The 288,358-nt window shown below is 38.1% G+C and overlaps 1 protein-coding gene across 1 annotated transcript; it reads right to left on the bottom strand.

Moving 5' to 3' along the window:
* Nucleotides 1–56,162: 56,162 nt before the first annotated feature.
* AR (androgen receptor) lies at nt 56,163–244,885 on the bottom strand. The gene is given in 9 exon segments (XM_027053706.2): nt 56,163–70,158; nt 70,792–70,949; nt 71,731–71,861; nt 75,829–75,973; nt 81,772–82,059; nt 100,683–100,799; nt 140,307–140,458; nt 242,067–243,064; nt 243,067–244,885. Coding segments are annotated over 9 exon segments (2,706 nt in total). The 5' UTR covers nt 243,628–244,885; the 3' UTR covers nt 56,163–70,002.
* Nucleotides 244,886–288,358: the final 43,473 nt, after the last annotated feature.

The raw sequence follows: 288,358 nt of genomic DNA, 5'->3' as shown, positions 1-288,358 counted from the left end.
AAGTTAATTATTGTGAGTGGTGTAAGGTAGGGGCTCAATTTCATTGTTTTGCATGTGTTTAACCAGTTTTCCTAGCAGCTTTTTTTTGAAGAGACTATCATTTCCTCATTGGATGTTCTCAGCTCCCTTTCCAAATATTAGCTGGCCATACATGCAGTGGTTTAATTCTGGGTCACCATTCTGTTCCACTGGTCTATGTGTCTATTTTTATGCCAATACCATACTGTTCTTGTTACTATATCTTTATAGTATAGTTTGAAATCAGGAAGTGTGATACCTCCAGCATTGTTTTTTTCCCAACTATTTTGTTTTGGCTATTTATGTTCTTTTGTTTTTCCCTATAACCTACAGGACTGCATTTTCTATTTCTGTGAAGAATGCTATTGGTATTTTGATGATGATTACATTGAATCTATAAATGGCTTTGGGTAATATGGACATTTTAACAATATTAGTTCTGATATATGAACATGGGATGTCTTTCAATTTGTTTGTGTTGTCTATGAATCCTGTCAACAAAATCTTGCAGTTTTCATTGTACAGATATTTCACTTCTTTGGGTAATTTTTTCCTAGATATTTTACTATTTTTTATGATATTGTAAATAAAAGAGTTTTATTTAGTTAGTTTTCATTCATTTTATTTTGTTTGTAGAAATGCAACTGATTTCTGTATGTTGATTTTATATCCTGCGACATTTCTGGAATTCACTGATTAGTTACAACAGTTTTTTGGTTGAGCCTTTGTGATTTTTTCTATACAAAAACATATCACTTGAAAATAGTGACAAGTTTACTTCTTCCTTTTTTATTTGAATGCATTTTATGTCTTTGTCTTGCTTACTGTACTATCCAGTATTTCAGTACTTTATTAAAAAAGAGTGGTGTGAGTAGGCATCTTATCTACTTGATGATTTTAGAGGAAGAGTTTTAATTTTTTTCCATTGAGCATAACGTTTGCTTTGGGTCAATTTCTCATTTTAAAAGAATACACATACATTTGAAAACACTTAAAAAGGAAAGTTCAAAATGCTTACATCCTCACCATCCAGACATAACCGACTTTTTGACATTTTGAAAATATTTCAGACAGACATGTACACATACACACATATAATATTTTTTATAAAATGGATCATTTTATACATTCTTTTTAGTCTACTTCTTTGAAGCAGTATTATATACATTAATATATTATATTACATATAATATATACCAAACCTATATGTTTTGCATATATATATATATATATATATATATACACAAAAACGTATAGATCTAAAGCACCACTACTAATGACTACATTGTATTCCACAGGTACCACTCTTGGGAGGATATTTAGGTTTCTTTTAATTTTTCAGTAGTATAAACAACATATTTAATATCTTTGTGCATAAAATACATGATTTCTAGTTTTTATTTATTCAACAAGTTATTATTGATTGAACACTAATAGGTACTTATCATGCTAAGTAGGAAAATGTGGTGTACAAAACACCTCTAGTTCCTGTCATCTTGAAGGTTGTAGGCTAATATTCTGTCTCTTTAGGTTCACTTTCTAAAGATGAAACTTCTGAGGCAAGACTACTTTCCAAAAATAATGTAGCAATTTACACTGTTTACAACAGAATACGAGACTGCTAATTTTTCCTATTCTCATCAAAATTAGGTTTCCTTTTGTGCTTTGAATTGTTTCTTAATAATTTAATCAGGAAATTGGAAGTGAGGAACCACTAAAAGAAGAGTTAGGAAAGCACATGCTGGAGGCATCCTGGGAAGATGGTGGTGTAGGAGGATGCTGGGCTCACTGTGCATCCTGCTGATCACTTAGATTCCACCTACACCTGCCTAAATAACCCAGAAAACCGCCAGAAGATTAGCAGAATGAAGTCACCGGAGCCAAGTGCAGATGAGAGGCCCACAGAAGAGGGTAGGAAGAGCAGACAGGCAGTGCGTGCTCCACTGACTGGCGGGAGGGAGCCGGGGCAGAGGGGTGGCCCGCGGGCCAAGCAAAGCCTCCAAGTCTGGCTTACAAAAGCGAAGGGGCTGGACAGAGTGTGTTCTGACAGCAAGCAGGACTTGACATCTGGAAGGTTATAAGCTAACAGCTCTGCTCGGAGAACAGGAGGGCTGGAGGACAACGGGAGGGAGACTTGTTGAACCCCGGACAACAGAGCGCAGCTTGGCTGAGAACAAAGGCCCTCACCAGTGCCATCTCCCTCGCCCATCCCCCAGCCAAAATCACAAAGGGAACTGGTTCCTGCCAGGGAACTTGCTTGTACCACGCAAACACCCAATGCTGTGCTTCTGTGGATCCATCCCTGTGGCGGGTCTGACTCCCTCCTGGTGCAACAGGGCCCCTCCTCAAGCGGATCTGCGAAGGAAAAGCGAGCTGAGGATGCCCCTCCTGCCCCTGTGCACTTTGCCAATCCACTCCAGCTAATATGCCAGATCCCCAGCACCACAAGCCTGGCAATGTACAAGTAGCCCAGATGGGCCATGACACCCCACAGTGAATCCTGCCCCTAAGAGAGGGGAGGAGAAAGCACACATCAGGTCTGACTGCAGCCCTGCCCACCAACACAAGTTATTCAAGACAGCACAGGGGAAGTGCCCTGCAGGTCCACACCACGCCAGGGACTATCCAAAATGACCAAACAGAAGAATTTCCCTCAAAAGAATCTCCAAGAAATAACAACAGCTAACGAACTGATCAAAAAGGATTTAAACAATATAACAGAAAGCGAATTTAGAATAATAGTCATAAAATTAATCGCTGGGCTTGAAAACAGTATAAAGGACAGCAGAGAATCTCTTGCTACAGAGACGAAGGGACTAAGGAACAGCCAGGAGGAGCTAAAAAATGCTATCAATGAGTTGCAAAATAAAATGGAGACAACTATGGCTTGGATTGAAGAGGCAGAGGAGAGAATAGGTGAATTAGAAGATAAAATTATGGAAAAAGAAGAAGCTGAGAAAAAGAGAGATAATAAAAATCCAGGAGTATGAGGGGAGACTTAGAGAACTAAGTGACACAATTAAGCGAAATAATATACACATAATTGGTATTCCAGAAGAGGAAGAGAGAGGGAAAGGTGTTGAAGGTGCACTTGAAGAAATCATAGCTGAGAACTTCCCTGAACTGGGGAAGAAAAAAGGTATTGAAATCCAAGAGGCACAGAGAACTCCCTTCAGATGTAAATTGAATTGATCTGCATGACATATCATAGTGAAACTGGCAAAATACAAGGATAAAGAGAAAATTCTGAAAGCAGCAAGGGATAAACGTGCTCTAACATATAAAGGGAGGCCTATAAGACTCCTGACCGATCTCTCTACTGAAACTTGGCAGGCCAGAAAGGAATGGCAGGAGACCTTCAATGTGATAAACAGAAAAATATGCAGCCGATAATCCTTTATCCAGCAAGTCTGTCACTTAGAATAGAAGGAGAGATAAAGGTCTTCCCAAACAAACAAAAACTGAAGGAATTCGTCATCACTAAACCAGCCCTAAAAGAGATCCTAAGGGGGATCCTGTGAGACAAAGTACCAGAGACATCGCTACAAGAATGAAACCTATAGACATCACAATGACTCTAAACCCATATCTTTCTATAATAACACTGAATGTAAATGGACTAAATGCCATTTACTAAATGGACATAATGGACACTAAATGGACAGAATGGATAAAAAAACAAGACCCATCTATTTGCTGTCTACAAGAGACTCATTTTAGACCTGAGGACACCTTCAGATTAAAAGTGAGGGGATGGAGAACTATTTATCATGTCACTGGAAGTCAAAAGAAAGCTGGAGTAGTGATACTTATATCAGACAACTAGACTTTCAATTAAAGGCTGTAACAAGAGATGAAGAAGGGCATTATGTAATAATCACAGGGTCTACCCATCAGGAAGAGCTAACAATTATAAATGTCTATGCACCGAATACAGGAGCCACCCAAATATATAAAACAATTACTCACAAACATAAGCAACCTTATTGATAAGAATGTGGTAATTGCAGGGGACTTTAACACTCCACTTACAGAAATGGATAGATCATCTAGACACACGGTCAATAAAGACACAAGGGCCCTGAATGATACATTGGATCAGATGGACTTGACAGATCTATTTAGAACTCTGCATCCCAAAGCAACAGAATATACTTTCTTCTTGAGTGCACATGGAACATTCTCCAAGATAGGTCACATACTAGGTCACAAAACAGCCCTTCATAAGTATACAAGAATTGAAATCATACCATGCATACTTTCAGACCACAATGCAATGAAGCTTGAAAGCAACCACAGGAAAAAGTCTGGAAAACGTCCAAAAGCATGGAGGTTAAACAACACCCTACTAAAGAATGAGTGGGTCAACCAGGCTATTAGAGAAGAAATTAAAAAATATATGGAAACAAACGAAAATGAAAATACAACAATCCAAATGCTTTGGGAAGCATCGAAGGCAGTTCTGAGAGGAAAATACATTGCAATCCAGGCCTATCTCAAGAAACAAGAAAAATCCCAAATAAAACTGTAACAGCACACCTACAGGAGCAAGAAGCAGAACAGCAAACACACCCCAAACCCAGCAGAAGAAGAGAAATAATAAAGATCTAGCAGAAATAAACAATATATAATCTAAAAAAACTGTAGAGCAGATCAACGAAACCAAGAGTGGGTTTTTTGAAAAAATAAACAAAATTGACAAACCTCTAGCCAGGCTTCTCAAAAAGAAAAGGGCGATGACCCAAATAGATAAAATCATGAATGAAAATTGAATTATTACAACCAATCTCTCAGAGATACAAGCAATTATCAGGGAATACTATGAAAAATTAAATGCCAGCAAACTGGACAACCTGGAAGAAATGGACAAATTCCTAAACACCCATACACTCCCAAAACTGAATCAGGAGTTAATGGAAAGCTTGAACAGACCCATAACCAGCGAAGAAATTGAATCAGTCATCAAAAATCTCCCAACAAATAAGAGTCCAGGACCAGATGGCTTCCCAGGGGGTTCTACCAGACGTTTAAAGCAGAGATAATACCATCCTTCTCAAGCTATTCCAAAAAATAGAAAGGGAAGGAAAACTTCCAGACTCATTCTATGAAGCCAGTATTACTTTGATTCCTACAGCAGACAGAGACCCAGTAAAAAAAGAGAACTACAGGCCAATATCCCTGATGAATATGGATGCAAAAATTCTCAATAAGATACTAGCAAATCGAATTCAACAGCATACAAAAAGAATTATTCACCGTGATCAAGTGGGATTCATTCCTGGGATGCAGGGCTGGTTCAACATTTGCATATCAATCAACGTGATACATCACATTAATAAAAGAAAAGATAAGAACCATATGATCCTGTCAATCATTGCAGAAAAGGCATTTGACAAAATTCAGTAATCCTTCTTAATAAAAACGCTTGAGAAAGTCGGAATAGAAGGAACATACATAAAGATCATAAAAGCCAATTATGAAAAGCCCACAGCTAACATCATCCTCAATGGGGAAAAACTGAGAGCTTTTTCCCTGAGCTCAGGAACACGACAGGAATGTCCATTCTCACCACTGTTGTTTCACATAGTGTTGGAAGTTCTAGCGTCAGCAATCAGACAACAAAAGAAAATCAAAGGCATCAAAATTGGCAAAGATGAAGTCAAGCCTTCAGTTTTTGCAGATGACATGATATTATACATGGAAAATGCGATAGACTCCACCAAAAGTCTGCTAGAACTGATACATGAATTCAGCAAAGTTGCACGATACAAAATCAATGTACAGAAATCAGTCGCATTCTTATACACTAATAATGAAGCAACAAAAAGACAAATAAAGAAACTGATCCCATTCACAATTGCACCAAGAAGCATAACATACCTAGGGATAAATCTAACCAAATATGTAAAAGATCTGTATGCTGGAAACTATAGAAAGCTTATGAAGGAAATTGAAGAAGATATAAAGAAATGGAAAAATATTCTATGCTCATGGATTGGAAGAATAAATATTGTCAAAATGTCAATACTAACCAAAGCTATCTACACATTCAATGCAATCCCAACCAAAATTGCACCAGCATTCTTCTTGAAAGTAGAACAAGCAATCCTAAAATTTGTGTGGAACCAGAAAAGACCTTGAATAGCCAAACTAATTTTTAAGAAGAAGACCAAAGCAGGAGGCATCACAATCCCAGACTTTAGCCTCTACTACAAAGCTGTAACCATCAAGACAACATGGTATTGGCACAAAAACAGACACATAGACCAATGGAATAGAATAGAAACCCCAGAACTAGACCCACAAACATATGGCCAACTAATCTTTGACAAAGCAGGAAAGAACATCCAATGGAAAAAAGACAGTCTCTTTAACAAATGGTGCTGGGAGAACTGGACAGCAACATGCAGAAGATTGAAACTAGACCACTTTCTCACACCATTCACAAAAATAAACTCAAAATGGATAAAGGACCTGAATGTGAGACAGGAAACCATCAAAACCCTAGAGGAGAAAGCAGGAAAAGACCTCCCTGACCTCAGCCATAGCAATCTCTTACTCGACACATCCCCAAAGGCAAGGGAATTAAAAGCAAAAATGAACTACTGGGACCTTATGAAGATCAAAAGCTTCTGCACAGCAAAGGAAACAACCAACAAAACTAAAAGGCAACCAACGGAATGGGAAAAGATATTTGCAAATGACATATCGGACAAAGGGCTAGTATCCAAAATCTATAAAGAGCTCCCCAAACTCCACACCCGAAAAACCAATAACCCAGTGAAGAAATGGGCAGAAAACATGAATAGACACTTCTCTAAAGAGGACATCTGGAAGGCCAACAGGCACATGAAAAGATGCTCAACGTCGCTCCTCATCAGGGAAATACAAATCTAAACCACACTCAGATATCACCTCACGCCAGTCAGAGTGGCCAAAATGAACAAATCAGGAAACTATAGATGCTGGTGAGGATGTGGAGAAACGGGAACCCTCTTGCACTGTTGGTGGGAATACAAATTGGTGCAGCCACTCTGGAAAACAGTGTGGAGTTTCCTCAAAAAATTAAAAATAGACCTACCCTATGACCTAGCAGTAGCACTGCTGGGAATTTACCCAAGGGAAACAGGAGTACTGATGCATAGGGGCACTTGTACCCCAATGTTTATAGCAGCACTCTCAACAATAGCCAAATTATGGAAAGAGCCTAAATGTCTATCAACTGATGAATAGATAAACAAATTGTGGTTTATATACACAATGGAGTACTACGTGGCAATGAGAAAGAATGAAATATGGCCCTTTGTAGCCACGTGGATGGAACTGGAGAGTGTGATGCTAAGTGAAATAAGCTATACAGAGAAAGACAGATACCATGAGTTTTCACTCTTTTGTGGATCCTGAGAAACTTAATAGAAACCCATGGGGGAGGGGAAGGAAAAAATAAAGGTGGTTAGAGTGGGAGAGAGCCAAAGCATAAGAGACTCTTAAAAACTGAGAACAAACTGAGGGGTGATGGGGGGTGGGAGAGAGGGGAGGGTGGATGATGGGTATTGAGGAAGGCACCTTTTGGGATGAGCACTGGGTGTTGTATGGAAACCAATTTGACAATAATCTTCATATGTTGAAAAAAAAAAAAGGAAAGCACATGCTGGTTAGAATCTTACCATGATTTTCTAGTTTTGGTCTTTGGCTTCTAGCCTCTGCTGTTTTCTGTTAGTTATTTCTAAGAAATAGTTTTCTTTACCCCTCTTATATGTTAGACTGTGAACAATTTCATTTATTGGTTCATTCATTCATTCATTCATTCATCCATTTATCATTCATCTCTAGATAAGTGCTTATTTTGTGCCATGGCCTTACCATATTTCAGGGATACAAAGATGGAAAAGATAAGGTACTTCCCTTCAAAAGCTCCCAGGCTACTCCTCACAGGTCCTGGGACACAGTAGTCTCCATCACTATATGGTGAACTTAATTGCTTATTGTTGCAGCTCCTCAGACCTACGAACATCCGGTGATTGGGACACCAGTGTTGAAAGCCAGAAGTTGTATCCATATGTGGGGGTTTTGCCTCCCTGTGGACAATTTAAGGAAATATCCAAGACCCATGTAAAGACTAGCTCAGGAAGGTTATGCCTTGAGTGACTGAATGAGTACATTCATACAGCATTTAGGAAAAGAGTACAGTCCTTCCAGATGATATCCTTGGTGGTTTGCCACAAGACATTCCTTCTGTGACCTGACTTTAATATCCTGTCCAATAATTTCACAAATTACTTTGTTGAGTAACTACAGAACATGCCAATCAAAATCACAAATGTCAAGAAGTTGGGAAAGGGTGGAGTCAGGAGACAAGAACCAAAGAAGGCATCCTCAGCCCAAGGACATTGTTTATGAACTGAGGCTCTGGGGCACAGCTAACAAGATGTGTTTTTTTATTCAAGTGCCAAGTCTTGCGCCTCAGGTACAAACCCTGCCTGTAAAAGTCAATTAGACAGTAGACACTGACACAATGCAAACCTTGCAAGGAGATCTATAATTAGTGGTGGAGACAAATAGAAAATTATATTCCAGTGTGATAAGTGCTACCATAGAGACAATTTCAGGGCACTGCATTGAGATGGGGGAAGATTACATCCAGATGGGAAGTTTGAGGGAGTGTCAAGGATGGCAGTGAACAATGGACAAACATCACTGCCTTCATGTAACTTACATCCCAGAAGACAGAGACAGATAATAAACACAAAAATAGTATATATTAAATGCTATGGTGCAAAAAAAGCAAGATAAAAGATGAGATGTATGGGGATGAGGGATGTAATTTCAAATAGGGTGTAACCACTGATGAGGTAATATGTGAATAAACATCTGGAAAAAGTTGGGGAGTGAGCCAATTCAGTGAGCCAGTGAATATCTGGATATAGAGAGCTCCAGACAGAAGGAGTAACAAGTACAAAAGTTCCAAAATGGGAACACACTTTTCATGTTTAAGGAATAAGTAGGGAAACTGGTATACCTGAAGCAGAATGAGGTAGGGCAAGTTGTTGGACATGAGGTCAAAGAGATTAGGGTTATAAAGCAGGGGAGGGGGCAGAGAATGTAGGATCTTATAGGTGACCATAAGAATTTTGACTTTTACTCTGAATGAGGTGGGAAGTCACTAGAGGGTTTGACTAAACCCTAGAGGCACTTAAGTGCTGTATTCAGGAGTTGAACATTATTCTATAGGATAATGAAAACCTCTCAAAGTTTTGAGAAAGGGAATGACATATGAATCTCTGTTACAAAAATCACTTGTGGTTGGTAGAGGATTGGTTGAAAGGGAACACCTGGGAGAAGGAAAACCAGTTAGGAGAGCCTGTCCCTTCTCCATAAAATGCCTATGATGGGGAAGTGACTATCTCTCATTTCTGCCCTTTTACAGTTATCCCTGACTATTCTATATCCCGGAGACTGCTTATGAACAGTTGGCCCTTCTCTCAGAGTTTGGAAACTCAGTGGCAGCAGAATGAAGGGAGTCTAAAATGGTGGCAGGGATACTGGTTAAGAGACTTTACAACTATCTCAGTATGAGGTAATAAAGACCCAGCATAAAGGGGAAGATTTGCTAGAGGATAACAGTACAGGTACAATTACAAGATAGAAAGTCAAGACCCAGTAGCAGCACTTGTGAAAATGAGGTAGGGATTTTATTTTATTTTTCTTTTCTCCAAATTTTTATTTAAATTCTAGTTAACATACAGTGTAATATTAGTTTCAGGTATAGAATTTTGTGCTTCATCACTTACATGCAACACCCAGTACTCATCACATGTGTCCTCCTTAATCTTCATCACCTATTTAGCCCATCTACCCCCACCTCCCTCACTAAACCCTCAGTTTGTTCTCTATCATTAAGAGTCTGTTTCTCGGCTTGCCAAAAATGAGATAGAGATTTTAATTGGCAGGGAGTTCCTTGGCTTATAGTGAAACACAGAGAATTAACTTGGCAATCAATACCATTTAGAGCATTAGAATAAATGAGTAACAGTAAATGCCAGCCTTTTAAATAAAGTGCTTGATGATATTTTATTGCTGTCCAATATACATATGTAAGCCTCACATATAATTTTAAATGTTCTAGTGACCATGTTTTCTTAAAGTTAAAAAAAAGTAAAATTAATTTTAATACTATATTTACAATGACGTGAATGGAGCTAGAAAGTAGCTAAGTGAATGGAGCTAAGTGAAATAAGTCAGTCAGTGAAAGACAAATACCATATGATTTCACTCAGATGTTAAATTTAAGAAACAAAATAAATGAACATAGTTGGGGGGAAAAGAGAGGAAAACCGAGAAACAGACTCTTAACTATAGAGAACAAACTGATGGTTACCATAGGGGAGGTGGGTGGGGGAATGGGGGAAATAGGTGATGGGGATTAAGGAGTGCACTTGTTATGGTGATTACCAGGTGTTGTATGGAAGTGTCGAATCAGTGAATTGTAACCTGAAACTAATATAACACTGTATGTTAACTAACCAGAATTTAAATAAAAACTTTAAAAAAAAAGTTATACTGGAAGAGAAAGAGAATGAGTTTTAGAGTCACAATGACATGCTACTTACCATCTGTGTGACCTTGATCAAATTACTTAGCATCTCTAAACCTCAGTTTTCTCATAAATAAAACTTAATGGCTTAAGGTTGTTGAAGGCCTTGCACATAATCTATTGCCATATTTAATCAAATCTAAGATGTCATTGGTTGAAATCACACCATTATTTTATGTAACACAGAGGGAAAAGGCATATTGTCAATTAAACCACAACACACTACTAAGACACCGTCAATCTCAAGATACCTTACAATCTCAAACATGTCAAAATTTGAAATATTTACCACATAGTTCTTGTCATTATTGATTTACAGATAAATGTTTGTTGTAGGTCTGCAAGTTCATTTTCTTCATTTGACTGTGAGCTACTCAATGACAAAACCTGGGTCTAAATCACTTCGTTAATCCTCAAACAAGGCCTGGCACAGAGTAGTCACTTAATCTGCTTTATATACATTGATTTGACTTCTCTTACTTCCAACTTTCTCTGGGTCAGGTACTTGAGAGGCAGAAATATAGCAGATCAGGCCCCAGCCCTCTAGGAGCTACAAATTTGGTGACAACAATAGCAGCAACAGCAACAAAATAACCATAGCTACCATTCATTGAGCTCTTACTACATGAAAGCATTATACGATTATATTCACATATAGGCATATCTTTTTTTGTTGCATTTCATTTTACTGCACTTCACACATATTGCATTTTTACAAACTGAAGGTTTGGGGCAACCCTGTGGCAACCAAGTCAATCAAGTCCATTTTTTCCAACAGGATTTACTCATTTTGTGTCTCTGCATCACATTTTGATAATTCTTTTAAAAAAGTTCCAGTTTTATTGAAGTATGATTGACAAATAAAAATTTTATGTATTTGAGTTGTACAACATGATGTTTTAATGCATGCAACAATGGCCACAATCAAGCTAATTAACATTTTACATACTTCACATAGTTACCACTGTTTTTGTGGTGATAAATTTTTTTGGCTACTTTCTAAATAAATTTCAAATATACATTATTATTAATTATAGACATGATGTTTTACCTTAGGTCTCCACAAATTTTTCATTTTATAAATGAAAGTTTGTACCTTTGACCAATATCTTCCCCTTCTCTATAAACCCCCAAGCTCCTGATCAGTCTGCAGCCATCAACATGGAGGCAAGACCCTCCTCCATCATAAAGATGGTGACTCGCTGAAAGCTCAGATAATGGTTAGCATTTTAAGCAATAAATTATGTATGTATGTATGTATGTTTTTAGAGCAAGAACCACAGAGGAAGAGAGAGAAACTTAAGCAGGCTCCATGCTCAGTGCATAGCCTGACATGGGGCTTGATCCCATGACCCTGTAATCATGACCTGAGCCAAAATCAAAAGTTGGACACTCAACAGACTGAATCACCAGGCGCCCTAGTAGAGTATTTTTAAATTAAGGTATGTACCTTGCATTTATAGACATAATGCTATTGAACACTTAATAGATTACAATATAGTGTAAGCATAACTTTTATATGCACTGGGAAACCAAAAATTTTATTCAACTGCTTTGTTGTGATATTCACTTTATTGTTGTCATCTAGAGCTGAACCCACAACATCTCCAAGGTATGCCTGTGCCTGTATTCTTACTCCATCATTTACTTTTCACACCATCCCTTTAATTTAATTTTTATTTTTTTGCATACATTATTTTTATTTAAATTTTAATTAGTTAATATGCGGTGCAATATTGGTTTCAGGAGTAGAATTCAGTGATTCATCACTTATATACAAAACCCAGTGTTCATCAAACAAGTGCCCTCCTTAATACCCATCACCCATCTAGCCCATCTCCCACCACTTCCCTCCATCAACCTTCAATTTATTCTCTATCATTAAGAGCCTTTGTGGTGGAGCACCTGGGTGGCTCAGTCCGTTAAGTGTCCAACTCTTGATTTTGGCTCAGGTCATAATGAGATCGAGCCCGAGTTGTGCTGTGGGCTAACAGTGTGGGGCCTGCTTGGGATTTTCTCACTCCCTCTCTCTCTGCCCCTCCTCTGCTCATGTGCACGTGTGCTCTCCCTCTTTCTCCTTCTCTCTCTCTCTCTCAAAAATAAATAAATAAACATTTTGGTTTTTTTAATGTTTATTTATTTTTGAGAGAGACAGAGACAGAGTGTGAGTGGGGAGGGGCAGAGAGAAAGGGAGACAGAATCTGGAGCAGCCTCCAGGCTCTGAGCAAGCTGTCAGCACAGAGCCTGATGCAGGGTTTGAACTCACAAACTGCGAGATCATGACCTGAGCCAAAGTCGGACACTTAATCAACTGAGCCACCCAAGCACCCCTATAAATAAACATTTTAAAAAGTCTCTTGTGGTTTCCTTCTCTCTCTCCTCTTACACCTCATATGTTCATCTGTTCTGTTTCTTAAATTCCATATATGAGTGAAATCATATGGTATTTGTCTCTCTCTGATTGACTTATTTCCCTTAGTAGAATACATTCTAGGTCTATTCACCTCCTTGTAAATGGCAAGTTTTCATTCTTTTTGATGGATGAGTAATATTCCATTGTATATGTATATCACATCTTTATCCGTTATCAGTCAATAGACATTTGGGATCTCCCCATAGTTTCATTATTTTTGATAATGCTGCTATAAACACTGGGGTGCATGTACCCCTTTGAATTTGTATTTTTGTATCCTTTGGGTAAATACCTAATAGTGCGATTGCTAGATCATAGAGAAGTTCTATTTTTAGTTTTTTGAGGAAACTTCATACTGTTCTCCAGAGTTGCTGTACCAGTTTGCATTCCCATTAACAATGCAAGAGGGTTGCCCTTTCCCCCAATAATAACCTATACCTGATGTTTCTTGTGTTGTTAATTTCAGCCATTCTGACAGGTATGAGGTTATCTCATTGTGGTTTTGATTTGTATTTCCATGATGATGAGTGATGTTGAGAATATTTTCATGTGCCTGTTAGGCATCTGGATGTTTTTTTTTATTATTAAATATAATTTATTGTCAAACTGGTTTCCATACAACACCCAGTGCTCGTCCCAACAGGTGCCCTCCTCAGTGCCTATCACCCACTTTCCCCTCTCTCCCACACCCCATCAACCCTCAGTTTGTTCTCAGTATAAGAGTCTCTTATAGTTTGCCTCCCTCCCTCTCTGTAAAATTTTTTCCCCTTCCCCTCCCCATGGTCTTCTGAAAAAGTGTCTATTCGTGTATTCTGTCTATTTCTTAATGGGTTATTACTTTTTTGGGTGTTGAATTTGGTAGGTTCTTTATAAATTTTGGTTACTAACCCTTTATCAGATATGTGGTTTGCAAATATCCTCTCTCATTCTGTTGGTTGCCTTTTAGTTTTGTTGATTGTTTCTTTCACTGTGCAGAAGCTTTTTATCTTGATGAAGTCCCAATAGTTCATGTTTGCTTTCATTTCCCTTCAGCGACAGGTCTAGTAAGAAGTTGCCGCCACCAAGGCCAAAGAGGTTGCTGCCTGTGTTCTATAGGATTTTGATGGTTTCCTGTTTCACATTTAGTTCTTTCAGCCATTTTGAAATTATTTTTGTGTATGGGGTAAGAAAGTGGTCTGGTTTCATTCTTCTGCATGTTGGCATCTGGTGTTCCCAACACCATTTGTTGAAGAGACTGTCTTTTTTCCATTGGATATTCTTTCCTGCTTTGTTGAAGATTAGTTGAGCATATAGTGCTGGGTCCATCCCTTTAATTTTAATTTGAGTCATTATATTTAAGGTGGGCTTATTTATTTTTATCCATTCTGACTACCTTTGTCTTTTATTTGGTGTATTTGGACCACCTTTAAAGTAATTATTGATATTAGTTTCAGGTGTGCAACTTAAGATTCAAAAAGTCTATACAGTACTCAATGCTCATCAGAACAAGTGCAGTCCTTAATCCCCATCACCTATTTCACCCATCTTCCCACCTACCTCCCCTCTGGTAACCATCAGTTTGTTCTCTGTAGTTAAGAGACTGTTTTGTGTTTTTTTTTTTTTTGGTTTTGTTTGTCTCCTTTATGTTAACTATACTGGAATTAAAATTAAATTTATTTTTCCAAAAAAATGATACAATAAAAAATTAAAGTGATTATTGATATAGTTGAATTAGTATCTATAATGTTTGTAACTGTTTTCTATTTGTTTCACTTGTTCTTTATTTCCTTTTATTTATTTTGTTTTATTTCCCTCTTTTTCTGCCTTCTATGGTTGTATTTCAACATTTTACATTAAGCATTTTATATGATTAAAATTTATCTCCTCTCTTAAAACATTAATTACACTTTTTTAACATAGTGTTTTAGACTGTACAACTAAGTCCACTTTCAATTAATCTAAGTTTAATTAACTTAGAATTAATATAAGTCCACTTTCAAATAGCACTATATGACTTTCATGTGAAGCTGGTGTATTTTAGAGTATTCCCAATTCCTCCCTCCCATCCCTTATAACACTGTTGTCATTCATTTCATCTATCCATATGCTAAAATTACACAGTATGCAGTTACTAATATCACTCTAAACAGCTTTAGATTAATAATAATATTTTATTTTACTTTTATTTATTTTTTCTACAATACTCTTTATTTCTTTATGTGCATCCAAATTTCTGTTCTACATGGTTTTACTTCTTGAGTAACTTCTTCAAAATTTCCTTCAAGGAAGGTCTGCTGGCAATAAATTCCCTCAGTTATTGTGTGTCTAAAAAGAGTCTTTATTTCTCCTTTACTTTTGAAAGATAATTTTATGGGATATAAAATTCTATGTTCATGAATTTTTTTTTCTTTTGACCCCCTAAATTGTTCACTTTCTTCTTGCTTGTATGGCTTCTGATGAGAAGTCTGTTGTAATTCTGACCCTTGTTCCTCTATAGATAAGTTATCTTCCATATCACACCATCATTACTCATGGCTTCCTTCAAGATTTTCTCTTGATAAGGGAATACTTACCCTGGTTGTATAAGGCATTTGTACCTCTGAGGTCTGTGGTTCAGTGTTTGTTAATCATTTTGGAAAGTTCTCACCCTTTAATATTTCAAATATTACTTTTCTGTCCCATTCTTTCTTTCTTCTTCTAGTATTCCAGGTAACCATATCTTCCACCTTTTGGAAATACCTCATAGTTTTTGGATATTCTGTTTTTCTTTTTCTCTTTGTGTTTCAATGTGGGAAGTTTCTATTGACATATTTTTTATCTCATTATATCTTTCCTTGGCTGTGTCCATTCTACTGATTCTTAATTTCTGTTGCAGTGTTTTTATTTATAGCATTTATTTTTGCTTCTTTATTAAAATTTCCATCTCTATACGTCCAATACTATCTTTTTGAATGTTGTCTACTTTTTTCATTAGAATTTGTTACATATCATTCACAGTTATCTTAAATATCCTGCCTAATAATTAAAAATCTGTTATATCTGACCCTAGTCTGATGCTTTCTTTGTCTCTTTAGATCATGTTTTTTTTCCCTGTCTTTTATTAATGTACCTTGTAATATTTCGCTGAAAGCAGGAAATGATGTATCAGGTAACAGCAATGGAGATAAACAGAGCTTTGGTGTGAGGTTTTATATTTATCTGGCCAGGAGTTGGGCTATGTTTAATATTTTCTGTAGTAGTAGGTGCCAGTGGCTTCAAAGTCCTCGTTTTCTTGCGTTTCCATCCCGTTTTTAGGTTTCCCAAAGACCTACTCCTTAAATAGGCTCTGTGTCTAGCAACTCTTTTTACTGTAATCCACTGTTACTATACTGAAGCCCTGTTGGTGTAGTTCTAAGGTATGGAGAAGGGGAAGTGTTCTATAGTCGTTTGATTACACTTCAATCTTTTATTGGTCCTGTGTTACTGGGCTATGCCCTTCACAAGTGTTTTTTGTTTTGTTTTGTTTTGTTTTGTTTAGCTTAAAAAAACCTTATGCAAAACAAAAAGACTTGAAAGGACTGGAGTTGAGTAAGTGCCCTTCCCTATAAGTAGGATAAGGCTCTAGTAAAATCTTTTCCTATGGAGAACAGTTTTTTGTTGTGAAAATGCTCTAGGTGCATCTTAAAATGTTTACTTTTGCCATACCCTGCCAGAGCTACAAAGGGGATTTTTATTGACTTTATGCCCTGAGAAAATGATGGAATTCTTGGAGATAAACTATAAAATTATGAGTTTCTTCACTAACATTGAAGTTCCAACTCATACTAATCCACATTCAAATTCCAGCAATTTGTCAAAGTTACCATTTAAGTGTTCTTACAAGTTTATGGCTCCAATGACTGCTGCTCTAGATCTGATCAGTGATTCTGTAGAATCACGTGTTTTTCCAGATTTTGGTATGTGGTTTGTGTTGAAATATCAATTCTCTGATGGGTCCAAGAAAAATCACTGATATTCAGTTTGTTCAGCTTTTTCTATTGTTAGGGTGAGATCAATGTAACATCTGAAACAAGAAGTCTGGGAAAACATTTTAAGTGTGTATTTTGGCCCATACAACAGCCTTCTGTGGTAAATATTATTATTGTCATGCCAATTTTCTTTTTTTTTAATTTTTCTAATGTTTATTTATTTTTGAGAATGAGAGAGACAGAGCACAAGTAGGGGAGGGCCAGAGAGAGAGAGGGAGACATAGAATCCAAAGCATGCTCCAGGCTCTGAGCTGTCATCACAGAGCCCGACGTGGGGCTAGAACTCAGGAACTGCAAGATCATGACCTGAGATAAAGTCAGATGCTCAACTGCCTCATTGCCATGCCAATTTTCTAGATGAGGATATTGAGCCTCAGAAATGTTAAAGAATTTGTTCAAGATCATTCGATAAGTAGTGGAATTTGGATTTGAACTCAGCGCTGACTCTGTTGGTTAGGACTTGGCAAACCCAGCTAATAAATGAGTCAGATAATGATGAGAATAATAAGGGGACGGAGAAAGTATTATGACACTATATAGAATGGTGATGTCACTTCAGGATGGGGGAAGGAAATTTTATTAGATGAGATAGAAACTAGGTGGGTCTTGAGATATTTGAACCAAGGGGAGAACAGAACAGAAGCCTTGAACTATGGAGGCAGGGAAGTATGATATCAAGACATTAAGATTACCTTACCTGAATGTCCCATAATTTCTAGCCTAGCCATTGCATATACTTTTCCTCTGTGGTAAGAAATAAATAATGTCATTCAGAGCCTGACAGAAGTGAAAGCTTATTGGTCATCCCCCTTCACTGGGCTAATATGATATGTCAGGTGTCTGGGATTTGATTAGTTTTATTTTCTTCAGAGGCTTCATCTTGGAGAATTGTTAGGGAGAGTAGCAGACTCAATTCCAGAAAGGCCCTATCCTCCTAACAGTCACCAGTGTCCTCTCCACATGGTAAGGCCAAGAAGAGAAAATGACTTCCAGTGAATCAAGTCTTGTGAGGATTAGGAACTGCAATAACTAGATGGCCACTTCTACTCACTCCCCTCAGGATAGCTTTTCATGCCAGAACATTATCTTTTTCTTTATAACCATGTTCTTGGCATGCTCTCACCTGCAGAGATGCTGATGACAATCCCACTTCTTATAATACAGGATACAGAGTTGATTCTTTATTCATTCTTGGGATTGAAAGATTCCCTCTTCTTGTCCAAAAAGGAATCCATGAAAGACTTGTACACTGAAAACTATAAGACACTGATAACAGAAATTGAAGAAGAAAGAAAGAAAGAAAGAAAGAAAGAAAGAAAGAAAGAAAGAATAAATGGAAAAATACTCCATGCTCATGACTTGGAAAAATTAATATTAAAGTGCCCATACTTCCCAAAGCTATCTATAGATTTAATGCAATTCCTATAAAAATTACAATGGCATTTTTCACAGAAATAGAAAAAAAGAATCCTAAATTCTGTATGGAGCCACAAAAGTCCCCAAATAGCCAAAGCAAACTTGAGAAAGAGCAAAGTAAAAGGCACCATTCTCCATAATTTTATTTTTATTATTATTTTTTTTTAATTTTCAAATTTTCATTTAAATTCTAGTTAGTTAACATATAGTGTAATAGTGGTTTCAGGAGTAAAATTTAGTGATTCATCACTTACATATAACAGTGCTCATCACAAGTGCCCCCCTTAGTACCCATCACCAATTTAGCCCATCCCCTACCCACCTACCTCCATCAACCCTCAGTTTGTTCTCTATCCTTAAGAGTTTTTGGGGGCACCTGGGTGGCTCAGCCAGTCGGGCATCAGCTCAGGTCATGATCTCATGGTTCATGGGTTTGAATCCTTCATCGGACTGTCTGTTGTCAGCACTGAGTCCACTTTGGATCCTCTATCTCCCTCTCTCTCTGCCCCTCCCCCCACTCATGCTCTCACTCTCTCTCTCCCTCAAAAATAAACATTAAAAATGTTTTTTTTTTTAGGGGCGCCTGGGTGGCTCAGTCTGTTAAGCCTCCGACTTCGGCTCAGGTCATGATCTTGCGGTCCGTGAGTTCGAGCCCTGCATCGGGCTCTGTGCTGACAGCTCAGAGCCTGGAGCCTGCTTCTGATTCTGTGTCTCCCTCTCTCTCTGACCCTCCCCCATTCATGCTCTGTCTCTCTCTGTCTCAAAAATAAATAAACATTTAAAAAAATGTTTTTTTTAAAAAGACTCTCTTATCATTTGATTCCCTCTCTCTTTCTTTCCTTCCCATATGTTCATCTGTTTTGTTTCTTAAATTCCACATTTGAGTAAAATCATATGGTATTTATCTTTCTCTGCCCAACTTATTTCATTTAGCATAATACACTCTAGCTCCATCCACTTCATTGCAAATGACAAGATTTCATTCTTTTTGATGGCTGAGTAATATTCCACTGTATATACATATGTACACCATATCTTCTTTATCCATTCATCATTCAATGTACATTTGGACTCTTTCCATAGTTTGGACATTATTGGTAATGTTGCTATAAACATTGGGGTGCGTGTACCTCTTCAAACCTGTATATTTGTATCCTTTTGTAAATACTTGGTAGTGCTATTACTCACATTCCCTGATTTTAAACTATATTACAAAGCTATAATAATAAAAACAGTATACTATTGGCATAAAAACATACATATATCAATGGAGCAGAAGGGAAAGTTCAGTAATAAGTCCACACATATATGGCCAATTAATTTGTGACAAAGGAACCAAGAATATACAAGGTAGAAAGGATAGTCTTTTAGATAAATGATGTTGAGAAAACTGGGCAACTACATGAAAAAGAATGAAACTGCACCACTATCTTTCACAATTCATAAAAATTCAAAGACTTGAACGTAAGTTGTAAAACTATAACGCTCCTAGAAGAAAACATAGGCAGTAAGTTCCTTGACATTAGTCGTGGTAATGTGTTTTTTTTATTTTTATATTTTGGATCTGACTCCAAAAGCAAAGACAACAAAAGAGAACATAACAAGCAAGTGGGACTACCTCAAACTTAAAATATTCTGCACAACAAAGAAAATCATCAACAAAATGAAAAGGCAACCTACATAATGGGAGAAAATATTTATAAATCATATATCATATGATATTATAATCATATGATAAGGGGTTAATACCCAAAATATATAAAGAACTCATACAACTCAATAACAAAAAAATCCAGTTTGCATTCCCACCCAGCAATAGCACTGCTAGGAATTTATCCAAGGGATACAGGAGTGTTGACGCATAGGGGCAATTGTACCCCAATGTTTATAGCAGCACTCTCAACAATAGCCAAATTATGGAAAGAGCCTAAATGTCCATCAACTGATGAATGGATAAAGAAATTGTGGTTTATATACACAATGGAATACTACGTGGCAATGAGAAAGAATGAAATATGGCCTTTTGTAGCAACATGGGTGGAACTGGAGAGTGTTATGCTAAGTGAAATAAGTTATACAGAGAAAGACAGATACCATATGTTTTCATTCTTATGTGGATCCTGAGAAACTTAACAGAAACCCATGGGGGAGGGGATGGGGAAAAAAAAGGTTAGAGTGGGGGAGAGCCAAAACATAAGAGACTCTTAAAAACTGAGAACAAACTGAGGGTTGATGGGAGGTGGGAAGGAGGGGAGGGTGGGTGATGGGTATTGAGGAGGGCACCTTTGGGATGAGCACTGGGTGTTGTATGGAAACCAATTTGACAATAAATTTCATATTAAAAAATAAAATAAACAAACAAACATTAAAAAAAACCAAAAAGTCAATCTAATTAAAAATGAGCAGACTATCTGGATAGACATTTTTCCAAAGAAGACATATGGATGTCAAGAGGTACATGATAAGAGGCTCAACATCAGTAACCAGCAGGCAGATGCAAATCAAAACCACAATGAGCTATCACTTCATACCTATTAAAATGACAATTATAAAAAAGACAGAGAGTGAAGGAAAGAAGGAAGGTAGGAAGGAAGGAAGGAGGAATGGAGGGAGGGAGGAAGAAAAGAAAAGATAAAGGAAAGAAAAAAAGAAAAGAGAAGACAAAGAAAAAAAGAAAAAGAAAAAGTGTTGAGGATATGGATAAAGGAAACCCTTATGAACGTAAAAATTCCCTTGTGTTGGTGCTGATGTAAACTGGTGAAGCCACTATGTAAAACAGTATGAAGATTCCTTGAAAAATTAAAAATAGAACTACCATATGATCAGAAATTCCTCTTCTGGGTATTTATCCAAAGAAAAATGAAATATCTAACTCAAAAATATATGTTCAGCCCATGTTTGTTACAGCATTATTTACAATAGCCAAGATATGGAAACAACCTACATGTTCATCAACTGATGAATGGATAAAGAATACAATGGAATATCATTCAGTCATATAAAGAATGAAATTTTGTTCTTTACAATAACATGGATGGACTTTGAGAGCATTAGGCTAAGTAAAATAAGTCAGACAAAGAAAGATAAACACGGTATGGTCTCACTTATATATTCAATCTGAAAAATAAAAACAAACTCATAGATACAGAGAACAGGTTGGTAATTGACAGAGGCCATGGAGGGTTGTCATGAAATGCTTGAAGGTAGTCAAAAGTTACAAACTCCCAGTTGTGAAATAAGTAAGTCATAGGGATCTAACAGAAAGCATGATGAATATAATTAATATATTGTATATTTGAAAGTTGCTAAGAGAGTAGATCTTAAAAGTCCTCATAATAAGAGAAAATTTTTGTAATCTATGTTTGGTGAGGAATGTTAACTAGATTTATTGTGATTATTTCACAATACATACAAATATTGAATCATTATGTGGTACAGCTGAAACTAATATAATGTCACATATCAATTATACCTCATTAAAAAAAAAAAGAATTTATGCTCTGGGAACTAGGCAGGCACAGGAAGTGTTAGAAGGCCCTGTCTGGTTTATTCAAACTTGTTGGCACACCAGGGTGAGTGGATCCTAGAAGCAACCACTGAGGACCAAAGATGAAAGCCCCTGTTTACCAATCCCAGAAGGCCTAATTGCTCTTTTCTCCTCCTAGGTATGTTTCTGCAGAAAAAGACTCTCTGAAGACACTCATTGTCTTGGTGGGGAGGCTAGGACTACCTAAAATGCACCAGAAATAATGTAAAAATAAAATCAGAAGATTCTACAGTAAACAAAGAAGGTTGCTACCTTTATTTGAGAAGTGCTGAATCCCAAAAGACCTCTGCCCAAAGTTATTTCCCCCAGAGATCTGCCTATATCTTATCTCTGGCCATCTCCTCTGTTTAAGGCAGTGGCTTTAAACATTTTTTACCCATTGGTCCATAGTAAGGAAGACATTTTAATATATGAACCAGCAAATGCTTTCACTCATGTGTGGATTTGTGTGTATATTCACATATATTTTCATGTATATATGAATTGTAGTTCTTATATGTCAAAAATTGGTAAACATTGGCAATTTCATATTGTTCAAAAATAAAAACAAGTTTCACTAAACAATGAGGATCTTAGGTGTATGTAATCACTGTGATATTTTCTATTTTGTTCTATTTAATTTTCAAGACATATCAGTTGTTACCCACTAAATCGATTTCATAATTTACTAGTTTGTTGTGAATCATAGTTTGAAAAACACTGGTTTAATATGTTATCTCTTAAAGGCTTTTCTTAAAATACACAGGAATTTTCCTTGGGATAGATAATGCCACAAGTTAAGGCCAGAGGTTCCTCCAGAGGATGTGCAGATCAGAGACGAGAGAGAGGGAGAAAAGAGCGGGAAAGGCAGAGCTAGGGGTAGAATCTGAGGCTTTTGACCTAAATTCTGGGGCTTCTTCCTGCCAAGAGGACTCATGGCAATACAGGGCTTATTCCCACAGGCATAGCTATCTCCATAGGCCAGAGTTGGCACTAAGTATTCACAAGCATTTGTGTCCTAGCACATGAGCCAATGGTCAAGATTTAATCATTCTCCTGTTGGATTCTGTACGTGAAGATCAGCCCTAGCCTGTTTGACATGCCTTGTCATCAGCAACCTATTCTGCTGCTGACAGCTCCTGTCAGCAGAGCCAGTGTCCGGTTACATGCTCATCCTAGCTAAGGCAAGGACAGAGAAGATGAAGGCAGCCCACATGCATAACTGTCCCTCAATCCAGCTCTCTGGTTTGGGCAAGGAAGAGGTGGCTCATGGACTAATGGGAGTAGCTATAGAAAACTGGCTGTCAGGAGTTTTCTTATTAGACCCTACTTGGATTCCAGCCCCTGCCTCCATTCTCCAAGAGTAGTTAGGACTCTTTGACCCGACCTGTAAGCTCAGACTGTTTTGAACTGAAACTTTAGTACCAGCCCCAAATAAGTGCTACTTGCCTTCCTTTTTCTACTGCTATCTTACTATCTTGGGATTCCTAATCTGGCATTTAATTTCCTGCCTGGGTCACCTATCTTGTGACTCCAGCCTAGGAGTGGCATCATTCGGTGATTATGAGCCTGATTAGGCAGCATGTTTATAATGACTGGATCCAGGGGGTCTGAATTTGTCTCTGAGTATTTGGGCTCCTGGGCTGCTATAAAGTTCCTTCACCCAGCCACAAATGGTTCAGTGAAACACATAAGTATTTGCTGGAGGCTTAGTATTGGGACCTTCAAAGAAGAGCAACATATCAAACAGGGCTCTTTTGATGGGTAGTTCTTAGATCAATACCCAAAACCCAACCATTTTTGTTTAATTATTCTACAGTTGCCTCCAGAAAGCTTCCCCCTGATGAAATACCTCAAATGCTAAAGGATGTGGCCTTTAGAGAAGAACCATGAGATTCTGAGGAAATCTTCCATTTTTCTTCCAGCCAAAGCAAAGGACTTGAACCTGTTCCTTCTATGAGAATCTAGGTAGCTCTCCTCCAGGAAAGGCTAGACTGGTACCCAATGAATTTCATTTATAACCATCCTTCTGGTGGTGGTACTCAGTGCCACATTGTATGCTTGTACTATTTATGCCTTACACTTGTCCTGTTTATCAAACTCTGCTCATAATGCTACACGCACCCAGAAGGAACACCATTGTGTACTGGGTCTGCCCAAAGAAGATTTTTCTTTCTAATTCATACTGTATAGTCCAGGGCAACACTGATGAGACCCTAGATATCCTCTTGAAAGAAATATTTAAAACATTCCTCTGGGATGATCAGAGTTCCAAAAAGAGAGGCCTCTGTGAAATAGGCCTTCCCTTCCAACTCACTGTAACCATCTGGCATCCTCTACTTCAAGGCACAAAGTCTTACCTATATGTCGATCTGTCCTTAATTTAGTTCATCAGCCCTAACTTCCCTCCTGAGCTTCAGACAGGTATGATCCAACTGTCTACCTACCATCTCCACCTAGAGAATACACAGACATCTCAGAGTACTTTTCAAACCACCTACCTGTCAATATTCCTTAATTTCACTGGTCATTTTCTACTTACTCAGGTGTAATCTCCAATCTTCTCTCACACTGCACTGTTTCCTGCAACTCTGACATATACCTCCTTATTGCCTTCCCTGATTCTTCTTTATTCCAACATGCAGGTCAGAATCCATGATCCTTTTTTCTCAGCTTCCATAAAATTCTGGATGTGAGATAAAAAGGTTGTGTACATGAATGTCTCCTCTGCTAGTAAGTGATCCTTTTGACATAGAGACCATGCCATATTCATCCAGTACCTATCAGAAGGTCTCCCACATAGTAAGTACCCAAATAATTGATTAAAGTTTTTTCCCTATTATTTTTCTTTCTTTTTTGATATGTATATATGAATGCACATGTGCTAATAAAGGTGGAGGAGTGGGGAATCAGTGTACTGAAGATCACAACAAGTGAGGAGAAAGAGTTTAAAGATAAGGGTACAGAATGGAAGAGAGTGCTAAAGAAAGAATGAAAGGGCAGAAAGGAATCGAGATTTAAGGAGTACCTATTGTATGACAGGCTTCTTAGTCTCTGAAACATTGAGTTAACTTTCTCAAAATCACAGGATGAATAAGCCCCTGAGAGAAAATTAAAGGGAAGAGTAAAGGACATCAACAGGTTAGGGACAATTATGAAAATACAGAAAGGAAGGAGTCAGTGATTGGAATGGAAAGTGGTATAGATTTGGGGTTACAAATAAGCCCAACAAGTAGGTAGGAGCAAGCTGGAGTAGTCAGGTAACTTATTAAACATTCAAATTCCTGGTGACTATTTTCTAACAATCATGATTCAGTAGCATAGGGTGGAGCTTGGAACATAATGTTTAACAGGTGTCTCACATTATGTAATGGAGAGGATTCATAAACCACACTTTGAGAGACACTGAGTTAGGCAGCAGTGTCCACTGAAGATTGAGTTAAATTTTTTTAATGTTTATTTTTTAGAGAGAGAGACACAGAATGTGAGTGGAGGAGGGTCAGAAAGAGAGGGAGACAAAAAATATGAAGCAGGCTCCAGGCTCTGAGCTGTCAGCACAGAGCCTGACATGGGGCTTAAACCCAGGAGCCATGAGATCCTGGAGACCTGAACCAAAGTTGGATACCCAACCGGCCGAGCCATCCAGCCACCCCAAGTTTTTTAAACTTACCAAATAAATCTCAGAGATGAAAGGAGCAAGAATCACTTTTCCAATATCTCTGCCAAAAGGCCTTCCTGTCCCTGTTCCTACACCATAATGTGAGACCATCCCCACATTACAAGGCAGTCTACCCCATAAGTCTATTGCTAGACTGACAACCCAAAAATTCTCTGTATAAGTTTCCATCCCAAAAGCGGAACTGTCTCAAGAGAGCCCGACCATTCTGCAGATTTCATGTGGTAGAAAGAGTTCAGCAGATTTCACATGGTGGAAAAAGTTCAGAGGTCATGGATATATATGTCTGATCCAGTACTATATGGAAGATAGTCTTCTAGGACAAGGGTGTGGTTTTCTGCTCCCACCTCTGCTCCCACCCTGCGTACACCTGAAGGATCTGGTTTACAGGGTTTCCTGGGGATTTGGATGGGCAGAGGTGCTTGAAAAGGAATATGGGAAGTAGTTTCTCAGAAGAAACTCTTTTCTTTTTAAGTTGTTATTTAAATTCCAGTTACTTAACAGTGCAATATTAGTTTCAGGTGTAGATTTAGTGATTCATCACTTGCATACAACACTTGGTGTTTGTTTGTCACAAGTGCCCTACTTAATTCCCATCATCTATTTAACCAACCCCCTGCCCCATCCCCACCCACCTCCCCTTTGGTAACTATCAGTTTAACTATCAGTTAAAAATAAGTAAGTTTCTTGGTTTGCCTCCCCCCCGCCACTGCTATGTTCATTTGTTTTGCTTCTTAAATTACACATAGGAGTCTCAGAAGGAACTCTTGAGCAGAGCTCCGTCCTGACTTTTTACCTTTCAATGTCTCCCAATTTCCCCAAAGAGATGCTTTCATCAGCTGTGACCACAGCATATTGAATTAAGGCAGTTCTAGTAAGATGAATTTTAGCAATATAATAATATGTGTTATATACAATGAAAGCAATTTAATAATAGCCAACATTTATTAAGAATTTATCTGTTAGCCAAGAGTATTCTACATGCTAAACATGTATGAGCTTATTTAATTTTCACATTTGTACAGTGAGTTAAGTACTATTGTAGCCTTCATTTACATATGAAGAAACAGGGATAGAGAAAGGCCCAAATTACCACAGTTAGGAAGCAGTAGAACCAAGGGTTAAATTCATGATGTCTGTTTCTCTTTTGCAGAACGAGGTCTTGTCTGAGAATTTAAAGAATTAGAATTAAGCCCTAGTTCTTCTGTTAAGTCACTGAGTAATCTTCCCTTTTCTTACTTTCAGGTTCCATATTCGTAATACAGTATGTAATGGGATATGGACCAGGGGTTTCAACTATATTGACTCCAAGTTTCTTCCACTTTATTCATTCAGTGAATCCAAATATGGTCACTCAATGCCAGGCCCCACATAATCAAGACACCATCTCTTCTTCACAGAGCTCCCACTTTATCAAGGTCAGGAATACCACACTAACCTTCCCTGGGTCTCAAACAGTTGGAGAACAATCACTTGGCATCTGCAAACCATAAGAGCTACTGAATCAAGGCTTTTAAAAGGACCCAGGGTGGGGAGGGTGGACTGGAGACATAACCTGATGCCACAAAAGAGATATAGCTGGGAGTTTTGGTAGGAAACAGCATAAAAGAGGTCAGAGACACAACTGGATACAGGAGGGAAGAGATGAGAAAGGTGGATAGTAGGAAAGAAAGGAAGGAGGGAAAGGAAGAATAGGGGAGAGAGGGAGGGAAGTCTTCTTAGCTAGTATGTAGAAACTGAGTTGTCTATATATTCTCCACAGTCATTTTGTTTTTGATACTCATAGGCATCAGGTGACTTACCTGAGAACATAAGATGATTTAAAGAACCAAGGTGAAAGTTAACTCCAAATATATCACCTCTCTGTAAGTGACTTATAAAGAGTATGGGGACCCAAGAAGGCCCAGAGGAGCAATGAACATGGCCTGCAGAATGGAAGCCTCACTTCTCTTCTATTCCCTGGACTTTCAGCAACCAGTGTTATCCTATATGCCACTACCATAGAGTTCCAGCTGTCTGTCAATCATTTACTGCTATCAGTCTAGGCCTGCTAACAAGCCTCAGGTTGTTCCCTTGGCCCCTCCCAGAGGTATAAAACAACAATACTGGAGTTCTGGGCTTTGGGTCAGGTGGTGGGAAGATATATTACAAGATATGGAATAATAATCATGGAGTAAAAATACCACCATTCCTCCATTCTGTGCTTGAGCACAAATCAGTAATTTATCATACCATTTACTTCTGCATAAATTAGATACTGCTTCAGGACCATCTTCTGTCAATGGATAAGCATTGGAAGAAAAAGTTATATCTATTTGCAACCCTGCTTAGCCTTATCAGATCATAATAAATAGGCAACCAACTGTTTCATGCATGCAAAAGCCTTTAATTGAAAGATGCAAGCAATCTATAGGTGTTCATTCAGTGTATGCTCTTCTATCTATACCAAACACTATCATGGAAAGAACCAGAGAAGACAACCCTGAAAGAGTCCTTAAATATCATCTAGTGTAACTGAGGCATGTATACTGCTTGCACTGAGAATTGTAGTGCTTGAGCTTCCTCCAGGCTAGAGGGACAAAAAGGGAAATATTATGGGCTATATAATTTCTATATTTGAGAAAATAAAGTGAGTTGTTTTTGAGAAACAAGGGTTCTCCTGGATTAAATAGGAAAAGAATTTATGCAGGAAAAGTTTTGCTGCATGCTTCATCTGTTTTTACATTATGGTACAAATCTTGATATTAATTATTTCCTTTTGACTTTGTGACAATCCTATAGTAATTATTAGTTCTATATTCAAGATGGTAAAAATAAATATTATGTAAAAAATTCTGCCTGAGGTCAATAGCTAGTAAGTGATAGAGTTAAGATTTGATGAGGATTTGGTCAATTTGATTCTAAAGAACCTTTCCAACATACTCTGTTGCCTCCAAAAATAACACAGAATGACACAATGGAATTTTATTCCATTTATTCAACAAATATGCTGTGTTCTATGTGCCAGGCCCTGTTCTGGCACTGAAAGAAGTAAGGTAGATGGGGTTCTTGTACTCATGGAATTTATGGTCTGGAGGCCAAGCAGTTAAGGAGGACACTGGCAGTACTCAAATTATTACTTAAAATATGTTATTGTAAATTATAGAAGTATTGATAAAGGAAAATACAGAGAGCTTGGAAAGCATATCAGTGGGGGCTTTGATGTAGTCTGATAGGTTTGAGTTGAATCTTTACTTGAAGAATGGTAGGGAGAGTGCTAAATCATCCCAAGCCAAGGGAAGAGTTTGTGCAAAAATCTTATGATGGTAAGACCTCATAAAAATCCATTATGTCAGGAGCACAGAACAGGATGAAGGGAACAATTGGTGAAGACCCTGTAGTCCTCAATGAGGAGTTTAGATTTTATCTTATGAACAAAGGAAGCCAGCCATTGGAGAATTTAAGCAAGGAAGTAAAATGATCTAATGTATATTTTGAAAATATATTTTTCCATTATGATATATGGAATATATGCAGAAAACTTCATAAAACTAACTTATACAATTCAATGAATATTTATTAAGTGAAATGCATATAACCATCACCCAAATCAATTAATTACACATTGCCAAAACCACAAAAATATTTCCATGTAACCTTCCTTGTTTATAATCCTCTCCCTTCCCCCAGAGGTAATTTACTATCCTGACTTTTGTGATACCCATGTCTTTTTTTTTTTGTAAAATTAAACTTTCTATTTTATGGTAATTGTAGATTCAGAAGCAGTTATAAGAAATGATATAGCGAAAAAACTGTACCAAATTTCCCTCAAAAATAGCAATTTATAAAACACAGTGTCACACCCAGATATTCATATTTATACAGTCAAGATACAGAATAGTTCTGTCACTACAAGGGTCTCCTTTTATAACCACACTTACCACCTTGCCCTCTGATCTACCCATTCCTGTACCCTGGAAACCACTAATCTGTTCTCTATGTTCTCAATTTTTATATATTTTTTCCATTTAAAGAATGTTATATAAATGGAATCATACAGTATGTGACCTTTTGCAGTAGCTATTTTCACTCAGCATAATTCCCTGGAGACGTTCAAATTGTTGAGTGTATCAATAGCTTGTTCCTTTTTATTAGATTCCATGGTATGGATATAGCACAGTTTGCTTAACCATTCACTCGTTGAAACACATGTAGGTTGTTTCTAGTTTGGGGTTATTAAGAATATACACAGTAGTATACAGTTTTTGTAGTATACATAGTTTTCTTTGTTTATTCTTTAATGTTTATTTTTTAATTTTATATTTAATTTTTTTAAAATTTACATCCAAATTAGCATAGTTTTAATTTCTTTGGGATAAATGCCCACAATTTCTAGGATGTATGGTAAGTACATGTTTAATTATTTATTTATCTATTTATTCATTTATTTATTTATTTATTTATTTTCAATATATGAAATTTATTGTCAAATTGGTTTCCATACAACACCCAGTGCTCATCCCAAAGGTGCCCTCCTCAATACCCATCACCCACCCTTCCCTCCCTCCCACCCCCCATCAACCCTCAGTTTGTTCTCAGTTTTTAAGAGTCTCTTATGCTTTGGCTCTCTCCCAATCTAACCTCTTTTTTTTTTTTCCTTCCCCTCCCCCATGGGTTTCTGTTAAGTTTCTCAGGATCCACATAAGAGTGAAAACATATGGTATCTGTCTTTCTCTGTGTGGCTTATTTCACTTAGCATTACACTCTCCCGTTCCATCCACGTGGCTACAAAGGGCCATATTTCATTCTTTCTCATTGCCACGTAGTACTCCATTGTGTACATAAACCACAATTTCTTTATCCATTCATCAGTTGATGGAGATTTAGGCTCTTTCCATAATTTGGCTATTGTTGAGAGTGCTGCCATAAACACTGGGATACAAGTTCCCCTATGCATCAGCATTCCTGTATCCCTTGGGTAAATTCCTAGCAGTGCTATTGCTGTGTCTTAGGGTAGGTCTATTTTTTAATTTTTTGAAGAACCTCCACACTGTTTTCCAGAGCGGCTGCACCAGTTTGCATTCCCACCAACAATGCAAGAGGGTTCCCGTTTCTCCACATCCTCTCCAGCATCTATAGTCTCCTGATTTGTTCATTTTGGCCACTCTGACTGGCGTGAGGTGATATCTGAGTGTGGTTTTGATTTATATTTCCCTGATGAGGAGCGACGTTGAGCATCTTTTCATGTGCCTGTTGGCCATCTGGATGTCTTCTGTAGAGAAATGTCTATTCATGTTTTCTGCGCATTTCTTCACTGGGTTATTTGTTTTTCGGGTGTGGAGTTTGGTGAGCTCCTTATAGATTTTGGATATTAGCCCTTTGTCCGATATGTCATTTGCAAATATCTTTTCCCATTCCGTTGGTTGCCTTTTAGTTTTGTTGGTTGTTTCCTTTTCTGTGCAGAAGCTTTTGATCTTCACAAGGTCCCAGTAGTTCATTTTTGCTTTTAATTCCCTTGCCTTTGGGGATGTGTCAAGTAAGAGATTGCTACGGCTGAGGTCAGAGAGGTCTTTTCCTGCTTTCTCCTCTAGGGTTTTGATGGTTTCCTGTCTCACATTCAGGTCCTTTATCCATTTTGAGTTTACTTTTGTGAATGGTGTGAGAAAGTGGTCTAGTTTCATCCTTCTGCATGTTGCTGTCCAGTTCTCCCAGCACTATTTGTTAAAGAGACTGTCTTTTTTCCATTGGATGTTCTTTCCTGCTTTATCAAAGATGAGTTGGCCATACGTTTGTGGGTCTAGTTCTGGGGTTTCTATTCTATTCCATTGGTCTATGTGTCTGTTTTTGTGCCAAAACCATGTTGTCTTGATGATTACAGCTTTGTAGTAGAGGCTAAAGTCTGGGATTGTGATCCCTCCTGCTTTGGTCCTCTTCTTCAAAATTAGTTTGGCTATTCGGTGTCTTTTGTGGTTCCACACAAATTTTAGGATTGCTTGTTCTAGTTTCGAGAAGAATGCTGGTGCAATTTTGATTGGGATTGCATTGAATGTGTAGATAGCTTTGGTTAGTATTGACATTTTGACAATAGTTATTCTTCCAATCCATGAGCACAGAATGTTTTTTCATTTCTTTATATCTTCTTCAATTACCTTCATAAGCTTTCTATAGTTTTCAGCATACAGATCTTTTACATCTTTGGTTAGATTTATCCCTAGGTATTTTATGCTTCTTGGTGCAATTGTGAATGGGATCAGTTTCTTTATTTGTCTTTCTGTTGCTTCATTATTAGTGTATAAGAATGAGACTGATTTCTGTACATTGATTTTGTATCGTGCAACTTTGCTGAATTCATGTATCAGTTCTAGCAGACTTTTGGTGGAGTCTATCGCATTTTCCATGTATAATATCATGTCATCTGCAAAAAGTGAAAGCTTAACTTCATCTTTGCCAATTTTGATGCCTTTGATTTCCTTTTGTTGTCTGATTGCTGATGCTAGAACTTCCAACACCATGTGAAACAACAGTGGTGAGAATGGACATCCCTGTCGTGTTCCTGATCTCAGGGAAAAAGCTCTCAGTTTTTCCCCATTGAGGATGATGTTAGCTGTGGGCTTTTCATAATTGGCTTTTATGATCTTTAAGTTTGTTCCTTGTATCTCGACTTTCTCAAGGGTTTTTATTAAGAAAGGGTGCTGGATTTTGTCAAATGCCTTTTCTGCATTGATTGACAGGATCATATGGTTCTTATCTTTTCTTTTATTAATGTGATGTATCACATTGATTGATTTGCTAATGTTGAACCAGCCTTGCAGCCCAGGAATGAATCCCACTTGATCATGGTGAATAATTCTTTTTATATGCTGTTGAATTCGATTTGCTAGTATCTTGTTGAGAATTTTTGCAACCATATTCATCAGGGATATTGGCCTCTAGTTCTCTTTTTTTACTGGGTCTCTGTCTGCTTTAGGAATCAAAGTAATACTGGCTTCATAGAATGAGTCTGGAAGTTTTGCTTCCCTTTCTATTTCTTGGAATAGCTTGAGAAGGATACGTATTATCTCTGCTTTAAACGTCTGGTAGAACCCCCTGGGAAGCCATCTGGTCCTGGACTCTTACTTTTTGGGAGATTTTTGATGACTGATTCAATTTCTTCGGTGGTTATGGGTCTGTTCAAGCTTTCTATTAACTCCTGTTTGAGTTTTGGAAGTGTGCGGGTGTTTGGAATTTGTCCATTTTTTCCAGGTTGTCCAGTTTGTTGGCATATAATTTTTCATAGTATTCCCTGATAATTGCTTGTATCTCTGAGGGACTGGTTGTAATAATTCCATTTTCATTCATGATTTTATCTATTTGGGTCATCTCCCTCTTCTTTTTGAGAAGCCTGGCTAGAGGTTTATCAATTTTGTTTATTTTTTCAAAAAAACAACTCTTGGTTTCATTGATCTGCTCTACCGTTTTTTTAAGATTCTATATTGTTTATTTCTGCTCTGATCTTTATTATTTCTCTTCTTCTTCTCGGTTTAGGTTGTCTTTGCTGTTCTGGTTCTATTTCCTTTAGGTGTGCTGTTAGATTTTGTATTTGGGATTTTTCTTGTTTCTTAAGACAGGCCTGGATTGCAATGTATTTTCCTCTCAGAACTGCCTTCGCTGCATCCCAAAGTGGTTGGATTGTTGTATTTTCATTTTTGTTTGTTTCCATATATTTTTTAATTTCTTCTCTAATTGCCTCCTTGACTCATTCACTCTTTAGTAGGGTGTTCTTTAACCTCCATGCTTTTGGACGTTTTCCAGACTTTTTCCTGTGGTTGCTTTCAAGCTTCATAGTATTGCGGTATGAAAGTATGCATGGTATGATTTTAATTCTTGTATACTTATGAAGGGCTGTTTTGTGACCCAGTATGTGACCTATCTTGGAGAATGTTCCATGTGCACTCAAGAAGAAAGTATATTCTGTTGCTTTGGGATGCAGAGTTCTAAATAGATCTGTCAAGTTCATCTGATCCAATGAATCATTCAGGGCCCTTGTGTCTTTATTGACCGTGTGTCTAGATGATCTATCCATTTCTGTAAGTGGAGTGTTAAAGTCCCCTGCAATTACCACATTCTTATCAATAAGGCTGCTTATGTTTGTGAGTAATTGTTTTAAATATTTAGGTGCTCCAGTATTTGGCGTACAGACATTTACAATTGTTAGCTCTTCCTGGTGGATAGGCCCTGTAATTATTATATAATGTCCTTCTTCATCTCTTGTTACAGCCTTTAACTTAAAGTCTAGTTTGTCTGATATAAGTATGGCTACTCCATCTTTGTTTTGGCTTCCAGTGGCATGATAAATAGTTCTCCATCCCCTCAGTCTCAATCTGAAGGTGTCCTCAGTTCTAAAATGAGTCTCTTGTAGACAACAAATAGATGGGTGTTGTGTTTTTATCCATTGTGATACCCTATGTCTTTTGGTTGGTGCATTTAGTCCATTTACATTCAGTGTTATTATAGAAAGATATGGGTTTAGAGTCATTGTGATGTCTGTATGTTTTATGCTTGTAGCGATGTCTCTGGTACTTTGTCTCACAGGATCCCCTTTAGGATCTCTTGTAGGGCTGGTTTAGTGGTGACGAATTCCTTCAGTTTTTGTTTGTTTGGGAAGACCTTTATCTCTCCTTCTATTCTAAATGACAGACTTGCTGGATAAAAGATTCTTGGCTGCATATTTTTTCTGTTCATCACATTGAAGATGTCCTGCCATTCCTTTCTGGTCTGCCAAGTTTCAGAAGAGAGATCAGTCACGAGTCTTATAGGTCTCCCTTTATATGTTAGGGCACGTTTATCCCTCGCTGCTTTCAGAATTTTCTCTTTATCCTTGTATTTTTGCCAGTTTCACTATGATATGTCCTACAGAAGATCGATTCAAGTTACGTCTGAAGGGAGTTCTCTGTGCCTCTTGGACTTCAATGCCTTTTTCCTTCCCCAGATCTGGGAAGTTCTCAGCTATTATTTCTTCAAGTACACCTTCAGCACCTTTCCCTCTCTCTTCCTCCTCTGGAATACCAATTATGCGTAGATTATTTCTCTAGTGCATCACTTAATTCTCTAATTTTCCCCTCATACTCCTGGACTTTTTAATCTCTCTTTTTCCCAGCTTCTTCTTTTTCCATAATTTTATCTTCTGGTTCATCTATTCTCTCCTCTGCCTCTTCAGTCAGAGCCATGGTTGTCTCCATTTTATTTTGCAGCTCATTGATGGCATTTTTTAGCTCCTCCTGGCTGTTCCTTAGTCCCTTGATGTCTGTAACAATAGATTTTCTGCTGTCCTCTATACTGTTTTCAAGCCCAGAGATTAATTTTATGACCATTTTTCTAAATTCACTTTCTGTTACATTGTTTAGATCATTTTTGATCAGTTCGTTAGCTGTTGTTATTTCCTGGATGTTTTTCTGAGGGGAATTTTTCTGTTTGGTCATTTTGGATAGTCCCTGGAGTGGTGAGGAACTGCAGGGCAATTCCCCTGTGCCGTCTTGAATAACTTGCATTGGTGGGCAGGGCCACATTCAGACCTGATGTCTGCCCCCAGCCCACCGCTGGGGCCACAGTCAGACTGGTGTGTGCCTTCTCTTCCCCTCTCCTAGGGGTGGGATTCACTGTGGGGTGGCGTGGCCCTTCTGGGCTACTTGCACACTGCCAGCCTTGTGGTGCTGTGGATCTGGCATATTAATTGGGGTGGATCGGTAAGGTGCACAGGGGCGGGAGGGGCAAGCTCAGCTCGCTTTTCCTTTGGAGATCTCTTTGGGAGGGGCCCTGTGGCACTGGGAGGGAGTCAGACCCGCCGCCCGAAGGATGGATCCACAGAAGCACAGTGTTCGGTGTTTGCGTGGTGCAAGCAAGTTCCCTGGCAGGAACTGGTTCCCTTTAAGATGTTGGTTGGGGGATGGGCGAGGGAGATGGTGCTGGCGAGCACCTTTGTTCCCTGCCAAACTGAGCTCTGTTGTCGGGGGCTCAACAAGTCTCCCTCCCATTGTCCTCCAGCCCTCCTGTTCTCCGAGCAGAGCTGTTAGCTTATAACCTTCCAGATGTCAAGTCCCGCTTGCTGTCCAAACACACTCTGTCCACCCCCTCCGCTTTTACAAGCCAGACTTGGGGGCTCTGCTTGGCCGGTGCGCTGCCCCTCCGCCCCGGCTCCCTCCCGCCAGTCCGTTTATTGCACACCGCCTTGCCGCCCACTTACCCTCTTCTGTGGGCCTCTTGTCTGTGCTTGGCTCCGGAGACTCCGTTCTGCTAGTCTTCTGGCGGTTTTCTGTGTTATTTAGGCAGGTGTAGGTGGAATCTAAGTGACCAGCAGGACGCTGTGAGCCCAGCGTCCTCCTAAGCCACCATCTTCCCTGATCAGTATATGTTTAAGTTTTTAAGATATTGCCAAACTTTTTCTCAAAGTAGTTGTATCATTTTCATTCTCACCAGAAATGCATGAATTATCCAGTTTGTTCATATCCTCATTAACATTTGATGCCATTTTTTAGTATAGCCATTCTGATACATTTGCAGTGGTTTCATTGTGGTTTTAGTTTGCATTTTCCAAATGTCTAATTATATTGAACATCCTTTCATGTGCTTATTTGCCATCTGTATATGCTCTTCAGTGAAATGCCACCTCATGTATTTTCCCCATTTTCTAGTTGGATTGTTTGTTTACTGTCCAGCTTTGAGAGTTCTTTATAGATATCATTCTCTGTAATATGTATATATATAATCATTTGGGTTGATTGTATTGTTCATTTTCTTTTCTCTTTGGTGGTTCTATAAAGCTCTGAGAGTAGGGTGTTGAAGTTATCTACTACAGTAGTAATTTTGTGCATTCTTTTAGCTCTTTCATTTTTTTGCAAATTATGCTCTGATGCACAGTTGTTTGATACATACACATTTAGGAGTATGCCTTTCTAGTGGACTGAACCTTTTATCATTATGTAATGAAATTTTTTGTCTCTAGTCATTTTTTTTACTCTGCAGTATATTTTGTACTAATATAAATATTCCTGCTCTCTAAACTAATGTTTGCATGACATATCCTACTCTCCTTTGTCTTTCACCTTAGCTATGTCATTGTATTAAAATGAATGTCTTATAGAAAGCATTTTGTTGGATCAGTCATTTTTTTCCTACTCTGTGAATCTCTGTCTTTTAAATATATTGGGGACATTTATATTTAAAAGGTAATTATTGATATGATAGTTTGCCATTTTTTTCCTGTTTGATTTTTCTGTTTCCTATTCTTCTATTCTTTTATTAAATTCTTCTGGGTGATTTGAACATTTTTAAGGATTCTATTTTGATGTATTTGTAGTGTTTTTTTTTAGTATGTTGCTTTGTATCATTTTTCTTAGGGTTTTGCTCTAGATATTACAGTATACCTAAATAAATTATCACAATTTTCTGGTATTGCCATTTAACTATTTTGGTTTAAGTAAAGAAACCTTACCTTCTTTATGTCCCCTCACCCTCCTCACTTTTAAAATATAATTTGTTAAGTATTTCTTCTACATACATTGGGCACGATCAGATTTTATAGTTTTTAGTTCACTTATCAAATATTGATTTAAGAAACTAATTACAGGTAAGATAGTCTATTATGCTCATCCATATTTCCCCCCATTCTAATGTTCTTCTTTCTTTCTATAGTTTCAAACTTTCTTCCATTAGCATTTACTCTCTATTAAGAGAACTTCTTTTAGCTCTTCTTTTAGGGTAGGTGTGCTGATGACAAATTCTCTCAATTTTCTTTATTTGAGAATATCTTTATTTTTCTTGCATTATAAAGTATAATTTAGGTGGATACAGAAATCTACATTGATAGTTCTTTTCTTTCAGTATTAAAAAAAAATACCAGTTTCTTTTATTCTTTATTTCATAGACTCCAGTGATAGAAATGTTGGATCTTTTATTATTGTTCCACAGGTTCCCAATGCTCTGTTAATTTTTATTTTGGTCTATTTTCTCTCTGTTATTTATGTGGTGTGAATTGTATTGTTTTGTTCTCACTTTTACTGATTCCATTCTCTGTAACTTTAATATTTTTATAGCTTATTTTTCTTTGTTGAGATTTTCTGTGTGTTTTTTTAATTTGATCCATGGGAAACTTTGATTGATTATTGAAATATTTTTGATGGCCACTTTAAAATCCTTGTTAGATAATTCCAACATCTGAGTCATCTCCATGTACGTGTCATCTGCTTGTTTTTCTCATTCAATTGTGATTGTTCTTGGTTGATATATGTGACTTTTTATTGGATTCTGGATGTTTTGGGCATTATATGATGATATTCTGAGTCTTTTTAAAATATTTTATTTCATTTCATCTGTTTTTTCAAGTGGACTACTCCTCTCCCCTTTGAGGTATAGTGCAAGGGCCAGGAGGGTGTGTATGTTCAGCATCTTCCTGGGCCCTGCTGACACTACCTCTGCAAAAGTGATGCACTGACTCATACTGCTTCATTGCTTATGGGTGGAGGAGAGACTTACCTCTCTGATATCTTCCTGGTGAAAGCAGGGCACACATTTGTTGCTTCTAAATGAGGTGTAAGATCAACTCCTGATTCACTAACCTCATGGAGGGCTGATCAAAATTTCTCTATTGCTGCAGGATGGAGGTGGAAGCTCAGTTCCCAGTAGAACCTATTGACACAAAAGGAAGTGCAGGAATGGGGCAGAAGTGCATCCTAACTGCTTTGCATTGCTTCTTTAAGAGTCATTGTTGGGGCACCTGAGTGGCTCACTTGGTTGAGTGTCCAACTCTTGATTTTGTCTCAGGTCATGACCTCAGGATTCATGAGTTCAAGGATTCTCTCTCTCTCCCTCTCTGTCCCTCCCCCACTCACACACTTTCTCTAAAAATAAATAAACGGTTTTTTTTTTAAAGAGTCATTATTGCTAGGTGTGTGTGGAGGCTCAGTCTCAGCCCGAGTGAGTCTACTCTATTTTGGCAGAACCATAATTATGTCTTTTTAAATATAGTTTTACCACCTGCATATACATCCATTAAAATATCTCTATATTTGCCTTTTGACAAACTATATTAATGGAATCATATGGTGTATATTCATTCTTCTTTGGTTTCTTTTTTTTCCATTTTTAAAAATTATTTTTTATTTAAATTCAAGTTAGTTAACATATAATGTAGTATTGGTTTCAGGAGTAAAATTTAAGGACTCATAACTTGCAGGTAACACCATGTTCTCATCCTAACAAGTACCTTTCTTAATGCCTATCACCCATTTAGTCCATCTCCCACCCACCTCCCCTTAAGCAACCCTCAGTTTGTTCTCTGTTTTTAAGTCTCTTATGGGGGCACCTGGTTGGCTCAGTCAATTAAGCGTCCAACTTCAGCTCAGGTAATGATCTCATAGTTCATGAGTTCGATCCCTACATTGGGCTCTCTGCTGTCAGTGCAGAGCCTTCTTTGGATCCTCTGTCCTCTTCTCTCTCTGCCCCTCCCCAACTCATGCTCTCTTTCTCAAAAATAAATAAACATTAAAATATTTTTTTAAAAGGAGTCACTTATAGTTTTCCTCTTCTCTCTTTTATCTTATTTTATTTTTACTTCCCTTCCCCTATGTTCATCTGTTTTCTCAAATTCCACATATGAGTGAAATAATATATTTGTCTTTCTCTGAATGACTTATTTTGCTTAGGGTAACATCCTCTAGTTTCATCCATGCTGTTGCAAATGGCAATATTTCATTATTTTTGATCCCTGAGTAATATTCTTTGGTTTCTTTCATTCAATGTTATGCTTGTGAGATCAATACATGTTGTTGCATATAACTATAGTTTCTTTGTTCCCATTACCATATAATATTCCATCATACAAACACAGTACAATCTATCCATTCTACTCTACATTAATGTTTAGATTGATTCAAGATTGGTTATTGGTTATTATGAACAATATTATCATGACCATTCTGGTATATGTATCGTGTTGCACAGAAACATTAGTTTTCAAGTCATACCAGTTGTGGAGTATCCGGGACATGGGAGTATGCATATATCTGTCCTTAGTAAATAAAAAAGCATGTTCACAAAGTGATTGTACCGATTCACACTACCACCAGCAATGTAAGAGAGCTCCCATCACCACCATTTGCTATTGTGAGGCTTCTAAATGTTTTCCAACCTGATGGGAATATTACATATACACTTCTTTAAAAAGATTTCCCCATATTGTTTTGATTACTACTATTACCAAGAATGAGATGGAAAAGGAAAAAAGCCTTGGTTCTTTTCATTACCTCAGTAAAGAATTACAGGACAGTGAAATTAAATTAAAGCAGAGCAAAGTGGGGCGCCTGGGTAGCTCAGTTGGTTGAGTGTCTGACTCTTGATTTTGGCTCAGGTCGTGTTCCCAGGGTCTTGAGATCAAGCCCTGCATGGGGCTCTGTGCTGAGCGTGGAACTTGCTTAAGTATCTCTCTCTCTCTCTCTCTCTCTCTCTCTGTCTCTCTCTCTCTCCGTCTCTCTCTCTCTCCTTTTCTCTAAAATTAAATAAAGGCAGAGGAAAGTTTTATTGAAATACATTCCAAGGGAGGAGATGGCCAATCAAGAGAGACAAAGGTCCCAGAAATTCCAGGGTGTGGGATTATATCAATTTTTTCTTTTGGGTGAGTCCTAAGGTTGCAACATTTCAGTGACAGGTCTGTGTTTTAAAATAATTAGCCAACTACCCATGTCCTTTCCCAAAATGTACTCAAAATACCTGCAAAGGATAAGAAACCAACATTATTTCTAGTCTAGAGATACAAGTCAAGTAAGGACAAGTGGCTGCTTTCTACATGAGTGCAAGCACAGCAAACTTAACTCTTCCTCTGTCAGGATGTTGTCACCACAGACCAACTGCTAGATGGATGGAATGGGGTGATTCCTGGGTGGTCCTCGGTTGGGGCTCTCCATCAGGACACCTAAGGTCCATCCTCATATTTCTCATGCCTAGTTTCCTGCCTAGCACTACTACTTTGTAGTATACCTTGAAATCTGGGATTGTGATACTTCTAGGTTTGTTCTTCTTTCTCAAGATTACTTTGGCTATTTGAGATCTTTTGTTGTTCTATACAAATTTTAATATTGTTTGTTCTAGCTCTGTGAAAAAGATGTTGTTGGTATTTTTGTAAACATTGCACTAATTCTGTAGGTTGCTTTGGGTGCTATGTACATTTTTATCAATATTGGTTCTTCCAATCAAGAGTATGGAGTATCTTTCCATTTGTTTATTTCATCTTCAATTTCATGTTCATCTTTCATCAATGTCTCAGTTTTCAGAGTAGTTTTTTCACCTCCTTGTTTATTTCTAGGTATTTTATTATTTTGGTACAATTGTAAATGAGATTTTTTTTCTTATTTTCTCTTTCTGCTACTTCATTATTAGTGTAAAGAAATGCAGCCAATTTTTGTATATTAATTTTGTATCCTGTGACTTTAATGAATTTATTTATCAAAGAACCCTCATGCACTGTTAGCGGGAATGCAAATTGGAGCAGCCACTGTGGAAAACAGGATGGAGTTTTCTCAAAAAATTAAAAATAGAATTACCATATGATCCAGTAATTCCATTGCTGGATATTTACCCAAAGAAAGCAAAAACACTAATGCAAAAAAAAAATATGTACACCTTTATGTTTATTGCAGCATTATTTATAATAGCCAAAATATGGAAGCAATGAAATAATGAAATATTGAAATAATGAAAGCAACTAATGAAATATTAGCATTAAAAACAATGAGTTCTTTTTTGGCAACAACATGGATGGACCTAGAGGGTATAAGTTAGTCAGAGAAAGACAAATACCATATGATTTTACTCTTATTTTTAATTAAAAAAAACAAAGCAAATGAAGAAACAAAGAAAAAAGAGACAGACAAAAAAGAATCCAGACCCTTAAATAGAAAGAACCACCTGATGGTTGCCAGAGGGGAGGTGGGTGGGGCATAGGTGAAATAGATAAAGGGGTTCAGGAGTACACTTACCCTGATGAGCACTGAGTAATGTACAGGGTTGTTGATTTATTATATTGCATACCTAAAGCTAATAAGGCACTGTATATTAATTATACTTCAACAAAAATAAATAAATAAAAGGGGAAAAAAGAAAAAAAAAAGAATCTCCCCAGCTACAAAGTTAAGCATGTATTGAATGGAGTGAGAGGAACACATTTTTAATGGATGATGCTGACATACTCATCTTATTTTAGACTGCTATTACAACAAAAAATGTGTTGGGAAAATAGAACTAAGGAAAGGCATTTCAGCAAGTGGAGGGGAAGAGGTGAATGTTATGACTAAGAATGTCCATGAATTTGTGACCTAAATAATGAGCTGAGGTTCTTTAGCATGCCACGGGGGCTTTGTGGCATATTTTAATTTTTGTGTGTGAAACACTGTAGTACTTAATATCTGTCAGACATCCTGCAAGCTACTGGCTTCACGTAGTTTACAGTTTCAGCATTAGATTGGGCCATATTTGTTTTGATGGTTGCCACGATAAAAAGCAAGTACTGTGTGAAAATCCATATGGAACAGGAAATGAGGATAGTGATTCAGAGATATGAGAAATTGGCACTGCCTGAAATGTGACTAAGATAAAATAATATTCTACTGTATATTGATATGTTTATTAATATTTTCTTTCTATTTATATGTATTATTTTGTAAGCAGCTACTAAATCAAGGTATAAATATTTATTGAGTTGTCTGAACTTAAAAATTTAGTAAATGGAACTGTTAGATACTGATTTTGCCTCAGAGATGCTGTGACAACTCTAACAACTTTTTTTTTCACCAGGCTAAGGGCATTGGTAACCAAGAACATTTGACAACTTTTGATATAACCTTATAAACCAAAATAAATAGATGGGAAGATGACCTAAATGCTTACTCTCTTGCCCTTCTCTGTGTTCTATGATATAGGCTCCAAGACAGCCTAGAGCTTCGTTCCACTTTTCCTTCCCTGTATTAAACTCTTTACTGCCTGGGGGTCCAGGAGGGAGCTTTAACAAGCATTATTTATTTTGAGAGAGAGAATGAGAGAGTGGAAGAGGGCAGAGAGAGAGAGAGAGAGAGAGAGACAGTCCTAAGCAGGCTCCACCCTTTCAGCACACAGCCTGATGTGGGGTTCAAACTCATGAACTGTGAGATCATGAGCTGAGCTGAAATCAAGAATCGGCCGGTTAACTGACTGAGCCACCCAGGTGCCTCTTGAGCAAGCATTTCTATACCTGGCCTATCTGTGGAAGAAATATTGCTTTTGGTTGGATCTCCAAGAATCTATTATAGTTTCTCAACTGGGGGTGAATTTTTCATGGACCATAGTAAATTAGCTTTACCTACTCTATATTCATCATAGTTTCTCATTTGAAGGAAATGCTATTTATGTGTTCCTATTACCAATGGACAAAATGAACTCATTAACTTACATTTTCAGCTCATTTCATAAAAAAAAGGCCCATAAAAAAGATTACAATCAGAAGAGGAATTGCCATGTAGTTAATTGATCTTATTCTTCACTGGCATAAAGAACTTATATTCTAAATACTATGCTTAGGGGCGCCTGGGTGGCTCAATCAGTTCAATGTCTGACTCTTGATTTTGGCTCAGGTCATGATTTCATGGTTCATCAGTTCGAGCCCCACATTGAGCTCTGCGCTGACAACACCGAGCCTACTCAGGATTCTCTCCCTTTCTCTTTGCCTCTGCTCCTCTTGTGCATTCTCTCTTTTCTCTCTCTCTCTCAATAAACAAACATAAAAAAATAAATGCTATGCTTAACACAGATAGGTAGGTAGGTAGATAGATACATAGGCAGGTACACAGAGATATAGATAAAGATAGAGGTTTTATAAACACATATTCATAATTTTCCACATATGAAAATATTAAACTTTTAAATATTCTCATTATGAAGGGCAGAGAAAAAACTCAGAAGCTAGTTAATAGAATGTTAGGGTGGTAGGGCACCTAGTGTCCCTCTAGCCACATTATGGATGGGAATACCAAAAAGTCAGATTCTATCAGAGTGGGAAACAGCACCAGGGCCCAACTCCTTGTTTGCTAAGGGAGAAAGTATATAACAAAAATTTTAGAATTACCTTTCCTTTGTCACATCGTCTTGCTTTATATTGCTATCTTTAAGATCTCTTTATCAAAGTCTTAGAAAACAAAATGTTAACATATTATCTATTTTAAAAAATTAGAAAGCTTCCACTTAAGGAGAATATGTTCAGGAGGGGGTTGCTATACTTCTGGGAGATTCTGAGACCAAGAGAGGAAAAAGACTGTTCAAGGACACACACTTCTGACTGAAAGGACAAGGCTCTGTCTAGTCAATCCTAGAGTCCTGTCCTTATTCCCAGCACTATGGGTCAGGAAAGCTATGATCTGAACTTGTTTTCTGAATTTCTGTGGGCTGGGGAACTCCTTCTGTTCAGGCAGTTTGACTCCTGCATCTGGTTTCAGGCTCAATGCCAAGCTTGCTGTGCTGGGAAACTTCCCAGATCTGTCTGAAGCTCTTGGCTTCCCTACCTAAGAGCTCAAGGGAAGGGATGGGTGAAACCCTTGGGGTGGCTTAGGTTTGCAGCCCATCTGGGAGGCTTATTGGAATGCTTGCTCCTAGCTGGTCCTGGAAGGAAATAAGAAAAGAAAGAGGAAGGATGTAAGGAGGCAGAGAGACAGGGAGGTGGTTTATCCAACTGTCCCTCCCAGCAGGTACTGGACAGAACCATTAGGCCCAGCAGTTGTGACCTCAAAGATGTAGGGGTTTGAAGATTGTTTGTTGGCTGGGTTTTCTTCCTCCCTTCCCCCTCCCCCCACTTCTCCTCCTTGGGTTATGGTGACCTGAAGTGTGTTTCACAGTGAATTTTGAGGCGGCAGTGTCTGAGAATAGCTTACAGAGCAGCAGCAGTCTTTCCCCACCTTCTGGAAACACAAACAGGAGGAAAACTGTAGCACATTCTGCCTGTCCCGCCCCTAAGTTATTTGGGGGGCTGGACACTGGAGGTTGGGGCAATCATGACCTTGTGTTCCGTGATGTTATTTGATGTTGGTTTTGGCTTCATTCAGAGAGTTAAAAAGCACATAAAATGAAGCTAATAAAACTGCAGGGCTAGGGAAAGGGCCAGGCACAGGTTGTGGGTTCCTAGAGCAGCTGTGGCCAAGCTTTCAGGCCTGGCTGGCTCATCATCCTTTCAAGGTGCATATTTGGGCCAAGCCATAGCCAGATAGCAAAAATTAGTCGACTTTGGTGGCCTGACTAGCTTTGTACAAGGAAAATAATGAGGGACATGAGATGTGCATCTTTAGGCTCTATTTCTGGCATCCATGGGTACAGGACTGAGATTGCTTTCCTTCCAAGAATGATTTACTCTATCCAGGCTGGAACAATCAGGGTGCTTCTGCCAGTCTGCCTACCAGAATACTCTCAGCTAAGAATAAGGGTGCAAGCTGATTCTACCAGGGAGTAGTGGCATCAGGATGGGAAAAGGGAAGAGGGGGTGCTGGTCTAGGCCAAGAAGGTACCACATTCATGAAGATGCTGAGAGGCTGAGCAATCCATAGTGTGGCAATGAAAACAGGAGTCATCAATACCTACTCCCTGATTACCTGGGATGAGAAATGATAACTAAAAGAATACCTAGTATGAGCATGAGTGGAAGTCACTTATAGATGTCTCCTCATCTCTACCACACATGGCGGCCTACATATACAAGAAGGGGAGACCTGATTGAGATAGAGATAGCGGGTTAGGCTTTCCTAAGAGGTGCTTATGGTGGGAAGGGCATTGGATTGGATTTGGAGACATAAAGTCAAAGTCCTAACTCTGTTACTTCTTAACTGTGATTTTGCATCAGTATATAACTTTCTTCTCAGCCTTGTTTCTTATCTATAAAGTGATTATAGGACCTCTGCACTGATTACATGAGATAACAAATGTAATGTATTTGGTAGTGTATCTAGCATATGCTTAGCACTCAACAAATCTGTCCCTGATGACCCCCTTCATTTACTAAAGTCTAGGATAAAAAGACAAGTGCAGAGGTTTGAAACCATGTATCCACCCTAACATAGCCATAAATGTTGGTACAGAGAATGGAAATCTGGAGGCCTGGCAGAGCCCCACAGGGGATTGTTCCCATAGCTATTCCAGTGAGTGGGAGTAAAAGCAGAGGAAAGGAAGGGAGGGAGAAAAGAACAGTGGAGAGATTTGAGCCAAGTGTTAGACCTAGACAATTCAGAGGGACAGCTCCCACCTAATAATAGAGATCAAGGACACTTTCTACTTCAGTGTAGGAAGTTGTAAATATGGGGAGCTGATAATAGGTAATCTCTCAGCTGCATTGGGCATTCTTTTAGCTGCCATCTTCTCTGCACTTCCACTTGAGAATAGTCTAACTCTGGTAATTTTCCATTACCGTCTCATCCATCCTATCCTCAACCTGGCAGGGGTCACCAGACCCTTGTTCCACTTGTCTAATGGAAGAGCCAGCTGGCCCATGGCCCAGACCACCCAGCAGCAAAGGGTAATTGGTACTATAATCTTGAGATTTACTGTGTCTATCCTTTCATGGCCAGAAGGAGAGAGTCAGAACTTCATTAATTCACTTAACACTTAAATTGAGAAACCTCAATGGCAATATTGTGAAATTATGCTCAGTTGCAGAAGGGGAAACTGAGGGTCATAGAGATAAAGTGACTCATCAATAATCATCTGGTGATAACTAAGGTATGTCTGATTATGATGAAAACTTATAGGGGAGTCTTAAAACAGAAGGCTCCATATAGAAATAAAAGGTGAGAAAATCTTCCCCATCATTTTTCTCTTCAACACCTGAATCCTTGAGCCCAACTCCCATTTGACTAGAGTCTTGGTAGGCAAAGCCAGTGTCTCCTGTGCCAAGAAAGACAAATTCTCTCCTTGTGGTGACCCACATGTATTCACTCTGGAAGAGAATTCAAACCAAATTTGTGGCTATAAAAACACTAAAGTCTTCTTTCTCGTTTCCTCTATATTGAGTTCATTGTTGAGGTCCGTTCACTCTCCCCCTTTTATCTTCAAAGAAACATGGCTCCTTCTGGTATGTTTGGATGCCAGAACCAAAGTTCTGGCTACAACTGTCCCCCACCCCCAGGCAGCTCTTCCACCTCTGATTTGTACACTATTCTCTCTTTTCTCTCTATTCTCCATGTCCAGTGTTTCTCCCAACTCATGTGTTTCCCAGACATTTGCCCCATTCTATTCACATTCTGTTCTAATCTCACTCCTGCTTTAACCAACATAGTCTTTTCCCTTAAGTTTCAGCCTTTCTGACTAGAGCTGTCTGTTTAGTTTCCCTCTTGGGATCCCCAGTTGTCTACCCTTAGCTCTATTGACACCAAAATGTTTGTGTTCCTCTGCTTGTTGGTTTCTTTTCCTTCTAGGCAGCATTTACTCCTTATAGGCTGGTATGATCACGGTGCTTCTGCCCGCCAGCCAGAGGGGTACTCTTGGCTAGAAATAAGGCTCAATGGTGACATTATATTTGTAAGACACTTTTGTCTTTACACTGAATATACTGAAATACTAAACTTGCATTGAAAGGGGCTCATTATGTAAACCATCATGGGGGAAGAGGAAATCTACTTCTGCTGTCCTGGGACACTGAAAAAAGACATAGCAGGGAGCTGGGTCCTCCTGTGACTGACTCTCAGATCATAGTGCAAGTGGGTGGGTGGCAATTATTGCAGTAAGAGGTGTGTGTTGGAATCATTATGCTTCAAAATGAAATATTTGTATGACATTTTCCTATCATTTCCAATAAAATTAAGAGCTTTGGGGTCTAAATGCTATAACCTTCAAAAGATACAGTCTGAGTACTGCAGTGTTTGTCTATGCACCAGAATAAAGCTTATAAATTAGAATCTGTCAGTCAGAGTTCCTCATGGAAAGGTTATGCTGTACCTGAAAAATGTGTACTACCTAATTAATTCCAGTCTGGATTATGGCTGTGGAAGCAAGATAATGTGATGGGGGAGGAGACGAGGCTCAGGCCTTTATTTTAAGGCTAAACTCAAATTTCTTCATGACTCAGTTACAAGAATTATAGGTTCCCTAAACTTTGTAACATGGGCCTGGTGGGGAGAAAGCCTGGGGAAGACTATCCTGACTATAGTGTTAAGGTCCAGTAAATGTAGTTAGTCCAGGCAGTGCAAAGCAGGGAAGAACTGCAGGCTACTTTACCACTCAGTTGGTTGGTGATGTGAGATCTGGTTATGGGTAACGGGAGGAGTGGGAAGCACAGGAGTGGACCCTGTTCCTAGAGGAGGAAGGCTGAAATGGGAGGTGGCTATGAGCCCCAGGACTAGAGCTACATGAAAAAGGATAACCAGGCAGGAAACCAAGCTTATGCACTGGACAAACATAAGGTGAGAGAACAGAATACAGAAACTTAAAGGTACATAAATGCTTATGTCTCACTCTTAACTCACCAAGTGTCATCCAATTAGAAGCAAAGAAGACAGGGGAAAACAGTACACACAATATAGTAACCAAATGTCAGGTTCCAGGTCTGAGGAGTATAACTTCTTTCCAGACTGCATTGACTGAAATGTACAAAAATTTTAAGATTCTTTCCACCTTGAACAAGACAGGCTTAGCATCTATGGCAGGAAAAGGTCTGAGAAAGAGGTCAAATTTGGGTTGGAAATTTGAGCCAGGGGAAAGCTAAGACTTACAACTACTAGGATATTTTTCTTCTTTCCAACCTATTCTCACACCTACCCTCCACTTCTACACTTGATTTCAAGATCTAGGGGTAGATGTTAATCATTCCCAGCCTGATATGGTTCCAAAGCATGGATTTTGGAACCAGAAATAAATATTAATTCTACATCTCCCTTGTAAGCCATTTTAGTCATGCCTCCTTTTTTTCCCTGAACCTCAATTTTCCGTTCAATTTCCTCATCTGTACAATGGGAATACTAGCCCCTTTTTTCTTTGCAAAGCTGTTGTCAAGAGTCAAAAAAATAATGCATAATGAAATCAAGCATAATGTGTATACATGTTCTTGCTCTATAAATATTTTTTGAATTGGAATATTTGAGGCAAATTCTGAGACTTATTTGATGTAAAGATTGGCCTTAATATAATTCAAAACTGACTGCATTCTTTGACTGACTTCTTTTACTTAGCATTATTATCTCTAGCTCCATCAGTGTTGGTGTAAATGACAAAATTTCATTCTTATGGCTGAATAATATTCCATAGTGTATATGGACCCCATCTTTATTCATGCATCAGTCGATGGACATGGGCAGCTTCCATATTTTCGCTATTGTAAATAATACTTCTATATTATGAAAGTATGGAATGACTAAATTGTACACCTGAAAATAATATTACACTATATGTTTACTAACTGGAATTTAAATAATATTGTTATAACCATATGGGTGCATGTATCCCTTTAAATTAGTGTTTTTGTAGTTTTGGGGTAAATACCCAGTAGTGGGATTACTGTATTGTAATCCAGGGTAATTCTATTTTTCACCTTTTTTCCATAGTTCACTCACATGTGGAATTTGAGAGACAACAAACAAAAAGAAAATGAGCAAAGGGGAAAAAAGGAGAGAGAGAGAGAAAAACAAAACCAACAAACAGACTCTTAGCCATAAAGAGCAAACTGATGCTTACCAGAAGGGAGGTGGGGAGATGGGTAAACTAGGCAATGGGGATTAAGGAGTGCACTTGTCATGATGAGTACTTGGTGTTGTAAGTGTTGAATCACTAATTTCTACACCTGAAACTAGTATCATATTGTATGTTAACTATACTGGAATTTAAAATAGAAAATATAAAGTAAAATAATTTTAAAAAACTAACTGCATCTTTTGGATTGTTTTGCACTGGCACTGAGCAGCAATTGGTCAGAGCTTAAAAGACAAGACCTAGGAGAACTCAGAGCTGAAGAGTAGGGGAAGGGAGAGAGAGAGAGTCTGAGATTGGAGAGAGTGAAAGAGACTAAAAATGGAGACAAGAATGGGGAAGTAGAAACGAGAAATAACAAAAGCATCAAGAGAAGAGGGAAGGGAAAGCAGTAGAGAGAGAAAGAAAAGATGGATAGAAAGATTAAAAAAAGAAACAGGAGTGAAAGAGGCCAAAAAATCAAGAGACAGACAGGACAGAGATAAGGAGAGACAAACAAAGAGAGAAAAAGAATGAGAGAGAAAGATAAAGAAAATGAACAAGGGCTTGGAATAAACCGAATTAAGTTACCATTTGGGTACAGTTGCCACGTGACTCAGAAATTTCACTCTTGGGTATTCACCTAAGAGAAATGAAAACAGATGTCCAGGCAAAATCTAGTGCATGGATATTGATAGCAATTCTATTCATAATAGGTAAAATGTATAAACAACCCAATTTTTCATTAAATGATGAATGGATAAACAAAATGCAGTGTGTTCATGCAATGGAATATTATTTAGCAATAAAAATGACTAGTGGGGGCACCTGAGTGGCTCAGTCGGTTAAGCATCCGACTTCAGCTCAGGTCATGATTTTCCTATCTGTGAGTTCCAGCCCCACGTCGGGCTCTGTACTGACAGCTGAGAGACTGGAGCCTGCTTCAGATTCTGTGTCTCCCTCTCCTTCTGCCCCTCCCCCACTCACACTCTGTTTATCCCTCTAAAAAATAAACATTAAAAAAATAATGATTTGCTGACACAGGCTACAACGTGGATGAACCTTGAAGACATTTGGCTAAGTGAAAGAGCCAGTCACATGGGAAAAATACTTTATAATTCCATTTATATGGAATGTCCAGAATAGGCAAATCTGTGGAAACAAGTAGATTAACGGTTGCTTAGGGCTGGAAGAAGTGGATATGGAGAGATCGGGAGGGTGATAGCTAAGAGGTGCGGGCTTTCCTTTTGGAGTAATTAAAGTGTTTTATAATTGGCTATTAATGGATGTGCAACTCAGTAAATATACTAAAAGCTACTGAATTATACTCTTTAAATGGGTGAAATGTGTGGTATGTGAATTATATCTCAATAAAGCTATTTAAAATGGAGAACCAAACTCAGGCAACAGGCTGGATTTTGCCCAAGGGCTATAATTTTTCTGGCTCCTGGCCTAGCACATGGAACATTTTCAAAAATGTTAAATATGTGCTTGAAAAAAATATGCACTCTCCAATGTTGGGTCTAAAGTTCCACACATGAAGAAGAAAAAAAAAAAAACTTGCTTAAGTTTTCGGTTCAAATCTAGACCCTTACTATTATTTTGGTCTCAATAAATTCCTGAGTGAAATATGTTAAAATTTCCTTCTATAATGTTAAGTCTGTTAACTCTTTCCTTAAACAACATGGGTTCTAACAGCACAGCTCCATTTATATGTGGATTATCGTTGTGTAACTATATTTTCCTTTCCTTATGATTTTCTTAGCATTTTCTTTTCTCTAGCTTACTTTACTATAAGAATGCAGTATATAATACATATAATATAAAATATATGTGTTAATCAACTGTTTATTTTTATCAGTAAGTCTTCTGGCCAATAGTAGGCTATTAATAGCTAATTTGGGGGGAGTCAAAAGTTATATGTCGATTTTCAATAGTATGGAGGGTAGGTACCCCTAACCTCTGCATTGTTCAGGAGTCAGCTGTAGTTTCATATTTTGCATTATATATTTTGATACTTTGTTATGAGAGGCATACAAATTTGAAATAATGTTATCTTCCCAGTAAACTGGATATTTTATCATCACAAATGTATTATCTATTTACAGTAATGCTTCTATCATAAGTTTATTTTGTCTGTTATTAATATAAACAAACAAGCTTTCTTTAGTTGGTATTTTCCTAGTGTATATTTTTCCATTGCTTGACCTTCTGGTTATTTTAAAAATATTATGTAGATACTTAATGAGAAAAATTCAACATTCATTCATGACAAAAACTTTTAACAAATTATATAAAAGTATATGGAAAGTATAGAAGGAATGAAGCTGAACATAGTAAAAGGCCTGTATGATAACTCCACAGCTAACATCATACTCAATGCTGAAAGGTTAAAAGTCTTTCCTATAAGATCAGAAACAAGACAAGGGTACTCACTGCCACCACTCTTATTCAACATAGTACTAGAAGTCCTAGCCAGAGCAATCAGGCAAGAAAAAGAAATAAAAGCATCTGAATTAGAAACAAAGAAGTAAAATTATCTCTATTTGCAGGTGATATAATTTTATATAAAGAAATTCTTAAAGATTCCACCAAAAAATTGTTACATCTAATCAATGAATTTATTAAAGTTGCAGGGTAGAAAATTAACATACAAAAATGTGTGTGTCTATATGCTAACAATGAATTATGTGGAAAATAAATAAAGAAAATTATCCCATTTATAATAGTATCAAAACAATAAAATACTTAGCAATAAATATAACCAAGGAGGTGAAATATTTGTACATTAAAAACTATAAGACATTAGTGAAAGAAATTTAAGAAGACACAAATAAATTGAAAGCCATCTCATGTTCATTGGGTTGGAAGAATTAATATTGTTTATATGTCCATACCCAAAGCCTTCTATAGATTCAATTCAGTGCAATCTCTATCAAGATTTCAAGATTTTTTAAAACATAAGTAGAAAAACAATCCTCAAACTTAAATTAAATCACAAAAGACCAAAAAATAGCCAAAGAAATCCTGAGAAGGAAGAACAATGAAGGAGACATCACACTTCTTGATTTCAAGCTACATTATAAAGCTATCCTAATCAAAACTGGAACTATTGTATTGGCATAAAAACAGACACATAGACCAATGGACAGGAATTGAGAGTGCAGAAATAAACCTGCATATATAGTCAACTGACATTTGATGAAGACTGTCTCTTCAATAAATGGTTCTGTAATAATTGGATAGTCACATGTAAAAGAATGAAATTAGATCACTGTGTTAAACCATTCACAAAAATTAACTAGAAATGGATTAAAAACTTAAACATAAGATTAAAAACCATAAAAATCCTAGAGGAAAACATAAAAGAAAAACTCCTTGATGTTGGCTTTGGTCAATGATGTTTTAGATATGACACCGCAAGCAACAAAATAAAAAATAAAGAAGTGGGCCTACATCAAACTAAAACACTTTCTGCACAGCAGAAGAAATGAGGAACAAAATGAAAAGGCAACCTGTGGAATGAAAAAAATATTTTCAAACCATATATCTGATATCTGATACCCAAATGCGTAAAGTATTAATACAACTCCATATCAACAAATAAACAAACAAAAAACAACCCCACCCCTAAATAATCCGTTACAAAATGGTAAAATGACCTGAATAAACATTTTTTTTTTCCAAAGAAAATACACAAAGGTCCAACAGGTACATGAAAAGGTGTTGAACTACATTAATCCTTAGGGAAATGCAAGTCAAAACCACAATGAGGTATCATCTCATACCTATTAGAATATCTGTCATCAAAGACAAAACAAATGCTGACAAGGATGCAGAGATAAGGGAACCCTTATGTATTGTTGGTAGGGTTGTACGTTGGTGCAGTCATTACAGAAAGCAGTATGGGGGTTCTTCAAAAAATTCAAAATAGAACTGGGCTGCGTGGGTGGCTCAGTCGGTTGAGCATCTGACTTCAGCTCAGGATATGATTTTGCAGTTTGTGAGTTCGAGCCCCACATCGGTCTCACTGCTGCCAGTGCAGAGCCCAATTCAGATCCTCTGTCCCCTCTCTCTGCCCCTCCCCAACATGCTCTCTCTCTCTCCCAAAAATAAATAAACATTAAAAAAAATCAAAATGGAACTACAACATGATCCAGCAATTGCACTTCTGGAACTACATCTGAAGAAACAAAAACTCCATGTTGGAGAGATATTATCACCCCCACATTCATAGCAACATTATTTATAATAGTCAAGACATGGAAACAAGTGTCCACTGATAGATTAATGGATAAAATGATGTTATAAACTATGTGTATGTTAGAATATTACTCAAACATAAAAAAAAGAAAGAGATCCTGCCATTTGTGACAAATGAATGGACCTCGGGGGCATTATGCTAAGTGAAAAAAGTCAGACAGAGAAAGACAAATATTGTATGACCTCACTTATATGTGGAAACTCAAAACAAAACAAAACCCAAATAATAGAAAATGAGATCAGATTTGTATTTACCAGAAGTGGTGGACAAGAGATGGGGGAATAGGATGGAGGCATTCAAATAGTACAAAATTCCAATTATAAGATAAATAAGTACTGGAAATGTAATGTAAAACATAATAATTCTAGTTAACATTGTGGTATGGTATATTTGAAAGTAGTTAAGAGAGTAGACCTTAAGAGTTATCATCACAAAGAAGAAACCATTTTTTCCTTTCTTTTTGTGATCTATATGAGATGATGAGTGCTAACTAAACTTACTGCAGTAATCATTTCACATTATTTCAAAGTTGAGTCATTATGCTGCACATTGTAAACTTACAGTGCTGTATGTTGATTGCATCTCAATAAAACTGGGGAAAATAAAACAACTGGGTAAAAAATAAAGTTAATGAGTACCTTTATCTTCTTCCTCAACAGCTGAAGGACTTTTGTAACTCCAATGACACTTTCTCAATATAAAAGCTGTTGTCAAATTCTTTAATACTTTCCTATATTCTTACAGATTAAATATTACTTTTTAGTCAATATAGTCAATGCATTTTTACATTTATTCGCATGTTTATCAATATCTTTGCTTATTACTACCTCTTGCATCTCAGACCTTCCATCCAAGATCCATTACAATCTATCTGAATTATATTACTTAGAATTTCTTTCATTGAGAATATGGTTAAAAATATCTTTATTTTGTTGATAGTGTTGCTATAAACATTGGGGTGCATATGTCCCTTTGAAACAGCACACCTGTATCCCTTGGATAAATACCTAGTAGTGCAATAGCTGGGTCATAGGGTAGTTCTATTTTTAATTTTTTGAGGAACCTCCATACCGTTTTCCAGAGTGGCTGTCAGAAGGAAGACAAATATCATATGACTTCACTTATATGAGGACTTTAAGAGACAAAACAGATGAACATAAGGGAAGGGAAACAAAATAATATAAAAACAGGGAGGGGGACAAAACAGAAGAGACTTTTAAATATGGAGAACAGAGGGTTCCTGGAGGGATTGTGGGAGGGGGGATGGGCTAAATGGGTAAGGGACATTAAGGAATCTACTCCTGAAATCATTGTTGCACTATATGCTAACTAATTTGGATGTAAATTTAAAAAAATAAAATTTAAAATATATATATGTATTTTAACTTGAAATATAGTTCTGCCAAGTAGGAAATTCTCTTAATACATCAGTTAGTTTTTTGCTGTCTTCTATTGCCATTATTATTATTGACAAGTTAATCTTTTTTATTATTTTTATTAAATGTTTATTTAAACATTTAAGAGAGAGAGAGAGACAGAGCATGAGTGAGGAAGGGCAGAGAGGGAGAGAGACACAAAATCTGAAGCAGGCTCCAGGCTCTGAGCTGTCAGCACGGAGTCTAACCCAGGGGTTCAAACTCACGAATCATGACGTCATGACCTGAGCCGAATTCAGAAGCTTAACTGAGCCACCCAGGTTCCCTCAACAAGTTAATCTTAAGTGTAACTGGATATTTTCATAGATGATCTGTTTTGTTCCTGTTTTCCCCTCCTCACTGACTGCTTTTATTGTATATTCTTTTCTTTAGTGTTCTGTAAAATCACTATGATGTGTCTAGTGTGGATTTATTTGACTACCTTTGGACTTGTCAGGATTCTAGGTCTTAAAAACGTTTTTCAACAATGTTGAAAAAATTCTCAGCTATTGTGTTTTTGAGTAATGCCTCTTTCCTGCTCCATGACTGTGCTCTGGAAGTTAGGTATATATTAGATCTGTTCTAACTTCATATCTCTTAATCTCTCATAATTTCCATTTATTGTCTTTCTGTTTTACATTATGGATAATTTGTTTGCATATATCTTATTTTCCTAATTCTCTTTTCATTTATATTTAATCCTATCATCTATGTTTTAGTTTTATTTTATTCCTTTTCTTTTTCTCATTTTGAAAAATTTGGTTTGGTTGTCCAGTATAGTCTCTTGTTCTTTGCTTATATTTCAAACATTTTATAGATATCTTTAATCACTTTAAAGTTAACTTTAGGGGCACCTACCTGGGTGGCTCAGTCAGTTAAGTGTCTTGACTTAGGCCTCAGGTCATGATGTCATGGTTCTGGTCATGATCTCTGGGTTTGTGGGTTCAAGCCCACCATCAGGCTCTGTGATGACAGCTTGGAGCTTGGAACCTGCTTCAGATTCTGTGTCTCCCTCTCTCTCTGCCCCTCCCCTGCTCATTCTCTATCTCTCTCAAAAATAAATAAACATTAAAAAAATAATAAAGTTAATTTTATATTCTATGTGTGATAGTTCTACATTCTTTAGTTTGTGGGTCTGATTCTGATGTTTGTTGTTTCTGTGGGCTGTCAGAGTATCTTATTTTGTGTGTGTGTATTTTGCAACTTTTGACTGTGAGATGCTCATTTTCTTTGGACCTCTCTATATAGGAATTTTTGAGGCCTGCATGCATTCGTACCTGAAGCATTTGCCTTTGTCATCACATGTGGGGACTGCTGATCTGAGATCTCATATTTTATTTTTTCAGACCTCATAAGTATGTTGAATTAGGACTACAAAATTCTATGAAGACCATCTATGATTATAAATTTCATGAGAGATTTGTTTTTCTTCTCCATCCAGTGCCAAGTTTGAGGCAGGTGTCCTTGCTATCTCCTGTGAGACAAATTAATTCTTCCTTACTCTTACATTAAAGGGTATAGAACTTTACCAGCCTTATGTGGAAGTTTCCCATAAGATTTCTCATCTTGTGTAAGCCCTAGTATTTATCTTCTTTTTTCTCTCACCTCTTACAGTCATCAATGTAGAAATTCAGTCTCTCAGGGCATTTGGCTTTGACAATCATTTACCTCCAGAGTTTCTGCTTTCATTTACTTTCTGGTTGTGGATTATTTCCTATCATACTAGTTCAGCAACAAATTTTAAAATATTATTATTTCTTAAAGTTTTTAATTCAAATTTGATAATTCAAATATATATATAGTGTGTGTGTATATATATATATATATATAGCACTATATAGAGTTTTAACATATAGTTTAATATTAGTTTCAGGTGTACAATGTAGTGATTCAACACTGTATTTCACCTTATATCTTGTTTTCATTAGGTGAGTCATACAGGGTAGCTAGTAGACATAATGCTAGAAATAGAAATCTCCAGCTAACTTTTATTCATTTAATTAATTAGTGTATATATATACTGTGTTTATACTATATATACTATATAGTATACATATATACATATATATACATATATACTAGTATATATACTATATATATACATATGTGTGTGCATATATATATACATAGAGAGAGAGAGACAGGAAGAGAGGCAGAGGGAGAGGGAGAAAGAGAATCCCAATCAGGCTCCATGCTCAGTGTGGAGCCCTATGCGGAGCTCAAGCCCCCTGGAACCATGACCTGAACTGGGATATTAATAATTCCTGCCCTGCTTTACTTATAGGTTTCCTGTGGGTTCCCAATGAGATAGTGGATATCAAAGTGCTGTAAGGTATAAAGCACAACTTAAATGGCAGTGGGTTGTTATTATAACTAACTGCAAGCCAAACTAGTGGTTTGGGCTTAGGAGAGGGGATTCAAAGTTAAATAGAGAGAGTTCATTTCTAGTTGAAATCAGAGAGAAAATTCTGGAGTTGTCTTCTAAGTTGAACCTTAATTGTTAAAAAAGATTTGCTTAGGCTTAAATGGAGGAGAGTATTTTATATGAAGGACACCACATGAACAAAAGCTAGTAGAATGTGCCCTATTCTCAAAGGGAGACTTTATGTCTGGTCTCTTGTCTATTAGTGCTTATGTAAGGGTACTGCCTATATAGTGGTCCCTGATTTAGACCATTAATGGAATCCATATGCCCTGACTTCAGAGACTCCCCAAGCAGCCACAGTTGCCCACATTCATTCTGGATAGAAGATATGTCTTTGGCCTATATCAAAATTGTCTAGGTACAGAATAACTCAAGAAGCATTAAAAGTATACTCCCACCAAGACTGACAGGTGTGTGTGAATGATAGGCAAGACGGCATGCTGTAGGAGTGGAGGCTGTTGTGGAATGACAAGGCAATACTGGGTGTGTTGTCAAGGAGGCTGGTGAGTAGAAATATGCAGGTATAGCAAACTCTATCATTGGATTTTTGTATGATACAGATCTTAAAATGTACAAGTAAGATTATAGGCATTGGAGAGAGATAAAGGTGGAATTTCTGAGATTGACAAAATTCTGGTTTCAGCCAAAAGTTTCACAGAATCTACGAAAGCATGTTAGAACAGAAGAAAACTAGACCAGTCCTTATTTCCCTTCCTCTATAGATAGGGATACTGAGGCTGCTAGAGTTTACCTGCTGATTAGTGGCAAAGGTTGGTATTCTGCTTCCTTATCCCATGATCTTTTCCTTTACTGGACAAATATGTTCATAAATTCTCTGAACACTCAGTAAACTGCTGTAGCCCAGGTACGTCTAAGTAGAGATAGGAAAGGAAAGCAAGAGACTTGGCAAGACACTTGGGAGATAGTGGGGCTGGAGAAGACCTTTTTTTTTCTCCAAAAGGACTCATCTAAAGTTTCGGGAAGAGGTAGTTGCTTTGTGGAAATCATGGGTTTGTGTACAGCAGACATCACTGTCACTCTCTCGGAGTGGGTGGTTGTAAAGACAATTGCATTGTGATATAGTACCTTCTTTATTCCTATGTATAATGCTGCATGGTTTTGAGTTCCCTGACTCTTTGTAAAGATGTAAAAAATAAATCAACCTTTCAAAAAAGAAAATATAGTACAGTGGTCAAAATTTTAGGCTTTGGCAACAAACACTCTAGCTTGAGTTCAAGTTTTACTACTTAGAAATAACCTTGGGTCTGACCCAGAAATAATGGGTCAGAGCCTCAGGTTCTTTTTATAATGAGAGTAACTATGCTTAACTCATAGGTTTGATGTAAGGATTATCTAAGACACAGCATAAGAGGTTTAGCCTTAGCATTTCTTGGCACATGGTAAGTACATTCTATTATTAGTGTTATTCCCTTGAATCAATATCTCTTTTACCATTTATTATATTCTTATACAATATGTTTTAGCATGGCTTTCATCTCCCAAAACTAATTATGTTACATTTTTGTTAAAAAATCCTTATCTCAAGTGATGTTCTGTAATCAGTTGTGAGATGTGGCAGAAAAAAAAATTGATAAGACCTTAAACATTGAAGTTGGTGGATAATTTTCCTAAAAATATACTATAGGATGTTCACATTTTTCCTTTTAATACTGTCAGTCTTAACTGTATTTGCCTTCTAAACTGGGAGGGAGGGGCTAAGCAATAGCTGTGTGTGAGGAGTGACATAGAACACTGGAGGCTTCCTTGAGAGTATGCCACATGTGGCCATTATCTTTCACCCATGGCAACTGAGAATGACTGACCTACAGAAGAAGTTCCACTTCTTGACAGGACACATAGGCTTTACACAATGGCATCTAGCCCAGACTCATCTCCAGCACTTATTCCCCACTAGTTCTTTTTTTAATGTTTATTTATTTATTTTTAGAGAGAGAGTGTGTGCCAGTGTGGGGGAGGGGCAGAAAAAGGGGGAGAGAGGCTCTCCCTCCAGGGATGCTCCAGGCTGTCAGTGAAGAGGGAGACACTGGGCTCAATCTCGTGAACGGTGAGATCATGACCTGAGCCAAAATTGAGTCAGGACTCAACAGACTAACCCACACAGGCTCCCCTCCCTGCAATTTCTTATTTGCTTTGTCTCAAAGCAGAAGCCATACTCTTCCCTGCCTCTTTGATATTTACCTATGCGGTTCCCTCTGCTTGTCTGCTCAGCTACCTTTCCTTCCTGTAAAATTTCCTTTCATTGTTCAAGTCATGAGTGTGGACATGCTATCTCCTCTAGGAAGGTGGAATGTTGTATCTTCTTCAGAATTTTTTTCTGAAATCCTTTTTGGATGAATTAATGACACCCATGCCCATAGAGCACCAATTTGGCTGGCTTCCCACAGCCTGCATTACCCTTTATAATGCTGCTACCAATCCTCTCAGGGATGCCCTGTCTGCTATCTAGGAATACTGTACCAATGAGTGTCACCTGAGGACGACAATGGTAGGTACAGGTGAGATAGTATCACATACTGTCACCACAGAGACCATTAAACACATTAAGGATTGTATCAGTTCCTGAAGATTGGTCTAATGTGAAAAGCCTGAGACTGGAAATCAGAAGATTCAGTTCTTTCAGTTCATACTTAGGGCCCTTAATTATTTAGGAGCAGCCTTGCCAACTATTTACCATGTAGAGGCTCTGTTTCCTTATCTGCAAAATGAGTTTGATCTCTGACATGCCTGCCTCTACAGAACGTTGTGAGGTTCAGATGAGATCATATGTTCTGGGAATTGAAATGCTGGCAAGAATTTCTATGGCTCCCTTTTAACCTTGGGATAAAGGCAAAAACTTTTGTGACACAAAGACCCTCATTGGCTTTGCTTGTGCCTCCTCTATACCCTCTTCTCCCACAGCCACACCCTTCTTCCAACTTTTCCCTCAGGCTAAACTATTTGTTGTATCTTCCTGGAGGAAGAATTCCTTTTCCTCTGCCCTCACTCCCATCTTCTTTAAACTTAGGTCATAGCCTAGACTGTTCTAAGAAGGTTTCCCACTAGTCTATGTGAGGCATTATTCTTCTGTACTCCAACAGAACCTTGAACTTTCCTCACCATAGTACCTGTTGCATTATATTACAATTGTCTGTGTCTTAGTTTGTCTCTCTTACTATACTGAAAGCTCCATGTGGACAGAGACCATGTCTGTCTTTGGGGTACATAATGGTTACACAGTTTGTGAATAAATAAAAGAACAAATGAATGAGGGAATAATTGGATACTGTGCCCCTGTGAAGAGTCTTTTGAGATGGTGGGATTCTTTCCCAAATTTCATCCTGACATTATCCCTCTTAGAACTATATATAAGCATCAAAAGGGCTTATTTCCTTTGGGGACAAGTGTCCCAGGTGGCAGGTGATGTGCTTTTCACAGTATCTGCTGCTCTGTTGGCCTATTTTCTGATCTGAGATTTGAAATGCCCAATGGGCCTGGGGGTGGTGCTATTTGCATAGAGTCTGGCTTAAGTCTGCTTTTTTGGTAGTCTTCCTGGTTGGCAGCCAGTCCAAGTTCTCCAAATGGCCTTCTCCTTGTTTGAAGTACCCTGGAAAGTAGTTGAGAGAAGCAGGGAAGTTGTGGCCTGAAAAAAAAAATGGTGACAGGAGAATCTGAGAATTTGAATCATCTGCGTCTGTCTGTTAACTCAGAAACCTATGTTCTCATATTTCAGTGTGTTTAAATGTTTCTCATTGCTTCTGCAGTTACTGCTCCAATAATTCTCTTTTTCTCTCATATCACCTCCTGCAGTGGCATGAAGAAAACCTCTTGGAGTGGATGGCAGGTGAAGTATGTGCTGTGGTTGGAATAGAGATCCTTGAACTGTATACATGAGAAACACAAATGAGAAGTGGAAGCTCTCACCACGGCTCTGAACCAGTGTGCAAAGGGATGGTGAAAGTTTTCAGGTGCCACACTGGTATGCTGCCTGCAGGCATATGAAGGGACCATAAACTGGGTGATCTAGGGCCAGTCCTTTGCCCATAAGTCCTAATTCACAATAACATCTATAAAGTTTTTTGCCTGGCTTCCTCATGTGAAGAATGTTTGGGTTAGATTCTAAGATCCCTTGTAGCTCAAAAATTATCAAACATTAGCCTAATCTTGTCTGAAAGATGGTTGTGATAAGGTTGGGGGTGGATATGATAAGTTAAAGTCCCAGACTGTCCTGGCCGAAGGCATTTAATAGGCTGTAAATTCGCTGAAAACATGCACCATGGCTTACTTAACTCCTAATTATCTCTGCTATTTATGAGATCATCTAAATGGTAAACAAATTATTTCACTTTTGAGCCCTTTCCCCACCAATCAAGGGGTCAATAGCATCCACAACACAGGACTCAATTGTTGCTTTGATCCCCTGCTCTCCCAAGTGTTCAGTAAATTTTTGTTGAGTACAAATAGGATTTTAGTTCCAAAACTATGTGTTCTAGGGATAATAAAAAGCCCATTCCTTTCCCCTTTATGTCATGATTAAGAAAGGTGTAACAGTAATTTTCAATAACCATAGTTTCCATATTGGAAGGTGCTTCCCATTTCATCTAGGCTTACTGCACATCTTCACATATAATCATGTCATAGATGAGAAAACTAGATCCAGAAAAGGGCAGAGGGTTACCCAGTACCATATAGTGAATCAGTAGGTCAGAATTCTAGCTATACCGTGGCTATATGACTATGAGCAAGTCACATATTGGGATCTGGCCTCCAGGTTCCTTTTAATCCACTAGATGCCCTTGTCCCTCTGACCTCTGTGCTTTGCTACTCCTTGGAAAATTTATGATGGATGCTAACTACCTAGTCACTTTAGGCAAGGGCTGAGTAGTAAATAAAATCAAGTAGGGTGGATGTTAGACCAGTCTCTGTAGGTACAAGAGAACTAAGCAATGGTGACCAGAAGGGTCTTCTGGAGGCAGGTTCTGACACACATAACCCACAAACATACATATTCTCTATTACTTAGACACACAGATCTCCAAAATGTCTTGTTTTCTTTTCTCCAAAAAGTACTGTGTTCAAGAAAAATTTGAGAAATCTGTCCACTCTGAGGAGGTCAATGACAAATACAGCTCAATGTGGGATCCTTCTCAGAGTTTCTTGCATTTTAACAGGGAACAAAGCAAGAGCAATAGCCTCATTGGCTGGGTCACATACATTGTTATTGAGTCCTCAGCCTGGCCCAGTAGAGAGACATTGTGCAACCCCTATTACAGGTGAGGACACTGAGGCAAAGAAAGCTTCTGCATACTTCATCTGTCACCTCACCTGCATTTGTCACACCTCATTGATGGTCTGTATCTTAGGTTTATATATTCAACTTTGGATCTCATTTAAATATCCAAACTAGGAGGAAACAGGAGGCTACCTTGTCTAAACCTTTAAAAATCCCAAAGAAGGTGGGTTCAGATTTTACCTGGGTGGTCAAGGGTGATAAGGCTTTTGAAAAACAGTGAGAATGTGAACATGCCCATTCCTTATGTGAAGCTTGGCAAGAACTGGGCAGTGAAGCTCCTAATAATTTTATGCTCCCATAAGGATGAGGATGAGGGTGAACAGCTGGGTTTTGTGTGACTTTCTCCTGGTTGACAAGCTCAGGGTTTTTGATGGGAGGTTGTAATGGGTCATCAAGGTCCATCTGTATTTTCTAGCCCAGGCTCTTTGATATTTTGGTGGTCCCAGCTCAACCTATGCTAGGGCCAACACAAGGTAAATTTATAGCCCCTGTGCAAAGATTTTTTTTAAATATGTGAAAATCAACATAGCATAAAAGGTCACTGGGCATGATACCAACTCTTGACTTCAATAAAGAAAGCCAATAAAAAAGAGCTAATTAAAAAACTCTAATGACATTCTCCTAAAATTTTAGATGGTTTTATGTTTTAACAAATTAACAATGGTGATAAGAGAACATTAGCAGCTTTTCTCGAGTCTTTTTGTTAACAATAACTTGAGCCTGCAGCCACAACAGGGGCTGTGGCCAAGTTTTAGCTGGAAGACCAGCAAGCCAGTATTTTACACAATGGATGACATTTCTGAAAGCAGAGACAGAGACAAACTCAGAGTCACACATGGATTCCAACAAACAAGTTTCTGCCATTTTTAATTATATTTAGAGCAACAAAAGATTCCAAGATTACAAAAAAAAAAAAAAGAACAGAGCACTAGCGCTTGGGGCTGATCCTGCTGCCCAGTGGAGGCCAAGTGTCGTTTTAAGTAATGAAGCCCCATCAAAAGAACTTTCAAGCAAAATTAATGTTTCTTTTTTAAAAAAATCTTTATATGATATGTTCTTTCTTCTTTTCTTTACTTTTCCCCTCAACATTGAAAATTAATTCTTACATTTGGTTACATTGTGTGCTCCCTCCTGCTGCCAAATTAATCTCAAGGACAGCACAAGAATGTCATGTCTGAGGCACTCCCTAATCAATGTTCCAGTCTAGGGAAAAGCAGAAAGATGTCACTGAGTGGTTAGGGGACTCTTTTTTTTAGCTTGGGTTATCCCAGTGGTGGCTACTCTCAGCACCTGAGTAGCTTATGGGATAGGACAATCCCACAGGCACTTCACTGCAGGACAGTTAGCACCAAGGGCTAAGGTTGGGAAAGACTGCAGGCCTAGGCTGACTGTGGTGCAGGAAACAGAGTCCCAAAATGTAAAGCATCAGCCAGGGAGGGCACCACCAGAGAAGCAGCAACATTTTAGGATTTTCATTCCTTTGGGGTATGTGTATGTTTCAATTTTCAGTGGCCAGTGGAATCTGCAGCCATATGATAGACAGCCTCATTAATTAGTGTGGCTGTTAATGGGGATATGGGGACTGTTTTGGGCTACAAGGGCTACTCAATCCATAGCCTCTCATTTAATTCTATAAAAGGCTAAGAGACAAGTGAGATAAGGAACAGGATCAGTACCCCTGCTATATTGAATTGGGGTTGCTGAGCAATCAATGCACATTACCTACTTTCTGGTCAAATCAAATGGGGATGAATCAAAACTGCATCAAAGGCTGTTTTTCCTTTTAAAAGTCTACATGCTAAATCTAAATACTTAACACTCATTTCTCGGGGAAGAAACAGTCAAAATGGTTTGTTACCTCAGCCTAATAATCTGAAGAGAAAGAGTGACTAAAGTGGATTTTTCTGCCTTCTCCTAGAAATGGTTGAAGGTTGGGAGGCTCTGGGCAGCAGACCCCAGTGTCAATTTCTTAACTGAAGAAAAACATCCCTACCCATGGGCAGAGATGAACCTGCATTTACAGATATACAACTTCTAGTACACTGACAATTTTTTAACAGATAAAAACACATTTTCATTGTCAAAATCTTTACAGAACATACCCAAAACCAAAATTAGAGCACACAGACACCCAGTAGCAAGAGCACCTCAATCATAGGTGAGTGAATTGTGTGAAATATGGAGCGCTTGCTCCAGGTTCCCAAGTGCAGGAAACTGCCTTTTTCTCTCAAGGATGGTGAAGAACAAAGAATGCCCCTCCTTCCAAAGCTCAAGTCCTATTAGGAGGCCACTGGTTAATCATTTGGGTGGGCCTTTGGCCCCAAGTCTGGGCCTCCCTTGTGGTAAATCCCAGTTGATTCCAATGAGTCTTCACCACCCTTTACACATTCATCTGTCTTGGGCTAGTAAAGTGCAATACATCATGTACCCTATCCTTTTCCCCCTCTGCTTCTTTGTTAGGCCTATGGGTAAGGCCCCAGTAGAGGCAGAGATCTCTTAGTTATGTGATTAACCCAGGTATCTTTTCCATTCTGAGGAGAGCTTCCAAAATGTAACTGTGGCCTCTCTCATAAGTACATGGTATCAATTATGACCTGGAACCAAATATAAAGGTGCAGAGAAAGATAAAGGTATCAGAACACATTATATCTATACATATACAATTCAGTCTGAAACATGGATACAAATACTCATTTACAATACATTTCAACCTTCTGCTGTAAACCCAGGAGAACTTTTTGTGCTGTCCAAAGTGAGCAGAAATGAGGAATTCTGCCTGCTGTCCCTTTAGTGCAAAATTTAGTCCTTTAAATGCTCCCCTTCTCAGCAAGGGCTTCACATCTTCAGATAACATGGGCACTAGCAAACACAGTGGCCAAGACAGCTCCATTTCCATCCATGCAATAATGGAGCTTTAAGAATTTGCTCAACAACTACTAGAGAAAAAGAAAGCTAGTTCTGCTTATAAAATCACTTAGTGAAGGACTTATAATCCTTTTTATTTTTTGAAATTATTTTCACTTTTATAAACATGTATATTGTTGGGGGAAACCCACAAAACTCTTATATAGGTCAGTCAACAAAAAAGTCCTTTAGTCTGTCTTTGGATAGTTTTCCACAGAGGCACTAATGCTTGCTCCCTCCCTGCTCTTAAAATTTTGGTCTCTTAGCAGATACAGTGTAATCTTTGGTTACATAATGTGATGCTTTCATTTCTTTGTATTTTTTAAAAAACTACTTTCAAAGATTTTCAAAGAGATTATTGGTAAGAAACAGACCTGCCTATAAAAGGCAGCAGGGGTAGAAACTTCCTTTTATAAGAAAATGCACATGCTAAATGGCTTATTGACTTTAAGTTTGGGATTTGAGCCTGTGCTTTAGCATTCCTGGTTCCCATGACCCTTTACAGGGGTTGAGCACAAAGGTCACTCCTTTGGCCCAGTGCCCACTCACCTGGGAAAATGGCACAAGATGATTAGTAGTCAGTTTCTTGTTTTCCCAGGGCCATGCAGGGATAGTTACAGGGATGTCTTGAGAGAGTCTCATGAAGTACAACCCTGGCACAGGGCTGGAAAGGGGTAAAAGGGAGTGGCTTGGGCTTTTGAACCCTGCCAAATATCAAGGGAGAAAAGAGGGCAAGGCCATATCTGTGCTGTGGCTAATGAAATAAACAGAAAGTACTTGAAGCTCAAAGTTAGGTCATTTGTGTAGTGTATCATGTGGATGATGAAACTATTTCTCTTAAAGTGCAAATAGAATACTTCTTGATATATATGAATATATGTATTTAGAAGTAGAGTATGGACAGAGAGGGACTCTAGCATCAGCACGTTATTTCTCAACCTGGAATCACCTCAGCAACTACCCAAAGGACAGAGTGAAGCTTTTTTTCTTCTTTTTTAGTTACAGTGAACATATATAAAAATATATGTGATATGGAATTTCTTTTTCAAAGATATGTTACAGAATCCTTCAAAAACTTCCATTCTCATTAAAAAAATAATGAAGTCTCCAAGAACAATGATACGGTCTGTGGCACAGAAAAGTTGTGAAACAAAGAACTCAACCCACATTTCAACTCAGAGGCCAGGCTTGGGATCACTACACAATGAACAAAAGCTGAAACTGCCACATGACTCTTTGACCACAGAGTTTGTGACCCTGGCAGCTGTCTGCTACCTAGCACAGATGGGGCCTTCTCCCTGATGTTCTTTTTCTCTTCCTCACTCCATCCTCATTGTGCACTGCAAACCTCTTTGGAGACAGCTACCATGACTTGTCTGGTGAGTTATTCTCATCTTTCAGCTTACCAGGTGAGTGGATCTGGATGGCCCATCCTTCATGGGTGAGCAGAATGTGCCAACCACATCAAGTCTGTATAGCAGAGTACATGCAAAATGAGACTTTTGTCAATTACACTGGCTGGAACATCAATGGCCAAAAGAAAAAAAAATCCTCCTTTTATCTGTGGGAGAACAAAGCTAAGCTAAAATCTCCTTCACTCACTGAAACCTCAGTGCAAAAACACTAGGCCTAAGGCCTTGTTTAGGCCATTTTCCCTAGTCTTGCCATTCAGAAATTCAGAGTAATTCAGTTGTTGCTGCTTTTAATTACACTGCTGTTTCACTGATTTTTGGCTTTCACAAATGCAAAACATATATATTCATAAAGACAAGAGTCACAATTGGGAAATCCATAAAGATGAAAAATTTTGTAGTCAGAGAATAAAAAGGAGAGCATCTAGTATTTACAAGTAAAGGTATTATAATGATATAATCAAATCCATGTACCACAAAAGGTGAAAATCATTTCAAAACAGATGTAAAGGAACTATTAATCTATAACCTAGTTTAACTGAAAAGAGTGGATTTTTTTTCTTTAAAACAGCTAGAAGTAATCTTGTGAGCCTATACAAGCCAAATGATGTCATAACAAAGAAAACCATAATTTGTCTATCCCACCTCAGAAAGAGAACCTGTCAGCTTTAATTTTGTCCAGCAGTCTTAGACTGGTATATCACCCATCTTAGGTTCCCCTTTCCCTTGTTATTTAAAAAAGCTGTTTTGCAAGTTCATTTGGCTATTAATATCAACACAGAAATCAGAGGAGGAAACCCATGTAGATAATAACATGTCACTCAGATACTATCTTCTCAACAAGTAGAGTGAACCAACTGAAGTGGGTAGCTTGGTAACATGCCCCTCATTTCTTGAGTTTAACAGATGACTTTAAGAGCTAAGCGAGGAGGCAGTTGCCCAGATGAGAAAGTAGGTGGACATTCCTCCTGAACTCAGGATTGGGGGACAAAGTCCACAAAATAGAGGTGTGCCAAAGGACTATATGAAACCAGTGTCCCGGGAGCACACCCTGAGTTCATGGATGGCAGCCCATTGGAGCCACACCAACCAGAACTTTCCAAAAGAGGTGATGGTTCTATAGTATAAATGTTTCAGTCTTCCTCTGACTGAGAGGCAGCAACAAAGGTGGGGAGTCTGAGTGAGTAGGGCCGATATTAGAGCCCAGAATCAGCAGCAGAGGATGATGATGAGTAAACTGACCAGATGGTGCTCATCTGGATTTAGATTTTGCCTCTGAAGACTTTAATTTAGTAGTCAGTCTCCTCTTAGTTTCTTCTCTCTTCTTCCCATGACTTCTGTAGGTGGATATGCTGGGTGGCAAGGAGAGCATTTACAGGGTTTGTGGTTCTAGTGCCTTCATTCTTCTCATTCTGGTAATTGAGTTTTCTCTTTAACCCTGACCTTCATAGCCCCTTTAGCTGCTCTGGAGGAAGAAGTAGGTATTTTTCCACTTGGTGGGAAGGTATCATCTTTAAGGGACAAGGGCAAGATGCCCAGCTTGTCCAATCCCATTGATGCCTTCTTTCCAGTTTGTCTAAGGGCTTCAGAGATTGGATAGTTGATGAAAGACATTTGGTAAGAAGTTTTTGAGTCTACATGTGTCTAGAGACAGATGTCAAGACCCTTGGCTTGCTGGCCTTCTTGGTGGTAGGAGCTCTTAGCAGAGAGTCTGTGAACATGCCCAAATAATGGACAAACATCACCACCATGGCTATAACACAGTCTAGTGAAGTCTAGGCACACAAAACACTGAAGGGAGGGTAAGAGGGAGGAGCTTTCAGCTGCATGGCATCAGGCAGAAAACATTCAGATCTTTTAAAGGTAAGGGCAAAGAGTGCCCTAAGCAGGAAAACCACCAAGCCATCAATTCCTTTTCCTCTGACTCCAGCCCCAACCTCTTCCCTGATGCATAAATGGGAAAGCAGACCTCAATCTGTATAGGGTCTTCCAAAGGGTCAGATCTCTCCCTTCTTTCTTACTGGTTTGAGTCTTTAGTGGAAGTAACAAAGTTTTGGCTAAAGAGAACATTCAGTTCAAAGCTCTTAGAAAGGCTTACTGAAAGTCAATTCGAGGGTGGAGGCAGACAGTGAGAGAGAAAAAGTATTGGTTGTAGGGAAGGTATTCACATGCAGACACGTTTTCAAACAAGAAGCACATTTTCAGTACCATGAATTGCACTGCAGTTAATTCAGTCTAGCCATCAGGGGCCAAGGTTGTGGGCAGGTACTGGTGATCCATCTGTCTTCTTCCTTCCATCATCTCTTAAATCTGTCTCCTCCCCTCATCCCACTTCTAACTAATCTTTGTGGTCATTCTGTCCTCTAATGGCAATAGCCATTGGCAGAAAAGAAAGTTTCCCAGGGAGGCTGAGTTTGGAAAAAAACAAAATCAGTGACTCCCCATGCGCTTGCAATTTTCACCTTACTGTAGTCACTGTTGGTCTCTTTGAGGAATTGTGCTTGTTTTTATATTTTTTAAGAGGGAAAAAAACCCTACAAGGATTTTTGGTTTTAGGGGCATTGTTTGTTTTTGTTTTTGTTTTCCCAGATACTCTTAGCTCTCTAAACTTCCCGTGGCATTAAGTGAGTAAACGTTTGCATGGCTGGCACACAGTGCAGTGCTATAAACAAGCACAACTTTACACTGGGCCACATGAGGATCATCACAGATTTAAAGAAATACAACACCATTCAAAACACAGATAAGAGCCATGGCAGGGAGCAGAGTCTGAAAGAGCCATGGGAGGGTCAGATAGGAAGGGAAAAAAAGAAAGGAGGAAAAGAGGGGAAAAAAAAGTTTAGCAAATAGAACTCAGGAACATCTTCATGACAGATTGTACATCAAAAGAGGAAATTCCCCAAGGCACTGCAAAGAAGTAGTGCAGAATTGTAACAGGCAAAAGATATGTAAAAAGGGGAGTAGGGTAGGGTGAGAAAATGGGGGTCTCCAAAGCTTCACTGTGTGTGGAAATAGATGGGCTTGACTTTCCCAGAAAGAATCTTGGGCACTTGCACAGAGATGATTTCTGCCATCATTTCTGGAAAGTCCACGCTTACCATGTGGGACTTGATTAGCAGGTCAAAAGTGAACTGATGCAGCTCTCGTGCAATCTGTAGGGGGAACAATAAGAGGGAGAAAACAGGCTTGACAAGGAGTTGGTTTGTATCAGGCTCTTCACCCCATCTTCCTTCACTGTCCTTGGCCCTCCTTGTGTGTGTGTGTGTGTGTTCACACACATGTACACTAAATGGTCTCCATGGAGTTACTGAGGGCTTTCAAGAGATCTACACCATTGCAAGCTCTCCAACTCAGGACTGCATGTTCCTTTTCCTCAGCACATGCACTCAAATGCACACACACAATCTGTCTCTCTCTCTCTCTCTCTCTCTCTCACACACACACACACACACACACACACGCACAAACACACAAACATGATTCAAGGAAGAGGGGAAAAACATTCAGGCCTGTTTTGTCTGACTAGAGAACTTATCTTCTCTAAGCCCTTTCCCTGAGTCCCAACTGCTCTGTTCTCAACTCCTCCACCTCTTTCACAATTTCCAGGGGCACTGTGACCCGTGTTCCTTTCCTTTTCATTGCATTTTCTTCCTGGACTAAACTCAAAGCCAGAGGAGAATGGAAGCACCTCCTAACAGGTGGTGCCAGATCCTAGAAGAGCATATTATCACTTGGCTCTATCAAGTTATTTCTCCCTGACAAAGCACCCTCCATTGTTTGCTTACAGGTTGCACAGAGTCCAGGAGCTTGGTGAGCTGGTAGAAGCGTCTTGAGCAGGATGTGGGATTTTTTCTCTTGCAAGCAATGATACGATCAAGTTCCTTGATGTAATTCATTCGAAGTTCATCAAAGAATTTTTGATTTTTCAGCCCATCCACTGGAACTGATGTGGGATGAAAACAGAATGGGGAGGGAAGGCATGCCCACAAAGGAGCATTAGACAAAGCACCAAGTTTTCTGACAACAAACTTGACCCCCACCCGCACAGGGAGGGATCCATCTACTTGGTTTCCTGTCAGTTGAAGTCTGTATGCCTGGGTCCTTCAGGCTGCCAGCAAGTTCACAGAGAAAAAGCTAGCTGGACCCAATCTGAAAGGCATCAAGTAAATACAATTTACTAAGACTTTCATTTTTCTGGTCTTCTCATCTACACATTTCTTATGACCTGTGGTTTTTATGGTGTCACAGTCCAGCTCTGACTTAGACAATTAAAATATATAGCTTTTAATATCAAAATTTGCCTCCTTTTCCTCTCACAGGTGCCAAGACAGCATTCTGAAGAGACATTAAAGAAAGATTACTTGGCTAACTAATAAATCCTATCTGAGTTGCTTACATAGATCTCCTACTATTGCTCTGCAATAAATATTAGGTGGTTCTTGCCTGTTTCTATGGTAGAAGCTATGGCAAAGTTCAGAGACCTGCTACAGCCAGCTCCAAAAGCCTTGTTCCAGAGAAAGACTGGAGATAGGTGGGGATCTAATAGAGGTTGAGTTCTAGCAAAGATGACTTTCTTTGCTAAGGGAGAGTGGAAGAGGGAGGGTGAATAAAGAAGGAAAATGCCTAGGAGCTGGCTTCTCTCTGATAAATCTTTAGTGGAAAAAGTAGCGCCCTTCTTAGTCCCTATGGCACCAGGAGCATTTTTTGTCTCTCCGGGCACTTACTAATGCTGAATAGCAGCAGTGCCTTCATGCACAAAAATTCCTGGGGGGTGATTTGGAGCCATCCAAATTCTTGAGAGAGGTGCTTCATTCGTACACACTGGCTGTACATCCGGGACTTGTGCATGCGGTACCTGGGGAGAAGACATACAGAGAAAGGAAGGGACTAAGGGAGGGCTTAACAATAAGCTTTGGTTGCCCTCCCCAACCCAGGTTCTCTAAAAAGAGCTCACTGTTTCTCTTGCTGGTGCTTTATTGATAAGGAACAAGTTTGTTCTTTTTTTCTTCCAAAATCCTGACATCCTGATAACTACTCATCTTCCCTGCCCAGGATATGGGTTAGCACATGGAATTTCCAGGTCTCTGTGCCCCTCCTGTTTCCTGGGACAGAGACAGGAAAGCCTAACCAAATGAACACAATGTGCCAAGCACATGGTCTCCTTGACTACAGTTCTAATATTCCAGCTACAGCCAGAGCCAGAACTTGCCTCCCAGGCATCCCAACTTGGAGACTTTCTAGGAGATAAACTTTAGGAATCAACTCCTAACATAAGGACACCAGGATTCCCAAGTGACCATAGTAGTTTATCCTGTCAATTCCCCTGTCTCTTGGTGTAAATGACATTTCCCTTTATAGAAATTTCATCACTTAAAATAAAACAGGAAAGACTCCCCTTATCCCTTCACAATGAGTTCCAATGCTTATCAAATCAGCAATGAAGTGTTTCTGAATGTCCAATCTAAATGTCCCCTGAAGGGGAGCCTATTCCTTCATATAATGGTTATTCCTTATCACAGTTTGGGAGTTATAAACACATGTGAGCTGCCTTTATTATAGTGGCTTGTCAACAGATCATCACATTATCACTTATAAATTATATAGGGAAGTGGCCAAGGCTTGAACAGTTTCTCGGGGCAGGGGGGCAGGCAACCTCTCTGTTTTATGACTGGCCATGGCAAGCCTCTAAGAAGATACAGCATCTTTCTGTTAGTTGGTCTTCCTGATTTTCAACATTTCAGAAATCATGTGTGTGTGTGTGTGTGTGTGTGTGTGTGTGTGTGTGTGTGTGTCTGTATGGGAGACAGAGAGAGAGAGAGAGAGAGAGAGAGAGAGAGAAACTGATTTTGTATCTTGTAAAGAAAGGAAATGGAAGTCCAACACCCACTTAAGTAGTGAGGAAAAAGACCCTGGATTGGGCTTGAAGGCTGTGGTTTGACATTTTGGTCCCTAAGACACTAGCCTTGTCCACAGGATAAACAGCCCTAGAACTGTTTGGGTAAAAGCCCAACACCCTCAGAGAGATCTGAGCTGGCCTACAGAAAAAGGGAAGGGGGCAGATGGTGTATTCATTTCAGGATGGATACCAGCTACAAAGAGGAAATGTTTAGATAGTATTTCAAGTAAACTGACCAAAGCAGTGTTGCTCCAAGGCCTTTCACACCCTAGAGAATTTTTTAAGGAGATCTGTTGACACTGGGACCTAACCTTGCTCCAGTCTCTACTGTACTTCCAAGCCTCTGTTGACGATAACACTACAGTCTTTTTACCACTAAAATCATGGTCCTAATGTGGAGGATTGATGCAACACTGCTGCAAACCCCAAGGACAGAGAAATGTGGGGAAAAGAGAGAAGAAAAGGGGAAAGGGAAGGGAAGGAATTCAGAGGGGAAGGTGGCAAGAAGGATAAAGGACAAAATGAGTAGGGAAAGAGTTAATGGGAAGGAAAGGGAGAAGAGTGTGGAAGGCAGAAAAGGAATATTCAGGAAGAGGGCAGAGGTAGAGGAGAATAAACAACAGTGAATAAAAGAAGAGATGAAAATGGGAAAACACTGAGGACAGTGCTTGGCAAATAGTGTTCAATAAATGACATGTAAGAAGGTGCCATTATCATAGTATTCACCATTCTACAGATGAGAAGACTAAGGTTTAGAGAAGTTAAGTAATTTATTCAAGATCACACAGCTATGGTTCAAGCCCATCACCCTCACAACATGTGTTCTCCACAAAAAGGAGAGGAAGAAAGAAGAAAGCAGGGCTTATGACAGGTTTTGGTGTCAGAGAGATCAGGAAATGGGTTGGCTCAGAGTTCCTGTCTTTCTTTATGGACTTCATTCTCCATATTAGTTTCTTGAAGAGGCTAGCAATAATTAGTGGCTTTAAACTGGAGGGTACTGTCTCCCTACTGGGTGCTAGATGTATATGTGGTAAATTTGGGTTGTTACTGACATCTTCTTTGGTATTTGGTAGGCAGGTATGAGGGATGTTAAACATAAACATATTCAAACATGCAAGAACATCCTACACAACGAAAAATTATTCCTCTGAAAATGTCAACAGTATGCCTGTTGAGAAACATTGGTTTAGATGTTTAAAGAGACTCTAAGAGCTCTAACATAGGGCTTCCTACATGAGGAATGGGGGCCCTGTTGTTTCAGGAGCCCTGGGTCTTGATGGGCCTAGGACTCTGCCCCTGTGGTGTCTTCTGAAAAAATACATGGGAGTGGGCCAGCGAGCTGAGAAAGGGTGCCACATTACTTACACAGAGGCAGAAAAGGAAATGAGGATTTAGAAAACAACAATTATCACCTTGCAAAGGTTTAAGGGCTCTAGATGAGGTGGGTGGTGCAGGAGCCCAGGGTATTAATTCAATCACTAGAGGGCAGCAGGAGGGTAGGGGTTAGAGTTAAACAGGAAGAGAGCTTTTAAAGGTCTGCCCCTGAAGATGGCATCATAGGTAACTCTTTCAAGATCTGGAAACCTCTAAACAGGTTGTGCCAAAAGCCCAATGGTTATTCTTAGCTTCTGGCTACCAGGGTTCGCTGGGTTGGAAGAGGGCAGCTGGGGATACTCATTTTGCCCCATAAGGCCTTGCTGTACTGGAAGGAACCAGTAGCCTGTACATTTTATTTTAAGGCTCTTCTGGGTTAGAGGGCTGGAGAGGAAGGAAGGTCAACTCCTACCCTGACCAAAAGGATTCTCTGTGGTGAAACTAGCTCAAGGTACTTGGGAAGGCTTTTTTTTTTTTTTTTTTTTTTTTTTTTTTTGTCAGCTCCATGCACAATGCTATCAAGGGACTTCAAACAGCAGACATAGAGAAGATTATCACAATTAGGGGAAGAGTATCCGAAAGGTATTTCTCTTATTTCTTGCCTATTATTGGACAGGCATTTTACATCCAATTTTAGTCATCATAACAAGCCACTTAAGAAAGTTATATTTTGTTAACAGACAAGGAAACTGAAGATCAGAGAAGTTACATCTTACCCAAAGACTGTGATGCAGGATGTTATAGAGCAGAGATTTTAGCTGAGAAAAGTATAATTCCAAAATTTGAGCCCTTGGCCTAATTCATGAAAGATAAGTAGAGCTAGTGGCAGGGCAAGCATTAATTAAACCTGTTTTAAAGAGAAGGGAAGTAGCTAAGCCAATGTTGCATATCTAGAGAAAGGTGGAGCTGTTCCTTCTTGTCATCTACCACCATGAGGCAGTATAGGAGCTGTGAGTTATACAGACATACTTTGAATTCTGCCACCAACATGCCTTCGGTGAGTCACTTTATTTTGTTGAGCCTAATTTTCCCCATCCATTAAAAAAAAATACTATCTGTAAAAAGGGGAAATCAGGTTATCATGAGGACTTAATGGGGAAGGATTTTGAAAGTGCGTAGTATAGTTCTGGCACAGAGGAGTTACTCAACAAATGGTGACTGGCCCTCAGTGGTAGGAAAGGGACCACAGGAACTTCAGCGTTCACAGCTAGAGTCCTTTGTCCATTTCCTAATTGTTCTACAGTGAAGGAGAGGGGCCTTGACATGAGGTTGAGATAATCTACAAAGCAGGTCATAACCATGGCCAAGATACTTGGTTTTGGATAGGAAAGGAATGGCTCAGCACCAGCACCCCCCCCCCCATTGCTTCCTACTAGGTGGCTTTTCAGCAAGGCAAAGCCACCTCAGATTGGGCAGGTTGGCTGGAGCCTCTACTGCCTCACCTATAGGACAAATGGGCCACCCCCACCATTATCCCCATTACCATCATCACCACCAAAAGATCTGGCCAGGATGTTATATTTATGTGAGTTCTGGGCCCATGAGCACTTACTCATTGAAAACCAGGTCAGGGGCAAAGTAGAGCATCCTGGAGTTGACATTGGTGAAGGACCGCCAGCCCATGGCAAACACCATAAGCCCCATCCAGGAGTACTGAATGACTGCCATCTGGTCATCCACGTGCAAGTTGCGGAAGCCTGAAGATGGGGCAGAGGCAGTGGTCAGACTGGGCAATGATGGGCTGAGTGAAGTCCCAGCCATCTGCTGGGCTGAGAATTGCTGAAACTCTAGCAGCTCCTGAGGAGTCCCAGGGACAATCAATACTGAGGAACAGGGGGAGAATAAACTATATGGTGGGGATAATACTCCTTGCTCTCTCTACCTCACTAGGCTACTCAAATGAGATGATAATGGAGGCAAAATATGGTACTGTCAGTTGGCAGAGAATAATAATCTAACACTGCTTACAATGAGTGAACTCTTTTATAAGTATATTACTTATATTAGCTCATTTATTCTTCAAAATAGTACAATAAATTAGGTTCTATGAGTAGCCCCATCTTGTGAATTAGTAAAAGTGAATCACAGAAAGGTTAAGAAACTTGTCCAAGATTGTAAGGCTAGTGACTGGCAGACTACATTTCAAAGCCAAGAAGTCTGACTCCAAAGCCTGTGCTCTTGATTACTATGCCTTTCTGAAGATGCAGTGTAATAATCATTTCTCCTATATGAACAGCATTTTTCAATTTACAAAGATCTTTTCCAGATATATACTTATTTTTCCCTTCTAACAATCCTGGGAAATGAATATTATTACATATCAGCATATGTAGGAATGCATTTGACAGCCACTGCCTTCTCTATACCACCTTCAGGCTCTTTATCTTTTCTCTGATCCTCTTTAGGACTCACTTCCTGTCCATTATTTTGTACTCAACAAGTAATCTGACTTTGCTAGTTCCCTACTCTACCATTTCTGCCCTGCTACCATTATTATACACAAATAAGTTCTTTATGACCTGCCTCCTTAGACTAATTTCTTGCCACTTATCTTTTCATAATTTAGCTTCTAATTATTCTGAAAAACTTAGTTTGCTGAACACATCATACTTTCTCATGCCTCCGTATCTCTGCTATCTCTGCATAGTCAGTTGGCTTTGTCTAGAATGTATTCCTCCCTCCCTAGGCTTTCCATATGATAAATACCTACTCATCTTTAAAATTTTCACTGAAAATCTACTTCCTCTGTGAAGCCTTTGCCAATTCATCTAAGCAGACAATGATTCTTGTTTCACCTTCTTACTGAGCTTTGTGTAGCCCCACCCAATTACAACACTTATTACACAGTATTGGAATTTACTTAAGTACACATCTATCTCCTCCACAAGACTTGTAGATTCCTGAAAACAAGAACCATCCCTATTTCATGTTTTCTCCTTAGTACATAGTACAGTTCAGATAGTTGAGTACACATTTTTGAAATATTCATTTAACATTTATTATTTAATTTAATAGTAATTAAGAGGACTAAGGATTCCCATTTTTTTTCATTTTATAAAATGGGAATCCAATGATCTCCAAATTATCTACCTTAGTCTCAGACAGCAGAAGCTCCTAGATGCTACTTCCACAATACCACACAGATAGATCAGATGTAGCTATATTCTTCTGGAGGTTTCCAGACAGTTAGATGCTTAGAGAATCACCTCAGAGCTTGTCTTCTACCAGTATCTCAATTCTCTTTTCCCCCAAATATCCAGAATTATCAGAAATTTTGTTTTGCTATACCTCATTAGTAATGTTTCCATTAATTTAGATAAAGTTTCTAAGTTTCCTGTTGATGACCTCATTTAACTCTCACAATAACCCTAGAGAAAAGAAAATATGACACTCATTTTTCTAACAAAGAATTTGAGGGCTAGAGAAGTTAATGGACTTACCCAAGGTCATATAGTCTATGTGTGGCTGAATTGGGACTAAAACCTAGGTGTTCTAATTCTCTTCAGGGCCTTTTCCGCTCTACTGCTGAAGGGCACAACTCAAGAACTACCAAGTTCATGAGCTTTTGGTAGCCATAGACCGAGGTCTGAAGTGTACACTATGTAGACATGTCGTTCTGCTTAGTTGGTCCTTGTCCGCCCCAAAACCCCATTTCCCTTTTTCTCTCCTCTCCTCTCCTCTCCTCTCCTCTCTTTCTTCTCTCTTCTCTTCTCTTCTCTTCTCTTCTCTTCTCTTCTCTTCTCTTCTCTTCTCTTCTCTTCTCTTCTCTTTTCTTCTCTCTTCTCTGTTCCAACCCTACCAGACATCAGGGATTCTAGAGTCCTCATATCACCACCATTGCAGTTCAATTGGTTGACTGCAATCTTAGCTCCCAGGCCTTAGCATCCTATCTTCACTGTAGTGATATGCTGACAGACTAGCTGAAACCTGAGACACCAGAGTGTTTCTTGACAGAAGTCATTCTGTAGCATAGAACTCTTGATACTGACTCTTCCTAGTAGGACACAAAAAGCAGGAATCGAGCATGGAACATACCTTGGGGAAAGGGCCCAGGAGCTTGAAACCTGAGCCTCTGGAGTGGAAGCAAGCAAAGACTTGGCTGCTGAGTGTGTGAATAAGAGGATGTGTAGGGAAAATGAGGATTAAACTGTACAAGTACTAAGGAAGCTGTCAATACTGATGCTTTTTTCACTCCTTGAAATGCCAGAGAGCTAACAAAGAGGAGAAAAAAGGGAAAGCTTAGTTTGACTGTAATACTAACTAACTAATAATACTAATGGTCCTAGTGAGACCTGCTTAGAACTCAATCCTAATTACTGTGTATACATAAGCAGCATAGCAGGCTAATTTTCCTATAGGTCTAATATGATTACAATACCTAACTCTGTTTTCTAATGCTTAGGCTTTGAAGTTGTCTGCTCAGATAGCATGATTATTACGTAAGGGGTGACTTGAGGAAACAGTAGCTCCAGCCTATAGGTTTCCTTCAGTACACCTTCACTTAACACATATTTGGTATTGTATTAGGCTATTCTGGATAAATGAAGAGGAGTTATTCTGAAGTTTTGAAACATACCAAACAGGTTAGGGAGCAGAAGTAGTTTCACTGAGATTCTGTTTTCTTGATAAAATTTAGTCAACTCTAATTTCTTAGCAATCTGTAGTGGAAACCTATAGTCCCGCATCTACTCTGGGAGAACATGTCCAAAGAAAAGCCAGCTAGGAAATCTTTGGTGTGCTAATGCATTCAATAACTAAGGTCTTCAAATAAGATAATTCATCCCTGGGACCCATGCAGGAGCTTCTAAGCAAGGCTGGTGGCAGCTTAAATTGATTTTAGTTAAAGCAGTGTCTTTAGTATTCAAGCCTCATAATAATGACCTATCATTTACACAGCATCTACTATGGTTTCAACTACTGCACTAGGTCCTCTTTATACTTAATCTGAATGTTGCTAACAATTTGCAAGTTAGTGATTGTTCTACTATCTCTACAAATGAAAAAACAAAAGCACATGTCGACATGTGATTAGCTCAGGGTCACACAACTAGTATATAGTGAAGATTCCAAATCAGAAGCATCTGATCACAAATGTACTGAAAACCATCTACTCACCCCCCCTCAATTGATAGTTATTATTTATTAAAGTCCAGGTACTATCCTAGGCAATTTACTTATATGATCACCATCACAGAAAACTTAAAAAAAGAAAATTTATTCAAGTAGATGCCTAGCATGGTGGCTTGCACAGGACAGTAATGCAATCTGTTGAATGAGCAAATAACTAGAACTAGTAGGTAATTATCAATCATATAGATAATAAGAGTTCTTATAAATGTGGTAATTGGCTTCTTTTGGAACTACTATTTTAAAAAACCCAGGGTCAGAGATCATTTCCTTGGATGAGCTATGGTGAACTGATACTGACTTGCAGACTTGTTAATGTTAAAGAGAGGGCTTCTGATTCTGGGGGTTGGGCTGAGGAAAGCCAATGACTCCGAATCATACAAATTCTGCCATAATGATTTGCACTAGTTTATTGTAAACACCATCAAATTAGAAATCGGGGAATGTGAGCCCAAATTCTGGTTCTAATTTGTTAAGTAACAAAATGGAATAAGTTAGTTAACCTCTTTGAGCCTTGTCATTTGAAATGGAAATAGTAGCTTCTATGATTAACAGGACTGCTCTGAGGATTAAGTGGAATCACATCTATGAAAAGTTTCTCTCTCCTATATAATAGGGTAATTTAGGTGGTTGGCAAGAGCTAGGAAAGACTAAAATGATTCTCTGTTACACATGTGATATTAAGACATCCAGCTGAATAAGTAATAAGAATTAAAGAAATTTTCTATTTTATTCATTTTTGTATTTTTTCCTTCCTTTGTGAACTCTGTTTTGGCACAGTGCATACACAACCAGAGTCATTGGGTCTTCTTCCCAGTGATCGTATTGGCTAGTCGACCTCAGCTTCTCAAGCAGGGAAGGTGTATGACTGGGCCTTGTGAGTTAAAAATAGAGGTTTGATATCCAACATGCAAGGTCTTCAAAGGCGGCTTTGAAGTGGGCATCCAAGTGGGCTTGGATAAGGCTTTGACCCCTCACTATAAATCCCAGGGCTTCAGAACTATAGGGGCACTACATAGACTATGGGTAGAGTGGGATGAGGAGAAGATTTGGAATTAGGAGGGGACCTGGGCTCAAGTTCTGGTCCTACTACTTTCTGACCATGTAGCTATAGGCCAAGCATGCCACTTCTTAGAGCTTTAATGCTTTTATGTATAAAATAGGAAAAAGAATCCCTACTTTATAGGATTGTTATGAAGATCAAATCAGGTAATACAAATGAAGCTGCTCTGTTCACCATAAATTTCCATATGAGTGGCAGTTTTTCTTAGAACACATGTTAATCTTTGACTCCATAACAAGTTTAGTTGTCCATATTTCAAACGAATCTTTGAGTTATAGAATTTTGGGATGAAGACAACCATCAAAGTATTTATTCTTCATTGGTTTCCAAACTATGTTCCTTGGAGCCCTAAGATTCTGTAAGATTGACCTGAGGCTTATTTCACGGTAGTGAGTGAGAGGCACTGGCTTTAAATCAACCAGCTCTACTTGGATCTGTATACAATGTTTTTAACAAATAAAGAGTTTGGCTGCTAAAGGAAAGTTTATCCTTGGATAGATGAACTCTGAGGTTTCTTCAAGCTCTAATATTCTAATAAACAGAACAGTTCAAACCTCAGATGGCCTAGGTAGAAAGTGAGTTCCCCACCATTGGAGGTAACCAAGCAGAAGGTAGACAGACATTTTGTATTTCTTTCACTATCACCTAATATTTCCTCCCACTATAATTCCCAAGGCAGTTTAAAGAGCACTAAGAGTTCCTTGAAGCAAAATTTGAAAACCATCAATTTAGTCCAAACTACTCCTCTCACAATATAGATGAAGAAATTGAGACCCAGAAAGGGAAGGGGTCACACAATGAGTTAGTAGAACCTAACTGTTCTGAACCTAGAACTAGAACCTAAGTGTTCTGACTCTCAATCCCTTCTTTCTACCATATTATATTAGAAGAGTTCCTAAAGGTAATATTGATGACAGAGTATCAGTCAGGCTCAAAACTATCTTTGCAGGTGAGCCTGTATGTGCACATGTAGAAGAATATCTTAAGGTATATAAGGTTATGGTGTCCACACGGTCTGTGATTATGGGGACATTCGCTGACTATATACGTGGGTTGAACATGCAAACGTGATTGCTGTATGCTGATGTGAGGAATATGGAATATTCCATAATGCTGCTCTTCTTGATTTATTAATTTTCCTTATTTTTAAAATGGAAATTATACCATTCACTTCCCTCCATAGGGTTATAGTGAGTACTGCATGAGTTAATTGGCAGGGAAGGATCAGACATGGCGCTGGCCCATAGGAGCAATTCACTAAATATGATCTACCTTATCCCATGCCCCTAGTTTCCATTTCCTTACCAGGCAAGGCCTTGGCCCACTTGACCACATGTACAAGTTGTCTTTCGCCCAATTCATTAAGGCTAGAGAGCAAGGCTGCAAAGGAGTCGGGCTGGTTGTTGTCGTGTCCAGCACATACCACGCCTGGCTCAATGGCTTCCAGGACATTCAGAAAGATGGGCTGACACTCATAGCCTTCAATGTGTGACACTGTCAGCTTCTGGGTTGGCTCCTCAGTGGGGCTGGTGGCATTGGAAGCCTCCCCTTCCTCCTGTAGTTTCAGATTACCAAGTTTCTTCAGCTTCCGGGCTATTGGGAAGGAAAGGAAACTTGGATTTATTATCAATGGCCAAACACACAACTCAACTACCCTGTTAGAAGAGTTGACTAAGCTAAGAAAATAAGTATGCTCATTCTCCCTGGTTACAGAATCTAAACTCCATAAGGACAAGTGCTCAGTTTAAACACTGGTTGAATGAATTGAATGAATGAATGAATGAATGAATGATTAATCATTCCAAATCCCTACTAAATCCAAAGTTTCATATCTTGCTTTCTCCTCAGGCCCACTCTGGATTTAATAAATGGGAATTTTCTCGTGTTACAGCATTTCCTACTGAACACTATAACAGCCTCAGATATTGTCAAATGTTTACACCCATAGTTGAACATACACTGTAACACACATATTGATTTTCATCTTTACCAAAGGGGAAATTAAGAAGCTAAAGGGCTGAAATCCCCAATATTATCAAAGAACTAATAGAATGTCCCTGACTCTATACTCTGTAAAATAGGAGCCATACTAAGAGGCAGACATCAGAAAGAATGATAGAAATAGCATTATTTAAAACAACAATAATCTCAAACTCAAATCTGAAGAGCCAACCTCCCCCTGTGCCTGCACACACACAATTTAGATAGAGGTTTTTGGGCATCCTGATGTTTATTTTGTTTTATTTTCCCTGGCATTTATATTGGCAGAAATATAAGTAATTGAAAAGGTTATAACTTTGAGGCCTAGCATAGGCAGTTGTACTGGGGAGAACCATAAGCTACTTTATGTTTAATCCCTTTAAAATAGCAATAATAATAAGTAAAAAATAAAAGAGAATTTGATTGCTCAATTTAAATGGATAAATAGAACAAAACCTGTTGTTCATATGTTTCTGGATCCTATAGAAAAAGATCTGGAACTGACTTCAGGAACTGACTTTCAGTTATAATTAGAAAAATAAGTCTTGGAAACTCCAATCATAGTGCAACTCAGTAAGTCAAGGATGGTTCAAACATTTGGATCAACAACTAGGATACAGGAGGAGAAAATGGTAGGGTTGGTGGTGTAAGAGGAACACAGAGAACTCAGGGTAAAATAACAGGTGAGACTAGAAAATCAACCCAAAGTACAAGATGACATTGTCCAGCAATCATTTCTGCAGGGCTTGCACAGTCAGTATTAAGGAGATATGCACACACACTGTCAACTCCCATGCCCCACCTCCACCAAGGGCACAGGATAGAAGGTATGGGCCCATCTTCTCCCAGATCTAGAGGCCTGGAACCCAAAATATCTTGTCATGTGGTAAACCAATTGCTGACATGGATTCTTGTAGGCGTCTGCACAGTTTGGTAGTGCCTCCTGGATCTGTTCCCTTGGTACAGTTTCTAAAGGTAGACCCCATCTTTCCCATCGCTAGCAGTTCCTGGCTTTGAGCTCAGGAGCTGTCAGACCATGTCTTCCCCATTCCAATCTGAAAGAGGACAGAGATGTTATTAGCTCTATGCCTGAGGTAACTAACAAAAATGAAGATAACTATTTTTTTTAATTTTTTAAGTTTTTATTCATTTATTTTTAATATTAAATATAATTTATTGTCAGATTGGTTTCCATACAACACCCAGTGCTTATCCTAACAGATGCCCTCCTCAATGCCTATCACCCACTTTCACCTCTCCCCCACGCCCCGTCAACCCTCAGTTTGTTCTCGGTATTTAAGAGTCTCTTATGGTTTGCCTCCTTCCCTCTCTGTAACTTTTTCCCCCTCCCCCTCCCCTATGGTCTTCTGCTAAGTTTAAAGATAACTATTTTTTTCAGGGTCTTCTATGTGCCTCACTTCATGAACACATTGTATAATTTATTTACACATGATCCTAGGAAGTTAGGAGTATTTTCTATCCCTGTTTTATAAGTGAGTAAACTTAGGAAACACAGATATCAAGAAAGGGAACCCAATAATCTGAACCTGGTTTGCTGACTACGAAGCTTATGCTCCTTCTACTGTATCATGATGCTTCCTCAAGGTCTCTGAAGCCTGAACACTACTTCTAGCCAAACAGCAGAGTTGAGGAGCGGGGCTGGGCTTATATTCCCTCTGACTTCCATCCTCACCCTTGACTTCAAACTTCAGTAACTAGTATCAAATCCAGAAGGGAAGAGGCAGGAAACTATGAAAATATTCCAGCCATGTGCCCAAAGTAGAAACAGGTTTGGGACACTATAATGGCCTTAAAATTCACATACAATGACAAAGTAGGAAAGGTCTACAGAAATCTTCTCACCCAGGAGCCACAGCTTCAAAATACCTTCAGGGTCTACATAGGCAATAGAGTGGTGTGTGCTTGTCTGTGTGTGTGTGTGTGTGTGTGTGCACAGGAGAATGGTAGAAACTTTGGTGAACAAGAGTAAATGGCTACTGGCCTTCCTGTCCCTGCCATGCACATGCACGTGCACACATACACACAACCCTAGAAGGCATTAGTGTAACATTGAAAAATCTTCCTGGAGCTCCTCTGTATTCTAAAGGTAAATTAGTACTTAACTACCATTTTGAGACTTCTGACATTAATCCAAACTTTCAAGTCAAAGATGGGGAGGCTGAGTCCAGAAAGAGTGATCACCTACTGGCAAAGCTAAGACTAAAACCAGGGCTTTTATTCCTGATCCAGAGTTCTATGTGCCACATCAGCTCTCTTTTTGACTAACTTGTTTCTACTTTGTCACAGTTCTTGCCTCTCTGAGTCTCTTCTAGATATGCACTGTCCAACACAGTAACTATCCACAGGTGGTGATTTACATTTAAATTAATTAGAATTAAAGAAAATTAAAAATATAACTCCTTATTTTCACTAGCTACATTTCAAGTGCTCAACAATACAGACATAGAATATTTCCATCATCCCAGAAAGTTCTATGGAATAATGCTGTGAATCTAGACTGTTTTCTGGGGCAGCTGTCTCATTCGTCATGCCCTATTCATGCTATTGATAAAGAAGAAAAGAATATAAATAAATTTTATACCGATGAATCTATGAGCTTTTCTGAAAGGTACAGGGACAAAGCAATTGGTGCTGATGCAATCAGTGAAGTATGCTCTGTCACCTCAACTCTCTCACCAGAGATGTCAGTGGGGTGATGACTCGTGGACCTAAGTAAACTGATTACAAGCAAGAGCAGTATGTGCAGATACTTTGGGGAGAATCCATCAACATGAAATAATTCCCCTTCTCTACATAGTGCTAATGAGAACTTGGCTGGTATTTTCACATCCTCCTCCTCTAGATCTATATGGCATCTGCTTGAGGAAAAGAAGCTGCATTCCCACTGGCCTCTAAGACCTGGGTAATGTGCTGTCCTTGCACCCACACTGGCCCAAGCTGCACCAGGTGTTCTGGCCTCTCTGCCTGAAGAGGGTGACTGTACTGAACGTAATTGAAATCAGATTCCATTCATTCTGCCAGGGGATCCTCTGTTCTCTTTCTGCAGCAGAGACCAGCATGTTGCTAGACGACTTGGAATGCTGGACAATGAGGCTTGATAGTCTCAGCTGTTACCCAATGCTCAAGGTCTTGTTTTCTTCCATGAAGGCCACCCCCACACCCCTCCTTCCTCCTGCACCTGAGCCCCAGCGTCAGATCTAACTCTTTCATGTGAGGTACAGGCCTGCCAACTCCTATTATGGCAGAGACCCACTGGTTTACTTAAATTGAGGGTGAATTCAGGAGAAAAGGGATAGTAAAGGTGGATAGTCTTAATGGTGTTTGCTTTTTTGCATCTCTTCCCTGTCTTTCAGTCTCAGGTCAGATCAGTGACAACAAAGGGCCACTGGCAAGTCACTTCCCTGTCCCAACTTGCTCTGTAGGGGATTGGAGCACCTGACATGATGTCTGGATCCTGCTGTCTGGATCCTATGGAGAACTCACTTTTCATACTGGTGGTATTAGACCCCTATGAGGGCTGTCTCTAATAGCACCAGAAAAAGATTTTTCAATTCAGGTTCCACAGTGTATCCCCAAGGGGAGGTAGATGTTATTAGTGTGTAGCTTCCATAGCCACTGTGACCGTTAGGTGCTGTTCCAGCCTAATTCCTTGCCACCTCAAGATAGAGGCTTTCTTATCCATGGGCAGGGACAAGGCAAGTGAAGTTAAGTTCCCAAAGGTTTAGAAAACTGGAATCACTCTCCCTAAGGTCAAGGATGTTTCTCTTCTTCATATCTCACCATAAAATCTGGAGCATAAAAAATCACTTTCTGTGGTAGATGGACTTCTGAGATGGCACCCAACAGTCTCAATACCTGGTTGTATACACATCTTTTTCCAGTTATTTAGTTAAACACTAATCTACTTGTTGTTGTAAAAGGATTAGGTAGATGTAATTAAGCTCAAAATTGAACTGAATTTGAAGTTTGGTTATCTTTGATGGCTTGACCTACTCAGATTAACTCTTAAAAGAGACTGGGTTCTTCATGGAGTCAGGGGGATTCAACATAAGGAAGAGTCTCTGTTGCTGGCTTTTAAGGTGGAGGGATCAACATGCCAAGGAATAAGAACAGATTCTAGGAGCTCAGAGCAGCCTCTCTCTGGATGATGGCCAGAAAGGAAAGGGGAACCTTAATTCTACAACTGCAAGGAACTGAATCTTGTCATAATCAAATGAACTTGGTCAAGAGCCCTGAGTTCTAGAATACAGTGCAGGCTGGACAATACTTTGATTTCATATTTGTGAAACAGTGAGCTGAGAAACCGGTGTCAGACTTCTGGCTTACAGAACTGTGAACTGATAAATAGTTACTGTTTGAAGTTGTTAAATTTGTGATGATTTTTTTATGAAGCAATAGAAAGCTAATACACTTTCCTTATAGGAGTGTGGTATATGGCAAGATAAGAGGCTTCAGAGTCAGACAATTTTGAGTTCAAATCCCAGCTCTGTAAATTACTAGCTTAATAACTTTGAACTCTTTGCTCTCTCAGATTTTCTGAGATTCAGTTTCCTCATTCTTAGGACACTTATGAGAACCAAATGAGAGAGACTGTTTGGCACATAATGAGTGAGCCCTCCTTTACTCTCCATCCATTTCTAAAGAGTAGGGAGTGAATGGCTTGCAGGTGACCTAACTCAGGCATGGGGAAGAAGGAACAGAAGGATTAAGATAACCAAATACAGCAGAGAAGGGAAGAGTATGACACATTTATTAGATGAAAAAAAGTAACTGAGTTTTTTCTGCATATAACTGGCTATAACACTGAATTCAGATCTTACTTGTAATTCTAAGTGCTAAGTAAACATAAAGATATGTTTGGTGCAGGGCTGCAAATTATTTGTGAAACCAGACTAGGCTATACTTATATGAATGTATTTGAGTATGTGTGTGTGCAGGTGCTTGTATATTACAGTGCTTAAATACAGGGGTCATGATCTCAAATATCTTCACTAGTCAGGCAGATATGTAAATGAGGAAAATAGTCTAGTGAACATAAACAGGGCTGGGGACAGTGAAAAGTAATTGATGCCCTGCCTAGGGGCAATCTATGTTAATTTTCTAAACAAAGACTGTGCTTGGCAAACACAATTTTGTAAGTGAATATTGGCCTGGGGAAAGCCAGTTTGTGGCCTCTGACTTAAATCATGCCAGCCATCTTTTCATCTACTGGGACTGTAGTCAGGGGATCTCACTGTATGACCTTGGGGACATCTTTTTCCTTCTTTTGTACTTATTTTTCTCATATATGTATAAAAAGCAATAGTTATGAGCAAAGAATTTGGAGCCAAACTATCCATTGTAAGCCTGGCTGTACTGCTTACTAGCTATGTGACTTTGGAAAAGACCTAGCCTTTCTGTACTTCAATTTCCTCATCTGTAAGGTGGAGTATTAATACCTAATTAATAAGGTTTTTAATTAAGAATATACAGACACTGTGGTGGTGCCTGTGAGTAGAGGGATGATTCTACACCACCAGAAGGACTGCTTCAAGACTGAAACATGATGAAAAAAATGCATTCACCTTAAGGAGGCACAATGCAATGATGATATCAAAGTTCTAAAATGTTATTTACAATAAAGGGTTTTTTTTATTATTGTGGTGGTATTCAGAGTCTAATGGGATGTATGACCTTGAACATATCCCTTGCCTCTGAGAAGAGGCAAAAAGAGGTTTGAACACATGCTTCCTTCTTTCAAACCAGAATAGCAGTGCTTTAGTTTGTAACTACATTTGGGACTCTTCGTCAGATTTTGTTTGAAGAAGAGATTTCATTGCCAAGAAAATGTTTGAAGGCCTCAGATCTTGTCTATTCCTTCCTCTCCCATCCAAACCTATCCCTATTTAAAATATGAGAAGAGGGGCGCCTGGGTGGCGCAGTCGGTTAGGCGTCCGAATTCAGCCAGGTCACGATCTCGCGGTCCCGGAGTTCGAGCCCCGCGTCGGGCTCTGGGCTGATGGCTCGGAGCCTGGAGCTTGTTTCCGATTCTGTGTCTCCCTCTCTCTCTGCCCCTCCCCCGTTCATGCTGTCTCTCTCTGTCCCAAAAATAAATAAAAAACGTTGAAAAAAAATTTTTAAATATGAGAAGAATGAAGGCCAAGTTTTGCCTCAGGTCACACAGCTAGATAGTAGCAGATCACTAAAGACTCAGGTACCCAGACTTCTAGGGTGGTACACTTTCCATTTTATTAGGCTGAATAGCATGTGAATAGGGAGAAGAGGCAGTTGGGAGATGAGTGGTGAGTGGGGAATAAGTAGGAACAGGGACAAGAGACAGGGAACAGAGCCAGTCCTTGGCAGGCATGGAATGAAAGATTAGTAAGGGGTGCATCCAACTATAAGTGTACACTAATAATTGCAGACCAAATTTTCTAAGGCAAGAAGCCTCCTTGGCCCTATCCCCCATGCCTCCATTCTCCTCCAAGTCCCAATTTTGAGTCAGAGAAATAGCTTGCAAAAAGAATATCAAATTTTATCTTTCAAGGTTTATGTTGGATTATTTAGTCTAATGGTTTTTAGTTCATGGAGGAGTAAACGTAATTAATAATAGAATGATATGCAATGCTGCATATCCTTGCCAAAGCACACGATCTGGCAGAAACTATTCCCAAGTCTCTCTCTGACTAGTGAGCCAGAATAAAGGGGTCACTTTCCAGATGCTATCCTGGGTGAGGGGCACAAAGTCATTATCAAAAATCTGCTCATGTGAAATTGCAAAGCCTGGAAATGCTTTCACATACCAGGCTTTTCCACTGGAAAAAGTAACTACGTGAATTTAGAGCATACATGCTTTTACAATTACATTTAAACTGACATTAAAAACAAATGTGAAACAGCCCAAGCTGAACAGGTCAGCATGACCTGGAAAGCAAAGGAGAGAAAAAAAAGAGAGAGAGAAAAGTAAAAAAAAGGCTCAAAGTTAACAGCATTAATTCTGTCAGTCTGTTGTAAATAAGAAAATACCATTGCTGTATTAATGGCTTTATTAAGGAAATTTGCTAGCAAAAATATGTAACGTTCAAACAAACAGAAAGCAGTTAAAAATAAACTACATTAGTCTTTCAATCCACATTAGGGAAACTCTTGTTGGCTTAGAGATTCAAATTCTGTCCAAGGAGTGGCAAACTCCCCTCCCTCCAGAAGTCTTTCCTTGGCTTTTTTCCAGAATGTTGCTGACTCAGGGGAGGGAGTGAGGGGAGAGAGAGAGAGAGAGAGAGAGAGAGAGAGAGAGAGAGAGAGAGAGAAGAGATTGAGAGAGAGAGAGAAGGTGGAGAGAGACTGGAGAAGGAGGAGAGTGGGAAATGCAGGCCCCAGGCAAGGCAGAAAGAGTTCTGACTCTCATATTTGTCTGCCCTTGGTCTCACAGACTCCACATCCACAAGAAGGAAACTGGTTTCAATATGGAGTCTTTGGGGCAGAGACAGAGAATATCAAGATATTACAAACTCTAAGTGTCTCTCCACTTGGAATAATGCAAAGTTGGAGGCTGGCTTGAGAGAAGAATAAGAACTCATACCTGATGGAGAGGCAAGTGAATGATGTGAATGAGTAGTGGGGGATTATGGGGTACTAAGGCTAGAAGTAAAAGGTACAGTCTGATCCACTTTCCTCCTTCATCATAACTTCAATAGGAAATAAGAGAAGTAGACACCAGGTTTTAGATTTTGCCTTCCTCCCTCTTTATGAAAGGATTAAGAGTATGTGCTTCTGAAAACAGAATCGCCTTGACTTTGGGAATAAGGAGAAAATAACTGACTCTAGTCTCCTGGTCTGTTTGGAGAGAGGGGACAGCTGGCTTCTTAGAGCTGCTCCTTCAGGAGAAGCAGAAATCTGGTCCTTGTTTACTGAACTTATATGGATCAGCTTCTGCCTTCATCTCAGTGATAGAGACTGAGGTTAAAAGCTAAGTCCTTGGCAGTGGTCCAGCAGAATGGAAGTAAGGGGAAACTCATGAGCTGAATAATGACCAAGTAAAAATGTCCATAGGAGCCTCAGCTAGGAAGCACCTTGTGTCCCATCAGCAAAGCTTCTTCCTGGCAGCACACTGTGGAAAGTGAGCAACCAAGCCAGAGCTTCACAGCATCCATGCACCTGAGTGCCATCACATATAAGCCAAAATAACTAAAAAGCACTATGCTAATGCCAAGTCATATTATAGAAATCAACAATCATGATACTACTACATGAAAGATAATTGATATTACTTCTAGAGCTAGTCCTCACAACATCCCTGTGAAGTAGGGAAATGATGAGTTCCGTTGAAGGGAGTCATTAACCAAGAGAGTAGCCCCTAGCCCCAATGGTGGAGTCTGTTTTGAGGAGCAAGGGCAAGAGGCCCTAAGCTTCAGATTCCAGGTACTTCCAAGGTATCCATTAGAACCTTCTAGAGCCCTCATTTCTGAATGAAGTTGGTCAGCCTTTCTTCGGTGTCTGGTTGTTCTGAGACACTTGCTATTGCTAACCGGGAATTTTTCTAATATGAAATAGAGACACCGTTGAATGTAGCAACTTAAAGGATGGGCTTGCATCTAGCAGTCCCCATAATCAGATGCTTGAGTGAGGTCCTCTGATGTAAGAGGCAGCATGCAAAATTTTTAGAGAGGGGGTGGCTGCAATTTTAGATTGGGTTTTTTTTTCTTTTCCTACCTACCTGTAAGATAGGCAAGATGGAAAAAATGGAAAATTCCTACTTAAAGTTGTTTTCCCCCTCTCTTTTATGCTTTATTGACAAATATACTAAAGTGTGTGTGTGTGTGTATATATATATATATATATATATATATATATATATATATATTTGTGTGTGCCTCTTTGTACACAGCGGGCAAGAATCAGTTGGTGAGGGTGGAGGATATGGACGAAGAGAAGGGAGGTAGAATTTAACAGCCTCATTACAGCTACTCAGAGCCCAACTATTTGGTCTTCTGAATTTCTTGCAGCAGCAAACAATCCCATAATATTAAAAGCATTATTATTCAGCCTGGAGATGGGAATGCTTCGAAATTATTGTCTCTGTGCCTAACAGCTCACTAATCAAAGCTTTCATGCCTCATTTTGCACCCTGGGGAGAGTCTTCAGTCTCTTTTAGTTTCATCGTGGCCAGCATGACACACCACCCCGTGCAAGCCTGGGGTGACCTTTTATCTTGGTCAAGATCCAGATTTTCTTCTTAGCTCCAAATGCCCGTTCAAATTTTCTGCAGGTGATTTCCTCAGGATTTGTGCTTACGTTTTTTAGATTGCTGACTGCTAGAAGGCTGAAATGTCAATTTTCACTTCTGCCACAGAACCATTGGTCCAATGGGGTTTTAAGCAGGGGAAAGAAACACATTTCTTAAGATATCTAAAAAGGGCAGCCAGGATTAACTAGACTGAGGAAAATGGAACCTGATTCTAGAAAATGTGTGATCCAGGGTAGTGATGCTGTTTCTGGTTTACTTCCTAGATACCTGTTGTCATGGCAATATTATCAATAATAGACAATCTGAAGGCTCTACTGATTTCGGAGTGGCTGTGTACTTTTTTTCCCTTAGTTCTACATCATATAAACATGATCCCAAAGGATGTGCAAAATTCTCTAAAAAAGCATCTTGCTCAAGTAAATTGCCTATGTATAAGTTTGGTTCAATAAGAAAATATCTTAAATGCTTTTGTGATCTTACAGACCACATTATACAATTTGTGAAAACAGGTGGCTATCTTTTAAAATTTTTTAATGTTTATTTTTGAGAGAGGAAAAGAGAGAGGGAGAAAAAGCATGAGCTGGGGAGGGGCAGAGAGAGAGAGAGGGTGACAGAGGATCTGAAGCAGGCTCTGTTCTGACAACAGAGAGCCCAACGCAGGGCTCAAAGTCACAAACTGTGAGATCATGATCTGAGCTGAAGTCAGATGCTCAACTAACTGAGCAGTTGGCTATCTTTTTAAATCAAAAGTAAAATGTTTTCAAACAAGCAGTTATTTTATTTCAAATAATTTTTTTCTGAATTGTTTTATTTAGAAAATACTTGCCTTTGTATATATGACCTATTGTGTGCTGTGTACTCTTAGCTTTCTGCCTACTGCCTTCAGAAAATAATTCTTATGACATCATTTTACTCTCTCAAGAGCAACTGATGGATTTTAGAGCACTTACAGCAAAAGTAAACAACAATAAAATCTTTCTGCTCCTACTACACTTTAAAAACTCAGGGATTTTAAATGGAAAATTTACAAGTAAGATACTCATTGAAGTACCAGATATGGGTAATCATCAATTTTGATGACTAGAAAAAAATTATTTACCAAGACAGACTACAACATGTATGTGCTGTCCCAGATAATTCAGTTGGAAGGAATTATGAGATATAGTTTCTGGTTTCTCCACATACAAGTTTGCTTGAGAGCTATAATTAGAGAGAAGTATAACATTTTCCCTCCAATGTGTCACCAAGTATTTATGTAATCAACCAGAGGATGGCAATCTAGACCATGGAGAACAGATTTCAAGAGTTGATTCAAAGGTAATACAGAGACCAGAGAACCAAGGAACCAGTACCAAAGGCTACATTGTAATAGTAAAGAGTAGGCCCCATTGGTGACTGGGAGCACACAGGCCAATTATCATCCAAAATAGGGGTGGAAGGTACAGTGATATATGTTGTGTGCCTACAATGTTTCTTTATAAACTTACAACTTATGTAAGGAAGATTGTATTATTCCCATACTATAGCTGGGGAACTTAGGCTCAAATATCTAATGATTTGCCAAAGGTCATTAAGATAGTAGGTGGAAGAGCCAGGACTAGAAATGAGGCCTGTCTGTACTGAGTGCATTACACTATTTCCACTATACCACAGGACTTCTTAAATCCAAAAACATAAAAGAAAGAAAAACAGAGGTTGTAAGTGCTGAGTCACATGTGCACACTGATATCAAAGTTCATGGGGCAATTCTGCTCCTCAGTTATGCAGATCTGTAGGAGCACTCAGGTATCTGAGAATCGTGTGTAGGAGTAGCATCGAGACTTACCACTTGCATCTCCAAGCTGAAGATTGTTAGGGCTTTAATTAGAGTCAAAGGAGAAGGGAGAAAATCCCAGTAACTGAGTTACAAATTATTGATTTTTTATGATACTCTGCTGCCTGATGAACAAGAGGTAGAGGGCATTCAATCACTGGGTGGGAAGTGGGACCCAAATTCTACAAATCTGTGATTTATAGGCTTCTTACTTTAGCAAAAAGGTTATATGGTAGCACCTCAATGAGGTTCTGGATAGATGTTGAAAGATTGGTTAAAAAGTGCACAAAAGGATTAGTAATATTTTTAGGGAAGAATATTTGGATATCCAAAATATTTAGTGATTATTCTGTATGATGTTGGAAGTAATTATATTTCTCAGAAATAACTGGTCTAGCATGTTTCTTGAGTCAGGAAGCTGTACTTGTGGCCATTAGATGAATTCGACAATAATGCTGTATGTATGTATATGTATAATAATGTATAATAATGTATGCTTTATGTATGTATGCTTTATGTATAATAATGCTTTATGCATGAAAAGAATATTGCAGACCCAACATGGTTTACTTTAGTGGTTTTAGTGGCCTCTGGTACATACTCTTGAGATGTGGTGAGGATGGTCTACTCTTGGTCATGAAGCCATTCTTGATTGATTCTCCTGGTGAACAATGGCATACACATCTACAAAATAGAAGACTTGGGCTAAGGGTGTTGTCTGACTATAGGATAAATTATTTATCTATACCCAAGTTTTCCAAAGTGTATTACATTAAACAGTGGTTTTGTAGGATATTAACAGGTGTTATATGAAAAAAAAAGTGTTTCTGTGGTTGAATTAAACTATGAATCCTGAGTTACCAAGCTCCTCAGGTTACTTTATTGCAGTACTTGCCAAGGTCTGTGTTACGCTAAAATATACTATAAATTTTCCTGAGCAGGACCATAATATGTAGGTTTGTATAAATTATTTGACCTTAAAAATCATTTTTCATGGACCATGTCATTGAACTAGTTTTCTCAGAACCCATGCCAGGAAACACTTGCCTAGACCAAGGCAAGAAGTTTGCATAAGGGAAGGACTTATGTACGTGGTCAGTACTTGCAGGTATCAAACCAAATGGAGGCAACTAACCCAGGAACCAACGCTGCAATCCTAGCTGTTTAGCAAAATTTGCTGCTAGACTTTTTTTTTCTTTCTCTACCTGGTCTACTGTGTATTTCTATAAAGTTTAAGTCATGACCTATATACCACACTTGCAATCCACTAATTGTCTTTAAAAAGCAAACATACAAAGTCAGCCAGAGAAAGACAAATGCCATATGATTTCACTCATATGCGGAATTTAAGAAACAAAGTAGATGAACATAGGGGAAGGGAAGGAAAAATAAAATAAATTAAAAACAGAGAAGGAGGCAAACCATAAGAGAATCCTAACTACAGAAAACAAACTGAGGGTTGCTGGAGGGGAGGTGGGTGGGGGATGAGCTAAATGGCTGATGGGCATTAAGGAGGGCACGTGTTGGGATGAGCACTGGGTGTTATATGTAAGTGATGAATCACTAAATTCTACTCCTGAAACCAATACTACACTATGTTAACTAACTTCAATTTAAATAAAATCTTGGAAGGAAAAAAAAAACCCATACAGACACACAAAATGATACATGAATAGGTCTATCCCATGTCATAGATCTTCAGCTTCCTAAACTCCAAATCTTTTAGCATAATAATGGAGTCCATTTTCAATGTGGTTTTAGCTTACCATCCCCATTTCCCCAGATCTGGCCATTTTAAACTACTTACTATTCCTCAAACTCTCAATGTGCTTTTCTTATGTCTCTGTGCATTTATTCAAACTGTGTCCTTTGCCTTGAATTCCCCGTCCCTTCTGTCTCATCCAACTTCTTCCTAGTAATTTCTTCTTATCCTTTAGGATGTATTATCACTGTCTGTCTCCCTTTGTTTAAATTTTTGAGGTCAGAGATTTGCTCCTCAAAATATCTACCATAGTGTCTGGCACAGAGTGGGCATTCAATAAGTATTTGCCAAATGGGGGCACCTGGGTGGCACAGTCGGTTAAGCATCTGACTCTTGATTTTGGCTCAGGTAATGATCTCTCGGTTTGTGAGATCAAGCCCCATGTCTGGCTCTGCACTGTGAGGAACCTGCTTGGAATTCTCTCTCTCTCCCTCTCTCTGTCCCTCTCCCCCACTCATGCATGCTCATGCACATGGTCACTCTCACTCTTTCTCTCTCTCTCAACAATAAATAAATAATCTTAAAAAATATTTTCCAAATGGATAGATGAGTGAATTGATGGAAAGATGAAAGGACTAGCTAGTTGGCTATTTGGAAGGATGAACAGATAAATAGATGGATGAATAAATGCTGTGAAACTTGTCTTCCAAAGACCCATGCCATGAATAGTGTTTCATCACTGGAATCACTCTCTTGCATCCAGAAGCAGAAACAGCAATCCAGAAGCAGCAATTCAGGGCTGCTCTTGAGCATGGAGAATGACAAAAGAGCTGTCATCAAGACTGTCTTCAACACTGGAAACCACAAAGATGTTCATAGTGTACATGATGACATCAGATCATAGCCATGGGCTCCCTGAGCCATTTTCTCAACTAGAGAATCCTGGAGGTTGTTTAAAACCTGCAGAAATGCTAACAGTTTTGAGTCTCAGATGTAAAGTTCAGTCTTCTAGTAGGAAAGAGACTTCTCAAATATGCTAAAGTAACCTCTGAAGAAAATGTTGAACACTTTAGATTCTCACATGTTCCAGGTTTATTTTCCTCTTCTGGGTTTGGCTGCTACATGATATTCCTGAAAGGCCCACCATCTTCCATGGTCCAGGAAAAGAGGGAGTAAGCAGATGCCAATGTCGTTTATTAAAAACTGAGGACTCAAGAGTTGCAAAATGCAAAAATAAAAATGTTTGGGGAGGAATAGGAGGTTTCAGTGAGGAGGGGAGGGTTAGGAGATAAGATGGCAAGTCAGGGCAATTATATCTTTCTCATTACACCTTGGAAACTCTAAGTATATCCTTGGGAAGTGTAGACAAAAGTGAGAGATGGCTGTGCACTTACTCTGATTATGGGCTGTGAAAAACCCACAGCTAATTCATCAGAGAGAAGGTCCTTTTCTGGAAAGTTATATTTATAAATATTTTCTTAGGCTAAAAGTAGGCAAGAGGTTTAGATTCTTGAAGCAGTTAGCAATGTGCACTTTTCCAAAAGCAGCAATAAATGAACCAGGTTCAAAGAAAGGCCTATTCTAGTTGTTAATGGGCAGTTAGTTAATAGCCTGAAAGCAGTCTTTAAGAGATCCACCCTGCGAATCCAACCACCCCTGGAAACACCAAGAAATACCAAGAGCTCCTAAAAAAAAAAAAAGGAGCAGTGAACATGTAGATAGGCCTAGAAGCAAAAAGGAAAAAGCTATGTGCTTTAAGTATCTCTGAGTTATGGAGATCACATCACCAAACAGTAGATGAACACTACAGAGAAAGTTAGTTAGAGATCTTGAGGTCTCAAGACCAAGCAAGCATCAGCTGTAGTGTGCCAGCTTCTCTAAGATACAAGGATAACCCTTCTGCCCTCCACTCCTTCAATAATCTGTACATCCAGTATATTTTTGGACACATAATATACCTTACTTAGGTGTAATCTGAGGTAGCTAAAATTACTATTCAAGTCAAAATACTCAAGTTTAGACTATCTATACTTCTAAGGGCAATGGATACATAATCCACAAAAAGGCTAATAAGCTTTCTCTATGACTTTAGACATAGAATCACAAAATGGTAGTGCCATACAGGTCTTTGGTAAATCTCATTATCTCAATTTTATGATAGGAAAATTGAGTCTCAGAGGGGAGAAGGGACTGCCCAAGGCCATACTCCTAGTTCCCATTTCTGGCTACCATTTTGAGTTTACTGATGGGAAGAATAAAACAAAGTTATATGAATTTTCCTTCAATGTGATAAGAATGTCTATGCCAAAACCAAATCTTATGAGAAGGGAAGTCTATTGCTAAAGTATTTAAAGAGCCACTCTGCATTTATGCTTTCTATAGTTTTTCCATTGTTTTGAGTAAAGATGTACTGTACACTGAATTTGCAAGTTAACCATAAACTTGAGAAGGGTTTGCAGCAGAGAATCAGGGAACATGGAAATAACTTTAGCAAAATGGAAAGGTTTGTTTTTCAAACAATGGTGTTTAAGTGGGTAAACACTTGGGATGTTACTGGCATGGTATTTGAATATATGATTCCTTAATTACTAGGATTGGCTTCCAAACAGGATTTTGATGGTACTTTTAGTTTGAGGTGATAAGAAGTGATTTCTGGTGATGTTCTGCCTGTTGTAATTGTTACATATTATAGGGCATGACAAGTAATTCAGGGTAAAAGCCAACTGGTAATTGCTTTAAACAGCTTACCATCTAAATTACTAGTGACCTCACTATCATAGTAAGCCCTCACATTTGTCTAGCATGTTGTCATTTACCAAAGATGTTCACATTCATCATGACTCTGTGAGTGATATCTCTAAATTACAGATGAAGAAACTGAGGCCTAAAGGAAGCACTGTAAATAATGGAGCTGGGCCTTTAATTTAGTTCTGCCTGACTCCAAAGGTAAGACCATTTACACAATATCAAGAATCCTTGTATCTTGTAGACATTTCTTCAAGTTTGCCAGCCTGCACTCTGTTGCTTAGTATGGTGCTTCTAAATATCATAGAAATTGAACTGAAATGAAAGTCATTCACAGTACCTCTCATCTTCTTTTCATTGTGCGGACCAAGCCCATACAAATTTGAGCACACTATCCAATAAATCAATTTGAAAACTTACTGTACCACTCTCTCCATGAACTATACAGATTTATGCCTGACTGATATATGGAGAAGTGAAATTATCTGGTATACAAAAACTCCTTTTCTTTTTTTTTTTTTTGTACATGTATGTCCATAGCATTTTTATTTGTAATGGGGAGAAAAACAATGGAAACAAGTAACATATCCATCAATATGTGAACGAATAATTTACAGTATATCCACACTATGGATATACTACTCAGCAGTATCAAGGAATAAATTATTGATACATACAACAATGTGAATTTATCTCAAAATAGTTATGCTGATTAAATAAACTAGACAGCAGAGGTCATACTGTGTGCTTGTATTTATATAAAATTGTAGAAAAAAAACAAACAGAACTCCAGTGACAGAAATCAGATCAGTTGTCTAGAGGTGGGGTTGGGAAGCAGGAAAGGAAGAGAGAGAAAGGAGTTACAAAGAGGCGTAAAACCATTTTGGAGGGTGATAGATATGTTAACTATCTTGGTTGGAAGGTGTACAGATATGTCAAACTTGTCAAATTGTACACTTTAAATATACGAGTTTATCAGATGCACAGACTCCTTTTCAAAAAGGGTTCACTATAATCATGTCACAGACTGCTTTATAATGGAGGATGTTGGCTGAAACATGAACTAATTTTAAGATTTGGACCCAAATTTTATGAGAACTTTTGTTATCATTAACTTCACCTGCATCAAAGCAGGCTTGCAATTCATATTATCAGATTGAAAAACAAGAGGTTCTTTACCTGGGAGCCCCTATCTCTTACACACAATGGACAGAGGGCTAAATACTGAGAGATGACTGCATTAGGGGTTGTAACATTCATATGAAGAAAAATTCCTCTTATCCCTTTTATTCCCTTGATTTATATCCCTCTTATTCCTTTGTCATCTTTCCTGGCTTTCCTTCTGCATTTCTACACCCCAGTCCTGCCTCTTCTTCCCCACCATAGACACAATTGTAGGATTTCTCTGGAGTATAATAAGCAAACAAGAACAAGGTTGGTCTTTCTCAGATATTTGAGTCTCATTTGATGTGGCTGCCTGGAAGATTACTCACAGAGCATCTGCTTGCCATGTCTGGGAGCACTAGCCACTATTTGAGATGGTTCTGTTACAACTATTTCAAATGGAACCTGAGTTATTTGTAGGACTTTGGTCTGTGTAAAGACTATTATTGGCCTGTAAAGGAGGGGAGGATACAGCTATCAACATGAAGACCCACACATAGAGAACAAGTTGGTTTATATAAAAATGTACATGGATAGAAGTATTGAGCACCTCACAGAAAGCCAGTGATGGACAAGTGCACTAAATTAGCTTTGAGAGGGGGAGGGGAAATGGCAGGATTCTAGGATCTTGGGTTTTCCAAGCTGATAATGAGTAATCAAGTAAGAGGCTACAGTTTCAGGCATTCAGAAATGAGCTTGCTTTTCTTCAAGTCCCATTTCCAAATCAAAGTAGACTAATGAGCTTGCTTTTCTCATGAAAGGTGCTTCATTTTGGAAGCATCAGGCAGCAGAGAGTACCATGCCACTGTGCGGGCATATACATGAAGAAATGATGAATTTGGAGGGGGAAATATAAGTGTAAGCCAAGACTTTCTGGAATGGTGACAGTGTTCACAGTAGACACAGACTAGGGGACAGAGAGCCTTATGATGAAGGGCTGCCCTTGAAAAAGCTGCATCTTCCTTCTGTAAAGCTACAGTGCTATTGAAGAAATTATTTTGGAAATTATCAATAGATTTGCAAAGAAAAGGAAATGATTAAAAGGCCTGCTCAACCCTGGGACATATGGGATAGAAAACTGGCTCTGCTTGGCAGTCTAGTCATAGGCTCCAAAGAGAAGCAGCTTCTCATTCCAGATGGCCAGCCCTACAATATAGGAGTAGTTAGTTGAGGATATTCCTGGTTGTTCAGGGCCAGCCTGTGCCTAGGTCATCCTGCACCTGTGACTATTCTCAATTCCATAATTCTCTCATCCTAGCCATCATTCAATAACATAAGGCCAGTATCACTGTGTCTTCTGACTCCACACTCACTCGTCCCCTGATGGGACTTGATCCCTGCTTCACATCTTCTGCTCCTATGCTAAGCCCTAGAGTGGGGTGTGACATCATTAAGGATAAAGAAAGGCACCAGCTGGCTGATAGCCACATTGGATATGAAGGGGTCAGCCTGTATCTAGAGTATGGCTGCCCACCTAGGAAGCACCAAAGAGGAAAATCTGGTTCAAAGCAAGAACAAGAGAATGAGGGAAGGAAAGGGAGAAAGACAAAGGGAGAAAAGTATCATACCTCCTAGAGTCATTCCTGCCTCATAGCATTTCCGTAGGCGACAAGATGGACAATTTTTCCTTCGGAATTTATCGATGGTGCAATCATTTCTGCTGGCACACAGGTACTTCTGTTTCCCTAGGAGAACAAACAGAAGAGTAGACACCCTATTAATGCATTTCCAGAGTCTCTCTCCTTTGGTATTTCTAGGCAGAAAAGACATAAAGGTAACCCTGCCAGATAAGAGAAGTGGACAGAGAATGGCCCTAAAGAATTTGATCACACAGAATTACACAGGCTAGTTTAATTCTATGCTATATTGTTTGGTTTTCATAGGAGTTTTTAATTAATATGAACAATTGAGGTCCTGTTGATACTTCCCTTCATGATAAGAACTACGTAACGTTTTTTTAAAATAAGACATTCTACCTTTACTGAAAGGCACGAACACCCATGGGAAAATGATCAATGGCAGAAATTACCACTCCTTTAGCATGGCACAGCAGAGACTTGGGCTTAGGCAATGTTTCTTCCTCCTGACCCCTGTATTCATGCAAAGGATCATACTCAAGCTAACAGAATGCTTATTTTTCATAATAAAAAAAAACAGGTAAAACTTCTATGAGAAAGAACTCCATGGTATTTCTACTTGTTTTTAAATTGCTAGCTATCATAACCCCAATCCTGCAAGTTATAAAAACGAAACAGAGATAAAGCTCAATGCCTGTGAAGTGAATCACACCAGGCAAAGGGAAGTCTTCTGAAGCCAGTGTGTGTGTGGGGGGGATTGCTGTCGTGTACACCTGGAGCTGTCACAGATACACAGAAACATATACATGTGTTCAGACTCAGAGATCTTCAGGATCACAGCTGCTCAGATAAAGACATGGAAGTCCATTAAAAAATACATATTTTACTCAACATTTTGCCTCCTTGCTCCTAACATAGGCCTGGCATACAGTAGACCCTCAAATACTGACTGAATGAATACACAAATGGTGATCCACAGGTATACAGAGTAGCCAGCATAAACAGACAGACATACATATCCTGCTGCTCTGAAACATGCACGACTTCTTTATGCAAGTCCTTCTCATTTACTGCTGTGCTTTAGTTTATGTGAGAGACTGTGATGTTAGGGAGGCTTCTTTTAGCAGAGGAAGCATATTTGTGGTAGGGAAAAGGAAGAAAAATTTAAGAGCAATTGCTATTTGATAGCAGGAGAAAAACACATAAATTTAGCTATAGCTTGGCTTTTCCCTCCCTTTTCAGCATAAAATGTACATATCAGGCACAGAAAACACTGTATTATAGTAGGTTATTTTATGTAGGAGACTCACTAGTAGCCAGGTCAGCAAAATCTGCCTGTTCCTTCCTTCCTTCCTTCCTTCTTTCCTTCCTTCCTCTCCACCCTGTTACTCTCTCATTCCCTTCCCCTTGTTAAAGGACCCCGAATGCTGGGCTTGAAGGAACTGTTGAAAACTACTCCAGTATAACCCTTTCATTCCAAGGATGAGTTCTGGGAATGTGACTTGCCTGAAGAATACTCAACTGGAGACCTATCAAGGAAGAATGTTACTACTTAATAGGCACCTGCTATGAACTAAGCTTATGCTGGCAAGTTTGCATATGTCATTTATTTTTTTAAATGTTTATTTTTGAGAGAGAGAAAGGCAGAGTGTGAACAGGAGAGGGGCAGAGAGAGAGAGAGAGAGAGAGACATAGAATCCAAAGCAGGCTCCAGGCTCTGAGCTGTCAGCACAGAGCCCAACACAGGCCTTGAACCCACAAACGGCAAGATCATGACCTGAGCCGAAGTCGGGCGCTTAACCCACTGAGCTACCCAGGTGACCCTACATATCCCATTTAAATGAATAATCTCAGCAGTTCTTTGACATAGGTACTATCATTACTTTTACTTAACAGATGAGAAAACTAAGGCCTCTAAACAAGTACTCTTTCTACCATTTGTATTAACAGAACACATAATTTACTAACAGCCTTTTTCTGCTGCAAACTGCAGATTCTTATTTGTGCACAGAAAGGATGTTGCTGTGAGTGCCATTCAGTCATTGAGTATCAACTCCTAGAGGGGAGGCCCTGTATCCAATTCCGGTGGGTTCACTTCCAGTGCCATGGATGTTCTAGAATGGGGACATCCCCAGTTTTTGGTGCAGCTGCAATCCTCAGGACTAGTTTGTCACATTAATTAGTAAAAATAGGGTCAAGTTATGAATACTTCTTTGAGGAATCTCTTCTTCCACAGGAAAATACTAGCTCCTGAACCCAAGTTTGCAAAGGAATGGTTACAGAGCCAAAGGATTAGGGCTCCCAGAGGAGTTCTAGATTCCGCTGCTAAAAGTAAACCATCCTGTGAATGAAGAAGATTACAGTGGAAAAAGTATGAATTTGTTTTTTCAATTTGAAACTCAGATCATCTCCCTAGCTATGGTTCATATTTTGTCCCAAAATGTCTCCTGGCTTAAAACACAGATATCCTTTATAATTTACCTGGGAATAAGTGCAAAGCCCAGTACAACCAATGCCATTGTGTATTAATTTAACATTTATTGAGCATTTATTATGGGCCAGACACTGTACTCACTTTTGAGGTTACAGAGGAAAATCTCTGCTGAACAAAAATGTTTAAGTCCTAGATAACAGAGAAAGCACTAGGCTGGAAGTCATGAGATTTGAATCCTTGTTCAGTTTTATTACTAACTCACCATATGACCTTGCACAAGTCCTTTAGCCTCTCAGCTCCATTCATAATGTGATAGGTTGAACTGGAAAACCACTGAAATCTCTTCCAGCTCAAGGAGTCTTTTTTATTTTATTTTATTTTATTTCTTTATTTTATTTTAATTCAAGTATAGTTCACATACAGTGCTACATTAGTTTCAGGTGTACAATAATACAGTAACTCAAGAATTCCATATCCAGCTCAAGGAGTCTTAAAAAATATCTGGATTTTATCCATAACATATTTGTAGAGTCTTTTATATAAACGTTACAAGTATTAACAATAAGCAAGAAATTAACCAAAATAATTATCTCTTCATCCTCAACTCCCTCCTTTTAGGATAGTAACTTGCTGTAACATTACCTTTTATATCTACAGTCATTTGATCTTTTCTCTTTGTTTTCTACAGCCCTTCAAAAAATAAAGGCAATTAACACAGTATTAGGCACTGCTATTGCAAGCCATATGCAACATATGTATAAACAACATTCTTACACATATGTGTGTACTCATTCATGTGTGAATGAATGTGTGTGTGTACACCCACAATAGGGTGTAATCTTTGTGTATATGTGTGTGAACATATAAAGTATACAACATATTAAATCATACAAATGCATAAATATGAAATATGTGTTTCTTTGAAGCAGAATAGTGACTCTAAAGTTTTAAATGATACTTAATGGTAACACAAGTGGTGAAGGTTCCCAAATATGGATATGGAAGGAATCTCCTAAAAATGGAACTGTAACTCATCTGTACAGTTTGGATTAGGAACAAAAATGGGATGGAAAAACCTCTCAAGGTTGTTTCCAATCTACTTCTCCTGCCTGAATTACCAACTTCCTCAAATGATAACAGAACCAATGTATAATCACTGGGTTGCTATTACTTCTTTCCTATTTATCCTACTTTTCCAATATGGCTGAATTTTTCAGGGTTCCTAATAATAACAGTGAATTAAAATACAGTATGCAATAACATGTGTATTTTACATATTTATTTATATATAATAAATATAAAACATACAATAACATAAAGTGACAATAAATTAAAGCATAATATAAAATATAGTAACATAAGATTAAAAATGTCTACCATTCGATTAGCTTACAAAAGTTAGTAACAATCTTGTACAAAGGAGTATAATAGGGATTATTGTATACATCATTCTATAGCTGAATAAAATGATTCTCACTAAGATGAAACTGACCTGCCTGGCATCACAGTTAGTTTTCTCTAAATCACAGACCATGAGGCTATGAATCTTACAGATTGGAGACAATTTTAAATAGTGTCTGGTCACAACACACACACTCCTCTGTACAAGGCTTGAATTCCCTCTGTAATATCCCCATAAAGATTGCCCCAATGTTTCTTGAATTGAAGCCCATTCCATTTCTGGACTCCGTTATAACACTCTTCCTTCCAGGACACTCATGATTTATCTCCTTGTAGTTCTGACCCATTGGGTCTAATTGGAACGAACTCATCTTTGGGCTGTAAAGAATATTGGAAGCCTTATAACAAAATGTCCCTATGTGATGCCTGACTCTTCAGTTATGAAAATGGACACAAAGTATTGAAATCTCATGCCCCAAGCCACAGGAAATTGGTGGTAGAGCCAGAGAAAAATCTGGCAACTGCATCCAATGGAGATGTAGTGTGGGTGGGTGTAGCCTCAAGACAGAGCACCTGGGTTTTAGGTATCCTTGTTCATTGTTTAGTAAGTATATGGCCCTATGAATGCCTTCTTGGCATTCAGTTGACAGAAGTGTAAGTGTGATCTGGGTATGCTCCAAGGTGGTCCTAGAAAGTCCTCTATTACCATGCAGTAGCCTAGATGACTGAATAATAAACACAGACAACACAAACTCCTATCCATCTCCTCCTCTTCAGATTCTACAAATATTACACCTAGTTCTCTGAACACCAAGGCTATATCAACAACTAATAATGAGTCTCACAAAAAAATGCCATTGTGAAATTTTTGGCAAAATACAAAAAATCCTCTCTCGTTGAAGGAGGTTAAGTTCACACTCTGGAATTGCAAACCAGTTGCATATTTAAGTACTTGATAAATCTCCTATTAGAACAGCTGCAAACACTTGACTACTATGAATGGTCACATAATGGAATAGCATGAGGTCCTCTGCTTGCCAGCTGGCTCTGAAATCCTTGACTGGCTGATGATGTTCTACATGTTTCTTCATGGTCCTTTTGTTCCATCATAAAGCTTAAGTATGATCCAAAACTCCACCAAGAACAGAAGTCATGAGACCGCCTTCAGATATTGTCTCCACAGAATTCCCATTTCTATTGTTTTTTGTCATCCTCATTGGTGTTGCCATGCAGTGTGAGTTGAGGTCAGTGTTTAATTAGGCTTCTTTCAATTTGTTCATTCTGAAAAATCCTACTTAAATCATATCAGTTAAAGCAGGGGAGTTATCCATCACCTGAGGTATCATGCAAATGAGAGGACTGAATTGTCATGTTTATTATGAAGCTACAGAAAAGACTTAAGAACACAGGACTACTTATCCTTTATTTATTTGTTTACTGTTTTATTTATTTTTGACAGGAGGGAGAGAGAGAGAGAGAGAGAGAGAGAGAATGAGCAGGGGAGAGGCAGAGATAGGGAGACAGAATCTGTAGCAGGCTCCAGGCTCTGAGCTGTCAGCACAGAGCCCGATGCAAGGCTCAAACCCATGAACCATGAGATCATGACCTGAGCCAAAGTTAGACACTTAACCAACTGAGCCACCCAGGCACCTCAGGACTACTTATCCTTTATAACTAGAGTGTGAATAAAGGACCTATATGAACAAAACTAAAAAAAAAAAATATTGAGGTATATAAAAGACCTGAATTAAGTGGAAAGACGTACAGTATTCCTGGATGAGATGATGCAATATTGTAAAGTTATTGATTGGTCCCCTTCCCCCAGTGAAATCTATAAATTTAAAACAATCCCAACAAAATCTTGACAAAATAATGTCAAAGCTCACCTGAAGTAGTAAAATTTATGATATTGCCAAGATATTTTTGAAAAAAAAGAGTAATAAGACTTTTCCTATCAGACATTTAAAGTATTATAATGCTGTAATAATTAGAGCAGTTTGATAGTGACTCCACTATGGATTGATCAGTTGAAGAGATCAGAAAAGCCAAAAACAGACTCCATATATGTAATATGTAATTCTAAATCTGTGGAAAAAGGATGATTTATTCACGAACTGGTGTCATAACTGGCTAAATATTTGAAAACGAGAATAAAGTTAAATTACTAGTTGAAACCAAAGTAAACTCCATAATGACCAAAGATGTCAATGAAAAAAACAAAAACAAAAATAAAAGGAAATCATTAAAGTATTATTAGAAAGTATAGGTGATATATTTTTAAGGTAGAAAGGGCTTTTTAAAGAATGACAATAAAGAAAAATAAGTGAACATTTTGATAGACTTAGTTGACTAGAAAACATTTAAAGTTTTTAATCAAACTCAAAGACAACCATAAACTAATGAAAACATATTGGCATCAACTATGGAAAAACAGTGGTCGATTTCCTTGATATACAGAGATGAACAGTGCAGTAGAAAATGGACAACAAACATGAAAAGTCAATTAAAAGAAGAAATATAAATGATCAATAAAAAATGAAAATTGTTGAATTCAACTTCACTAGAAATCATAGAAATACAAATTAAAGAAGATATCATTATCATAAGTCAGATTGATAATGATTAAATACTAGTATTGGCAAAGAGGTATTGCTGGTAGGAATATAAACTTTTTGAGAGCATTTTATAAAATATCCAAAAAATTTAAGTACACATAAGCTTTAACCAGTAATTCCACTTCTTGGAATGCTTAATAAGAAAACAATTATGTAACTACAAAAAAAGAAGTACAATATAGCATTATGTAAACAGAGAATATTGGAAAAATTTAAATATCTAACATTAGGGAGATGACAAAATTATTCCATATTTATGCAGGAGAATGCTGTACAGTCCTCTTTTTTTTTTTACTTGGAACTATGTTCACAATATTGTGTTTTGTTAAAACAACAAAAATGAAGTTACCAAACAACATATTTCATTGAATCCTGCCTTTAATACCTGAGGCTTTATAGCACATCTATTCAAGTTTTTTTTTATATATTGCAATGAAACTTTTTTACAAGTGAAATAGCACATGGAGGCCCAGATATAGAAAACAAAATTAAACCAAATCTGCCTGAAGTGGGCATAGGAAACTTAGAACTCATCCTGCTACACCTCTCCTTTTCTCCCGTTCTCTGCAGCCTTAGCATTGTAGTACACTTTAGAGAAACTCTAGAAGTCCCCAAGGCTATGTGGAAAAGTTGAGACCTACTGATTTAGTCCAACCCCCATGCTCTTATTTTACAGATTAAGAAATTGAAACTTGGATAATGGGGGAAAAACTTAAGGTTATAGCATGAGTCAACGTCAAAATAGGGACAAGGATCCAGGACTTCCTATTCTTAGTCCAGCAGTTTAGTGCTACTTTCATATGAGACAATAAATGTGAAAACAACATAAATACATAAAGATATACAGATCTTATCTATTATTATTATTTAAATAATAAACTCCTTGAATGTCAGAAGAGGCAAGGACCTCTGCAGAGATCATCTAGTCCAACACTCTCATTTTACAGACATCCAGAAAGCAGAATGGATAAGACCAAGATTGAACAGTCAATTAGTGATGGGATTAAAACTGAAGTCTTGCCTATTATGTTCTCTGCACATTTGCTTTATTATTTCAAAATAATTTTCATATTCATTATCTTGCTGAGCCTTTTGTCAATGGAGGGAGGGTTTAGAACACTATCCTCAATTTATATATGAGGAAATCTGAAATACAGAGTGATTACTGATACCAAAAAATATAGCTCAGTTTCAATAGAGAGTGCATATGCTTTCTATTTAACCACTATAACCAAGAAAATATCTTATTTGCCTCTATCCTGACTTATGTGCCCTGAATGTTCTACATCTACCCATACTGCCTCTTCCAAGTGTGAAAGAGGAGTAACACTTGACTTCCTGAGGGAGAGCAAAGGAAAAAAAGGGGGAGGGGAATCCCACTGTACTTTGGGTACTATTCAAGGTGCCTTCAAAGATGTTACTTATTTTAATTCTTGTCAAAACCCTTTCAGGTAGCTACTATTCCTAATTTAGAATTGAGGAAAATAAGGCTCAGAGGCACTGAATGACTCACCTGCAGTCACCAGCTAGTAAGTGGCAGAAGCAGGATCAGAAACCAAGTCTATGACCTTCGATGTTGATGCTTGACTTTGTCAATGTGATATCTCTTCTCAAATGGGCCCTAACACTATGCTTCAAAGACAGAGGCAGTGTAGAACAGTAAAAAATCACAGAGGAGGAAAGAAGACTGAAGGACCAGCCCTTCTGTTCCACTGAATCATTATGTGACCTGGTGTGTTATCTCTATTTCTTTCTTGACCTTGGTTCTCCTATCTTAGGAGGGAATGTGGGAGACACTAAGAAAATAGGAACAACCTAAGGAAGGTGGATTCAGAAGTCTTCAATCCTAAAATTTGTAAGGAACCATAAAAGACCCCGAATAGCCAAAGCAATCCTGAAAAACAAACAAACAAACAAACAACAACAACAACAAAAAACTTGAGGCATCACAACCCCGGATTTCAAGCTATATTATAAAGGTTTAGTCAGCAAGATGGTATGGTACTGGCACAAAAACAGACACATAGATCAATGGAACAGAATATAAAACCCAGAAATGGACCCACAACTATATGGTCAACTCATCTTTGACAAAGCAGGAAAGAATACCCTATGGAAAAAAGTCTCTTCAACAAATGATGTTGGGAAAACTGGACTACTTTCTTATACCATACACAAAAATAAATTCCAAATGGATGAAAAACCTAAATGTGAGGCAGGAAACTATCAAAATCCTAGAGAAGAACACAGGCACAGCAACTTCTTGTTAGACACGTAACTGAAGGCAAGGGAAACAAAAAGCAAAATGAACTATTGGGTCTTCATCAAGATGAAAAGCTTCTCCACAGAAAAATAAACCATCAAGAAAACTAAAAGGAAATGTATGGAATGGAATAAGATATTTTCAAACGACATATCTGATAAAGGGTTAGTATCCAAATCTATAAAGAACTTAACAAACTCAACACCCAAAAAAAGGAATAACCCAGTTAAGAAATGGGAAGACATGAATAGACACTTTTCCAAAGAAGACATCCAGACTAAAAGACATATGAAAAGATGCTCAACACCACTCATCACCAGGGAAATACAAATCAAAACCATGATGAGATACCACCTCACACCTATGAGAATGGCTAAACTTAACAACACAAGAAACAACAGGTGTTGGCAAGGATGCAGAGAAAAGGGAGGGCTCTTGCACTGTTGGTGGGAATGCAAACTGGTGTAGCCACTCTGGAGAACAGTATGGAGGTTCCTCAAAGAACTAAAAATAGAACTACCTTAGAATCAAGCAATTGCACTATTAGGTATTTACCCAAAGGATACAAAAATATTTGTATTTGAAAGGGTACATGCACCCCAATGTTTATAGCAGCATTATCAACAATAGTGAAACTATGGAGAGAGCCCAAATATCCATCAACTGATGAGTGGATAAAGAAGGTGTTGTATATACATATATACAATGGAATATTACTCATCCATCAAAAAGAATGAAATCTTGCCATTTACAATGACATGGATGGAGCCAGAATGTAATAAGTGACATGGACCAATCAGAGAAAGACAAATATCATGATTTCACTCACATGTGTAAATTAGGAATCAAAGCAGATGAACATATGAGAAGGAGGGGAAGATACAAGAGGGAAACAAACCACAAGGGACTCTTAATGATAGTGAACAAACTGATGGTTGTGGAGGGAGGTTGGTGGGAGATAGATTAGATGGGTGATGAGTATAAAGTTGGGCAGGCACTGGGGTCTGTTTATAAGTGACGAATCACTGAATTCTACTCCTAAAACCAATATTGCACTGTATATTAACCAACTAAAATTAAAAAAAAAAAGAATTCTTCTATTCATATTGGAATTTCTGATGGGAGTCTCAGAGTTCTCCTGAGTGTGACTCAAGGAGGACTGAAGCCAGTCTGCATTCTTATCTTGTTTTTCCAACTTCAACTCTCTTTACTGTAAGGGCTTCCCCTGAAAAATTAAAACGCTACAGAAAAAAGGAGCTAAGTGCCTCTCCTTTGAGTGACCTACATAGACTGGAACAAACCCAAGGCCTGTTTAGCGTCATGCATCCTAAAGATAAAACTTTTTCTGGAGCTAAGACAGCCTAGAACCTCAGGGCTAATCACCCAAGGAGTGATTCTATGAAAAGAATTCCAAGCACTGTTGATTCCTAGAAAATTTTCCCCAAGATACTGCTTTTGGGCCTGTGGAAAAGGCTAGATGATACCAGGCACATAGTTTGTTCCCTGCCAAAAAGAAAGTCTTCTGTGAAAACGACTTAAAAAGTAGCAGAGTCCCTGTGATTCCAAGAATGTGACCATTTCCCCCACCTGTCCTACCCACCCAGAAACACAAGTGTCAGTTAACCCAGTACCATGGATGGGCCCTCAGCTAATGCTTTACAGGGAACCTCCTTAGGAGTGTTTATAAAGCTATGATAATTCTTATTTCTTTTGACCTAATGGTTAACTTTAGTGAGAAGGGACAGGAATTGAGCCCATATTCCTCTTCTTTGCTTTAAGTAGCTTCCACAATCTGGCCCAAGTTCCATAAAATGGAAGTGTAAAGACCACTGGCTGGACTGGCAGTCAGAAGAGCAGGTGTCAAGTCCCAGCTCCAATTGCCCTCAGCATCTCTGGACTTTGATTCCTCATCTAAAAAATGAGGATAAACATAATGGCATTGTCTACTTCATAAAGTTATACAAAACACATGGTACAGAATGCATGTGTGATTTGTGAAAGGGATAATGTTAGACACGTTAGAAGAGTTATAGGTAATATTACTGAGCTTATTTTGTCTTCTATTTCCCTCCATCAATGACCATCTTCTGACCATGCTGCTCTCCTCAATAAACATTCCATCTTCTTCCTGCTCTTAATAAACACACACACACACACACACACACACACTTCTCTGCTAAAGCAGACACTTCAGTGTTCAGTTCCAATCCATCTTCCCCAGCCACTGCCATTCACATGGGCCTCCTGCTTCAAGAGGACAGGAAGTAGAAGGAGGTAGAACTGACAAGTTAGATGGTGGCTAAATCATGAATAGCCTGAATTCCATGCTATGCAGTTTAAATTTTAACATACAGAATTATTTGAATCTATCCACTGAGTTCTTCCATTGAAGGTGTTTAATAACTATCTTCTGATGAATAATGAATAATCTTTGAGTATACACCTACTATGTTCCAGGCACTATTCTACGTAGCCAGGGAAACAACAGTGCACAATACAGTCAAAGGCTTTGCCTGCAAGTTGGATGATCTTTTGGTGAAAACTGGCAAGTAATATATAAATGGTAAATAATAAATATTTTCATATGGTGATACATACAATGAAGGAAATACAACAAGGTACTATGATAGAATGGGGAAATTAATTGAGGTAGAGTAGGGAAAAATCTATGAGGGTATGGCATTTGAGCTGACACCTGAATGATTGAAGGAGCCAGACATGCAAAGAGCCAAAGGAGGAACATTCCCAGCAGAAGGAATAGCAAATTCAAAGTCTTAATGTCACAAATGAATTTGGTGCATTCTTGGAATAGCAAGTTGGCTAGTGGGGCTGACATATGATAAAGGGAGAGGATATGGTAGGGAAAGTTGACTGGGCGGCAAAAGCAGGTTGTACATGGCAGTAATTCTCAACTGTGGCTACAAGTCAGAAACACCTGCAGAGATTTTACAAAGTATTGATGTCTGGTTTTACTCCCAGTAGTTCTGATTCCATTTATTGGGGGGGGGTAAGGGTGGCTGCTGTGATTGTTTAGTATATTTCCCACCCCCCACTGCTTCTAACGTTCAGCTAGGGGAGGGAACTGCTGATATTGGACCTTGCAAGTGAGTTAATGGCTTATGGACTTTTTACAGCTGACACCATATTAATAACAGGACAGATGCTTGACACTGGAATAACATTTGACGGTTTACAAAGTTCCTTGCTGTTTTTGCTCCTCTGGAGACTAGTGAGGTTCAGGCCACTCAGATAAGTAGTTCAGGGAGCACCAAAGAGATGATGTTCTTCAGATGAGATTTGGAAAGACCATCTGGGAGAAGTACAGGCTCCAAACTCACCAAGGAAAACACCACAAGAAATAGCCAGCTCACTTCTGCCAAGGTCATTTGACATTTGGTCAGACCCAAGTTTTATGTTTTCAAGCTGTCTTCCCTTGAGCTCTGTCCAGTGTTGTGCTAGAGTTGGCTTATAGTGACTCATAAAAAAAAAAAAACAATTCTGAGCATCTCTTCCCAATTTCACATTCAGTCCTATAATATTGGTAGCTCTATTATCAGTCCTGATAGCAATGTCTACATCATGGAAATTAGCAAACACTACAGTATCAGGGCTCCTCATTCACCCTTGCCCCATTCTAGGCAGAAATCCAGTTTACTGACACACCACTGGTTCTGCCTTAGTGGTAGCTTTACTTTCTCCTAGTTGGGTCTGACTCTCTTGTTCTTTTCTCCCTATACTTTCACCCAACCACACCTATGAGGTTTGGTAATATAACTGGAATTACAGCTTGTGTAGATTCAATTGCATTTCAGAGGAATTTTGCTGTCTTTACATGCATTACCCAACAGATGTTTTCCTGAGCAGTAGTGTATAAATAACATTTCTTTAAACTGAATTCACATATGAATGTAAATATGGAACATTTAAAGAAACTCTGTACTGAACACTTCTATAAGGTCAATGCAATAACTCTTGTAAAATTAACAGTCACTATTTCATTTATAAATTTTATCAGATCCAAATTTTAAATAATAATGATCTTACAATATTTGTGAAGGACAATTTGGCAAAAGCCTTCAAAATTAAAATATACATATGCTTTGACCCAACACATGTGTGACATGGCATTTATACATGAACATTCACTGCAACATTATTTGTAATAGCAGAAGACTATAAACAACATAAGAGGCCATCAATACAGTCATACAATACAGCCATTAATGGAACAATCTCCAAGATATATTGTAAAGTGAAAAAAATGAAGATGCAAAAACAATAAAGAACACTAGTTCTGTGAGGAATATTGATATATTAATATGTTTAACATATATATTATATGTTTATAAATACTCATACTATGTCTACAAGGGTAAACAAGAAACTAATAAATAGTGGCTACTCCTGAGAAAGAGAACTGCATGCCTGAGGGATGGGGATTCAGAATTATCTTTCACTCTTTAACCTTTTGTAATTTTAAAATTTTGTATCATGTACATGTATTTCCCATTCCAAATACACATTTAAAATAAGCAAAGCTCTGTTATAAATTTCCCTATGACTTTGATACAAATCCTATTCCCTATTTGGGCTTCAGTATCCCTATCTACACAAGGGGATTATATTCCATAATACTTCAGACAGGAAGCCAAAAAGGGTTCGCAGCACATTCTAATTCCCAATTTTAGAGTCACTATTCATAACAGGTGTGTTGTCTATTCACCATACTGTGTAATTAGGGAAGCTGATCCTCTAACAGAGTCAAAGAAATATGTCTGTTATTAACAACAACAACAAAATGCCTACTGAAAACTCAATTGTTCAACCCTGTGCTGAAAATTCAAAAGCTACATATCAAGATGATTATAGTGTAGACTTTACCAAAATACATGTTTCTTGACAAGATTAAAGATCAGAGAGGAGGAGGAGGAGGAGAGGAAAGGGGAGGAAGAGGAAGTTGAGAGGAAAATAAAACAGAAAGAAAAAGGAAAAAGGAAACGAAAAGGTATGTGGAAAGAAAAACCCAAACCTGGGCCCCATTAAAGATCCATTGAACTGTGTGACAGCTTCAAGAAAAGCTGGAGAAGCTTTTAGTGCCTCCCCTAAATGCTGCCTCACTGAGGTCAACATTGCCTGTGGTCTCACTGCCATACCTACTGAGGGCTGAAGCATTACTGATTGGAGGAGGGGAAATGTGAGCCTGCATCCCAATTATTTCATAGCCATCTTCTTTAAGTCTCTCCCAAGGACTATTTTGAATGACTTCCCCTTAGGCAGTCACATTGTGATGGATTTATAGAACTAAGAAGCCAAAATTTCTTCCTGACTCTAGGAAAGCCCCACAAAGGTTCTGATAGTTTGGGATGGGGCACTCATGGAGGAATTAGTGGAAACTATAAAGAAAGGAGCCAGTGTAGTACAGTAGTAAAAAATGGGGCATTGTAGTTCCACAGATTGCATTAAAATATTTGCTCTGCCTCTTACTAACTGGAACTTGGAGCAAGTCACTTTGACTTCTCTGGACCTCAATTTAGTTTACTGTAAAATAGAAATAATAACTCATAGGCCTGCTAGGACATGTAAATGAAATAATGTGTGTAAAACAACTAACACAAGGTCTGGCCCTCATAGACAGTCACTAAATATTGAAAAAGAAAGAGAAATAGAAACAGAGAGGAGTAAATGAGTGGGTTTTTAAATATAGGACCCAGGAAAAGATATACAAAGAGTTTAGCAAAAGATAATGTCATCAGAAGACAAAATAATAGGATGATAATAATTTGTATAGTAAGAGAAATGCTATCACCCTGTAAATGTTAAATCAACTCCAAAGGTAAAAGAAGTCAGGAAAGTTGCATTTTACAAAAGGAGTAATCTTGATGGACAACATGAAATTTTACTAAGTGAACAAAGCACAGGTAGAGCATTCCAGAGGATGTGATATATTTGAAAAGGCACAGAGGTTGGAAAGAGCCAAGATTGATGAATTTAACAGACTGTAAAACTGATGATTTGTTGGTCATCAAAAACTTTGTAACGTCACAAACACATTGACTCCATCCATTTTTCTCTCCCTTTGTACCAAAAACAAACACTTTTCTTTTTACCACTACCTTAAGACGACCAAACAGGTTTGACTGTTCCTTCCTCCAACCTCTGCTCAGGACTGCATTTGGTGATTACTATCTGAAAGACCAGTAACTGACCATCAAGCATGACTGGGAAAATGACATCTGGAGGCTAGTGGGATGGTAGAATGAACTGCTGGCATGCTGACTGCTCAGTTAAAGCACTTTGGAATGATTTACCTTCCAACCATCAGAGAATGAGGCAGGGAAACTGGATCCATTGAAAAAAAGGTCCACCCATACCATCCATCCATTTTCCATAAATATAATGTATTTTCCTATTATACATTTGAGTTCCCCAAAAGAATTCTCACCAAAAATATTTAAATCAACTGAATTATGAACTAAAATAATGGTCACTGACAAAAATGAGAAGTCTCTCATTAATCTTAAAATTCCTTTATAATGTAGAACCCCCAAAATATGTTTAATAAATTACTCCTTTCCACTGGTGATTAGGAAAGTCAGGAGAACTCAAAAGCACACGTTTCTATGCTTTCTTTAATGAAAACCAAACAAAACCAGTAAAACACCCAGGCCAAGTGGAGGAACATCAGCTGACAAACAGGTCTAACTTCATCTGCTGGTTTTTCACTGTCCCAAAGGTCCCTCAGTATTTGAGTGTCTATGCATTTTGGAGTACATTTTTCAGTACTAAGGGCACAAGAAAGTTTTCTCAAAAAACAAGAGTCATGCTTAGTAATCCAGGACAAGGAGACCTGCAAAATTCCAGCTTTGAAAGAGACCTACTCTTAAACATTAGGAATGTAAAATTATCTTCAACTAATGACAGGCAATGCTGATGTTATTCAGGCTTAGACATTCTCACATTGAGTGTACCCCTTCTTTATTCCCTAATAAACACCAACCAGTAGGAATCAGTTCATATATACTCAGCATCTTCCCAAATCATAAACACCTCCACCTTGCATTTGTAGGTAGCTTTACAATTTACAGATAGTGTTCCCATGCACTGTCTTCTCTGAACCTCACACAACAATACATGAGGTATTCAGGGAAGTTATTATCATTTTAAAAATGATGAATCTGAGGTTCAGAATGGTTAACAGAATTGTCCAAGCTCATGCAGTTAAGAGATGAAATCATTGCCACAACCAGGTATTTTATCTCTTACTCCTATTCTTTTTCCCAGTTTTCCTAACAGCAACAAAAAATGTTAAATTATAGTCACTCTGCTATGTTTTGAAAGGCATGAAAACCATTTTGCCTATTACATTAAGAGATATATAAAAATTTTAAAACCTAGACTTTCTGGAAATCAGTTATCTGAGAAAGTTTATTTAGGTGGAACATTTCATTTACCTATCAATAAGGGCTGGAAATGGGGATAATATTCATTATGTAACTCAATGAAAAATTATTAAACACCTATTAAGTGCCAGAATCTATACTAGGCACATGGTTTCTATTCCATAAAACAGAGAAAATATTAAGAGAAATTTGGGAAGAATTAAGAAATTAATTAATTAATTCAATAAGTATATATATATTAAATATCTACTCTCTGCCAGGCAGTGTTCTGGGTGCATACAATATGTAAGTGAACAAATAATAAAAAAATCATTACCATGACTAATATTATTTTAATGTGCATGAGGAGGTGCAGAGGGAAGAAAATAGCCAATAAGCAATAGACTTGATTAATTAAAATATTAAGTAATATGTTAGAAAGCAACAAGTGCGATGGACAAAAAGCATGGTAAGGGGGATGGAGAGTGCTGGGACAGATTGATTTTAAATTGAGTGACAGAAGCAAACGTCATTGAAATGCCACCTAGGAAAAAAACTTGAACAAAGTGAGGGAGTGAGCTGCACAGATATCTCAGGGAAAAGCATACAAGGCAGAGGGAATAGTTGATGTAAAGACCCTGATTTGGGAGAATGCCTAACATGTTCTGGGACTGACGAAGAAGCCAGTGTAGCTACAGGAGGAGAAAAAGTGGTAGAATATGAGGTCTGAGGTACAACAGCAGTACAGATCATTTGTGATCCTATAAGTCATTAACTTTTAGGTCAAAGACTTTATTCTGAGTGAGGGGGAGAACTAGAGGACTCTGAATAGAGGGGGAGAATATGGCCTGGAATACATTTTTATATGAATCACATGTGAAGAACAACATCTTTCTTCTTGCTTGCCAAACAAAAAACAACATTGGGGATCCTGAAAATTCAATTAACTTTCAGAGTCATTTTTCCTTGACACTTTAGATGTGCACTTTTTAAAGGTTGGGAACTGCTTAATCAAAACATCTTAGACTGGAGTAACGTCAGAGGAAATGATGGAGGGATGAATACTTCAAATTCTCTACTCCATAAAGGAAATTAGAAAATTGGGGGGGAAAAAGGGTAAAAATTAACCAAACATTTGTAGCCAGGGAGCATTTATTCAAAACTCTGTGGTGTTTAAAGTTACACTATTCCCAATCACTCCTTCTCCAGTCCCATAATATGCATGAAAAACAGCCTGTATTGATGGTGAAAAACAATAGCCTGTTAACCACTGGAGGAAACAGAATGGTGTTGGGACTTCTTCAAAGACTCTTTCTTAGAGAATTGTCATTATTTAACCTGTCTGGGGGTTCCCTGAAAGATTCTACCCTAAAGACTATGTTTATTTAACCTGACTTATAGCCTGCCTAGTGTAAACAGCTTTTTCCCTGTGGAAGTTTCTAGAAAATAATAAGAGACATCAGCTTGGCTAAGTTGGTAGATAACAATTGTGGCAAACAAGGAGCTAACCAAAAAGCTTTAAAAAAGTGGGGAAATGATGGGGCACCTGGATGGCTTAGTCAGAGGAGCATGTGACTAGTGATCTCGGGGTTGTGGGTTCAAGCCCCACCTTGGCTGTAGATTACTTAAAAATAAAATCTTTAGCTATTTCCAAGACCTACAGCTGTCTCACCCCTGACCTTTGGAAAGAGTCTGTGTTCATCAAGTCTCCCCATCAGGAATTCACTGACCATCTTGTAAAAACCCACATGAGTTTCTGTGTAGAGGACCCAGGCTCTAGCTATGGCCACCACATAGTTTTATACAAGAAAAATAAAGTGCATTAAAGCTTGTTAAAAATAAAATAAAATAAAATAATAAAATAACATAAAATAAAAATTTTTTAAAGGTGGGGAAATAAGATGTTCATAGGAGGCTTTGAAAACCTTCACTATATTCCCAGGCATCTAGAATCAGTTCCAAAAAGTTACTAAACAAGCAAACAACAACAACAACAAAAAACAAACAAACAACAAATAGCAACAACAAACAGCCATGAGGTTTGACAGGTATAAATTCTACCTTATAAGTTAACTATGTTAAATGTAATTGGAGTTAACACTGGTATTAAAGACAGAGATTTGCAGAATGGATTGAAAAAACAAACTGCAACTATGCTGTTTATAGGAGGAAATTTTAAATTCAGAGACAAAAATAGATTGAAAGCAAAGGGATTGAAAAAGATATTCCATGCAAACAGTAACCAAGGGAGAGCTGGAGGGCTATACTAATATTAGATGAAGAAATTAAGACAAAAAAATATGACTAGAAACAAAGATGGAGATATTATAATGGTAACATGTTCAATCTACTGGGAAGACATACAATTGTGAACATACATATCTAATAACAGAGCTTCCCCCACAACATAAAAACTGTCAGAACTGAATGGAAAAATAGAATATTCAATCATAAAATCTGGAGACTTAAATACTACACTTTCAATAAAGAATAGAATAAGTAAGAAGAAGATAAGAAATGGAAAGTCATGAACAACATAACCAAATTAGACCTAACAGGCCTCCACCCCAAAACACCACATACATATTTTTCTTAAGTGCACAAGAAATATCCTCCAGAAAAAAGAGCACATTTAAGGCCATAAAACAAGTCTTAATAAATTTAAATTTATTAAGTCATACCAAGAATGTTTTCTGATAAAAAATACAATAAAATTATAAACCAATAACAAAAGAGAGTTTCAGAAATTCACAAATATATGAAAATTAAACAATGCAGTGTAAATAATGGGCCAAAGAAGAAAACATAAGGGAAATGACAATATATAAAATGAATTGAAATGAAAAGATAACATGCCAAAATTTATGAAATTCAATGAAAGCAGTGCTTAGAGGGAAGTTTACTACTGTAAATGCTATGTTAAAAACAAGATCTCAAATAAATAGTGTAACATCTTAAAATGCAAAAAAAGAGAGAGCAAACTAAAAACAAAGAAAGCAGGAAAAAAATGATAAAGATTAGAACAGAAATGAATGAGGTAGGGGCACCTGGCTGGCTCAGTCAGAGGAACATGCAACTCTTGATCTCAGGGTTATGAGTTCGAGCTCCACACTGGGTATAGAGATTACTTAAATAAATGAAGTAGAAAATAGAAAACAAAACAAAACAAAATGAACAAAACCAAATCTTGGTCCCCTGGAAAGATCAATAAATCAATAAACCCTTTAATAAACTAACCAAGATAAAAAAGAAAGAGGGCTAAAATTATGAAAATCAAGAATGAAAGGAGAGACAATTCTATTGAAATAAAGACAATTTATTGAATCATCTTAACTGAAATTAATTTTATTGAAATAAAGATTATTAGAGAATACTACAAAAAATTGTATGCCAACAAATTGACTAACACAGATGAAATGAAGATATTACTAGAAAGATACAAACCTCCAGAACCAATTCAGAAAGTAAGTAGAAAATCTGAATAGACCTATAACAAGTAAAGAGATTGAATCAGTAGAATAATTAATAATAATAATAATAATAATAATAATAATAATAATTTCCTACAAAGAAAGTTCCAGGAACACATGGCTTTACTAGGGAATTTTACTAAATGTTTAAAAAAGAACTAATGCCAATTATTTAAAACTCCTCCAAAAAAAAAAAGATAAGCGAATACTTTCGAATTCATTTTATGAAAATATTATTACCCTGATAATAAAAGAAGAATAAGATAGTACAAAAAGAAAACTAAAGACCAATATCTCTTATGAATATAAAGGTAAAATCTGAACAAAATACTAGCAAATCAAATCCAGCAATATATAAAAAGGATTATACCCCATAATGAAGTGAGATTTATCCCAGGAATGTAAGGTTGGTTCAACAAACAAGAATCAATCAATGTAATATAGCAGTTTAATGAATAAAAGAAAAAAAAAACAGATGGTGATCTGTATTTGACAAAATCCAACAAGCTTCCATGATAAAAATACCAGGACTAAATAGAAACTTCCTCAACCTGATAATAGATATTTATGAAAAACCCACAGCTGGTGGTGAGAGACTGAAAGCTTCCTCCCTAAGATCAGGAACAACGTCAGCTGTCACCACTACTAGTCAACATTGTAGTGGATGTTCTAGTTGGGGCAATTAGACAAGAAAAAGAAATAAAAGGCATTCAGATTGAAAGGAAGATGTTTGCTTTTCTCAGATAATATTATCTTGTATAAAGAAAATTCCAAAAAACACACAAAATAACTCTTAGAGCTAATAAATGAATTCACCAAGAATGTAGTAAATAGATCAACATATAAATATTAATTATATTTCTATAATAATAGCAATGAATACTTCAAAATGAATTTAAGAAAAAAAACTCAATCTGCAAAAGCATCAAACAGAATCAAATATTTAGGGGGTAAATTTAACAAAAGAACTGTATGCCTTATATGTTGAAAACTATAAAACAGAACTGAAAGAAATTAAAGGACAACTAAATAAATGTAGAGACATCTTGTGTTGATGAATTTAAAGACTTAATATTGTTAACATACAACGGTACCCACATTGATCTACAGATTCAACATATCAAAATACCCAGCTAGCACTCTTCCTGAAATTGACAAAGTGATTCAAAAATTTATATGGAACTGCAAATGCCATAGAATAGCCAAAACTATCTTGAAAATGAAGGACACATTTGGGGGACTCATACTTCCCAATTTCTAACCTTACTACAAAGATATATTAATCAAGATACTGTGGTAGTTGCATAAGGATAGACATATAGTTCAGTAGAATGTAACTAAGAGTCCAGATAGAAATTCATATAAGGATATATAAGGATAATAAGACAACTCTATGGAGAAAGACATTCTTTCACAAATGGTGCTAGGACAGCAGGATATCTGCATGTAAAAGAATGAAATTGGGACCCCGCCTCACATCATACACAAAAATCAATTCAAAATGGATTACAGACCCAAATATAACAGCTATACCTACAAAATTCTTAGAAGAAACCATAGGTGCAAATCTTTGTAACCTAGGATTAGGATTTTTAGATAGGACACCAGAGCTAGCAATAAGAGGGGAAGAAAAGATAACAATGGACTTCATCAAAATTAAAGATTTTGTTCTTTAATGGACACCACCAAAAAATAAAAAGATATATAATGGGTTAAGATGTTTGCAAATCATATATCTGATAAGAGACTTGTATCCAGAAGTCATAAAGAACACATACAAGTCAAAAATAAAAACAGGAATAATCCAATTAAAACATGGACAAATATTATGAATAGTCATTTATCTATAGAAGATGTACATGTATAGAAGATGTACCACATGAAAAAATGCATGACATTGTCAGCCATTAGCAAAATCCTAAGTAAAACCACAATGAAATACCATTTCATACCAACTAGGATGAGGCTAACAATAATAATAATAATAATAACAATAATTGATAATAAAGTAACAGATAATGTGTTGGCAAGGATGTGGAGAAATTTGAGCTCTCATATACTTCTGATGAGAATGTAAAACAATGCAGTATCTATAGAAACACTTTATCATTCCCAAAGGAAGTTAAACATGGACTTACCATATAACCCAGCAATTATGATTTATCTAGAAAATTGAATGAAGTACTGATACATACTAAAACATGGATTTAACCTTGAACACATGATGCTAAATGAGAAAGGATCCAGATAAAAAGGTCACATAAAGTTGTTCCATTTATATAAAATCTTCAGAATTGATAAATCCATAGAGACAGAAAGTATTTTAGTAGTTGCCTGGGTCTGAGAAGAGGGGGAATTGGGAGTAAGTGCTAATGGGTACAAGGTATCTTTTCGAGATGAAGAAAATTCTCTGGAATTAGTGATGTTTGCATGACTTTTTAAATAAAGATACTAAAATCAATTGAATTGCACGCTTACAAAGGATGAATATTATGGTACATGAAATTTATATAGACAGAGATATACAGATATATCTATATCTATGAAAGGAAGGAAGGAAGGAAGGAAGGAAGGAAGGAAGGAAGGAAGGAAGGAAGGAAGGAAGGAAGAGAAGAGAAGAAAAAAAAAAGTCTTAGCTTGCCTTTTGTTGCCAATAATTCTTAGTCTATGGGAGAGGAGTCAGAAAAGGAAATCAAGAGTGTGCTGTAAATTGTAGCACAAATGATTTAATTTAAAAGCATGGAAAGGTCTTTAGGGGTGCCTGGGTGGCTCAGTTGGTTAAGCATTTGACTTCAGCTCAGGCCATGATCTTCTGGTTCCTGGGTTTGAGCCCTGCGTCGGGCTCTGTTCTGACAGCTTGGAGCCTGAAGCCTGCTTTGGATTCTGTGTTTCCCTCTATCTTCTCTCCTTCCCCTGCTTGTGCTGTCTCTCTCTCTCTCAAAAATAAATAAACATTAAACAAAATTAGAAAAAAAAAGAAAAGGTCTTTAAAGACTCCAAGTCACTGATGAAGGCAGGTCTACCTACATTACGTCCTAATAACAATCTCATACATTTGTAAGGTATGTTAACATTAGTAAATCCCTTCCCATACGTGGTCTCACAACATACCCATGAAGTAGCAAGGACAAATAACATTAACATCTTTGCAGAAGCAGAATTCTAGAGAGCTTCAGTGATGTCTCTGGGGTCACATGCTAGCTTTCTTTTTTTCAGTGGTGGTTTTACTTTGCCATGATGCATGTAGAAAGCAGACTCTTTTCTAAAAGGAAATGAACTCTAACTCTTCCCAATTTCTAATCTTATTCATTGTATTCTGTCACCCATTTTCTTTTCACATGTGACAGCAAGATTCTATTATCTGCAGTGCCATGGAGTGAGATTGCAAAATAGTCCTTTGAAACTGCATTCCCAGTATTTCAAAATGGAACCTTGAGAGTAGGCAGATCCACACTCAGTTCTTCCCCCCCCCCTTCACTTTTCTATCACTCCATTGTGTCATTACCATATTAAAACATCCAGCAGTGCATAAAATGTAATAGATCATTATAAAGTGAAAGAATAGGGGGCACCTGGGTGGCTCAGTCAGTTAAGCGTCAGACTCTTGATCTTGGCTCAGGTCATGATCTCACAGTTCATTAGATCAAGCCTGGCATAAGGCTCTGCACTGACAGCATGGAGCCTGCTTGGGATTCTTTCCCTCTCTCTGCCCTTCCCCCTCTCATGCTCTCTCTCCTTCTCTCTCAAAATAAGTAAATAAACTTAAAAAAAATTAATAGATAGGGGCGCCTGAGTGGCTCAGTCAGTTGAGTGACCGACTTCGGCTCAGGTCATGATCTCACGGTTTACGAGTTGGAGCCCTGCATTGGGCTCTGTGCTGACAGCTCAGAGCCTGGAGCCTGCTTCTGATTCTGTGTCTCCCTCTTTCTCTGCCCCTCCCCCACTCATGCTCTGTCTCTCTGTCTCAGAAATAAATAAACATCAAAAAAAAATTAAAAAAAATAATAGATATCTTCCTCATTACATTGTGAAAAAGACAAGGATGAAGCTTATTCATTTTTGTCATTCCAGACTGGAATGAATGGAAAAAAATCTCAATATACATTAGTTGAATGCATAAATGAATAAATTATTAATTTTTAAATTTTTTTGTTGGCCAAGAAAGCTCCCTGTAATGTGCTTCTTAAAGAACCAGCCCAGGTCCTAGACAATCATAAGGTTTTGATAGTTTCCTAATGAAGAGTAATATCTTTCAGGAATGAAAAGAATAAACAAAGACAGCACCATCATTTTACAAACTTTAAGTCTCATTCCTTCCCTCCATAATGGCTGTTTGAAATCTTGGTTCCCCTTCAGTCTCAATGAGTTTGGTGAGGCTGCTCTGTGGAATACTGGCTTAGAGCCCCAAGATAATGGATAGAATGGGTTACGGGAGGTCAGAGGACAAAGCTTACCTTACTGCCACCTCATTGCCAGCCCACCACAGCCACTACTGACCCTGGCAGTTTGGGCATAAAGAGAAAAAAGAAAAGAAAAGGACCTTGGAATCAGTTTCACAAGGTTCATTTGTTAGGCAAGAATGCTCAGCACAAAGCAAATATATTAAAGGCAGAGAAACTGCTCTATTGGGGAAAACATAAAATTTTGAGGGTGATGGAATTGAAAAAGCCCATGTACTTATAAATTACAACAAATAAATTCATTCCAATAATATCACTTCTACAATGTGCATACAGCTTAGGAAACTGCCCTGTTGCCAAATGCCAGATAAAATCTATGTCTGCTGGGAATTAAAAACACTAGGCAAAGAATCAAGAGATTTGTCTTAGAGCAAGTTTTGTTTTTCCTGTAAACCCTGCAACGTATCTGCACAGGATTTTAGCAACCTTGCAACTGAGGCTGAAAGCTGAGCTCTAATGGGAAGGCACTCTTCATGGCCTTTCTTGGGCATTTTCTGGCTACTGCTCACTTGCTGGGAGACAGTATATACATAAATAAATTTATATATCTGCTTATCCCTGTATCATGCAAAAGTGGTTGGACATATTGTCAATTTGTAGGCTATCTTTGTAATAAACTATTGGAGGGTGGTAATTTCTCTTTGAAAAACCCTGAATCAGAGGTAATCATTGTGATGTAACTGCACACTGGTGGAGATATGCTTGATGATCTTGTACACAGAAAACATGCAAGTGAAGAAGAATAAGAAGAAAGAATAAGGAAGGAAGGAAGGAAGGAAGGAAGGAAGGAAGGAAGGAAGGAAGGAAGGAAGGAAGGGGAGATGCAAGCCATGAAGTGATTTTCAAATAAGGCTGTTTCCCATATAGGCAACTCTTTACAAAAGGTTCCAGGGTGGTCAGAGGCAAGTATTTATTTAACAACAGCCATGATTTTCCAGAACAATGGTAATGAGATCCCCTAGAAAATAGAAACTAATACTCATTTGATGCTTTGAAATTTATACAGTGATATTATAAGCAGTAGTTCCTTTGGTTTTTCAGCCACTGTATTATCTCCAATTTATAGATGAAGAAAGTAAGGCTTAGAGAAATCAAATGAATTTCCTAAGGCCTTCTCAACCACATCCTAGCTGCTTTAAAATCTCTGAACCTAATCAGAGGAAGGCTTATCTGCAGGACCTATGGTCTGTACATATTCCCTGATGTGAGTCACCAAACTCTGGATTATATTTCCTACAATAGTTAGAGTCTCTTTGAGGCAATACATCAATCACATTCTGCTCCAAAAAGGGATCAGATTAGTCACTAGTGTTCCTCGCATCATAGGTGTCAAATGCTCACAGCATCACATAAGGGCTTGCTGTAGAAAGTGACTTTCCTCTTATTGGATATGTGTGTTAAGTTTTTGGCATTACCCTAGGACCCCTTGGGAGCATAGTGGGTGGGTTAATAAACATGAAGAATGGTTATAAGTAAAGATTTGGCCAAGTTGACATGGCTAAAGGAGAATCACCTTATGGGAAGATCTAATGCCCAAAGAAAGCTCTTTATTGTTTGATCTCTGGTTCCAAGGAACAGATTATTTATTTTGTATAGTGTACATCCAGTTTGTTCTTCTTCAGTATTTACTAATATGCATTTTGATGAATAATAACTCATCTCTTTTGTTTTTGTGGGAACCCAAAGAATGTGATCTAAATTTACACTCCGGGTGAAGAGGGCAAGAACAGTGGGTGGTAGCACTAGGTAGCACTCAGAAAGAGAAAATGAGTCTCAATGTGGACGAAAAAATAAAAAAAAAACCTGGGGGATAGAACTAGAAAATGCAGTTTGAATTCTTACAGAGCCCCTCTATCCTCAAAATACAGAGGGTTCCATGTTCTACTGTAACTTGGGGAGCCTTTTTTCCATGTGGAATTTACAGCTCTTCAATAGATTTTGCAGTCTCCACCTAAACAAGAAAACTGGAGTATCTGGAAGCCGCAACCCCCAAAGCATGTCAGTGAATTAACCAATTAGTTATTAACTAATTATTAACCAACTAGTTATTAACCAATTAACCAATAAGTTAATACAGCCACCTGCCTCACTCTAATTCCTCAAATGTACCAAGATGGCCTCTATCACACATTAGTAGTTGTAATCCTGTGTGATGGCTGGTGTGAACTTACTTCTATGTGCTGAGTCTGCCATGCTGTCCTGAGTTCTCCTGCCCTGCTGGTTTTCTCATGTCCAAAGTCCTCATGATTTTCTAATGTTCACTGACACTAATTTTGACTTGGATGTCCCCTCATGCCATCACCCCTACAATTTTATATGATGTCAGCTGTTGGGTTTTCTCAGAACTCACTCATTTCTCCCTCATATAAAGTGATCTCATTGCTACTGTTTTACACACAAACCTAACACAATTCCAAGTCCTGTTAAGTGAAGCATGTTTATCTCTCTCTACAACTCTTCTTCTGCTTCCCTCTTCCCCTTCTGCTCTTTCATCCTGCCAAATGCTCAATGCCTTCATTTGACTCTTGGCTTCTCAGAGCTTGCCACTTTGATGCTTAATCTAAGCCTTCTTATTTCGGGTAACAGATAACAGAACCTGTTCTGAATCCCCTATGCCTTTCAAAATTTATGAGACTGGTATTTTGTGCCTTCAGAGTCCTGCCAATGGATATACTGACAACTTAATTCCCAATAGTATTTTCTGAGAATGGTTGAATGTGTCCCAGAAAGTCAAGTCTTCCAAAACAATTCCACATATGGTGGGGGGTATCAGACACTGTGACAGATCATGCATGGCAAGATACTTTCAAACAGAGGGGACTTTAATAAATTCCTAATACATAACACATGATTTTGGATGTATATATAGCCACCTGCCTCCTTCCAATTCCTTCAATGTGTCTACCATTCCTAAAGATCTTCCCATTATATGCTCCCACCCCCAATGCCTGCTTTTGACTCAGATAAATGTGTCTACCACACCACTGGTACAAATGGATCCCAAGGAAATTTTAAAAAGAAAAAAAAATAATGTGCATGAATACAACCTAAGTACATGTAAGCAATCTAAATATCTAACAATAGATGCATAAGAAAAAAAACTACCAATTATGCAAGCATGAAGGCAAGACGTAAAATAATGACATATATTTTGGTCAGTTGTTGTGTGAAGGTGGTGGGCATTTAAAAAGCCATTAGTAGAAAATATAAATCTCCAGACAGATGATGTAATTTCACATGTTTAACATTGTAGGGTGACACCCATGAGGCACAATTTAATCCAAAAGAGGTTTCCAATGCATCTACAATAAAATCATGGTTTCATCAAAGTGAACCTTCCACTAAGGAAATCAGTTTAGCAGAGGGAAAAATATGGGTAAGTACATTGCTGAAGTAAAGCAAGAAATGGAAAGAACCACAAGAGAGGGAGTCATGAAGTGCTGTTGGAACACAGAAGGGTGGGATGTCTTTTGATGGAGTGGAAGCCTCATGGAGGAGGCATTTGAATGAGACCTTGAAGGATACCGAGATGTGGAGAAAAAGCACTTGTAGCAGAGGGAGTAGCCTGAGTAAAGGTGAGGAAGAAGAAAGTGTGGGCATGAAATAGGATAACAGAATAGTTTAACTATATTGCAAGCACAGCCTCCTGCAGTGTTTTAATATCTTTGGGTGCAAAACAAATACTGATCATCCATTTTAGGAATAGAATGAAAAACTGAACATAAATCACCAAGCTGAAATAAAATTACATAACATTTTGGGGGGGGGCTTTGATTTAAATCAATTAGTTTCTCCATAATTCTTAATAACATTGTTTCTTCTGGCCTTTGATTTAAACCAATCAGTTGCTGCATAATCTGTTCCATGTTTTACTTACCTCTTTCAGGACACTTATTAGAGCAGTATTTAATGTTTGTTTCTGCATTGTTATCCCCCACTAAACTTCAAGATCTTTGAAAAGGACTGTGTCTCATTCATCACTGAGTTTCCAGTATCAAGCAGAATGCCTGGAATATGCTTGCCTCACTGTGTGCTGATTTGCTGCTTCTGCTGGACTCAGATGTTTTACTCATCTCTCTCTCCCCAGCTCTTAGCACAAGGCCTGACATATAATAGAAACTGAATGTATGTTGAACCTAGATGAATTAGTTACTTCTTTCTTAGTCCTCTGTGCCTCAGTTTCTTTATTTGCAAGTATCTACTACCTCATAGGGGTATTGTAAAGATTACGTAAGCACTTAGTGGTGTAGTGCTTAACACAGAGAAAATGTTCAGTAAATATGAACTGCTATGATTATCATCATTATTATTGTTTTCTGTTGTTGATAAGGCTTCCAGAACTGCTTATGGAGGTAGGCCCCTCAAACTGTGCTGGCCTTGATCAGGGTTGTCTTTGGGCACAGAGCAGGGGTGCTATCCCTGTAGACTTTTTTCTCACCTGTCCATCACACTGCTTCTGCTGTACTTAGATATTCTGTGCAGTATTAAAACCATAGCTGACTGCGGAGGGCACGTCCACCAGGCTACAAGCTCCCTGACAACAGGGTCAACTCACACTCATCTCTGGGCCTACACAGGGCCTGAAATAATACTTGTTGAAAAAAATGAATGAATAAAAGCTATTCACGTCCATACCTTCTTCCTTGCCACTAGACTATGAGAATACAAATGCTAAAATCTAGTTCCCTGTAATTAGGAGACAGGATCCAGGGAGCTCTGTGCTGCTTACCATTGCTCTAGCTAATTCCTTTTGGGTTTTTGGTACTGAGGAGTTTACACATCTACAAAACTGTCATATTTTGAATCATGTGTGAAATATGCCATCTGTATGAAAATAATTACTATCAAATTATATATGTAAATAGCAACAGGTGAATTATTTAATTCACACTAGCATTTCTAACAGTGAAATCATGGGACCCCTGGAAATATTCTATAATTTGATATGGGGCTGATTTCTCATTCATGCAACAGGAGGCATTGTCCACATTGTCTAGTTCACTTTATTTTTGAAAGTCTGGCACTATGCAAGGAAACTTCCAGTTGCCTTATGTCATGTAATTCTTACAACTTCTCTGGGAGTGGTCATCATTATCTCCATTTTATAGGTGAGAAAATTAAATTTCAGGGAGGAGATGTCATTTTCCCATGGGTACACAGTTAACAAATGTACGTAAATCAAGTATTTTACCCCTATATCAATAGGGATTCTAGGTAGAGAGCATTCTAGTATCTTTGTAGGGCTCTTAGATAGATGAGAAATCATCCCATATATTTTTTGTTTTCTACATCTATTTCTGCTCCAATGTAACCATAATATGAACCTAAATTTGCTGGCTAGTCCTCATCAAGTTGCAAAAACAACAAAGAAGAATGTTTTCTAAGTAACATGGGCTACAGAGGAGTTTCTGGGGAGTCATGGAGGCTACACAGATAGTGTGGACGAAGAGGCCATTGTAGGACAGTGGGAAGCAGGAGGCCTGTCAAATGCAGATAAAGGACCAACCCTGTCTGTATTCAGAAGCCTAGCAGAACTAAGGGACCTAAATAACTGGATGCCCACCTACTAATGGGTCCTAGGGGCCCTTGGCAGGGTATTAACCATCTCCCCCACACATAGAATTTTGGACAAGATATGAAGGCGATTCAAGTAGGAGTTAGAGATAAGCAGTATGCTACACATTAGATTTGGCTGGCTCATTTTTAAAAGGATCAACATTGGAGAGTGAATGGGGGTAGAGGGATGTACAGCCAATCTATGGGAAGCAGAATGAATTCCAGTATATCACTAGTGTTCTATTTTAAACACAGTGGAGTCATAGCTCATACTAAGACATTATCCTGTTTTTGAAAGAAATGCCTCTTACCCCCCAAAACAAATGAACAAACAAACAGTAACACTACAACCAAACCACACTCCTACAAGAAGTCCAAAACATCAATGATACACAAAGCAAAACTCTATATAAAAGACAACCTGGTTTGGTTTCAAAAAAACATCCATCTGTATTCCGGAAAAGAAGGCTTAAAATGTATTTACACAGGTGCTGGCTCAGATTTATGACCTTTTCCCTCCCTGGCCTGTGGCTATGGACCTGAATTTACCAGGGAGGTCAGACAAGTCTTGAGGATGAAGACACACAGATAGCTCTAACACCTTCAAGTCCAAAGCCTGGAATCCAGGAGAAGCAATAAAACATGTTCTTGTTGTGCTGTCTGGGGAGTGTTACACACAGTGCCCAGAGAGGCAAAGAAGGAAAAGGAAGAGGCTGACTTTTGACATATTCTTATACAAATACTACTGACCCTTAATTAACACTGAAAAGATGTGTGTGCGTGTGTGTGTGTGTGTGTGTGTGTGTGTGTGTGTGTGTGTGTGTGTATGTGTGTGTGTGTCTGAGAACCTTACATTAATCAGGGACTAACACAAATACCATTTCCCATCTTCCCTTTCTGCTGACCCTGGGGACACCATAAATATATGTGTGCCAATGATTAAGGCTTCACTCCAGAAGGAACCAAAACTTACTGGGCACCAGGAGCTGTGTTACACATCATTTAGTTCTTACAATAGCCATTTGAGCTATTACTCTCCTCACAGAAGCACAGAGAAGACTTGGGACTGAACTTGGGTCTGCCTATTTCCCATGGCTGATGCATATAAAGTGAACCACTGGCAAATAGATACATCTGGAGTATCCATAAAATTTCAGAGATTTATTGTTAAATATTTAGACTGTTACAGATTTACTGCTGAATTCTTCAAAACCATACAGTCCAACCACTTTATTATTCAGATGGAAGTTTCTAGGGGCAAAGACAGAATGAGACATGCCTAAGGCCACATGGTGAGACAATGACAGGACCAGAACCCTTTTGGTGCTCTTGTTTCACCACCTAGACAACAGCCTGCTTCCAAAAAGCCAAGAGATTAGAGTAGGACAGGAATGCACAGTTCGGCATGGGGTGGGGCAGGCACAAAAGGCTGACTGACGGCTGGTCAAGGGACCTGCTGCATGTGATAAGGGGAACTCACCCCCCTCTGCACTCCATAATATTCCTCAAACAAGCCTCTAGCTTTCATGCAGACTTGCCTTTTGTTTCTCTTTTCCCTCTTTCTGAAGTTCCCTTCCTACCTTTTTTGCATCTAGCAAATTATTATGCATCCCTCAAGACCTAAATCAACGCTTAACTTTTCTGTGAAGCTTTCTCAAACTTTCCAGGTAAAATAACTCATTCTCGTATTCCGTATGCACACAGGATTGAGTACTTACTTCTAGTACAGCACTTACCTCACTCTGTTATGTTGAGAACGCTGTCATATTCACTCCACAGCCACTAACTAGTTGCAAGACTTTGGGCAAGTCACTTTAACTCTTCTGTGCCTTGGTTCCTCTTGCAAAGTGGGGCAATAATAATACCTATATCATAGGGTTGTTGTGAGGATTGAATGAGAAAATGTCTATAAAGCAATATTGGGTATACTGAGTGCCCAATAAATAACTTTTTTTACTATCTCTCATCCAAGTCCCTGGTAGAGGTCTGGCATACACATTAAGTAAGTACCTATGAATAAATGGACACCATGTGGGGAAAGTGTCAGTTGTCAGCCATTTTGGATATCTCTGTAGTTAGGATACTCCTCTGAGGGTCCATAAATTCCTTATCAAACACTAGACTAGACTAGTGGTCTATAGTCTTTTCTGTGTTATATGACCTCTCAAAATCACATGAAAGTTATGAAACACTCCCTAAAAAATTCATACACATTTATACACACAAAACCTTGCAAGAGTTTTCATACCATAAAATGTCTCATAGAGCCCTTCTATCATAGACTAACATTAATCATTCCCTTGCTAAAGGGAAAAACATAAAGTTACAGAAGTAGAAGGGACTCACAAAAGCTGAGTACTTTCTGGAAGCCAAGGGCTGTTCTAAATGTTTATTATTCTGCCTCACATAATTCTTGAGTGTTTCAAGGTAACAATCTCTGTGGCTCTGCTAATTGGCTTTGAGGCTAGAGGATCCCTCAGGCAAGAAACAAGAAATCTCTAGGAAGCCCTAATATCTGCCAGTTATAGGTTCTGTGAACCTGGAAGAGTCATTTCCTCTCTCTGAGCCTCAGTTTCCTTATCCATAATATATCTTGGCCAGATTTTTAGGTTTCTAAGTTTCCTTTCTTCAAGGTTCAACAGATTAGCATTTTCAGAACCTGTGATTCCAAGCACTGCAAATCTTTTAAGTCTTTTTATTAAACAGCTCATGGCTGAGTTAGCTGTCCAGAAAGTGAAAGAGCTTGTACCATGGAGCTGTAGGAATGTATTTATATCTAACTTATAGAACTGTGAGAGGCCCATTCTCCAGGGCACACAAGCAGATACCACAACGAAATCAAGGTCCATCCATGTTATGATGCATCCCAGGAGGAAAAGGAAGATCAAAATTTTAAAACACTGATAGAGGACAAGACTTTGTGGCTTTTAACCTCTGTCCTAAAATACAGTATTTTCTGTTTTTGACATCAAAGAGGAGGAAAATAAATTTCTCTTACTCCTGGCCCCATGGAAAACATTCTGTGGTACACTTTGAGAAGTCTCAAAGCCAAGGGTCAAGGAACCAGGGATCTACCATTTGTATGTATATGCTTTGTCTCTGAGCATTTCCGTTAGCTTGGTAATGAGCAAAATTCTCTTGATAAAAGGTGTTAAACTATGCTTTCTGTACTGTGCATGTGTGATGAGAGTGAATGAAGAGCTACTAATGCTGATTTTATCAGAATCAGAATTTTCCCTATGAAGAGTAGGAGATGGTGGAAGGACTATGGCTCACATGTCCCCAGCTCTACCTAATGAAGAAACTGCTCTTTTCACCACCAACTCTTTTAAATATTTGGGGCTTTCTTAGGAAGACAAGCTCCCTCAAATTAGTGCTACTCAGTGTCTCCTTGGTTTCTCCCCACAGTACTTATGTCTTTCTTAACTTCTGTCATCTCTTCACTGTTGGCTTTCTTATTTGCCTAGACATAAGAACCCTTTCTTTCTACTTTGGGTTAGTATGTTTATATATTTGAGGGGAAGCTATACTATAGCAGAGTGACTGTTACCTTTGAACTCAGAACACCTGGGTTCAAATTCCAGCTATTCCATTTACTACATGTTGATTAACTGTCAAAGCCTCAGTTTGCTTATGTGGAAAATGAGAAGGATAACTTTGCCTTCTATCTCAGATGGCTTTGAAGTTCAAATGGGCAGTGGATATAGTGGCCCTGCATTCACTGAAGAGCTTTAAAGATGTCCAGGATTATGATCACCAAGCTCCTTGAGACAAGCTCTGTACCTTGAGTATGTGATCCCAACACCCCACATGTAGTAAGCACCCTGTAAATGTTTACTGGCTGAATGAATGAGCAGATTACTACCAGGCCTGTTCTAGGCACTTGTCTGTCAGGAGGCTATGGTGATTCCACTGGGGTGCCTCAGGAATAGCAACAAAGACTGGAAGCAAAGGGACTGAGAATTCTAATCTTTATTCCCTTTATAAAGAGACATTCACCTCTAAATATTAGTTTCTTCTTTTTTAAATTCATTTTTGAGAGAGAGTGCAAACAGGGGAGAAGCAGAGAGAGAGGAGAACAGAGCATCCAATGTGAGCTCTGCGCTGACAGAAGAGAGCCTAATCTGGGGTGCAAATTCAGGAACCATGAGATCATGACCTGAGCCAAAGTCAGAAGCTCAGCTGACTGAGCCACTCAGGTGCCCCTCAGTTTTCTCTTTTGTATAGGAGGGAGTTTCCTCTTCTGTACCCTCTTCTGTGCACCTGCCTACTTAGAATGCTGAAAGCAGCTGCCTAGCCATGAAAAGGAGCATGAAAACACCTGAACGATAGGTTCCAGAAGTATGCACGCATAGCTGTTATAACTGAAGAGACTGTTTTCTGAAATAATGGCTCATCACAGATTTTGGTCATTTTGAAGCATAGTGTGTTTCTTCCTATGGGACTAGAGCCCATAGAAGTAAGAAATAACTCCTACCTTTGAAGAAAAAGTGGTTCTAATGTTTGCCTTTGCAATAGCAGCCAAATGCAAAAATCTACTACACATAGTTTCACAATTACCAAGAGATTCTGTGGAGGACTGAAAAAATGTTCTAGCTTCAATACATGGGCTTTAAAAATGTAACAGATTGGGAAATAGTAACACAAAGTGGAAGCATGCAATGGACTAGGAAGATTTTGGAAGTGACATAACTTCCTGTTAATCATTGCTTTCATAAAATGTGCATGCTATAAATAAGCAGGCACAGGGCACTGTATAGCAGCAATGGCAAATTCTTGACCTGGCTCCCAAATTGGGCACTAATGAGAGATGCAAGTGGGTATCAACTGCAATGGGTTATAGAGCTAAATTATTTATTCTGAAGGCCTGTGATCTAGTCTTGTGGGGACAGCAAGAATTATGCCAGCAAATGTGTAAAGACAAAGAATCATGGGGAAATATATGGCAGATCCATAACTCAGCTGACCACCTTGGCCCTGTTTTCTATCAGACAGAAAGTTTTTCCATAACACTTAGTACCAGAAAGTCTCCAAAGTCCTTCCTCTTTACCATCTGTGGTATATGTGGCATCCAGCAAAACTCATTCATGTAGATTTCATAGTCATCCACATATTTATGGTGCCAAAGTCTAGAGAACATATGAAATATTTTCAATTTCTCTGGGTATTGCAAAGGAGAGTGATCTACTAGATCATTAGAAAAAAAAAATGTATTCTCTTCTAGCATTCCTAGATTAACTTACTTTTTTCCTGTTTAGTAAAAATGCTCAATACCTAGAGGCCACCAGATCCGGTATTTTGGAAAACCAAGATGTGCAAACTCTGGTCACTCAGAAGAATGTTTAAAATTAGATGAACTAGAGAGTTAATAAAATACTAGAACATTGGAAAGAGTTAAATTTAGTCTGCAGACTTGTAAGCACATAAGTGACCATCTAAAGCAAGAGTCAAAAATTACAGTCCACAAGCCAAATCCACTGTGCCACTTGTTTCTGTGTGGCTTAAGAGCTGAGGATGATTTTTAGATTTTAAATGGCTGAAAAAAAATCAAAACAAAAATAGTGCTGAATGGCATGTGAAAATTAAATGAATTTCAATTTCAGTGCCCATAAAATTTTATTGTAATACAGCCACACCCATTAGCTTACAAATTGTCTAGGACTGCTTTCAGGCTACAAATGCAGAGTTGAATAGTCGAGTCACAGGCCATATGGCCTACAAAGCCCAAAATATTTACTACCTGGTCCTTTATAGAAAAAGTTTGCTGACCTCAGATCTAAAGCCTGGCTTTGACATTTACAAAAACCAGAGACAGATAAAAGATAAGAGGAACTTTGTGAGAAGATATCCAGGATCAGTGCAATCAGGATCAGTCAACTCTTTGGCCAAAGATACCTGATCAAGGCTCTGGTGACGCTGCAAGCAGATCCTTCTAACATAGCTAATTTGCCCCCGGGAAATGTTACTGAAAAAGCGAGGGAGTCAAGAGGACACTGAAAAGCACAAAAAAACTCTCTGCAAGTCTCCAAACAAGAAGTTAACATTCAATTCCACATGAGTTGAGGTGGGAAAGAGTGGATTTAAAGGACAGAAAGAGTTCAATGAGGGTTCACTTCCATTTCTTCCCTCACAAAAACCTGGGGTGAGAGACGGAATCAAAGCCATACTTATATAAAATTTGCCAGGAATACTAAATTGGGACATATTGTAAACATCACCGAGGATGGTGTAATTCTTTGAGTCCAGAATGTAAACTACAGTTTCAATTTTATGATGTGTACCAAACAGCACTCCATGTGTACAAAACAAATGGATGTACAATCTCCAATGTTTTACTAGAAAATGTCTGAAAAATAGTAAATTCTTGAGCACACAGTGTACATAATGAACTAATTAACCCTCTTTGAAACATGATGTGGTAAATATGGGGATTTATATCCTGATTTTCCAGATGAGAAAATGGAAAAGAAAGGAAGTTAACCAACTATGGTCACAATGCTGGGGAAAGGAGGAATCTCAGAGTCCTGAATTTTAACCTAGCCCATCCATAGTGCACTTTCCCAGATGGCTATATCATCTGAAAATTGATTTTTAAAAGAATGGGAGATAGGGTTCACTATCTGTTAAGAAGGTAAAACCAAAAGTGCATATAGGTATAAATGCATGTTTGTTTGGTCCAATAATAGTTTTGATAGTGACAATGCTTTGAATTTGTAGAATCGTCATAAACATCTACACTGGAAGGGTATATTAAAAATATCTAGTTTAAGTCCCTTATTTTACAGAGAAAATTGAAGTCCAAAGAGGAAAATTAATTATCCAAAGACAGACAACTAAAACTCCTTTGAGCTTCTACTCCTGTGTATGGGCATCACCTTCCTTTGACTTCCTTGCCTTTTAGATAGCATTCAGTATGCCTTCCCCTGTAACCTCGCTGTTCATCCCACCACCCCACTCCTCATACCTGTTTCTAGCCCACAGATCTTCCCCCAACTGCATGTGTGTGTATATATGCACATGTACACACACACACACACACACACACACACACACACACACACTTTCACTGAGCTTTCAACAACCAAAAATATTTTAGTGATTTTAGCCCCATGGACTACCACCATTATTTTTTTTAATCTCAAAATAGAAGATGCTTCCCTGACTAGCCTAATCCTCACCCCAAACTCCCACAATTACTGACAATGAGAAAATATGAGGCTCTCTCTTCCTCCTCAATAGGAAAATCTGGCTAGATTACAACTGACTCTGTGCTGAGCCTTGCACCAACGACAGCATTAAAGCCTCATGCTTTATGATCTACCAAAGCTAGAAATGGATTTCTGTCTGACATGCCAGGCTTTTAAGTCTTGTACCTGTGCCCAGTCCAGAGATTTCTGAAACCATGAATAAAGTGGTAATCAACACTGAATACTCAGTCTGACTTAACTGACAACAACAAACAAATGAGGAAAAGAAAGATTTGTGCTCCACTTTCTCCAAGACAGGTGGAATTCCAAGTTTTAATAAAGCAGATTCAGAATCACTTTCATAAAGGCCATTTGAGCAATAAGGACACATTGTAAAAGTGGGGAAAAATTGGAATCAATAAATGTTTCCTGTGGATAATAAGACAGCCCCCCACCTCCAAACAGAGATAATGACAGTAGTAAACTCAAGTCACCAAGTTTTTCAGATGGGAGGAAGAAAGAAAATGCCATTTTTTGATTTCTTTTCTGTGTGTGTGTGTGTTTATACCATCTTCTCCTATCCCTCAAAGGGCTCAGGACTGGAACCTGGGGTTCATATTCCAAAGGAACCAAGGGGATCCACAGCTTTGTAAGAAATCCATTTGTGATTTTTTTGTATGTCAAAGAGTCAAGAGTATTTGGCCCCATGAGCCCACGGAGGCTCATTTTCTCAAAGAAAATACTACCAAGTTTCCATAACTTAAATTATTCTAAGGTCTAGAGCATTTTAAGACCTTGCTGGATTTCCAAGTGTTCTGCAAGTTGAGTGATTACCCCTCTCTGCTTCCTTGCTCTCAAATAGTCCAAGATACACACCATAGCACAGCTCCTCCCAGGAATCCCTGCCAGCTGCCATTCTGCCTTCCTTCCTCCTTCACCTCTAACTTCTGAACAAAGCTTCCATGTGGAATACGTTATGACAGCAAAATATTCCCTTTTACAATGTTTGATTACTTTCCCTGTTTTCCAAAAATAACAGTATTGTGACCCAGATCTATAAAACCAGAGGCAGCATCAAATACAATCTAATCTATTTGACTTGTATTTGCTTGTTCAGTTGCTTATTTGAACTCTTTCCCCATATCTGATATGACTGCTATTACTGTGCTGTCTGGGCTTTCTGACACACAGTCTCTAGATAGGTGCCCTGGTTTATTCTCTGCTCTACAGACAAGGCCTACTGGATGATGGGGTAGAGGGAGGAAGCAGAATCCACTGGGGAAGTTGGGGTGAGATGATCTGAAGTCATTGGGGGCTATTCCTTGCTTTCCTATCTGACAGCTATCCTTGTGTAAGTACTCTTAAGAAAAGCAGGTACTGCTCTCTGTGTTTCTTTCCAAACTGCCTAGGTCTAAGTACTGGGGCCCTGCACATCAAACTGTCCCAGTACAAGCAGTAGCAATAGGCCACTTGGGGGTATGGAAGGAACATGCAGCATATTTTCAGTAATACTAAATTCTAGCTGTCTCGTTGTTGCTTTGGGGACTGGAAGAAAACAAAATAATGACTTTCTGTTTTATAAGTATTCCTGCCACGTGGCTAAAATGATGAGAAGGCAATAATCATTCCAAATGGCTACCAATGCAAAAACTAGTAAAGGGCACCTGCTTTGCACCTTTTGTCTAGATGCCAAAAGCTCTCTGATGCTTCTGTTGTCCTCTGGTGGGTGCTATAACATTTCTGGTGAAAGGTGTGGCTTATATACCTGCCACTTTTAAGAGTGTCCTCAGGGTTTATAGCCCTTACATAAGGAAAGGCTGCCTGTTTGGGTTCTGACTTGGAACTCAATACTTCTAGGCTAAAGAAAGAGAAGGATAGGTCTTGGAAGGAAGTATTTCCTTTGTAGAAAGTGAAGGCAGGAGTAGATACTGGTGTTTGGCAACTGGGTGTGCCCCCAGAGCAGAGTATGTCTGTCTATGGGCTGTTTATCAGTGTCCCTTTGTGAAAACAAGCTCTTAGGACAGGATGGGGAAGGCAGTGGATGAATAGGAGGTTTGAGCCCAGGTTGATTGGGAAGGAAGGAGTCACTAGCATATATAGGAGGTCTGGAAATGGCAGTTCTTGCTGTAGGATGTAGGCTGAGCACCTCTGGTAGCGGATCAGACATGAACTGTTCTAAGCTAAATAGGACTAAGAAGTCAGGGGCTTGAGCCAAATATAAGATGAAACTTAGCTTGGGGTGCTGGACCAATGGAAAGATCCTGAAGGCAAGTCTATGGAAAAAACAAAAGTGTTTCATCACTCTGGATCCCTACTTATATAGGGGCTATTAATTCAAAGAGGTCTCAAAAAGGCAGCAGCAGAAGGGAGCAGGTGCACAGACTGATGGTCTGCTTTGTTTCTGGGGCTGAGGCCAGGGAGACTTTGTGAAGGAACATTCCCATATTCACTACAGAGAATGGGTTAGGGACTCAGTTGGGGTTTCTCCACTTCTGACTTCTCTAATAAAGACAATTTTTCCATCACTATGCAACAAAGTGGAACACAAACAGGGAAGAAATTAAATCTTTTCAAATAATTAATTTTCTTTTATTTGTAGGACCCTTCCAAGCTGTAAGCACCAGATGGGACCACCTTCACTGAATACATTGCCTGTACTACCAAGGCTGCTGAAGCCAGGGGACCAGCAAGTATGAAAACTTGTTTCTTTAGGCTGTTAGGTTCTTTGAGAGGGTGCCACCAGCGACTCTAACTTTGAAATGATAAAATCCTGGGCTCTGGAAGATTGGTGTATCTCTATATAAGATAAAGAAGAAAGGGAGGTAGAAGTGAGTGTGCAAGACCCCTTACCTTCAGCGGCTCTTTTAAAGAACACTTTGCAGCTTCCACAAGTGAGAGCTCCATAGTGACAGCCAGAAGCTTCATCACCGCAGATCAGGCAGGTCTTCTGGGGCGGAAAGTAATAGTCAATGGGTAAGACATGGTCCCTGGAAGTCTCCAAACTGGAAAGACACAGGAGAAACAATGCAACACATGTCAGTGCCTAGCAGAAATAAGAGGATAGAAGTCTGAGGTCTTTAGGAGCAAATTTACATGTGTAAATTATTATTATTTAGAAAACAAGATTATTTCTTGCTTCTTTGAGTCAGTGTGAAGCTGATTTTTCTGCTACTTCTAGTGATGACATCTGTGGGGTTTCCTGTCATGTGGACAAGCCTTTTTAGATCCTGCTAAGGAATTCAAGAAGTTCTCTGGGGTCAGCCAGTCTCATGGGCTATGTTTACATGAGGGATAGATGAAGACAGAAACCTGAGTGCTGAGGTTAAGGTATCTAACTTAAAATGATGGTCAGGAAATAATTTTAGAGCAATTAAATGGTATCAACCCAGCTATATGGCCTTACCTTATCCAAAGGGAGATCTATGGTCAAAAGAGACTAAGCAACAAAGCAGTTTGGTATCCTTTGCTCTAGTTCTCTAAGCCTCACTTTCACCTGTAAATAGGAATAGTATTGCCCATCCTACTGAGCTCTATTGTGAGTGGCAGTATAAATTATATAAAAAGATAAAAAGCCTTTAAAATGAATACACAAGTGAGGGATCATGATTAGTGTTATCATACCAGCCTTCTTTGGTCTTCTCCCCCGCCATTCCCTCACTTTCCTTAGTCATCTCTCTAGATCATGTAGACATCCCCTCACCTCCATTCTGCAATATAAAATAGCAAAATCCTTACACCTGAGGTTCTTGTTGGGAAATGACACACAGTGATGCTGGAAATTTCTCAGGCTACCACCTCAACACTTGGCCATTAAAATACCCATAGGGTCTTTAGGATAGGATGGAGCTTCAGGAGTCATCTAGTCTAAACTTCTTATCTCTAAGAAGATCTGTATCTGAGTCCTTTCAGATGGATATGAAGGAGAGGGTCAGAAAGCCAATCCTAAAACCTTAATAGAAGTAAAATTCTGAGTCTCTTGTAATTAATTCAAGTTTAAACAAATAAAATATGGTTCTTACTAATCAAAAGTCAAATTATTTTTCTCTCCTATACCCTATGTCTAAGCATTAAAAAAAAATGATGTCCTGGGTTAATCTGCCTCAGGTAGATGATAATTCCCCATATTCTCATCCACAGGAATGTAGCCATATTTTTTTTTTCTGAGCACTTCTCCCTTACTAAGGAAGGAAGGAAAATAAGTCTTAATGGCAGTCTGTTTGTTGTGTTGGGTGATTTCTACACGTCAAAACAACTCTGAGAAACATTTTTTTTTTGGTCATGATTACATCAAATGAACAAACTCACATTCAGAGAGGTAAAGTCCAAAGTGATTTGACAACAAGCCCAGGACTAACTGGCTCCAAATCCAACATAGTTTCCATTACACTATTATCTTTCTGCTACTCTCTTACTTTCTACACACATGGCTCTATCAAGCTCAGCATAGTTATCAGAATCCAAAAAAGCATGAAATGTTATCTTCCCATCAATAACCAGGGATCAGCCCTGGCAAGGGCAAGAGCAAAGAATATTTTTGCTTAGGCTATACTTGACAAGCACTTTACCTCTAAGACACAAATATTAGCCTTTATTCATGTCCCAAGTACTGCAGAAATCACTAAAAAAATTCAGCTTATATGTAAACCCAGCAGCTGGCTATCTTTTCTCCCCCAAAAGATCTCACTTTCCTACCTTGACTGGAAAGCCAGCAGGAGTCTGCCTATCAAACCAGGATTAGCAGGACCGCCAGTTCCACAGGAAAATAGCTCACTTCCCATATATAAATGGGCTAAATGCTAAGAACATCATCTCTTTGGCTAAAATTTTCATTTCCTTGGGTAAAGAATGTGTCCCTATCCTCATTCATAAAATAAGGAGAAGCAGCAGAAGTTTTTTTTTGTTTGTTTGTTTTTACAAGTGTCTTCATCCTTTTCTCTCTTTTTTTGACTTCTGAAACTAATGCAAGCCATTCAAATAAAAGCAAGGCCATTTCATGTATATCATCTCATTTAATCTTCCTCCAAACCCTGCCAAATAGCTCTGTATCATCTGTATATCATAGTAGAGGAAACTGATGTTCAGGAAAATTAAACTTGTTCAAGACCACTCATGTCATAAATGGTAATGCCAGATTCCATCCTAGGTAAGTCTGCCTCCAAAGTGCTGGTTCATAATCCATGACTAATCATGTTATAAAATTGAAGGTTGATATTAGATAGATGTAGTCAACTCAATTCCTAGCACTTGGCCTTACAAACCTCGCAAAGGATTAGGTTCTGGGGACATTGTGATAATCAATATATTATTCTTGCCTCTAAGAAATTTACTATCTAGTACAGAAGAAATACAGGAATCAAGGAACTGTAACACAACATAGTAGATGATATGGTAAGGCAGAGTGCAGATTGCTACAGATAAGGAAGCACCTCAAAGACAGGAATGATTTTTGAAAGGCATAAAGGTATATTTGGATAAACGAGATGACAATTATAATTATAGTAATTTTATCATATAATTGGAAAATAAATATTAGATATACAACATGAAAACCTGAATAAATAACAGGTATTCTTGAAAAGAGACTTTATGAAACAGAAATTTTCATCATATTACAATTTAAAATGCAGTTCAAAATAATCTAATTAATAAAATTTATAATCAATGTTTAAGACTGAAGAAAGTCATCAATATTTTGTTCATTAGATATGAGTTCAATAAAACACACCACTTATAAAAATAACAGTAAAAGAAGAGGAAGAAGAAGAGAAATAATAAAGGCAATTTTAGAATTTGAACTTTCCTAATTACAGCCCACTTTGACTAAAGGCCTGAGATATCTGCTAACCTCACCAGGCTGGTCTCTGCTTACCTACCTACCCTTCCTCTTTCTGGAAAAATATTTTGGACAGCACTTCCACTGACCCTGGTGTAGTGTAGACAAAAGGAACATTTCAGTTCTGCCTTATGGGCTGACCATTGGACATTGTAAATGAAAACTGTAATAAGAGTTCCAATCCCAGGTTTATATCCTACAGAAACTCATGCACATTTGTACCAGCAAGCAAGTCAGGAATGGTGTCATAGCAGCTATATTTATAAAAACAGAAATGATAAACATCCACTGAAAGGAGAAAGGATAAATAAATTACAGCACATTCATTCAATAAAATACAATTCAGCAATAATGAGGAACAGAATACAGGTATACATAGGTAAATCTTACAATCTAATATTACATAAAAGACATAAATCACAATAGCCTATATATTATGATACCATTACATACATATCCCAAAAAAGGCAAAAGTAAACAAAATATAATTTGGTAATATATATTTGAAAAATCATAAACATTCAAGTGAATAATAAACCCCAAATATAGGATTATGGTTACTTCTAAGGAGAGACTGTGGTTAATGATATAAGGAAGGAGGATACAAGTTTATGTATTTATGTATTCATTTAAAAATATTTATTAAGTGTCTACTACATACCAAGCACCATTGTAAGTCCTGCAGTTACAGCAGTAAACAAAGAAAAATGGTGTAAATGCTCTTATTCTTTAACCAGGGTTCATGACTGTTCATTTTATTACTATGCTGCATAACTAACTGATATGTTACATGAAAGCTTTGTATGGCTACAACAGCACATAGTGAAAGAAAAAAAAAAACTGAGAGTTTCTAACATTCTCCTAAATAACATCCTAAGTGCAAATGTAGCAAAGGTTTGCTCTGAGAACAAGCAAGTTCAGATTTTGCATGGAATGTTTATATTTCTTCCTGCTTCCCCCGGGGTACATGCTCACTTATTATCCCAATGCAGTGCACTCAGTTTTATGGGTCTGAAGGAAAAATGCTGCCATATAAAATGGAAGTTTCCTAAACCAGAATACCACTTCAACAGTTTCACAATTAATTAAATAAAAGTGGATTACTAGAAGCTATAGGTCTACAAATGCCAGCTCAACTATGGAGAAGTTGGGCTCAGAAATCTTCAGCACCTGCCTATAATCTCAGTCTGTCTGTCTGTCTGTCTGTCTGTCTGAGTTGAAAATACTTTAAAGGGTCTGACTACTTTAAGCAAATTCTCCAAGAACTGTGGAACCAATGTGAAATGCAGAAGTCATAGACTAGTGCTCCTTGTTTGAAGGATGAATGTCAACTCAGCAGGGCTTTGGAGCCAGGCAGAGGTGGGCTGGAATCCTGCATCCACCACTGAACTCTGGTCCCAGTCATTAAGGCTCTCTGAACTCCATTTGTCTCATGTGGAGAGTGGGGATACTTTCTATCTAGAGGGCTTTTGCGAGAATTACATTAAATAGTACATGTTAAGCCCTTCCCCCTGTGCCTGCCACATAATAGCTGCATTGTAAGTTTAGGTTGCCTGCACCTTTTGCTTTACCATAAAAATAGGGGAGATGTCTAATATCCTTAAAATAAAAAAGACCATCCTTCTTGGCTATCCAGCGCATTTAGGGAAAGGTAAATACAAGTGTATAGATAAGGGGAAAAAAGGATAGATGTGTTAAAAGTGTAGCTTTTTGATAAATATCACTGCACTTTTCAAACAAGAAGAAATTTAGAAAACCACCAAACATCTTTATAAAAGCATCATATTTTTCCTGATGTTTAGTAACCTAAAATATATTGTTTGTTAACCACATTGTGGGATATAATGACAACTCTACATGAATTTTTATAATAAAATTCAAGAGTTCAAAGTTAATTTCTCCTCATAGGTCTCTTGTGCCTACTTCTTTATGGGCACAAGGGTTATTTCAGTGGAGAAATTAACAAAGTAACAAGGTAAGTCTGGTAGCTTTCTTTTCCCATCTAAGTCTGAGATTTAAAATTTGATGACTATCCAAGAGAATAGTCATGTTTTCTTTTTAAAAGTACTACCTGACTTTACATCACAGCTCTCCACTTCTCCAATTTAGTAAGGCCTTGTTGAAGTGGAAAGATATAATAGGTAGAAGATCTGGTTTTCATGCCCAACTTTACCACTTTCTAACAGAAAAACCTTGAACAAGTCATTTTATTCACATGTAAAATGGGCATAAAAATATAGAGTTCACAAAATTGCTATAAAGATTCAATGAGATTTTGGGAAGTTAAACATTCCACTCTGTTGCTGGCACACTTTTTCACAGATGGCCATTACTATAATAATCTCACGAGAAAGTGGAAGAAAGGAGAGATTGGAGAACTAGGTTCTAAAAACCCAGCTCTGAGGTAGATATGATTACCATTCCTTTGAAAATAATGCAAACTGGGACTTAGATAAGGTAAATTACCTGTTTCAGTTCATATGGCTACTAAGTGGCAAAGCCAGGATTCAAACTGGGCATCATTTCCCCCCAAATCCATATTCTCCTGCTATTCTAAATTGCCAAGGACATATAATACTTGTGTTATAACCTAGGTTTAATTTAATTTGGTTTTTAACAAATTTATTGATATATAATTCACATACCATAAAATTCACCTATTTTGGCATATTCACAAACTAATTTTACTACAAACTATTACCATAAACTGATTTTATAATATTTTCATGACTCCAAAAATAAATCCAGTACCCATTAGCAGTCACTCCCCATCTCTTCCTTCTCTCAGATCTTAATTCAATTTCTGTCTCTAAAGATTTGCCCTTTATGGACATTTAATATAAGTGGAATTATACAACACAATCTTTTGTGACTTGCTTCTTTCATTTAGCATACTGTTTTTAAGATTCATCCACATTGTAGCATGTATCATTGCTTCATCTGTTATTTCTGTGTAATATTCCATTACATGGATATACCACATTTGTTTATCCATTCATCAGCTGGACATTTGAGTTGATTTCACTCTGGCTTTTATGGATACTGCTGCAATGAATATATATATATATATATATATATATATATATATATATATATAAACACACACACACACACATATATATATATATAAACACACACACACACACACACATATATATATATATATATATATATATATATATATATAATATGTGAAATTACTATTTCAAAAGTCAAATGGTGACACTTTCAGAAACCTCCAGGCTAGTTTCCAAAGTGGCTGCACCATTTTATATTTTTACCAGTAATGTATACTGGCTCTAATTTTTCCACATCCAAGCTATTTGTCTTTTTTACTATAGTCACCTTAGTGAGTGTGAAGTGATGTCATATTTTGGTCTTGATTTGCATTTCTCTATTGAGTAATGGTGTTGAACATTTTTCATTTGTACATGTTCTTTGGAGAAAGGTCTATTCAAAGTCTTTGCACATTTTATTTTTTTTTAATTTTTAAATGTTTTATTTATTTGAGAGAGAGAGAGAGAGAGCGCAAGCGAGAGAGTGAGTGTGCGCCAGAGTATGAGCAGGGGAAGGGCAGAGAAAGAGGGAGAAACTGAATCTGAAACAGGCTCTAGGCTCTGAGCTGTCAGAGCTTGATGGGGGCCTCGAACTCGTGAACCGCGAGATCATGACCTGAGCCGGTCAGATGCTTAACCGACTGAGTCACCCAGGTGCCCCAGTCTTTGCACATTTTAAAACTGGGCTGGCTATTAGCCTTTTAATCATTGAATGGTAAGAGTTCTTTGTATATTCTAGATTCAATACTCTTATATCCATGACTTGCAAATGTTTTCTCTCACTCCATGGGTTAGAGTTTTACTTTTTTGATGGTATTGATTGCAGTATAAATGTTTTAAAATTTGATGAAGTCCAATGTATCGTTTTTTTTTCTGTTGTTTCTATGCATTTGGTGTTATAAGCTAAAAAAAACATTGCTTAACACAAGGTCACAAGGATTTACTCCTACATTTTCTTTGAGTTTTAATGACTTAGCTCCAGCATTTAGGTCCATGATACATTTTGAGATAATTTTTGGTATAAAAAAGTGGGGGCGCCTGGGTGGCTCAGTCAGTTAAACATCCAACTTCAGCTCAGGTCATGAGCTCACAGTTTGTGAGTTCGAGCCCCACATGGGGCTCTGTGCTGACAGCTTGGAGCTTGCTTCAGATTCTATGTCTCCTTCTCACTCTGACCCTTCCCACTTGTGCTCTCTCTTTCTCTCTCTCTCTCAAAAATAAATAAATAAACATTAAAAAAAGACATTCCTATTTAAAAAAAAAGAACTTCATTTGTTCGCATGTGAATATACCATTGTCCTATTTGTTGACAATACTATTCTTTCTCCCATTGAATGGGCATGCTATCATTGTTGAAAATCATTTAACCATAATGTAAGGGTTTATTTGGGGGGAGGTCTCAATTGTATTTCATTGGTCTCTATGTGTCATACTTATGCCAGGACCACACAGTCTTGATTGCTGTAGCTTTTAGTAAGTTTCGGAATCAGGAAGTGTGAATCCTCCAACTTTGTTCTTCTATCTCAAGATTGTTTTGGGTTTTTTTTTGTTTGTTGATTATTTGTGTTTTAAATTCCAGTATAATTAACATACAGTGTCACATTAGTTTCAGGTGTACAATACAGCAATTCAATAATTGCATACATTACTCTGTACTCATCACAATAAGTGTGCTCTTAATCCCCATCACCTATTTCACCATCTCCCCCCCACCCACCTCCTCTCTGGTAATCTTTGTTCTCTACAGTTAAGAGTCTGTTTTGTTTGTTTGTTTGTCTCTTCTTTTTTTCTTTGACCATTTGTTTTGTTTCTTAAATTCCACATATGAGTAAAATCATATGGTATTTGTCCTTCTCTGACTGACTTATTTTACTTAGCATTATACCTTCTAGGTCCATCCATGTTGTTGCAAATGGCAAGATTTCAATCTTTTTTATGGCTTAGTAGTATATATACCACATCTTCTTTACCTATTTATCTGTGGATGGACAGTTGGGCTACTTGTTAATTGGAATATCTTGACTATTGTAAATAATACTTCAATAAGCATAGGGGTGCATGTATCCCTTTGAATTAGTGCTTTTGTATTCTTTGGGTTAATACCCAGTAGTGCAATTGCTGGATTGTAGGGTAGTTCTATTTTTAACTTTTTGAGGAACCTCCGTACTATCTTCTACATTATTTTTTGTTTCTTGTGTTGTTGATTTTAGCCATTCTGACAAGTGTAAAGTGATATCTCATTGTGGTTTTCACTTGAATTTCCCTGATGATGAGTGATGTTGAACATCTTTTGATTTATTTTGGCTATTCTAGGTTTTTTGTATTTCAATACGAATTTTACAATTGATATTTCCATTTCTGCTAAGAATCCAGCTGGATTTTCGGAGGGATTGCCTTGAATCTATGAGGAATACTGTCATCTTAACAATATTAAAGTTTATGATCAATGAAAATGGAATGCTTTTCCATTTGTTTACATCTTATCTTTCCACAGTGTTTCATAGTTTTAACTGTAGAAGTCTTGCACCTTTCACTAAATTTATTTGTAAATATTCTATTTGATAATATTATGAACTGTGTTCTATCACTTTTAAATTATTCTTTGCTAACATACAGAAATACAATTGATTTATGCACACCAATCTTGTATTCAGCAACTTTGCTGAACTACATTATTAGTTCTAATAGTTTATTATGGATTCTTTAGGAATTTCTATATACAAGATTATATCATCTGTGAATAAAGATACTTTTACTTTTTCCTTTCCAATACAGATGCCTTTTAGATCTTTGTTTGTTTGTTTTTGCTGTTTGGTCCAATTGGCCTGGATAAAACCTCCAGTACAATGGTGAACAGAAATGGTGAGAGCAGATATCCTTGTCTTGTTCCCAATCTTACTGGGAAAGTTTTCAGTCACTTAAGTATGATATTAGTTGTGGGGTCTTCATAGATATCTATTTTCAGTTTGAATATGTTCCCTCCTATTCCTGTTGAATGTTTTAATTGTGAACTAATGTTAGATTTTTTTGCCAATATTTTCTGCATCTATTAAGATGATCATGGGGCCTTTATTCTCTTAAATATAGTACATTATATTAATTAACTGATTTTCAGAAGTTAAACCAATCTTACCTTCCTGAGATAAATCCCAATTTTAAGTTATTGACATAAATCCATCTTGTGATCATAATCTTTTTTATTTGTTGCTGGATTTGGTTTTCTATTTCATTGGGGATTTTTTTATTTATTAATATTCAAAAGTTATATTGGTCTGTAGTTTTCTTTTTGGTTTTGTTATTGGGTAACATTGGTCAACAGAATTAGTTGGGAAGTGTTTCCACCTGTTTTATTTTTTGGAAGAATTTGTAAAGGATTGATACTAATTCTTCTGTAAATGTTTGATGGAATTCACCAGTGAAGACATCTAGATTTGGGCTTCCCAAAATGGTGAGTTTCTTTTTACTTTCTTTCTTTCTTCTTCTTCTTTTTGTTTAATTGAAAAGCAATGTTTGTTACTGTGTATAAGTTCTGGTGCCCGGATAGAAGTAGGTACTTATAATTATTTCCATTCAATAGATGAAGGTGGAGGTACATAGTGTCCTGGTATTCCCCCTCCAGAGTTTGAATTCTTCATACTGTACTGGCTCTCTATGTCCCTGTGGTTTTGTTTGTTTTCTTTGGTTTAAAAAATTTTTTTTGAGTATAGCTGACACAATGTCACATTCACTTTAAATGTACTATATAGTGATTCTGCAAGTTGATACATTATGCTATGTTCACCACAAGTGTAGCTACCCACAGGCTTTCAATTATGGAATGAATAAGTCATGGGAATAAAAGGGATAGCATAAGGATATAGTCAATGATATTGTAATGGGTTATATGGTGGCAGATGGTATGGGAAGTTTATTATATTGCTAATACAATGAAGTAATATTATATTTATTCTCTTTACTTTTTATAGAGCCATTCAGATTTTCTATTTCTGCTTGAGTTAGTTTATGCAGTTTGTGTCTTCTTGACTATTTCCCATTTCATCTAGGTTATGTAATTTGTTGGCATATGGTTGTTCATAGTGTTCCCCTTTAATCCTGTTTTATTGTTTTAAGGTAGGTAGTGATGTCCTCACTTGCATTGTTGATTTTGTGATTTGAGTCTTCTATCGTTTCCTCTTAGTAAATCTAATGGTTTGTCAATTTTGTTGATCTTTTCAAAGTAACTTTTGACTTCAATGATTCTATTGATTATTCTTATTCTCTATTTAATTTATTTCCACTTTAATCTTTATTAATATTTTGCTTTTCTTCTAGTTTCCTAAACTGGAAAGTTAAGTTATTGATGTGAGCATTTTCTTCTTTGTTAATATAGGAGTTTAATCTGTTATGGCTAGTATAACAAAATACTATAGACTGGATGGCTTATAAACAACAGAAATTTATCTATCACGGCTCTAGAGGCAGAAAGTCTTAAATCAAGGTGCCAGAATTGTTGTGTGAGGGCCCTCTTCCAATTGCAGACTTCTTGTAACCTCACATGGTAGAAAGGTAAGCAAGCTCTAATTGCATTCTTTTATAAAAGCACTAATTACATTCATGAACATGTCACTTCATATCTAACTACTTCCCAAAGGCCTCATTTGCCCATTATATTGGGCACTAGGATTTCAACATATGAATTTTCAAGGGGAACACAGACATTCAGACTACAGCAATAAGCATTGATAGTTCTAAATTTTCTTTCAAAGACTGCTTTAGCTTATCTGTATCCCACAGGTTCTGGTATGTTACATTTTTTCTATTATTCATGTCAAGGATTTTCTCATTTCTCTTTTTGATTTCTTCTTTGATCCACTGTTTATTTAGGCATGTGTTATTTAATTCTCCACATTTGTGAGTTTCACATATTTCCTCTGCTATTGATTTCTAATTACTTCCATGTGATCAGAGAACATACATCCATTTTTCTTGAATAAGTGCACCTCAGATTTTTGCTAGTTTTCTTTCCTTTCCAGAGTTCTGGAGAAGTTGATTTTCACAATTTTTGCTAGTGTGTTTGTTGCGTTTATGAAAGGGTAGCTTTATGGTAGTCTTCACTCTACCATAGTGGAAGCCTTCCTTATATTCCAAGCCAGGTTATATTTCACATGCTACAAAATCACTCCCTCCCCCTCCCCCAACACACACACACACACACACACACACACACACACACACACACACAGAGTAATCCTTATCATGGGTCATAAATGGAGGAAGAAGAGATATCACTCATACCATTCACTTATTAATTCAAAAATTCATCATTCATACATTATAAAGGAAAAGCTCTGCCAAATGATGGGAACATAAAGATGAGAAAGACAGCCTCTGTTTGCAGAGGAGTTTTCATGGCTTGTTTTGAGCTATGACAACTGTGCAAATGGTTAATGCAATGTATAGCAAGAAAAATACTATTAAATGGTCCAAGATCAGTGGTTACTAAAGGAAGAGAAACTTATGTGTTTTGTCTGGAGGTACTAGAAAATAATGGCCACCATGTACTAAAATCCTATTACTAACCTAGCAAGGTGTTTTACATAACTTGTCAAGTATTTACTCTGGGATAGATCAGATGAGGATGCCTGCAGTTCTAATGTATACTCAACCTGCAAACCTGACATGTTGAGACAGTAGTTATAGGCCTACTGGTGATTTACATTTTCCTGTAGTTTATACCAACTAACAAACATGCCAAGACAGCTGGAAGTGTGGCAGCAAGACTGTTTTTATCAGTGTGTCCCACCAAATGACCAAGCTGTCCTTTTCTTCTGGAATCACTTTCAGAAATCGGGCTGAACTGATGAATCCTTATTATAGTCATGTCCTTACATCTCCCAAGCCACATCTGCTGTATTCTGTGAGCCAAAATCTTTCCAATGGTTTCTTAGTCATCTCAGCCAATCATCCATGGAAGAACTAGTCAGATTCCTTTCTGAATTGTCATCAAATCTGAGGGCTGAGAGAGGTTTCCACATTATGTGTTTCCAGAATCCATCACAAAAAAAAAAAAACCCAAAAAAACAGGAAATGAGAAAACAACTTGTTTTTGATTTACATGCTAAATCTTATTGGACCAATATTTTCTTCACATCCTCCATTTGAACTTCTGATACTAAAGAGACTGAGGGCTTAGTATGTGTTAAGCTCCGTCAAAGGTGATTTATCCTTACAACGACTACTGCAGGATACACAGATTATCTCCATTTTACAACAAAGTGCCAGAGGTTCAGAGCCACTGAATATTTTTTTCAAGATCACAGAGCTAGTTAAACTATAAGAGCAAGGGTTTGAATGCATGTCTGGCTAACTCCAAAACCTATGCTTTGTCTACCATGCTATATGGCATTGCTTCTCATTGACTGTCAGGGCTAGATGACTCTCAGAGATCATATGGCTGAATGTTTTTCACCCTTGGGTGCATGGTAAAATCACTAGGGGAACCTCCCACCCCCCATTGTGATTTATTAAATTAAGATGGAGTCCAGGCATTAAATTTCTTAAAAGTTGGATGTTAGTGATAATGTCCAATCAGGGATTAAATCCACTGACTTACACTGTCTTATTGTCCAGGGGAAATTTGGGGGCCAACAAAATGAGAGAAAATTGACCAGAAGAAATAGTTTTCTAGAGATAGTCCTGAGGCTAGAAGCCAGGTGTTATAATTCCTATGCCAGAGTTCTGTTGTAGAGCAATATTTTTAGTCACATTGAGTATACTAACTTTTCCTAGGGTCTAGAATATGCAATAGTCAACCTCTGGAAAATCTATATAATGACCAACATCAAACAGGCATTCATCTATAGCCCAGTTACCTTTGAAAAGACAGTAATAGCATTAAGTAGGAACTATAAAAATGGATCTCATCCATTACAGAACTACCCCCTTGCTGGAAAGAAATTTACTGAGTGCCTTACTATGTGGTAGGCACTGTGAGAGGCACGTAGAATACATTAAGAATCTAAAGACACAAATATCATTGTCCTCTATCCAAAGTCTTGTCTGAGATTTATTTCCATACAGAGCAAAGGTTACAGAGCCCCATTTTACAGATGGAACAAATGAAGCTCAGAGTTAAAGGTATTTTCTAGTAAGTTGCAGCATCACTATTGTAAAAAGCAAAGGCTTTGGGGGAAGCGATACTCAGGTTTGAACCCCTCTACTACTGATCACCAGTTATGTAATGTTGGGCACAAGATGAACCTAACCTCCCTACCATCAGTTTTCTTATCTACAACACGAAGAAAATAATGTGCCAGCCTCAAAGGGGTTTTGTGACAAATGCATCAGAAAATACATGAAAAAGAGTCTAACACACTCAAAACAAATGGTCATTTCTCCCCATTTTCCTCATTCCACTCCAACTTCCCATTAGGAGTAAAGTCCAGGGCATCTGACTCCCAATCCAGTGAGCTCTGCAATATACAATACTGCTTCCTCCTCTTTCCTTTTTTATAAAGTATTTTCTAAGTTTGTTTATTTTGAGAGAAAGAGAGCAGGGGAGGAGCAATGAGAGAGGGAGACAGAGAATCCACAGCAGGTTCCATGCTAACAGTATGGAGCCTAACGTGGGGTTCCTTACATCTCACAACTGTGAGCCAATGACCTGAATTGAAATCAAGAGTTAGATGCTTAACCAACTGAGCCACACAGGGGACCCTGCTTCCTTCTCTTTCAAGTACTGCAAATTAAGGCATAAAAGCAGCAGCCACTACCATCCCTTATGCAAAACTTGTGAAAGCACTGAAAAAAAAAAAACCTCACAATTCTAACTTTAAAGTCTCTGTGACTTTGAGGCAAGGAAAACACAATTTAGTTTAAGAAATGTTACAAGTGTTTTGCCAAGTGTCTAAGGGCTTCAGAAACCAAGAGAGGAAAGATAGCACCATATGAGCAGATGTAACTCAGGTAGCAATGAAATGCTGATGAGATTCCAAGTTCAGTTCACAATATGGAAATCCAAAATTAGACATTTTATGTTGGCCCGAAGAACCTACAAAAGCTAGGAAAACAGTCTCACTGATACCAGCAATAAGGCTTACCCCGCTTTCTTTTTTTTTAATTTTTTGTTTTTTTTAAATTTACATCCAAATTAGTTAGAATATAGTGCAACAATGATTTCAGGAGTAGATTCCTTAGTGTCCTTTACCCATTTATCCCATCCCCCCTTTCCACAACCCCTCCAGCAACTCTCAGTTTGCTCTCCATATTTATGAGTCTCTTCTGTTTTGTCCGCCTCCCTGTTTTTATATTATTTTTTGTTTCCCTTCCCTTATGTTCATCTTTTTTGTCTCAAAGTCCTCATATGAGTGAAGTCATATGATTTTTGTCTTTCTCTGACTAATTTCACTTAGCGTAATACCCTCCAGTTCCATCCATGTGGTTGCAAATGGCAAGATTTCATTCTTTTTAATTGCAGAGTAATACTCCACTGTATATATATACCACATCTTCTTTATCCATTCATCTATCGATGGACATCTGGGCTCTTTCCATACTTTGGCTGTTGTTGATAGTGCTGCTATAAACATGGGGGTGCATGTGTCCCTTTGAAACAGCACACCTGTATCCCTTGGATAAACGCCTAGTAGTGCAATTGCTGGGTTGTAGGGCAGTTCTATTTTTAGTGTTTTGAGGAACCTCCATACTGTTTTCCAGAGTGCTGCACCAGCTTGCATTCCCATACCCTGCTTTCTTAAACACACAAACAGCAAAGCCTGACCCAAGATCAGCTACTGGCTTGATACTTGGAAAACTGTCCTGCTCCCCAAAATAAGATATGGATTTTGATTGTGGGGATAGAGGTAATTGGAAGAGAATACAAATCCCCTACTCCATGTCACTGCAATTCACATCATAACATATGGGCCAATAATAACTGATATTTACTGGGCACGTATATGTCTCAGCTGCTACATTACATTCTACATACCTTAACCTCATTTAGTCTTTACGACAAATTAATGAAGTGTGAACCATTATTTTCATTTTGTAGAAGAGAGCACTTAAGTCCAGAAACCTTAAGCATTCTGTCCAAGATCCATAGACAGTAAATGATGGCTGCAAGATTTGAACTCAAGTCTCTCTGACTCCACAATCAACTTTTTGATAAGTTTCTCACTGTGGATAGCAGTCCCAAGTGACTCAATCCAGAAAGCCATAAGTCATTCTGGATATACTGTAATACATTTTGTCAATGTGTTTCACCTACCATCACTTTTCAGTCAATCAGTGACTATTATGTGTTAATGTACTGCCTAACTTGCATCCTCCTGCCCAAACACACTCATGCAACCTCACCTTCAGAATAACTGCAACTCTCTTATTGAAGTCTTTATGCTTTGTGTCGTATCCTCTCCAACCCAGAAATTACACAGGACCTCACATAAATTCTATCTAAAACATTTGCTTCTGTAACTCTTCCTCTTAATACCATTTAATAACTCCCTATGGTCTACAGCAGTGTCCTAATTCACTGATACATCAGAATCACCTGAGGAGCTACAGAGCTCTGATCCCATTCTAACTTACCTCCAAATCTTCTGAATCTGAAGTTACAGGTGGGACCTGAAGATCTGTAATTTTATTAAATGTCTAAGTGATCTTAGGCAGGCATTGAAAACCACTTGGCCTACAGTATACAAATTCAAAGCATTAGCTTGGCATTCAAGGCCTAACTCTAGCTCTTTATTTCTTCCAAGACCTTTCCCATATGACCTTCCAGTAGTACCATTCTGTTTCAGTTCTTCAGTCTTAACCCTATTTCACCCCTCTGTCTCTTTGCTTACATGGCCATTCCTCAAACTGGAATGCCTTTCACTGCTCCCAACCATTTGTCTCCTTTGCCACATTATCTCATAATTCAAGACTCAGCACAAGAGGCTATCACCTACTCCATGAAGCCCTTCTTGACTCTGTATCCCTTAGGTATAATATGATCACTTCGCCAACTTGTATAGTCTGCTTTCAGAGCACATGTAATGGTTCATATCACAAATAATCTATGTATGTGTCTGCTTCCCATTCATCATGTGGCCTTCAGTGATGAATTCCCAGTGTTCAGTCCAGATACTACCCAAGTACTTCCCACTCAACTCATTTGCCTCTTTCTTTCCTCCTTGCCTTTCGTCAAACAAAAAAGTTTGAAAACAGTCATGTTGCCTTTTAAATAACATCTCAATCTGAAGGCCAAGATAGATCCTGAACAACTTATGAGTCCTAATTAGGACACTGCTAAACTATATCATATAAATGAAAACTTTTCTTAAAAAATACCTTGCCAATTTGTATGCCTTTTATTTTTGTTGTCTAATTGCTGAGGCTAGGACTTTCAGTGCTATGTTCAACAACAGTGGTGAGAGTGGACATCCTTGTCTTGTCCCTGACCTTAGGAGGAAAGCTCTGTTTTCCCCATTGAGAATGATAATAGCTGTGAGCCTTTCAAATATGGCTTTTATGATGTTATGTTCCTTCTATCGCTACATTCTTGAGGGTTTTTATCAAGAATGGATGCTGTGGGGCGCCTGGGTGGCTCAGTTGGTTAAGCATCCGACTTCGGCTCAGGTCATGATCTCACACTCCGTGAGTTCGAGCCCCGCGTCAGGCTCTGTGCTGACAGCTCAGAGCCTGGAGCCTGCTTCACATTCTGTTTCCCTCTCTCTCTGCCCCTTCCCTGCTCATGCTCTGTCTCTGTCTCAAAAATAAATAAAAATTAAAAAAAAAAAGAATGGATGCTGTATTTTGTCAAATGTTTTTTTCTACATCTATTGAAAGGATCATATGGTTCTTATCCTTTCTTTTATTAATGTGATGTATCATATTGATTGATTTGTGAGTATTGAACCAGCCCTGCAGCCGTGGAATGAATCCCACTTGATCATGGTGGATTTTATGTACGTTTATAGTACTGTTTAATTTGGTTTGCTAGTATGTTGCTGAGAATTTCTGCATAGAGATTCATCAGGGATACTGACCTGTAATTCTCCTTTTTAATGGGGTCTTTGTCTGGTTAAGAATCAATGTAATTCTGGCTTTGTAGAATGAGTTTGGAACGTTTCCTTCCATTTCTATTTTTTGGAACAGTTTGAGAATAGGTATTAACTCTTTATTTTATTTATTTTTCTATTTTTTTTAATTTATTTATTTTTAAGACAGAGAGAGACAAAGCATGAACGGGGGAGGGGCAGAGAGAGAGGGAGACACAGAATCAGAAGCAGGCTCCAGGCTCTGAGCCATCAGCCCAGAGCCCGACACCGGGCTCGAACTCACGGAACGCGAGATCGTGACCTGAGCTGAAGTTGGACGCTTAACCACTGAGCCACCCAGGCGCCCCAGGTATTAACTCTTTAAATGTCTGGTAGAATTCCCCTGGGAAGTCTTCTGGCCCAGGACTCTTATTTTTTGGGACATTTTTGATAACAGATTCAGTTTCTTTGCTGGTTATGTGCCTGTTCAAATTTTCTATTTCCTCTCTTTTGAGTTTTGGTAGTGTGTGGGTGTCTAGGAATTTGTCCATTTCTTCCAGATAGTCCAGTTTGATGGCATATAATATTTTATAGTATTCTTTTATTATCATTTGTTTTCTGTGGTGTTGATTGTGATATCTCCTCCTTCATTCATGATTTTATTTACTTGGGTCTTCTTTTCTTGTTAAGAAGTCTGGCAAGGGCGTTATAAATTTTGCTTATTCGTTCAAAAAACTAGCTCTTAGATTCAATGATATGTTCTACTTTTTTTTGGATTACACATCATTTATTTCTTCTCTAATCTTTATTATTTCCCTTCTTCTGCTGGCTTTGGGCTTTGTTTGCTGCTCCTTATCTAGCTCCTTTAGGTGTAAGGTTAGGTGTTAGTTGCAAGGTATGTTGTGTATTTGGGACCTTTCTAGCTTCTTCAGATAGGCCTGAATTGTAATGTGTTTTCCTCTTGGGACTGTCTCCCAAAGGGTTTAAATTGTCATGTTCTCATTTTCATTTGCTTCCATGTATTTTTTTTAATTTCTTCTTTAATTTCCTGGTTAACCCATCATTCCTTGGTAGGATTTTCTTTAACCTCCTTGTATTTGAGGGCTTTCCAAATTTTTTCTTGTGGCTGATTTGAAGTTTCATAGCGTTGTGACTGGAAAATATGCATGGTATGATTTCAATCTTTTTGTGCCTGTTGAGGGTTCTTTTGTGACCCAATATGTGATATATTCTGGAAAATGTTCCACCAAAAAACTGCTAGAGCTGATACACAAATTCAGCAAAGTCACAGAATACAATTCAATGTACAGAAATCAGTTGCACTTCTACACACCAATAATGAAGAAGCAGAAAGAGATATCAAAGAATCGATCCCATTTACAATTGCACCAAAACCCATAACATACCTAGGAATAAACCTAACCAAAGAGGTAAAAGATCTGTATGCTGAAAACTATAGAAAGCTTATGAAAGAAATCGAAGACATGAAGAAATGGAAAAATATTTGATGCTCATGGATTGGAAGAACAAATACTGTTAAAATGGCGATACTACCCAAAGCAATCTACACATTCAATGAAATCCCTATCAAAATAACATCAGGATTCTTCACATAGCTAGAACAAACAATCCTAAAATTTGTATGGAACCACAAAAGACCCCGAATAGCGAGAGTAATGTTGAAAAAGAAAACCAAAGCTGGAGGCATCACAATTCTGGAGTTTAAGCTGTATTACAAAGCTGTACTCATCAGGACAGGATGGTACTGGAACAAACACACACACATAGATTAATGGAATAGAATACAGCATCCAGAAATAAACCCACAAATATATGGCCAATTAATCTTTGAAAGAGTAGGAAAGAGTATCCAATGGAAAAAAGACTGTCTCTTTAGCAGATGGTGCTGGGAGAACTGGACAGTGACCTGCAGAAGAATGAACCTACACCACTTTCTTACACCATACACAAAAATAAATTCAAAATTGATTAAATACCTAAATATGAGACAGGAAACCATCAAAATCCTACAGGAGACAACAGAGAGCAACCTCTTTGAAACAGGCCACAGCAAAATTTTTACTTGACATGTCTCCAGAGGCAAGGGAAATAAAATAAAAAATGAACTATTGAGAAATCATCAAGATACAACGCTTCTGCAAGGCAAAGGAAACAATCAATAAAACTAAAAGGCAACTGATGAAATGGAAGAAGATATCTGCAAATGACTTATCAGATAAAGGGTTAGTATTGAAACTCTATGAAGAACTTACCAAACTCAACACCCAAAAAACAAATAATCCAGTGAAGAAATGGGCAGAAGGCATGAATAGATACTTTTTCAAAGAAGACACCCAGATGGCTAACAGACACATAAAAATATGCTCAACATCACTCATCATCAGGGAAATACAAATCAAAACCCAAATGAGATACTGCCTCATAACTGTCAAATGTCTACAATTAACAACTCAGGAAACAACAGATGTTGGCGAGGATAGGGAGAAAGGGGAACCCTTTTGCATTGTTGGTGGGAATGCAAACTGGCACAGTCACTCTGGAAAACAGTATGGAGGTTCCTCAAAAAAATGACAAATAGAACTACCTATGATCCAGCAATTGCACTACTAGGAATTTATCTAAAAGATACAAAAATGGTGATTCGAAGGGGCACATATACTCCAATGTTTATAGCACTCCAATCAACAATGGCCAAATTACAGAAAAATCCCAAATGTCCACCTACTGATGAATGGGTAAAGAAGATGTGGTATATACATACAATGGAATACTACTTGGCAATGCAAAAGAATGAAATCTTGCCATTTGCAATAACATGGATGGAGCTAGAGAGTATTATGCTAAGCGAAATAAGTCAGAGAAAAACAGATATTATACGATTTCACTCATTTGTGGAATTTGAAGAACTCAACAGATGAACATAGGGGAAGGGAAGGAAAAATAAGATAAAAACAGAGAGGGAGGCAAACGATAAGACTCTTAAATACAGAAAACAAACTGAGAGTTGCTAGAGAGGAGGTATGTAGGGGAGTGGATTAAATGGGTGATAGGCATTAAGGAGGGCAGTTTTCAGGATGAGCACTGGGTGTCATACAGAAGAGATGAATCACTGGGTTCTAATCCTAAAGCCAAGACTACCCTGTATGTTAACTAACTTGAATTTAAATGAAAAAAATTAAAAATCAAATATTTAACAATATCTCTTTGATAATAATAATTCTCACTTCCTGACTATACATTCTTCCTCATATCTAACTCAAATCCCTGATATTATTTTTCCTTCTGTCCTCAACAGAAATAGGGAACAACTCCTTTACATACTCTTACTTTGCCTTACTTTGTCTCTATATTACAGTTAAACACAGAGTTGAACAAAATGTAATCTAGGATATAACCTGAGAAGAAAAATGTGTCATAATTGGCAACTTTTTAAACTAGGTGAAAGTGAAGTGGTAAAGAGCTGGTGGAACTGTCATTGTTAGATAAACATAGATAAATTGTTCAACTTGAACAAGCTCTTTCCATTCTGTAAAGGGAACATGTGGTCTCTGACACAGCACCTTCCTAGTTACTCTATGGCATTATTATGAACAAATTAGTTGCAGTCAGACAGAACCTGCTTTCCCTTATCCATGGCTATTGCTTACCTTCCTCCACAGTTTCTGTTCTTGAATCTGCTTTGGTATACCAGACTAGGAGCTGGAAGCCTGAGATTCCATTCTAAATTGTGATACTAACTTGCTGCTGTGACTTTGGACCAGTCACCATTTTTCCTGACCCTCAGTTTCCTCATCTTACAAAACTTGTATTTGCAGAGCACTTCAAGTACATAAAGCATACTGGTATATGTTTATCTCATAAGGTCTGCATAACCACTCTATGAGGCAAACAGATGAGACAAGGGAAGTTTGGGGAGGTTAAGTAACTTGTCTAAAGTGGAACAGCTAGAAAGTAGCAGGGTTGTAATTTGAACTCTGGTTTTAATTCCTAATCTAGAACTCATTATAATATACCAAAATTGCCTTCTTATATCTATAAAACAAAGGTGCTGGATTATAAATATTTAACAATAATTGTATATATAGCATTTAATAAATTTAAAAGTACCTTCATGCTCATTATAATCCATTCTGTCAATAAAAATGTATCCAGTACCTACAATAACCCAAGCAACATTACATTAGGGATACAGTGATGAACAAATCAGACAAAGTCACTGCCTTTAGGAGACTTCCACTTTGGGGAAGGTGCATGAAACAAGCATATAAAGACTCAATACATAATTTCAGCTATTGAGAAGTACAGCAGAGTAAAGAGTTACACAGTTGGCTGAAAAGTATCTTATTTAATCTCCCCAACAACCCTGCCATATAGAGATTTTCACTGAGCAAAATGCGGCAAAGAAGCTAAGTGTTTAAGCCAGTGAGCAACACAGCTGAGCCTCGACTAACTGCTGACTGTATGTTCCGTGTTCCTTCCATTCTGCTGCCTTGCTCCTGGTACTAGTTTTCTAGGATTCCATGCGTTAGTCTCCAAATGACTGACTATTGAGTATTTGGTTCCATAATGCCCTATCCCTGAAGGAGGGTGTGACTTAGGGTAAGTGCTCTGTGATCATGAGATGAGGAACACTAGAGCTTTCAAAGCAGAATCGGGTTGTTTGTTGGTTCACTTGTTTATCTGTATCAATTCCTTGAGAATAGCAGATTTTTTAAAATTGCTCTACCCCCAGTGCCTAGCACATGGCTTGGTTCCTAAGTGTTTGTTAAGTATTTACTGAACCTGTGGATGAATGAATGAATGAATGAATGGGAAAGCAAATTAACACAGATTACAGAAAACTAGGTTGGTGTGTTCCTGGCAAGGGAAGTTAAACTACCCTCAACTTTCTCCCAAAAGCAAGCTTCAGCTGCTTTCTTCCAGGAGCAAACAGACAAAAAGGTGGGAGCTAGCAACTGAGGGTCAGAAAAAGGGAACATCATACTACAAGAAGCACAATCAGGTAAGTTGAAAATGAAATGTCCCTTTCTAGGAAGTAGTTAGGGAAGGACAGTGATATAACTTTATTCCTCTATCAGCTCTGGAAAGCTATACTTTGTTCTCCATACTTCTTAGACAATGAGGAAATAGAGGATCTGAAATGTGGGTCTTGCTTTCTGCACAGTTTGGAAGCTGAAAAGGGCAGTATTCTATCTAATGCGGATTAGAGTGGTCTAGGGCCCTTTCACTGGGCCAAGTAATACTGGGCAGCCTTGGGTCCTGTGCTCCACTTAAATATCCTAAACAATTTGCCTAAATACTTGTGCTACCCACATATGAAAACAGAATGTCTCATGCTCACTTCAGCAGCACATATACTAAAATTGGAATGTTACAGGATGCAAGGATGATATGCAAATTCATGAAGTGTTCCACATTAACAAAACAAAACAAAACAAAACAAAACAAAACAAAACAAAACAATGGTCTCTGTGGACATTTACATCTGACTTGGATGGAGACAAGAAAAAATCCATGTAAAGGAGGAAAGCTAGTATTTACTTAACCGCACATGCCAGCACTGTGATACCTATAGTCACACTTACCTAGCAATTACAGTTCCCTTCTATGAAGTGGAGTTAGTCACAGTATCTACCCATCTGTTTGTTATCTGGATTAAGTGAGCTAATTCATGTTAGGTGTTCTGCAAGTTTGTGGTATATAATATGCATTGAGTAACAGAATAAGCTGCTGCAGCACGCCATCACCATCATAATCATTATCATTGTCATCATCACCATCATCTATGTGCAATGTATATTTTAGGTGCTTTCATACCAATTACCATAATGTATTCTCTCCACAACCTTGCATGGTAGAAATGATAGATGAGGAAATGAAAGCACAGTGACGCATAGTAACTTGTCTAAGGTTCTGCAACTGGGAGGAAACACATCAAGAAGTAACAGCTACAACAATTTGACCATTCCTCCAAGGCCAAAGTAAACCTTTCTGACAACTAAAAATTAGTCACAGATGTTCAGAAATCCTTAGGGGCACCTGGGTGGGTGAGTTGGCTAAGTGTCTGACAACTGAATTGGAGCCCCACATCAGGTTCTGCCCTTACAGGGCAGAGTTTGCTTGGGATTCTCTCTCTCCCTCTCTTTCTCTGCCCCTCCCCCCAATAAATCAATAAAGTTAAAAAAAAGAGAGATCCTGAGTGATTTACACTAATTCCATTTGCATACCAGTGTTGGAAGCAAATGTAATTATATGTTAAAACCCCATTTTTATTCCTAGATAAGCAAATGGTTGTGGATAAAGCTGAAAACAACCTATCAAGTATATTGTTTGGGATTTGGAAGATAAAAACATACTTTTATAAAAGTATAAATAAAACCTGGAAGTTGTAATAAAAGATATGCTAAAAGAAGAAGCACATTTTCTATAATAGCACCTTTAACCATGGAACTAGTCTCTTAAAGATTTGCATATAGGTAAAAAATTGCCACATTCTGTATTTGCTACAGCTCATTATATTTACCAAAGCCTTCACACTCATTCAAAAAGTGGCAACTGAATCCTTCTATAGACTAAGGACACAGAAAGAAACAGGCTGCAGACCCAGTTTCTTGAAGCCATCACAGGCAAACTGCTATTAAAATATAATTTGAAAAAAATTCATAAGTGAGAATAATACAGAGAGATGTAAAGACGTGGTACTGGGGAAAACCACAGCATTTTAAAAGCTTCATTGAGATATAATTTATATACCATGAAGTTTGAAGAACTCACAGTGTTTTCCAAACCAGCTGCAACAGTTTACACTCCCATCAGCAGTATATGAGTGTTCCAGTTTACCTATGTTATGCCAATACTTGTTTATTATTATTACTGTTGTTGTTATTATTAACCATTATAGTGGGTGTCAAATTTTATCTCATTGGTTATTATTTCCTTAATGGATAGTGATATCAATCATCTTTTCATTCATTCATATATATATGTATATTAATTTTTTTAATATTTATTTTTGAGAGAGAGGAGAGACAGAACGTGAGAAGAGGAGGAACAGAGACAGAGGGAGACACAGAATCCAAAACAGACTTCAGGCTCCAAGCTGTCAGCACAGAGCCCAACGTGGGGCTCAAACTCACAAACTGAGATCATGCCCTGAGCCAAAGTCAGATACTCAACTGACTGGGTCACTCAAGTGCCCCACATTTAGAGAAATGTCCATTAAAACGATTAGTCCATTTTTATATTGGGTTGTCTTTTTATTATTTGTGTGTAAGAGCTCTTTATATATTCTGCATACAAGGTCCTTATTAGATATGATTTTCAAACATACTCTCACTTTCTTGATTGTAAACTCTGCAATATAAAAAGCTTATTTTGTGTCCTATTATATGGTCTAATCTGGAAAATATTTAATATTCACTTGAGAAGACTGTGTTTTGCTATGGTTGAGTGGAGTGCTCAACAGATATCTATTAGGTGTACTGTAATACTCTCTAGCTCCATCCACGTTGTTGCAAATGGCAAGATTTCATTCTTTTCATTAGCTGAGTAATATTCCATTGTATATATGTACAACCTCCTCTTCATCCATTTATCAGTCCATGAACATTTGGACTTTTTCCATAATTTGGCTCTTGTAGATAACGCTGCTATAAAAATAAGGGTGCATGTATCCCTTTGAATTAGTACTTTTGTATTCTTTGGGTAAATACCTAGTAGTGCAATTGCTGGATCATAGGGTAGTTCCATTTTTAACTTTTTCAGGAACATCCATACTGTTTTCCAGAGTGGCTGCACCAGTTTGCATTCCCACCAACAGGGCAAAAGGGTTTTCCTTTCTCCACATCCTCACCAACACCTATTGTTTCTTGTCTTGTTCATTTCAGTCATTCTGAGTGGTTATCTCACTGTAATTTTGATTTGTATTTCCCTAATGATCAGCAATATTGAGCATCTTTTCATATGTCTGTTAGTCATCTGTATGCCTTCTTAAGAAAAGTGTCTATTCATGTCTTCTGCCCATTTTTAACTGGATTATGTGTTTTTTGGGTGTGGAGTTTAAGTTATTTCTATGTTTTGGATACTAACCCTTTATTTGATATGTCATTTGCAAATATTCTCTCCCATTCCACAGGCTGCTTTTAGTTTTTTTTTTTTTTTTTATTGTTTCCTTCACTGTGCAGAAGCTTTTTCTTTTGATAAAGTCACAACAGTTTATTTTTGTTTTTGTCCCCCTTGCCACAGGAGACATATCTAGAAAGTTGCTATGGCTGATGTCAAAGAGGTTACTGCCTGTGTTCTCCTATAGGACTTTTATGGTTTCAAGTCTCTCATTTAAGTCTTTAATCCATTGTGAATTCATTTTTGTGGTTAGTGTAAGAAATTGGTACAGTTTTCCAACACCATTTGTTGAAGAGATGCTATTTTTCCCATGAGATATTCTTTCCTGCTTTGTTGAAGATTAATTGACCATATAGTTGTGGGTTCATTTCTGGGTTTTCTATCCTGTTCTAATGTTCTATGGGTCCATTTTTGTGCCAGTACCAGACTGTTTTGATCACTACAGCTTTGTAATATAACTTGAAGTCTGGAATTGTGATGCCTCCACCTTTGCTTTTCTTTATCAAGGTTGCTTTGTCTATTCAGAGTCTTTTGTGGAACTATCCAAATTTTAGGATTGCTTATTCTAGTTCTGTGAAAAATGATGATATAGTGATCGGGATTGCTTTACATTTGAAGACCACTCTAGGGAGTACAGACATTTTAATATTTGTTTTGCCAATCCACGAGCATTTAATGTCTATTTCTTTGTGTCATCTTCAATTTCTTTCATCTGTGTTTAATAGTTTTCAGAGTACAGGCAGGTCTTTCACCTCTTTGGCTAAGTTTATCCCTAGGTATCTTATACTTTTTGGTACAATTGTAAATTGGATAGTTTTCTTAATTTCTCTTTCTGCTGCTTCATTATTGGTGTATAAAATGCAACAAATATATATGTATATATCCTGTTTTATTTATCTGACAATGTCACTTTTAGATTTAATTTATTCTCATTTAATGTTATTGTTGCTGTAGTTAAATGACCTCTTCCATTTTGCTTTTTTGTTTTCTATATTTCTCATTACCACTTTGTTCCTCCATTACTCCTTTGCCACTTCTTTTGTTAAAATAGGTATTTTCTAGTGAATAATTTCAACTATGTTTTTAATTTTTGTAGAGTATAATTTTTTTCTCATGGTTACTCTGGGGTTTCTAACATGCATCTTACATGATCAGAATCTACATCAGGTTTATACTAAATTCCAAGAGATAAAAACTTTATTCTTCTACAGATCCATATTCTCCTCTTGCTATAGTAACTGATAGACAATGTGTGACCAACCAAACAATGCTTGTTTATACTTTTTGCCTTATATAAGCATAGGTTTATTAAATAGGCTAATAAAGAAAAGCACAGTTTATAGAGATTTTTATTTTAATCATCATATTTGCCACATTTTTCATTTGTTTCTGTGGAGTTTGTTTACTATCTGATACCAGTTCTGTACTCTAGTTTAGCTTGATTCCCACTCTTCTCCTTTGCATTTTATTATATTTACATATATTTTTACAAACATATTTCTATATGTCACAGACCCAACAATACAATTTTACTGATATTGTTTCATGCAATTAATTTTTATTGAGAAAAAAATGAAAAGAAATATGTACATCTACTTTAAAAAATTTTTAACGTTTATTTATTTTTGAGAGACAGAGAGAGACAGAGCATGAGTGGGAGGGCAGAAAGAGGGAGACACAGAATCTGAAGCAGGCTTCAGGCTCTGAGCTGTCAGCACAGAGCCCAATGCAGGGCTCGAACTCACAAACAAGATCATGACCTGAGCTGAAGTTGGGTGCTTAACTGACTGAGCCACCCAGGTGCCCCTGTAATTCCACTTTTTATCATTATCTACATAATTCCCATTACTGTGGCTCTTTGATTCTTCATGTGGATTGAAATTATTGTCCTGTGTCATTTCCTTTCAGTATTTCTCACAAGGCAGGTCAGCTACCAACAAGTTCTCCCAGTTTCTAATTATCTGGAAATGTTTTATTTCACTTCCACTGTTAATATATGTGCTGCCGAAGCGAGCACACACTTCCACTGTTAAAAGAGAGTTTTACTGGGGCGCCTGGGTGGCTTGGTCGGTTAAGTGCCCGACTTCGGCTCAGGTCACAATCTCATGGTCCGTGAGTTCGAGCCCCGTGTCGGGCTCTCTGCTGATGGCTCGGAGCCTGGAGCCTGTTTCAGATTCTGTGTCTCCCTCTCTCTCTGCCCTTCCCCTATTCATGCTCTCTTTCTGTCTCAAAAATAAACGTTAAAAAATTTAAAAAAAAAGAGAGTTTTACTGAATATTAGATTATGGGTTCACAGGTTTTTCTTTAAGCATTTTGCATGTGCCATAACACCATCTTCTGCCCTCCATTATTTTTGATGAAAAGGCAGATGTTAATCTTATTGTGGTTTCCTTGTCATTTCTTTCTTGCTAATTTCAAGATTTTTTCTTTATATTTAGCCTCAACATTATGATTATGATGTCTGGGTGTCAATCTCTTTGCAATTTTCCTGCTTGGAGGTTTTTGAACTTCTTTGATATGTAGATTAATGTTTTGGATCAAATTTGGGAATGTATTATCCATTATTTCTTGAAACATTCTTTTTTCTCTTTCTTTCTCTTCTTTGGATATCCCCATTACATGTATGTTGGTGCACCACTAAGGTGTCTCACTCTTAGGTTATTCATTTTTCTTCATTCCTTTTTTTATCCTTTCTGTTCATCAAACTTCATACTTTCTATTGATCTACGTTCAGATTTTCTGATTCTTAGGTCTGCCAACTCAAATTTATTCTTGAGACACTCTAGGGAATTTTTCATTTCAATGACTATACTTTTCAACTCCAGGTTTTCCATATGGTTTTTCTCTAAAATTTCTATCACTTGACTGATCTTCTTTATATGATAAGAAATTGTTCTCATGCTTTCTTTTAGTATTTTAGAAATTACTTCCTCTAGTTCACTGAATATATTTAAAGTACCTATAAATATATTACTTTGTTTAGTAAGACCAACATCTGGGCTTCCTCATGGACAATTTTTATTGACTATTTTTTTTCCTATGTATAGGAAAAAATTTCTCTTTTGTTTGCACATCTCATATTTTTTATGTTTTTATATTTATTTTTATTTTTTAAAAGTTTTTATTTAAATTTCATTTAGTTAATGTACATCATAATATTAGTTTCAGGTGTATAATATAGTGATTCAGCACTTCCACAGAGGCAAACCAAAAAGCAGATGTCATAATTTTTAGTTGAAAACTGGATATTTCAGATACTATATTATAACAACTCTGGATGCTGACCTGCCTTTTTCTGGAGCTTGTTCTTATTTTTTTTAATTTTTTAAAATTATTTATTTATTTTGAGAGTATAGGTCGGGGAGGAATGGGGGGGGGGGAGAGAGAGAGAGAGAGAGAGAGAGAGAGAGAGAGAGAATGAGAGAGACAGAGAGAATCCCAAGCAGTGCAGTGACTGCCCAGAGCCTGACACAGGGCTTGAACTCATGAAACCATCAGACCAGGACCTGAGATGAAGTCAGATGCTTAACCAACTGAGCCACATAGGTGTCCCTGGAGCTTGTTCTTAATTTGTTTGGTCTTGTGTTTATTTAGTGACTGCTGAATTCATTCTGAGAAATCTGTTTCCCCCACATTGAGAAGCTTCTGATGTCTCTGCTCAGATATGTTTCCTTGTCTTTAATCTTTTAGACTGGCTTCCCATAGGTCATAGGTTTTTCTATACATCATTTCCATAGGTCAACCCCAGATTTACATAAACCACTTTTTGATTAAAGGTTGCACTTTAAACCCCCTTAGCCAGTTAGATTGTTACCCTTTACCACTGGATGTGCATGTGGTTTGAAGGCTACTTCATGGTTCTGGGAGTTTAGAATTTTGCCCCACATTCAGCCAGGGACAAGTCTCCCAGAGGTTCTCTCTCTGGTTACTCTTCAAGGGGTGTGGCTCTGGGCACAGTCTTACATTCTGCTAGAGACAAGTAGGATTTTATTATTAAGCCTGGCATAATATGAGTTGCCCTGGGATCAGAGTAGCATATTGTTCAGGCAATGTTTGATCAGAGATTGTGCTCAAATATATTCAGTCGTAAGGCTTCTACATTTTATTGATGCATCTTTGTGTGGCTTGAGGAATGCTTTAGAGTCTTCCCCTCATCTTAATCTCATTTCTCCTTAGTGGGTACAGCCTTACACATGTGCATAGCACTCCACAGACTCAGAAATGAGTGAAATCCCACAAGTCCAGATATTCTTGGCCATCTATTTTCCTTGTTCTCCTTGTTAACCTTCCAGCTGGTCTGGTAGTTAGCTTGTTGCTGCTAGTATGATGGAGCTACCAATCCCCTCTTAATTGCTAACCTCTGAGATCTCCACTGTTTTTGACAATGTCTATAGGTATGAACTTTAGCTTGCTCTGTTCCAAATAAAATCAGTTAGACCTGAAGAGCTCTCCATCCTAATTGCCTTCTTGCCACTCTTGTCAGAACTTCTGTGTCACTGCAGTAGAGTTGGGGGTCAGGGATAGTGATCTACTTGTCCCAAAGTGTCTTCTCGGCTCAGGGAGTGGACCCTGGGGATTGATGGTAGCCCTAGATCTCTTGGCTTGCATTTCCTGGTATGGAACCTTCACCCTATATATGAGTTAGGTCAGCAGAATCAGTTCCCCAATATTCTTGGCTTATAGAATAAGCCCTGAGACAGAGCCTTCATGAGTAGAAACTAGGTAACAGAAGGGATCGCCAGTCCTCTCAGTGTCTTCCTAGAATACTGCTTCTGCAATACAGGGCCAAGGGGCATAAGAGATGCTGATGTTCTGTCCCTGTGAAAGTGAAGCCATAGCCCTAGAGTAAGAGTTGGGAGGAAAAGGAGCACTTCTTGGCCTCACTTGACTGGGGAACAGTTTCCATCACATAGAGCAAGGGGTGAGGTTGAGAGAAGATTATGGTTCAAATTCCATAGAGTCCTGCTATTCTTACTGAGATTTAATTTTAGGTTTTCTTGAACAAATGTTTCCCTATTTGCTGTATGCCTTTAGGACAATTCCCAGAGAATTTTAATGGTTGTTTTTATAATTTTTACCAGTTAAGTGGCTGTTTTGTTGGGATGAGGATCCACCTTGATCCTTGAATTTCCACTCCAGAGGTCCTTCCCATGGGAACACTTAGTTTGGATTGGAAAGATTGGCAACGGCTTCATAGAAGTAGCAGAAATAATGTTTATTTAAATTGGTTTTGTCAGGCAGGCAAATGGGCAAGAAGACAGTTGCCCCAAACAGAGAAACAGCATGTACAAATGGAAGTATAAATAAGGCTGGAAGACTGAAGAGCTAGAGGTCAAGTGATGGCAGTGAGTAAGCTAGACTAAGGAGCTTGGACCTTATCCTACAGGCAATGAGGAGCCATGAGAGAGCTTTAAAATTGGGGAATGATCTGGGCAGATCTACATTCAGAAAAGTCATGCTGGCAAAAGTTCCAAACAATTTAAAAGGAATTAGATTTAATCCCAGGATTTGCAAAAGCAAATAAAGTTAGCATCCAAACCAATGCTTGTCAGTTCTCATATTATCAGACCAAAAGTCTACTTAATTTCCATTAAAATAAATCAACATTTCACACTCGCAACTAAAATAATTAAGAAATTAAAAGAACAGTTATTTGGTTAGAATATTTGCACATTTATTCCACTAAATGCTTAAACACATAAATGAACATATGCTGCTATTTCTCTATGTAAAAATTAACCTGAAAAATAAAAATAAATATTTGTTTTAAAATGTGTTTTGTACTTCCTCAGAAATAAACTATCTCTGATTTGTTTAAATATGTATTTTTTTAAAGAAAGCTCTTTTTATAACACAATCTGTTAAACTGGATGATCACTGGAATAGGCATCAGGAGCACAGAGTTCCAGTCTAAATTTTTGCCACTAGCTTGCAGTGGAACTTTTACAGTCCATTCCCTTCACAGGGACTAAATTTCTTTTCCTCTGCAAGAAAACAATTAAAAAGATATGAGGAGAAGAAAGTTGAGTTATGCAATACCTAAGATCCCTTTTAGCTCTTACATCCATAATTGAGTCTTTTTGGCAACAAGACTTCTAGTATATAATTTAAATTAAACCCATCTAGAAAAACCTTTGAAGCATGGACCTCCAAACTCAAAAGCCATAAAGGAAAAGAATGATTACTTTAACTATATAATTTAAGACTCCTGGAAAGAAAACATATAAACACAGTTGAAAGTTAAATTGGGAAAATTATTTGTAACACATATGACAAGGAGCCAAATTCCTTTATATACAAAGAGCTCCATAAATCAATAAGAAAGAGATGAAAAGCCAAACAAAAACAAAAACATATGGGCCCAAGCCAAGAACAGCCAGTTCACATGGAAAGAAATATAAATGGCCAATAAAAATGTGAAAAGATGCTCATGCTCACTCATAATTAAAGAGAAAAAAACTTAAAATAATAAGTTTTATTTTAACCTGTAAGATTTACAAAGATTTAAAAGTTTGATAGTATCTAATGTTTACAGTTTTTTTTTGGCAAGGTAAGAAATATCTACCAGATTTAAAATGCATGCACTGTTTTATCCAACTATTTATCTAAGAACTTACATTTTCTTTTTTTTTTTAGAATTTACATTTTGAAAAGTATGCTAATGAATGTATATAACCATATTAACTAGTATTTGTTTTATTTTCTATGTGTCTGCCACTTAATGTATAAATACTTAAGTTCTTTATTTTATTTATTTATTTTGAGAGAGAGATAGAGTGTGAGCAGGACAGGGACAGAGAGAGAGGGAGAGAGAGAATCCCAAGCAGGCTCCACACTGTTAGTACTGATGTGGGGCTTGAAGTCACGAACTATGAGATCATGACCTGAGCTGTAGTTGTACTCTTAATCGAATGAGCCACCCAGGAGCCCCTAAATACTTAAGTTTTAATGTGTAGTAAATCCTCATAATGGTCTTATGGGGTAAAGACTGCTATTATCTCAATTTCTTTATAAGAAAACATTGAGGCACAGAGAAATTAAATACCTTGCCCTAAGCCATACGGTAAGAAGATAGAGGCACAAATAGATCAAAATAGTCTGGCTTTAGAGCTATTTCCCTTAAACACCCTATGTACTGCTTCTTGAGGATGTTAATTGCAGCACTACTTTTAATTCCAAAGGTAAGTCAGAGAGAATAACAAAATATCCATTAATATTGGGAGATTACAAAATAAATTATAACATATCTATGCAGTTAAATACTGTGAAGCTTTTAAGAAAAAAAATATATAATACCGATACAGAAAAGTGTATGGAAAAATATATAAGACCTATTAATAAAGTGAAGAAATCAATTTGTAGAATAGTAATTGTAGTGTGATAGATAGCATTTGTGAAAAATAATATGCATGTATTTAACTATATAACATGTTTCATATGCACAGAAAATTTACAAAATATTATACAAAAACTGGTTACCATGCTTATTTCTGATGAGTGAAAAGGGTGGGGGGGAGTGCAGAGAATGGGCAAGGTGAAGAGCAGGACTTTTATCATTTCATACTCTTTGTATGGTTTGATTATTTTACCATGAGAATGTATTACTTTTATTTAGTTAAAAAAAGCTAATAAAAAACATCAAGCCAACTTTAAGCACTCTACCAGAAGTTCTTATTTGCTGTTTTTCCCTCCTATTTAGGAGAGAGATCTTTGATAAACTAGATAGTGTGATGTATGAAATGCTCTAATACTTAGCTACAATTCCACTGAATTCCCCTTTGGGTCTCAGAGACACCAGGTCCATGACCTCAGAGAATTTAGGATGCTCTCAGAACTGGCCTCTGTAAATTAACACAAACACATTTTTTAGGTGGGTGCCTCAGTGTTTTCAGATAGGCCTTAGATGGAAGGAGCAACCAGATAAGCGTAAAAATATTTAAAAACCCAAAGCTGCTAAGTCTCATTACAGGTTAGGTATTTGGGGGAACACACAAAATGATAAATTCCTCCTTCCTTTCTGGTCTATAGAAATTTACCTATCTTCTGTATGTCCCATAAGTTAAAATGCTCCTTTACTGGAAATAATTTAATTACCATTGTCTCTTTTTATAGCCCTTAAATTAACATTTAAAAGTGGTCCGAATAGATTTTTTTCCAAAGAAGACATCCAGATGGCCAATAGCCACATGTAAAGATGCACATCATCACTAATCATCAGGAAAATGCAAATCAAACTACAATGAGATGTTACCTCACACCTGTCAGAATAGCTACTATCAAAAAGACAAATAAGCATTGATGAAGATGTGAAGAAAAGGGAACCCTCATGCAATGTTGGTGGGAATGTGTACTGGTGAAGCCACCATAGAAAATAGTATGGAGGTTCCTAAGAAAATTAAAAATAGAAATACCATACAATCCAGTAATTTCATTGCTCGGTATTTATCCAAAGAAAATAAAAATACTAATTCAAAAAGATATATGCACCCTTATATTTATTGTAGCATTATTTACAATAGCCAAGCTATGAAGCAACTCAAGTATCCATTAATAGATGAATGTATAAAGAAGATGTGGCATGTGTGCGTACACACACACACACACACACACACACACACACACACAGGAATACTACTTGGCCATAAAAAATGAAACCTTGTCATTTATGACAACATGGATGGACATCAAGGATATTATGCTAAGTGAAATAAGTCAGAGAAAGACAAGAACCATATGATTTCACTCATAGGTAGAATCTAAAAAATAAAACACATGAACAAACAGAAGAAAACAAACAAACAAACAAAAAACCAGACTCATAAATAAAGGGAACAAACTGATGGTTGTTTGTTGTAGGGGGACAAGGATGGACAAATTGGTAAAGGTAATTAAAATGCACAAACCTGAAATCATAAAATAAATTACGTCATAGGGATAAAAAGTACAGCATAGGAAATATAGTCAATAATATTGTAATAACATTGTATGATGATATATAGTAACTATAATTACCATGGTAAGCACTGCATAATGTATAGAATTGTGAAATCACTATGTTGTATACCTGAAACTAATAGAACACTGCATGTTAACTAAACTTCAATTTTAAAAAATCATGAGAAAAAGTGATATAAAAGCAGTCTTAAAAAAACTTCAAACACATTGGTGCCTATTTAAATTTTTGTTAGCATTTTGTAGGATACATTAGGATATATTGTATAAAAAAACAAACTTTTGTTCTTGTGATGAGAAATTCTAAGATTTATTTCTTGGCATTTTCAAGAATGCACTACAATATTATTGACTATAGTTACCATGCTATATATTATGTACCCATGACTTTATTTCTTTTATAACTGGAAGTTTGTTCCTCTTGATTCCTTTCATCCATTTCACCCACTCCCCAACCCCGCTTTCCCTTGGCAGCCACCATTCTGTTCTCTGTGTCTATGAGTTTTATTTTGTTGTGTTTCTTCATTTGTTTTGTTTAGATTCCATATAAGTGAGATCATATGGTACTTTCTCTGTGTATTATTTCACTTAGCATAATACCTCCAAGTCTTAAAAGTTTTCATCACAGGGAAAAAAAAAAACCCTGTAACTTTGTATGGTTACAAATGCTAAGTACACTTGTTGTGGTGATCATTTACCAACGTATAGAAATTTTAAATCATTACATTGTACACTTAAAACAAATATAATATGTCAATTAAATCTCAATAAAAATGTTAAAGTAATGGACCATGTATTGGCCACATACCAAAATATTATACGTCACGACTAAAGGCAGAAATATAATACTTTAATTGGGATTGCACTGAATGTGTAGATAGCTTTGGGTAGTATTGACATTTTGACAATATTTATTCTTCTAATCCATGAGCACGGAATGTTTTTCCATTTCTTTATATCTTCTTCAATTTCCTTCATAAGCTTTCTATAGTTTTTAGCATACAGATCTTTTACATCTTTGGTTAGATTTATTCCTAGGTATTTTATGCTTCTTGGTGCAATTGTGAATGGATCAGTTTCTTTATTTGTCTTTCTGTTACTTCATTATTAGTGTATAAGAATGCAACTGGTTTCTGTACATTGATTTTTGTATCCTGCAACTTTGCTAAATTCATGTATCAGTTCTAGCAGACTTCTGGTGGAGTCTATCGGATTTTCCATGTGGATGGAACTGGAGAGTGTGATGCTAAGTGAAATAAGCCATACCGAGAAAGACAGATACCATATGGTTTCACTCTTATGTGGATCCTGAGAAACTTAACAGAAACCCATGGAGGAGGGGAAGGAAAAAAAAAGAGGTTAGAGTGGGAGAGAGCCAAAGCATAAGAGACTGTTAAAAACTGAGAACAAACTGAGGGTTGATGGGGGGTGGGAGGGAGGGGAGGATGGGTGATGGGTATTGAGGAGGGCACCTTTTGGGATGAGCACTGGGTGTTGTATGGAAACCAATTTGACAATAAACTTCATATTTTGAAAAAAATAAAATAAAAAAATAAATATAATACTTTAAACTCTGGAGGGAACATTAAGTTTTATAAAAAATAATTTGGTAAGTTATTTTCTTCTTCAACATCACTCAATGATTTGGGGAAAATATAAATTCTAAATACTAATGTTCAAGAAATAGTAGTTAGCATTTTCTTATATATTGAGGTGCCTTCTCAAAAATAATCTTGTATACTAATATAGTACTACTTACGTTTCTTGAGATGTAAAGGAATATATGACATGTCATACATTATGTTACTCCTTTAAATTTAAAACCAGTTAAAATTAAATTTATCCTAAAATTCTTAAAGATTATGTTGGTGGAAAGTTTGATATACGTTACTTATAAATATCTTTTTCATACTGATAAGGAAAACATTATGAATCAAAATAGAAATGAGTAAAAATGTAAATATACAGTTCTATGCAAGAAAAACTAAAACTAGGTAGGAAACCACATCATCACCAATAATAAAAGGAAATGCAAATTCAAACATGACCTGTTTTTAATTTTAAAAATTTTTTTTAACATTTATTTATTTTTGAGACAGAGAGAGAGAGGGCATGAACAGGGGAGGGTCAGAGGAAGAGGGAGGCATAGAATCTGAAACAGGCTCCAGGCTCTGAGCTGTCAGCACAGAGCCCGACGCGGGGCTCGAACCCACAGACCGCGAGATCATGACCTGAGCGGAAGTTGGATGCTTAACCAACTGAGCCACCCAGGCGCCCCGACCTATCTGTTTTTAACATAAACTATCGTTTAATGAAAACCAGAGTATAATAAAAAAACTAAAATTGATAAGGTAAATGTTGTTGAGAATGCAGTAAAACTAGTATATTTATATGCTGCTCAAAACACTTAAAGTTGATATAAACCTTTTTGAAATGACCATGACAATACACTACAGGGATTTTATTGTTTGCATTTTAATTCCATTTACTTAACATACATTGTTATATTAGTTTCAGGTTTACAATATAGTGATTCAACACTTCCATACATCACCTGGTGTTCATCAAAACAAGTGCACTCCTTAATCCCCATCACCTATTTAACCCATCCCCCCACTTCCTCCCCTCTGGTGACTATCATTTTGTTCTCTATAGTTAAGTTTCTTTCTTTGTCTGCCTCTCTCTTTCTCTTTCTCTCTTTTCCCTCTTTGATTATTTGTTTTGTTTCTTAGCTTCCACAAATGAGTGAAATCATATGGCAATTGTCTTTCTCTGACTTATTTCACTTAGCATTATACTCTGTAGCTCCATTCATGCCCTTGCAAATGGCAAGATTTCATTCTTTTTATGGCTGAATTATATACGTGTGTGTGTGTGTGTGTACACACACTATCTAATTTATCCAGTCACTTATCAGTGAACACTTGGGCTATTTCCGTAATTTGGTTATTGTAGGTAATGCTTCTATAAACATCAGGGTGCATGTATCTCTTTGAATTAGTACTTTTGTATTTGGGGAGTAAATACCCAGTAGTCAAATTACTGGGTCATAGGGTAGTTTTACTTTTAACTTTCTGAGAAATGTCCATACTGTTTTCCAGAGTGTCTGTACCAGTTTGCATTTCCACCAACAGTGCAAGAGGGTCCCCCTGTCTCTACATCCTCGCCAACACGTGTTGTTTCTTGTGTTTGTTATTTTTAGCCATTCTGCCAAGTGTGAAGTGATATCTTATTGTAGTTTTGATTTTCATTCCCTGATGATGAACGATGTTGAGCATCTTTTCAATGTGTCTGTTGCCCATGTGGATATCTTCTTTGGAGAAATGTTTGTTCATGTCTTCTGCCAATTTTTAATTGGATTATTTGTTTCCTGGGTGTTGAGTTGTGTGAATTCTTTATATATTTTGGATACTAACCCTTTATCATTTATTATTTACAAATATTATTTTACAAATATTTTTCTCCCATTCTGTAGGTTGCCTTTTAGTGTTATTGTTTCCTTCACTGTGCAGAAGGTTTTTATTTCAATGTACTCCCAATGGTTTATTTTTGCTTTTGTTTCCCTTGCCTCAGCTGACATAATCTAGAAAAAAAATGTTACTACAGTTAATATCAGAGACATTATTGCCTGAGTTCTCTTCTAGAATTTTTATGTCTTCAGGTCTCAGGTCTTTAGGTCTTTAATCTACTTGGAGTTTATTTTTGTGTATGATGTAAGAAATGGTCCATTGCCATTTTTTTGTATGTAGCTTATTAGTTTTCCCAACATCATTTTTGAATAAACTTTTTCCCACTGGATATTCTTGCATACTCTGTTGAGGATTAATTCACCATATAATTGTGCGTTTGTTTGTGGGTTTTCTGTTCTATTGATCTATGTGTCTAGTTTTGCACCAGTACCATAATGTTTTGATTACTACAGCTTTGTAGTATAACTTATGTCTGGAATTGTGATGCTTCCAGATTTGCTTTTTATTTCAAGGTTGCTTTGGCTACTCAGGGTCTTTTGTGGTTCCATATAAATTTAAGGATTGTTTGTTCTGCTTCTGTGAAAAATGCTGTTGGTATTTTGATAGGGATTGCATTAAATGTGTAGATTGCTTTGGTTGGTATAGACATTTTAACAATATTTGTTCTTAAAATCCATGAGCATGGAAAGTCTTCCATTTCTTTGTGTCATCTTCATTTTCTTTCATCAGTGTTTCTTTCACCTCTTTGGTTAATTTTACTCCTAAGTACCTAATTATTCTTGGTGTAATTGCAGTTAGGATTGTTCTCCTAATTTCTATTTCTGCTGCTTCATTATTAGTATATAGAAATGCAACGGGTTTCTGTACATTGATTTTGTATTTAAGACTAGTTTTTGGTGGAGTCTTCAGGGTTTTCTATATATAGTATTATGTCATCTACAAATAGTGAAAGTTTTATTTCTTCCTTACAAATTTATTTCTTTTTGTTGTCTGACTTCTGTGGCTAGGACCTCCAGTACGATGTTGAATAAAAGTAAGAATGGACCTCCTTGCTTTTTTCCTGACCTTAGGGGAAAAGCTCTCAGTTTTCCCTATAGAGGATGATGTTTTCATATGACCTTTATATTGTTGAGGTATATTTTTCCAAACCTACCTGTTGAGGGATTTTATCATGAATGGATCCTGTATTTTGTCAAATGCTCTTTCTGTGTCTACCGAAATGGTCACATGGTTTTTATCCTATCTTTTATTGATATGATGTATCACATTGATTGATTTGCAAACCACCCTGGCAACCTGGGAATAAATCCTACTTACAATGGTGGATGATTTGTTTAATGCACTGTTGCATTTGGTTTGCTAGTATTTTGTTGAGGATTTTTGCATCTATGTTCATCAGAGATATTGGCTTGTAGTTATCTTTTTTGAATATGCTACAGGTTTAAAAAAATATGTTCATACTCTTTGACCCAATAACTCAGCTTTTGAAATGGATCCCAAAAAATAATTCAACCAAATCAATTAGCTACATACACAGGTATATTCACTGTCAAGTTATCCATAATATTTAAAAATGAAAAACAATTTGATGCCCAACAACAACAACAAAATGGTATAGCACATTAGGGCACACTTACTCTATGGCTGTGCTCTTCAAAATAGAACTTTCTGTGTGGATGGAAATGCTCTAGATCTGCACTGTACAAAACAGTAGTCACTAGATACATGTGGCTATTGAATCCTTGACTTGTGACTAATGAGATTGAGAAATTAAATTATTGCTTACTTTAATTTTAGTTAATTTACCTTAAATCAAATACCCACATACATAAGCACAGATCTATGATATGTCATGAAGCAATTAAAATGAAAAATAATGTATGTCAAGGGAAAAAAGACTAAATATAAAAGAAATAAACCATGACATATAACCAAATGTAAAAAAGCAGGAATATAGATAAATATAAAAAATAAAAATTGTTAAATATACAAACCTGAAAATGAATTTTGATAGTAACTAACTGTACTTTTTACTTGTGTTTAATATTTTTTTAATTATTTGTTCAATATTAAGCCTTTTTAAAAGATTACATTACAGGTTTGAATTTAATCTTTTATGGTACAAGTTTCTCAAATATCCATTAGATTCACTAATACCAATTCACCAACTCAATCAATAAAGCATTTCTTTAAATGATTTTAATCTTCTTTGCCAAGAGCAAAGAGATAAAGAACCAGGCTCCTTATAATCATCTTGTCCGCAAAAACAACACTTTAAAAACATGACAAGGGGGGCGCCTGGGTGGCTCCGTCGGTTAAGCCTCCGACTTTGGCTCAGGTCACGATCTCGAGGTCCGTGAGTTCGAGCCCCGCGTCGGGCTCTGTGCTGACCGCTCAGAGCCTGGAGCCTGCTTCCGATCCTGTGTCCCCTGCTCTCTCTGACCCTCCCCTGTTCATGCTCTGTCTCAAAAATAAATAAACGTTAAAAAAAATTAAATAAATAAATAAAAATAAAAACATGACAAGGTCCATGAAAACTGAAAGCCAGAGCATCTTAAACTGGCTCCACTGAAATTAAAAGAGAGTGGAGAGAGAATGACCATGTAGCTCGGAACATACTTCTGTTGATAAAACAAACAGGATAGAAGGACCTGAAGGCCTCTTAACCTTAGAATTTTGAGGGTGAGGGTAAGGGTAAGAGCTGCTCTAATTTCTCACTTCTAACCTCCATTTCGTAGACACCAAAAGCAAAATTTTTGTATGACTGCTAACTCCACTGGAAGAAGCAAACTGTGTGGTGGAGTCTGCTTGCGAGGTTATTTCCACTGACCACAATCAATATGAAACTAGATTTACATATCATACCTAGTTGCATGATGATAGCTGACCTTTGAAAAAGCTGTGGCCCTGCTGGGCATAGAACATAAAGACTGGCCAATTTCATTAAGGGGAAACTTGTGGTTCCTGTTGGGTATGGAGGCCTGTGCCCAAACTCAGCATGCATATGGGTAAAATAACTGTATGTGAGCATAAGTCTGGTGACAGCTCACGTAAAATGGGTGTTCTGTCAGTCCTACAGTCTTCTAAGACTGTCCACAGGATAAAGTTCAAAACCTTCAGGATGACATTTAAGGTTCTTCATAACCTAACACCTATATTACCAACTACTTGCATTCTGCCTAAGCAACACTGGACTATTTGCCATTCCCTCAAACTCAATGTACTAGCATGCTTCTGTGCTAGTCCCTTTGTCTAGAGTGCCTTTCTTCCCTCAACTTGACCTCCTCTGAGAACATTCCATTGACACTCTTTTTCCTCAGAATGAATCACACTTTCAGAACTTTATATTGACTATACTATGGCATTTTTTAAAATAGCAATTTGCTTTTATGTTTGTGTTCCCTGTTAGACTACAAACACTGAGAGCACAGAAATTTGTGTCTCCCCTGTTAACAGAATGCCTAGCACAATGTCTGGCACATAGCAAACATTAATACATGCTTATTAGATTAATTCACTTCAATGAAGGGGTACCCATGATCTATTATGTTACCTGAAAAACAGAATTATCACATGTCCAATTTGGGGCAAATACAAATCAGTAAACCTTAGATTTGATGTTCTTGTACAGTTCCTGAACATACAGATGGAAGGAAATCGTATAGTTTCCCTGAGTTACCCCTCTGCTGATTGGCAGCCATGAAGATATGAAGGGAAAAACTGCTTTTCTCAAACAAGTAAAAAGTCCAGATAACCATTTCATAGGCTGTAGAGTGGCTATAAAACAAAATGGAAAACCACTGAACAAATGCTTTCTCATAAAGAACCTCCAGGATGGAGTGAACACATTTGCATGCCAAGCTGGCCCTCCAGAGAAACTGTCCATAATGAAAGTGGGACCATCCAAGCAAAAAGGGTGAGTCATCCCACAACCATGCACATACCTCCTCGTAAAACTACCAGGCAATTCCAACAGTGTCCTCTGTGATACAGGCCACTGGGAGAATCTTTGGGAATGTCTGAGGCTGCGACTTTGGTGCTTTCCGATGTACTGAGATTCCTACTGAACGCATTCCCAGAAAAGGAAGTGCTATCCTAATTATTTTTGGATTTCACTTAACCAGTTCCAGACCATAAAATTTCCTTTCTCACATTGGTCACTTAAAGATCAAAGTGAAGGGGACTGTTCCAAGGAAGCCATGACAACCAACCAACTTTGCAAAGGTTCAATAAACATTCTAAGGTCACCATCACCAGGTCAAGCCCCCTCCTCTGGGGGCACACAATGGTGGCTTGTAGTGAAAACTACTCTACTACCAGAATAAAAGATTCAAAGAAGAAAAAGAAATGTAATTTTTTTTTCAATTTCCTTTATGAGTAACAAATTTCTTTAGGCAGTGGTTGAATATGCTAGTATTAAAGGTGACTTAGTGTGATCTTGTCAGAGTCACACACAAGTTGTTAAGAGTCAGGAGATAATTTTTAACAACAGTAGGGAACTCTAGTTTCATTCTTCAGGTAAGACTGGTAAATATGAAACAGGGGGGATGTGGGGATACATCAGAATTTCTGGGAGAGGGTGCCATTTAGAGAAACATGTTTTTTTGATTATTACCATAATTTTTTGATTATTCTGGCATAACTAATCTACTTGAGGATTTCAAACACCACATACAAAAAAAATAAAACAAATACTTTTTTATGTTTATTGAAAAAGGACCCATGCTTATTAGGAATATCAATTCCTGAGACTCAATAAATCTGAAGTGGCCAATGAATCTGCATTTGCAACAGGCACCCAAAAGGACTCTATATAGGTGGTCCCGGGATCACACGTTGCAAATCTGCCACAGACAATCTGGGAAGCCTCCCAAATCCCTGCTCTGTAAGTGCTACATTTTCCCCAGTGGATCATGTTATACACACCAAGGACCAGAAAGAGGGACCTACAGATAGCCAGGCTATCTAGGTACTAATCCTGACTCTGATACATCCTACCTGTGTGACTTCTATTGATTTCAGCACCTTACAAACATCATGAGTCTTGCCTCCTTGCCATACTATGTCCATTTTTCTGTGACCCCCCTAAAACATCTTGTCCTTTCCCAAAATCACTTTCCTAAAGTCATGGCTTTGACATCTTTCACTTTCTTTCCTTCCTAAATGATCTCCCTGTCTCCAGTCTCTTCCTCATCACTCTTCACACTTCACCATCAACCCTTATCCATATTGCTGCCAGAATTTTCTTTCTAAATTACAAACCTGATAAGTTCACCCTTCTGTTAAAAAACAAATGAGGGGCGCCTGGGTGGCTCAGTCGGTTAAGCATCTGACTTCAGCTCAGGTCATGATCTTGCAGTTTGTGAATTCGAGCCCTGCGTCGGGCTCTGTGCTGACAGCTCAGAGCCTGGAGCCTGCTTCGAATTCTGTGTCTCCTCCTCTCTCTGCCCCTCCCATGATAATGCTCTGTCTCTGTCTGTCTCTTAATAATAAGTAAACATTAAAAAAATTAAAAAAATGATAATGTCCAAACTCCTTAACCTAGAACTCAAAGTCTCCTATTATATGGCCCCAATCTATTATTTCAAACTCATTTCCTGTCACACTTATGCATCCTACACTTCAGATATACTGAACTACTTCTTATTTTCCATGTGAACTTCTATATCATTAACAACTGTTTGTGCTCTTCCTTCTAACTGGAATGTTTTTCCTTCTCTGTCTCCTTTTATTGAAATCCTAACTATTTGTCAAGGCCCACTTCACAGGAAACCTCCTCTGATCTCTTCCAAGCTTTATTTATTCATCTCAAGACATCAAGCACTTCCTATGTTGGAGTACAGTGAGTGTAACCCCATATTTTCTCTCTTTTACTACATTATGTATAACAGTTACTTGAAGCCAAAGATCATGTGTGATTTTTTTCCCTTTGTACAATCTACAAAGATACCATAGCAGTAGGTACAGTGATTTCTCAATAAGTATGTAATACAAATGGACAGTTTACCAACCTCCATATTTTTTATGCTATAGTAGAATAGCAGGCATATGGCCTTGGTATTCTAAGATCACATGGTGGGAAAGTCTACCTAGGGCCAAATTATATTCCTTTACTTTCTTATTTCATTGTGAAAATGATTTTTATAGGTTTCGGAGAATCAAAATAATCATTAGTAATACCACCCAAATTAGTAATATATGTGTCCTATTACTGTGGAAGCCACATTTTACAACTATAATTTCACATCAGTGTAGGTTACTTCCATTATTCCATGCAAAAGGAAAGTCAGTCGTAAGAGAGAGATTTGATAAAGTGCTTATCTTAGAGCACATGGTAAGTGTATTAGTATGTTTACTGCTACATAACAAACTATCACAAACTTAGTAGCTTAAAATAACACTCATTTATTATCTCACAGTTCTGTAATTCAGAAGTCCTTGTGGGTTCAGTTAGGTTCTCTGCTAAACGTCACACAAGGCCAAAATCAAGGTGTCAACCAGATTAATCGCTTACATAGAGGTACTGGGTGGAAGGATCCACTTCCAGGTTCATGGTTCTTAACAGAATTCATTTCTTTGTAGCTGTAGGCCTGAGGTCCCCATTTTCTTGCTGACTGTCAGGTGGGGATCACACCCATAAAGATGACTCTCTATGTGGCTCTCTCCATCTTCAAGTCAGTATTGACACATCAAATCTCTCTTAAGCTTCAAATTTTCTATTCTGTTACCAGGTGATAAAATGTCTGCTTTTAACAAGCTTTGTGTGATTAAACACATTTTAAAGTTAACCATGTCATATAATATAACATAATCATGAGAATAATATCATATTCACAGGTCTACCCATATTCAAAGATAGGTTATCATACAAAGAAAAGGGTCACTGGGGTAATTTTAGAATTATACCTACTACAGTAAGTTATTACTGAAGCTAGGATTTTAACTATGTGGGGAAGACTTTAAACATTCTGGAAAAATGTAAAACTTCAATCTGGGTAGTATACTGTTATAGTAAAATGGACTGGGTATATGGGGCGCCTGGGTGATTAAGCACCTGACTCTTGATTTCAGCTCAGGTCATGATCTCGCAGTTCATGAGTTCGGGCCCTGTGTCAGGCTCTGTGCTGACAGTGTGGAACTTGCATGGGATACTCTGTCTTCCTCTCTCTCTGCCCCTCCCTTGCTCACTCTCTCTCTTCCAAAAATAAATAAATAGACAAAAAAATTAAAATGGACTGGATATAGATAGTTTAGCTCATTATTCTAAAACTGAAAGATAAATATGAAATAAGGATAATCCTTTCTAATTATATATTATTTATGGTCATGTAAAAGGTCTAGAATAAATTTTAAAGAGATCATGGCCCTGTCTCCAAATTAACATACTGCCCTATTTTTCAAGACACAGTATTATGATTAAGCCATAACTGCAAAAGGGGATTTGACTCTGGTATGAATATTAGCACAGCTAGCTCACTAAAATGGAAGGCAAGAGATGGTATTTGGTCTTCCACTGACTTGCTGTGTGACTCAGAGCAATTTTCTTCCACTCTGTGGGTCTCTGTTCACCCATCTATAAAATGAGAGGGTTTGACTGAATTATCTACAAGCTCCCATTCATTTGAAACAGTCTATGGTTCTACTTCTCATTCATCTCTCTATACTATCCTGGTGGGTTAAAGATAAATCTTTCAACAATCTACATTTGCTGACAGGAGCTGAAAAAGTGAAAACAACATAGGACTCAATCCCATCAAATCTGAATCTGAAAGGGACTTTTGTTTCTATAGTTTTCTCCAGGCCTATAAATAATAAAATAATAAATCTAAAAGTGTCTACTATATAGTGAGACTCAAGAATGCATCCTTTCTGAACTATTATATGACTACATTGTTGAGTGCCTACCGTGTACTTAGTATTTCCCATTGCAAGAAAATTTCTTTTTTTTAAATATGAAATTTATTGTCAAATTGGTTTCCATACAACACCCAATGCTCATCCCAACAGGTGCCCTCCTCAATGCCCATCACCCACTTTCCCCTCCCTCCCAACCCCATCAAACCTCAGTTTATTCTCAGTTTTTAAGAGTCTCTTATGCTTTGGCTCCCTCTCTCTCTAACTTTTCTTTTTCCTTCCCCTCCCCCATGGTCTTCTGTTAAGTTTCTCAGGATCCACATAAGAGTGAAACCATATGGTATCTGTCTTTCATATAATGTATCATATAATGTCTTTCATAATGTCTTTCATATCTGTCTTTCAATAATGTATCACTTATTTCACTTAGCATAACACTCTCCAGTTCCATCCACGTTGCTACAAAAGGCCATAGTTCATTCTTTCTCATTGCCACATAGTATTCCATTGTGTATATAAACCACACTTTCTTTATCCATTTGTCAGTTGATGGACATTTAGGCTCTTTCCATAATTTGGCTATTGTTGAAAGTGCTGCTATAAACATTGGGGTACAAGTGCCCCTATGCATCAGCACTCCTATATCACTTGGGTAAATTCCTAGCAGTGCTATTGCTGGGTCATAGGGTAGATCTATTCTTAATTTTTTGAGGAACGTCCACACTATTTTCCAGAGTGGCTGCACCAATTTGCTTTCCCACCAACAGTGCAAGAGGGTTCCCATTTCTCCACATCCTCACCAGCATCTATAGTCTCCTGATTTGTTCATTTTAGTCACTCTGACCGGCATGAGGTGGTATCTGAATTTGGTTTTGATTTGTATTTCTCTGATGAGGAGTGACGTTGAGCATCTTTTCATGTGCCTGTTGGCCATTTGGATGTCTTCTTTAGAGAAGTGTCTATTCATGTCTTCTGCCCATTTCTTCACTGGAATCCAGTTTTCTAAACAATCATTTAAATCAAACCCATTCGCAGGGTTATTTTCCAGTCATGAGCTCATTATGCCCTCAATCTATTCACTGAGAATCTTACACTTTTTATGTAGCAAAAGAAGCAAATTATCCTCCACTATCCTATACGCTTATGGATGAGTACATAGTCTACATTGCCAAAATACAGTATGTACATAGCAACATTACCTATTCCAGTTTAACCATAGAACATTAGTTTATTATTTTAGTAATATGAAATTATTTGGCTGTAACCACCCTGTTCTTAGCCTCCCCCTCTCACCTCAATCACCCCCCCCCCTTTTTTCCCAGGGCAGTTTGCAGCGAAGAATGTCTTCTAGTTATTGTAACTCAAGCATGGTGGTAATTTACTTACCAACCATTTCCTGAGTGTCTCACTGTGTAATGAACAGAGTAGAATCCTTAGAACTTGGGCTATATCCACCAATGCCACAGATAGGTAAAAAGTAGAGAATATAGGAGGAAGTAATGCCACACACACTACTTTCCTGTTTAACTATAAGTAGTCCTCTTCTCCCTTTTCTCTAATGAAAACCCATTTCTGGTCTATTTGAGTACCTTTCTTTGGATAATTTCCTCCACTTCTCACTTCCTCTCTCACATTTATATTTGAACTACAGACATTTCATGTGTTCCACAGTCACATGTGGTTAGTGTCTACAATATTGGACAGCATGGATCTAGACTGAGCTCTCTGAGACCAAGGATTCTACTTCATTCATTCACTTTGGAATGTGTACACTCAGTACACATTCAGTACACAGTACACTCAGTACACTCAGGAAATGGTTGGTAAGTAAATTACCATCACGCTTGTCTTAGGATCATGAGAGAACATTCTTTGCTTCAAACTATGCCTTGAGCAAAAGAAGTGGTAAACTGAGGTGAAAGAAGGGATAGGGGGCAGCTAAGAACAGGGTTGTGGTTCCATTAAAGCCAAATAATTCCATATTACTAAAATAATATTGAACTAATGTTCTATCGTACACTGGTACCCTTATTATAGGTAAACTCAGGGAAGAGCTAAAGATTACTTTTCTAATCAGAATAAAAAGTAATTGCTACAAAGTGTTGCAAAAAAGCAGTAAGAGGTGCATCTTTCAGCTGTGGATTTTCAGCATTGCTCCCTCAGTGGCCCACTTATATCAGTTCTTTCCTCATTTTTACATGTGGCACAACAGGGCACTTTCACACCCATTATCTCTTTTAGTTCTCAAAACTGTGAGAGATAATTACGATTATTATCCTCATCTTAAATGTGAATAACCTAAGCCTCACAGAGGGTAACTGACTTGTCCAAGGGCACAAACACTATGGTAGTAAAGGCCACTACGACTTCAAAATCTTGTCTAAGCTTTCTGTGCCTTTAGTAATGTATGTACCAAAAGTGTATTTGGTCTACAATTATTTTTATCCAGAAGGAATTCATGTCCAATTACAAAATGGTAGGTGGATAGCTCTATTTCTCCTCTTCCAGCCAGCCCTTCTGAAATACATCTATCTTTAAAGTGAGGGATACCTCCAATGTCCATGCCATAACTTCCAAAAAAAACCCTCTGTAGAAAGGATAGGGCACCCACTCACCTGGAAAACATTTACCAGGACAGTGAGCAGATAGTTGTATTCAGTATCAAATAGGAAATCTGGAAAGCCTGAGTGTCAGCTTTTGTGAAGGTGCTAAAGGTGGAGATAGAATAGAAAAAATTAGAGCAGTGTCTAGGCTGTTGTAGAAGAGTTCAGGAGGTTAGTGTCTGGTGATCTAAGGATTTCAGTGTGCTCTTACTACAAATATATAATGCAATTTTTCATTTAGTTATGCTCCCAAAGGATGAAAAGGAGGGCTAATGGATATACCAAGCAGGGACACGGGACTTTAAGGAATGTTCAAGGGCAGGGATGGGCAAACTATTGCCTGCATGCCACATCCAGCCTGCTACCTTCTTATATAAAGTTGTATTGGGACATAGCCATACCCACTTATTTATGTACTGTCTATAGCTGCTTTTGTGGTACAACAGCAAAGTTGGGCAGTTGTGACAGACCACATGGCTCACAAAGCCTAAAATATTTACTATTTGGGCTACTACAGAAAAAGTTGCTGATCCCTGCTCAAGAGAGGTTACAGAGATTTTTCCTGCACTTCAATGAAATGACTTTTTGAAGAAGTTTCTACACTAAGCAAACTACTTCCTAGCTATGTAATTTAGGGCCAGTCACTTACCTCTCTGTTTCTCTCCCTGCAAGATGGGTATGATGGGGCTGTATGGTATAGTATAAAGCCTAGCTATCGTTTCAGTTCATAGAACAAGGCTTGGCATATGGTACGAGAGAGAGAGAGAGAGAGAGAGAGAGACAGAGACAGAGACAGAGAGAGACAGAGACAGAGGGAGAGGGAGAGAGAGACAGAGAGAGAGACAGAGAGAAGAGAGACAGAACCAGAACTACTCCTTTTAAAGTAATCATTACTTTTCAGTACAAATTAAGGACCAGTTTATTGTTTGAACTGCTTGAAAAAACATCTTAACATAAGGCTTTCCAAGTGAGATTACTGCAGGGATGACACAACCAGTTCCTCTAAAACAACAGCATATAATTTGTGGTGCTCACTAATCTATGTATGTTTAAAATAAGTGTGTGAGGATTACATGTCATGATAATCCAATCATCCATCTGACTAGCTTCTTACAAGGTTGTATGGAAGAACTGAATACACATAGTGTAAACAGAATGGTCAAAGTAAACAACATGCATAAAGTGTGTTTTTTGCTTAAAATTACATATGGAGGCCAAGGTAGATTTTTAAACCGTTTTTTAAAAATCTGATATTCAAGCTCTTTTTTCCAGGCTGTCAACAGGCCATCCAGACTGAAGAAAACCCAAATACTTCTGGGGCACATAAGCCACAGCGAGAGACCCATGGGCAAGCACCCGGGCTGCTAAGGTAATGTTGGCAGCTTGCATCACCACAGGATCAACTTCAACAAATATCACCCAGGTAACTTTGGAAAAGTTCTTGTGAGGCATTACCACTCAAAGAGGAACCAGAGCTTCTGCCCAACTGTCAACCTTGATAAACTGTGGACTTCGGTCAGTGAGTAGACACTGGTAAATGCTGCCAAAAACAAGACTGGAGCTGCATCCCATCATTGATGTGGTGCGATCAGGCTACCACAAAGTTTTCAGAAAGGGAAAGCTCCCAAAATGGCCTATTATTGTGAAAGCCAAATTCTTGAGGACAAAAGCTGAGGAGAAGATTAAGGATGTATGTGTGGGGGTGGGGGGCGTGTCCTGGTAGCTTGAAGTCATGTGGAGAGTGGTTCATTAAATACTAACAAGTGCTTTTCAAAAAAATAAATAAATAAAGAGAAAAAAATCAGATATTCAAAATAATCTAAAATAAAACTTTTAATTTCAACTGCTTTCTATAAAATAGATTTTAAATGTTTTTAAAATAGATATACACATACACACATGTATACATATGTATATATATTTTTTAATTCAAAAAAATTGACAAACTAATAGAATACTGTGTTACTGGAACTAACAGTAGAAAACTTAATTTAAAAAAATTTAAAAAATTAATTTAAACAAAAGGAAAGTAAATAAATACATTATCTAGAATGCTACACACACACACACACACATACACACACACACACACACACAAGTAGAGTCACCAAGGGCACTATCTCTCTCTGATAGGAAAGAGACCATCATTAGGTTTCATAGGTCTGTAAGCTTTTGGTGATGTGGTAGGGTCCCCTGTCTAAGGAATGAAAAAAAAAACCCTCAAGGCAACCTGGCTATACACATATTCATATGTGACAACATCCCTCATGACCTTGTAACATGAGACCACTTAATTAGACTGCATGTTTGCGTGTTACCATATATGGCAGACGAAGAAATAGAAAATATATTAAAAAAACTACTCCACGTGGTGTTCGGGACTCAGTTTTTTGGGTATGAACCCAACTGAGCCTTGCTGGCATGAATAAAGTTGCTTCCTGGAAAGAAAAGCCTCAATGTCATGACTCTGTGGGAGAATCCTGCTACAATGATGCATGGTTCTTTAAAAATTATGCAATTCAATCTCTCATTTTGCAATAAGGAGACTGAGACCCAAAGAAATGTTAAATGACTTTGTGGTTAGTGGTAACATTAAGACTAGATTCCAAGTTTCCTGGATTCCATTATCCCAGGGTTTCTCAATCTTCACACTACTTTGTTGTGGGTGCCTATTTTTTTGTATTATAAAATGTTTATTAGCAGCATCTTTGACTTCTATCCTAGATGTCAGAAGCACTTTCCCTACCTCAAGTTGTTAACAAAAACGTCTCTAGACATACCCAAAAGTCCAGACAGGAGGGGGTGCAAAATTGACCTCAATGAGAACCATTGAGCTACATCATGCTAGTAGTAATTTTTCTGCAGGTTTATTTAGATATAACTGATATATAACATCCCATATGCTTAAAGTCTACAACTGATTGTTTTGATACACTGCACATATTGTGAAATGATTACTACAATAGGATGAGTTAACACCTCTGTCACCTAACTATATACATATATATTTTGTGGTGACATTTAGGATATACTCTCTTAGCAACTTTCAAGTATATAATACAGTATTGTTAACTGTAGTCATCATGCTGTACATTAGATCCCCAGAACTTATTTAACTTATAACTAAAAGTTTGTACCCTCTGTGCAACATCTACCCATTGCTCCCACCCACTGGTAATCACCATTCTACTCTTTATCTATGAATTCAGCCCTTTTAGATTCCACATATAGTTGAGATCATACAGTATTTGTCTTTCTCTGTGTGACTTATTTCACTTATGCTGGTAGTAACGTAATGTGTTTTATTCCTCACTTTTATGTTTTGAAGAAAAAGAAGAGACATTTAAAAAAGAGTACTCAGAGAAAAACAAGGAAAAATGTGAAGGTTCTCCAGATCCCTAGGATTAGTAAAGCACAAGAAAATACAAGATTTTTAATACAGTAATTAAAAAAACAAAATCTTTCACTGTTTGAATTCAAATGAATGATGAAACAATCACCAAATTCTCTCTGAAATCCATCACCAAATCAGAAATTTCATGACTTAATGAAGTCAAGAGCCCTTGTGAATTTTGTGAATTCCATGAGAAACATATAATAAAATGAAAAAGAAAAAAGATGATTTAGATGTAAAATAATCTTCATTTGATTTAGAATGAAGTATGAAGATAGCTTTACAAAACTAAGTTTATACCTTCCATCATATATTATTTACAGATACTATGACCCCATAACTCATCTATAATTTTTTAAAAGCTGGCTACGGCATACCATGATTCTTTTTTTCAAGATTATTTTATTGCTAAATTTTTCAATATTCAGTACGAGTGGATTCTAAATCTTTAATTATTAAAGAAAAGCTAGCTGTGACACAGCATTGATTAACAGTCCTTTCACAACACTTTCTTAAATGTTCAAGCTAAGACCTTTTAGGTAATCTGTTTGCTCAGAATGTTTTGAGGTAGGCTAATTTAAGCACTGGTAAGGCTCACTTTAATTTAGCAGATATTGTAATCTAAATCAAACCACAACTTGTAAAGATTTGAAATGGTAACTGTTTTCTTTTGGAATCTACTGCATTCTATATTGGGAAACTATGTAGGAGTTGAAAAAGTAGGGAAGATTTTCATCTCCTAATCATTAGGAGGTAATAGGAAGAGGAAGCTGGAGACTGAAATCAGGTCATAAGCCAACATTCTAAGGTTTTCACATTGATTTGGATGAAAGTTTATGTAGTGATTTCTTGTTGTTGTTTAAAAAAAAACACTACGGTACAGGGCGGCTGGGTGGCTCAGACTTGATTTTGGCTTATGTAATGATCTCACTCTTGGTGAGGTCCAGCCCCACATGGGGCTGTGTGCTGACAGCATGGAGCCTGTTTGGGATTCTGTCTCCTTTCTCTGCCCCTCCCCTACTTCCTCTTGCTCTTTCTCTCCCTCTCTCTCTCTCTCAAAAAAAAAAAAAAAAAAAACACTACTGTAAAAAAGTTAATACAATTTAAAAAACACTACTGTACAGTTTTTGTTTAGTTTGATTTGTTAATGTTAAGCTACAGATCTTTACCTGGTTAAAACAGTTATATTTGTTCAAGATAATTTTTTTTTTCATTTTCATTAAATAAAAGTATTATAATGACCTGCTTATTGGGGGGAGCTGTTGTTTATCACATATATTATGGCAAAACAGTTCCAATTATCTGTATTTTGTCCATTACATTGGAAATAGTTGTCTTCCAAAAGCTTAACAAAGATCTAAAATAAATCATTCCTCAGTTCTCTCTGATTAAAGGCTTTAAATGCCTGGAGTTAAGTGAATAGGCAGAAACAATCACCATTCCAAGAAGTTTATATGAAAAAATCAACTACTGCTTTAAATGTATCATGTGCCTCCTAAAATTAAAATCACATACCTATGAGTTCCAAAAATATGTTCAATGTTATGAAGACATTAGTTCATGTTTTGAGGAAAAAACATTTATAACTAAGGAAAAATCCATGTGAATATGCCATGGCTTTATGAAATAGCTCAACATTCTGTTGCATAACCAAATAGTCTGGATCTTTAAAAAAAAGTCAGATTACTAAAAAATCACTTAAAGAAAAGTTATTACCAGAACCATTTATGGAAGATCCAAAGCTACCAGTATCAGAAGTTTAGAAGTTCAGAAATTCAGGTAAGGTAAAGAATCTAGAGAATAAGGTAAAGATAAAGGTCTATTTCAGAAAGATGATTTGGGCTTCAAAAACAGATGCACAGTTCAAAATAAATCATGTATGAAGTTTACTGTTTAGGGGAATTTAAGGTACTCTACCTTTTAAGATCTAAAGTGAGAAGTAAAACAATAGTCTTAACAGTGATGAAACATTAGAACTTTGATTCCTAAATCAGCTGGGAATGGACTGAAGCAGATGGAGTTAGAAGAGCATTTTCAAAGTAAGAGTTATATCATAGACTTTTTTGGTAGTTACATTATTTTTCCTTAGCACTACTTTGTTGTTGATGATGTTGTTGTTGTTTAATAGAAATGCTAGGGTGGCATTTCATTGGGTTTTCTTAGTTTTCTACTTCTTCACATTTCTATGCTATCAAGACAAGAAGCATCAGTTGTTAGTATTGACTCAATGCAACACAGTTTGTACAGGTAACTATTCTCTTTAGGATATGCTGAAAGCTCTACTGTGATAAAAAATATCACAAAAATCTTTATAAGTAGTTGATACGGACATCATTTAAATATATTCATTTTCAGCCTTACCCATTATACCTAGTAGATTAAAAAAAAAGTTTTCCCTAAGAATATTGCTAAAACAAGAAGTCAATAGAAACCATGACATGATATGCAATCAATGTATTTTATAATCACTAAAGAATGCCAACTGTATGAAGGGCAGCACATTTCTTCTATTAGAATTGTGGGTTTTTTATACAGTTGCTAGAAATTACGTGTATATAATTCCCACTGTATTTGAAATGTATCCGGGAAGCTTCCTATCTAAAATAAATCTTACTCAAAATATTTTAAGGAAATGAAAATGAGAATAATGTCCCCCTAATTAATCTTTGTGTAAGTCTAGATTTTCCTATATTGTGTTTGCTTAGTGTGAGAAATATTTGTAAAGTTTACATCTTACCTATTGTTTACCCATGTCTCTGCCAGCTCCAACCTGCACTTATAGCTGCAGTTAGTGGACAAAGATCCTCAGAGCTCCACATAAGCCTAAAGTGGCTGATTTCAATGAACACCCAAACCACAAGTTCTTTATTAATAAACCTATCCGTAGCCTGACAAACGAACAGTAGGGTTTCTAGTGGGCCTTATATCAGCAAAGAATCACTCTTGAATCCATCACCTTAGCTTCATATTTAGATATAACATTGTGTTTTAAGTCAGCATATATAGCATAGCTTAATTATACCTCTTCCCAAATATTCTACCCTACCTCTGTAAAAAAGAATCACCACTTAAATGAAAAAAATACTCCCACTGAGAGTTCTTCTAGAGAGATTTTTTTTTGTCATTTACAGGATTCTATGTCTTACTTATTTAAAAGAAGAAATTATTTTTCAAGTGATGTCAACAATGGAAACATAGGAGGGGGCAATGAAAACTCAGGGGAGAATTGGGGAGTGGCATTGCTGTGAAGTTCCCTTTTCAGCCTGGGGTTTCATCTCATGGTTCTTCCAGAGGTATTCTGTCAGGCCCCTTGGAGGATTTTATGTTTAGTTACTCAATTCCAAGACATGATTTTCCTTACTCATCTTCATGTAATAGACATGTATCCTCAGGAACTCACCTCCTGAGAGAGCCCTGTTAAGCCTTACTAGGGTTGCAGAGAGGCACAGTGTTCACCAAGGAGCACAAACTACCCAGCCAATCCCACCCTAAGGATTAACTTTCATCTGCCATGGGAGCTGGAGAAGGGAACTAAGCCTGTTGCATTTGGCATCAAAAAGGAGTACTTATTCAAAATATGTTCAGGACAAATCAAATTCTCCAATTTATGTCTCACATTCTAGCATGTGATAATCCTGTTACCTCTAAACTCATTTCTATGTGTTTTCTTTTACTTTACTTTCTTTTCTTTTTCTCAGCTTTACAGAGACATGTATTCTGATCTTATTCTCTCTATTCTCTTCCACCCAGCCAAGCAGCAAAAATTTCCACCAAACCATCCCACGCTTATTGGTGTCAACTGTGACAAGCTGATAGGTCACTTTTTCAGGCCCAGAGCTGTGGTCCCAAATTGTGTTTTTAGTAGCATACTTGCCTCTTGCCCACAGCTCTGACTTTTTTTCCTTCGAGGATTAATCTCCTTTGGGCCCACTGCCCATGCAGATACACATGGCTGACCTAAATTTAATCTGATATCTGGAAGGTACTCCAACATAAAATGCAGAAGCAGAAAAATTCTGGGATAAGTGCAAGGTTGCAGAAACAGAAAATCAAAGGTCACTATGACCATTACAGGGTTATTGTTACCCCAAGCAAAAATAACATTCAGAATCCAGCCAGTTTCCTGTCATTTGCATTTTACTATTTATTTGAACAATGGTCAGATACCAGAACTTAATGGAGGAACACTATCTCCAATTATACTTTAAAAGACATTATCAAGACTGATGAGTTCCAGATTTCTACTCTGCCTTAAAAGACAATTTTCCTACTTGGGATAATCTGGAAGTGTGAGAAGAAACATAGTTCACAACCTCCTAAACTGGAAGAGAGCTTAAGAAGTATGTATATTCCTCTGTACAGAATCACATCTAAATCATCCATGCTACACAAAAGGCAAGAACATGGAAGCGTTGGGAGAACAGAGTATGAAAGGAAACTAAGAATAGCTTTTTATGTCATAGCTTCATTGTACCGTTTACAAAATGCTTCCCCATTCTTTATCTGAATTTTCTTCCTATTGAGGTAGATATTATCATCAAACCCTGTGAGGGAATTATTATTGTCATCATTTCCATGTCACACAATAAGAAAATCGAAACTCAAAAGAGGTTAAATCGCATGTCTGATATCATTAAATCGTGTATCCAAGCCTTGAACCCAGATCTTCGGATGATGAGATATGAGCAATTGCTATTATTGCAAAATTATTCTTTGCCAATGATATATGTGACAATTCAAGGCTTTTGCTCTGAGTTCTAAGTTCTCTTTTCTGTTTAATCCTGAAAGGAAAAAGAAAGCTTTCACCTCCCCCACCTCAACCTAGTCCTTCAATTTCCATATTTTTTATGACCTAAACCAAACACCTGGCTCCATACCTGGTGAAGGGGAGCAATTATATGGCTCTTGCTGATCATCAAATACTGGGGAAGAGGAAGGAAACAAACAAGAAAAGCATCAGAGTTTTGGCAGTTCAGCAGCTGTAGTATTTATTTATTTATTTATTTATTTATTTATTTATTTTAATATGAAATTTCTTGTCAAATTGGTTTCCATACAACACCCAGTGCTCATCCCAACAGGTGCCCTCCTCAATACCCATCACCCACCCTCCCCTCCCTCCCACCCCCCCATCAGCCCCCAGTTTTTTCTCAGTTTTTAAGAGAAACTTAAACTTATGGTTTGTCTCCCTCCCTCTCTAACTTTTTTTCCTTTCCCACCCCCCATGGTCTTCTGTTAAGTTTCTCAGGATCCACATAAGAGTGAAAACATATGGTATCTGTCTTTCTCTGTATGACTTATTTCACTTAGCATCAGCAGCTGTAGTTTTAAAAAGCTCAAAAATAAACTTAAGGGGGGAACAAAGGTTCCTCTTTTTAAAATATGAAACTGCAAATGAGGGTGCCAACTCCAATGTATTTTAAACTTCTCTATGGGACTATCATAGCTAATGATCCCAGGCAAGGAACCACAAGCCCCAGGATCAAGTTCCTCCCCCAGAATCTCAGCTCCACCACTCAGCTGTGTAAGCAAGAAAGTAAAAAGAGGAAAAACTAGCTGCTTGTATCCCACCACCTGAATACCAAAAACACAACTGCCATGTCTAATTTTAGGCTTCTCTTCCTTGAGAGCACTCCTATAATTCTCTTTTTAGAAAGGCACAGGCAGTGAACTCTAGGAGGCAGAGGGGAAGGGTGCAATGTACTCAGACTGAGTCTGCCCTCAAAATGTTATCAGTGACAAACTTCCCCCTGTGGGACTCCCAAGGAACACAGAAGTGACTACAACAGGAAAAGAGGGCTCTATGGGCAGTCAGAACAAAAGCCACTCAAGTCTAGTCTCAAATTGAAACCATATTAGAAGGCCTAGGCAAGAAGAATTCATTTAATTTTAACACACACAGTGTTTACAAGGCCTTGAACTAAATTTTGTTCTGGGGGGGGGTGGATAAAGAAATGAACAAGGCAACCTACAAATGGGGGGGGTGCTTACAACCAAGCCAGGAGATAAGACACTAGCAATGGAGTTTTCAAATACTTATTAACTTATAGTTAAACATTTTTTGAGGGTTTACTGTGTGTGCCTGCCAAGCAAAGATAGAGAGGTGAGCAAGACAGACACAGTCCTTGCCTTCATGAGCCTTGGTGGAATAAGAAAATTTGAACAAGTAGTTACAAGTGTATTGAGTGTTACTAAAGGGAAAGAAGCCCAGGGTGCTATTGCAGTTTCATTTTTAAAACTTTCCTTGCTGTAAAAGAAATGGTGTGATGGTGAAGAATAAGAAAGGTGGACATAATAAGGATGGCCCTGAATTTACACATTATCCACACTTTGGCTGACCTCTTCCTGAGAATAGGCTGGGGATAAGAAAGGTGAAGAAAAAGAAAGAAAAGGGTAAAAAGAACAGAAGGGGGGAAAAGAGGTGGAAGACAAAAACCAATTGTGAGGCTATGCCAATTTGGTCAATGTCCTGAGGCATCACCCTGGCATGGCACCATCTCATTCTGCTTTTTTGATAGAGGAAAATTTGCCTGAGCTGGTTATTCAGGTGAAATTTGAAGAGCCAAAGGCACTTTCATAAAAGGTACATAGGGAAACTGCCAACTAACATTCCCTCCCTCTTGGCTTTTCCAATAAAAACAGGCTTGATGGTTCCAGGCTGGGCATGACTAATTGTGAAGTGTTGGGTGGTGGCTGCTGCACTGGCCTGTGTGGCATCAGTGCTTGTCACATTGCCTTGCAAAGTGCTTTGGGATATCTTGAGGACAGAAGACACTACCACTCAGTCCAATTATAGTCTATATAAATAAAGCCCATAAGCTTAAAGTGTCCCCCCCTTTTAATAAAATGGTGTGGTGACAAGGGCAGCTTGGGCAATGTATTCTCTGGACAAGTCTGAGCACAGTCTTTTCACCCTTGAGATGGATTTAGGTACAAGAGGCAGTGCAATGCATGATGCATATGTAGGCTTCAAGACCTGGAATGTGCCTTTTATGAAGCATGCAAAGAGCAATTGGGAGTTCTGGCCAGGAGATTGAGTAACAGCCTCTGATACCCTACAGAACATCCCATACCTGTCCACTTTGGAAGCCCCCAGAATTAGGGGGGAACAAAACATAGTGGTGCTTGGAAGAAAGAAAAAAGGATAACTAGTTCTTGCAAGAGCTGTGGATTTCAGCATGGAGAAGTAGGAAGACTTCTAAATTCATGCCTGTGGGTAACTAATGGCTTGGAGGACAGGGCTGGGGTTCAAGGATGGAGAGAAGGAATATTTACTGAGGGGCTTCTATTTGCCTGGTGCTAGATCTCATTTTTATTATCACACCAATCAGGCAAGATGGGATTTTCAAATTCCATTTCAAAGGATAGGAAAACTGAAGTTCAGAGAAGTTAAATAATTTGTCTAGGGTCACACTGTGAGTGACTATAACCCAAATCTAAACAGTTCCAAAGTCCATTCCTTTTTTTCTTATTGTACCAGGCAGCCTTCCCAGAAGCATTCTATTAGAATTCCCTATTATGCCAAATGTAATGATGTTCAGGAGTGTGTCTAAATCAGAAAATATTCTGGGACCTACAAATATTTTCAAAGACATTTTGGAAACTACCCACCCATGTAGATGTAGTCATGGAGAGAATCTATACTAGAGCCACCTTCTGTCACCAAGAGGTGTGTTTTTCAAATAAGTAGCCCCATTTTGAAGGAATCATCCAAACTTTATGGCTGTTTGTCTGCACTTGCCCTGGCTTGCCTTCCCCCTGGGAAGCATATGGGTAGCCAACTAAATGAAACAAACATTACTGAATAAATCATGACTGCCTTCTGGCAATAATTTATGCCAACATCACACATGGCACTCCATTACACACCTGATTTTACTGCCTACTGGCTGATTCAATGTGGCCCAGTACAAAGAGCAATGGACTAGGAGCTAGGAAGACCTGGGTTAAACTCCTACATCCTCCACTTCCAACCTGCATTATCTGAAACAAGTAACTTCACCTAGCTGAGCCTCAGTTTACTCATCTATAAAATTCAAATATCTATTTTGTAGGGTCGTTCTCAGTATTAAATATTATAATGGGTAAGGAAGGATCTTGTAAGTGACAGAGCTACAGAGAAGTGCAGGGAGTGGGGTGGGGGTGTGTGTTAATATTCTCACTAGGCAAGCCGAGAAAATCAAAGGAACTGAAATTGACAGTAGTGAATTCCCATCCTTTTAACAAGGCATAAAATAGGGCAGTGTCATTTCTTAGACCAGCCTTAAAGAGAAGGAATACAGCTGGGGTCAACTCTATAACAACTGGGTCTGGAGTGGGCTTTACTATGTCTGGGATTAGCCTTACTCCACACTCGACAACACAAAAATCATGTAACTCCATAATGTCTTAATAAAATATGGTTTCTGCAAGCACATATTAATCACCTAACTTCATCCTCCAAAAGTAGGAGTTTTCATTTGGCTCTCCTTTTCAGAGGGAAAATTGGGAGCCTGAGAGAGTGAAGGTCATTTATTAATTTATTCACTCAACTTTCAAACATTTACAGAGTGCCTGCTAAAGGTATAAAAGGTAAGTGAATATACTCAACACAAAAGAAGGTATGATGAAGGGTATGATGAAGTATGGACAAAAGTGGTGTACATAAACAGTTACATTGAACTGGGATTTTGCCAGGTGAAAGAATAGAAAGAGCCATCTAAGAGAAGAAACATAACATACAAAGTCACACAGAAGGGAAAGGAAAAAGAAGTTCTGTGTGGCTACAGCATAGAGTATGTGAGTATGTTATGTTTGTGTTTGTGGGGAGGGAGGAGTAATTGGCAGGAAATGAAATGCTCTTATATGAAAGTGGGAAAGGCTGTCACTTCCAGCCACAATTTGAGAGATATATGGAAGATTCTCATCTCCCAAAATATCTACCCTCACATACATGATGTACTGTAGGCTAATCACTGTCCATGGGGTGCCTTGATCCATTCACACCCTCTCCTCATCTCTAAACACTTGAGACCAGTACTGGAATGTAATTTCCAAAGCTTCTTACTGGTGGGAGGAGCAGGCTGTGGTCATGGAGCAAAAGAGGAGTGATGTGTCTCAAGCAGGGCTTAAAGCTTTGAATGACCCTTGCCTGATTAACCATTGTACTGTAACATCAGTGTTAAGTAACCCCAGTCTTCTCATTTCAGGGATATGCCTTTCTGTGGATAATGAACAGACCAGGGCAGCCATTTGAGTTATATTAATGTATACCATGGATTGCCAAGTGATTATTAGAGTTAAGGGAATTGATAAAGGTAATTGATAATATTTATAAAAGAAGCCAAATGTCTAGTTATATCACACCATGATCCACTTTGCTGTTCCACTCAACAGGAACTCAAGTCATACTGCTTATTGCTGTTGCTAATAATGCTGATATTAAATAATAAAGAATTTAAAAGCTGTGATATGAAGAAGTATTTTTATCTCAACTCCTGGTCTTTTTCATAGGGGAGAAAATTTCTCACTCTTAAGGTTACCCCAGTGAGACTACTTTGAGTTCATGCCCTCAAAAGGTGGCTGGGAACTAAAAAAAATAATAGCTGCTCACAATCTAACTCAGAAATGGGTATGACAAAGAAAGAAGAACTTACTCTATCCAAAAAGACTTACATAAGCCAGTGTTAAAAACACAGAATCCTGAGAGAATTGGAAGATAATGTGAGAAAATGGGAATATCCATTCCTTTTTGTTTCTTACATTTTCCCCATCCTCTCTACAACCTGATTCCTGAGAAAAAATTATCAACAGTTTCCAAGTTATTCCATGAGGGGTGACCATCTGACAACAGACAAGTAGAGCAGTTATTTTTCCTACATTCAATCATTTATTGAATGTTTGCCCCATAAATGATCTGATTTTTTAAAATATCCTTACCCAAGTTTTTTTTTTATTGTGTTGTTTGACTATAGTTGACACACAATGTTACGTTAGTTTCGGGTATAGGACATGTTGATTCAACTTCTTCATACATTATGATATGCTCACCACAAGCATAGCTACCATCTGTTACCATACAGTGATATTACAATATCATTGACTATATTTCCTATTCTGTGCCTTTTATTCCCTTATTCATTCCATAACTGGAAACCTGTATCTCCTAGTCCCCTTCACTCATTTTGCCCACCCGTCCATTCCCTCCTCTCTGGAAACCATCACTTTGTTCTCTGTATTTATAGGTCTGATTCTGCTTTTTGTTTATTCATTTTTTTTTTTAGATTCCACATGAGTAAAGTCATATGGTATGTGTATTTCTCAGTATGACTTCTTTCACTTAGCCTAATACCCTCTAGGTCCATCCATGTTGTCATAAATGTCAGATTCTCACCTTTTTATGGATGCATAATATTCCATTGCATGTATATACCACATATTCTTATTCATAAAGAACTTCTAGAACTCAACACCAAAAAATAAAATAAAATAAAATAAACGGTCATATATAAATGAGCAGAGGACCTGGAAAGATATTTTTCCAAAGAAGACATACGAATGGCCAACGGGTACATGAAAAGATGCTCAACGTCACTAATCATGAGGGAAATGCAATTTGAAACCATAATGAGATAGCGTCTTATGCTTGTCAGAATGATTAATAAAAAAGACAAGAAACAACAATGTTGGTGACGATGTGGAGAAAGAAGAAACCTCATACACTGTTGGGGGGAATGTAAGCTGGTGCAACCACTGTGGAAAACAGTATGGAGACTCCTCCAAATTCTATGCATCTTACCCAAGATCTGTTAAGTGGCAAAGCCAGGAGTCAATGCGACCCGTCTGAATTCAAGTCAGACATTCTTTTAACAGAGTCAACAGGAGGCCCCTGTGGTTCAAGATTCCAACCTACTTTTCTAAAATGTTACCTCCAGAAGTCCTTAAAGTCTCCTCCAGAGCATACCTAATTCATTTTCCTCTATAAAGACCATAGCCAGTCTTGCCTCAAAATCCAACTCCATCCTTTAAGATCTAGCTCAAGCTCTGTCTCATCCATGAATTGTTCCCTGGGTCTATGACTGTGGAGATTGATACAGATAGGAGTTTTTGAGGGGGGATGAGGTCTGCATGAACAGTGGATACAGACAGTATGTATTATTTTCCAGGATCCCCAATAAGTAGCATCTGCTATAGAATTATTGAACACCCAGGTAATATTCACGGAGTGAATAGACAAGAGAACTGGCTCCTTTTCCATTTGTGTTGTATCTATTAATTTACTCTTCCTTGATCATGGAGACATACTAATCCTATGCCTTTTGGTTTCTATACAAATAGGCAGAAATTAGCAATAATCTGAAGGTATATTCTAAACTTTAAAACAAAACTAATGCCAGAAAAATTCCACCAGAATTGCCTAGTGGTCAGTAAATACCACAAAATGTACAGGTCACATGTGCATTCCTAAATTCCACCTGCCAGATATAGGATGCAGGTGCTGAACAATGTACTGTTCCCCCATTCTTCCTTGATACTGCGGAGTGATATACCACAAATGATTACAATTTGACATACTACTTGAGCTTTAATTGTTTTCTTTGTGGTCATTCAATATATCTGGTGCAGATGATGATCATGCCACAAATTTCATAAACACTTGAATCTAAGTAGATATCTGTATAAAGTAGAACCAGATAGGTTAGCAGAGCGACCACTGGCAAACATTCAAAACCAAACTCTCAGACTCATCAACAAGCAAAAGACCAAGGACCCACACAGTCTTGGATTCCCATGGCAATGTAATGGCTGTACAAATACTGAAGAGTTTTTATAGCTCATTGTTGTAGAAAATGTACAATTTTCATTCTATGACTCCTGACTACAACAGAACTGGAGATCACTGCCTTATAAAGGAACACCACTTGAGAAATTTGGGTATTTTTATATAAATCATACTTAAATGGATCATTTAAAAAGAACATGTTTCTTCTGGAGGTATCTATAATAGAAAAATAATACGTGTCTCTATTGAATAATAGAAAAAAAATAATAAGTGTCTCTATTGAAAAATGAGTAATTCTCTTACTCTTCAAGGCCTCCAGCTGAGGACAGATATTCCACAGTGGTCTATGGCTCATAATTAACTCACCTTTATAGTTATGACATTCTTTATCAGCAGAGAGGTATCAAAATGTCAATACAAAGGAATTCAAAGTTTTCCTTTATCCATAAAGAGACATTGCTATTTGCTATGTTTCTAAGATAAAGCTTCCATTTATATCCTTGGAGAAAAAATCTAAATTCTAGCTGATCTTACCATTTTTGCAAATTTTTCTCCCAAAATGTGGAAGTCTATGTGGAAAGTCTTCACTTTCTACTCATCTTTGCATATTCAAATCTTTATCTATTCCTCAAGGTCAAACTTAAATTCCACATTGAGGAAGTATAACAGGAAGTAGGGGAGTGGACAAGTTCAACTACAGGTATTCAACTACAGCTATATATCAAAATCTCTGAGTAAATTTAAAAGATATAGATCCTGGCCTTCATGTCAGACCAAAAGAATCAGAATTTCCAGGGACAGAAACCAGTATAATTACTTTTGATTCCCTAGGAGATTTTGAATCAGTCATGACTGAGAACCAGCACCTTCAGTTTTGTGTAACTGACCACAGAGTAAATGGAAAGGCCTAAAGTGTCCATTCCTTCAGGAGGACCTAGGCATGAACAATAATAGAAACAGACAAGGTCTAATATTACTCTGTCTACTTAGAGTTGAGCCCACAAGTTTTCATTTGTCAAAGTCCACATATCATCAAGCGCTTTTTTCCTATGTAGAAAATATCATCTACTACTTCCTGATAACCAGGAGAAAGTCCTCATCCCAGGGCTCTGGAGATACCAGGTTTCATGATCAATGCAATGCAGAGATAATATTAGAGACAAAAGCTCTGGTCATCAGCTAAGAGTCAGGGACAAAAATGAGGAAACAGCCCTTGGATTGGTAAGCATATTGTACCTTTACTTCAAAGAGCACCTCACATTTGCACAACCAATACATTATAATCAGAATAAGAAGAGATCCCACATATGTAAATGTACACACATTTATCACTACACTTTTACAAAATAGATGTGAAATTAAAAAGTTAAAAGGAAAGTAAATTTTAACTGAATCTGATATTGACTTAAATTTAAAAATTGTAAATACATTCCCATGTTAAGATATCAAACAAATTATATCAACATTTAGGGTAGCAAAAGGGTTAAGATGCATAGGTTAACCTCCAAGGCAAACCTAGTACTGCTACTCTGGCCTTCACTTCAGTAGCTGGAAACTGTAACCTTCACATTTTCCCTTCCAGGAGTCTTGGAAAAATGGATTATGTCTTTACCAAATCATTTCCATTACCTCTAGTGCACAGGGTAGGAAAAGGGAAAACTTCATGGAGGGTGCTTTTTTATTTACACACTTTCACTTTGACCCTGCCGTTAATCTAGGCTTAGTTACTTACTGGCTACATAAACTAACCTCTCTGAGATCAGTCTCCTCATTTACAAAATAGGGATAATATTAACTACCTTGAAGATTGACTGACTGTGAGAAGAGGATTTTCATTGTTTGACACTAATAGCAAATACCTGCTATGTGCCAAATAAAAACAACACTGTGAGCTATTATCATTTCCATTTTACAGATGAGAAAACTGGAGGCAAAGATAAAGTGATTTGTCTAAAGTCATCCAGCCAGTAAGTTGATTTTGCACTGTTTAACAAGTGATTCTTTGCCTTTATATACTAAAATCATTTATGATCCTTTTTTAAGGTTTATTTTATTTTTTGTTTTTACTTAAGTACAATTAACATACAGTGTTGTATTAGTTTCAGGTGTACAATATAATGATTCAACAATTATACACATTTCTCAGGGCTCATCCAGATGATCCTTTTTAAAAATATACATGCTCAAGTTTAGAGCTGGAGGTTATAAATGGTAGATTGGGGTGGCCTTGGCATTGTCTTTAAAGTTCCCTTAATGATTCTCACATGCAACCAAGGGAGAGAATTCCTGGCTTAGACATACTAAGAATTAGAATATGAACTCTTCCTGGGGCACCTGGGTGGCTCAGTCAGTTGAGCATCTGACTTCAGCTCAGCTCATGATCTCACCTTTTTGTGAGTTTGAACCCCGCATTTGGCTCTGTGCTGATAGCTCAGAACCTGGAGCCTGCTTCAGATTCTGTGTCTCCCTCTTTCTGCCCCCTCCCCACTAGGGCTCTGTCTCTGTCTCTCAAAACTAAATAAATAAACATTTAAAACTTAAAAAAATATGAACTCTTCCTTATGATTTACTCATTTAACAAATATTTACTGAGCATCTCCTATGTGTCAAGCACTCTGATAGTACTGGGAATGTATATAGCAGTGAACAAAAGGTCATTGTCTCTGCCCTCATAGAACTAACAGTCTAGTGAAGAAGATAGATAATGAGCCATTGAACAAATTTATAACAAGAAATTGTAATAGATGCTCCAAAGGAACAAAAAAAAAAAACAGGATGTTATGACAGGTATTAATGAGAGAGCCCACTTATAATAGAGTGGTCAGGGAAGGCCCCTCTGAAGAGTAGGCTTTTAAGCTGAGACTAGAGTCAAAAAGATAAACCAAAGATTTATGCAAGATTTAGGCAAATATGCTATCTTTAGATTCAGCAAAAAAATACACTGAACATTCAGGTTATAGATTAGTAATTAGGAAACAATCGTCCATCCCTTGGCCAGAATAATAGTAACACTTAAAGGAAATTTAGTAAGTTTAAAAATTATAGGGAAAAATTTATTATAAAGTCAATCTCCTTAGCTTTCTTAAACCATAGTTGAGAGGTTTATAATAAAGAAATCCAAAGATCCGTAGATTTTGACAAAAAATATAACTACTTGTTAAAGTTTTTATTGTATGCAATATAATCACTATAAACACAATGAATGGCAAATGGAAGGAAATGTTTTTTTGGTTAGCATTTGGGGAAAAATTTCTGTCAGGACTGTGTGGCACTAAATTTTCCCTGAAGATGTCTTTTTGTTTTCCTTTGGGGATCTTTAGGAAAAACATAGATAGCTATTTGCTTAAGATGAATTAAGAATTCCTGTGGAATTACGGAAGCAGACTCTGACAATATGTGTGAGAACTGCTAAGTGGTAGCTGAGGAAAGTCGAAAATTACCAAAAAAAAAAAAAAAAATGGCCATGCTGCCTTTAGTGTCAGAGTCATGTGCCAACTGGAAAAAAGAAGAGCAAACTGATGCATATGGCGCCACTCACAATAGGAACTAATCTAACATTTTCAATCTCCTGGGTGCTGCCATTTTGTTTTGCAAGGGGCTAAATTGACAAGAAAAGTTACAAATATTTGCACTGATGACATCTGAAGGAAAACAAGTCTATTTATTGCTTTAACCAAAAATAAAGAGAGCAAGAGAGAGAGAGAGAGAGAGAGAGAGCACTAGCACAAAAGCAAGAGCAAGTGCGAGCTCTAGCCAGATTAAATATGTTTTGTTTAATAGCTATGTAAAAGCCTGAAGCCCATAAATTTTCCTTCATGTGCCTAGGAAGACAGAGAATTGCAGATTTATGAGCTTTGTGTTGGAAATCTGTAACAGTATCTTCTACATTACACAAGGTTTGTTGAAATAACATTCCAAAGACTGCTTGCTGAACATTAAAGAACCATCTACCGGGGCGCCTGGGTGAAGCAGTGGGTTAAGCGTCCGACTTCAGCCAGGTCACGATCTCGCGGTCCGGGAGTTCGAGCCCCGCGTCAGGCTCTGTGCTGATGGCTCAGAGCCTGGAGTCTGTTTCCGATTCTGTGTCTCCCTCTCTCTCTGCCCCTCCCCCATTCTTGATCTGTCTCTCTCTGTCCCAAAAATAAATAAACGTTGAAAAAAAAATTAAAAAAAAAAGAACCATCTACCACATGTTTTATGCATAATCAAAGTCCTTCATTTGAAAAAAAAAATTTTAAAAATGAACCATCTACCACATGTTTTATGCATAATCAAAGTCCTTCATTCAAAGTTATCTTTTCTGATCTCACAACACTCTTCTGACATAGTACTTTTAGATAATACAAAGTAGCCATGCAAATAGCTTCGGTAAAAAGTCTACCAGCCTAAAAGTTATCTGTGCACCCCATCTTCTGCAGTCCCTTCCATAATTTTCAGTGTCCTTCTAAAGGCAAAGCTATTCACCAAGACCACCTGGAGTAGCAAGATATTCAATGACAATGCTATAGGCACACTGACAGACATAGAACCCTGAAAAATTATGCCCAAGATAAGCTACTGAAAGGACCTTCAAAATAACTAACAAAAGAATACATTTCCACCATGCATGACATAATGGGAAGAAAAAGAGCTACCTTGGGTAATAAGAACTGGGCTGTGACTCAGGCTCTATCATTGAACTGCTGTGTAAGTCTAGACAACGCACTAAATGTCTCTGGGCCTCAGGTATCTCACCTAAAAAACTGAAATTGATACTGACTGGCATACCTGCTCCAAAGGTTATGAGTAGACTGTGAAATCAGTGAAATAAAGGGCATTAAGTACTTCTAAAGAAACAAAACAGTTTATAAGAGATTATTACAAGAAGTTTCTGTTGGGTAACAGTCTCTTCAAAAAATTCAGATAACAAGGAGAAGAAACTATGAATAGCTACCAAGCACTATGCCTAGATAAAGAAGAAAATAAAAAGTCAAAGTCCTTTCATTATCCCAGCCAATTCTGTGTACTTTCTGATACCAACCCAGATTAAACTGTACCATTAGTATACAGTTTCCCATTAATAAACCCACTTGTCTCTCTCCTCAAATTCAAAAATAGTAGTACACTTATTGAGCAATTATGTGCCAGACACTTTATGTACATCATCTTATTTAGTCCTCACAACAATTTGAGAAGGTAGATTTTTATATACCTCACCAATAAAGAAAAAGATTCAGAGAAGCAAAGACACACAACTAAGAAACAGAAAAAATATATATTTGAAACTCAGGCCTCAAGTGGGATTTTAAAACTTGTTCTTCTTACATTGAGTTCCATGACTTTCCACTTTGTGTTATTTTATTTTTAAATCATTAATGTAAATTGTTAAAACAAAGTGGGGGCATTTTTCATATCCACTGTTTCATACATAGTTCATACAGCCCATAAATAAAGCAAATACACTTTTGAGTAAGTCTTATAAATACTTCTAAGAATCCCAGAGATTTTATTCAGCCAAGTGACCCATCACAGGCCAACAAGTACAGGCTGATTTGAATAAAACTTACTAACTTTTCTATCACAGTTTCAAGTGCTCATCCTCTCCTGTCCCTACTGAAATCTGCATAAGGCAGAACAAAAAGAAAATGTCCCAAACCCAAAACATCTAAAGTAGAAACAACAACAACAACAACGACAACAATACAGACCTTTAAATGTAGATTCTCCTTGTCCCAGATAAGAGTGGGGGTGGGGGGGCTTAAATAGTAAATTTCTGATACATTTCTGATAAATTTTTGTTCCTGGGCTACATTCTCAGAAGAGAAGCCAAGGTCACTCAGATTCTGTTGGCATTCTTACCCAGCAAAGCTGCGAATGCAGCTGAGATATGTAATGCTAGTAGAACTAAACAAATCCTCGCTAGAAAACATCATATAACTATCAAGTGTCATCCTTAAAAGACAAACCTATCCAAAATATATTTAACAATCTGACAACTCAATAATAAAACTACAAATAATCCAATTAAAACTTAGCATAGGATCTGAATATACATTTCTTCAAATGACATGTTTCTTGTTTTTTTTTTTCTTGTTTTTTTTTTTAATTTTTTTTTCAACGTTTATTTATTTTTGGGACAGAGAGAAACAGAGCATGAACGGGTGAGGGGCAGAGAGAGAGGGAGACACAGAATCGGAAACAGGCTCCAGGCTCCGAGCCATCAGCCCAGAGCCCGACGCGGGGCTCGAACTCACGGACCCCGAGATCGTGACATGGCTGAAGTCGGACACTTAACCGACTGCGCCACCCAGGCGCCCCTCTTGTGTTTTTTTTTTAATGTTTTAATTTTTTTAATGTTTATTCTTGAGAGAGAGAAAGACAGAACATGAGCGGGGGAGGGGCAGAGAAAGGAGGAGACACAGAAACTGAAGCAGGCTCCAGGCTCTGAGCTATCAGCACAGAGCCCAACATGGGGCTCGAACCCACGAACCCTGAGATCATGACCTGAGCTGAAGCTGGAAGCTTTAACCAACTGAGCCACCCAGGCACCCCTAAATGACATGTTTCTTCAACAGACATTTCAATAAATGAAAAGATGCTCAAATCATTAGCCAAGGGAAATGCAGATCAAAAGCACAATGAAGTACTACTTCAAACCCACTAGGATAGTTATTATTAAATAAATAAATAAGTAAATAAATAAGTAAATAAGTAAGTAAGTAAGACAGTTACAAGTGATGCCTAGAATGTGGAGAAACTGAAATGCTCATATACTGTTGGTGAGAATATAAAATGGTGCAGTTGCTTTGGAAAGGTCTGGCAGTTCTTCAAACCATTAGACACAGAGTTACCATATGACCCAGCAATTCGGTTCTTAGGTATGTAACTAAGAAAAATGAAAACATATGTCTACACAAATACTGGTACATTAATGCTCCTAACAGCATTATTTATAAGAGCAAAAAAGTGGGAACAACTCAGATGTCCATCGATTGATGAAAAGATTAACAAATGTGAATTCATACATAAAAACATTATTCAGTCATAAGAAGCTATAATGCTACAATGTGAATAAATATAAAAAAAATGCTATGTGAAAGAAGCCAGATGCAAATGGCCACATATTGCGTGATTCAATTTATACATGAAATGTCCAGAATAGACAAATCTATAGAGGTTGCTTAGGGGTGGAAGGGATGGGGGAAATGGTAAATGACTTCTAGTGGATAAAGAGTTTCTTTTTAGGGTGATGAAAATATTCTAAAATTTATTAGAAGAATTATGCAGCTAGGCGTCAAGAGTGAATGGACTCTGCCATCTCCAACAGCAAGGATTCCCTTTAACATATCTACCTGAGAAGAGCACTCTCTACTGGTTGTTAGCACACCAGCTCCAAAAGCCAAACCCTGTAAAATAAAATCTTTCACTGCATGAAGCCATTTTGCTGAAAACATAACCTCTGAGACTAAAACCTGAGTATCCCAACTTCGATATGTATAGAGAGGGAGGTGCTTGCCAGCCTGGTTTCCTACCTTTATATCTTTTTCTTTTCAAAGAAAAATTTCATTAAGTGAGGGAAATAGCATATATTTAAATGGTAGCTCCTGAGGCACCAGCTCATTAATATAAGAACACAATTCCCTGGACTTGCTGTACACATACACATTCAATATGGTAACTCATCCATAGGCACAGCAGAAGATGGGTATAATGCCAAGGAAGTTAGTGCAGAGTTAAACTAACAGGGAACTCTATCAACTATACAATGGAAACAAACAGGGGCATGGCTGTCACTGCTCTTAGCACCAATAATTAAAAAGAAAATTTAGAGGAGTACTACTGACAGCTTGAATTAAAAATCTGTTGTAACCAGTGATTACAAGATGCCCATATTCCAACTTGCCGGCCATGAGGACTTCATGGTCTGCAGCCATACTGCTAACATGGGAACACAATCATTTTTTATGAAGAAAGAGCACTTTTTTTTATATGTATTCTAAGTCTCCTGGCCTCTATGGTTTAGCAAGTAGATGACAAAATCTTTCCTGTACAACATGCATAAAACCCCACAGTTTCTTGGACATTTCAAATATATTTCTTTGGTTATATTTTTTAATGCTGTTTCTGACACGGTGGTTTTCCTTTCTTTTGTCTCTTCATATGAAACTTAAAGTTTTAGTTGAAAAATGAGCTGATATTTACCAAAATAAAATGTACCAGTGTCCTATGCAAAACAAAACCATAATAAACAGAATAATTAGTACCACAGTCCACCCCAAGTAGAGACCCAAAATGCAATGGGCAAAGGAGAAAATATTTGAAGTTACTAACAAGCTAAGATATTAGAAATTACTTTTCTGAGATGTTAATTGTAATTTCTGTATTATTTTTAGTCTGACTTACAGGGAGGGGAGAGACGGTGACTCTTCCAATAAGCCCTTCTCAATATATCAGTATAGCACTTAAAGTTTGAGTTTCTGAAAGTCCTTATTGCCTTCTTTAGGTACCTGATTTTGGTACCCCCACAAGTATTTTATTTCTTCTTTTAAACAAAAGCAATATTACTTATGAAGCTGTTCTATTTTGATAACCCATGGACAATTTGGTGTAGTTACATATTATAACTTCAAACAGATCCTAAAGGCACAGTGCAAAAGTTCTGACCACAGCCAGAGCTAAGATACTGACAATTATTTCTATAACCTTTCAACGTTTTGCAATAGAAAAGAGAAATCTCTGACCTCTACAATTGTCAGGGGGGAAAATCCAAACAAACACATCACTTTTAAGAAGTCAAGGATTTCTAAGGATTTTGGGATCTCTTTCAAGGTTTCTTTTCAGTGGATGGATAGCCCAGTTTTTCCTTTTCTCGCTCCCTCCCCTTTTAAAAAATAATTGCAAATATTTCCTTACTATCCTTACCCTGCCCCCTCCACTGTCCAGTACATTACTTTATGGAGTTTTGAAAATGTGTTAACTCTTGGCCCAATTCTCATACCCTCAGCAGACCTGTATTTCTCTTTTACATACATCCAATACACTGGAAGATAGACTCAAATCTCATTAGGACCCTGTGAGTACAAGCAGCAGAGATCACATGTGCTGTTCACACTTTTTAGATTAAAAAATGTATTTCCTTTACCATTCCTAATGTCATTAGCCAGAAATCATCCCCAAAGAAAGAAAATTGGCTCTAATATTTGGAGTTATCTTTATGGTTTCCTTACTCTGCTTAATATTGTTTGGTGCCATCAGAAAGTCAGAAACTTAAGCTTGTAGTCTTTACATAGTATTGAGAAGTAAAAAAAAAAAATCAGCTGTGAGTTTTTCTTGTAATCAAATGGCTTCAGGCTAATTATTTCCATCCCAGCAGTTGCCACACCTCTACAAGAAGGAAAGTCCTATTGATGTCTCTTCTTCTACCTGAATTATAGAACTTCTTCTCTAAGACAGTTTATCTTATAAGTCTGAGAAGCGTTTGAGAGATATCCAGAAATACTACATTTGATTGAGCTTTTTAAACTCAGCAGTACTGTCAAAGTTCTGGAGAGGTGAGCCTCTGCTGCAAAGCCAGTGAAGGAAAGCTGAGAGGCAATAGAGTGAACTATGACGACAATCATTCCTCAGGTTTCAGGGCTGGGTGACATAAAAGTCCCCAGCAGGTTATGGATTGGGCCTAAGCAAAAACTGAGAGCCCAGAGCACATACATGTCCAAACTAGCCCAATGGGTCATTAGGGCACTGGAATATATTTCCATTTTGACAAGAGGTGTTTTCAGAAGCACAGTCTTACGTGAAAGCATACAAATGGGTGCTGCCTCTTGTTTGAGAGGGTGGGTGGGAAAGGAGAATAAAAGCCAAATCCAACCCTGAGAAAAAGCTGGAACTCATTACCTTCTAGAGGACATGTCAGGAAGGAACACACTTAGTCACTGGTAATTTTTCCAAACTACTTTCTAAGGTGGTGTCCAATACCTTCCATAGCTAAAGTGAAGCAAATCATGACTTAGAAGAATCATATGTCTTAATACATTGGCAAGAGCCTTAGAGATCATCTACTCTTATCTTTCCTACACTTCTATTCTTTCCTTACAGATAAAGAAAATAGGATTCAGAGAATGGAAAGGAGTGTTATCCTTTTCAATAGCTATAAGACTCAAAGCAATGTCTCTCTTACTGTGAAATGTATATTGTCAGTGAGATAATGAATTAAGGCAACACTGTAGTAAATTTTTTTAACAGTTATGCATTTATTTTAGTCAACATGCTAAAAGTACACATTCTCATAGAGTGTCAGATAACATTTGGAGATTATTTTGGTGGGGTGTAATGGTGATTTATTATTATGTTAAAAAGAGAAAATCCTTACTTGTTAGAGACATACACTAAAGTATTTACAGGTGAAATATGTCTGCAATTGCTTTAAAACACTGCAGCAAGAAAAAAATGAGTAGAGAACAGATAAAGAATTACAAAATGTTGATAATTTTTGAAGCTAGAAATGGGCACAAGGTTGTTCTAATTTTGTGCATTTCTGGAATTTTCCATAATCATTTTTTAAATAGGAAAAGAAATCTTGGTTTCTTATGTATAATACTGATGTTAAAGTTTCTTTTTAAAATAAATTTATTAAGTGTAAAAGGAATATCAATATAAAGACAAATATTAAGTACAAGGCAGTAGAGGTGGTATGTAAGAGTAAAATATTGTGAAGGTGAAATTCATTGGGAATGAGTAGAAATTCAGGAAACACTGCCCTAAATCAATAGTCCTAAGAGAATTATGAGGCAGGAAAGTATTACTGACAAGTACTATGGAAATACTTGACAAGTATTCCTCAAAGTGCTCCTAGATGACAATAACTGACTTTAACTAGATCTTCAGTCACTAATTAGAGCAATTACATTTTAAGTGCTACTTCTTTTTTAAAATGTATATTTTAATTCCAGTATAGTTAATATACAGTGTTTCACGCATATAGTACAGTTATTCAACAATTTCATATATCACCCAGTGCTCATCAGGACAAGTGCATTCCATAATCCCTATCACCTATTTTACCCATCCCCCCTCCCCACTCACTTCCCTGGTAATTATCCATTTGTTCTCTATAGTTAAGAGTCTATTTCTTGGTTTGTCTCTCTTATTTTAGTGTTATTTCTAGTTGTCCATTCCAAAACTTTCACAATAAACTAAAATGCCAGGTATAGAATCACCCATTCTACAAATTCCAAATTGATATTTATTCAGACAATAACTAGATGTTTGACCCTTGAAAAGTCCTTTTGCCACTCCCAGCTTCAATGTTACTTGTATACAATGAGAGGGTGTTAATAACATCTTGGAACTGTAGGTCAAAGCATGGTGGGGCAGGAGCCTAAATCACACAACAAGTGGGTCAGCTTGCAGCCTTGTGCTGTTAGTTACAATGACAATAGAGATGGTATCACAAAGGAAGGCTTGGGATCAAATGATCCTGAGAAAATGTCACAGATTTGAACAGTGGGGAGGGAATTTTTTAAGTCAGCCAGTAGAGCCCTCTATGTGATACTTCAGTAACCCAATCCACTCTTGCCAAATCTGCTGTCCTCAAATGGAGAAACATTATGGAGCTATTCAGAACAAATAGAACTGTTGGCCAAGACTTTAGAGGAGCAAGATAAATAAATACTGATCCAAGGGAGAATGGTTTCCTCATCCTGTTCCACCTTTGTTAATCAAAGTCAAATTATCTATGGCTAAATGTTTCATAAGTACTTTCTGAAGGATTCAGTATTTCAGTTGCCTCTATTTGCTTTTCCTAAACTTAAGCATTGTTAGTGGCCTTCTGAAAGTGTAGATAGTTCACTGAATGGCCTTCCAGTCTCTTCTTTGTAGAATGGTTAATCTCAGATAGCAGAGGCCATGGTTGGTGAGCAGACTCCCTATAATTCTTAGGGAATAAAAAGCAATTATTTTCTCATTAACCCAGTTAATTTATGTCTCTGAGTCTGAATTTATTCTTCTATAAAATAGGCATTAATATTCCTATTCACCTCACTGGGCTGTTTTGAGTTTTAAAATGTCAGAGCATTTAACATATACATAATAACTTTGCAATAAATAAGGTAGGTTGGTCCGGAAAAACATTTAAGCACAATGGAACAAATTTTAGAATGTTGATTTGGGTATTTAAACTATTTTTGAGTACCCATGATATATTAAACTAGCCAACTACTTGTCAGAGTTTGCCACTTGAAAAGTGATTGAATAGACTGGTTTGATCACTTTTGTTCCTCAAAACTCAAGGCTTACCTTGCAGCCTCATGATCTACCTACAACTTGAAATCCAGGTTCCATCAAACTACTAAAACAGAGAAAACAAATTTGAATTGGTGTTTCATAGAAAAAAATCACAATAAACTCCAAAAAGCAGTCCTTTTTCTCTTACATACTAGATAGAATATTTTAATCTAATACTCTATCCATAAATAGGCCAACATCTAGGATGTCCTTTCTTTTAGAGGATATAAAAAGTATCTTTATAATAATACTTGTTTTAATGATATTTTACCCAATATTCTGGTTTGGATTTCTTTTTTTAAAATAAAATATTAAAAAGAAAATAACAAAGTCTCTACATACTTAAGGTCATAATTGTGGCACTCAAATATTTATTGACTAACACAATTGGACACTTTATGCTACACATATAAAACATTATTTTTACCATAGAAGTATCACCTCAGAAAAGTCATGACTCCCCCCCAACCCAATAATCACTCTCCCTCCCCAAAAAAGGCAGAATCAAACCTAATCACTAATTTTCCAAACAAAACAGAATGGTGAGTGTTTGCTGCAAAAGACAATCTCAGAATATTTCCCTAAATTAATAAACTTTGTTTTATAAAAATTCTACTCTGTTGTCCTTATTTTTTTAAATTTTCCCTAAATAAGTGAAAAGCTTGTCATATCCAATCATTTGGCAGCTGAGATAGACTTTATTATGACCATTATACAGATAAGGAAATCAAAGTTTGAAGTTACCAAGGGTGGCTAGAATGTGAAACCCACATACAAACTTCCATCTTCTAACTGGAATCCAGCACTACAGACTCCTCTGTATTCAAATCAATGTAACAAAAGAAAATCTCAGCTCAACTGTATGAATTACAAAATATGATAGATTTTACCCATTACTTTTGTTATTTGTAGTATTTTACATTCAGTAATTTAAATTAAGAGAGTCTATTTCTTAAATTTCACATATGAGTGAAATCATATGGTATTTGTCTTTCTCTAACATTTCTTTTTTAAAATTTTTTAATGTTTAGGGGTAGGGGAGCCTGAGTGGCCCAGTCGGTTAAATGTTCGACTTCGGCTCTGGTCATGATCTCACGGTTTGTGAGTTTGGGCCCCACATTGCGCTCTGTGCTGACAGCTCAGAGCCTGAAGCCCATTTTCAGATTCTGTGTCTCTCTCTGTCTGCCCCTCCCCAGGTTGCACTCTGTTTCTCACATTGTCTCAAAAATAAATAACCACTTAAAAAAATTTAAAATTTTTAAATGTTTATTTATATTTGAGAGACAGAGAGAGAGAGAGAGCTAGCACAAGTGGGGGAAGGGCAGAGGGAGAAGAGGGAGACACAGAATCCAAAGCAGGTTCCAGGCTCTGAGCTGTCAGCACAGAGGCCCATGTGGGGCTCGAACTCACAAGTTGTGAGATCATGACTTGAGTCGAAGTCAGATGTTTAACTGACTGAGCCACTCAGGCACCCCTCTGACTAACTCATTTCACTTAGCATTATATTCTAGCTCCATCCAAGTCATTGCAAATGGCAAGATTTCATTCATTATTATGGCTGAGCAATATTCCAATGTGTGTGTGTGTGTGTGTGTGTGTGTGTGTGTGTGTGTGTATCACATCTTTATCCATTCATCTATCAATGGACATACACAACTATCTTGTTAATAAAGACACAACATGTGACTCTTTTGACGTCACACACAAACAGTCGGGCAACACCTAAGTATCAACACACACTTAAGTACCAGAAAATAAGCAGGAAGCTCAAGACATCTGAGGGTTTTTATAAAAGAATCCAATGGATCCTTCAGAAGGCAGGTTCTTGTTAGATCCATGGGCACATATGCACAGACATACAGCCAACAACACAAAAACAGACAGAAGCTGACACAGAGATACCTACCTGGAAATATCTTGTTACAGAGAAATAGAAAGATACATGGACCAGTATACATACAGTCAGATACACACATACACACACAGACAACCAACACAACTGATTACAAATATAGACCATTCTTCTCAAACCTGATGCACACAAATTAAAAGGAAGACATATGCACAATAAAGATGAAGAGGCCAATTCCAGTGGATGTATACAGAAACATAAATAAGCTAAAAATTACAAGGCACAGAAAAGCAACACACAAGGATACGCAATCAGAGAAATACAAACTGAGGTAAGTAGGTAGATGCATCCAAATATATACCCAGAGAAACACATAGAAACAGAGACACTAGGGGCAAAGAAAAAGAGACAGAGAAGCAGACACAAAAAGAGTGATTAATGCACAAACAACAATAGTCATCCCAAAACAGGTTTGCATAGGAACACAAATAAAGACCCAACCAGACATAGAAATTCATACACCAACAGAAACAAAGAGCTGTACACATAGACACAGGGACACATGGGCTTGGAGTGAGAAATGTTCACAAACATAGAAACATGCCCAAACCCAAAGGAAAAAATACATGAAAGCACAGAGACACAAGGACAGAAAAATGGATAAAATGAAATGAGCACGGTGACTTGGTAGGACGCATGATTATATACAAACACAGGTACAAAAGAAGGGCCATGATCCCTTTAGCAAAGCACACAGAGTTAGACACTGTTCAGAAATGGATTCATATAAACTGACACACATATTCTAGCATACAATTACATGGAAACATCAAGCCAAGACATATGTAAAGAAACACACAGCTGTGTTGAAAACCGGAAGACAGCAGTTATGTTGCTTAATGTTACCAGAGGTCTTGCAGGCAGGCTAATGTGCTTGAGAAAAGCAGCCTTGGTTTAGTGGAGTAAGTACTTTGTTCATGTTAATAGTAACGAGTTGGTCAAGCCCCCCAACACAATCTCCCACTCCACTACAGTCTGCCCCAAAGCACTGAACACTAAAACAGCTTAACAAGCAGCTAGTGCTGCGGCTACATCCTATACACCACAGTCCAAACCTTACAACACTCATCACTGAGTTCTAAGTTTTAAACCAAAGAACCTGCCCCTTGTGAGGCCAGAGTATCATGGGGAAAAGACAAAGAATGTGAGGAGAGCTATGTATTCATTTCCCTGGTAGGCAGTACAAAGTCCTGTTCAAAACAGGCCTCCAGCATCTGGGGGCAGGCTTTCGCATAGGCAGAAGGTGAAGCAATGACTTTAAGGAATTCCTCTCTGCTCTCCGCACCTATAGTAGAAGAGAGCAGCTTGGGAAATCAGAGCTGATAAACCTTATCGCTGTATACAACAAGGGCGAGAAGGGGCAGTCAGATCAGCAAACATGCTCTCCCCATTCTAATCATTTCTTTGTTAATTAGCAGAATTCACAAGTGATTTTAACGAGAACAGTAATATGAAACTATTATAAGTGATAATCACACTCCCTTCATCCACCAGGCCCCTAAAAAATAAAGGAGGGGAGGGTACATATTCCCACTTTAGCCAGAGCCGGGATCTCATATCCCATTGTCCCCGTGTATAGTAAAAAGGGTCAAAATCATGGCTATCACAGAACATCTGAGGTGGAAGGGCCCTTAAAGAGCATCTAGTACTGACCTTGGAGTAGAAGCCCTTGATGTTCAATCTGAATGTGCCATGACAGCTTTTTGAACTTGGTCTAATCCCTTTTCCTTCCTGTATTTCAATTGTGTAATCTATATAAAAGAGGACTGACCTCCAGGGTCCCTTCTAAATTCTGACCATCTCAGATTCTTTGGTATAAGCTTGTTTCCTTTCAACTTGCTGTTTGGAATTCATATCTAGAGAATTACAATCAGTGCTTGGAAATGGAAAGGAGAGTAGTGTTTTTCATCAAGTCAACAAATATACAAAGAAGGGAAAAAGCCCAGATATAGACATGCTACTTGAAATAAGCTTCAAATGTTAAGTCTGAATAAATAAGAGGGGCTTTGAGAGAGTGAGAGTCTAACTTGGGACTTTGAGGGTCTGCTTTGTCTGCCATCTGCTGACCCCTGAATATGTAACCTTCTATTCACACTTGCTCAATGCATAAGCAGTCCATTGCCCTCAGCCCATAGTTGCTACCATTGTAATGAGGTCAATACAGGGGCAAAACCCTACCCTTTATGCTACACACGTTCAGGTTTTTGAAAAAAGAAGACAAGGTTTCATCCCTGAATCATAGAATTTACTCTGTGATCATAAAAAAGCAATACTTTTAATCTATAAGCCCTGTCTGAGTTCACAAAACACTTTTAGACTTATCCTTTCATCTGTAAATTAGAATTTATGTTCTAATTTACAAATGAGGAAATTCTGACTCACAAATGTTAACCTGTTCAAGGTTCACAGATAGTAGCTAAAAGAGTCTGGACACAACTGGTATTTTAAGCATACGTTCACTGCTCCTTCCTATACCCCAGTCTTCTTCACTCATGGTAGTGAAGTGACTCCTGGTAGTCATTCAACTTGTCCTCCCACTTTAGTCCAGCCAGAGGAAAAGAAAACCCTGGCATGAACTCAGGGCCAAAAAGAACTCATGTCTAACTCCCACCTCCATGTCTGCAGAGAAAATAGGGATGCAGGAGGGGGTGTGGCACTTGGCTGAAGGGCTCTTGGAAAGGAAGGAAAGGAAGACTTTCCTCATTACTCCTAGTTCTCAGAGAATATTGTGGGTAAGTTTATGAAGTGAAGGAAGTAAAATAAAGATGACAAGTTGCCCAGGAAATTCACATCCCAAACTCATTTTTCCTAAATTAGCTATGACTTTGATTTTCCATTTTTACAGTTAACCAAGGCACTTAAGAGCCTGGATTAAGGCTCTGGGCCACAGTACCCATGAAAGTTGTAAAACGTTTTCTGAGGATTACTTAAGAACATGCTAGAGAAGAACAATGTTGAAGTGAGGCAACAGGCTTTGGCTAATGGAGGGCAGATTTAATGGCCTGTATGAAAAACAAAGCTCAAGTGGCATAGAATAGTGAAAATAGCAGTGAAGCCAGAGAACAAAAAGTCAAAAATAAAAATTAAATCCCAAATCCACCAATTTACTCACTGTGTGACTGTGAACAAATCATTATCCTCTCTTAAGTTTAGTTCCTCATCTATAAAGTGAAACTAGTAAGAACTACCTAAGATTAGGGGCGCCTGGGTGGCTCAGTCAAGTGTCTCTTGATTTCAGCTCAGCTCATGATCTCATGGTTCAAGAGGATGAGCCCCATGTCAAGGTCTGCACTGATGGCACCAGGCCTGCTTGGGATTCTCTCCCCCTCTCTCTCTGCCTCTCCTCCACTCATGCACATACTGTCTCTTTCTACCAAAACAAATAAATTAATAAATTTTTAAAAACTGCCTAGGATTAAATTAAACAAGAAAATACCTTGACAGCATCTAACACAGCATGTATCATTGAAGGGTGGATGCTCAAAAAATATAATATTTGATCAGAATTAGTTTACCCATGCTATGAAAGAGGCTTGGGTGTCAGGGTTTCAAAGCAAGTAGAATAGTAATGCTCTAGATCTGCTGACCATTTATTTGGAAAAATCTAACATCGGCTCTTATATAATAATCCTTGTCATCCTGATCCTCTATACAATACATATATACAGGGTTGGACCTTACAAGGACCACCTAAGTCTCCCATAGCTCCAACTTAGCAATCCCTCTGCTCCCACCTATCATACACCCAACCCTACCCACACACACATACACATACATACACACACACACACACACACACACACAGAGGCTGAAACATTTCACTTCTGTTCTTAGGAACACAGGGTTAGGATGAAGGGCAGTTATTCATAAAGCTTCACAATCATTTACTCAAAATAAAAGACATCTCCATTTTTAGGAGGGGGGGCATACTCACTGTGCTAGAGGGATATGACTTAAGATTTTGGTAACGGCATTTCATAAGCAGCTGCTTTTATGTATACTATTGAGATGGTTAGTCCGCAGTCTGTGAGATCTTTGAGACCTGAGATGATGTCTTATTTCTCTTTGTATCCTCAGAATCCAGTACAAAGTATGGTATAAAGTTGGCACTCAGGAAATGTATCAGTGAATAAAAGAATGAATTAGTCAATTAATGAATGATGCATTTACAACCTAACCAGACTGATATTGCTGAGAATTAAAATGTTCCACAAAAATCAGATCAAATTCTTAATTTGAAGTTGAAAATGTTCCGAAATCAAATAGGTACTCATTCATTCGTTCATTTATTCAATAGCAAATCATGCAGTGAGCTTGAAAAAAATTAGACATACAATCAAAAATTTATGGTTCAAGTCCTGGTTCCCCCATTTGCTGTCTAAATTACTATGGAATGTCCCTTAATAGCCTCCAGTCTAAGTTTCCTCATCTGTGAAATGGGGATGTTGATGTATGCTGAGCCTAACTCCAAACTGGTTTTGAGAAGCAAAGTAGACAATGTGCCTGAAAGTATTTGGTGAACTTTCAAGCACCTTATACTTCTTAGGAATTTGAATCATTTAGTCTTAAACAGGTCCAATGGCTCTACTCCCATTGTCCAATGCTCTACCATTTTTTATATCAATTTGCTATAACAAAGCCAGCCACCATACCTTCTGAAAACCACCTAAAACAGAATGCCAAATGGAAAGGATACACAAATATCAAATCATTATGTTGTACAATGAAACTAATATAATGTTATATGTCAATTATACCTCAATAAAAAAAATGGGAGGATGAAGGAAGGCAGAGGACTAGATCTCTTGTCAGCTTTAAGCAACTTTTTGCTTATCTGACTTCTTCTACATCCTGGATATGGTTGCCCAAACAAGTCACTGCTGCCACTGATAAAAAAGATTTTATAATACCTTTAAAGTCATCCAAGAAGTATCCTTTTTGGATTCAGTCTGGCCTTTTTTGGTTTCAGCCAAGTGAGGGGCTGTGAGGAAGATTTTCAGGGGAGGGAGATGGCATGGTAAGAAGTGGAGTGGGAGATTGTGCCAGTCATGTGAGACAGGCTGAGGAACTAGAAATGGCAAACTGTAGATGAAGGAAGGCAGCAACAGACAGACAAAGAAAAGAGCAGTTGCCTTGAAAAAGAAAGGGGCTTGGAGTCTGTGGAAGAGCGTTCAAAGAGGCCGGGATGAAGGAAAAGCTCAAGGCTTTGTCAAATTTGGGGACTACAGATTTACAGGATGAAAATGAGAGGACAACTATCTCTAAGGAAGCCCCATCCTGTACTTACAATGAATACATACTAACTGCTAATCTCTCCACTAATAAATTCAGAATTGCAATGGAAAATAAAGTAGAAAAAATATGTATCACTTTCCAGCAACTGGCATGTGCCATGGTAACAATGCATGTGACCAGAAACTAAAAAGGACAGAGGGAAATGAATATATCAAACTGACACTTTCATGCTACTCTCAGCTACCAATAGCAGAAGCATTACAATTCTAGACAGCTGACCCACTGGTGCCAGAGTTCCTTCCCTTTCTCTCTTACTCTTTTATAAACTGAGAAGGAAACCAAAAGTGATAGAACAAGAAGTCTTAATAGATGCTCTCTAGAATCGTAGGGACCAGAAGTGGGTCACCTTGTCCTTCCCCATGGGAGGAAGCCAAATAGACTTCACCTATCAACTTACTCCACCATAGACTGGGGTATAGTCCTTGTCTCTTGTGATTGGCCAGTTTGCTCTTCAATGACTCAGCAGATCTTTAAATATACCCAGGCAAGGAGCTGCTCTGAGACATAGTTTTAAAAAAAGTTTTAAACTGTTTGGGGTATTGAGAGTAGGTGAGGAAGGTCCTTTGTAAACATGAGGTTCCCAAGCAAATTTCACACTGCTATGAAGCTCTCTCTCTCTGGCTCTCTCTCTCTTTCTCTGGGTGTGTGTGATAAGAGGCTTGTTTTTATTCTGCTGACTCCCATTTGCCAGATGTGTGGAGCTCAAGGATGAGAAGGGGGGATGTTCCAGGCCATGGAAGAAGTCAAGAATATTCCTGCCCAGTGATTTTGTGGGGGAAGGGGAGCAATGTATGCGATGGAGTGACTGGTTTAAATGTAATGGCCTCAAACTCACCAAAGGCCCAGACACTGCACTGAGTCATTTTGTTCCCGGTGGAGGACCATGACCTCTGGCTGAAAGGAAAGGTCTTCTCACTCTCCTCTTCTCAGACAAGCTCAGTCTTGCACTTTGAAACAAGCATCAACTAGTGAAAGGTTTCAGCTGAACTGAGGGAAGTAACTTAATAACTTGCATTACCAAAGCAAATCACACTCTGTTATCTGCAATGACCTCATGCTTACATTCCAGCCAAAGCATTTTGGAGACTTGGACCTTTAGTTGAGGGGAGGAATGGGCAGCAGTGGACTGGGGAGAGGCCTATGTACTTCAGTTAGAGTCTAGGTGTGCATTTTCTCAAGCTCTGCTTGTCTGGTATAATAATCCTAACAAAAACAACAACAATAATAATAGGTATTATTTATCAAGATTTTATTCTGGGCCATGCACTGGTCAAAATGTTTTACCTTCATTATGTCACTCATCCTCACAAGAACCCAACAAAGGAAGTATTAGTATCTTCATTTTAGAAATGAGGAAACTGAAACTAGGAAAGATTAAGTGGCCCAGAACACACAGTTAATAATTGTCAGACAGGATTTAAACCAAAGTGTGTCAGATCCCAAAGCCTATGCCTGACCCCAACATATTACACTTTAGCCCTGACTCCAAACTCTCTTCCAAGAGGCCTCAGTCTTTCTGTTGTTTATTAAAAATCCCTAACTCTACAAGATGTCTAAAATCATCAAGATGAGAATTTTGGATTCATTCATAGACTTTAAATTATTAAGAACCAGCTGTGTAAATCACTTATTGTGAGTCCAAACCTGTGCCCTATATACGTAGTTCCCAACAAGTCTACCTTATGTTTGAATGCATTAAATGAGGGTTAATTTACTACTTGTGTCATACTATCAGTGGACAGAAAGGGTGTGATGACTAAGGAGGGAACTAATACTTCAGCATCTACTAAGTGGCATGCCCTTTATATAACCTGGCTTTTTAAATTTTTTAACATTTATTTAGTTTTGAGAGATATAGAGAGACAGAGCACAAGCAGGGGAGGGGCAGAGAGAGAGGGAGTCACAGAATCCCAAACAGGCTTCTAGCTCTGAGCTGTCAGCACAGAGCTTGATGCTGGGCTTGAACTTACGAACCACAAGTTCATGACCTGAGCCAAAGTCGGAGGCTGAACCGCTGAGCCACCCAGTTGCCCCTAAGTTGTTTTATTTAATAAACACAATAACACCATGAGGAGAGCATTCTATAGATAAAGAAGTTGAGACTCAGAGAGTTTAAGTTACTTACCCAAGGTCATACAGTTGGTAAATGGCTGTGCCAGAACTGAAAGCCAGTTTTAATTCTCATTGAAACGTTCTTTGTGTTTTTCCTTAGTCTGTCCTCTCTGAGGAACAAAAGCCTTTGGAGGTAAGGAAGGCTCTCATGATTTGCCTAAGTCCCTGATCTGACAGGGATAGCAAATTCAGATGCTTAGAAGAGTTGAGCAAGTAACTTAAGTGAATAAAGCAGATTGTTGGTGTGTGGGCAAACTGGAAAGTGCACACCTATCTGGAGGAGCAGTTGCTCCTTGCTTCTGCCTGGTTATCGCCATGCAGGAATATAGGCCCATTAATGCCAGATATTCATTCCTAAACCTGGAAATATAATTTTTTATGTGAAATGTCATCAACTAATTTGATAAACACATACACACACACACACACACACACACACACACAGGCACAAAGAAAACTCATCTGGCCCATCTTTGCAACTTCTGAGGCAGGATGAAACTGTTCTGAGAAATGTTTTCTTTTTTTAGTGTAGTTTTTTGTGTTTAATTTTTTAACTGTTTATATATTTTTGACAGAGAGAGAGAGAGAGAGAGAGAGAGACAGAGCATGAGCGGGGGAGGGGCAGAGAGAGAGGGCGCCATAGAATCCGAAGCAGGCTCTAGGCTCTGAGCTATCAGCACAGAGCCAGATGCAGGGCTCTAACTCACAGACCACGAGATCATGACCTGAGCCGAAGTTGACGCTCAACTGACTGAGCCACCCAGGCGCCCCTGTGTTTAATTTTTTTAATGTTTATTTTTGAGAGAGTCAGAGAGGCAGAGCGCGAGCAAGGGAGAGGCAGGGAGAGAGGGAGACACAGAATTCTAAGCAGGCTCCAGGCTCTGAGCTGTCAGCACAGAGCCCAAAGAGGGGCCTGAACTCACAACTGTGAGATCATGACCTGAGTGGAAGTCGGAAACTTAACCGACTGAGCCACCCAAGCTCCCCAAAGAATGTTTTCTTTATACTAATTTTCAATCTATCCTCATTGGCTTTGTCCTTTGGGGTACTACAGAAGAATGTCTACCTTATTTATTCCATAACAGCCCTTCATATACATTGAGGCAATATTTATATTTACTGCTCCCTGCCTCCCTTCCCACATCCGACCAGCATCTCAGTTTCTTCATGCTTTATGAGAGATGCCCCATGAATACTGCGGTTTACTGCAAATATAGCCTAACCAGAATTTTAAGTGAGCAAGACTATCACTTCCTTTACTCTGAATCTCATATTTCTATTAATGGAACTTATGATCTATCAGTTGTTTCTGGCAGTCACTTAATACTACTGATTCAAAATCACTTAATAAAAAAAGTACTTATGGAATACTTACTATGTACTAAGTGCTAAGCTATGTGTTTTGTATATTTTACACAAAGATATCCATGAAATAATTTTTATTCTAAAAGTGGGTACAATTTAGAGTGCCTAGGTGGCTTAGTCAGTTAAGTGTCCAGCTTTTGATTTTGGCATTTGCTATGATCTCACCACTTGTGAGTTCGAACCCCCATTAGACTCCTTGCTGAACGTGGGGCCTGCTTGGGATTCTCTCTCTCCTTCTCTCTCTGTCCCTCCCCCACTCACTTACACACACTCTCTCTCAAAATAAATAAACTTTAAAAATAAATAGATAAATACGGGGACAATTTAGGAAGGTATATATATGTATGTATATATATATATGTGTGTGTGTGTGTGTGCGTCTATACATATATACGTACATATATATGTGTATACACATATATAATATATATGTACATGCACACAAATAATTATAATTTAAGGAACTAAGCACCATATCTATGGATAAGGAAAAAAGAGATAAATATAAAAGATATAAGCACTGACTCTTGACTTGTACCTAACACCCATCATGTCATTTGATCCTTTCTTATCCCAAAACTTATAAACTAGAGATTTCTAGTGTGAGTTTACAGATGAGGAAAGTAAAGCCTACATTCTTTCAACCATATTATGTCATACAGATCAATTCTTAATGAGTTAGGGGATGATAAATTTTATCTTTTAGGAGACTGTATTTGAGCTAAGCTTAAAATAATGGATGATATTAAAATTGGGATAGCCTCAAGGCCAAAGGAATGATGGGAAAACATCAAGTTCAAAAAATAAAGGAATAAGGATGGTTTAAGAGGACAGTAACTAGATCCATTTGGCTGGAGTTGAAGATTTTTATAAAGGAATTATAGAAATTGAGGCTGGAACAATAAGCCAGATCATGAAAAGCCTTAAACATCAGACTTAAAGAAGTTGGACTTTAACCTATAAGTAAATTACAAGGAGATACAATTTCAAACATGCATTACCTAACTGTGTAGCAAGGCTTCCTCTGTGCTAAGCATTGGGAATAAAGACATAAACTCCATAGAATTTCAACCCTCAAGGAGCTTACAGACTAATGGATAAAACAATACTTATAATACTATAGCTGAACTTTGAGAAGGTTAACCTGATGGGATGAATACAATATGAATCAGAGAGTAGCAGGGAGGACTAGAAGGAGCAGGGAAGAGGTCACTGCACTAATCCAGGTAAGAGGTGGTGAGGATCTGAACTCAGATACAAGGAATGACTGAGAAGGCTTTGGGAAACAACAATATGCCATTTCAGTACACTAATTCCCAAAGACTCTAATGCAGATTTCCCTGGACACTGTGGGATCATCTCTGATGGGGAACTTTGTACTTGGAAGAGTAGAGATGTCCCCAGAGAAGAGCTCAAGGTATTTAATTCCACATTTGACCAGGCATATTTTGAGTCAATCCAGCACCTCAGCAAGGTCCAGCAAGTGTTCAAAGCAAACTACATACCATCTGAAAATATGAGCCTAGTTATAATTTTTGGTCTAAAACTAGGTAGTTGATGACTGAAATGAATGAGTCTAATTTGGTCTTTTTTTTTTAAAGGCTGATCAAACAGATTTTTCAAATGAACAATCGGAAACTCCCACAGACTACACATTTGTTAACCTTTGTATTTTTAAACAAACATGAAAGAGAGGAGTGGGCAGAGTAAACAGACCCAAAACATTTGGAGTTCTTTCTGCACCCAAACATCAAATATCGTCTTTACTTCCAAATCTCAGTTTATGCAATCTCTTCATCCTATTAGAAATTAGGCAATGTGGGGCACCTGGGTGGCTCAGTTGGTTAGGCAGCCGACTTCGGCTCAGGTCATGATCTCATGGTTCATGGGTTCGAGCCCCATATCGGGCTCTGTGCTGACAGCTCGGAGCCTGGAGCCTGCTTCGGAATCTGTGACTCCCCCTCTTTCTCTGTCCCATTCCCAGCTCATGCTCTGTCTCTTCAAAAAATAAACGTTAAAAAAATGACAAAAAAAAAAAGAAATTAGGCAATGCTTTCAGAGAGGTGGCACAATGTGGAAGTCTTGGAAAATGCTTTCTCTCATGTACTGACAACCTTAAAAAGAAATGCCTCGTTATCACTTATATGACTGGTAAGATTGTGTCTTCTTTAAAAAAAATCTGGAGAGAAGCAGATTTTTGTAGTAGCCTGCTTCTGTTTTCACAGTAACAAAAATGTTATCTAACAGTAACAAAAATGTTATCTGACAACAATATTCAAGACTTCCCAGGAATCCTGCACTACTCATTTGAGCCTAGAATGACAGAAGTAGCATCTTGTCATACTGAAGTTCTTTTTATTTAGGGAAAATGCTATGGGTTGACATTTTTTCCTGACGTTTTTGTGTTCGTTTTGTCCAGTGTGTGGAAAGAGATGGAGTCTGATCATTTTCCCCATTCTCTGTCCAATGTTGCTGATGCATAAAGTTTTTTTTTTTTAAGGTAAGGGGTAGGGTGATACAGAAAGAGAAATAGAAGGATACAAATGTCAGTGTGAGAAGACAGCCAGAGTGATACAATGCAAAGAAGTCTGGCAGTCTGGAGTCTCAAGCTCAAGCTCTGGTTCTGCTACTTACTCACCATATGACCTTTGGTAAGTACCTTTTCTCCTAAGAACCCTTAAAAGAAGCTGGTGTTTTGTAAGGATAAAAGTTGCACAATGTTTGAAGTTCAGGCACTATGTTTTGTATTAAAAAATGTAGTATGACTAGTACCCTTTTCCCTAAATATATTGGAAAAGAATATAAGCTCTGTAGAGCTAAACTGCCTAGGTTCTAATATAGGCTCTTCCACTTAGTTGTTCTATAACCTTGGTCATATATGTTACTTAATTGTTCTGTGTCTATCTCCTTTTCAGTAACATTGGAATGATAAAAGTACCTACCCTAGGGAGTTACTTTGAGGATTAAATGAATTAACACGTGCAGCACATGAAAAACAGTTCCTAACTCCAAAAATTCAGCTATTTTTTTTTCTTAACTTGGCAGCCCTCCTATTTAAGCAGGCATTGAATTGTCCAGGTTTGTACTGGGCTTTGAGATTTTCAACCACCTTAGTATCTCAAGGCCTTTTTCAATAATTTCAAATTCCTATTATAAATGATCAACTTCTTCCCCTGACCCCCTTTGCATCCCTCCACCTCAACTTTAATCCCCAGGCACTCAGCTATTTGGTGAGGATCAGTAGACTATAATAGAGGGAATACATAATTAGGTCACCGGTCTTTTGGGATGGTAGCAGTGAATGACTGCCTAATCCTAGAAGCTACTGGTATTACAAAGTGGTTAGAACCTTGTGGCTATAAGCCAGATTTCCTTGGTGTGCACATAAACTCTACTTCCTAGCTGTGTGACTTTGGGGCAAGTTACTTAACCTCTCTAGGACTATTTACCAAATTCGTTGTGAGAATTAAATGAGTTAATCTGTTTAAGGCATCAAACTTTGGCACACAATAAATGCTATCATTATTATTGCTATTATTATAATTCTTTGTTTTGAGTGGGGAATCACATTTCCATTATAGACTTTTCCAATGAAGCAAGTTAACCCTCAGAACAGACTATGACTAAAAGGCACCAGCTTTGTGTGTGACTATGGTCAAGTTCCTTCCCATCTCTGTGCCTCAAACACTTCATCCACAGAATGATCTAGCTGGACAAGATGGATTCCATGAACTCTAATATTCTATGATCTCAGGCCATTTCTGTACATTCCAGATGTGGCTCAGTAGTCTTTAAAAGTCTGCTTACTGTGTTTTTCACAGATAAAGTATTTTGTTATATAGTTCAGTGAAAACATAATTATAATATTTTGGTTTGATTGGAGGCAGCAGCCAATTTATATGTTCTGGTTTTGTATTCACTACTTAGTTTAATTACCTGGTTTAAGGTTTGGGTAGGAAGAAGAGACACTCTCTGCCCCAAATGAGGCTCACAATAACACTGAGAATAGAAGCACCTCATTGGAATACAGGAGAACTGAGTTGTGCTCTAACTGTTGTCAGCTTGTTGTTTCACTCTAGATAAGACTCTACCCTTTTCTAGGCTTCCATAAAGTGAAAGGGGAGGGAGGTGGGGGCACCAAAGGCCTAGGTGATCTTTAAAATCCTAATTGATCTTGAAGAGCAGGAAATCTGAGGGCAGTGTGTGAACACTGAAAAGAAGCCATCAGGATGCTTGCCATATAACTTAAACTTTATACATCCAAAATCAAGTTCTTAATTCCTACCCCCCTCACATAATACCTGCTCCACTTACATTCTTCATCATCTCAGTAAATGGTAATCATAGTTTTCAAATTGCTCAGCTCAAAAGTTTGTCAACCAGCCTTGACTCCTCTTTTTCTCACAATGAATATATAATCTGTCATTAAATGCTATTGTCCCTCCCATCAAGATACATCCAGAATCCAGCCACTTCTCATCTCCTCCACCAATACCACCTTGGTCTAAGTCACCATCACCTCTAACCTGGATAACTGCAGTGGACTCATCTCCCTGATGCTCCCTTGCTCCCACAGTCTCTTCTTCGTACAGACGATAAGTAAGCAACAAATGTACATTCTATCAAAAAGTGGTTGATGTTATGAAGGATTCTGTTAAAATAAAAGATCACATTATTTCTCTGCTCAAATCCCTCCAATGAATCCCCATATCAGAGTAAAAACCAAAGTCCTAATTAAGACCCATGATTCCCCTAATTAACTCTAATCTCATATGACCCTCAACTTACTTAAACCATCAATACAGGCCTCCCTGCTGTCTTCCATCACACCAAGTACATTCTTATTTCAGTCCCTTTGTATTTGTGGTTGCTTGTGCCTGGAATATTCTAACTCCAGATATCTCTGTGGGTTACTTTTTCCTTTCCTTAATGTCTCTGCTCAAATATCACCTGCTCAGGAAGGCCTTCTCTGACCAACAAATATAAAATGGTCTTTCCCACTATGAATCTCTATCTCCTGCAATCTGTTAAGTTATTCCTCATGACACTTATTCTGTTTCCCCTCACTACAAAGTAAACTCCACAAAAGGAGGAATTTTTGTCTGCCTTGTTCATTGTTGTAACATCAGTGTCTAATATAGACTTTGGCATATAATAAATGTTCCATAGGTACATGAAGATGGTAAAGTAGGATGGTGAGATTATTCTCACCCAAAACTCTTATACAAACCAATCCACCAAACTCAGTCTGGTGAGTGAATAAGAGACCCAAAAGCCTTATAAGCTTTACCAGTTTCTATTACTGATACCAATTAAGGTTATTTTGCCTCTCTAAATTTCTTATTTCCTATAGTGACATGAGAGAGACATATAATAAAAAAAGGAACACTTGATTGAAAGAAGAAAGAGTAAGACTGAGATCCTAGCTCTGCCACTTTGAAGTTGTTTGACTTAAGACATATTACCTAATGTCTCCGAACATAATATTTACAGTGGGAGTAACAACAGAATAAAAGTATGAAGAGTATTACACCTAAAATCTGGTTACATGTACAGGGTAGAAAAGAGGATGAAATGCAAGAGTGAGATATGAAACTGATCTGTAAACTGTAAAGTGCTACTGGAATATATCCAATGTCGTTGCTCCCAGCTCCACATTCATAAATAGGTGTTAAGGAATCAGTGTTACTAAAAATGTTTTGCACTTTGAGAAGGGACATGCCAGATAAAATACTAAGTGCCACAGTAACTTCTTTATTATTTGGTAGTAGGTGACTCTGGCCCAAGTTATCCTGTAATGTGTTGAATCCACAAAAGGACGGCGACCATTCCCAGGGAAATTCTGCCACAGGACACTTGCAGTCACACTAGCAGCCAGACAGTGGGACTACACTTCCACAAGCAAAGAATCTACTCAACCAGAGAAAACAGAATTCATTATTAAAAAGGTAGGCCATTTTAAAACACTACATCATATAATTCAACAAAGCCCTTATAGAAAAAATTTTCATGAACCTCTTACTCCCAGAATTGTTTGATTTGTACTTCACACTTCCCCCCCCCAACCAACACCCTGAAATCCCATTTATACAGAAACTCGAAGCAAGCCACCATGATAAATGGAAACCTTGAAAGTAGAATAATAATTCTTAATCTAACCACCACACTAGATATCTTCATTGGCTCTCATGCCAAAATTAGGCCCATAAATCACCCTCAATTTTAATTAATTCCTAATATTATTAAAAATTGTATAGTCAAAGATATAAAATGTGTTCCTAGAATGTTCAATAATATAACCAAAGGCACTAAGGAAAAAACTTGTAACTAACTTGACTGGGGTGGTACTGCTGAAAAAGCAGAAATATATTTCAACCCCTTACTTGAGTTCACTCATCATTATCTTTACAGAGGTACCACTTCCTGGTGTTTGAAATATCCATCAAGACCTATAATCTATTGCTAGTCCCCACCTAATTCATAAAGGATAAGAGGCAACCTACATTAATCTATTTCTTTTTATTTTTTATTTTTTATTGTACAACCTAATATGTACACTTTTTTATTTGTCATCATACCTAAATACATTTGGGAAAAAGAAAAAATAAATCCCTGTCCACTTTTTTATATTAAATATAATTTATTGTCAAATATGTTTCCATACAACACCCAGTGCTTAAATTTTAAAAATCTGTACCATACAATCCAGCATCTCATCATACTGACATCACAGTGTTGCCATTCTGTTTTGTTTTTGTTGTTGTTTTTTAATGGGTATAAGCTCCTTGAGGGAAGTGACCTCAAGATTCTTCCTGAATTGTGTTCCTTTTTCCCTGAAGCACACAGGTAAGCATATAGCAGATTCTTAATGAAAAGTGGTTGATTGATGCTTACTTTTAAAAAATCACTTTAGTAGCATCATCTCTAAAGACAGCTAGGTCATGATAGGACATTTTGTTCAGTGGCCTGCAGTTTGCACACCATTATCAGAACACCACAGCTGTAGCTGACTAGATATGACCCTTAGCTTAGAGTGTTAGTGAGGCCAAAGTTCAGTCCCTTTATAGGTAAATTGTATCTCTGCTTCATGGTTATAGAGTACCTCCCTGAAAAGAAGCCCAAATTGTAGGAGAATAAATGAACCATTTCCTCATCTAGAAATACACACCAGAAGGTGGGGTGGCATTTATTTTATCCAAAGGACAACACATAAAAACATAAAATTATGACTCCAGGTGTTTACATAAACCTAAACATAAGTCAAATATAGCTATTTATTTCTTTGGCCTAGTTTGCATTTGTTACCTCTTCATGTTAGTTTTGTGTGTAGAAATTATTATTATTCTTCATATCCTTGCTAATAGTTTCCAAATCCAAATAATACAAAGAAGATTATTAACTGCATAAACCTTATTAGGTTCTCTAAAGACCTGATAGTTTTAGAGACATTCTTCTATTCATCTGGAAAAAAGGCTGGCATTACCAATTTCAATTTATAGCTGAGGAAAATTGAGAACAGTGTCCCTATGTGGCCTTCATATATAATGAGACAAAGTATGCTTTAACTTTAGTATGGCAACAGAAACCTTCTGCCTCTTAAGTCCCAGGGGTGTTCAGAACTCAGGTGCTTTCAGCAAGGTTGCATGATACAAGGTCAATATACAAAAAATCAATTCTATTGCTATGCATTGGCAATGAACAATTTAAAAAGAATATAAAGAAAAGGATTTAATTTATAATAGCATTAAAAGTAAATATTTAGGAATAAATCTAACAAAAGTGTAAAATTTACACTCTTAAAAAACTACAAAACATTGTTGAAGAAGAGCTAAATAAGTGAAAAGACATTCCATGGTCATGTATCAGAAGATTCAATATTGTTAAGATAGCAACACTCCCCAAATTGATCTACAGATTCACTGCAATCTCTCTCAGAATCCCAACTGGCTTCTTTGTAGAAACTGAAAAACTAGTACAGAAATTCATAAAAAGTTTAATTAAAATTAATTCACTAAAAAATTAATACAGAAATTCAAGAGACCCAGAGTAACCAAAAAAAAAAAAAAAAATTAAAAAAGAGCAAAGTTGGAAGACTCACACTTCATTTCAAAAATTACTAAACACCTACAGTAATTAAGACAGTGTGGTACTGGTAAAAGATCAGTGCAATAAAGTTCAAAGACTAGATATGAAACCTCACATTTATAGTCAACCGATTTTACAAGAAGCGTTCCAAGACAGTTAAATGAGGAAAGATTCAACAAACATGCCATGATGACTATACCATTTGTTGATATCTACATGCAAAAGAATGTGGTTGAACCCATAATCACATCTTACGAGTTATATAAAAATTAATTCAAAATTGATTAAAAACCTAAATTTAACAGTTAGGAAGGAAGCCTAGGTGCGAATCTTTGTGACCTTGGATTAGGCAAAGCTTTCTTGTATATGACACCAAAATCACAAGACACCTAAGAAAAAAATAGAGTAGACTTCATCAAAATTCAAAATGTTTGTGCTTCAGCAGATACCATCAAGGAAATGAAAAGACAACTCATGTTATGTGATAAAATATTCACAAATCATAATTTGTTACAGGTCTGTATCCAGAATACACTGAAAAAAACTCTTAAAACTCATAATAAAAAGACAAGTAACCAATCAAAACTAAGCAAAAGTTCTGTATAGATATTTTTTTCAAAGAAGATATACAAACAGCCAATAAGGACATGAAAATATGTTAATATTATTAGTTATTAAAGAAATGCAAATCAAAACCATTTTGAAATATCACTTCACATACACTAAGAACAGCTATAATTAAAAAGACAACACATATTTGCAGGATGTGGAAAAACTGGAACCCTCATATATTGCTGGTAAGATTGTAAAATGATGCAGCTAATTTTGAAAACAGTTTGGGAGTTCCTCAAAAAGTTAAACACAGAGTTACCATATGATCCTGAAACTCCATTCTGAGGTACGTACCTAAAAGAATTAAAAACATTATGTTCACACATCCATAAAAACATTTTGTATGGATTTTCATGAATGTTTATAGCAGTATTGGTCATAAGAGTCACAAAGTGAAAATAAATGTAATGTCCATCAACTAATGGATAGATAAAATATGATATATATACATTCAATGGAACATTATTTGGTTATAAAAAAAGAATGAAGTACTGATATGTGCTTTAACATGGATGAACACTGAAAATATTATTCTTTTTTATTATTTTGAGAGAAACAGAGACAGCACAAGCAGGGAAGGGGCAGAGAGACAGGGAGAGAGAATCCAAGCAGGCTCCATGATGCCAGGGCAGAGCCTGATACAGTGTTCAAACTCATGAACCTGTGAGATAATGATCTGACCTGAAACCAAGAGTCAGATGCTTAACTGACTCAGCCACCCAGGTGCCCCGAAAATATTATTCTATATGAATAAAGCTAGTCATAAAATATCACATATTGCATGACTCCATTTTTATGAAATGTTAAAGTAAGCAAACCCATAGAGAACAAAAGTAAATTGGTTGATAGTTGCTCAGTGTTTGGGGGGTATGGTGAATACTAAGTGATTAAAATATTCTAAAATAGTGGTGATGGTTGCCCAACTCTGAATATCCTAAAAACCATCAACTGTAAACTTTTAATGGGTGATAATTATATATATATATATATATATATATATATATATATATATATATATGCTTTAGTAAAGCTGCTATTAAAATGTAAAATAAAACTCAGGTACTACCTGATCTATATTGGCAGCATTCTCAAGTAACCAACACTTTAGAACTTTAAGCTTATTTGGATGAGCCACTCTCAACCTTAACATGGCCTGTAGGTTGGCAGCAGGAAATGGTTTAAGAGAGAAAGGGTGGCAGCACCCATAAGTGTGCAAGGAATTGTGCATAACTCACAGTCCTATCATTTCTGTGCAACAGCCACTGAAAGTAGCCGTTACAGAGCAACAATATAAGATATCCTCAATCAGTGGGGCACCTGGGTGGCTCAGTCAATTGAGCATCCAACTCTTGATTTTAGCTCAGGTCATGATCCCGGGGTGGTGAGGTCAAGCCTTGCATCAGGCTCTGTGCTAAGACTGAAGCTTGCTTGCGATTCTCTCTCTGTCTCCCTCTGCCTGCCTCTCTCTCTCTCTCTCTCCCTCTTTCTATCTAGAAGTAAATTAAAATCAAATCAAATCAAATCAAATCAAATCAAATAGGGGTGCCTGGGTGGCTCAGTTAAATGTCAGACTTCAGCTCAGGTCATGATCTCATCTTTTGTGAGTTTGAGCCCCGCGTCCGGCTCTGCTGACAGCTCAGAGCCTGGAGCCTGCTTCTGATTCTGTGTCTCCCTCTCTCTCTGCCCCTCCCCTGATCATACTCTGTCTCTCTCTCTCTCTCTCAAAAACAAATAAACATTAAAAAATTAACAAATAAAAAATAAAGTAAAATAAAATAACACATCATCTAACAGGTGGGAAGCTTGGAGAAATAAAGCTAAGAAGTGCTGCTTTACAGAGGTTTCTCCACATGGTAAACAAAGGTTATAAAAAAAACTATTTCTATACCCTCAACTAGCAAAAAGGTGTTCACTAAGCATCCTCCCAGCCTACTCAAACTTCCATGAGTGCTACTCAATAAACTATAAGACACCGGGTATTTTCTTTGAAAAGGGTGCTATGAATATGACATTTCATAATTCTCTTCAATATGACAAATGTCAACCAATACTGATAACTATAGAGAATTTTATGAACAATGAAAAAAAAGTCAGTGTTGTGTTTAGGATGAGGATAACTTAACTCTGAATTCAACATTTCATAACTTGATGGGATGCTGGTAAAGGAAGTCTGAGGTAGAAGAGTTTCTTCAATATCTATTTTTGTTTTCAAATGATTAATTTACACACAGCATCACCATATTTATTGGCCCAGCTAGCAAGCACCCTCACACACAGATTAGGTATTTCTTGTGAAAGTGTTGTCGATGTCTGACCCAGCACTGTCTCACAGGAGAGGGTCCAGTTATTTTCAGGCTTTGAGAAAAGGTTGCCAAAATGGCCAGTAAACAGAGACAGAGATCAAGAGAGAGGGACAGCAACTGGAAAAATACTTCATTAAATCACCAAGTCCTCAAGCCTTCTAGTTCAGCTCCCTCAGCAACTGTTGAATCAGATTCTAACCTCAAGCTAAAAAAGCCCAGCTATTAATTTTGCAATTCCCTCAAGTCATCTAGCCTTAAAAGAGAGGTGCTAGGGTTGATCTGATCCGTTACTCTCCAGATTAAAAAATAATCTGTAGGAGTATACCTCAGGTGTAATGAGGAAAATGTCCTCAAAAGTAGAAAGAAGTGTCTATGTTTCCATTTAGTTAAAAGCATGAAAGGAGAGAAATGAAAGAAAATCCGGGACAGGAAGCACTTGAGGAAGCTGCAAACAAAGAGAAAATGGTGGAGGTAGGGGGGTGGGGAGAGGTTTCCTTTTCCCTCTCTGACCAACCTCACAAAACTTGATTTTTGTTTCCTTTTCATTTTTCAGAATAATAATTTCAGGTTTGGTTATAAAACAAGTCCCTTGCTTCTCACACTCAGCCTACATTCTGCTCCCTGTTTGAGCAGACTTCCAAATGAAACTGGTGGTCTTGATATCACTATGGAAAAAAAAATAATAAAATTGTCCATGTCCCTAACTCCAACTCATAATCCCACCAAAAGTAGCTACAGTACAAGTAAGAGTCAGAGACCTAAGGATTCCTTGTTTTAAATGCATATATGCACACCAGATGAGAAAATTATTACAGGGAAGAAAAACACCTTAAAAAGAAAATTAAATGTGCCAGCAAATTCAATATATTATATCGAAGTTTACAACTCGAAAAATGGAAATCTGATGAGGTAAAATCAGCACTGGCAAGAAAGTGCCCCAAAGTGACCCTGCAATTGGAAGGCTACAAGCTTCTTGGAAAATATCTCTTATTGATGTTAACCTTTGGCTGAGCTAAAAGAGATACACTATGGACAACAAAGAGAAGACTTCCATCAGTACATCTTCCACATATTTCCAAATGGGGTACCACCCAGTGTGGCTATTTGGTCCTCTGGTTCTGATCACTGGTGCCCAGATAGAACTCACTAGTTATTTACTGACAATGGACTCTCAAGGCCTATGGACAGAAAGCCTCAGACTATTTTGGTCCCAAAACAAAATTCGGCTTTACAAAACAAACTGCTTCTTGCAAAATAGTCATAAAAGTCTGTTTGATAACTGAAGAAGGGAGAGGAGATGAAAAGGGGGATTAACAAATTGTCTCCTTTTTAAGTAGTTAATAGAGGAAAGCGAGATTTGTTGATATCAAAGCACTACTAAAACACTATTATACTCTTAAATACTGAGAACAAACTGAGGGTTGATGGGGGGTGGGAGGGGGAGGTGGGTGGGTGATGGGTATTGAGGAGGGCACCTGTTGGGATGAGCACTGGGTATTGTATGGAAACCAATCTGACAATAAATTGTATTTAATATAAAGAAAGAACAAATTACCAATAGAAAAATTAAAATGTTCTTTTTGCATCTGAATAATTAATTTAAATCCCAACTCTAATTCCAGCACATGCTTCCCTGGGCCTCAACTCCCAAGAATAAATGTTTTTCATATTATTGTGCTGCTTGCTGGAATAAAAAGGGTCCTACTTCTTTCAAGTGGGCAGGTGGTCAATTAACAAATTTGTACTCTTGTTTGATCTCTGAAAGATGACAGCTCCTTTAAATATCATCAGGGTTGCACACTAGTCCCATTACTTTTTATTATTCCTTCTGTTCAAATCACATGCTAAATTAAGTTTGTTTTTTTTAAAGGTCCACCTTCAAGCTTCTCTCCTTCCACCTCTCTCATTTCAGCAGAAACACTGTAGATGTATAAGAACATAGAGTTATTCCAAAAGTTACTAAAGTTATCCCCCAACTAACTAATATGTATGAACGAACGCGCGCATGTGCACACGTACAGACACACACACACACACACACACACACACACACACACACACAATTTGAAAAAGGAGGAATCCAACAAATTGGAGCCTCTAGAATTTTTAGATTTTTAACTCAAATTTGGCATATAATGCATGCAAAACAGTGTGGAAGTTCTGGCTTTGGCTTAAAACATCACTTGCCTTTCACCAAATTGTATCTCAACAAAGTGAGGGAAAGAAAGAAAAAGTAATAAAATGTCAACTTTTAGATTGGGATTGGTTGTATTCTGATTAAATTGATGCATTTTCAAAAAACTTACTCAACAATTTTCTATATCCTAGAGATGAAAATTCTTTGTCAAGTCAATTTTCTCTTTCACTAGCTCTTATAACCAGTGCTGCAACCACAAACCAGGAAAAATTGATAGTCTTTTACTTTCTTTGGATACTGCTAAATTCTCACTAGTTAAGGCCATTAATATAAGCATGCCTTTCTAACAGAGAAGTGTTTCCACTAAGAGCTAGGATAAAATAACCTTACTGCACACATGATGGGAAGAACTTTTTGCTTTCTATACTTACTTACTGAAATCTCAGGCTATGTTTACAAAAAAATACATCCCTTAACAAATATGTTGAATGCTTCCTTTCCTCCCTATTAACTAAATTAGTTGTTAGGTGGGTTGGGGGGGGGGAAGCAGAAGAGAGAAGGTTTCAGTTTAGCATCATGGTATGTCAAGAAGCACCTTAGACATCCACATCCCTCAAAAAAAGTGCACAGTAGAACTAACTAGCAACAGCCCTAGGGAAAATAAATTAACCCTACCAAGTAAATCCGTTTTTATAAAATGAAGAAAACCTTTTATACCATGGTATAACTACATTGCAAAAATAACTTTAAAAAATCCAAACTAACTGGAAAAAGTTTTGATTATATAAATAATAACTTTGAAAATATTGTAAGCCAAACATCAAAAATCTAATAGTAGGATGTAAAGCCTGGTAAGAAGCTGTTTCTTCAATAGCCCAGAAAATAGTATATTGTTTGAAATCCTAACCTCTTCTTTCTTTCCTAATACTGTGCTATCAAACTTCCAAGAACAGAAGCATCAGTGAATGGAGGCAAATTGTTGGATTTAAGCTGTCAAAGATGCTAAAGCTAACAAATAATTTTGGAAAAGTCACAGATAAAAAAAACAGCTAAAGAAAAAGAAAAACAGAACAAGATACAAGTCCAAGGGGACATCAGCACCCAGCGTACCTGAGGAGTTAGTTCCTTAGTCAGTATTCCCTCCCTCATTGAGATAAACTAATATCTCTGTTTGCTGGGGGAAAAGTCTTCAACATGATCTCCAAGAAGCTCAATAAATGTGGGAAGAATTTTTAATAAACAAGGTCAGATTAATCACTTTTCTTATGTCCTAATTAAAACTCATGGGCAAGGTTATGGCCCATAGATCCCTCACAGTTCTCACCAAATTTGTTAGAGGTAACAGCTCATGTTTTAAAATGTAAGCATGTCTAATGTAACATTGTATGTCAACTATAATTTTAAAAATGCAACCATGTTCTTAAAATGAAGGAACATATTGAAGAGCCCCATTCTTCCCTCCCAAAAGCAATTTCTATGCACACTGATATATCAAGAAATTCTTAAAAAAATTTTTCCAACACTTTATAAGTCAGACTCAAGTCTGGCTATATTATTCATTAAAAGAACGTTCTTTTTATGGATCTGATGCAAACTTGAAATAGGGGGCTGTATATCTGCCATAGTCCATATAGAAAAATAAAAACTTTACAAGAGAAAATCGACCCAAGAAGCTACTTCCAACATGGTCAACCTGTGAGAGCAAATACTGCCCAGTGTTTACCAAGAAAGTTGTCCTTTGGTTTTCCTCTACTTTTCCCTGCTCTAATTGTGCCTGGTTGTATTCTCTCTGCTGATGTCTAGCTCTGGAGCAAGTCCTCAGTTATTGCCAGGGAAGGAACTTCACCCCATCTTCACACAGCAGCCCTGAGAACCCAGAGAACTGAGACCTTCTTCCCCTAATCTGGCACTTCCATTTTATCTCTTTTGAGAAGGCAGACTGAGAAAAGTTTGGGCCCGTCTTTTTGCCTTTAACCTGCCAAGACCTGCCACAAACTGGAGGGCAAACCCTAACACACTCTAAGAGGTGAAACTGCCCATATTTCCGGTCCAGGTTCTCAGATTTAGGAAGAGGGAGGAGAAAAAGTACTGGAGGACTTAAGAGCTTTATTTCTGAAGGTAGCCCTTGCTCTTGGATTTAACTTTGGAGCCTTTGGGACATGGAGCACCATGAGGTATAAAGGATTTTAAGAGACTGAGGGAGGAAGAGTGTTGTTATCTGAAAGGGCACACACCAGCACCCTGGGCTCTCAGGGGACTGGGGCACACAGTGGGGGTTCAGAGCACAAAGGTCATATCTTTGGCAGGCTAGGAGTACCCAGAAGGCTCCAGATTCAGGGAGGCCCTTTTTATGGAACACTGTTGAGCTCACAGGGGCAGAGTGTTCCCTTCAAGTAGGAGAGGATAGATACCCGCATATCCCGACTAACTATAGATTAAAAGACATTTCTAGGAGAAACTTACCGCATGTCCCCATAGGGTCCGGAGTAGCTCTCCATCCAGGGGCCCATCTCGTTTTTGACACAACTGGGACTTGGATAGGGCACTCTGCTCATCACACCACCAGGATACCACATATCAGGTGGAGGGAAGTCACCTTCTTGGCCCGTCAACCCCTGTGGTGGCCGAGTGTAGCCATAGGGGGTCACAGACTCGCCAGTGCTGCCGCCTCCACTCCCGCCCCAGGGCCCATACAGCTGGCCTTCTTCTGCTGTGAATAGAGTATGCCAGGAAGAAGAGGCGGTGGCTGAGGGTGAGCCTGAGCTGGGTCCCACTGCACCCCCGCCATGCAGGCTAGCCAGGTCCCCGTAGCGGCATTGTGCCGCTGCTGCCGCCCAGGCGCTCCCATAGTCCAGCGGGTTTTCCAGCTTGATGCGGGCATGAGGATGGGGAGGGGGAAGAGGGGGAGGCGGCCCAGCCAGGGCGAGCTGAAAGTTGTAGTAGTCGCGACTCTGATAAGCTGCCGCTTCATCTAGTGCTCCAGACTTGTAGACAGACAGGGTGGAGGGCATCTCAAGTGTTCCGGAGCCCCCTGCTTCACTGCTGCCAGAACAACCCAGGCTGTCGCCGTCCAACCCTTTGGCATAACCTGACTTGAAAGGGGAATACTCAGCAGTTTCTTGGGTGCCCTTACCAGGGCCATCATTCAGCACAGAACCTTTGCATTCGGCCAGTGGGGCGCAAGGACGCACAGCGGGTGGAACTCCCAGGAGCGGAGCGTACATGCAATCCCCCCGAAGCTGCTCCCCAGGACTCAGATGTTCCAGTGCCTCCACACCCAAGCCCATTGACACTGACACTGCCTTACACAACTCCTTGGCGCTGTCCGAGATGGTTGAACTGCCCCCTAGGTAACTGTCCTTGGAGGAGGTGGGAGCACCAGTGGCCTCCCTTGTTCTCCCGCTGCTGCCGCCTTCGGATACCACCTCCTGCTGCTGCTGCTGCTGCTGCTGCTGCTGCTGTGCTGCTGCTGCTGCTGCTGCTGCTGAAGGAGTTGCATGGTGCCGGCCTCGCTCAGGATGTCTTTAAGATCGGCGGAACAGCTACTTAAGCACGGGAAACTGGGGCCCAGCAGGGACAACGTGGATGGGGCAGCTGAGTCATCCTCGTCCGGTGGTGCTGGTTGCTGCCGCTGCAGCCCCTTGCCGGTGGCTGAAGCAGCTCCAGGGTCTGGAACGCAGCCTCTCTCCAGATGACCCTTGGGGGCAGACTGCGGTTGTGAAGGCTGCTGTTCCTCGTCCAGGGCCAGGTAGCCTGTAGGGCCTCTGCTCTGGGCTTGGGGAGAGCCATCCTCAGACTGCTGCTGCTGCTGCTGCTGCTGAGGACTGGTCTGCTCCTGCTGCTGTTGTTGCTGCTGCTGTTGCAAACGGGCGCCAGGAGGTGCGGCGCTCGTGGCCTCAGGGTGCCTGGGGCCCGGGTTCTGGATCACTTCGCGCACGCTCTGGAATAGGTTCTGGAAAGCTCCTCGATAGGTTTTGGACGGTGGCCTGGGGTAGACCCTCCCTAACCCTAACTGCACCTCCATCCTTGAGCTTGCCTGACTCTTCCACCTAATTCCTTTATCCTGTTTCCCCTTGTCCAGCTGAGAAGTTCAACAAGCTGCGATGCGGTAGTCGCTGCAGTTAGCTGCCCACCTGCGGGAAGCTCTTGGGAAGGAAACTTGCAGGAATAACCACGCAAAAGCACTCTGACAGCCTCAAAATCTCCTGCACAGGAAAACACGCGTTGTACACGATCTGCCCTGCTAGTCTCACAGTCTGTTACTGAAATCTTGGGACGGTAGATTCAAAAGATGCCCAACTCTTGAAGGAAACAAAACAAAAACAAAAACAAGGAAAACCCTCTGCCTTCCAAATTCAGTATCCACTGAAGCAGGTGCAATTAAGAACCGGGTTATTTTCTTTTTGTTTTATTTTGGGTTTGGAGGTTTGTTTTGTTTGGGATTTTTCTTTTTCTTTTTAATGGTCTACTGAAGCCCTGACTGCCCTTTCATTGTTTGGTCTCAGGCCCTGCAAACTGGAGGGGGTGGGGGTGGCTGCTGCGTGCAGAAGGAGCTGGAAAGGGAATGAAGGGAACCTGGAGGCCCGCCCCGTGTACAGCCTAACTAGCCAGGTCCCAGCTGCAGTGCTTTGCTGAAGCGGTTCACCAGTCGCCTGGCTCCCCAGAGCCGTCTTTGTAACGTGCAGCTAGCTTGCCTGCTCGAAGCCAAAGGGAGTTACCTCTCTGCAAATTCGGGCTGGCCACGCAGGGCCAACTGGAGGTGGGGGGGGGGGGTTAGGGGGACGGGAAGAGAGGAGCGGGCCAAGCGGCAACAGGAGAGGAGACCCAGGAGGGGGTGGGGCGGGGTGGAGTGGTGGAGGACAAAGGCAACTGTCAGTCCTACCCGGCACTTTCCTTGCTTCCTCCGAGTCTCTAGCTGCTTTTAAAAACTTCACCGAAGAGTAAAGGGCAGGTCTGAGGCGGCGGCGTTAGCCGCCGCGCTGCAAAAAGCCTTGGCGGTCGCCGGAGCCCAGCTGGGGTTGACGCGGTATGTCCCTTCAGCTCCTGTCCCACACTGGAGCTGCTAGCTCGGTCTCTTTCCTCTTCTGCCTCTTCTGCCTCCCGGCTAGCTCGGGACCCTCCAGCTCTCCGGGCACGCTGGCTCCCTCGGATCTCGGAAGGGGCGCTGGGAGGTGGAGAGCAAATGCAACAGTTTGCTAGTCGGGTTCCGCCCCCACCGGGCCGGCCTCCTTGCCTTCCCACCTCCTTTCTCCCTCCCCTCCCCTTTCTTTTTTCCCCTCCCCTCTCCGCGCTGTAATGCCGGATGGCTTTGGAGAAATGAATGTTGGCTCAGTGTGGGTGAAGGCAGGAGAGGATTGTTCTAGCTCGGGAGGATCCTAGCTCTTTGAATACTCCTACTTTCAGTGACCAAGATTTAGGTGCCGGAGCTGAAGCTTTAACCCGGAGCTTTATCTTGCGGACAGGACTAACCCGATCTCCCGGAGGCCAGCACTTACAGATTTGGTTCCGAAGTCCAATCTCGAAACAGACTCTGTTTGTGTGGGAGGGGGAAGAGAGTAGGTAGGGGGCAATAGGAGTACCAAGGCTTCAGGCGAGGGACTTTGTTCAGAGCAGACAGAGAAGCACAGAGGGGCAGTAAGGTCTCCTAAAAACTGAAGGAGCTATGGACAAGCCAGCTGATAGTTGCTGAAACCTTTCAAATTTCTCCTTAGGGGTAGATTGGGCCTTGTGGAATGATGCCAGTTGCGCTAGGAACCTTCTGCCTAATAACCAGAAGTCATCTCTACCCTATTCTCTTCCTGTTTTCCTGCCTAATTGTTTCTAAACATACATTTCTCATCTATCCAGACTTCCAAAGGTAAAATCACCCAGAGAAGCAGGCAAACACACAAACACCAGAAACCCTGGTCATGTACACAGGGATTTTGTCCAGGTTTTGCAGACGTTTGCTTATATACAGACACTTGCTTTTCCAAGTTGCTTTTGCATATTTTAAGTTTGCACTTAATCAAGGAATGGAAATTACATAGGACCATTTTTCTTCCTCTTGGTAGACAGCCAGGAGTAGAGCTGAAGTGGGATATTGCAATTGCTCCTTTATGGAGGAGGTACCATAGTCTCTCTGTAAAGATGGAGCAGCAGATAGGGATGGAAGAGTAGAAATGAAAGGACAGATCTATGGGAAAGGAGGTTTCCCTTTCTGTTAGCAGGGGCCCTGGGCCTCCCTTGGGCAGGTTCTGTCTCTCCCAGAATGCTGGTGGAGATTTTTGCCTGGGTCTCTTCTACTTTTTACAGGCTTCTACAGAGTCTTATCTTGTTCACAGCCAAGCATCATGGACATTTACTTACCCTTACCAAAGGAAGTAATTTAATCCTAATGGCAGGGAATAGTGGACATGATAAGCTCTATTTTCCAGATGAAGACATTGAAGCAAGGATGTAATTGTTCTATGTTCCACCTTAGTAGAACCTAAACTAGTCTTCCATCTCATTGCTATTTTGGCTAGATTAATCAATGCAAGGGTATTTGGGCAAGAGCCATAAATGAACCTTCCAGAACACAAAGGCCTAAGGAGCTTTTTACCTGAGGTGGTGAAAATTATCCCCTGGTATGTTAATGGCTTCAGCCCTGCCTCAATACATCCCAAATATACCCCCACCCTTTGTTAGTGAGGAATCTCACAAATCACCCATTATGGTAAGGAAACAGCCTTATTCTTAGAGATGTCAAATTGTAACAGGGCTAATTTTCAATTCTCTATTATAATAGGAAAGAGGAATATGCAATTGAAATGCACCGATACTTTGAAAATCTTATTCGAATAGTCATCACAACCTCTAGTTCCACCAAAGCTTTTAAGCAGAGTTGCTTAAAGGGAATTGAATCAGCGGGGCAAATGAGAAAGTAGAATGGAAATAACATAGGTCTCAGAGCCAAGAGAACTGTCTACAGACTGGCAGTGAATCTCTTCCTATTTGTCAGGTTCAGTTTCTTGCTTTGTGAAATGGGGAAAGGAGAAGGTAGAGATGCTGGGCCAGGTGGTCTTTCTGACACTGACAATTTAAAGTGCTGTGACAGACTTGAGTTTCCTTCTTATTTATACCCAATAGAGGGTGAGTATGGAGGAGGTACTAATGATAGTGCAATGAACAATGGATGGGGTAAAGGAGGTAGTTATAAGCAAAGAAGCCTTGAAAAATTAAGTTGTGAAATAATTCTCTGAAGTTGCCCATTAAATAAATGGCAGTCCAACAGACATTTAAACCCAGGTCTGAAGGATTCCAAAGTTCATGTTGCTTCCACAATGCCAAAATCGTCTTCACAGTTTTTTCATCAGAAAATTGTGGCCAATAATATCTACCCTTAGAAGACTGAAGTGGTAGTTGAAGATGATGATAGAACAACTTTGTAAACAGAAAAGTACTCTACAAATCTGAAGAATCACATTGTTATGTTTTATTTTTAAAGGGGTGCTATCAACATTTATATTATTGTCAGGAAAAGCTAACTACTGTGAACATAATACAGCATCCACTTTACTCTAAATTTTAAACTCTGATCTCCCATCTCGTTTTCCTTCCATCATTTAAAAAAGATCAAGAGACACTGTTGAATATTACACAAATAATGTGCTTGTACCATCTTTTTTCTTCTTTTCCTTTTCTCTTTCCTTTCCTTCTTCTTCCTCTTTTTCTTCCTCTTTTCCTCCTTCTCCTTCTCCTTCTTCTTTGCAATTTCTTAGCAACCAAATTAGCAACCTGTGGCGTCCTTTCAAGACACTGGAGGTGAGGTTAACTTTTTGCCATGGGCTTCCTCTGCAATTTCAAGGGAGTTTTGTTAATGTAATTTTTCCTACCTCCTTGCTTTGGAAAGCCAGGATGAAATGACCTTTGGAAATAGTGGACATTCTCCAACTCTTATTTTATTTCCTAAATATCTCACAAATCTCTTCACTTTTCTTCATCTCTGCTACTGCCAACCTAGTTCAAGGCACTTTCCTTTCCTACCTGGACCACTGTAAATGGTCTCTCTCTTTTCACTCTTACTTTCTTAGAAGTCAGTTCTGCTTTGAGCAGCCAGCGGGATGTTTAAAATTAAGACTTAAGTTTTTAGAGTAGGTTAAGGTTCCCTATATATACACCTCCTCCCACACATGATAGCCTTCCCCACGATTAACATCCTCAACCAGAGCAGTGCATTTGTAACAACTGATGAACTTACATTGATACGTCATAATCATCTGAAGTCCATAGTTTACATTAGGGTTCATTCTTGGTTTTGTACATTCTATGGGTTTGAACAATTGTACATTGGCATATATCCATTCTTATAGTATCATACAGAGTATTTTCATTGCCCTAAAACTATTTTCTACAAATATTTATCCCCTCTAACCCTCCCTGGCAACCACTGATCTTTATACGGTCTCCATAGTTTTACCTTTTCCAGAATGTCATTTAGCTGGAATCATGTAATATGTGACCTTTCCGATTGGCTTCTTTCACTTGGTAATATGCATTTACGTTTCCTCCATGTCTTTTCATAACTTGATAGCTCATTTCTTTTTAGTATTAAGTGATATTTCATTGTCTGGACACACTACAGTTTATCCAGTTCTCTACTACAATATGAATTGGTTACTTCCAAGTTTTGGCAATTATGAATAAAGTTGCTATAAGTATTGTATGTAGGCTTTTTATGGACATGTTTTCAACTCCCTTGGTAAATACCAAGGAGCATGATTGCTGGACCATATAGTAAAAGTATGTTTATTTTTGTAATAAACCCCCAACTAGCTTCCAAAGTAGCAGTACCATTTTATATCCCCACCAGCAATGAATGAAAGTTCCTGTTGCTCCACATCCTTGCCAGCATTTGGTGTTGTCAGTCCAGATTTTGGTCATTTTGGTAGTGGTATCTCATTGCTGTTTTACTTTGAATTTCCCTGATGACATATGCTGTGAAGTATATGCTTTCATATACTTATTTGCTATTGAGTATTAACATTGGTGAGATGTCCATTAAAGTCTTTGGCCCATTTTTTAATGTGGTAAATTGTTGAGTTTTAAGGGTTCTTTTATATTTTGGATTACAGTCCTTTATTGCAAATGTATTATCCCAGTCTGTACTTGTTTTCTCATTCTCTTAACATTCATCGTATTTCACAGAGCAGACGTTTTTAATTTTAGTGACGTACAGTTTATCAATTCCTTTCTTCATGGACCTTGCCTTTGGTGTCATATCTAAAAAGTCATCACCACACCCAATGTTATCTATGCTTTCTCCTATGTTATCCTCTAGGGTAGTTTTTTTTTTAACTTGTTTTATTTTTTATTTTTTAAAAATTTACATCCAAATTAGTTATCATATAGTGTAACAATGATTTCAGGAGTAGATTCCTTAGTGCCCCTTACCCATTTACCCCATCTCCCCTCCCACAACCCCTCCAGTAACTCTCAGTTTGTTCTCCAATTTTGTATATTACATTTAGTCCTGTCATCCATTTGAGGCAGTTTTTGTGAAGGTGTAAGGTTTATCTAGATTTTTTTTTGCATGTGGATATCCAGTTGTTCTAGCACTATTTGTTGAAAAACCTATCTTTGCTCCATTATACTGACATTGCTCCCTTGTCAATAGTCAGTTGATTATATTTATGTAGGTCTATTTCTGAAGTTTATATTCCAGAGGGATTTTAAAAACAGCATAATTAAGACATTAATGACATACAGTAAAATACACATATTTAAAGTTTTACAAATTCATAATTTGGGGCATATGCATACACTCATGGAACCATCACCTAATCAAGATAATGAAAATATGCATCATCCCAAAAGTTTCTGTTGTGTCCTTTTTTACTTTCTCTCTCTACCCTTCCTCACACTCCTCTTCTGGCAACCAATGATCTGTTCTTTGTTACTATAAATTAGTCTTTATTTTTCAAAATTCATGTCAATAGAATCATCTTTTTTTTTTTGGCCCGACATCTTTCATTCAGCATAATACTCTTGATATCCATCCAAGCTCTTATATATATATCAGTAATTTGTTCTACTTTATTGCTAAGTAGTATTTCATTGTACAAATGTACCACACTTTGTTCGTCCCTTTACTTGTTGATGGCATTTGGGCTTTTTATAGTTTTTGGCTATTACAGAGAAAGTTTCTATGAACATTTATGGATGTCTTTGTATTGACATATGCTTTCATTTCTCTTGACTATGTATTTAATAGTGGATTGAGTGGGTCACAGAGTAGGTGTATAGTTAACCTTTTAAGAAACTACCTGTCTTCCAAAGTGATTGTACCATTTTACATTCTTACCAGCAGTTCTTCCATATCCTCACCAATAGGAGGCATAGTCAGTACTTTTAATTCAATTTGTAGGTGTTTCTCATTTAGTTTACATTTATCCAATGAATAATGATGTAGAGAATTTTTATGTGCTTTTTTTGCCATTTGTATATTTTCTTTGATGAGGACTCTGCTCAATATTTTGCCTATTTTCAAAATTGAACTGCTTGTATTTCATTATGGAGTTTTTAGTTATTTATATATTCTGGATACAAGAATATATCCAGTTCTGATATTTATTTTTGAGAAAGAGAGAGAGACAACATGTGAGCGGGGGGAAGGCTAGAGAGAGGGGGAGACACAGAACCTGAAACAGGATCCAGGCTCTGAGCTGTCAGCACAGAGCCCAACACAGGACTCGAACCCACCAATGGTGAGGTCATGACTTGAGCCAAAGTTGGACGCTTAACCAATTGAGCCAACCAGGTTCCCCAATAATAATTTCCTTCTTGACAATTTTTTGTGAAAATCACAAAGCAAAAAATACAAAGAAAGTGTGTAATAAGGACTATGATAAAAATTTGTCCATTATGTTCCAAAATGTATATTATTTGTAATGCTTACAACAGTTCTCAAGGAAAATGTATTCTTGTTTATCAGTATTTCCATTTTAAAAATGGCAATATTGAGATAGAACTAGAACTTGAAGTTTGCTCTGTTTGGTACAAAACAGAATGCGATATTACCTCTCAGATGGTAGGTAACAGTTAATTACTGGTATCATTTGTATAGTGCTATTTACTTTTCAAAATGCCTAAGGATATTTGACCCCAAGTTCAGGTGCCAGGGATAACATTTGGAATTCAAAGTTTAAACTCCACATTTATTTTTTTTTATTTTTTTTAACGTTTATTTATTTTTGAGACAGAGAGAAACAGAGCATGAACAGGGGAGGGGCAGAGAGAGAGGGAGACACAGAATCTGAAACAGGTTCCAGGCTCTGGGCTGTCAGCACAGAGCCCACGCGGGGCTCAAATCATGGACCGTGAAATCATTACCTGAGCCGAAGTCGGACGTTTAACCGACCAAGCCACCCAGGCGCCCCTAAACTCCACATTTAAAAGGTTTCAAAATATATGAAGCAGAGGTCAATGGTTGGAATTCATTTCAGCAAGACCCCTTTCTGTCCCCACCCACATCTTATGTTTCCCCAGTGGAAAGGCCCTATCCCATCCTACTCTAGAAATGTCCTTGGCAGCATTTTTTGCTGAAAAACACATTTGTAGATGGCAATGTACATGGAATCTTGGCTCATATTTGTTTCAGCTTTACTACATAATGAGGAGGGAATTAAGAGCTTCCAAAAGGGAAAATGACCATCAGAGTACATATGTCACTTATGGACCTTTAAGAATACAATGTTCTGAGGAAATCAGAGTTAGACCAAAAGATGTACTTGAGATCACTGTTATCATCCATAGTAGCAGAGCCTCCCTGTAGAGTTCAAATCTAGAAGAAGCGAACCACTGAACAATTGTCATCATATCCGTGTATTTCTTTGGATTAACCAAAAGGGGGGATGCCTTCACCCTATCTCTGTGATGTCTTTACAGCTTCAGGCTGTGACAGCAGTGACCTTTGCATAGGACAATGTGGCTTAAAAGGAATATTTGCATACAATACCTCAGTCAGTTTTCATAGCAACTTTTGGAATTAAGCAGAGTGTGCATGATTAGTTCTGTTACACAGAAGAGGAACCTGCCTTCTGAACTTGATGTGACTTGCCCAAGGTCATTCAGCTATTAAGATGCAAAGAGATATGGGTCCAGCATTCTCCTTTGTTAGGGTTCTTTTTTCCATACCAGAATTTTCTTTTATTTCATTTTTTTAATGTTTTTATTTATATTTGAGACAGAGAAAGACAGAGCATGAGCAGGGGAGGGGCAGAGAGAGAGGGAGACACAGAATCCAAAGCAGGCTCCAGGCTCTGAGCTGTCAGCACAGAGCCTGACACAGGGCTCGAACTCACAGGCTGAGATCATGATCTGAGTTGAAGTCAGATGCTTAACCAACTGAGCCACCCAGGTGCCCCATACCAGAATTTTCAGTGATTAGTCCCTCTCAACAAGAGACGCAGATTATGTGTAGCTAACTGAAAACTTTGGTTAAGTTTCGACTAGCTCTGTCTGAAAATTGGGATAAATTCTCTAGAGTCATTTCCTGACAGCTGCTTTTGGGCTTAGGTGACAGTGAAGTCACAAAGGGGTAGAACCGAGGATATGTTATAGATGGAGACATACACTCCCTTACTACTGCCTTCCTCTACATGACTTCCCCTCAGAGAAGTATATCACAAGTCTCTAGGAAAATGCCCCCACCCCTTAGGTTCCACCCTGACCCAGGGAAGCTAACCCCTTAGAATATCATGAATCAATCTGTAAATATCAAAAATTTCTTTAATTTCTTGCTGAGTTAAAATGTAAATTAATGGAAGGATGAGGCATCACTGTCATACCTTAGAAACTGGAGTTATCAGTAGAAATTCTTATACTTTACCCAATGAATCACAAATAATGTTCTGGTATTTGTCAGTTGAAAATATGTTACTTTATTTAAGTAGGTGATTCAAGTTTATGTATACTGGAATTGTGAATTATGATCAAAGCCATAGAGAAAAGCAAACAGTATTTTCAAACAGATGAAAACTGATTACATTCTCAGAGAACTGTAAAGGATACTGATTCTGGTTGTTTTTCTTCCTGAATCAGCTTAAACCTGACATTAAAGCAGACTCAAACACAATGATCAAATACTAGCTTAGCACCAATAACCCCTTTGTCTCCTCTCTAACATTACCATTCCTTTGTCACCTGCCTTCCAGTTCTGGCCAAACTGCATTTACATGTGATATGGCAGTGCCCAGAAAACTTGTTGCAAAGCTGTTAGAAGCAGCTCCTGTCACAGCAAACCAGGACAGGGACATGAACACAAAAGGAATAGAGTATTGAAAGAGCATTTGTATAGTATCATCAGATTGAAACAAAAAGGCCTCACATAGAAATAACTAGGTTCTGATTGTCTTATCACCGGAATATATGCAACAGACTATAATAACAGCTGCTATTTATTACAAACTTATTATGTACTTGCCATCCTTTTAAGAGCCACATGTAAGCCAACTTATTTATTTATTTATTTTTTCAATATATGAAATTTATTGTCAAATTGGTTTCCATACAACACCCAGTGCTCATCCCAAAAGGTGCCCTCCTCAATACCCATCACCCACCCATGCCTCCCTCCCACCCCCCATCAACCTTCAGTTTGTTCTCAGTTTTTAAGAGTCTCTTATGCTTTGGCTCTCTCCCACTCTAACCTCTTGTTTTTTTTTTTTCCTTTCCCCTCCCCCATGGGTTTCTGTTAAGTTTCTCAGGATCCACATAAGAGTGAAACCATATGGTATCTGTCTTTCTCGGTATGGCTTATTTCACTTAGCATCACACTCTCCAGTTCCATCCACGTTGCTACAAAGGGCCATATTTCGTTCTTTCTCATTGCCCTGTAGTACTCCATTGTGTACATAAACCACAATTTCTTTATCCATTCATCAGTTGATGGACATTTAGGCTCTTTCCATAATTTGGATATTGTTGAGAGTGCTGCTATAAACATTGGGGAACAAGTGCCCCTATGCATCAGCACTCCTGTATCCCTTGGGTAAATTCCTAGCAGTGCTATTGCTGGGTCATAGGGTAGGTCTATTTTTAATTTTCTGAGGAACCTCCACACTGCTTTCCAGAGTGGCTGCACCAATTTGCATTCCCACCAACAGTGCAAGAGGGTTCCCGTTTCTCCACATCCTCGCCAGCATCTATAGTCTCCTGATTTGTTCATTTTGGCCACTCTGACTGGCGTGAGGTGATATCTGAGTGTCGTTTTGATTTGTATTTCCCTGATGAGGAGCGACATTGAGCATCTTTTCATGTGCCTGTTGGCCATCAGGATGTCTTCTTTAGAGAAGTGTCTATTCATGTTTTCTGCCCATTTCTTCACTGGGTTATTTGTTTTTCGGGTGTGGAGTTTGGGGAGCTCTTTATAGATTTTGGATACTAGCCCTTTGTCCAATATGTCATTTGCAAATATTTTCCCCATTCCGTTGGTTGCCTTTTAGTTTTGTTGGTTGTTTCCTTTGCTGTGCAGAAGCTTTTGATCTTCATAAGGTCCCAGTAGTTCATTTTTGCTTTTAATTCCCTTGCCTTTGGGGATGTGTCAAGTAAGAGATCGCTACGGCTGAGGTCAGAGAGGTCTTTTCCTGCTTTCTCCTCTAGGGTTTTGATGGTTTCCTGTCTCACATTCAGGTCCTTTATCCATTTTGATATCATTTTTGTGAATGGTGTGAGAAACTGGTCTAGTTTCAACCTTCTGCATGTTGCTGTCCAGTTCTCCCAGCACCATTTGTTAAAGAGACTGTCTTTTTACCATTGGATGTTCTTTCCTGCTTTGTCAAAGAGTAGTTGGCCATACGTTTGTGGGTCTAGTTCTGGGGTTTCTATTCTATTCCATTGGTCTATGTGTCAGTTTTTGTGCCAATCCCATGCTGTCTTGATGATTAAAGCTTTGTAGTAGAGGCTAAAGTCTGGGACTGTGATGCCTCCTGCTTTGGTCTTCTTCTTCAAAATTACTTTGGCTATTCGGGGCCTTTTGCGGTTCTATATGAATTTTAGGATTGCTTGTTCTAGTTTCGAGAAGAATGCTGGTGCAATTTTGATTGGGATTGCATTGAATGTGTAGATAGCTTTGGGTAGTATTGATTTTGACAATATTTATTCTTCCAATCCATGAGCACGGAATGTCTTTCCATTTCTTCATATCTTCTTCAATTACCTTCATAAGCTTTCTATAGTTTTCAGCATACAGATCTTTTACATCTTTGGTTAGATTGATTCCAAGGTATTTTATGCTTCTTGGTGCAATTGTGAATGGGATCAGTTTCTTTATTTGTCTTTCTGTTGCTTCATTGTTAGTGTATGAGAATGCAACTGATTTCTGTACATTGATTTTGTATCCTGAAACTTTGCTGAATTCATGCATCAGTTCTAGCAGACTTTTGGTGGAGTCTATCGGATTTTCCATGTATAATATCATGTCCTCTGCAAAAACTGAAAGCTTGACTTCATCTTTGCCAATTTTGATGCCTTTGATTTCCTTTTGTTGTCTGATTGCTGTTGCTAGAACTTCCAACACTATGTTATACACCAGCTGTGAGAGTGGGCATCCCTGTCATGTTCCTGATCTCAGGGGGAAAGCTGTCAGTTTTTCCCCATTAGGATGATGTTAGCTGTGGGTTTTTCATAAATGGCTTTTATGATGTTTAAGTATGTTCCTTCTATCCCGACTTTCTCGAGGGTTTTTATTAACAAAGGATGCTGAATTTTGTCAAAGGCCTTTTCTGCATCGATTGACAGGATCATATGGTTCTTCTCTTTTCTTTTATTAATGTGATGTAACACGTTGATTGATTTGCGAATGTTGAACCAGCCCTGCATCCCAGGAATGAATCCCACTTGATCATGGTGAATAATTCTTTTTATATGCTGTTGAATTCAATTTGCTAGAATCTTATTGAGAAATTTTGCATCCATATTCATCAGGGATATTGGCCTGTAGTTCTCTTTTTTTACTGGGTCTCTGTCTGGTTTAGGAATCAAAGGAATACTGGCTTCATAGAATGAGTCTGGAAGTTTTCCTTCCCTTTCTATTTCTTGGAATAGCTTGAGAAGGATAGGCATTATCTCTGCTTTAAACGTCTGGTAGAAGTCCCCTGGGAAGCCATCTGGTCCTGGATTCTTATTTGTTGGGAGATTTTTGAAAACTAATTCAATTTCTTTGCTGGTTATGGGTCTGTTCAAGCTTTCTATTTCCTCCTGATTGAGTTTTGGAAGAGTGTGGGTGTTTACGAATTTGTCCATGTCTTCCAGGTTGTCCAGTTTGTTGGCATAAAATTGTTCATAGTATTCCCTGATAATTGTTTGTATCTCTGAGAGATTGGTTGAAATAATTCCATTTTCATTCATGATTTTATCTATTTGGGTCATCTCCCTTTTCTTTTTGAGAAGCCTGGCTAGAGGTTTGTCAATTTTGTTTATTTTTCAAAGAACCGACTCTTGGTTTCGTTGATCTGCTCTACAGTTTTTTTAGATTCTATATTGTTTATTTCTGCTCTGATCTTTATTATTTCTCTCCTTCTGCTGGGTTGAGGCTGCCTTTGCTGTTCTGCCTCTATTTCCTTTAAATGTGCTGTTAGATTTTGTATTTGGGATTTTTCTTGTTTCTTGAGATAGGCCTGGATTGCAATGTATTTTCCTCTCAGGACTGCCTTCGCTGCATCCCAAAGCGTTTGGATTGTTGTATTTTCATTTTCATTTGTTTTCATATATTTTTTAATTTCTTCTCTAATTTCCTGGTTGACCCACTCATTCTTTAGTAGGGTGTTCTTTAACCTCCATGCTTTTGGAGGTTTTCCAGACTTTTTCCTGTGGTTGATTTCAAGCTTCATTGCATTGTGGTCTGAAAGTATGCATGGTATAATTTCATTTCTTGTATACTTATGAATGGCTGTTTTGTGACCCAGTATATGATCTATCTTGGAGAATGTTCCATGTGCACTCGAGAAGAAAGTATATTCTGTTGCTTTGGGATGCAGAGTTCTAAATAGATCTGTCAAGTCCATCTGATCCAATGTATCATTCAAGGCCTTTGTTTCTTTATTGACCGTGTGTCTAGATGATCTATCCATTTCTGTAAGTGGAGTGTTAAAGTCGCCTATAATTGCCACATTCTTGTCAATAAGGTTGCTTATGTTTATGAGTAATTATTTCATATATTTCGGGGCTCCCGTATTCGGCGCATAGACATTTATAAGTGTTATCTCTTCCTGATGGATAGACCCTGTCATTATTATATAATGCCCTTCTTCATCTCTTGTTACAGCCTTTAATTTAAAGTCTAGTTTGTCTGATATAAGTATGGCTACTCCAGCTTTCATTTGGCTTCCAGTAGCATGATAAATAATTCTCAATCCCCTCACTCTCAATCTACAGGTGTCCTCAGGTATAAAATGAGTCTCTTGTAGACAGAAAATAGATGGGTCTTGTTTTTTTATCCATTCTGATACCCTATGTCTTTTGGTTGGCGCATTTAATCCATTTACATTCAGTGTTATTATACAAAGATACGGGTTAAGAGTCATTGTGATGTCTGTATGTTTTATGCTTGTAGCGATGTCTCTGGTACTTTGTCTCACAGGATCCCCCTTAGGATCTCTTGTAGGGCTGGTTTAGTGGTGACAAATTCCTTCAGTTTTTTTTGGGGGAAGACCTTTATCTCTCCTTCGATTCTAAATGACAGACTTGCTGGATAAAGGATCCTCGGCTGCATATTTTTTCTGTTCATCACATTGAAGATCTCCTGCCAATCCTTTCTGGCCTGCGAAGTTTCAAAAGAGAGATCAGTCACGAGTCTTATGGGTCTCCCTTTATATGTGAGGGCATGTTTATCCCTTGATGCTTTCAGAATTTTCTCTTTATCCTTGTATTTTGCCAGTTTCACTATGATATATCGTGCAGAAGATCGATTCAAGTTACATCTGAAGGGAGTTCTCTGTGCCTCTTGGATTTCAATGCCTTTTTCCTTCCCCAGTTCTGGGAAGTTCTCAGCTATTATTTCTTCAAGTACCCCTTCAGCACCTTTTCCTCTCTCTTCCTCCTCTGGGATACCAATTATGTGTATATTATTTCTTTTTAGTGTATCACTTAGTTCTCTAATTTTCCCCTCATACTCCTGGATTTTTTTTATCTCTCTTTTTCTCTGCTTCCTCTTTTTCCATAATTTTACCTTCTAGTTCACTTATTCTCTCCTGTGCCTCTTCAATCCGAGCCGTGGTCGTTTCCATTTTATTTTGCATGTCGCTTAAAGCATTTTTCACCTCCTCCTGACTGTTCCTTAGTCCCCTGATCTCTGTAGCAAGAGTTTCTCTGCTGTCCTCTATACTGTTTTCAAGCCCAGCGATTAATTTTATGACTATTATTCTAAATTCACTTTCTGTTATATTGTTTAAATCCTTTTTGATCAGTTCATTAGCTGTTGTTATTTCCTGGAGATTCTTTTAAGGGGAATTCTTCCGTTTGGTTGTTTTGGATAGTCCCTGGAGTGGTGCGGACCTGCAGGGCACTTCCCCTGTGCTGTGGTGTATAACTGGAGTTCGTGGGTGAGGCCGCAGTCAGACCTGATGTCTGCCCCCAGCTCACTGCTGGGGCCACAGTCAGATTGGTCTGTGCCTTCTCTTCCCCTCTCCTAGGGGTGGGATTCACTGTGGGGTGGTGTGGCCCGTCTGGGCTACTTGCACACTGCCAGGCTTGTGGTTCTGGGGATCTGGTGTATTAGGTGGGGTGGGTAGGCAAGGCGCACGGGGGCAGGAGGGGCAAGCTTAGCTCACTTCTCCTTAGGTGATCCACTTCAGGAGGGGCCCTGTGCCAGTGGGAGTGAGTCTGACCAGCTGCTGGAGGCGTGGCTCTGCAGAAGTACAGCATTAGGTGTTTGCGAGGAGCAAGCAAGTTCCCTGGCAGGAACTGGTTCCCTTTGGGATTTTGGCTGGGGGATGGGTGAGGGAGATGGCGCTGGTGAGCGCCTTTGTTCCCCGCCAAACTGAGCTCTGTAGTCCAGGGGCTCAGCAAGTCTCCCTCCCTTTGTCCTCCAGCCTTCCCGCTTCCTGAGCAGAGCTGTTCACTTATGACCTCCCAGATGCTAAGTCACGCTTGCTGTCAGAACACACTCCCTCAGGCCCCTCCGCTTTTGCAAGCCAGACTCGGAAGCTCTGCTTGGCCGGTGGGCCTCCCCTCTACCCCGGCTCCCTCCCGCCAGTCAGTGGAGCATGCACCGCCTCACCACCCTTCCTACCCTCTTCTGTGGGCCTCTCGTCTGTGCTTGGCTCTGGAGACTCTGTTCTGCTAATCCTCTGGCAGTTTTCTGGGTTATTTGGGCAGGTGTAGGTGGAATCTAAGTGATCAGCAGGATGCGTGGTGAGCCCAGTGTCCTCCTATGCTGCCATCTTCCAAGGATCCCTGCTGACCTAAGCCAACTTATTTAATACTAAGAGTGCTTACTCTGTGCTCAGCCATTCTTCTAACAGCGTTATGCAAATTAACTCATTTAATCTTCACAAAAATCTTATGAGAAAAATACTATTATATTTTACAGATGAAGAAAGAGAAATTCATAGAAATACAGCAACTTGTCCAAGAATTTAGAAATAGTAAGTGATAGAGTCACATTTGGAACCCCTGAAACCCGGCTCTGTAATTTATGCTATCCTGACTACTAGATGATACTTGCATATCATCTGAATGTTCTTTTTCTCATTGCCAAAGTGCCAGAAACTCTCAATGAGTAATTTGACTGTTTTTCAGCATCTACTATGTTCTAGGCATACCCTCAAAAACAGCACATTAGAAAAAAAACAAAGTCCATTCTTTTGTTAAGAAATCAGAACAATTAGGACATGTTTATAACTTTAGAGTTTTCAAAGCCTTTTTTCTCATTTAACCCTAAAAACAACTCTGAGTTCAGCTAAGAAGGTATTTATATCTTCATTTTACAAATGAGAAAACTGAAGCTCAGAGATATTAAATTACTTGCTCAAGACCACACAGTTTGAGATTATAGAAGCAAGATTCAACCATCTTCTGACACTAGAAACTGTGCTTTCTTAATGGTTATATGCCATACTTCATGAAGGGAACATATCAACCACCTTGGACTCAGAATCACTATAGTCAAATGCTATAACAGTGGCTTTAAGTTTATAGGTGTTGCCACTCAAGTGATTAGAGGAAGTATTTTGGCTTTTAAAACCTGCCATCTCTATCATTGACAATCACTAGTATAAAGCCAAGGGACCCATCTTGGGCTGAGACAACAAAGTTTATGAATAATCCAAAATCATAACACCATGATCTTTTTTTCTAGCTCTGATATTTACCCTTGATAAGTCTTTGCCTTGTTTTATTCCTGTTTCTTTTTTTTAAATTTTTTAATGTTTGTATTTATTTTTGAGAGAGACAGAACATGAGCAGGGAAGGAGCAGAGAGAGGGAAACACAGAATCTGAAGCAGGCTCTAGTCTCTGAGCTGTCAGCACAGAGCCCAACACAGGGCTTGAACCCAGGAACCGTGAGATCATGACTTGAGCCAAAGTCGGATGCTTAACTGACTGAACCACCCAGATGCCCCTGTGCCTCAGTTTCTATAGGTCTCTTAACCACGTTAATAGTGCATGGACTACAAATTCTGTAATTAAAAAAATCATATGTGATCAAGTAATAATATAAATAAAAGCAAAAAATACTCTCACAATGATAGGATTGTACGAATATAAAAGGTCACTAATGAATTGTCTTTGGTTTTGATAAGTATGGGGCTTTTACTAGGTAGGAAGGAGTTATGGTTGCAAGTAATGGAATCCAGTCGAGCTCACTCCACTAAAAAGAGAAATTTAATTATTTAACCTACACAGGTATTTATAATTAAGCTTATAGGGATGTCTCACAGAACCAGAATTCTGCTCAGGCTCAGAAAAAAATAGAACAAGGTACTCAATGCCATCAGGACTCTCTGTCCCTCCCTCTGTTGTCTCTGCTTCTTTGGAATGTCTCCTGCTTCTCTTTTTTTACAGACCACTTTCTCCATTCTAAGTCAGAAAATGGCCACTGATAACATCTATACAGTTCAAGTTAGAAGACAGAATGCGCTGGAATCTCTTAATTCAAAAGACCAGATAAGGACTCTGATGGTACAAGGTTGGGTCACATGCCCATCCTTTGGCTAATGGATTATTGCCAGGAAAAGATAACATTGTAGGAATATAGTAGTTCTCAGTAACCATGTTAATAAGGGGATTCCTCTGAAAAAATTGAAGGACAGTTCTCTTCAAAGGGGGTTTCTGTGAAGACAATGAAATAAATAGGTTTGTTCTACAGAGGCAAAGAATGCATATTATACGAGTGAGATTTGGAGATGAGTTTCCCTGCATGTACCAACATGTCTGTGCTCTTTCCCAACCCTAACAATGTTTCATAAAAGATCTGTGCTTTGAGGCTACTGGAAAAAATGTCCAGGGATATTGACCATCAATTCATACTCTTCCTTTCTAGAAGAGTAGATGAATGATTAATTTTCTAGTGCACATACTTTGAGAAGTCTTTTAGCTCTGACATTTTATGGTTCTATTATTGTCAAATCTCCTATAGTTGGACCAGTCTTCATCCACTTGGTATAATTTCAGAGTAACCGGAGCTTTATTAATACTCCCCAGAATTCTATCATTAGTGCTCTATTTCTTTGTCTTAAGACAAAGCCCCCAATTCAATGCCCCTTTCCTTGGGAGTGGTCATTCATGAAGTTTTTTTCAATCATTGACACATTAATATGAATGAGTTGACCAGATCATTTTCTTAGAGCAGATTTACTTAGAGGAGGAAGAAGGGAAAAAGTTAAAAAGGCAATGGGAATTTGGGCTTCCTGTCAGGGAAGTGGAAAGTTGAGTACAAGACACAATGACTAGAAGTCTAGAAGTCGAAAGATAAAGGCTTTCTCTCTCAGTATAGATAGCCAGATGTCCCTGGCTGTACAAAGTACCTTGATACCTCCAGCAGTTGGACCTTGATGTTGACAATATTCTTATATTCACTCTAGTCTGGCAAGGCTCCTGACCAGAGTTCTGTGATAATATGCTCTTTGGTATCTACAGCTCATTATTTTAACCCCACTTGCAATCAAATAAGAACACAGCTACTAATAATTTCATTGGTAAAGTAATTTGCAGTTCACAAGAATGCTTCTATGTGCATTACCTAATCTGATTCTTGCAACTGCCTAATAAGGTATTTTTGGGCAGTGACTATCATTCCATTGAGAAACTGAGGCTCAGTGGAATTAAGTATTACAGGCACACAGCTATCATATGTCAGAAAAGCCTTGGCCTGTACAGTCTACAAGAATAAAGTTATTGTTTGCTTTAAAAAAAAACTTTTAACGTTTATTTATTATTGAGAGACAGAGAGAGACAGAGCATGAACAGGGGAGGGGCAGAGAGAGCGGAGACACAGAATCAGAAGCAGGCTCTGGGCTCTGAGCTATCAGCACAGAGCCCCATGCGGGGCTCGAACTCTCAACCTGTGAGATCATGACCTGAGCTGAAGTTGGATGCTTAGCCAACTGAGCCACCCAGGCACCCCAAGTTCTTGTTTGCTTTGTTCAGTGCTCTGTCCCTTGGCCCTAGCACTGAACCTGACACTTAAGAAAAACTCAATTATATTTTGTTGAGTAAGTTTACTTCACTTGGGTCCATATCTTCTCTGACTCTTAAACCTATGCTCTAAATAATGCCAGGAAACCAAACGAGAAGTGATATTTGAGGAATACATAGGCTCCTACATATACAAATTTTATTTAATCCTCATGAGAATTCTGAAAAGTAAGAGTTATCCTTTCTCTCTGAGACTCAGAGAAGTACACATTCTCACAGCTAGGAAGTGACAGAACTGAGATTTGAAACCAGTCATCTTGGCTCCACAGCCTTCAAAGTGTAATACCAATTCTCTTCATTTCCCAGAGTCAGAGTGAAAGGAAGGAGTCCACATAAGTCACTAAAGAGATAAAAGTCCTGGGAAAAGTGAGATATGATAATTAGTGTTGCTGGCACAAACTGCACTTATTTTTTTCTTAATAAAAAATCACTTTCCCCAAAACTCTTTTACTCCAAGAAGCTCACGTGGTGTGAGGACTAACAGAGCCTGAAGCCATTCACTTGTTGACTCTGATCCTTCTGAACTTTGAATGAGTTCAATACAATGTAAGAAAGAAAGCTTCCCATTTGTATATTATCTTCCCTGTCTTTCTTGGCAAAGTTTATGTCCTTTATTGGTTTATAGAAATGGCCACCACCTAATGAGGAAACTCAGTAATTATTAAATCACGCCATTTACTGTGCAGCAGAGTAACAATAATAAAAACGACAGTAATACTTTTAATTGTTTCTGTGTGCATTGTAATTTACAGTTTGAAAAGTTCTGTAGCTTCCAGTAACTCACTTTGGGGCTTTGGTCTCCTACTGTCATACTTTTTATCACTTTCATTCAATCTTCAAAATCAACTGGGTTTTCACTTACCACATTTTGCTCAAAAGTTTATTTCTTACTGTTTTTAATAAAACAGTGATGTCCAACCTGGTCCTGAAACATCCTGGTAAGCCTTTGCTCACATTATTTCCTCTCCTTGAATTTCCCTTCTTCCTCTCCTTTCTCTCTTTATCAAAAGCTTACTTATATTCTAATGCTCACCTCGAAGCTTACCTTTCCTTCAAAGTTGGCTCCACCCCAAGTCACAGTGCTCTTGTCTCTCTCAGAAGGCCTTGGATACTTCTTCCATTAACTTTGCATTTAACAGAGCATGTCTAATGTTATTTCGATGTATACATCCTACTTACCCAGGAAATAATTGATGTCCAATAAATGTTTCTTGATAATATTGCTAATGTTCCAATAACATACCAAGAATTCTCCTAAATATATAAAAATAAAATTAATTTTATTTCAGTTAAGAAATATTGAATGCTTACTCTAGGAAGATATAACATGCAATAGAAAGAAACTTGGATGTAGAATTATAAGCCCGAGTTGGAGCTCTAGATTAGTCATTTTTTCAGCTGTGTGAGTTTGAATAAGTCCTTATACATCTCAAAACTTTCAGTTTTCTCATATGCAAAAAGAGGTGAGAAATGCCTTCCTTGTATGGCACCTGCTAGCAGATAATAAATATTTTGTAAAATAAGGAATCAATATTTATTTCCTAGGGTGAGGGTGACTGTCAAATGAGATCATGTATTCAGGAGTGTTTTTCCAACTATCTCTGCAAAGAAAATAATCAGTAATCATAATCACACAAATGAAGAGGGTTTGGTCTGGGAGCCTGCCTACCAAGTTGCTGACAAACTCCTCTAGGGACATGAAATCAACACACAAAACATAACAACTAGAAAAATACTAGATGGATCAGAGTAGTATAAAAAGATTTCATGATGTTGTGAAACATGAGCAGAGTAGGGTGAAGAACAGACTCAATATAAAGAAACGTTTGAAGGAAAGCTGAAGATGGTATGGATGGGGTACAGAGTGTGAAGAGGATACCCTGGCTAAAGAAAAAAAATATGTAAAGGAAGTCTGAGAGAAAAAGTTGGCTGGATATGATAGGAACAGATTATAGAGGGTCTTGTAGTGTTTTGGAAAGAATTATGTGGAACTGATATGGGGAAAGACAGGAAGCTGTTATGTTTTTTGAACCATGGGGTGATATGTTACAGGTCATCTTTAGAAAGGTTAGAAAAAATTGGAAGATACAGGAAAACTGGAATCAACAAGACCATTTAGTCAGATCTTGACTTGGTCTATGGCTAAGGTCTTTGTATTTCTACAATATGACACTATATTACAACTGTTAGTTTTCTGGTCTCATGAAAAATTTGACAAAAATTTCAGGTATTGGATTTGGTCCTGAAACTGGCAACCTAAGACCCAGGAAAGGAGCGTTAACTTCTACCAACTCCTGCCAGTGGATTTCTGTTCCTTCATTTGTCACTAATCAAGTGTCAATAACCCCCAATAGCCAGGATCCTGAGGCCATCACAACCAAGTAATCGTCACCTATGAGGAATATTAAAGTGAGTGTTGGTGTTTCTGAAATCCTATGGTTTTCTCATCTGCAGAAGGGGGAATCGTAATATTACAGTGGGAAGAATAACCATTTTGTAATCTAGGAGACCTGGGCTCAAATTAAGACTGCTGCTTTCTATCTGTGCAGACTTGGGTAAATTATTTAACCACTTTGAACTTCCTCTGTAAGGATGGGGAAGATAATAACTTCTTTAATAAATAGTAATTATATACTTAATATGTGCCCGAGTCTTGCCTAGGTGTTGAAAATAGAATGGGTAATATATTAGGGTAAAATAGCTGATATAATAAACCTCCCAAATTTCTGTGGCTTAATATAAGTTTATTTCTTGTTTGCGTGAGAGCCCAATACAGATATTTCTGCTCAACAGACAGCATTTCTCCATAGTATTTCAGAGATCCAAAAGTCATCCCTAGGCAATGGTCTTTATCTTTGCCTATCCATTAGAATATTCTAAGAAGCTTTAAAAAAACTGATGCCTGGATGTCTACAAAGAGATTTAATTGACCTGTTATGCAGCAAAGGTATCAGAATTTTTTTTTAAGTTCCTAGGAGTTTCTAACATGCAGTCAAGTTTGGGAACCACTGTCCTAGGGCCTCCGAAGCCTCTGATTCCAGGCAGGAGAAGTATAAAGACAAAGAAGGAACACCTGCCTTTTAAATGTGGTGACCCAGAAATGACACACATTGCTTCTGTGTAAGAACTGGTTATATGTCACCTTTCCCCGACATATTAGGAGGGCTGAGAAATATAGCCTGTATCTTGGCAGTCATTTTTCAGCAATAACTTTATATTATAAACATATCATAATTAAATAGTCATGCCAACACTTGTAAACTTACAATTATGATAAGAGAAAGAAAGGTATCCATGCCATGAGTATGTAACAGATAAACTTGACATGGGTACTGAAGTCAGGGAAGTGTACCTTGATTAAAGTGATCAGTGAGTGGAGATCTAAAGCATTAGTAGAACTAGGCAAAGATAGGTGTGAAGAACTTTCCAAACAAAGAGAAAAGCACAAGTGAGGGCCCTGAGACTCACTAGACCATGGTTACTACAAGAATCAGTTAAGATGGTTTTTGCAAAAGAGGACTAATAAAAATACCGCACTATGTAGGGGTGCCTGTGTGGCCCATTTGAGTGTCAAACTCTTGATTTTGGCTAAGGTCATGATCCCAGGGTCTTGGGATAGAACTCTGCACTGGGTTCCACACTGAGTTTGGAGCTTCTTTAGGATTCTCTCTCTCTCTCTCTCTTTCTCTCTCTCTCTCTCCCCCTCTCTCCCTGCCCCTCTATCCCACTCACACACACTCTCTCTCTACAATAAAATGAATAAATAAATAAAACACTATGCAAATGCTATCATTTTAAATTGTCATTATTATTTATTTTCACACACTGTCCTGGAACCCTGACACTTATTTCTCTGAGCTCAACCAACCCAACATCATTCAACCTTGGAAGAACAAATGAGCCGCCAAGGTATATAACTTTGGAAATAGTGATAACGGTGTCAGAAAAGAACATGGGTTTTATTTTTATATTATATTAAAAACATGGAAATTAAATACTCACTGACTGACACATTCTATTAGCCATGATTTTGTAGATGTTGTAAAGTTTTTCCCCTTTGCTGCCCAGCAAAAGGAAAGCATCCTGTTAATATGTTTAATTACTTTATTTTTCTTACCTGGCTTGTGCTATTGTGGCTTTGGTTTTACAGCAAAATCCAGGGAAACATCTTTTTTTCCCTAAGTTTTTATTTAAATTCCAGTTAGTTAACATATAGTGTAATGTCACTTTAAGGTATAGAATCTACTGATTCATCACTTACATACAACACCCAGTGCTCATCACAACAAGGGTCCTCCTTAACACCCATCACCAATTTAATATGTGACAGCAGATCTCTTGGGATATAAAAGTGCAATGAGGGGCGCCTGGGTGGCTCAGTCGATTGAGCATCCGACTTAGGCTCAGGTCATGATCTCACAGTTGGTGGGTTCCAGCCCTGCATTGGGCTCTGTGCTGATAGCTCACAGCCTGGAGCCTGCTTCAGATTCTCTCTCTTTCTCTTGCTCTCTCTCTCTCTGTCTCTCAAAAATAAATAAAAGTTAAAAAATTTTAAAAAGGCTAAAATGAATGAGTATGTACCCCATGGAATTTAACTCGAGAGGCTCACTTTGTGAAATATTTGTATGGGCTCTAATTGCCTACTAGGACTAGACAGAGTCAGGGCAATGCAACTTTAAATGCCACTATTCCCCATTCTTTAAATATGACAGAGGGGTTCCTGGGTGGTTCAAGTGGTTGAGTGGCCTACTTTGGCTCAGGCCATGATCTCTGAGTTCTAACCCTGAATTGGGCTCACTGCTGTCAGGGCTCACTGCTGTCAAGGCTCACTGCTGTCAGCACAGAGCCCGCTTTGGATCCTCTGTCCCACTCTCTTTCTTCTGCTCCCCTGCTCGCGCTGTCTTTCTGAAAAATAAAACATTAAATAAAACATTAAATAAATAAACAAATAAATAAATAAGAATGAGAGAGAGAGAGAGAAAGAGAGAGAGATGGAGAGATATTTCAATTCTGAGTGAGGCATTCTGTCTGTTAAATGTCTCTTAGAGAACTTTTCCCGTATTCTATCACAGGGACTTGGCATTTTTTTCTTCTAGACCCAAGTACTTTATCATCCCCTTGCCATATCATCTATACACCTTGAGGAGATATGAATGTGGGAAATATGAATTTATATATATATTAGGATATATAATCCTAACAAATTGGATCTGGATGAGAAAGAGATTGGTAACCTTTAGGAGATCAGTTGGGCTAATATATCGCTTGAGACAGTAATGCACAGAGGTACTGCAGTACTGACTGCAGTAAATCAATGACAGGACATGAGCTAGAGTCTCAAGTCCTGTCTCACACCCAACTCTTCAGTCTGATTTGTGCTGTTTCTACTACACTCCACAATTAAACTCTTCCAGAGCCAAAATGACTAGAATGGTCTTTTTTTTAACCTACTTAAATCAGTTGATTCTTAGATTATTTCAACCAACATTTGTTGAGTGCTGACTATGTGAAGTGTTGGTAATGTAGAAATAAATAAGAAGTCTTCTTTGTTTCAAGCAGCTGATGACAAATGTGGAATACTCAGGAAATCAAAGATATTACAACACTGTGTGATAAAAGCTATAAGGCATGAACAGTGTGCTATGAGAAGACAGGAAGAATAGAGTAAAGGGGTAAAGGAAGGCTTCTCAGAAAAAATGATAATTGACCTTGTTCTCAAATAATTGTTATGAATTCACCAAAGAAGGGAAGGAGAAAGGGACTAATTAGGAATAAGGAATAGCATGAGCTTTAAATGAGTGGGGAATTATAAATTTTATGTGGTTAGAGAATATAGTGAGTTTAGAATATAAGTTTAGGTTAGAGCAGCTTAAATAGAATAAAACCAATGAATTCTTGCTTTATTTTGTCGGCTTCTGGAAAAATATTGCACATTTTTAAAAAGGTGTGACATAGATTTGTTTATTAATTCATATATTTACTGCATTCCAAGTGATCTTTCAAACTGATAAATCTTCTCTGCTTAAAACTCCTAACTGGCTCCTCATTGGCTTTAGGATATAAGATAAACTACTTTTTAAATATATATATATGAAATTTATTGTGAAATTGGTTTCCATACAACACCCAGTGCTCATCCCAACAGATGTCCTCCTCAATGCCCATCACCCACTTTCTCCTCACCCCCACCCCCATCAACCGTTAGTTTATTCTCAGTATTTAAAAGTCTCTTATGGTTTGCCCTCTCTGTAACTTCCCCCTCCCTCTTCTCCCACCCTGGTCTTCTGTTGAGTTTCTCAGGATCCACATAAGAGTGAAAACATATGGTATCTGTATTTCTCTGCCTGACTTATTTCAACTAGCATAACACTCTCCAGTTCCATCCACGTTGCTACAAATGGCCAGATTTCATTCTTTTTCATTGCAAAGTATTCCATTGTATATGTAAACCACAACTTCTTTATCCATTCATCAGTTGATGGACATTGAGGCTCTTTCCATAATTTGGCTATTGTTTTTTTTTTTAATATGAAATTAACTGTCAAATTGGTCTCCATATAACACCCAGTGCCCATCCCAACAGGTGCCATCCTCAGTGCCCAACACCCACTTTCCCCTCCCTCCCACCCCCCATCAACCCTCAGTAAAAAGCTTCTGCACTGCAAAGGAAACAATCAACAAAACTAAAAGGCAACCAATGGAATGGGAAAAGATATTTACAAATAACATATCAGACAAAGGGCTAGTATCTGAAATCTATAAAGAACTCACCAAACTCCACACCCAAAAAACAAATAATCCAGTGAAGAAATGGGCAGAAGACATGAACAGACACTTCTCTAAAGAAGACATACAGATGGCCAATACGCATATGAAAAGATGCTCAACATCACTCCTCATCAGGGAAATACAAATCAAAACCACACTGAGATATCACCTCATGCCAGTCAGAGTGGCTAAAGTGAACAAATCAGGAGACTATAGATGCTGGAGAGGATACGGAGAAACAGGAATCCTCTTGCTCTGTTGGTGGGAATGCAAACTGGTGCAGCCGCTCTGGAAATCAGTGTGGAGGTTCCTCAAAAAATTAAAAATAGATCTACCCTATGACCCAGCAATAGCACTGCTAGGAATTTACCCAAGGGATACAGGAGTGCTGATGCATAGGGCACTTGTACCCCAAAGTTTATAGCAGCACTTTCAACAACAGCCAAATTATGGAAGGAGCCTAAATGTCCATCACCTGACAAATGGATAAAGAAATTGTGGATTATATACACAATGGAATACTACGTGGCAATGAGAAAGAATGAAATATGGCCCTTTGTAGCAACGTGGATAGAACTGGAGAGTGTTATGCTGAGTGAAATAAGTCATACAGAGAACGACAGATACCATATGTTTTCACTTTTATGTGGATCCTGAGAACGATAATCTTAATGTAACATCTAAGACTCCGATGACTACTACTCTATCTACCTCCCTCTCCACTCTCATTTATCACCATCACAAACCTTGTGCTTAAAATATTAATTGTCTTGACTCTTCATAGTTCCCTGAACAGGGAGTGCTGTTAGACACTCCTTTCCATTTGCTCTTTTTCATTCTTTGGCACTAATTTTTCATTGTTTTCCCCCTAACTAACTCTTTTGAACACTACCTGTTGACTTCTCCTCCAGGAAGTTTTCCCTAAATGCCCCTAGGGTGGCTTGGGTGCTTCTCCGCAATGCTTTCAAGACATCAAGTTCTCATCCTTTGCCTATCATTAATCACATTATATTGAAATCATGTGTTTAGTACTCTGGCTTTGTAAACAGGCTGTGAACTCCTGAAGGGCATGGACTTCAGTCCACTTTATTTCCCTATTTTTTAGTGCTGGCCTGGCACAGAGTTATTGGCTCTGTAAGTGCATGTTGAACTGAACTGAGAGTTGGCCAGTTAGAAGCTTTTGGTAGCCTACCTAGGTTCCCATGACTGTAAAATCAATTCAGGTTTCCTATGCCCCAGAGCCAAGGGCCAAAGTCAACATAGAACTTTAAGCCATGCCTGAGGGGCTTCTGAAATCAGATTATTTTAAGAGAGTCAACTGGTTTTGGTTAAGGTAAGGGTGAAAGCTAAATTTCAACAGTATGCAGACAATCAGACACAGCTAAAGGCCAGGAGTTGAAGAAACATCCTCCCTCACCTTTGCTCTCTGACAAAAGTGTTGAGGTGGTGTGGTTTAGCCTGGCACACAGTCCACTCAGGAGGCAGGTCAGGGAGGTGGAACCAGCCAAAGGATTGACTGGAAATGTTCCCAGTCCCAGGCTTGGGCTAAGGCTGGAACCCCAGGCCAAACCCTAGCTGGGTTACACTGCTGCAGCTCCTCATTGTCATAATGCTACTGCAAAAAGGGACATTCTAAGTAGTCCACAGTTATATCTTATGTGTAATTAAAAGCATATACCCCTTCCAACTCCCTTTTATGGGAGAGAGCAAAGTCCCCTCAGAAGCCCTGGGGAAAATAAGCTCAGAATGAACATATTTGTCCACAACTCCCATTTCCAGTTGAGGCCTCCACAGCACCAGAAAAAAACAGAATATACAATTCTAGAAAATTAGTTAAATTAGTTATTTAGCCCTAGAAACAAAATGTATATGTGAAACTACTGTGATTATTTTCCACCTGTGTTTGTTTATTTATTCCAGATTTCAGTCAAACCGGTTTCTGTGTACAGACAAAGTCTAAATGCCAGCCCACAGACAAGGTATTGCTGAGCATGCTTTTCTTAATAATATGAAATGCTCCCCTGCTAAGCACCATCTTCAGAGTAAGGTGTGTGTATGAGGGCCAGAGATGAAACAGCCAATACTTCTCTCTTAGTGCATTCAGTATTGGATCTGGGCAAAATCCCACCAGATTTTATGGCCTCTTTATTTGGCTTTTGCTATTTTACCAAAAGGAAAGTACAGCCACTCAGCTACCACAGATGTGTCAAAGATCACATTATGTGGTAGTGGCAGTTCTGAGAAAAGACCCAGACCCACAACTACCTATTCTATCCAAGTCCAGTGTTTTCTTTACCTACCAAGGATTTCATCTTCAAAGTATATATTTTTATAAATATTAACCAGTGAAGGCTCTGTCCCAACTGTGTGGGATGTAAGCAGCAGTCATGCACTGGTCCAGTGAATAAATGTGAAGTGGCAAGAAGCCAAATATGGGTTGTTAATTTTCGTTAAGAGAGATCCTGGACTTTTTTAGGGAAGGTCAGTGAGAGTCACAGAAATAGTATCCTTTTAAAATATTGATAAAAGTCCATCTAGTCAATTCTTCTGTCTCTAGGAAGTTATCATGTAAACTAGTAAAGTCTCTGGTTCTTTAGCATTATTAGGAGACTTCTATTTTCTCTTTCTACAGCATTCCACAATGTGATCATCACATACGGGATTATAGTTTAATAACCATTAAATTTATCAGTTTTCTAACAAAGGACAGTTTGAATTTGAGAATCACTAGTGTGTTCTGGTCTCTGTGTAAACAGGGAACAGACATGGCTTCATGAGCATACAATCTATGCAGTCTCACAGATCCCCATAACTAGACAGAATTGGAGGTTTGGTTTAATGATTTTCCATCCCTCTCAAAATATTTTAACAATTTTAAATTGCAAATTACATAGCCAAACCTGACAGTTTCGCATCCTCCCTGACCCTATGCATGTCTGTATTTCTGAAACATACACTACCAATTCTGAGCCCATCTAGCATTGGAAATATAAGAGGTGGCATTATGAAATTTTAAAGACATGTATGAGGATATTGCGAATCTGAAACTCCTCTCCCCGAGTGTATGCTTCAGAGAGAACAGGTGTTGGTAATTTCCATTTAGGCATAACTTATGGAAGTTATGTCCAGAAATGAGGATCATTTAAAACAAACAAACAAACAAACAAACAAACAAAACAATCAAAAAGTACTCTAGTGCCTCATATTTAACCTCTAGCCATTCTCATTTTGAATCTATTCAGGGTACATGTTGTAACAAGGAGAAATACCTAAGTGCCAAGCTTCCAGGCTCTGCCAGGCCTGTGAAAAGCACACATGGCTCTTTCCCCTTTGTACTTTAATTGGTGGGAAAAGTTATAGAAAACTGTGTTGGCAAAGCTTTGGAGTAGTGCAGGAGGCAGAACAAAATCCAACTCACTCGTTTCACAGCTGTCCTGGCTCTTTCCTGACAGCTTCAAAAGTTAGTTTTTGTGAAGTATGAAGCTCTGACTCCAAACAGGCCCCAGAAGAAACAGGGCCCTGTGGAGCCAATTGCATAGTGTTTAGTTCCTGACCACAAAGCTTCTTGAAGGTTCATAGTTCTTCATCAGAGAATGTTCATTCTAAACTTGACAATTAAACTAGTACTGCTTGGCTTGTTCCCTAGGGTAACAAAGTAGCAAACTGAGAGGCTAGGGGCAAGACACAATTGACTGTTTTTTTTTTTTTTTCACAGTTGACTCTTGTGGAAGTGTGAAGTCATTTTTTACCCATAGAGTTTATATCTAGGCTTTAGTCCATATAGAAGAAAAGGGGAGGAGAGTCAGCCAGCACTTGCACAACTTGCATTTTTTAATCACTTTTAATTTACAATTTTTCTATTTGCAAACTTGTCCTAGATAACCTTGAGAGTCTTTTCTGGCCATGAAATCCTGATATAACTGTAAAAAATAATTCTGAGAAAACACAACCTGGCTTGAAAAGTTCCTGAGTCTACACCCATGGTTTTATGCTTGAGTTCGAAGCTATATCTCCAACATTTAAGGAGATCTATCAGTCGCCTGGGTGGCTCAGTCCGTTAAATGACCAACTCTCGATTTTGGCTCAGGTCATGATCTCATGGTTCACAGAATTAAGCCCTGGAACAGGCTCCTCACTGATAGCATGGAGCCTGCTAGAGATTCTCTCTCTCTCCCTCTCTCTCTGCTTCTACCCCGCTCACACTCTGTCTCTCTCTAAAAATAAATATTTTTAAAAATAACAAGATCTGGTGTATGTTCAGGGCTTTGGGATAATCTTGACAAAGGTTATCTTGAAGAGAGAAACCTTATTTCTGTTCATCTTCCAAATAGAGTAAAAAGGAAAAAACAGGGGCACCTAACTGGCTCAGCTGGTTAAGCATCAAACTTGATTTTGGCTCAGGTCATGATCTCATGGTTAATGAGATCAAGCCCTGTGTCAAGTTCTATGCTGACAGTGCAGAGCCTGCTTGGGATACTCTCTCTCCCTCTCTCTTTCTCAAAATAAATAAACCTTAAAAATAAATAAAAGGGAAAAACAGATGACCAGGTTTTGGTCTGGTTTTTGTCCCATAGTGAACATGTGACCTTTTACCTCTCAAAACCTCAATTTTACTATCTGTCAAATGGGAATGATTATCCTTGTTCTATCTACCACATCAGTTGTTGTAAGATCAAATACAATCATAAAATTTTCAATAAATATTTATACCTGGTAGTACAAGATACTATTTTGTAAATAAAGGGGCAAAGGCTAAAGAATTATACAAGAAAGAACTATGAGGCTTCTCAAGAAGTAGAGCTTACTTCCACCTGCAGGAGTCTTGGAAGGTTTCATAAGCAGGGGCATGTAAGCTAACATTATGACATTGAAGAATGTTCAAATTTACCCATAAGGAGACTGGATCAAGTGGGGGTTGTGGGAAGAGCAGGTCTAATATCAACAAAGGCAAAGACTTCAAGAAAACACAGATTGTGTGTGTGTGTGTGTGTGTGTGTGTGTGTGTGTGTGCACATGCATGGATGTGTGTGTGCATGTGACAGAGATGGGAGAGAGAGAGAGAGCATTTCATATTGAATAAAATACAAAGTAAAGACTCATACTTGTTCAAATTCCCAAGGCAAATATGTCAGAGTGCCCAGTTTTTTTCTGTCTTACTGTCTGGATCTCTCACTTTAGGGGAAAACATGAAGCAAGAGTAGTTTGTACAATCCCATAATTAATATTTTCTTCAGGCTTTTCTCTTGTCTGTTTTACTCAGGCGTGGCAGAAGCAGCTGCCTGGCAACCACCTGTTCCTGGCTACAGAGTCTGCAAGGAGACACAAAGCCAAGTTGGGTAGTAAGATCTATAGTTTCTTGGCATCAAGTGAAAAGTGGACATTTAATTGTGAACATGATGGGTCCCAGAGAGGCCCTGGTTTCCTCTCATAATTCTTGGGGAAAATGTCACCTTTTGCCATTCTCTACAGATGTTAGCACTGTGCTTTTGGTCCCAACTCTGCCTCTAATTCATCCTGATATCTTGGCCAGGAAACTTTTCCTTTCTTGGTTGTTGTTTCTCATCTGGAAACCAAGTGTGTTACAAAAGTAATAGAATGGTTAAGCAAGGAATTCCATTGACATCCAAATGCAAAGAATTTGTCAGTATACAAGAATGTAAAACAAAACAGTTGAGGCAAGAGCAGTAGAAACATGGAGTTCAGTTTAGTCTGTTACTGTTGGGCAAGTCCTTTCCCTACACTGAGGCTCACTATACCTTTTGTAACATTGAAGTGGGGGTGGCCTGTGGTTGAACTACAGAATCTCTATGTACCTCTAAGCACTTACATACTGTAAATTTGTGCACTACTATTAAAAGAAGGAAGCAGGTCATAAAATTCAAGTACATGAATAATTCTGTAAAGGTGTATGTGTGGACACTGGCTAGGATCAGGAAATCCCAGACTGATTTAAATAACTATGTTAAGGATCCTGGGAAAATGGCGGCATAGGAAGACGCTGGGCTCACCGCGGATCCTGCTGATCACTTAGATTCCACCTACACCTGCCTAAATAACCCAGAAAACCGACAGAAGACTAGCAGAACAGTCTCTGGAGCCAAGCGCAGAGGAGAGGCCCACGGAAGAGGATAGGAAGGGCGGCGAGGTGGTGCGCGCTACACGGACTGGCGGGAGGGAGCTGGGGTGGAGGGGCGGCCCGCGAGCCAAGCAAAGGCCCCGAGTCTGGCTTGCAAAAGCGGAGGGGCCGGTGGAGTGTGTTCGCCAGCAATCGGGACTTGACATCTGGAAGGTTATAAGCTAACAGATGTTTAATGTAGCATTCATTATATTTGTGAACAATTTGAATTCTCATATCTATTACTCTCAAGTTGATTGAATATATATTTCCACACAATGGAATACTCTGTAGTCACTGAAATGGAATAAGACCAATCTATATCTGTTGAACAAGGAAAGATGTACAGGAAGTATTAGGTTCAAAAAGTAAATTGTAAAACATTAAGTTGTATGATCATACATATGTATGATCAACAATAATATGTGAATAGGCATATATATATATATATATGAAGTGCATAAAATAGATTATATAGTTACATATATTAATTGTGTATATTATTATATTGGATATATTATATGTTATATTTTGTATTTAATCTAGAGCAGTTCATCAAATGACAGCCCATGGGCCAAATTCAGCCCTACCTCTTGTTTTTGTAAATAAACTTTTATTCGAACAGGACCATGACCATTTGTTTATTAATTGTCTCTGACAGCTTTCATGCCCACAAAACCTAAAATATTCACTACTTGATTCTTTACAGAAAAAAATTCCTGTGGCCTGATCTAGAGAAATGTATGCTGTACCATTAACAGTTATTACCTCAGAGTGATGAAACAATGAGAGATTCTCATTTTCTGAGGCATGTTTCTTCAAAGGAAGACTGTACCCTTCATCTGATTTCCTTAAATGGTTACATCTTACATAATTAGAGTATTGATATCAAAACCAAGAATTTGACATTGGGAAAATGTATTATATAGTTCTGTGTCATTTTATTATCACAATACAGAACTTTTCCATTACTACAAAGAGCTCCTTTGTATTGATCCTTTATACTTACACCCAGGTCTCTTCTCACCCCATTATCTCTAACTCCTTGAAAAAACTAATCTTTTCCCCATCTCTATAATTTTGTTATCTCAAGAATGTTATATAAATGGGTAATACAATGTGTAACAATTTGAAATTGTCTTCTTCCACTCAATACGATGCCTTTGAGACTCATCTAAGTTGTGTGTATCAACAGCTCATTATTTTTACTGCTGAGTGGTATTCCATTGTATGGATGTGTTATACTTGATAGTTGTTTACACATGGAAGGACAATAGATATATTTAATTTTTCAAGTCTATTTAAAATTAATGTTTTAACACTTTGAGTGTAATGTAGAAATCTTATCATCATACAGGCCCTTTTATCCTTCCATTTTATGTGTTAGTTATCATATATATTACATTTGCATACATTGAAAACTCCACTAGTGTTATCATTTTTGCCTTCAACCATCATGCTTACTTAAAAAAATTTTTTTTAACATTTATTTATTTTTGAGATAGAGCACGAATGGCGGAGGGTCAGAGAGAAGGAGACACAGAATCTGAAACAGGCTCTAGCCTCCGAGCTTTCAGCACAGAGCCTGATGCGGGGCTCAAACTTATGGACTGTGAGATCATGACCTGAGCCGAAGTTGGTTGCTCAACCGACTGAGCCACCTAGGCGCCCCCCATCATGCCTACTTTAAAGAAATTAAAAAGAGAAAAAAATTGTCTATTACATTTACACAGATATTTATCTTTTTATTGCTGTTTCTTCATCTCTGATATTTCAAGTTACTCCCCGAAATCATTTTATTTCCATCTAAAGAGCTCCCTTTATCATTCCTTTCAGAGCAGGTCTGTTGGTGCTGCTTTTATTTTTCATTCATCTGAAAATGTCATTATTTCAACTTCATTCCTAAAAGTTATTTTTACTATATATAAAATTCAGGTTGACAGTTGTCTCAGTACTTTAAAGATGTCTTCTTGTTCCCATGGTTTCTGATGAGAAATTTCCAATCATTTGACTGTTTCCCCATATCAAATGCATTGGTTTTCTGTAACTGACTTCAGGATTTTCGTTGCTGTTGTTGTTGTTACCTTTGACTTCTAGCATTTTTTTAATGTTTATTTTTTAGAGAGAGAGAGAGAAAGAGAGAGGAGAGAGAGAGAGCGCGCACGTGCATGAGAGCAGGGAAGGGGCAGAGAGAGAGGACAGAGGGTCTGAAGCAGGCTCTGTGAAGACAGCAGAGAGCTTTGTGTGGGGCACAGACTCACAAACCACAAGATCATGACCTGAAGCAAAGTTGAATGCTTAACCAACTGAGCCACACAAGCGCCCCAGTTTTTAACAGTTTTATGTGTCGAACAGTACGCTGTGTCTAGATGTGGATTTATTGAATTTATCAATTTGATATTTGGCTGAGTTCCTTGAATCTGTAAGTTTATGTCTTTCACCAATTTGGGAGTTTTCAGCCATTATTATTTCACACAATTTTCCCCCCTAACATACTTTTTCTTTCTGGCACTCTGATAACACGACTATTAGACCTTTTGGTATTGTCCCATAATACCTGAATGTCCACTCATTTACTCTTCTTCAGAGTAGATAATTTATATTACCCTGTTTTCAGGTTTACTAACACCTTCCTGTGATCTCCAATCTGATATGGAATGTTTTTAGTGAATGTTTTATTTTAGTTATTGTATTTTCCAGGTCTAAAACTTTCATTTCATTCCTTTTTATAGCCTCTATTTCTCTGCTAAGACATTCTATCTTTCCATTAATTTTCAGTGTTTTTCTTTACTTCTTGTTTATACTAGTTATTTTATGTGTTTTTTTTTGATCACTGTAACATCCAAGCCATCTCAGGATTGCCATATTTTGATTATTTTTTCCCTTGAGAGTTAAGTTCTTAGTTTTTTGTATGTTGAGTGATTTTTATTATAGACTGGACATTTTAAATATTGTGTATGAGACTCCAGGTCTTGTTTTGAGTCTATTGAGAATGTTACTAATATTTTGCTTGTATTGGAAGGCTTCAGTTCTCACGTTCTAATCCACCTTCTGTGGATTGTGGTTTGAATATCAATTCAATTTTCAAAGCCTTTAAAATACTATTCAGATCTCTCCCATGTGTCTATAGTCCATGGATGTACTGGCCCAGAGGCCAGTCTGTGATCCAGGTAGTAGTCTACTGCATAGTTCAGTTCTGCATGCCTTTTTAGGGTCAAATCTTCACATGTGCAGCTTGGGAGTAAGCCCACAAATTCATAAACATCTTTATGTTGACTATTTCATGAGTTTTCTCTTCTTTGTGATCAATTTAACACTCTCTGGATCCCAGAGACCCTTTCCTGGTCCTTTGGCTAAAAAGTCAGAGCTTTTTAGTGTCCTCACTAGGCCACACACTTCCTATAAATGGGTCTGCCTCCAAGCTAAGCAATCGGAGAAAAGACAATAGAATTTCCTCCCACATTCTTTTAACTGCAATTATTTTGCTCAAAGTAAAGGAGTCTTCTCCCTAAGAATTTTAGTTTCCCATCTGTCTATCAATACTGTTACCCCAACCATGACTTTGCACCTTGCAAGTTGGAGCTTGCCTGAAGGTTGGAGATAGAAAAAACAACAACAACAACAACAGGGGATTTCTTCCACTTTATCTCTATAAGTGTTATTTCTGGTCCTTAGGCCAAAAAAAAAAAAATGAAGCCTTTTCTTGGAGCTCTTTTTGTCTGTATTTATTGTGCAGTTCTGGACTTCATGATGCCCTTGAGTTTAGGATAGAGGATATATAAGGAAAAATCTAGGAAATTGATTGGTGTATTGCTTGAACTTTAGTTTTTGTTTCCTTTTACAATTTACCAGCTACCATTTACTCTATAGAGTTCTTGTATACTTCCTTCTTGCCTTCTGTACAGGAATTTTAGTTGCATTCAGTGGGAAAGACAAATTGGAGTGTAATTCTCCATCTTAATCAGAAAAGGAACTTCTTCATTTTTTGGTTACTTATTTACTACTACTACTAATAAAAATATCAGAAATAACCTAAATATCCAACATAAATACCATTTGACATACTCACTCAAAGGAATAATATGCAACAATTACCATTTTAATTAAGAAAACTGTAACACTATGGACAAATGTTTCCAATATGGCATTATTTTTTTAAGTGAAACAAAATTACATATACATTAAGATTACAAGTGTATAAAATAGGTGTAGACACAAAAGGTAAATTTTGCTTGGGAGTGTTCATAAGATCATGGCTTTATGTTTATGCTTTTTCTTGGTGAAAATATCCTTTTATGTTGTTAGAATGATAAGATTATCATTGCTATGTCATAAAGTATTTAATAATGTATCATGAACTATATCTATTTTAAAAATTCTTTAGATCTTTAGGATAATAAGATGCATTCAGTTGATAACTCCATATGGAACTTTTTAAAAATTATATTTACTTATTATTTTTAAATCTTAAACTTGTTTTTGTTTTGTTTTTTTAAAATTGTCTGGTTTCTGTATATAGCCTTAACATAAGTGACCAAATCCACTCTGTAAATTCTGAAGCAAACCATGTAACATTTTGACAATGTAACTCTCTCTTCATTTGATTGTCAGTCTGAATGAGGGGGTTTTGAATTTGACCAAAGTTTCTTTAGGATCAAGCCTGATAATTAATCTAAGTAGCTTGGCTTGGCATACTGGGAGTTCTCTTACTTGATTGTTACAGTTTATCTTGGATGTTGGAGAGGGCAACTGAATCTTCTAGCTAGAACAGAGAACCAGAATCCAGGGTGCTTGGCTAGCTGCTCTGGCCAGCTGCTTCTCCATCTTGATACTTGGCTTACACAAGACCATACTCTCTCAGGGTCACCTCTTCTGAAAATCTTGGCAATTGAATTCCATACATATGCTGATGGCTTTGTAAACCTTAATTTGTGGGTGCCAATTGTTATTCACCACTTTAAGTATATTTTTTCTTCCCTTCCTTCAAAAATATCCCATTTTAAGAGAATTACTTTAGATGTGTCTCTGGAGAAGTTTGGGGAGATGGCAGAGTAGGAGAACCCTAAACTTACCTCCTCCCAGGTTTAAAACTAGATACCACTTTCATCCAAATATATAAACCAGAGAATAATCCAAAGACTGGTAGAAGAAACTCTACAACTAAATGTAGAGAATAGGCCACATGGGACAGATTAGGAAGGGCAAAAACTGAGGTCAGTAGCTGCCTTCAAGAGGAAGGGAACTGCAACCATGAAGAGGAAAAAGCACTAGGGAGCCCACATCAGAAAAAGGAATCCCCATAACACCTGGCCTTGAAAACCAGAGGGGCTGAATACCTTGAGTTTTTATAACCAATGGAACTCAGAGCCTGGAGCTTTAAAGGTCAGCTGACACAGCACTAGGTGAGCCAGGAGAGTGAGTGATAATTAGGTCTCCCTCCTTAAAGAAACAACACCCCAAAGAGAGGCAACATAGAAACAAAAGCCTGTAAAAAGGGAGAGAGATCTTTTATACTGGTTTCAGGGCATGTTCTGGGACTTTTCTGGGAACAAAGGAGTTGTTCCTACTCCACACCTTAGCATAAACACAGAGCCACATGCAGGAGGCACCTCGGTGCAGACACTTGCTACCTAACCCATTAGCAGGGTGCCTTGCCCAGGAGTTCTGAGGACTCACCCACCCCAACCTGCTCGCCATGAGCTCAGTGCCAGTTTTGCTAATGCCATGCTTAAACCCTGACCAGCCACTGCCTGCATAGATGCTGAATGTCCCTGGCTGCCACCATCACTGCCATGCGCCTTGCCTCTAGTGGCCACTGGGCTGTGGGAGATCAGGCCTGGAACTAGAGGCTCAGTGAAAATTTTGCTAACACTACTCCCTGATCCTGAGCCCTTCTGCAGTAGATCCAGCTTGCCCATTTCTCATAAACATCACTGAGAACAAGCACAGCCCACAACAGGCAAAGAGTCAGTGAAGACTTCAGGACTGAAAGGAAAAGCAACTCAGGCACAATAACAGGATATAAGCAGCACACTTAAGAGACTTCCTTAAAGTGCCAAGTTCTGGAGAATAGGGGACACTGCACTGCAGGACACTATAGGACTTCTTCATAAAGCCACTGCTTCAAAACCAGAGGACATAGCTAACTTTCCTACAGAACAGACAAAGGAGGTAGACAAAATGAGGAGACAGAGAAATATGTCTCAAATGAAAGAACAGGACAAAATCACAAAAGGAGATCTAAACAAAAGAGAAATAAGTAGTATGCCTACTACAATATTTAAAAAGAAATTATCATAAAGATACTCACTGATCTTCAGAAAAGGGTGGATGATATCAGTGATACCTTTGACAAGGAGATAAAAAAATAATATAGAAGACATGAAGAACTCAATAAATGAGATTAAAATAACATAGATGGGATAAATAGTAGGCTACAAGAAGTAGAATATATTAGTGACCTGGAGGATAGAGTAATGGAAAAGAACCAAGCTGAACAAGTGAGAGGCAAACAAATAATGCAAAAAGAGAGTAGACTTAGAGAACTCTGTGACTCCATCAAGCATAATTAACATTTTCATTATAGGGATCCTAGAATGATAAGAAAAAGAGATGGGAGCAGAACATGTATTTGAAGAAATAATAGCTGAAAACTTCCCAAATATGGGGAAGGAAACAGAGATCCAGATCTAGGAAGCATAGAGATCCCTTAACAAATTTTACCCAAGGACCCAAGGAGGTCCACACCAAGACACATAGTGATTAACATGGCAAAAATATAGTGATAAAGAAATAATTTCATACATTGTAAGAGAAAAGAAGACAGTTATATACAAAGGAAAATCCATAAGGCTATGAGCTTAGTTTTCAGCAGAAACTTTGCAGGCCACAAGGGAGTTTGATGATGTATTCAAAGTACTGAAGGGGACAAATCTGCACCTGAGAATACTTTATCCAACAAGACTGCAATTCAGAATAGAAGGGGAGATAGTGTTTCCCAGACAAACAAAAGTTAGAAGAATTCATGACAACTAAGCCAGCCCTACAAAATATAAGGGGGACTCTGTCACTGGAAAACCATAACTAAGAGTACAAACTTAGGAAGCACAAAAGCAAAAAGCAATAAGTATATCTGTAAAAATCAATCAAGAGAGGCACAAAATAAAAGGATGTGAAAGAGGATACCAAGCATATTCAAAGATGAGGGAACAGGAATAAAGAATGGGTTCACAATTAAGCGACCGTCAGCTTAATACAGACTGCTACATTATCTGTAAACTTAATGGTAACCACAAATGAAAAACCAGAAAGAGATATGCCAAGAAAGTAAGAAACACAAGTATATCACTAAAGAAAACCAGCAAACCAAGGAAGAGAGAGACAGAGAAAAGAAAGGATCAGAGAAAAACTACAAAAAGTAACCACAAAGCAAGAAACAAAATGACAATAAATACATATTTATAAATAATTACTTTGAATGTAAATGGACTAAATGCTCCAATCAAAAGACAAAGTATGACAGAGTACATTAAAAAAAGTCTCACCTAACTGTTGCCTCCAGGACACTCATTTCAGAACTAAAGAAACCTAGGAGCACCTGGGTGGCTCTGTTGGTTAAGCATCTGACTTTGGCTCAGGTCATGATCTCATGGTTCATGAGTTTGAGTCCCACATCGGGCTCTGTGCTGACAGCTCAGAGCCTGGAACCTGCTTCAGTTTCTGTGTCTCCCTGTCTCTCTGCTCCTCTTCTGCTCACATTCTGTCTGTCTGTCTCTCTCTCAAAAATGAATTAACATTAAAAAAAAAAGAGCTAAAGAAACTTGTAGGCTGAAAGTGAGGTGATGGAGAAACATTTATGCAAATGGTTTCATAAGGAAGCCACAGTAGCAATACTTACATGAGACAAAATAGACTTTAAAACAAATAGTATAAAAAGAGACAAAGAATAACACTATATAATAATAAAAAGGAAAATGCAGGGGCAACTGGGTGGCTCAGTCAACTGAGCATCCAACTTGATTTTGGCTCATGTCATGATCCTGGGATCAAGCCCCTCATTACATTCCATGCTGAGCATGGAGCATGCTTGTATTGTCTTTCTCTCCTTCTTCCTCTCTCTTCCCCCTCTCTAAAATTAAAAAAAGAATAATAATTACAAAATAGATAATTGGAAAATTCAACAAGAAGATATAACAATTTTAAACATATATGAAACCAAAATAGGAGCACCCAAATTAAAAAAAAAAATTAGTAAGAACATAAAGCAACTGATCAATAGTAATTCAATAATAGTAAGGGGTTTTAACATCCCATTTAAATTGATAGACAAATAATCCAAACATAGACAATCAACAAGGAAAGAGTGGCTTTTAATAACACTCTGTACCAGATGGACTTAACAGATATATGCAGAACATTTCATCCTAAACCAGCAGAATACACATTCTTTTCAAGTACACATGGAACATTCTCCAGAATAGATCACATATTAGGCCACAAAATAAGCCTCAACAAATTCAGAAAGACTGAGGTCATACCATGCATCTTTTCTGCCCACACCACTATGAAATCGGAAATCAACCACAAGAAAAAATCTGGAACCACAAATATGGTGAAGTTAAATAACATGCTACTAAAGAATGAATGGGTCAGCCAAGAAATCAAATAAGAAATCAAAAAGTACATGTAAACAAATGAAAATGAAAACACAATGGTCCCAAACCTGTGGGATGCAGAAAAAGTGGTTCTAAAAGGGAAGTTCATAGCAATACAGGCCTACAATGGGAAGCAAGAAAAATCTCAAATAAACAACCTAATTTTATACCACAAGGAGCTAGAAAAAGAACAAACAAAACACAAAACCAACAGAAGGGAGGAAATTATAAATAATAGAGCAAAAATAAGTGGTATAGAAACTAAAAAAAAAACAGTAGAACATATTAATGAAACAAGGAGATGGTTCTTTGAAAAGATCAATAAAATTGATAAACCTCTGGCCAAACCCATAACAAAAATGACTCAAACAAAATCACCAGAGAAAGAGGGGAAATAACCAATGCCACAGAGGTGCAAACAATTCTAAGAAAATTTTATGAAAAACAATATGCCAACAAATTGCACAACCAAGAAGAAATTGATCAATTCCTAAAAACATATAAATGACCAAAACTGAAACAGGAAGAAATAGAAAATTTGAACAAATCAATAGCCAGCAAAGAAATTGAATCAGTAATCAAAACACTCCCAACAAACAAAGTCCAGGAACAGATGGCTTCAAGGGCAACATTTAAAGATGAGTTAATGCTTACTCTTCTCAAACTATTCCAAAACATAGAAAAGAAAGGAAAATTTCTAAATTCATTCTATGAGGCTAGCATTACCCTGTACTAACACGAGCTAAAGACCACTAAAAAGAGAGAACTACAGGCCAATACCTTTGAAGAATAGAGATGCAAAAATCCTCAATAAAATACCAGCAAACCAAATCCAACAAAACATTAAAGGAATCATTCACCAAGATCAAGTGGAATTTATTCCTGTGTTGTAAGTGTGGTTCAATATTTGAAAAGCAATCAATGTTATATATCACATCAATAGAAAAAAGGATAAAACCACATGATCATTTCAATATATGTAAAAAAGCATTTGATAAAGTACAATATCCATTCATAGTGAAAGTCCTCAACGAAGTAGGTTTAGAGTCAACATATCTCAACATAATAAAGGACATATACGAAAAATCCACAGTGAACAGCATGCTCACTGGGAGAAAACTGAGGGCTGTCCCTGTAAGGTGAGTAACAAGACAAAGATGTCCAATGTCACCACTTTTAGTCAACCTAATACTGGAAGTCCTAGCCACAGCAATTAGATAACAAAAACAAATAAAAAAGCATCCAAATCAGTAAGGAAGAAATAAAAACTCTCACTGTTTGCAGATGACATGATAGTATATAAAAGAAACCTGAAATACTCCACCAAAAAACTGCTAGAATAAAGGAATTCCGTAAAGTCACAGGGTACAAAATCAATGTGCAGAAGTCTGTTGCATTTCTATACACTAATAATGAAGAAGCACGAAGAGTAATTAAGAAAACAGTCCCATTTATAACTATACCCAAAATAAGATACCTGGGAATATACCTAACCAAAGAGATAAAAGATCTGTATTCTGAAAGTTATGAAACATTGATGAAAGAAATTGAAGATGATACAAAGAAATGAAAGGCATTCCATGTTCATGGATTGGAAGAGCAAATATTGTTAAAAAGTCTATGCTTCCGGGGAATCCTGGGAAGATGGAGGTGTAGGAGGACTCTGGGCTCACCACACGCCCTGCTGATCACTTAGATTCCACCTACACATGCATAAATAACCCAGAAAACTGACAGAAGACTAGCAGAACGGAGTCTCCGGAGCCAAGCGCAGACGAAAGGCCCATGGAAGAGGGTAGGAAGGGGGGTGAGGCGGTGCACACTACACGGACTGGCAGGAGGGAGCTGGGGCAGAGGGGTGGCCCGCAGCCAAGTAGAGCCCCTGAGTCTGGCTTGCAAAAGCAGAGGGGCCAGATGGTGTGTGTTCTGACAGCAAGTGGGACTTCACATCTGGAAGGTTATAAGCTAATAGCTCTGCTCAGAGAACGGGAGGGCTGGAGGACAACGGGAGGGAGAGTTGTTGACCCCGGATGACAGAGCTCAGCTTGGTGGGGAACAAAGGTGCTGGCCAGCAACATCTGCCTCGCCCATCCCCCAGCCAAAATCCCAAAGGGAACCAGTTCCTGCCAGGGAACTTGCTTGCACCGCGCAAACACCCAATGCTGTGCTTCTGCGGATCCATCCCTGTGGCGGGTCTGACTCCCTCCTGGTGCCACAGGGCCCCTCCCGAAGCAGTTCTCTGAAGGAAAAGGGAGCTGAGCCTGCCCCTCCCGCCCCTGTACAACTTGCCAATCCACCCCAGCTAATACGCCACATCCCCAGCACCACAAGCCTAGCAGTGTGCAAGTAGCACAGATGGGACACGCCACCCCACAGTGAATCCCACCCGTAGGAGAGGGGAAGAGAAGGCACACAGCAGTCTGACAGTGGCCCCAGCGGTGGGCTGGGGGCAGACTTCAGGTCCGACTGCGGCCCCACCCACCAACGCAAGTTATTCAAGACAGCACAGGGGAAGTGCCCCGCAGTCCCTCACCACTCCAGGGACTATTCAAAATGACAAAATGGAAGAATTCCCCTCAGAAAAATGTCCAGGAAATAACAACAGCTAACGAACTGATCAAAAAGGATTTAAATAATATAACAGAAAGTGAATTTAGAATAATAGCCATAAAATTAATTGCTGGGCTTGAAAACAGTATAAAGGACAGCAGAGAATCTCGTGCTACAGAGATCAAGGGACAAAGGAACAGCCAGGAGGAGCTAAAAAATGCTATCAATGAGCTGCAACATAAAATGGAGACAACCACAGCTCAGATTGAAGAGGCAGAGGAGAGAATAGGCGAACTAGAAGATAAAATTATGGAAAAAGAAGAAGCTGAGAAAAAGAGAGATAAAAAAAAATCCAGGAGTATGAGGGGAAAATTAGAGAACTAAGTGATGCACTAAAAAGAAATAATATATGCATAATTGGTATTCCAGAGGAGGAAGAGAGAGGGAAAGGTGCTGAAGGAGTACTTGAAGAAATAATAACTGAGAACTTCCCAGATCTGGGGAAGGAAAAAGGCATTGAAATCCAAGAGGCACAGAGAACTCCCTTCAGACGTAACTTGAATCGATCTTCTGCATGACATATCATAGTGAAATGGGCAAAATACAAGGATAAAGAGAAAATTCTGAAAGCAGCTAGAGATAAACGTGCTCTAACATATAAAGGGAGACCTATAAGACTCGTGACTGATCTCTCTACTGAAACTTGGCAGGCCAGAAAGGAATGGCAGGAGATCTTCAATGTGATGAACAGAAAAATATGCAGCCGAGAATCCTTTATCCAGCAAGTCTGTCATTTAGAATAGAAGGAGAGATAAAGGTCTTCCCAAACAAACAAAAACTGAAGGAATTCGTCACCACTAAACCAGGCCTACAAAAGATCCTAAGGGGGATCCTGTGAGACAAAGTACCAGAGACATCGCTACAAGCATGAAACATCACAATGACTCTAAATCCATATCTTTCAATAGTAACACTGCATGTAAATGGATTAAATGCGCCAACCAAAAGACATAGGGTATCAGAATGGATAAAAAAAACAAGACCCATCTATTTGCTGTCTACAAGAGACTCATTTTAGACCTGAGGACACCTTTAGATTGAGAGTGAGGGGATGGAGAACTATTTATCATGCCACTGGAAGTCAAAAGAAAGCTGGAGTAGCCATACTTATATCAGACAAACTAGACTTTAAATTAAAGGCTGTAACAAGAGATGAAGAAGGGCATTATATAATAATCACAGGGTCTATCCATCAGGAAGAGCTAACAATTATAAACATCTATGCGCCAAATACAGGAGCCCCCAAATATATAAAACAATTACTCACAAACATAAGCAACCTTATTGATAAGAATGTGGTAATTTCAGGGGACTTTAACACTCCACTTACAGAAATGGATAAATCATCTAGACACATGGTCAATAAAGAAACAAGGGCACTGAATGATACATTGGATCAGATGGAAGTGACAGATCTATTTAGAACTCTGCATCCCAAAACAACAGAATATACTTTCTTCTCGAGTTTACATGAAACATTCTCCAATAGAGATCACATACCGGGTCACCAAACAGCCCTTCATAAGTATACAAGAATTGAGATCATACCATGCATACTTTCAGACAGCAATGCTATGAAGCTTGAAATCAACCACAGGAAAAAGTCTGGAAAACCTCCAAGCATGGAGGTTAAAGAACACCCTACTAAAGAATGAGTGGGTCAACCAGGAAATTAGGCAAGAAATTAAATAATATATGTGGAAACAAATGAAAATGAAAACACAACAATCCAAACGCTTTGGGATGCAGCGAAAGCAGTCCTGAGGAAAATACATGGCAATCCAGGCCTATCTCAAGAAACAAGAAAAATCCCAAATACTAAATCTAACAGCACACCTACAGGAACAAGAGGCAGAACAGCAAAGACTGCCAAAATCCAGCAGAAGAAGAGAAATAATAAAGATCAGAGCAGAAATAAACAATATAAAACCTAAAAAAAAAGGTAGAGCAAATC

The sequence above is a fragment of the Acinonyx jubatus genome, chromosome X (genome assembly GCF_027475565.1).
Source record: "Acinonyx jubatus isolate Ajub_Pintada_27869175 chromosome X, VMU_Ajub_asm_v1.0, whole genome shotgun sequence".
Classification (NCBI taxonomy): Eukaryota; Metazoa; Chordata; class Mammalia; order Carnivora; family Felidae; genus Acinonyx; species Acinonyx jubatus.
This window is presented reverse-complemented; position numbering and strand designations above follow the sequence as displayed.